This window comes from Rhopalosiphum maidis, chromosome 1 (assembly GCF_003676215.2).
Source record: "Rhopalosiphum maidis isolate BTI-1 chromosome 1, ASM367621v3, whole genome shotgun sequence".
Taxonomy (NCBI): domain Eukaryota; kingdom Metazoa; phylum Arthropoda; class Insecta; order Hemiptera; family Aphididae; genus Rhopalosiphum; species Rhopalosiphum maidis.
In genome coordinates, this window is record NC_040877.1 from 34,374,610 (window position 1) to 34,606,769 (window position 232,160).

The window sequence follows — 232,160 nt, forward strand, 5'->3', positions numbered from 1 at the left end:
AACCAAGGAAAAAACATACCTAAACTTTTAGTTTTGAATGATTGAAACGTCAAATTATAAAAATAATAATGATTATAATAATAATAAATTCAATAATTATAATAGTTAATAAATTTATTTTCTAGACTTAAGTTAAATACAAAATTATTTATAATTAATTAAAAACATATAGATTTAAATAAAACAAAATATAATATCATTTATAAAAATTTTAATTTTAAGAATATGTATTGTGAGTTTTGACATTGGTTTGTTTGGTTTTATAAACGATATATTGTTTTTATTAAAATCGATATGTTTTTAATTAATTATAAATAATTTTGTAATTAATTTTTAAAAAATTGAAGCGTAGAGATTTTTTTCCTAGGTTCTTCGTATATGGTACATCGTAATATTTTGTAGCGTGAGTCACTGCAAATGATACACGTAGGTACTATAGAATTTCATATTTATGATAATAATCTATATAGTTAAATAATTTTTAGTATTAAAACACACAAATCTACAATTTAGAATATTCAAATAATCAGACTTTATAATGCATTTTTCACATTAATTAGCTATATAAGCCTACCTAATATAATTTATAATATTTATAATATCAATTTCCCTCATTGACGACTAGACATTAATAAGTTGTAAAGGATATATTTTTTTAAATATTTGTAATGATACATGTTCAAATACTTTTTTTAAATAATTTGTTCTCAATTTTTATTAATAAGAAACAACATGACTGTATAAAAACGAAAAATTGTTTACAATTTATAACTGCAATGAAAACATATATGACATAATTAAATAAGTGGTTTATAATTACAAATTTATTGTAATAATCATTAAAAATGATCGAATTTTACTTAAAAAGCAAGATTTTAAACGTTTCAAAATATTACAAAAGCAATATAACATTAAATAGTGTTTTATATTTGATTTTTATTTAAACTGAATACATACATTTCGTTAAAGATTTATTTCGCAATTCCTATTGACTGGTGCATTTGACAGTAGTTTGTTGTTTTTCTTATAATCCTGCAGAAAATAATATATTTTACAATATAATTATACAATATTGTCGAGACTCAATACATTATTATTTTATAAAATATGAAAATATAAAATGTGAATTTGATTTACTTCGATGGCTTTTATAAGTGGTATTACAGATGTCCCAGCTTTTTGATACTTAGCTATCATATTTTTAGTATACTTTATAAACTCCTCGTCCTGTTGCCTCCATAAGTTTAGATATTCATTATACTGTTCTAGATCTACCCGTTCATTAGCTTTAGTAGCTGCTCTATTGTTTTTCTTTATAAATAAAATAAAATAATTAATTTAGTATAAAATATCAATTTGAATTTGTGACGTACTGACGCCATACTTACACACTGTAAGTTGAGATTCTCTCGAAAACTGTTCATCTCTCTGATTTTTTCCCGTCTCCGTGACTCTTCAAGTGAACGTAACATCTCAGTCTCTCGTAGGCACCTTTCCATTTCCCACTGATGACTAAGGGTCAAACGTTCTTTTTCCTTTTTAATTTCTTCATCCCAGATCTTCTTATTATCTTCAAAATCTTTTTCTCTTTTTTTCATCAAAACTTTTTTTTTAAGTTCTTCTCTTTGATACCTAAAATATTATTTATTGACCATTAAAAAAAAAAAAATTAAAAAATCTTACGAACTTCCGTTCTTTCTCTTCAATGACGTTTTTGAATGCAACCTCTTGTTTATCCTGATTTGTGTTAGCGATTTCAAACATTTTCTCTAATAATGTTTGCTTTCCTTTTAAAATCTACACACAAACTTTTAATTTAAAAAAAATCTGTATCATACATATCAAATTATACATTTAAATAATTTTACTTCTATTTCTTTTAGTTTTCTTGTTTTAGCTATTTTCTTTTTTGCCTCGGCCATTATAGAAACTACTAAGTTTTCTTCTTGATCTTTCAATTGACGCTGCTTATTGTTTTCAGCCACGATTTCTCTGTTTTCATTTAAGTGATTTATTAGATTTTCTCTCGTTGCTAAAACCTTAAACACAAAGTCATTACAATTATATACGTATGGCGTGACAAATTAACACAATCTATAACTTTAGCTTTTTTATTCTCATTGTCTTCCTCAATTTCATTTGCAATTCTTTGTAATTCAGCTTTACCCTCTTCTTTCAATTTAATATCATTTTCGCGCTTTATATTCTCTCGTTCTTTTAATCTTATAACAGTATAATAAATAATAATAACTTATAATTTAATATAATATATGTATACATTTATATTTATTTTAACATTTGAATTAAGTAAACAATTAAAAAAATATATCATAAAATAATTATTTATAATTTTTATTTTTATTTGTTTATAACATATTTTAAAAATGTATATAAGTGTAAAAAGATGATGCTTTACAGTTTATAAATTATAATAATTACAGGCTGTTGCAGTTATGTATATTATAAAACCTTAAAAAAAAATAATTGTTTCAAATTTAAACTGTATTATCAAAATTATAATAGATAATTATTATTTAATATTTATTAATATAGATATATGTTATTTATTATTATTTTTTAATATATAGATATACGTTATTTATTATTACCTGTTTTAACTAATACAAATTACATTATTATAATCAGGCGCGTAGCCAGGTGGGGTGTTACAGGTGTAGTAACACCCGCTCTCAGACGTGATATACTCATAGATTACAATTTTTTTTTATTAATAATAATAATATTTAAATTTTTCTCATAAACCATTATCGGCATTGTCTATTCACTAGTAATGCGTTTGCACAATGAAGTATACGTTTAAGTTATTAATTTTATGTGCATAATTTTGTCAATTCATTTTGAATAACACCCTCCTCCTTTGAAATTCCTGGTTACGTGCCTGCATTATTTAAATGTTTTATCTCACTCTTTTAGGATGAAAGCAGCATTAGCTTTTTTAGTTTCAGCTTGCTTCAATTTTTGTTCCCATCGATCTGTCTTATATCGTTCAACATCTAAATTTTGTTCTATCTTTAATAAACGATTTGCTTCTAATTCTTTTGCTCTCTCCACGTCATTGAATTCCATTTGTATAGTTCTTTCTCGGAGTACCTTTAAAAATGAGATCGACCATTAATAATAATATATAAATTTGAGGGTGTAACAATCATATTTTTTAAAATTATAACAAGGATAACTTAAGTTAGACAACCTAATAAAAAAAGTAAAAAAAAATAGTATAGTATTAATTAATATTATGTACATTATTATGAATATTTAGCATTTATTATAATTTGTATATGTGTATCGTACTACCGTTCCTCAACTACCTACCTAGTCTAGTTGATATAACGATTAATATAATATATGATAATATTATACAACCTAAGCAGTCCTAAAGGCTAGTGTTGTAAATATAGGTATTCGTATTAATATGTATTATAATTTTTTTATATTTATTTTATTTTTATTAAGTATTTACAATTTATTCACATGCAGAACAATAAGCAAATATGAGGAGAGCAGTTATATTTGAGGCTTTTGAGGGAAGAAACCACCCATTAGTGGCACCACCTAGTTTGAGTTAATTTATTATAATAAATACAAAATACATCACCACATAGTACATATAATGAAATAAATGAATATTATGTAGGTACGTTCGCCTTATAATTATTATAGGTATCATAATCATCACTTCATCAGAACATATAGTGATAACATAAAACATATATTGATAATTATTACTGTCATAAGTAAATAAGTAATTATATTGTAATTATAATATAATAAATAATATATGGAATATAGATATATTAATAAATATTGTATAATATATATAGGCCGTACCTCCATCTTGTGCACTGCTCTGGTTAGTGCTTTCGTCGAATCTCTATCTGACCATTTTTTCAACAGCGCTTTTTCTACAATGGCATTTCTGCGCTTTAAAATCTCAAGTTTCATAATTTCGTCTTTTTCTAGTTGTTTGGCTTCATTAAGGGCTATTAATTTTTGTCTATTTTCTAATTCTTTCTTTCTTTTGTTCTAAGAAAAGCTAAGCTGATTATGTTTTTGTTTTTATAATAATTTCTAACCAAATAAAGTTTGTATATCATATTTTAATATATATTTATTTGTTACTTGTACGTTATACAGTTATTAATAACTTATATAATATGCCTACTCGATTTTCTGTTAAATTTAATAATGCCATTGTGACTATACTGATTATATTTTATATTGTTGGTCAATATCTAGATAGGCATGTTATTTTATAAGCTATTGTAAATAAAAGATATAAATAGGACAGCCCAACAATTTATAAACTGTTAAACAAATAGAATCATAATGTAGGTACGGCTGTCAAACAATCTATTTGCAACACACATACCTATTTATAAATTTATTTAATTTAGACATATAGTTTTACAGGATTTTATAAATATTCATGTACGTACTAATACAGTGGTGTCCCATGATTTCGCTATGGCTTTGGATGTAGCTTGTCGTTCATCTCTCAATCGCTTTATCATCTCAACCGCAGCTTTATCGTCATCTTTTTTAGTCAAAATCTTTTTTAGCCGTACCCATTCATTTTTTGGTATTAAAAGAGCATGTGTTCTTGACTGTTTATCTCCCATGTTTATAGCTTGCATTTTGGTTTATATCTTTCAAAAAACATATATGGTTTTAGTCGATTATTTTAATAGGTATAGCATTTAATATATTTGTTATTAACTGTAAGATAAAGTTTGTTTCCAACGCCAACAGAAAATACATATAACATTTTCAGTTTTAACAAATATATTTTAGATTCTGATCGATGAACATATTGATTTTAAAATGGTGTGTGTGTGTAGTTTTTTTTTCTAACATTTATTTACTATAAGTATCTAATTTAAAAAAATGGTTATTTAATTTTCAACTTTGAAAGATATAAATTAAATTATATAAACTATAATACAATGGATTCCAAGTATTTTTTGAAATAATTCAGGAAACGATATAACAAATTAAATAAAACAGCAATTTTTAAGGAAATTTAAATTCTGACAAAATCGCTATTTTATTTTTTTAGTGTTACTTAAATACAAAATCCTTGAAATTATTACGAAATGTTTTTATGATTACTATCTATACATAATTTAAGCTAACTTATAGATATTATTTTTAACATTTTTTATTTTATTTTTTTTTTATAAATGTCAATACAAAAACGTCAAAAATTTTGTCACCATGTAAAATACTTAAAATTTAATACAAGTTGGTGTATCAATTTATGATAAATTGTTTATTTATCAATAAAATATCAAAAATATTATTAAAATATTCTATATTTTTCATAGATGACTAAATTTAAAATTTTAACAAAATTTGTAAAATCTCGAAAACTTTTAAATTATTTTGTAATTAGAAATTTTTAATTTTTTTTTATAATATCTAAGATTTTAAAATGTTATACCAAGCTCTTTTAGTTTTCGAATATATATTTAAAAAAAATGTATTACGATCGACTATAACATATATTGCAATATATAATATCATGATAAATTGAAACATATATTTGACTACTATAGTAGTATAGGAATTTTCATATGTGGTATAATATATATTATCATTAATTATAAATATATAATATAATACTATAATTAATGATATATATAAATATAATGCCTTGTCTGATTTTTTGTATGTTAAATTGTATTACTTTATTCTTAATACTTATATATTACAATCTATATGTCATATTACATAATATGTGTACAATAACCAACATTATGGGAGGATAAGAAAAATTAAGAATGAATAATGACATAGTAAAAGTCTCATATTAGAGACACCTAGTGAAGTAGTGACTTTACATAATATATACATTTAAAATTTACAGTGTTACAGTTTATATAATTTTTAAGTCATGGCAAAGTCGTTTGATCGGTTAATGCTAAATACCTGATGAGCTGGATTGGAGTTTGGTGTGAAAGCGTTTGTAGTAAGTATAGACATGGGCGCAACTAGGGTAAAATGTATGGGAGTAACTAACCTAACCTATAGTACAACAAGAGAGCCCCCCATTATTTATGATAAGCAAAATTATTATATACAAAAAAATTTTTAATATGGTATAGACTATAGAGTATAGCATATAATATCATAATACTTATCTATTGTTATAATAAATCAATTTTTCTGTTATTAGTTAATGCAAACTTATTTAAAATGTTTTCAGTATTTATGTTATTGGTAATTTCGCTTTCAATACATATTGAAGCTAGATTTTTAAAACGATTGTTAGAAGCCTATTCTTCACTCTTCACATTACAGAAAAAGATCTTTCATAAGCAATTGTTAACTGCAAGGATCTAACAGTTATGATCATTTTAAAATGTGCAGTTTCAAAAAGATCATAGCTTACTTAAAAATAATAATATAATTAAAAAGCTACGTGGGGCTTTGGATAATTATCTTACCTTTAAATTTTATAATAGGTAAATTCATTCTAATATCAAAATTAACAGTACAATACTAAAACTGGTGAACAAAAATTTACCATGTCGTACGTGTGTAAGACGGAGACAACACATGCGGGTACTATGTCCTCTTAAAAATAAAACCTACTAATTTTACGTATTTGTGTATACTGTATGCCTTACAGCCTACAATAATAAATGCATTTGAAGTTTCCATTTATAATATTTTACTGGTCAATACTCGTAAATTATTAATTATCAAAACTTATTTTGATATTGAATGTGCTAAGCACTCCCAAGCTCCCACCTAGTTGTGCCCATGCGGTATAGAGTAGGAGTTTCGTTAACTGAATAGAGTTTGAGGTTTGAATTTATTGAGTTATAATAGAGAGATATCAGGAAGTTCCAGTAATTATGTAATATCTGATATTTTAGAAGGCTTGGGTAGTAAAGTTCTCTTGTTAGATTTTTTGGTAGAATTTCTCATGATCATATTACTACTCCGTATACCCATAGGGCCATAGACCATAGTGGTTGTAAGATAGTTTTATATAATATGAGTTTAAGTAGTATTTTTTACAGGATTTTATCTAGAAGATTAGAACTGATAGAAGATTTATGGGCCGATACGAGGATAGGTTTTCAGGTGGTTTACTAGGTTTGAGTATTATTATAATATATGAGGATTTCTAAGTTGTTGGAAAATAAGATAGACGTATAGACTATTATAGGGTATAGCATTAAATATATAAGTAAGAGAAATTATTGCTTTTGTGAGTAAATTTTTGAATACTCTGTTGGTGATAAGATCGCGTCCAGGAGTGAGGAGATTTTCTGTTGGTCTTTTTTTTTATTATAGGTAGATACCGCTTATTTCAGTAATTTAGGTGTTATGTGGGTATAGGCCCATAGGTAATGGAGAATAAAGTGTCTATGCTCATCTCTAAGTGTAGAGGTGGTGGTGAGATTGAGTGTGGTACCTATGAATACTGCTTTTCCCTTGTCAGTTGTCAGTAACTGCTAGAAAGGTGTTTGGCCGGCTAAGAAGTGGCGTGGTTTCCTTTAATTGAAGAGTTAATTTTGTTTCATGCTTAAGTGTTCCATTAATAATCATTAAAAATTTAATAAATTAATAGTGAACTACTGATTTCTTAAATCTAATTTAGTAGCCCATAGACCAGCCAGACAAAATCACATGTACTTCAGACTTCTTCATTTATACCTTTTGCCTTTCGGTAATATCCTCTTATTATCACATTCAGAATTGTGATAATTGATAAGAGTTGTGATTACTACTTTGTGCTACAAGTGTTATCGTCATAGACAGATATAATGGTACTCTATCAGTATTCACTAATATTGTCATTGGATACTGGGTAATGGGTATATATATTCGGTATTTTGAATTTTCTAGATACATGTCACATGGATTTTCCAAGACTAAAGTTTTGTTTGAAAAAAATATAATGTCATATGAAAATTCATATTGTTAAATGAAATAAGTAATAATTTTTTTTTTTTAATCTTAATATCATTGACTGTCGATTATAAATACCTGTATTTATTAGACATCAGCCTTATAGTATATTCATTTTTATATTATATTTTATTTATATATGTTTATATTATATTATTATATTGTTCATAGGTGTGTAATCAATTATAGTACCACAAACGATGGATCAACAGGTACCAATTGTCAAAAAATTGGCAGAAGACGTAGTAAATAGAATTGCTGCCGGTGAAGTAATTCAAAGACCAGCTAATGCTTTAAAGGAACTTTTAGAAAACAGGTACTTACCTGTAATCTTGCGCTACCTATATGTTTTTAGAATATTTTCTTGAATTTAATTTTTTTTTATGCGCTTTCATATTATTGGCAAATGTGTTGTAGGTATAAACAAATACATAGTGTCTTTTAAATAAATTTGATAACAATAATGCATCTGTGTTTATAAGTTATAAAGTTATAAGTAACTTACAAACATTTTTAATATGATTAAAAATAATTTTTTTTATTCAAAAACATTTGTATTAGACTGTATCAGTTCATAATTTGTACTTTTGTTTTTAGCTTGGACGCTAAATCTACAAACATTCAAATTACATTGAAAAATGGAGGTTTAAAATTACTTCAAGTAAATACTATTATCACTATTATTTTTTTTTTTTTTATAATTAATAACCAACTTATTTTGTGTATTAGATACAAGACAATGGTACTGGTATTCGCACTGAGGATTTGGGTATTGTATGTGAACGGTTTACTACTAGTAAATTACAGCAGTTTGAAGATTTGACTAAAATATCTACTTATGGATTTAGAGGTGAAGCATTGGCTAGCATAAGTCATGTTGCTCATTTGACAATCACTACAAAAACCAATGGAGCTCTTTGTGCCTATAAGTAATTATTACAATGTTTATATTTTTTATTTCTTAGTATTAAAATAATATATTAATATTCTTATAGAGCATTGTATAAGGATGGTAAATTAAAAGCTCCACCTAAACCATGTGCTGGAAATGTTGGGACTATAATCACTGTTGAAGATTTGTTCCACAATATTGCTACAAGAAAAAAGTCAATGAAAAGTTTTAATGAAGAACATTTGAAAGTTGTTGAAGTAGTAAGCAAGAAATCTTATTAATATAATAATTTTTATTTTATTTATTTTTTCCACTTAATATTAATTTTTATTCAATATCCTGTATCAAAAGAAAATAATCACTTTGTGCACTTACTGACTGACCGGAGCTAGTAGTTGCGAGGCCAAATTTTCCGCATCTTGCTAGTTGACGTTTCCTTAAGACAATGTACGAACATTTACGACTAATATTCCTAAATAGTAATAATTTAATTTGGGGACCACCCAATAGTATAGGTCATTGTTGAGAGATGTGTGTAAATGAACAACAATCTGTTGATTAGCTAATTACTTTCTTTGAAACAAAGTATATCTTAATTTATTTCACAAGCATATTATATTTTAAATTAATTAAAAAAATACATATTATTCTTAATAACTACTTTATACATTATTTATTAACTTTTAAGTATTATCATAAATCTACAATTTTTGAATACATATATTATAATATTTTTTAAATAATATTTAAAGGTGAGTCGATATGCTATACACAATCCAACGGTTGGATTTACAGTAAAAAAACAAGGTGAATTATTGACCGAAGTAAAAACAAATCAAGGTTCTACTCATATTGATAATATTCAAGCTATTTACGGATCAACAATATCTAGGTAGTAATATATAATTACTTTAGATTATGAATTTTATAAAGTTTTATAAGAGACTTGCTTATATATTATTTTTTTTTCAGAGCTTTGTTAGAAGTAAATGATTATTGTAATATTCTTAAAGTTAAAATTAAAGGATATGTGTCTAATCCAAATTTTTCAGCTAAGAAACAAATTTTTATATTGTTTATAAATGATCGTTTAGTTGATTCCCAAGGTATATTTAATAATATATAATATATTATTTTATTGTATTCTTTAAGTCTTTATATTTTTTATTATGTTATTAGGATTGAGAAAAGCTGTGGATCAAGTATACAGCATTTACTTAGCTAAGGGATCGCATCCATTCATATACTTGAGCTTAAACTTGGATCCAATGAACATTGATGTCAATGTGCATCCAACAAAACATGAAGTTCATTTTTTACACGAGGATAAAATTATTGATAAAGTTGTTGATGCAATTCAAGATAAACTTTCTGGATCTAATACATCAAGAACATTTTATACTCAAGTAATGCATATCATCTATTTTAAATATTTCTATAATTCTTCATATAAACACAAAAATATAAATTTTCAATTTATTTTTAGACAAGACTGCCAATGTCTTGTGATACATTAATAGATAAATCTAAGGAAAAATTAGAAACTAAAGAAAGTCAAAAATTAAATATTACAAATTCTACAAATGTTTCACAAAATAAAATGGTAAGAACAGATAGCTCTGAACAAAAAATTGATAAATTTTTAAACACAAGTAACAGTAGTAATAGCACGTTAATGTTACCCAAATCAAAGACCAATGATGTTATTACCCGGTGAGTACTAGGATTTTACTTAATAATTTTTATTCTACTAAATAATATTTTGATGTTTCTAATAAAAATAATTTTTAATGAATTAGACGGGAAATAAAGCTTACCAGTGTATTATCTTTACGCAAAGAAATTGAAAACTGCTGTAGTGAAACCTTACAGACAATTTTTCAGAATCATAAGTATGTTGGTGCAGCTTCACCTACCTGGTCATTATTTCAACATGATACAAACTTGTACATTTGTAATTCTAATAATGTATTGTAAGTTCAAATTTTAAAATATAGGTATTATTAATGGTGGTTTAACATAAATGGTACTAGGCTTTTATCACCATGCCATAGTGTTTAAATATTTTATTGTTTTGCCTCAATATTGTTATACATTATTTTTAAAATTACTGTAAATGTGTTACTATACGTTAATATGGTATCAGAACAGAAGCCAACAAATCTGAAATTCTCTATACAATTTATTCAAAATGATCATTTCATTAAGCTTTGACTACTATATCAAGTCTGCTAAATGGGATTCAAAGAAATTTGTTTTTTTCATTGAATCATCCCACATTTTCTCCACATTTTGGGATTGAGCTCCAGGAATAAGGTCCACAAAATTTTACATTTATACTTTTGGTTAACTCGATCATAATAATTGATAACATATTATTACTTTATTCTATTATGTGATGATAATCTACCTCTTGAATATTATTGTACAATTTTCAATAGTTTGAAAATATTATTTGTTGGCTGCGACAGAGTGATTATAGACCAGTATCATATATATTGATGTTAATACTTACTTTTATTTTGATTTTTAGGCAAGAAATGTTTTATCAAATTATGATGTACGAATTTGGAAATTTTGGTGTTATTAAATTTTCAGTAAGTTGTAGTTCCAGTTTAATATACCACAGTTTTAACCATAAGTATCTATAATATAATTTATTATGTCTTTCCTCTATAGAATGCATTATCTATTTATGAATTGATAATGATTGCATTAGAACTATCTGAATCTGGATATCAAGGAAGTGAGGATAAACCGAAAGAAGAATTAGCTCATGATGCTACTGAGATATTGGTATCTAGAGCTTTAATGTTAAATGACTATTTTTCTATTGAAATTGATACTGACGCAAATATTTTGTCAATACCTTTATTGTTAGGTTTGTATAGTGGTTATGTTGAATATAAGTAATTGGTAGTAACAGAAATATTTATCATTTTGTAGAGGGATTTCTTCCAGATTTAGATGGACTTCCATTATACTTATTACGCTTAGCTAGTGAAGTTGATTGGTCTAGTGAAAAGCAATGTTTTCAGAATTTTTGTCGTGAAACAGCTAGATTTTATATATTACATCCATGGAAACAGCAATGTGGTGACAATGATGATATATCAGTAAGGAATAATATTATTAAGAAAAAATTATTTTTAAATTAGAAATATTTTATTAGGATGCTGCACCAGATAGAAATTGGGCTTGGAGTTTAGAACATGTCCTATATCCATCTTTACGAAAATCATTTCAGCCTCCAAAACATTTTTTAGAAGATGGCACACTATTGCAAATAGCTAATTTACCTGATATGTATAAAGTATTTGAGCGATGTTAATACAATAACGCAGTATATCACTATAATTTTATTATTATTTTTTTTTACTTAAATATATCATGTTGTAAATATTAGTTTTTGTAAATATATTATTTATTTATTGTTCAATTGAACCATTTTTGATTTCTATTGATAATGTCAATAATGAATAGAAATTTCATCATTTTTTATTATTGGTAAGTAATTAAAGAAAAAATTTAGTGTTAAAGCCAGAAGCTTCATACATTTTTTTTATGAATGATTGAAGTTTTTAACATTTTGACAACATTGGATATTTAAACATATAATAAAAATTATTTTTAAAAGATTTTTGTTATTTTGTTATTATTCAATAAATATGAATTGTAGATTCTTGTAACATTCCAATAATTTCCAGCTAAATTTTTAAAATATTAAGACTAATTTAAAATTTTTTTATTATAAAATAATGTTCAAATTGTTCTACTACACATTGTTATTGACTTACATGAAAAATAACAGCTAGGTATAGTAGATAATGTTACATGAAATAATATAATAATTATTATATTATAATTACGATTCGTTTTTTATGTAAATAAATTAAACCTACCTTACTGTTGTATTACTAATAGAAAAATTAATTAATTTTAAATTTTATTGTCTTCAGTAGGTATATCTAGTCAACGAATAGTCTTTATTCCGTGCAAAACAGTTGTTCAAAATTAAACAACAATGCTATAGTGGAAACCACAATGTAGAATCAATTTATCTATAATCTATATCGTGTTGGGAATGTTGGGATTAATATTATACATTTTATATATTAATTTGTCGTTACAATTGCCTATACTAAATTCCTTAAAAAACGAGTAACCTTCAATTATTACAATATTGTGATAAGTATTTGTAAAATAATAAAATCCAAATAAAACCTTGGTGAAATAGTTATCGGTTTTTTTTTTTTTTTTTTGAGCACATATCACGTAGCAAGCGCTAAAATGTTCATATAGACGAGGACACTGTAACCGTGGTATATGTCCTGATACTTATTTTTTTAAAATACTCACCTTACGAGATAAATAGTATAAAATGTAGTTATACCATGGTTAAATGGTTAATTTTAGGTATAAATTGCAGTTGGTGGAGACGGTTATCGTTTTCTCCTTAGCTTTGATTAATCGAACTACGAATTGTTTTTTAATTACTCATTATATTATATTATAGGAATTTCTTGATGATTACTTTAATATGACTTACTAAATAATTATATTATATAATATCAAAACATTTAGGATTTAGCTGAGTTAAATTTTTTGAAATTTAAGTTTACCTAGGCACCTATATAAAATCGATAGTAAAAAAGGTGGGCAAGTGGATATCGCTCTGCTGTATAGTAGACATTGATATGAGTAAGTCATTACCATTACTCATTATAATGGATGATGTGTTAAATTTGAATGCAATGACAAGTATCATTGTATACGAAAAACGATTCTGAACGGAGATGATTTGTAAGTCTAGAATAATTACTAATTAGTAGGATATATAATATATTATCTATATTTAAATTGTAATATATCGTTATTTTATTCGATTTCGTAAAAAATAAATTTCATACGCTCATAAAATGTTTTCTATATTGACGCTGAAGTTTTTTTTAGTTATTTGAATTAAAAGTTATGGAGAACCTTGTTTTAGGTTTTTTATCTTACTTAAATATCACAAAAATCACAACGATTTAATGAATTTTCAACTTCAAAATTCTTTGCAAATTTTCGCAATTTTGACATATTTTGTAAACATTTGAACTTTTAATGCTTATAAACAAAAATTGCGATTAACGATTTTTGATTTTTTTTTACTTCAATAAGACCAACTTATAATAAACCTTGTATTAAATTTTAAAGATTTTTTGGAAAGCCAAATTTTTTTATTGGCATTTCAAGAAAAAAAATTTAAAAAAATTGAAAAATTTCAATGACCTATAAATAGTTAAAAAAATTCTAAAAATTTTGAAAATTTAATCGTAAATAGATAACGTTAATATAAACATTTAGTGAAAATTTCAAGTATTCATAATGATTCGTTTTTGAGTTACAGCAAAATCAAAAAAATCGATTTTCAAAAAAAAAAGTGGTTATGCGTAAAAATTTCCGTTTTTCCGTTACCTTTCCAGGGTGTTTCGCTTTTGAAAACTACTGGAAATATTTTACTTTTGACCCCCTAAAGTACCAACTAGATTCAGTTTCCTTTTCAAATAGAGACTGAAGTGAAAAATCAAAACACTATTATACTACTCCAAAACGTGATGACAGACACAAAAATAAAAAAAAAACACACATAATTTAACTGTGAAATCAATAAATCACTCCGTTCAGAATTTAAAAACACCTATAATATTTAATAATTATACTAATATAGTAATATAATTTCATAGTTTCTTTCTACTCGAATATAAACACTAGCTGGTAAACTGTTAAGTGTTTATTTAAATTTGGTTTACGTTTGTTTCATTTATCATGTAGTTAAGTAATTTATTTATTTCTTTATTATTTCATAATAAAAATTAGTCATTAATTATTATTTTAATTTTAATAAAAATTAATAACTAATAAACAAAAATGAAATACAACTTAAAATATGTAAGGTAATTACAATAATAATAAAAATAACCAGAAATTATTACTCATTAGGTATGAATTACGATTGAACGAAAAACATATAATTGTGTATGAACCTGTAATATAGTGATATAGGTACAATTAAAAAGAATATTCACAATTAATCAAGTAATAATATTGTGATAGTTGTTAGGAACACATTTTTAAATGCATACTAGAATAAATTGTAGTATACCTATAATAATATTAAGACTATAATTGTAAATACATAACTTACATATTACCTATTGTTATTATTTAAATTTAAATTTATATAAAATGGTTCTTTAATTTGTCATTGGTATTATGAAATAGGTGCGCGTGTCTATATTTCTATAATATAGTAATTAAATTACCATTAAATGATTTATTACAATTTTTTAACGTGACACGCAAATCAAGAAGCATACTAAATATAGTATAGTGTGGACGTGTTAGTGGTCCCAACTCTCAGTAGATTAGAATTCAATTAGTGAAAAATAAAAAATAATTTTACAAAGCGAGGCTTAACAAACGAGAATATATTCGATATTATATAATAATAAATTCGTTTGCCCACGTTAGAATCAGAAAAATGTTGCAACTAGTATTGGACATTTTTGATTTTGATTTTCTTACTTCTTACTTAGGTCTATTAGGCCATAGGTACGTCTGTTTTTCAAAGAAATTAATGATTTTACTGTAAGCCACCGTACAGGTATATTTTATCAAGTAGAAAACGAATGAATTTCAACAATTACGTACCTACTTCACTATGTTTTAAATTCATATGAATGTATGATAATATAGTTATTTAAATATTAAGTATCTATGGATGGAAGTTTTGGTATTTTATAACGGGGTGCTGATTTGCCGAGTATATTAGTAATATATATTAATATTACATACAGTAAAAGTAAAGTACCTACCTTATTCTTTGACACTCAGATGTTCCAATACAATCAGTTAGTAGGTCTAAATTCAAAACAGTCAAAACTACATTTTATTAAATTAATCTACTTAGTACTTACAAAGGTTACGTATATAACTGTACTGAAATATAAAATCGGTGTTGATCTGTATGTAAGGGGTGGTCAACTTACGACTTGCGGCTCTTGTTATTGTCAGATGCGGCTTGCATATTATTTATAAAATTAAAATTTACTTATTATATTATTATTATTATACATTTTAATATTTTAAGTATATATTTACAAAAAATTATCAAATTATATAAAATGTATCTATAAATATTTTGGCTCTTGGTATATATCATTGTATTTATATAATATGTGGCCCGCGAACCTATTCATGTTGACCATCCCTGGTATGTACCGTCTCTGCATGTTACAAACATTTTTTTATGAACTTTATTATTATAGAACTAAATACAATATTGACTTAAGTCTATGAAAACAATATAATATGTTAAAATAATATTATTTAATTAATTAGGGAGAACAAATTACACGCACATACGTCACATACCTATGCCATCAAATATGTATGCTTATATGCGCATAATAGAGTACAATATACTCAGTACAATATATAATTCTAGTACCCGACATCACATGCTGCAGTTTATAAGCTTTGTGAATTGTATAATAATCTATCGAAAGAAAGGAGACCTTGTGTTGTTCAGGTCCAGTTTCCCTATCTGGCAATAAGACGACATCTCCATGATAGGAGCGTCATACCATTTACATTATTTAGTATTTATTACTTCTTATTATTATGTATATTGTATATATAACATTTATATTTTTGTTTGTTCATTTACGTTTCATACTGTCATGAGCGTATAATCAGATTATAATACATGTATATATATAATAAAGTGTACCCATACTACCTACTCTATCTCTTTATATTATGATACAGGTACCGACTACCGGACTACCGGATACCGATGTGTGTATAATGTTATATTAAGTTACGCAACAGGAATTTCGCATAATCGATTAAACCCTTAAATCCATCAACGTTATAAAAAAAAGGTAATGTAATAATTATATAACTTAGGCTTTATGCGGTTGTATAGAAGCGATGCACTGCAGGCACATACCTATAGTATATATTGTATATTTGTATAGACAAGTGCATGAGAGCGGAATCGGCTATTTTATAAAAACAATATTTTTCTATTAAACAAGTATTTGGAATCATGTGAATTTAAATTTTACATTTGCGTTTTGCAAAGAAAAATAATTTACGAAATACCAACGTAGTTTTGATGTGTAAAACGTGAAGATTGTATTGGAATTATTCCGAAATTAATACTATTTTTTATCTAATATCATATTATACAGCATTTTGGCAACATGCATAAGTATGTTTTGTTTATTTTGAATTAGAAAAATTGAATGATACGTATCAAAGCTAAAAACTGAATAATTATCTTATTTTAATCATCGAGTACGTTTTGGTAAAATAATACAATACCTATGTTAACATTATCAATGCGAAAATGTATAATAGTTACCGATTGACTTGAATTCTAAATTAATTATTATGTACCGCGTTCATCTATCGCGAGTACTATTATCCCGCAGACTTCGTGTCTACACTCGTAGTCGTACCTCCCATTTTAATTTTGTCGTTCCCACGCCAATTCTTCTAGTAATTGTTCGAATCAATAGTGTGCAGTTTGCGTATATTATTTATATAAATAGATACCTAATACTTAATAGAATTACATCCAACACACTCCGCAGTGACGAAGCCATCCTGTGTGTATATAATTTGTAATTGCTATTGTTGTGCAACTGATGATCAGTGACTGCAGATTCTTTATTAATTATTCATTAGTCATTACTATGGTCCGGAAGTCGATGACTTTTTTATTTGTTTTTTGAATGTAGGTGATAAATTATGTTTTCCTAGCTAAAAATATGTTTCAATAACATACGAATCTATATAGCTAATTTTTATTTTGAATTTTTTTTTACTTTTATAGGTTATTTTTCACCGACTATATAAGAGAAAAATAATAGAATATAGATTCTCTTTTTCCGTAATTACAATCATTTATATATTTTTCACAAATTGAAAAAACTATAATTTTATTGTTTTTAATACCTACAATACGTTGTTAACGGGGTAATAAAAACACAGAGGGTCTGATATTCTTTTAACCATTATCGTCGATAATTATAAATAAATATATTTTAAACTTTTAACTGCGATTCCTAATTTTTTATTCAAAAATATTATAAGCCTAATTAAAAAAAAAAAATTATTGACTGCATGAAAAACACTATGAGTGAGTGCCATAAGCGCAATTTGAGGGAGGCTTGGAGGGCTAAGCCCCCCAAAATGGTTTGTATATATCCCCTTACAATTTTATAAATCTTGGGAAGTATACACATAGTACATACGTGCAAATTATATAACAGCTCCTCCAAATTTAAAACTCAAATTGCACCGATGTGAATGACAACTGACACCTATAGTCTGACCAGCGAAAGAACGCGTCGATTCTGCGCAACCCCCCGCATCACCATGCTATCAAAACTGGTTCGCTTATGGCTGGGTATCATTGGGGAATGAGCAGAAAAACTGATTTTCGCTCTCTCGCTGGACAGAGTATAGTTATTAATCTGCAGTATACTATGTACCATGTGTCAGTGACTAGTTTACATCGTACCCTAAAAATTACAATAGGTATATACTATATTCGTATATTAGTTTATATTGTCAGTTATATCTTATATACAATATACAGTTATAAATATAATGATCACTTTTTTCGTCTTACAAACGCGTAGATTCTTTATTTAGCAGTTCGATTTTACCTATATAGGTATGAGATGTACCTATAGATGTTCGTATTAAAGTTATTATTAAGAGTGGAATGCAAAATGGATGATTTGTTGGGAAGTCCCAACAAATACTTTTCAAGTACATCTATTTCATATATCAGAGAATTCAAAACTTAATTTATTTTATACATTTTTTTTTTGAATTTTTAATTGTTTTGGCGTTTTATGGTTATTATTTATAGGTATAGGTAATTTTTTTAATTTTATTACTTTGTGCATATTTATAAATTCTATGAATTTTGAGATAAAATGTAATTGGCAATTCAAAATGTTATCTCAGAAATTTTATTTTGACTATTTGTCATTATTTATCAACCGTTCTATTTATGATTTTGATACGCCGATAATGTCTTTATCTATCTACAGTAAGATTAATATCAGTAGTGCGTTCAATATTCAAATAAATGTAGAATTTAACATACATTTTGGTATATTTAGCTTAAAACCATATATTAAATTTTTTTGCAATAAAATAAAAATTTTAAATTAAAAAAAATTGGTGAAAAATTGAGTTTTTAAAGACATTATTGGAGTTAAAATGCAAATTTGGACACTAGTTATTGTATATTGTCATATTATAGGTTTAATAGGTATATTAGTTTTTAAAATATGGTATACACTAATCACTATATGGCAGCGGTTTTCAAACTTTTTTTTTTACGCATCACTTAGGTATATTATTAATCAGCCGCGTACCACTATTGACTAAAAATAGAATGATTCAAAATTCAAATAGTACAGTTGAAAACATTTTTTTAATATATAATATATAGTTATTTTTTATTTATTAGTTTTTTAAAATAATATATGAATTAAATAATTGAATGGTATTGAACGGTCCTCCGCGTACTACACTTTCGTACCACAGTTTGAGAATCGCTGCTATATAGAGTATAGGTAATAGGTACATAATATTATATTTGGTATCTAATATGAATATTAATTATTCAGTATAATCATTATTGTTATTTATTATGAAAAATAGTCTTATTTTTTTATACTTCATGGTGCTCGTTTGATACGACATCCATAATATAATATATTTTCCATGATTTAAGATATAAATCCAATAAAATTAAAAACCACACGGAAATGAAAAAACAACTAATGCTGCAATCTATTAACAATTTGCACAGTCTATCCCCTGTAAAACGACGTATATGTACATTGGTTGTGTGAACTGGTAATACGTATAATAGATATATACAATAATTGAATAATATATAATTATACTGCAATATATATAAGATAAATCCACTTTTTTAACCATCTTGATTTCAATCAACTATTTTACTTTTTATGAACATTGCATAACTCACGGCATCAGTGCAATATAATAATAATTGTGTTTTTTCTACGAAAAGAGTATTCCATAAATGAACAATAAAACGCGTACTAGATAGGTAGCAAACAACTGTGAATACGTTGTTGATAATAATTAACAAAGTTTTTAAAAAGTTATTATTTTTTTTTTCTTAAAATTTAACATTTGAAATTGCAATCATAATACCTAATTTTTTTAGAGTAGGTTTTTTCAGTATGATTTGTTCGAAAATCTTAGTCAAGGTGTTGAAAATCTAAATTATTAGAACTAACTTTTTATTAAAAATCATATATTAATTAAATAAATTATTGAATTAGTTCCAAGCTTTTATTTTTCAAACAAGCAGTTTGTCAATATACTAACAACTGTTTTAGTAAAATGATGTTTATGCATTATGGCAGTGTGGGGTTAGTTAAAATTATTCAGATTAAATGTTACAGTAGATCACGGACTAAGATAGATAAAAAGAGGTTAAGTGGATACCGCTCTGCTGTACAGTAGGTGGTCGATTTGGTAACTTTGATGGATGTGTTAAATTTGAATACAATGTTATAGGTTTCAGTGAATACGAAAAACGTTTCTCAGTGGAGAAGGTTTGACAGTAAATAATCTGTAACACTAAGGTAAATATTTTCATGTAATGGTTTTTTGATATTGCTATTAAATAAAGCAATTTATTTTACTATTGGTAATAAAGTAGGTAGAATTAATTTTTGTCAAAACCTTTGTATTCGAAAATATTGTTTTGTGTATAAAGTATAATGATATACGTAAAAGTTTTATGTCCCCATGAATAATGTTTTTGAACTATAATAAAATAATGAATACCATTGTTCATAGTTTAAACATGTAGTTTTGTTTAAATTTGAACCTAAAATGTCTATATAAATAATAAAATAAATAATGTTTTAATATTTTTTAGTTTTTGAACTTTTGGTTTCGGTATATTAATTACTTATGAGAAACTTTGTACTAAATCTTAAAATTTTAGTTATAAATAAATCTAATTTATAAATGTTCAAAAACAACTTTTTTTTTAATATTTATTATTGTTATAGTTTTTTAAGTTTTTACTTTTTTGAAAGACAACTTTAATTTTAAATTTCTTATTCTGAAGTAGAATACTTTTCGGATTTCGATACATAAAAACTAAAATTAGGACGAGTAGTTTATGAATTATTTATAAGTATTTGAAGTTTTGGTAAGCGGAGTAGTAGACCAACATTTTGTGGGTTATCCCCATACCACTTTACTCAACTCACCTAAGATTTATATATACTTATAGTTATTAATTTATAACTCATAAACTACTTGTCCTTTGAATTTATATTTTCATATATCAAAATACTTCGAAAAATATTCTGCTTTAGAGTATAAAGTTAAACATGTGTGTTGTCATTCAAAAAAGTAAAAACTTAAAAAAATATATAACAATAACAATATTAAGAAATGTCATCGTTTTATTTCGACTGCAAATTATTTAAAAAAACTATTTTGAAGTAATGAATGTTCGATTAAAGAATAATACTGTTTCATCAATTATTGTACTAAAGAGTATAGAATTTTTATACTAAATATAAAATAAAAAATAAAATTTTCATTTTCATTTTTCTATAATTTGAGAAAGTAATAGTCAATCTTCCTATTTCAAAAACAACAACTGAAATAATATACCATATTATTTTGATTATAAAATGTATGGACACTATGCAGTGCATACGACATTACGACATACTTATATCCTAATTAAACTGTTAAAATTACACCTACAGGCTACTAACACCTTTAGACTTTGCCATCATATAATATTTTTATAATTTATGATACATAGGTAATAACAGTGTTTATACATATAAATACGTGTTATAAAGTATAAATAGTTTTATGATATAATTATTGTGAACAGTTTATATAATAAATAATAATATAGGTATCAATAGATGCTATAGATGATATAATAGTACATAAATACGCATTTAAATAATAAATTATTTAGTTCTAGGTTAGAAACCTAAAACAACAAACTGTTTAAAGAAAAAATACATAATAGATTATAAGTTATAAGTAGACTATAGTAGAATATTATGTTCTATAAACTATAGTACTCGTAATATACTAATAACATATGTATTAATTTTAACATGTTAGTCGAGTTCAATGTAATTCTGAGTGTAAGTTCATGGAAAGGGTTTAATTGCTCATTTTTATTTTAAACGTTTAGTTATATTCTTATATTACAAATGATATTATATATTTACTTTGCATAAACTATATGAAAATATAAATTAGAACTACTTAGGTTTATAGGTTAATTGTGGTACTTACTTTTAGAACATTGATTTAAAATTTGCTTAGTTGAATATACATCTTTATAACATACATTTAAAAAAAAAATTACTTGGTATATTTTACTTTTTAAATTATTTGTATACCTAACCAATAATTTTAATTTCATAAACCATTTATATAACCAAAATACCAATGTACTATTGACATTAAAATGATGAATTTTAGTTTATTATACAATTATTACTTTTGTTTTTGAAACAACAATTTTATAGTCACCAAAAATGTATTTTTGGATATATTTTTATTATAAGATTAATACGATTCTTTTTGTAGTAAGTAACCTACCAAACGTTGTTGAAACGCAACGTTTGATGATCTATTCCTAAGGTCGTCATAGACCTGATGACACAGTCGGATTTGCGGGTAGGATGAGTGTCACGTGGAACGTCTCTCGTCGTCGGTAGATCGGTAGTTAAGATTCTAGCTGGTTTTTGTAATCGAATTTGCTTGAAATGTGGTGAGAGGCAACACCCGTTCCGTGAGCCTCAGTTTTTAACAGCCACTGGATCTTTTTTCAAAAAAAAAAAAAAAAACGCTTTTCCTTTAAACCTGTACAATATTATAACCATTATATTACTTTAATTATGGATATAATAAAACAATTGTGTTTGTTTCATGATGGTTTTATTTTTAATTTTTTTTTTAGTGTATTCTATTTTTAAAACCAATAAACTATTTTTCTTAATCAACGGAGTATTGTTTTTTTGTTGAGTAACTTTACTGTGTGACAAAAAACATGCATTATCTGAAAAATTGATATTTTCATTTAATATTTTGACAATTCACATTGACATAACATTTCGTAGTTTTCCTTAGGATATAGGATAACAAACATAATTTCCAACAGTGTAATTTTGGTTGAAGCAATTGTCATATACCTATATGCTAAAAGTCTATATATCTATTAACTCGAAATTTCAGGGTCTGTCAAGTGTTAACAATAAAGCTAATCCCACCTCGATGCCAAGCTGCGTGTAGATATTCATTATACGTATTAAATATACATTTCCTTGTACATGTCTATACTACGTACGGTAGGCGGTACACCTTCCGGTTCGTACCCCTGCAGACATGTCTATAAACTTAATGATACAATTTTATTAATTTATTATTATTAGGCATAACACATATATATTCATGTATCTCGTGATCAATATTATTCTTATTTTTTAATTTAAATGATTTTTGTATACCATATATACGTAACATAAGTATATTGCAGTGCATGCACCGATGAGATTGTGGTGCAATTGGATACTGCCGGTCTGTAGCTCACTGCGCGTGCGATACGTATATATGAACACTAAAATATATAATAATATATATATGCTAAAATTTTATTCTACATACTCGAATTTCACTATACTGTATGCGTGCCTTGGTTTAGTAAAAATAAATTTATAAATATATCCATATGTATGTCTGACTGTCTGAGTTTTATAGTAACAATATTATAATACTATATTGTACGTATAGTAGGTTGCAGCAGGTAAATAGTAATATGTAATATGTATGTACATTATACGTATAATTCAATAGTTGTTTCTACCATAGTGTATAACAATATAATATTATGTATAGTATGTAATATATATATATATATATATATATATATATAGTATAATCTAACGTTCATTCGCTGCGCACCAACGGAATAACGTATACACCTCGTGTAGGACGATATACATAAGCATATATAAGTAGAATAACCACTCATTACGATACGTTTTTCTATTATTCATTAACTTTGTTTCGCAGTAGGTATATAATAAAAATATAGAAGTAGGGCGAACTCCATAAACAATTATAATAAATTTATAATACATACGGATGGGATGATATTTAGCGCATAAACCGCGCGTGGTTTTCTAGCACTCGGCGCCAAAGTTGCGCATAATCGGTCTCATTCAGACTACAAGAATTGCATAAAACTCAAACATAATACAAATGTTAACATTATCATTTTTCTAAAAATGTTAACCTACGGTTTATGTGCCAAATGTGAACTGAATGGGTTATGTGTATGTAAATTTGTTGATACTAAATATATACAAGTAGTCACCTAAATATAGGCTATACAATTTAGAAGCATAATAAAATTCATTATAATATATGTTAGTTATAATATATGCTATGGACCATGGCTAGAAGTATCTAGTACACTTATGTCCTATAATATAGTACATTAATATCAGATTTACAGTATTACGTATGACGTATCCAACCGTACACCTCTTAATCAACCCATTCGATCCGATTATGGTTGAGGTACAAGTCTCAAAAACAAACTTCACTACGAAATTGCGTACCAATCAACTGAATTTTTTGGCTTGAAAGTGTAATGGTATTTTCGTGCAAAACTTATACTCAAATTGACACAGGCACTGTAATTAATATATTTGCCAACAATGGCAGCATATTAGAAAAAGCATTAATATGTGGCTATAATATGTGCAATGAACCATTTGAATTCGGAACATAATTTCTGGGTACGGTCACGGTGTATGCATTTTAAAAATTGATATAACTGACTGTTATAACGCCCTGTAATTTTTTTCGTACTGGTTTCACTGACCTACCTACAATATCCATTATTACGGTTTTTTGTGTGTTTATTTTATTTATGTATAATGCATATGAGAAGCAAATGAAAACAAAACAGAAACATGATGTAGAGTAATGTGTTTACAAATATAAGAATGTTTGGTAAAGAAAATGTTCGGAAAAAATTCTTATATAATGTTTTTGATTATTATCGATATATCCAGGCCATGGAATGGCCATATCACATAGAAAAAAATAGATAAAAGGATATAAGCACGAATGGATCGTATTGTAAATACCAATATACAGTGTAGAGTACTGTAAACTATGTAGAAAACCATTTACGAACTTCATCGATAATCGGATTATAGATATTTCTAGATATTAATATTTTTTCTACGTTTTGGGCGTATATTGTATTTTTTTTTCAGTTTTTAATTAAACGAGACTAAATTTGGGTTTCATGGTTATTAAAAATGTAAATGTATAATCGATTACACTTTTTTTATTTATTTCGATATAAACGTATACAAAAATAATATATATATATATATATGTAGACGATTGAACAATTAAAATTGGTAGTTATTATATATACGTGGACAAAATGGTACTTATATAGGCTATAATTACGTATATTTTTGATATTTCATTAATGAAGTAAAAATATTGTTACCAGACTCCAATCACAAGTAATTGTATAATATCTAAGTTCTTTGGTGCATGATATTTTCATTGAATAGTCAGAAAATTGTTTTATTATTTTTTTAAATAATAGTTATATATTTGTATTATTATTATAGAAATTCACAGAAGATATATATTTTCAAACAGTATATATAAGAAAACAATTTTAAATTTAAATATCATAAATTATAAGTTTATAAATATTAACACATAAAATAATTTTAGATTTATTCAATATTAATTTTTTATTTTTTATATCTTATATCTATTGCAACAATATTTGCGATTTACATTTAACGACTTTTAAATTTTTTTTGTAAGTTCTTAATATTAACAACTAGATTATTACTTATAATAATATTATTATAATTAATTAATATTTATTAATTATAATTATTCTTTTACAATCAAAGTTTGAAGTTGAAATAAAATACATAATTAAGGTTTAGTCATAGAATAATGAGTTTTGGTTTATTCTGATGTTATAAAATTATCATAATATTATTATGTTATAATGTTTGAGTAGGAACAGTTTCTTATTTCGGATATAATTTCAATAGAAAAATAATTTGAGTAATGTGTAATAGGCTTTTAAATTTGAATTGTTAAATTATAAACACTGTCAATGCTTTTTTTAAAATCCATTATATAAATTTGAAATAACGCCTATATAGAATTGGAGTTTTTTTTTGTTGAAGTTTATGGAAATTAAAATTTAAATATGATGCATTTTAATATATTGGAAAATAGTAGATAATTATATATAAGACTAAGCAAATATTAACTATAAGATTAGTTCTGCGAAATCCAAATTCAAAATAATGCACTAACTATACTTAGTTACTTTTAGATTGCGTACATCGATGATTAATTTAAATAATCAAATATCATGTATACACGTATAATTATTTTATACTGATCACCCATCTCTTTGACTGATAAGGTTATGAAATTCGAGTATTTGACCACCCACTCGTACGCCGACCAAAAAATGTAAATATTTACATAGTGTTTTGGTGTTTATTTGTCGAATGCTTATTGTTTACACAATGTACATGAACTATGTAGTGTCGGGAGATCTGGAATCTTCCAATCGATATTTAACAGCTTAATGTATTTATAAATAGTTTAATGTTCTAAACTTAACTACCTAGTCCCAATCGCAGAGGAAGAAGACGGGTGGGAGATACTAACCGAACAAATGCCTGGATGAGAATATACATACATAAATACATAATATATGGGTCAGTAATTATATAAACATCAACATAACATATTTTACGTTCAATGTCGGCCAGGGCTTTTTGGACCACCACCACGAGTCCAAATAATTCAGCGCTTATACATTGCATGTATAATGTATATTACATAATATACTGATTTGTTCGTGCTACGTGACGTATTTGTGACACTATTGGTGAAAAACCTCGTCATTGGTCATTGGCGTGTCTCGCGGGCGGCAATAATCGATGCCACATAATAATGAATAATATATATAAAAAATAAAATATATAAATATTATGCATAATATATGTACTTTTGTGTACCTACAAATAATATTACTATTACGGTCATGTACAATGACAACGGTATGTTATTTACTTATTATCGCAATCGTTTAAATTTTGACTTGTACACGAGCGACGGGGGCGGCAGCAGAGGGCGTACGAGAAAACCGTATCGACTGAGCTCGCGAGACGCCGCTGTCACGATGCGCGCACGCGCACATAGGCCGTACAGCAACCGGCGGCGCAAAAACGTCCGTGACGGGCCGAGTGAGCGAGCGGCGGACCACTACCACGCGCACGACGACCGGCGACCCGTTCGCTGAATGCCGATAAAATAAAACAGTTTACACGGCGCACACTCGGCGCAATACTACGCGAACGACTGTCGGACGTTCAACATCGATACAGTGCGCATCTCGTCAGTTACGAATTTACGATTTAAATATTATTATTACCGTCTTGCAGCAGAGGTTTTCGGGACCGCCGACAGACTTCTACCAGATTTTCGTCGCCGTTACCTTGGTATAATTCGTTTATAGGATGGACAACGTTTCGGTTTCGTCGGGGTCCTCATCCGTGGACGGCGACGAACTGTCGGCCGTGCTCAATCGCCGGCAGAAGATCAACGAGGCGCTGGAAGACGGAAAACCGGTGCCACCTCAGTTCAACAGGCGGCCGTCCACTAAAAACGTTTATCTCGAGTTTAAAGAGTTCTCGCGCAAGCAGATCAACGAATACGAGGCGACGTTCAAAAAGTGAGTAGTTTTTTTCTTCGTAAACGGTAAAATAATTTATTTGATCAGATACGAGTGTATATACGAATCATGTCCGTTATGCGTATACAGCGGATTCCGTCTAATTTGGGCACCGGTTAATATAGGCAAAATTATCTGGTCCCAATGTAAATAATTAATTCAACTAATTTCGGTTTTTATGGATAACCGCTGAAGGTGGGCAAACAGGGCTGGTCCCGGCGTGCCCACATTAAATGGAATTCACTGTATATATCTTTAGCTATAATCCTAAACATACTTAGATGACTAGGTACTCGCGTGTATTTGCACGCATTTATTATTGCGCAACCATGATATTATAATTGTTGTTATATACTTTTATACGTCATATACACTCGTACTGTCTCTGTTGTGGCGAGGGCGTGTTACCCCTCTCCGACCTCCGCATCCCTTCCGGTAAAGGGTTGTGGTGGGTGATAACGATTTATATATGTATTTTTATTGTCCGCTCATACTACGCTTCCCTTTTGATGCTCGCAAATGTTGACGGTCGCAAAATCACATGATTATTATCTTCACATGGACTAATAATATTTGTTATTAAATACTATAATATATACCTTCGTATCGGGTACAACGAATTGAGATAGTCATTAGTTATTACCTAAGTTATCGTTTTTGCGATTGCGGTATGTCATCGAACGTTTGAAAATAACTTTCCGAACGGTTTTCCGGAACGGTTGCCGCAAGCTGATTACCGTTCGAGTCTTTTCTAAATTGTAAACCAAAATCGTCGTAGCACAATATTACGTCTTATATTCTTTTCATAATATTGTCTTAGCATTATTATTGTTATTATGCGAATTCTTTACGCACAGTTCGCTCCGTCACACATGATACAAACCAATATTAATTATTTATATTTCGACAACACGAACGGTGTATAAATAATCATTATATATTACAATGTTGTATGTATAGCCATGTATACTAACTGCAGCAACGATAATCGCGTTCTTTAGTGTATGTTTTATATTAAATTCATTTTTTTGGAGTGTGTTCTATTCTAATGTATCTAAAACGCATTATAATTTGGAAGTAACTAGTATAACTAGTAACTATACTAATAAGTAACCTATAAAGTACTTTTATTTTACAGTTTTAAATAATAATAACGTTAACTACCTATAGGTAGTTTTTATAGATTTTCGCGAGTATTTTTTTGATGCATCTACTGTGTTGAATATTATTTTAAATATTTAATTTTCTTAAATTTTTATTTCTTTATAATTTATGTAATTATTAAGTAATTTAAAATAATTGTATACGTTTTTTAATCATCCTCGATGTAGAATTACTAAGAGGTGTATCTAAATTAAATTTCCATAACTATTATATAGAATAGAATAAAAGTGTTTGAATAATTAATATATGATACACTTCTCATTAGGTACCTATGTTTAAAATTTAATTAGTGAAGATTTTTAATTAACTTTTTGAAAAATAAGAAAATATAATACCTATACATAATGCAATTATACAATCAACGTTAGTTGTTATTTTGTAAATCTAGACAAACCGAAGTAATTTTAGCATTAAAAAAAAATTGCATATTTTAAATTTAGAATAAAATAAGTCACGGTGTTAAAAAAACACCATCTACTATAGTAATAAATTTAACTGTTAGGATTTTACAATAAATTATTATTATTATTATTTTCTTAATAACTGTTTAATTACTTTGAATAGTATTTTACTACGCGGAAAAAGGCTTGTCTTAAGTATATTGGATGCAATAAAACTATAAAAGGCTCAACGGTGTTAACAGTTTTTACTGAAAGAAATCGTTAGTATTAATTATGTTTGTTTAATGTTTTCCTTATGAAACGTGTCTTATCAACTTATCTTTGCTGTGTAAACTGTATAGCTTGGACTAAATGGCTTTGGTTTTAAAGTTTGCACTTTTTTTAGTTTACATAAATGTTGTATTTACGTATATTTTTCAATTTTACGTTGCACACGTTTTACTATCCTTATGAAAATATTTAAATGTGATAAATGATAATCTTAACATTTAAACTTGATTATAATTTTGTTTATCACAACGTCAACCACTATTTCGACTGATGGTGAACATAGACGGATGTTGAAATTAATCATAAAGTGAATGTTTTTGTTTACGTCAGAACAAATTATTTTTCTAATAGTTTCACTATATATAAGTATAATAATAATAAATTCAAACGTGAAATCTTCCGAGGACATAAAAATAATTTATAAATTAGTTTTTACAGAGATATTTTCAATAGTAAATAAATAAATAAAAATTAAAAAAGTGAAAATAGTGATTATTAATACTTTATAGTTTATACTTATAATATTTTAGTCAGACTTAACATGTTTCTGCGTTTAATTTTGTAAGATTTTTTCAATTATTTTATCAATACAATATTATTTTTTTTTGAAAAAAAAATATTTCTCCTACTTACGATTGCTATGGCACAACTAGAATACTTTTTTTCCTGTCTAACTTCTCCATTGACCGTTATAGACGTGCGCTTAGTTTTATCTCATAATGTCAATGCTGATATATACTCGTTTTTTAAACTCAAATTATACTGTTTATAGGTATACCTATAAAATAATGTATATATTACGAAATTACGTCCGCCGTGAATGGTTCTTTTCTATATAGTTGGTATTATACTATTATACAAAAGACTTTACTCAGTAATTATTTCAATCATTAACTAATGTATTAACCGACGACATTACTGTCTAATTGAACGTTAGTATAACCAAAGTCATCGGTCTGCAAACAAAAAAGAAAGAAAAGAACGGTATCAAGCGTAATTTTTTTTATCGTTTATAAATAATATATATATTATTAATATATTGAGAATCATTATACGTATTTTGGTTGAGGTTATTGCACTCGTAATCGTTTTATGTAATATATGTCACGTGTAGAAGTAAAGTTTTTACAAAAGTATTGTAGAAAATATTTTAAATCTTGAGAAATCGTGCACATTTGAAAAAATTAATCCAATCCAAAAAATAGCAATAATAATAAAAAGAAACACTGAAATATACGCGTCTCCTGTACCAGGTTTCAGCCATACTATAATCGCAAGTTCCACTATACTCGTATATCGATACGCCTACGCATTTGTGGTCACCAACGCCGCACATGTTATATTGTTATTATAATACTAATATGCGTATTACGTTTTATTTTTAAAACTCGTAAGCTTATAAATTATAATATAATATGCACTATACACGCGCACACGTGTATACTGCAACAATGCTTGTTATGAGAATTTTTTCGTTAAACTCCAGCGGAGAAATATATATATATATAGAGAGAGAGAGGCTTCGTATGATAACGACTCGTTTAGACGCCTGTGTTTCGTTGCGTATATATGGACCACGTATACAGCATGGGGGATCGACATCGTGTACATTTATATAGGTACTATACTGCATAATAATATTATGTATACAGACATAAAGTTCCATGCTATTGGGGCATGCGAATTATGTTAAACATTTATACACATAATATATTGCTATAAGATACCTATAAGATACCTATAAGATACCTAAAACTATATTAATGCTTAGACATTGTATCTGATAAATATGATGCGAATATTATTATATACATAGATATTCACACCAAAAAGACTACCATATTTTTCAGTCAGTAAAAATTGTTTGGAAGTTCCAAAATGTATAACCCTTATGGTGATGGATGATGTGTTTTGTCGGAGGTTAAAAGTTATTAGACGTGTGTCGATAAGACTACAATACTATTATTTATTATTATAATATTATATCTATATGAGTAATTTATTATATGATATGATTAAATATGACTATTGACTATATAGTTTATACACTATAGACTCTATACTCTATAGCGATAATGACACACGAGTCGAATCACATTCATATTTAATATATATTAATAATTAAATTATTTTATTTTATTTCGATGTGATAATATTGATTACGGAAGTGGTTGTGTAGAAGTAATTTATTATATTTTTGGATTAATTTTTCCTAGTAATTAAGAAAACAATATTTTACTCGAGAAACTAGAAAAACATAATAAATTGTTGGAGAATAAATCTCTGTTAAACGTTTACACATTTTGTTATCAGTAGGCCATGCAGTGTTGAAGTAAAACACAATATATTATACCTTATACCTATTTGTATAATTGTACTTGAAATATACCATATAGTATAATGGTTTATATTTTTATATTAATGTGATATATCGTGTATACTGGGTATAGTGTATACAATATTAACTATTAAATACACTAATCGTACAATTTTTGATACTAGTCAACTTATTTATAACTAGTATATAATATGTTGATGGTAATAATATAAAGTTATTATTTGATAGTCACTGAATGTATCACTAAATTAAATTAGTAAATCATTTTTTGATATAGAACATAATTGTTTATTTTTCCATCCAGTCCTTCGATAACGCATTTTGAACTTATAAAAAAAAACTATTATAACTAGAACTTTATGTATCTATAATATGTATATGCATATCTATATTCATTTATATACATACGTTGTTGATTGCTTACACTCTGTGTAATATTATACCTTATTAATTGCCTATGCAGATTTTTTTTAAAATTTTTAATACTAATTATTAGAGCTGCGAATTTAATGCAATAAAAAATCTTAAAACATGCAATATAAAATGCACTTAAAATGCAAAAAAATGCATTTAAAATGTGAAAAATTATAGTACAAAATGCACTTAGAATGGTCATTAACACAAATTCACATTTATGAATAAAGAAATATTATATGCATAAAAATGTATTTATTTAATAAAAATTTGATTTAATTTGAATTTTGACTTTGAAATGTATTGATTCTTTAATAATACTATTTTCCAGAAATATTTTTTAAAATTTTTCAAATTGTTTTCAAAGATGTTAGTAAAGCAAACAATTTACCTAAAAATTAAAAACGTCAAAAAATGCAAAATAAAAGTTTCGTAAATGGATTGGTAGTTACATAATTAAAATTATATACTTAAAAAGCTACGTTTCGTAACCACCACCAAAAAAATTCACTTTCCTACAAATCCACAGCCCGACAGCCCTACTAATTATGTTGAAAAATATGAATTTTTATAGAAATATTTGTTTAGGTACATAATTTGAAGTAATAACAAAAAAAAAAAAAATTAAAAAAAAATATTATATTTTTTACTATTTTTTATCGTTTTAATTTTTATGCAGGACTAAGAAGTTCTAGTAAATCCTTATTTTTTTTTTGTGTAGTTATATAGGACATCAAAAGTAAAATAAAAATTTGATTCACACTTTCTTGATGTATAATAAATTTTATTTTGCTAATTTATAAGTATTTATATTTTATATTTTGTATATAATTTATATTGCTATTTTGTTAATTTAGAGTGTTAAGTACTATTTATAGCTATATTTAAATAAAAAAGGAAATAAACAATAAAACTCCAGTAAACTACACAAATATGTGAACGAAATTTTGATTTTTACGTAGTAGGTACATTATCGGTTGTTATCACTGATGACATCGGACAAGTTATTCTATTCATTTCCAATAATTTTTAAAATTTATGTTAGACACAGTGCACTACAGTTTATTATCAGATTCATTGTATTTATATTCCAAAGCTGACCATTAGTTCCTACTTCTATTATTCTACATACAATTATAAAATTTGTATTTTAAAAACAAATTGAAAAATTTAGTTGACTTCATTTTGCATATTTATTAATTTTTAGTGCTTTTTTTGAGCTTATTTTGATGTTTTTAGGTGCTATATCTTCCGAGTACGGTTTATATATTTTTACTGTTTCAAATAACGAAAAATAATGTTCTGTTGTGATTTATGAAGAGTATATCATACGGCATATATTAATGCGAAATTATCTTATGAAAATAATGTTCTTAATTTTAAGATACCCATATGTAACTATTCGAATTGATCAAACCATTCATGGTTTGATGGTATATAGGTATATACCAACAAATTATAGCTTAGAAAATAAAAACATTTTAAAAATTCATGTATTCAAAAATAAAATAACCTATCCTAAACAAACATACTGGTATTATTAAAATTAAATATAATATAATATATTTGTTTAAAAACTATTAAATATCGCATTGTTCTCTGTAGTTTTTTGTTTGTTGACTTTTAATATATGTAACATGGGGCATGTGTAAAAATGATTTGAAGTATTTGACTCAATTTTTTACACGCTTCACAACTGAAAAGCTACTTTGATAATATAAAACGAATGGTGTTTTGAGGATTAGTCTTTCTAACTCACCCCAATTTCTACCTAGAGTTAGTCTACTACTACAATATCTATATTTTAAATATTTAAGTTATAACTAAATAATTATTATTTCAAAATTAGTTTTTTATAAGTACATCGAATTTTTAAAAAATATTTTGCTTAAAAATTAATCTCAAGTATTTCACGAATAAAGCACTAAAAAATAATAATAGCCTTTATGCACATTATATAGGCTCGGAGTCAAAACGAGGCGGATAATGCATACAATAATGGTAATCAAATATCATTATAGAGATTATAAATTCACGTCATTATATATGTATAATTTACGTAGATACTAGGTAGGTTTATTGGCACGTCAAGTGTTTATGCAAATCAGTGTGTCGAAATGGCGATATTATTATATTATTTATGTCGAGAAAATCAATATCGTTATACGTTTATTTCGTTTCGGTATACCTACGAATTTAAATGTCGTAAGTTCGTAAATATTCCCCGCAAACGTATAATTGTTAATAACTATCGTTTTATCAATCACTTTATATTATTTTCAACATAAAATCGATGTTAACTATGTAGGTACCGAGCCATTTTTCCATTTTCTCACATTACAATTGATGCAGGATAACGTCATAGTGGTACAAAATTGGTTGTAGGTACTATTTTATAATATATTAATTACATTTATACATAAAGTTTAATATTTATCCCAATCCCGATATTCAGTGTTTTTATTAATAAAATATGTTTAAAACCATTCTTTTATTGTATAAAAAGTATAGAACCTATTTTCGCAGTTTTTAAATATTTTAAAAGTCTTAGTCACCTTTGCATTAAATGCATAGCTAAACATCATTGGTTTTTCAATTCATAATATTATATGCATGACGTGTCAAGCAGGTTTTTATAATTTAATATAATATATGTATAAATATAGTATACACTATGCGCTTAAGTAGCTCGAATATAGTTAAAATTACATCTCTCGCACGGAAACATGACGTGTCAGATACTCAGATGTATATTTACTATAATATATAATGTAATATATAATGATCGTTGCCTATCGATTTTTGATTCATCATACATAGAGCATATCATAATATTATATGTATTACATATTATGAATGTTTCGCAGAACCAAACACGCAATTCCAATTTTCGTTCATGTAGGTAGATTCGACATTTTGGTGTAAACACGAAATCCAATATCGTATATCACATGTCATATTCAGACGTATTAAAAAATTTTCTTCGATAAGTCGCAGTATTATTTAGTGTCCTATATGATGCGTGGGCGTGGATGTATAAGTTAACTATATATGAAACTATATAAAACTATTAACTATATTAAAATAATCCATATTGTGTAGTGTCTTTCTACAAAATGTATAATATATGTAAAGTGGATTTGGGGTGCGGCCAATACTGCGTCATCAGACTATACGAACGATATCCCTTTAAACTAGAAAGGGTAAATTTTAACAAACTTTTCGTTACAGTCATAACATTATACTTATTATAATTATAGATAATATATTATTTATAATTCATTATATCGCGTGCATTGATATTCGGGTTTACCTTGATCATTATAGTTAACCACTCAAATACAAAATATGATTAATCGCACACATGACACACACATTCAACAATATAGATATAGAAATTTAATATATACACTTAATCTACACATGTATTTGAACGGAATGACGTCATGGTTGCCATTTAGCTGTCCTTCTCTCGTTAAGATATTTAGGTGTATACGAGTACAATATAATACAACGAGCTATAATATATATTATGTAAACATTATTTAGCCGATTTTGTATATATTTTAATAGTCAATAGGTACATATGTATATTATAATAAATTATGTTAATTATTAGGCATGGTAAAAGTACGAATACCGGTAACACTACACTATTACTGCTGATATATTCGAATTCTAGGATTTTATCAATTGATCTTACTTTCTAGGATGTTTAAAATATTCCGGTCGACCTCCAAAAAATTACTGTAGTTTAGGTTTTTACAAATGAAAAATGGTGCATCTAATAAACTATCTATTATGGTAAATATTCGAAATATATTAAAAACAAAATATCCAAATCGAATGTGATGAAAGTGAAATAAGTGTTTGAAAAATAATTCTAATTTAATTTAAATTTTACCCTTAATAAATAATATAAATGCTTAAAAATCAACGTTTTTATTTGAATAAATACTATTGATTGTATAAAAATATAAAATTATAGATTTGCTTATAAATTGTGTTTTAATGCAGTAAGATATATTTAAGTAATTAATTACATATTTTTTTTTTAGTTTATCTGTATTTAACTATTATTATAAGATCTTTAAAATAATATATTGAATTGTTAAACTATTACCTATAAACAAAATCTGAAACGTATATACTATATAATATAAAATAAAAATAGGAAATTATTACAATATTATGTATTAGAGTCTTCTGAACTCCCTGTCATCAGTAATTATTATACATATAAGACAAAATAAAAATAAAAAACATACAACTAAAAAGGTTGGTTAAATGTATCATTTATTTATTATAATAATTTAAGTCTAGAGATTGAATTTGTCATAAGATTTGAGCAAATCTATAATTTTTATATACTCAATAATTTGTATAAAAAATGTAATATATTATTTTAAATACATACACCTATAAGTGTACTTTTTAAAAAATAATTTAAAATTAAATATATGCGGAACAGGTTTGAAATACTAATTTAAATTTTATTGTAAGTACTGAATTAGGACATTTTGGTTTTTTGTACATATTTCTTACTTTTACTTTTACTATAGTAAATTGTTTTTTAGATTTATTATTTATTGTTTGTTATAGCCCGAAACTACGGTAATCATTCGGAATTTTATTGAAATCATTTTTATAATTTATAATTTACCAAGATCAATCGATAAAAGTCTAAAATTCAGACATTTACCGATAAATTCTAAATTGTACTGATATTTATACTTTTATATATTAATTAGTGGCGTATAATGTATATTCATACCCCTTGGCCCTTGGGTCATAGCTTTATGATATACATTTAATTGCGAATCTTAAAATAAAATACAATAATGTATTAATGTGTCACGTGAGCATGTGTATGATATTATGATATTTTCATATTATAGGTATTATAGATAGAATTTATATATTTTTTCGTTTTGCGCTTTATTGTTTGTTCACGCCACGCGAGAATATATGTGTTTGTATATCGTTTATATTTCTTTCGTACTTGAGTGTATATTATCATATAATAACATTAATAAAAATATTATTGTGCGTAGCGAAAACACTACTGCCATGAACAATGGGTGAAAGGAAAAACAATGGCTATTAAAAAAAAAATTCGATTCTTGAAAAATTCGTGTCTATGGAAACTGTTTTCCTGGTGCGCGTGTGAAATGGTTTGGGACGAAAGCCGTCGGTTAATATGTATTATTACGTACTTATATGCGGATTTCGTATTTACGCAATCAACGCATTTACTCGTCGGAAATTACATTGTATGGTATACGGACTGCGGACCCGTCGATGTATTAATTATACCGATTCTTTATTAATCTAAAACCTCTGCCTGACCTTAAAATCCGTTAAAAAAAACACTGACCCGACCCATTCAGTATATATGTACTCAAGTAACACTATCGTCTCTTATTCTGAATATAATAATATCAATTATTGTGATTAATTTATTATCATATGTTTTTTTGAGCACATCACATATCTATTCGTTTTAAATGATTAATATCTTATTTAATATAAATATACTCTTCAATAATATAATTATTCAATTGCCAATTTAAAAATATCTAAAAAATATACTTACCTGAGGTAGGCTACCTTTATATTAACTATAATTACTTACGTATAATAAGATTATAATATATATTTTAAGTTTATTGTGTGTAGGCATATTGCTGCAGCTGATCTCTTGCGCAAACACGCGTGAGATTTTATTGTGGGTATGTATTTTGCGTAAGATGTATAATATATATTTAATAACCTCTGTGGAATTACGAATATTCTGTAATCTCTATAAAGTATTATCATGTGAACACTAAACGCACATTTTCGCGTTAAAACGAATAAATGAAGGGAAATTGAAGGTTAACTTGGAAACAAAACGTTGTTATTGCAATTTATTTAAGCTAATTTTACCGTTGAAAGCGAATTTCCTGTTAATTGTGTTTTCGTTAAAACGTACAAACACGGAAATTTATGCTAATTTCTGTATACCTACGTATTACTTGTCCGACTATAAAATACACTTATTCTAGAGGACGAACCTTATTTCCAGTTTCACGTGTAGGTTTTACAAAAACATCTCATAGAAACGTAATAAAGAACCGCGCCACTGCTATATACGGTACATACCAGCTGTTATACATTTTTGTTTCATTATCAATTTAATATATATATATATATGATAGGTGTGCTTACATTTGTATATTATGGAGTACAAATTGCTCAATATTTTTTTGTGGCCTCTTATAAATGTTGTATGAGTGGGATATGCATAATATTTAGTAGGTACTAGGTACCTACAGTAAAACTGCATAATATTTCCAAGAGTCTTTTACACAGATTTTTATCAGAATACGATTTGTATTCACTGCACATATTTAGTATATTATACTCATGCGTACAATATCTTAGTTTATATTATACACACCAAATCTTTTTTTAAAATCTCACGATAAAATTATAAAACAATATAATAATAAATAATATTTTGGTAGATACTTATATAATAATATTATTACCTATTTATTACAAATATAATATACTTGTATACAAATAATAAATTATTTTATTGATCGATTATATACGAATTTATATACGGAATATATATCTATATGAAATTATTTAATTTGTCTACGGATGAAAATTGCTCGATTATTTCATTATAGCTTATTAGTCATATTATACATATTCTATTTATTATTACATCTAGGTAAATTAAAATGTAGAATCTAACACAATAATATTATTTTACAACTGCGTTTAAACATGACATCTAAAAACAAAAGTCCTAATAGATAGTAATTTCTAGCTAGTAGTAATCAATTTAGTATATATTTTATCTAAATGTGTGTAAAAGTCTAAAAATTGATGCTATAGTCATTAATTATATAATTATAATAACAGCAATTATTGTCAGATAATCCCATTACATGTAATTTAATTTATTGTGTAACTAATGACTATATTATAATTATTGTTATTGTTACTGTTCATTACATTTTTGACTTGCATATAAATAAAGATAACATTTAGGTAAAACATTAATGTTTTGGTTCTTAAGAACATATCAGAGCAGTATATTTTCTTTCTCCAACCTACGCATAACACAAACAAAACGTTTTCACAAAATATTTATTTTTTTCAAGTATTTGAGTTATTTTAGATGAAAGTCGCCTATTACAAAAGTTAAAAATAATATTTTAAGTGTATGAAAATACACTAATTTAAATTTTGTGCGTGAGTTTGAGATAGAATACAAATATTACACTGACATCATCTTAATGTAAAAACATTTTTACGTATAAAATAAATGTTCATGTCAAGTATACTTGATTCATCTAATGAAAACAAATAGTTTTTATTGTACAGTAATAATTAAAAAAATAATTAAACAAGGTGATCAGATTTTACAGTTCGTTACCTTATGGCTAAACTTTAATATTTATAAATATTAATACTTATAGTCGATTTATGTTATTATTACACAATATTGCTCATGCATACATGCTAAATTGTATTTATGCAATTTAAAAAATAAAATAAAAATTCATTAAAAGTTGACGCACGCCATACATTGGATACTATATCATATTTTCTTATAGGTATTACTTAACACTACAAATCTACAATGCAGAACAATTAAATGTAATAAATAATTTACTATAAGCACATAAACCTATACTTGCCTTTCTTAATGTCCGTGTATATTTTATCTTAAATTAATGTTTTTACATTAACCAAGCTATACGTGATTTATATGCAAACATATATTCGAATGCCAAATAGTATCGGTTTTGCATACACTGACTTAATAGATAAAAAAAACTAATACACATTATAATATCAAAGAAAAATTATGTATAGTATAAAGAGTAAATACATGTCTTATTTAATAATAAAATAATTAAGTATAAAAATATGACTTGGTTTAACATTGAAATATTTTTTACTTAAAAAAACAACAACCAAATATTATTGAATATTGTATGTTTGAAATATATTCGAATTTCAAATATTTAGGCTTCATATAATTACTCTATATGCAATTGTATAACCGATAACTGATCATGATGATCATCGTTTTGGTAAAATAAAATTAATTATAATATACAGTTTATTTTTATTTTTTTATGACTGATATATTTTTGATCTGCTAAAAAATGTATAATGATTTATAAGTTACCTTTAAGCTATTCTATTGATTTTGAAATTTAGTTACAATATTTTAAACTTCAAATTAGTCGAGTTGTAACAGTCAATGGAGTCAAAACTATATATTATAATATTATCTATTATAAGTAGGATTTTTAATTTATGTCTTATACCAAATGTATGGATGTACGTATAATATTATAATTTATAGGTAATAAGTATTGGTAGTGTACTAATGTAGGTATTATGTAATTTATAATAATAAATAAATATGGGTACTGACCTAAAAGTTAAATAATTTTGAATTCTGCTAAATATTTGTTGTAATTTTTATTTTTTTTATTTCAAATCACAGTCATCAAATATATTATACATAGCTTAAAATGTACAAGATGTGTTCTGCAGTAATCTTTTTTTTTTATGGTTTTTTCAATTATTAAAAATAAGTGATAATATTTTATTAAGATATTTAAAAATTTTTGATTGCTGTATTTATCATAACGTAAATAAAAAAGTTCTGTATTTTTCTACACATTTTTTTTTTCAACAATAAATTATTTTGTCCATCAATCACTTTTTTTACTGTATGAGGTGGCGCGTGACTAATTAAAATTAAAAACCGATAAAAATATAAAATAATATATGGTACAAACATAAATACATAATATATATATTATAGAGAATTGAAAACATACGAGTATATCATCAAATACTTATATCATTAGGACAATGCCGCCAGAAGTTGGATGACGTATACCAATAAAATGTATTTTTAACGGTAATACTACGAATAATCGTTTTAAAAAAAAAATTTCAACCATATCAATAATCGATATTCCAAGGTAACCATTTATGCTCTTGGATAAAAAAAATACTGTTGTGGTAATAAAAGAAAGACTTATACTGCATATATTGCATAGTTGTAATCATTTTATGTAACTTTTTTATTTTACAGCTGTTTTAAAAAAAAATATAATTATTTTAAATTAACCTTGATTATTGCGTACCTGCGTGGTTATAAATACAGTATATGTAGGTAGCGAAGATTTTTTATTTTTTTTTAAATTTAGTAAAGGACCTGAGTTTTTTTTGCAAATTGAGCGCTTTTATACCTACGTCCTAAATGCGTATATAACATGTACATTATACATGTTTCCTGCATGGTATCTTCCGTGTGTGGTCATGGATGCTTATATAGGTTTCTATTTATTTATATTTTTAACCACTTGGCGGATGTGCTCTTGAAAGCCAAGATGGTGAGACGTTTATTCTGTGTGTGTGTGTGTGTGTGTGTGTGTGTGTGTGTGTGTGTGTGTGTGTGTGTGTGTATATATATATAGATAATATATTCAACTATCTATATATAAATATTATGCACTATAATCGTTCGCGCACCTGTGATCATCATAGTATATATAGGTATTAAATACACGCACATTTCAGTTTTCAGTATCAAAATACACGTATACATGATACACACTAAAAATCATTACTCTTATTTATACGCTCACGTGTCATATATGCGTGGATTTATTCTATAGGGGGTAGGTGTCATTTTATTTTTTGGTTTTTCAAGATTTGAATTAGTCGAATCTGTGTTTTAATTGCAACGGATGGCACCTTTTTTCTTCTATATCCATATTATGTAAATTGTAATGTATTACACCTATATTCACTTATGATAGTATATTTTAATAACAATACAAAACTGATATAAACAATAATTAATATATGTGTAATATTATTATAACTTATATGTAATATAACTTAGATTACAATTAAAAATGGTTTTCTGTATTTTTGAAATCGTTATAATAGTTGTTAATTCACTCAATTATTATAATAAACAATCATCTCGCTAGCAATTTTATGAGATAAAATGTATTTAAGATATTATAGATTGATAAATTTAGCTATTAATATTAATAATAGTTATTACTTATTATTTATTGGTGATTATAGTTATTGGCATAAGTACTGATAATAATATGCTAAATTGCAATAATTGCAGTGTAATAATATATAGAGTTTAGCTAAACCATATACCTAATATTCAAGGGTTAGTATTCATGTACTAAACAAAACTTTAATTGCATCTATAAAATATGCTGGTTTTACATTTACTGCAGTTAGGTTCTTTATTAAAAGATGAAGGTTCTCAGTATAAACTTATCCAAATCTTGGGGTTCTCTAAAAATATAATAATTTATATAATAAAAGTAGGCACTTATAACGTTAGTACTAATAAACAACATCTGTATATAGTTTTATGATGACTGAGTATTATAGGCGGTATTGAATATTGATCAATCTATAATAGTAGTGTAGTACACTCATTTTTAATAAACGTATTTTACAATTGATTTCAAAATCTTTTAAACGATGTTAATAATTAGATTATTTTTTGTGTATGATGTATACATTGTATACAGATTATACATATAACAGGACAATATAATAGGTACGCCATTTATCGAGACTGAGAAACCGACATCACGGAACTTACGATATAACATTATAACAACAATCATAATTAATATAAACAATTATAAACTTCTAATTTCTAAATCCTTAAATTTTTTGTATAGGTACATTTTATTTTTTTTTTATCTTTTACGGCCACTTGGCGTGTGCAGCGGAGAGATTGTTTTTGGTGCAACGACCGGAGACGGATGATATTATGTTATTGTTATTATTATTATATTTATTATATTTTTATTAAGCGCGTATAACGATGAAATATAATATTCTTATAATAATATACAGTAAAAATAATCGGTTTTAGCGACTGCATTGAGGTTGAGACGCTGAAAAAAACGTTCGAATTATGTGCATACTGTACCATTGTTTAACACTGATAATTACGCAGTTCTATGACGTTGTTACGATGTGTTTACGAAACAGATTTCACGACGATATAGATATTATCATAATCATGGCCCAATTGTGGTCATTGTTTTGAGATCACCAGTGTTATGTCTGTATAAAAGGTGTACAATTTAGAACATTTAAATAAAAAGCGTTTTCAATGCGAAATCGTATATTTGATAACAATATCAGAATGAGAAATAGCGTTTAAACTTGAATTTAAAAAATAAACGCAATAGATAAATTATAGTAGGTACCTATAAAATAATAACTAAATGCATATGTGTAATAATATAGATAATTTTTTTACTTGATAGATATAAGGTATACTTATATATGATTTTTTTTATTATCTTCAATATTCTTATTATTTCAGTTATATTCATTGATCAACAATAATCGTATATAAATGATGAATACATATTTTTCATTTGCTATTTTTTGTATTACGCGATTTACACCTGGTACCAGTTATGATGACGAATTTTCCTGGTTTATTGCAGAAAGTCGTTATAACCGATTTCTATATATACTCATAGTATTGTTGTGTACACAATATGTAACTATAGACTAGTTAGACTGCATGTGCGAGGTAACTGATAGATACTATACTTATATAAGTTTTGGACAAGATATTAGTTACCATAGTTATAGCCTTGTAAGTTGTAGTCTATAGGTATACCGTTATTATAGAAAAATAAATACAGGTATACCTACAAAAGTTTGAAAATCTTTCTAAGGATGTGTAATCATTTTTAATTCATATCTTGTCATGCTCAAAAATAAAAACATCACATTTTTGATAACAACGTCACAATTCAATTAATTTTACGAATGATAGACAAGAAAGATTAGATAAACATGTTTGACATGTTTTCTTAAATGATGAAATTATTACTCGTATACTGTTTTTAGTATCATTTTTTATTCGAAGATAATGTTTTTTGGGATGTTTAAATAATAAATGTTAATAGAACGCTCATAATATATTTATTAATAGTTGTATATTTTATTTTACATATATTCATAAAAAGGTTTGGAGACCTTAGATCTAACCATTTTTTTTTCTCACCTTATTTAAATAATCTCATCGCATGATCAATATAAATAAGTAAAAGCACCCATGAACGGGTAAACTATATATTGTATTTTGTTACTCAGTGCATAGACGCATAGACCTCATTGTGTTTCACACCTAACGGGAAAATACGTTTACTCCAAATTCATAAATCAAACCGATTATTGTAAATAGCCGTTCTGTAACAAATTTTGTTTTTTTTTCTAATCGGTTACAATAATACTATAGTTTCCAAAAAAAAAAAAATATATCTAATTGTCTGTTTTTTTTGTCACGATAACAATTGATTAAAAAAACAATTACCAAATGACTATAAATAAATAAAGTGGTCCGCTATTATAATGAAAAGTCATAGTAAGATGTATATTAATTGCGTAATTCTACTTGGGCTGAAGAATAATAATTAGCGTAACTAGACCGCATTAATTGACGGTCAAAGAGGACGTTTGAAACAAAAACACCAAAAAAATGTATATAATATTTAATTCCAGGAAGATGAAAAATATAATATTTAAAGTAAAAATACTTACAAATCAGCTATAGTGTACTTAATTATCTAAATTTCTTTTATACGTTATGACGCATCATATTATGTATATTGGTGTTAAAAGATGTTTCTCGACCTTTGTTTAGATTCGATACCGGTAAAGATGGATACTTAGACTTGGGAGAATTGAAACGGATGATGGAAAAGCTGGGTGTTCCGCAAACTCACTTGGCGCTCAAAGCTATGATCAAAGAAGTGGACGAAGATTGTGACGATAAGATAAGTTTTCGAGAAGTACGTATAAACATATATAACATACATAATATATACTTATAAGTAACAATTTAGTGGGCATTACTATCCATGTTAACATTTCGAAAATTTCTAAGATATATAACTGGAAAAATATGATTGCATAAAATATAAAAATTTCGATTGATTAAGAAATCTAAAATAATATAATATACATATACATTATGAATTATGATATACTTGTATGTTATATCTTATATATAAAATTTTCGTGTCACAATGTTAGTTATCGCACTCCTCCGAAACGGTTTGACCGATTTTTATGAAATTTTATATGCATATTCAGTAGGTCTGAGAATCGACTACTATCTAAGTTTGTATGCTGTGCGATAAGTGGTTACGGAGTTATGGCCTCTTAAGAGTTATCAGTTGAGGTATGCAGCAGCGGTATACTCGACAGGCGCGGTACGGGTTCATGATATTTATTTATTTTGTTGGAATTATCGACTTTCATTAAAATTAAATAATATTTTTATTATTGTCAGATCTGTTATCGTGTATATATGCACGACAATAATTCCATCAACAGTCGTATTTGACGTGGTGCACACGACCGGTGACGAGTGATGAAGAAGTGCCGCCACCGAGTAGTTTTTCCCGTTTATTTTTACATTTATCAGTTTTTTCCTTTTTATAACTCCAGTCGACTACTCGTTATTGTTCGTGTTCACGTCTCCACGTCGACGACGTTAAATAAAATAGACGCGCGTCTGGCATTAAAAGTTACGTTTTACGACAAATGTTTTTTTGTTTTCACTTATAAGAGCTCTAACTTCCACAGATTTTTTTTCACATCTCTAACAATATATTTAAGAAAAATAAAATTTTTTGCTTTCATAAAACAGTCTAATATTTAAATGTATATGTATATGTACGTGTATAAAATCAAAGATTAAATACTTTATCATTATAGTAATTCAATTAGTCCTATTTATATGTGTTTTGAACATATCTCAATGCCAACAAAACGCAAAGGAGCTAATTTGAGCCGTAATACAAATAGATTCAGAAGCATGCGAAATACAAGAGCCTCTTTCACTCATTTACCTTATCCTTACACACTTAAAATAAGTTAGTTATTTTTTTTCTACACTATAAATTTCCTAGAAATAATTTATATGGTAAAACAACGTTTGCCGGGTCAGCTAATATTATAATACATTTCAAATATAATAACCATAATTACATATTATAGTATAATGTATAAATTATAATAAATGTACTTGTAATTGTATAATATTTAAGTTTTAAACGATTCCATAAATTGAAATTTTTAGAAAATATCATAATTATTTGCTACAAATTAGAATAATATTAGATAAAGTCATAAAGGAACCTTAGCTGATCCATTTTGGGGTGCGTGAGAGCACTAGAGCATGCACACAAGACGTTACCAGCCGTGGGCACGTCTGCAGTAGTGCAATATTCGCAAATAATATTATATTGCCAAACACTCGACACGTTTTTATGATAATTATATTATACAAAAATTATAATATGCGTTTGAAAAATAAATACAAAGAACTTAATAAAACTCTCGCCACGCAAGAACGTTAATTTCTCTATATTCTATACACACAATATATCATTATTATTCACTACACTCTATTATTTTAACATTTTTGTTTGTATAAGTTTTCCCATATTGTATATATGTATATATTATACATAAATATTTTGCTTTCAGTTAACAATTTAAAACGAAGAAATAAGTAGTATTTTATTTGAAAGTAATAGTAAAATAAAAACACAAAACATTCATAAACATAACCTATTGCATAATATACTTTTATACGAATAATTCGTATCTATATATAAATGTCTATGTAGGTATATATGCGTTTGTTTCTTTTTTTTATACCATGTATATTTTGTGTATAAATGTTGTAATTCTCTTCTCTATGACACGACAACAATAATGATCTATCGTAACAATCATATAATGCGTACCTACCTACCAATCTAATAAATGCAATGTATATATTTAAGAGTTTATGAAATTTGGACGTTTTTTAAGACTTTCTCCACAGACGCAGCTTGTTCGAGTTTTATTGGGATACAGATACAATTTATGTATTATGATGTATTGCGGAGTATTTAAGTTAATATATCTGATGACTGATGAGGGTGGTAAAAAAATGAAAATACTATAATTAATTTCTTTTACTCGCTCCGTATATATCTGACACCAACATAGCAAAATAATAAAATATACTAATATAATACGACGTAGGTATATCACTAATCACTATACACTATATGTACACCTTTTCATCAGAACTAAATCAATATAAAAATTAAAATTACATTCAAAATCGAGTAGTTATTTATGAAATGCACTGGCCATCACTATATGGTTTGTTTATTTATCATTAAAAGTATGCAAAACTTGTAATCTAAATTCGTAATCCTTCAATTACTAGCATTATATAGGGCCCCATAATCTGCAAGTATGCATGCTAAAAAGATTTATGAAAATTAAAACTTTAATAATTCTTAGGTAGATATTCGTAGGTACGATGCACATAGCATATTAAAGGTAATATAGCTTCAAAACTTATTTTATTTTCACCAAAGTTCCGTATTAGACGACCAGACGAGTGATTCCAACAGTTATATTTTAGATTACACAGCTTAACCTACTTATTGCGAATGATGTATAAATAAAAACATATATCGATTATTATGTCATAATTTTTCGTGTTTGTTTGTGTACAGTTTTTGCTGATATACCGCAAAGCGTACGACGGTTCGTTGCCCCTGGACTGCGGCCTCAACGAGCTGGCCCGACTGACGGAAATCAACGTTGACGAAGTTGGCGTGATCGGCGCCAAAGAGTTTTTCGAGGCCAAGGTATAAAATGATCAAATAGTTTTGTGTACATGATAAACTATATACATTTGATTATAATTGTTTTTATTTTTTATTACTGTTATGCTAAAACGCGTTCCGCTCGTATTTGCAGATCGAGTATCAAGGCATAGCGAACCGGTTCGAATACGAACTACGACAGGAGATAGAAGAGAAGAAACGATCAGAGGACGAGATGTCTAAACGGAAAATTGCGTTCAAAGAGAAGACTGCTATTTTTCAATAACTCCTTTGGGAAAACTTTTTCTCCTCCACCCGTTCAATTTCCTATTTAACTACCCTCACGGCGACGATTGTGTATAATACCTAACCCATATATTATTATTATTATTATGTATAATATATTTTTGATGTAAAGGTTTTACCTTAAATATTAATTTTTATAATCATCATTATTTATTATTTAAAAACTCACTATACCTATGCCTATATTATAATTTATATACATTAAGTACAAACAATCGATTATTCTCTGAAATCGTTTAGGAAAATTGTTGTTTTTTTTTTATTATTATTACTATTATTTTGTCGTAATATTATTGTATAATTTTGTTTTGTAAATGTTTCTTTATATAATTTACGCCTATAACTGAATTTTAATAAAATGTAAAATATGTAAGTATAATCTACAATAATCACGTTATTTTTTAAAGCTGGTGATATACATATGCACATATAGTATTAACTATAATATTATGTGTTTTAAACAGCATTCATTGGTTTCTCGTGTGATTACACTATACAATTACGTACAGAAACAATAAACAGTAACACCGCTAACTTCCAAGTGCCGGTATGCGAATGCATAACAATAAATTCAATAATTTATGTGATTTTCTAAAATAGTATTGTTATAGAATATAGGTATTATTATAGAGTTGTGTACTTGTATGTAAAAAATTCTATGGTATCGCAGTAACTGGACAATTTATGATAAGAGAAAAATATAGAAATTAAAAAAAAGGAAAAATACTTTTTTGGTAGATTACGGGTGAACATTTATCACTTTATAATGTTTATATTATGCATAATATAGGAATGAGGTGTTTAGGCTTGACCATTTTGGCGTGAGATATTTGTTAATAATAACTCATAGGAGATAAGACCATAAATGAGAAATAAGCAATAAATTAAATAAATTTATGGTGGATGGAGCGGGTGTTGAGTGATTTTGTGGGTATCTATATTTGTCTAAAATTATGTTTATAAAACATAATATTATAACTATATGTTTTTTGGAATTTGGTGGGGACGCACAGCAACAATTTTCCAACCCTAAACTTATTTAAATTTTGAGCGGTGTGAAAAATCTATATTATATTGAATTTTAAAACGATCATTTTATAAACGAATGTATGATGTGATATTTTTTTGTCTGGTGTACACTGTACACCTGTTATAGTAGAAAAAATTTTTAGTTCATAGAAATAATTTCGGTTTTTTGATTAGGTAAATCGGATCTAATTGGTACTTTTGAAAGTTAAAAAATTCTGAACATTTTTAAAATAACCAAGAAAAACAATTAAAAAATAGGGAAAAACATCTATTGTAATTTGGTTATTATGGTTAAGTTGTTTATATTTTATAGGCTTTTAATTTTTTAGAATTTTTCTTAGTGTTGATAAAAAAATTGAGGTTCTATCAAAAAGTTTTGTAAATGTAATATAAGATCATACACACATTGTTCTTTAGAATAAGTGTACTTAAATATATTAAAAATACGTAGAAATGATTTTCTTTTTATAAATATTTTAAAGTTTGATAGAATTCACGAACATTTAAAAATTACTTTGTAGATAAAAATGTATAAAATATTCAATTTTTATAGATTAGGTTAAAAATTTAATAAAAGGTTCCGCAGAAGTAGTTATTTCTAAATTTAAAATATCTTTAAAATATATACCAAAATATTTTTTTTAAAGTATTGCCTATTCGTACCATTCTTATACCTATACTCTATAGTCGCACCATTCTACGGAAAGTCGATATTAGCTTAAAATCAATAACAATAATAATATATGATATAAATATATATATATATATATATATATATTATATTATTATAATAATAAATTACGATATAATTAAAGCTTTGTTTTTGAAAAAAATAAATCAACCCACGGTTTTATTTAATAGTAAAATAATTACTACATAGCGTATGTAATATAAATACATAATAAAATATATTTATTATTTTTGGCTGACAGACATTCCGCTCTAAATGGCTTTTCATATGCAATTGTTTATCATTGAATTCAATTTGAACGCATCCATCATTACGGTTATTTCCTCATTCTCAATGACAAGGTTCACTCGACACCTAATATACAGCAGTCACCAAAGCGGTTACCTACACTTTCCCACTTTTTTTGTTTACGTTACACCGACAATCCTGTGATCACTCTAACAGAATTTCTTTGGTGTATTGTAACATTGCACGTGATTGCAATCGTAAAGAGAGTTATCGAAGTTATTGAAGTTGTTCTATATAATATCCATTATCCAGTATTATCAAGCATATAACGGTAGTAAATTTATATATAGTTGTGATAGTAAACGAAGATGTAATTACATAATTTTTTATTAATTTTTCATCACGATTATGTTTGCCAACGAAGTCCAACGATATCTTATTCACAATTAACATTTTATCGCGATCGAAATATTTTAGGTGAATATAGATTCATGTATTTATTTGATGCGTCGAGTTCTAACAATCTTCTCAGATTTTGGCGTTGTAATAATAAAACTGAATGCACAACTCGCGAGCATACTTCTATTAAAGATTTTTCATTATAAAATGTATATAATATATTATACATGAAAACACATGATGCTTAAGTGTATTGAAGCAAATTATACAAACTTGTCAGTTATATATAAAAAAAAAACTAGTGAAAACGATAGAACCTAAGTACTATTTAATTAATGAATATATAATATTATAGAATTATTACGAGCAACTATTATGTGGATTGATAATTTATTATTGCAGTTATAGAAAATAAAATATAATTACTGAGTACGATGTATTTTAAAAACGAGAAAAACTACACGTGGTTTGACCAGTAAAGTAAAAGTTATAATATATTATAAGTTATAACGTATATATTGTATATTAAGTACGGACCCGGTGGGAAATATCTATTATTTACAGCCTATAAGAGATTAAAATACACAAAAATGGATTTTAGATATTGTAAAGACTATTTAACAAAGATTATTTTATTTCATCTAATAATCGAGATTTCTGATTTCTCTAATCTTCTATTATAATAAGATACAACTGATACAAGTTAAACAATTATTAAGGCTATCTGTTTTTTATTTAAATATTACACGTTTATGGTATGTTTTATATAGCAATTAGAATTTTCCTAAAATTGATGTTTCGTCATAAATTCATAGCTATGACAAAATAGTAAGTTCTCAAGTAGCCAAGTTTAAAATATTATTTGATTAGAATGCGTGTTGATTAATAAATGTTCCAAATGTTTGTATAATAACGAAAAATAAAAACGTACTGCGTTTCAAATGCATTATTGCTTAGAGACCGTAAATTGTTGTTCGAAAGATTAATACTTACATTATAAAATAATTGTTATATGTTTACGTGTTTTATTCTAATATACGAACTTATCAACATTAATATAATATCACTCATAAAAGTAAATTTTGTTTACGTTATAGTTAGTGATTACTGTCACATAATAACTTAATCGCATAGATATACTACAAGAAACTGTACTTCGTAAAATCCTACGCGGTACAAAACATTGTCAAGCGACATCGTGAGTTCATAGGTTATAACAAAGTGAGTAATCATTTCCTATATATCTTTATAACCTATATATATATTACGTATTGATTCGGAACAGTATTGTCGTGTGAAACGAACTCAATTAATTATTGTTCGACGTAAAATTGCGTGTGATTTGTCACCAACTCTCCACTTCGACACGACTTCGAACGTCGTCGCGTTTAGTCAATACTAACTTATTACGTAATAAGATCTCTACAAGCCGATATTCATACGTCTGTGTTATGTCTTACATAATATTATTTTTTTTGAGAAAAAAAGGTTATTTCACATACGCGCGTGAATGTTTGGCTGCATCCATAATAATACAACGCCTTTTTTTTTTTTAATATTATTATTATTCTGTTCGTGAAAAATTAATATTGTATTTTTATTTTTATGGCACAAGTATTTATTACGATACATTAATGTTGAGCTGTAACTATTTTAAGGTTTAAAACATTAATTCTTCACGTACGAGTTGACTGCTGATAACGACCGTTGCCTGTGCGACAAATTATCAGATGGTACAGATATTTTGGAAATAATAGTTTTCTTTTAAAATTTTGAGAACATTTGCTTACTAGCAGAGATGGAAAACTTTTTTAATTTTTCCGTTTCTGTTATTGTTAGTTGATTTTAAAAATATAGTTATTGCATAACGTTTTAAACATCGTTAATTTTTATATTCTTAGTTATTATATTACCGCGCAATATAGGTAGATACAAAAAATAAAATAGTTAAAATAAATTGTGTTAAATACGTATTTTAATCTAAATTATAGTTTATGAAAAAATTAGAAAATTTTAAATTTTAAATTAAAATACTTTTATATTCTATAAGTGTATAGGTAAAGTGAAACACTATTTCTTGAGTAAATAATAAAAATAATCTTGAATTCAGAAGTTTAACATACAGTGTAGGTAAAAAATAAATCTAAATATCAAAATTAAAAATTTGCTTTTACTCGTTGAAACAAAAATATTAAATAGTAAGTACGAAATTGAGATAAACACTGATAAAGAATAAAAATAAAAATAAAATAAAATGTTTTTTATTTAATAAATAATAATAATTTAATATTTTTATGTAATATTAATATATAACCAAGAATCATTGGCGTATGCAGGGGGGGGTGTCAGGGAGATATGACACCCCCCTTAAAAATAAGTATCTGTTCAAATTATGAAACAAGAACTAAAAAAAAAAAAATAAATTCGTGCATATAATTATGATAACACCCCCTTAAAAAACCCCGCGTACGCCACTGCCAAGAATCATTTTCTTTCTTATAAATTATCACTTAATGTTCGTCATTTTTAAACATAACAATTTGTATTTTTTTAAATTATAACAGAAATCTAGGAACAATCATACAGGAATAACGTTTTACGTTAAGTTAATATCACAAAAAGTATATACTAGGTATAACTATACCATTTGTACATAATATATATAACTATATAGTTATAATTATAATTATATAATTATTAAATAAAATATTTAAAAAAAACCATTTTTTAAATTGCTTATTGCTTCTAATAACAATTATATCTTCTAAAAATGTTTATTAATATATTTTATTATCAACAATAATTATTAGTTATTAGAATTAATCAATTTTTCGATAACAGAATTAATATAATTCTTTTTTTTATTCTTCTTGGTATAATTTATTTTGATTTTATTCTGTTTTAAAAACGTTTCCCATCTCTGTTTACTACCTAGCCTTACTGAAACTTTACTGTTCCTAGAGGGTGTTTAACTAACACTATATTTGTTATAGTTTTGTACATTTATAATATACAATAATTATAAATTATAATTATTATTTAATTATACATATTACATACTTATGATTTCCCATAAAATATATTAAATAATAATTAAAGTATTAAACCTAACCTACAAGACATAAGTTATACTATTTTTATTCTTGTAAATAAAAAAGTATATACGTTTAAATAATAATCAAGTTTCGTTTATGCTGATTAATAGTTTGAATTGAGAATATTGCAGTCATCCCCTAGAACAAAAATGTTTCAGTTGCGATGACGACTGGCGACTGTTATCTAATAAATATTATTTATAGTTTTGACTATATTATATGTAACTTGTAGGACCCGAGCCAATAGCCATGTCGGATATGTCGGAATTGGTCAAGTATAGTAAATTATACAATGTGTACGCGCTTGTGTTGAAGAAACCAAATAAGATGCAAAAACCAAACGCGGAACATCGGAATTTTTTAAAACTTGTACAAGACATTGCAACGTTCATGGAAAGTGAGTTGTGTAGACTTCCATGACTGAATAGCGTGTTTTTAATCTACGATTATTTATGAGCATAGTGGTTTTTTTCCAAATTGTGTAATAGACTAAATTTTATTTTTTATTTATTTATTTCGTATGACGGAGGTGTTGCTCAAGTCTGCTGTTAGGTTCTAAGAACAGCACAGCAGCGAATGAAGGTAATTCTTTAGCCGTCTAGGATGTTGCCCGGGGTACATGGAAGCGAATTACCTATGTACTCCCTTAGACTTTATTTAAAAAAATGGTATATTTACTATATAGTATATCCTTTGCTGTAACTTCTTCGATAGCTTTTTTTTTTTTAATTAGACTTAATTAAAAAAGCTGTATCAAAAATGTATAATTAATAGGAAAAATTTCCTATTAAACCGAAAACAGTCGTGTGGGGGGGGGAGTGAGGAATGTCCATTTACCCTCTATATTATTATAAAATGGACAAATTGCAAATGTGCACGAATAAATCGGTGGTGTAGCCGAGACGGTTTTTTAAATAATATATTACTCTGTATAATGCTATGCATATTTATTTTGGGATTGTTTCGTTGTAATATTTTTAACTATTGAAGCTATTAATAAACAAACTATTATTTGAGTTGACTATAATTTGTTGATCAAGCATTATTGTTTTTAATATTTTAAAATTTTAAATATTTTAAAATTTATTTGTATATTATGTACTATTTTTCGTAAATGTAGATACGTCCGAGAATATCGTCAATGATATCGAATTCGAATCACCAATTAATTTTTTCGATGACATGATAATCGAGTCTAACGATTATAATGTATTGACAAAAACCAAAGATTTGGTTTTAAAATGTGAAGAAATGATCCGAAACTGGATGTATAATTTCCGGAAGGTGAGCCGAATATATTATTATTAAAATTATACATAATAGGTATTATGATATTACCCGTTATTGCTGCAAATTAATAACAATATAATATTATGCAATGCACAGATGCTTCAGCAGTATAAATTGGAAAAAAAACAGCCAGCCTTATTCGGACCTCACAAAGAAATTGAGTTTTGGAGAAAAATGTGCGTTAAGTTTAATCGAGTGTGTTTGCTGTTCAAGAGTAATTTCGTGATATTCGCCGAAACAGCCATGGAGCGAACTAATTCTACATTACTAAAAGTAAATACGATAACACATATTATATATTATAGTTATACATAGAATTAAATTATCAGAAAGAGATAAAGTGGGAAGATGTATCATTTTCTCCCTTCTACCGGTTTTAATTAGATTAATAATTTTTTATGTTTAAGTATATCCATTTATATAAACCTTTGATTTAGGGGATGGAGTTGAGTGACTTCTCCATATTTTTAAGTGAAATACATCAAAATGGATTTAAATAGTCACTCCTCTCTCTCGAAACTTTACTCCGAGTTACATTACTTATTTATTATTATACATAATATTACATATTATAACAAACTATAATTTTATAACACGTTTGATAACATATGATATAGCCGTGGATTATCGTGAAACAAAGAACGATGAATTTATACAAAAAAATAAAAGAAACTGTGAATTTCCTGAACATGTTCGAGAATAAGTTTGAAGATTTGTACCAGCCCAATATAAGTCGTCTGAAATGTGCAGTTGAAAATGTTTTCGACGCTATACCAATGGCACAATCGTTTTCCAAATGCGCGTTGGACAAACGGTCCACGACCAAGGTGCTATTGACATGTTTGAATCAGGCACTGATAAGCTGTGTTCAGTATTTGACTGACGACTTCACTGTGGCTTTTTGGAGCCAACCCAAATCCACATTGCTCAAGAAACTTGCAATGTGCATAGAACTCAAAGACCACGCATTAAATTGTCTCAACAAATCGATTAACAAAATAAAAATTGAAGACCGAGAGCCGTTTCTGGTATTATACATCACGTCTTTTGGAAACTTCATTGAGTTTGCCAACCGACTCAACAAAGTAAGTACACTAATAATAAATAGGGAGTAGCAAGAGCTAGTTTATCAATTGGGCATTTCTATATTAAACAAAGCATGTTTGTTTGTCGTTCGACTTTTCCTTATTATAATATTTCAAGTATTGAATTTATTAGGGAATATTTTTCATTTTTTTTAACAATAAGAACTTTATTAGAATTATCTAAAAATATATTTTTATTTTTTTCATTGACATATTTTACGTAAGTATTTACAGATTTGTATATTATTTTGTTTTTCAGTTATTTGTGTAAAATCTTGTTTGTTGGTTTTTGTTGAAAATATTGTAGTTTCAAAATTCCAATTTTCTAATAATTTCTCTAATTATTTAAAAATCTAATGTTATGTTCTTCATAAAAATGTTTGAGTTTTGTATAAAACACCTATTGTATCTACATTTGTTTTATAGATGAAAAATATAATAGAAACATATATATCGTATAGTGGTATGAAAAAATCATCGATCCCAATGGTTCGTAACTTTTATGCTGAGCTAGAAGAAAAGTTCCAAACGTTTACAAAAAAAAGAGAAGACCTATTAAAGCTAATCGATGATAGAAAGTTTAAAACAGACAGTGACCAATTTGATAAGGATGTCAATGATTTGAAAATTCGTCTGAAAGAACATTTGAAAATTGTGATCGAAGAAACACCAGATTTTGTAAACAAGGTTGAATTGTTAAAAAAGTGCGACACACTGAAAATGGACGATTTGGATCTCGAAACAGTGTACATCCGTACATTTAAAAATGTCAATATTTGTAAATAACATGGCATAATTATGATTACTCTCGAAGGGTTCATCAATAAATACTGATAATATAATAATGTTTAATTTAGATTACAGAAATTTATACTCTGAGGTGAGAGATAACATACCATTTACATATCATTTACCCACGGTTGCTTGCCAAATTATGTGGATAGAAATGTTGAAGGATAAAATTAAAACGCCGATGAAATTTTTTTTGGTTAAAACTCAAAACACTTTTATTTTATTCTTAAACTATATTCCATATCGTGCGCTTATGCATTCACAATTCGTTTTTTTACAGAGCAAAAGCCACAATCTGTGGGGGGAAAATATCAATGTATATAAGGCACTATGCACCGCACTTACAAACCATGAAGCAAGCCTGCACAAAGAATGGTGTGACCAAATTTCCGAAAAAGTAAGTACAGAGTTCAAATTGCGATTATACGTACCATACTATGATAACATATGAAATATTTAAAACTATAAAAATATAAATATATGATGACTGATTTTTGCTCTAAAATCGAAAAGGATAATAACTCAAGGACTGGCACATTATTAATCAGAGATCAATTAACGAGAAAATATAGTGTCAATTTTTCGAAGTACATCTCTGAAAAAGTCGATATTGCTCAACTTATGATTTATCACCGACTCCCCATACCACGGAGACTACAGTTAAAAGTGCAGCGCAAAGATATGATGTACGAAAGATATATATATGCCGAAAGTATCGTAAAACGATACAACCAATTGAGGTGTAAAAGATTTTATTAATTACTATTGTTAAAATAAAAATATAATTAAATCTGTTCACGTTGACAGAGAAATGGTACCAGATGTATTCTATAATTTAATTAATTTTGAACTAATGAAAATGGATAAGCTGCTGATACCATTGCTTAATACAATAAAATGGTCTTCAACTGGGGCTATGAATACAATGCATGACGTGATGTGCAATTTAAATTACAGCGAGGCGTTTATAAAAACGGTATACTCATACTCGCAATCATAGTTATCATATAATATATATTTATTTACAATTTATTCTTACTGACTTAGCTTGCCGATTTGAATTATATTTTACAAAATGAGATCGAAAATATAGCCCAATATCTGTTAATCAAGTTGCCAGACCATCCGGTATGGCCTCATGAATTTAAGGAGTTGAACAAAATTTATTTGGAGGATACTATGAAAAACATTTCAGACAAATCCATTTTCATAGAAGACGTGTTCAATTATGTGATTAAGTTGATTCTTTATAGAGTAAACGATAAATATTCTTTCAAAGACGAAGAATCAATGTACAATTTTTTTAACGTGATTAGAGCTTTGGAGGATATTAAAGACACGGACGGAGAAGCAAAACGTAACGGTATGGGTTACCCTGATATCGGCATTTTTTTTAAATACAGCTTGTAATACTTACTTGTAATAATTACACATGTTTTACGTAAACAAAAACATTTTTATACATAGACGAAAAGTTTCCTGCTGCCTTTCATCCAACTAGTAAACAAATTGATGATTGGTGCATGAGTGTTTTTAGGTTCTATAATTTTTTTTACACCAAGTCACTGGTAACCACGATGCGCAGTACGTTTGATCATATGACAGACGGGCTGTCTTATTATCAGTAAGTATCAGATTGATTTTTTCCAATGGATTTGTTATTAATAACAACAATAATATTGTTTTTTTAAAGACGTATTTTAAATTCGGAACGAGCACCAATTTTAAAAATCAAATTAACTTTGATTGATTCTGAAATTGGAATTGAACCATCGTGGAGAATGATTAGCTCAGCATTGAAACATGTGACTTCAAATGCATTGAATGCGACAACGACATTTACACGTTGGGGTTTTAATCACATTAAGGTAAAATGAATTGTTTAATAATTTATATCTATATTTTTGTAGTATTGATAAAATATTCGGTTGTACATACTGTTGTAGCAACACGATGGCGATTCGAGTTCATAATTTTTTGATGCTTATTAGTTATTGATCATTTAATACAATTTTAACGAATTCATTATATTTATGTTGTTTATTTTCAAGATATAACTTAAGGTTAAATTTTACTCCAAAAAAAATGTATTATTATCTCCAATATTTCAAATGTTATTTAGACACACACTTATTAGTATCTACAATTTATTTCTAGTTAATTTTTTTTTCTCTCACTCTCTCTCTCTTTCTTCATCTGTCTGTAAACATTTAAAGTAAAGACCACGAAGTAAAACATATCTCTTTCTATTTATTCATATCTTTTTCTGTAATTATTATACTAAAGTATTAAGATTTTAAATTAACAGATGACTGATCATTTTTACAAAAAAAATATATCTAAAAACAAAGACGTGCTTGCTGCAGCCAAAGAAGTAGAAAATGCTACAAGACCATTGAAATTGGAAATAGAAAAAGTCATATCTGTAACTTGTTCACTAATTATAATGATATATATATATATATATATATATATATGTTTTTAAGTAACATTTTATTTTCAGGAATACTCAAGTAGATTTCAAGACATTTGGGTGGAATATCATCATAAAATAGAAAATATAAATTGGTTGTTAGAAAAACAAACCGAATTGGATTCAATTCGATTTGTATTTGATCATATGAAACAAACAATCGATACTATTTACGAAGAACCTTCGAGTGTAGAGATCGGTCCTTTGGAAATCCAATTAGGTGATTATTGAAATTAAAATTGAGACTTTTTTTTGTTTAAACATTATCTATAATATTTAAGTATTGTTTTTTAAAATCATACTGGTTTTAGACGAATTTAAAGATTCTCTACACGAAGAAATCAAAGGATGGCAAATTTTATTTGCCAATGGTGTGTTAGAATCTTCTAAACTTAAATATTTGTGTAAATACATAGCGGAGAAACACAATATAATCGCATCTCCAATCAATGATTTGGTCGATGCAAGAAAGATAATATTATGTTTAGAAGAACTGGAAACTAATTTAACAGATTTGGATAATGATATAGAAATGACTATTGACGTGTATGATTTATTAAGTGAATACAGAGTCCCGATTAAAGCTGATGATGAGAGACAGTTGAATTTACTCACTGAAACATATAAAAAACTCAAATTGGAGGTTTGATAATTATGTATCATTAAATATGAAGAGCACACTTATAACAATTAGTAATAATAATATAAACATATGGATATTATTGTATAGATGTGCAACGCACCGCAAAGACTTTTGGATAAATACAAACCTTTGAGCATAGAATTACAAGAAGGTATATTAAATCTTAAATCAGACATATTCTTTTTTGATAAACAGTTCATCGAAAGAGGACCTATGGTTGAAGGTCTAATGCCTTTTGAAGCCGCTGAGAGGTTAAACACAAATATATATCTAATATTACAGTGCTGTTATTTTATTTTTTTAAACTTAACTTGTTTGATTTTTTCTTAGGGTTTTACTATTTCAAGACCGTTTTGAAGAGTTAGTCTCGTTAATGGAGCGTTATCAAGAAGGGGAGCGTTTATTTAAGATGCCAGTGACTTCATATCCAACGTTGACTGAAACTAAAAGAGTTTTTAACTTACTGAAAAGACTTTATGATCTGTATGGTTCGGTTAATCGTTCAATTCAAACTTGGTCGAATACATTATGGAACCGTTTAAAAATAGACGATATTATTGATAGTTTGTCAGAGTACACTTCAAAGTGTCGTAAACTACCTAAAGGTCTAAAGGCATGGCCAACATATGAAGAATTAAAAAACAACATTGACGAATGGTCCGATAAAATGATTCTAGTAGAAATGATGTTTAAGAATTCGTTAAAGCCAAGGCATTGGGAAATGATAGAAAAGGCGACTGGTACACTATTCCCTATAAACGACCGCGATTTCGCGCTCAAAGATATTATGTCTGCTCCTTTATTAAAAAATAAAGACGAGCTAGAAGACATATGTCAGACAGCTATCAAAGAGATTGACATAGAAGCAAAATTGCGACAGATAATATTAGATTGGTCAACTATAAAAATAGAAATGGCTCAATTTAAAAACAGAGGATTTTTACTTATAAAAGGACAAGAAATAGCGGAAGTCGTGGCTATACTGGAAGACTCACAAATGATTATGAGCTCATTAGCGTCCAATAGGTAAAACATTTAATAAATAGTGTATGTGTTTTATGCAAGATAAGACAGGTAGGTTATTAATTTTACAATGATGTGTGTATTTTTCTGTTTTTTATTACCTTTTTCAGTTTTTATAGTTAAGGATTTTTTTACAAAAAATACAATATTTTGCATAAATAGTTCATATTGTAAATAAAAACATTATTTTTTTATTTTAACAAAAATTTGTTAGTTTCTATCAAACAAAATAAAAACAGTTTATTTACTCGCTAGCGAAATATTTTTAGTATCTAGTTAATAAAAATTATGATGCTCGATTTTAAAATATTTTTAGGTATAATATCGCGTTCAAGTCAGAAATAATGGATTGGGTTAAGAAATTTGCCGTAACCGGTCAAGTCTTAGAAAATTGGATCCTTGTGCAAAATCTTTGGATGTATCTAGAAGCTGTGTTTATGGGTGGTGATATATCTAAACAATTGCCACAAGAAACAAAACGTTTCACTGTAAATTATTTTATCATTGTTTTTATCAACGCCTCATTTACATGGTTTGCGTTTAGGCTATAGATAAATTGTGGGTAACTTTGATGACCAAAGCACGGTTTCTCGAAAACGCTATTGAGATATGCACCGGTGATGGGTCAATGGAAATTTTACTACCATATATGCTTGAACAGTTGGAATTGTGTCAAAAGTCATTAGCAGGGTATTAAAAGATATGATTTTAAGAAAATGTATACTTATTTAATTATTTGCGGGACGCCTCGTAAGAATTAAGAGAAGTATTTTAATTCACGTTTTCTTGCATGGCTAGACCGTTTTTGAAATAAGTGTTTTATTAATAATAAATATATACTTAATAACGATTAATCTATTAGGTACTTGGACCAAAAAAGAAACATATTTTCAAGGTTTTACTTTATCTCGGACCCAGTATTATTGGAAATTTTGGGTCAAGCTTCGAACTCACACAAAATTGGACCTCATTTACTTAGTCTTTTTGATAATACAGCAAAATTAATATACAGCGAGAGCGAGTATGATAAAGTACTACAGATTGTATCTAAAGAAGGTGAAAAAATCTCATTAGAACACCCGGTATTGTGCTCTGGAGGTGTGGAAAATTGGCTAAATGTTTTGCTTATCGAATCAAAATTTTCCGTGAATCAACTTATAGCGAACGTGGATAACTATATTATGACAGACACACAATTCTCAATCATAACAATGATTGAACAATTTCCTGCCCAAGTGCGAATATTATTTTAAATAACATAGGTGTAGGTTATATTTTATTTATCTGACAATTCATTTTCAGATGGGTCTCATCGGCTTACAAATGCTATGGACAATTCGTACAGAATATGCACTTAAAAACTCAGTTACTATGAAAAAAATTATGAAAGACACTAATCAAGAATTTATTAAGCTTCTCAATATACTCATTGATGCTACTACTAAGAATCTAACCAAAAATGAAAGATTAAACTACGAGACTTTAATTACGATCCATGTTCACCAAAGGTTTCAAAAATATACATGAACATGTATTGCTCTGTGTGTCAGAAATTTAAATATACATGTAAATATTTCAGAGACATTTTCGAATCATTGTACCAAATGAAGATTACGAACTTATTTGATTTTGAATGGTTGAAACAAGAGCGATTTTATTACACGGAAGAATTTGATAGATGTGAAGTTCGTATAACCGACGTGTTATTTTTGTACCAAAATGAGTTCTTAGGTTGTTCGGATAGACTCGTGATCACTCCACTCACCGATCGCTGTTACATTACCTTAGCCCAAGCAGTTGGTAAGAAATTGGCGACAACATACACATCTATCATAGTTTTGTCTAGTTGTTACATAGGGTGTAAAATAGAAAAAACCTACTGCTTAATAATTGTGAAAAATAAACAAATTACAACAAGCATACAAGAATATTTACGTTACACCAGTTTTTAAAAAAGTCGATTTTATTTGTATATGTTATAATCCGTAAAGAAATAACTATAGTCATATAGTGACTTAATATTCATAATAATTATTATAAATAAATAAATAATATAATTTTTGAAATATGCTAGAGCTATAATTATGAAAAATAAATATTTTTTACTACTCAAAAACATTGAGCTAAATACATTTTAAACGCAATACGTCTTTTTACGAATTATATTTAATATATAAAGTGTGTGGTAATGCATAGGAATGAATATGGGTGGTGCGCCAGCGGGACCGGCTGGAACAGGAAAAACAGAGACGACAAAAGACATGGGAAAATCACTCGGAAAATATGTGGTTGTTTTTAATTGTTCAGATCAAATGGACTACCGAGGACTCGGTCGTATTTTCAAAGGCTTGGTGCACTCGGGTACATGGGGTTGTTTTGATGAGTTCAACCGGATTGAACTTCCTGTACTTTCGGTAGCCGCCCAGCAAGTATACATTGTGTTTATGGCTCGCAAAGGCAACAAAGAAACATTCATTTTCAGGTATTTGAACTTCAGTGTATTGGTAGGCGTAATGATGATTTATACCGATTTTTTTCTTTTTCTAGCGATGGAGATACAGTTCCCATGAATCAGGAATTTGCTATATTCCTAACCATGAATCCGGGATATGCTGGACGCCAAGAACTACCAGAAAACTTAAAAGTCCTTTTTCGGAGTGTAGCCATGATGGTACCCGACCGATTGGTAATTTATTTATCAACTAATAAATTTTATTTATCTATATTACTATTATTGATATTATTACTAGAATTCAGTAACTATTATAGCGAAACATTAATAGTCAAAACGCACATAACATTTATTTATCATAATAACATTAAGATGATATTACCTATTTAACTTTTTTTTTGTTTTTAATGAAACAAATCCAACTCCGAGTTGAATATGTACAAGGAATTATTTTATTATTAAAGTTGGATTTCCTCATTAAATCTAATTAAATATCATAGGTATTATATCATTCCTTAAGGAAATGGTTCTACAAACACGTGTGTTAAATGTATACATATATTTAATATTATAGTTGTTGATATTGTGTATATAAAGTATATTTTAGTTTAAATGAATGAGCACTTTAAACTTATTGAATATTTTACATATATCAACGATATATTATATATATATATAATTATTATTATATTTATTACTTCATATTATAATATATTTTAATTTTTACTTAATTTGTTGTTTTTACACGAATACTATTACTATAATAACCATCGACAAATAATTAAAACAGACATTTTTAACGGGATTTTACTAAACGTATCAATAACGGGCTGTTGCATGTTTGTTATTAGATAATAATACGCGTGAAATTAGCAGCTTGTGGTTTTAAAAACAACCAACCCCTATCAAAAAAGTTTTTCATACTATACCAGTTATGCGAAGAGCAATTGAGTAAACAGGTGCACTATGATTTTGGTCTGCGTAATATATTGGCTGTTTTGCGTACTCTTGGCACTCAGAGGAGAAGCAACTCAAGTGAACCTGAAGAAACGATACTCATGAGAGTTTTAAAGGGAATGAACGTTTCAAAGTTAGTCGATCAGGATGAAACTATTTTTTTGTCTTTGATTGAAGATTTGTTTGTTGGCATGAAATCTACTTCGTCTACGTACAAAGACTTACAAACAGCTATACTGAGCTCGTGTGAGGAGAAACAATTGGTCAACCATCCTTCTTGGAATTTAAAAATCATTCAAGTACTAACGTACCTTATGGCCTATTATATATTATTTATTCTGTATGGTGGTTCGTATTTATTTCGTTTTTAAGGTATATGAAACGTCTTTAGTACGTCACGGGCTGATGATATTGGGACCCACCGGTTCTGGTAAGACCACTGCCATTCATTGTCTCTTATCAGCTTTAACCAAAACTGGATTAACACACTTCGAATATCGAATGAATCCAAAAGCAATCACGGCATCGCAGATGTTCGGGAGATTAGACGTGGCTACGAACGATTGGACTGACGGTATATTTTCGACGCTCTGGAGGAGAACGTTAAAAGTATGTTTTAGTTTTTTTTAAACAATAAACTCCATCAGTTTCATGTTATTGTGGCAAGTTACCACACTATAATTTATTATACCCGGTACAATAATTTTATCACAGCTAAGTCCAGACGAATACTGTTGGCTAGTATTAGACGGTCCTGTAGATGCGGTTTGGATAGAAAATTTGAACTCGGTCTTGGACGATAACAAAACACTTACTTTGGCAAATGGCGATCGGATTGTCATGGCCCCCAATGCTAAACTTTGTTTCGAACCGGACAACGTGGACAATGCTTCTCCGGCGACCATATCTAGGATGGGAATGACTTTTTTCTCGGCCACCGTATTGTCATGGAGAGTGATATTCGGAGTATGTATATAAATTGTGTGTTTTTTTTAATCTGATGATTTATCTTATACTTATACCAGCTAATACTTATATTTATAAGTTTTACTGATAAAGAGTTAATTGTCTCAAATAAATTGATTGTTAAGTTGTCGAATAGTATCATCCATAAAAGGGTGATAATAAAAAAGACACAACTTTATTCATCTTGTATTTTATGTCTTTATGTAATTTGATCAAACTCCTAGAACAATTTAAATACACACACATTATATATATATATCATATGTGTATGTGTGTGTGTGTGTTATTATCATTTATATTGTATAGTTTAAATTATTCTTTTTAGGGATGGGGAAAAACTAAATCAACACATTTGTCCAATTGTTTTCAAGATATATTTGATAATTCTTACAACGAATTATTAAAAATGCTTCAATCTAGGCTTTCACCTAAGATGGTTTTATTGGAACCTCATTACATTCATCAAACATGTGATATACTTGATGGACTCTTAAGCATGTTCCCCGAAAACGAAGGTAAATATCACTGGATGTCGGATGTGGTATATATATAATTATAAATAAATAATGATAATATATATTATTAATGCGTAATAGATTTATCAGTTAACATATTATCTCGGTTATATACGTTTGCGATCATGTGGAGTATCGCTGCCGTGTTAGAATCAGACAACAGATTATTACTGGAAGAATTCATCTTAAAAGACATGACAGGGAAAATTAAAGTCCCAAAACTTAAAGTGCGTCAATTCGAAGAAAAGTGACTTGCTGTCGATAAAAATTTATCAATATTATTTTTTTCATAGGAAGGAGAATCAATTTATGATTATACTATTTCAAAAGATGGACAATGGCAACACTGGGAAACGTTGATAGAATCATATACGTATCCTAGTGATTATATACCAGTGTACGGTGATATACTGGTACCGAATTTGGACAATGTGCGTACCATGTTTTTGATTACTTTGATCGCAAATCAAGAAAAAAATGTTCTATTAATCGGCGAACAAGGTACTGCAAAGACAGTAATGATCAAAAGTTATATGCAAGAGTTTGATCCCGAAGTGAGAATGAGCAAAATGCTTAACTTTTCTTCGGCTACCACCCCTAACATGTTTCAAGTGAGAAAACGAGAACCTTACACGAAAGTAGTATTAAATATTAAAAAAATAACCATTTTCCTTTCAATTAGAGTACTGTCGAAGGGTATATGGAGAAAAGATTTGGCACTACCTATGGTCCTCCAGGTAATCGTAAAATGACAATATTCATCGATGACATTAACATGCCGATCATTAACGACTGGGGAGATCAAGTAAATTATTAAAATTTACCATTTACGATACATACATTTTGACTTAAAACGTAGCATGTGATATTTATTTTATATGCTAAAAATATTTCTATAAATATCTTATAGATTCATGTTGACTTTTACAATTATTGATGTATTTTCTCGCTATAAATTTGATTTTAAATGACACTTGTATACAAATCGGATTATACATAATATATAGGTATGGTCACGACACGGTGTTTTAAACAGTTTTTCTATAGTTATACCGAACCCCGCCGAATTTCGACGTAAGATGACACTACTGCATCGATCATATTCCACGGCTGGGGAACATCGCTATTGCACGGTCCATCTCACGCCGCTGACCTGGTGTATTTTTTTCGTATTTACAAATAGCCGCAATGGTTACTGGCTCTTTTTTTAAGACGTTTTTTATAAACTTGAAATTTTCTCACCTAGTCACTACCATCTTGTTCTAAAACCCTAACTAGAAGATTGCTTAATTTTGGTGCGCCTATGCGTCCATCCATCCATAGTACAATTTCACTCCGAAAGAGAGCAGGCCATACATTCTTCCAACAATTAACTTCTTCCTAATGTATTTGATACTTCAACATCAACATCGATCGATGATTTACTTGGTTACCTCACTTAAAAAATAAAGTACCAACTCCACCTATTTTTTCCGATCTTAACCTCAAAAAATATAAAACTATCTACCAATCTATTGCTGTATACTACTATTACAACTACTACTATTTTAAGACGTCCAATTATGGGAACCCGCCAAAATTCTCAATATCAATCTTGTTTAACGATTCGAATCCAAAGTTCTTCAGATTATCTTATAAACTCCATTCTAGGTTTCCAATAATACACTATTCGGTTTTTAATGCTCCATTAAAAGCGCTCATAGCGTCAATTTCAGAATTTAAATAAATCTAAATATTTCTTATCGGTGGACCAAAATTTGTAAGTGGTCAAGGTACCAGATTAAAACGCGTTAACATAATATTTATTGGTCACAATAATATTGTACAAGGTATGTTTTATAAATAATTTTTTTTTCTTAATTTATACCTGGCTAGGTGACGAACGAGATCACGCGCCAACTTCTTGAGAATAAAGGATTCTACTCACTGACAAAACCCGGTGACTACATCAACATCGTGGGTGTCAATATGCTGGGCGCCATGATACATCCTGGTGGCGGCCGGAATGACGTGCCACCCAGGTTGAAGCGGCAGTTCTGTATATTTAACTGCACGCTACCATCGGATACGTCCATGGATAAGATATTCGGAGCCTTAGGTTGTGGTTACTTCTGTGTGGAGCGATTCAACGACCAGGTCGTGCAGTTCTTACCCAGGCTAGTGGAACTCACCCGAATCGTGTGGCAGAAGACGAAGCAAAAGCTACTACCAACGCCAGCCAATTTTCATTACGTATTCAACTTGCGTGACCTGTCCCGAATCTGGGAAGGTATGTTGCAGGTATGCTCCGCTGAGTGTCAGGACGTCCAAATGGTGTTGCGATTGTGGTGCCACGAACTGCAGCGCATAGTCTATGACAAGCTGACTAGCGCACGAGACAAGGAATGGTTTTTGGAGACGGTCCGGTCCTCGGCCGAGAAGTTCCTTGGCCGCGAAACTTACAGAATGATGCCAGCAAACATGAAAACGATTGTATTTGTTGACTTTATGCGGGACATGGTCGACCCGACTGGTGACGAGCCTGACGACTTCGAACCCGAGACCCCGAATATTTACGAGAATATTGAAGAGTATGTATAAAACAGCGGTTCCCAACTTGGGGGTAATTACCTCCAATGGGATTAAAACACGATTTTTTGAGGGGAAAAGTTAAACTATTTATTTTAATTTTAAGTACTTATTATCTATTTAGTCATATGTACTATACTACTATAACTGTAAATGTAATTAAATAAATAATTAATTAATGTAATGTAACTCTTACTTTTTTCGTTTAAAAAATTAAAATAAATCGTAACTATAATCATAATATATATTTTATTTTCGTTATTTTTTTACTAACTTTTTTGGGAGGGAGGGGTATTTGTTAATATCTAACCTAACTATATGGGTAATAGTCTCAAAAAGATTGGGAACCGCTGGTATAAAATACACAGATATTTTTTTTTATATTCGTACATATAATAATAAATATTAATATATACTAATAATTATATATATATTGCTTTTTAATATTGATTTTATTCCAAATTTTATAGTTTTGAAGTATTAAAAGATAGAATGCTGATGTTTATGGGTCAGATGAAAGAAGCGACTCGTGGTTCTGTAGTAGATTTAGTCTTTTTCAGAGACTGTATGATACATCTGATTATCATATCTCGTATACTAAGGATACCTCGTGGAAACGGTCTACTTGTAGGCGTCGGAGGTTCTGGTCGGAGATCGGTGACCACTTTGGCGTCATTTATTGCTAAATATAAGCAACATTCAATCTTTCTAACAAGGTAGTTATTGAATATTCATAAATTACTATTTCGATTTGTAGTATTTTATATAATTATTATATATAAATCTTATCATTATCATATTAAATATTATTACTTGTTATCATGCGATTGTCCATGTATTTGAAGTTCCAATGAATTTTAATCATAAAACCAGCTGTTTATTTTAAAATTTTTAGGTCATATAATGTCAATAATTTCCTGGACGATATCAGAATACTTTATAGATTCGCCGGAATCCAAGATGTAAAAACCACATTCGTATTCACAGATAATGATATCAAAGAAGAGTCTTTTCTTGAGTATATTAACAACATATTAAGTTCTGGAGAAGTTGCTAACTTGTTCCCCAAAGATGAACTCGAAGAAATGTTAAATAGTATAATTCCATTGTTTAAAAAGAGATCGCCTAGAGGAAATCCATCTATGGACAATTTATACCAATTTTTCATTAAACAAGCTATGAACAATTTACATTTAGTTTTATGTTTTTCACCAGTAAGTATATATAAGCTAATAAACACTCTTTTTCGGTCAGAATGTTGCTATACATAGACCTTTTTTACGCCTGAATACATTCACTTATAATGTCTTAATAAACCCGATTTCTATGTATAAATTATTAACATAGTAATCAATATTTAAATATGTTAATATTTGTAAGACTGTTTGACTTGAAATGGCCTTTTAAATTCGACCTCTTAGTGTCAAGGAGAACAAAATTAATTGAATTGTATAAATTGTGTTTTTGTTTGTTTACAGATTGGAGAAAGTTTTCGTTTACGTTCATTAAAGTTTCCTGGTATTATATCTGGTTGCATTATCGATTGGTATACCGCATGGCCCACAGATGCACTATTAGCAGTATCTCATCATTTTCTAGATAACTTTTCAGTGGTCGGTACAATGGAGGAAAAGACATCATTGATACAATTGCTGGGAATTATACACGATAACGTGGCAACAGATTGTACAAATTACTTCCAAAGGTGGGTGTCAGTGTGTCATATTTAAATATAACGTTTTTTATAACACATACCTATAGCTGCAAATCATAAATTAATACAAAACAACGTCAAGTTGTAAATTTATTGCTCTTCAGAGTTATAACCATTCTTTCAAAAGCGTACTTACAACTAAATTTTTGTCAAGTACAATATACTACAATTTTAAATTAATAAATTACACGTAACAATTAACAACGACATAATGTGTTATTATCCGTCAATTTATTTATTAAATTTCTTTCAAGGTTTCGTCGAAAAATATTTGTTACACCAAAATCATTCCTTTCATTTGTAAATGACTATAAAATTTTGTACATAAAGAATATACATGAAATTGAGCAAATGAAAATGCAAAGAATATTGGGGTTAGAGAAACTTGCCGACGCTTCGGTACAAGTGGAACGGCTGAAAGAAGAATTGACGGAAAAAGAAAAAGAAATGGCAATCGCAACAGAAGCCAGTACAGAGGTAGAATTCTGAAGACAATAGATTGATGATTTCGATACGTAATAATTTAAACATTAAATTGGTTCTCATAGGTGACGACTAAAGTCAACATCGTGGTTAAAGCTGCAGAAATAAGTAAAGCCGAAGTAGCTGTCGTGAAAGATCGAGCTGAGTTGTTATTAAAGAGCATTTCAAAAGAGAAAAAGATCGCTGAAATTAAACTTGCTAAAGCTAAACCAGCTTTAGATGCTGCCGAAGCAGCTTTATTGGTAAAATTAATAATTAAATTTAATTAAATATCATAATATTTTTTCAAGTTTTATAATAGGTATATTCATTTTTCCCCGTTAAGTACACAATAAATAGATAAATTAAAATATTTAATTTTTTAATAAATAAACCAAATTTAAATTCTAGACTCTAACAGCAACTGATATAGCTACCGTGCGGAAATTAGGCAAGCCACCTTACTTAATTACGGTGATTATGGATTCCGTACTCATATTTTTTCAACGAAAATTACCGAAAGTCATATTGGATACAACCAAAATGTTTTTAGAACCCAATTGGAAGGAATCTTTAAAAGTAAATTCTCAGCATGCTACATATCATAATAACGGTACAATAATACTTAAGTAATTATTTTATTTTAGTTAATGTCTGACACAAGATTTCTATTCAATCTTCAAAATTATCCAAAAAATCAAATCAATGGAGAAACAATTGATCTATTGCAACCATATTTCAAGTATCAAGACTATACATACGAAAAAGCGAAATTGGCATGCGGAAATGTAGCCGGGCTTCTTAGTTGGACATTAGCCATGTCAGATTTTTATAATGTAAACAAAGAAGTGCTTCCATTGATTTCGAATTTAGCTAAACAAGAGGGTAAACATATCCAAGCTAAAGAACAATTAAAAGCTGCGGAGACCATAGCTTATGAAAAAAATAAAGAGTTGTTAGAAGCAAAACGAAAGTTAAATGTTGCTTTAGGTTCACAGCAATTAATTCAAGCTGAAGCAAATAAATGTAAGAATAAAATGATGTCGGCAACAGCACTTATTGAAGGTTTAGAAGGAGAACGTAAGAGATGGAAACATCAGTTGGCTGGTTTTAATTTGGAAATAAAATATTCACTAGGAGATATCATCATACTGACAGCATTTTTAAATTATTCTGGGCCATTCAACCAAGAATATAGAACAAAAATTTTGCAATCGTGGTATGATCAATTAAACGAGAGGAACATTCCAAATTCCCCAAATCTGAATGTGTCTGAAAAATTGGCTGACCCTCCAACTATTAGCGAATGGAATCTCCAAGGACTACCAAATGATGAACTATCGATTCAAAACGGTATTATTGTAACAAAATCGTCAAAATATCCAATTATGATTGATCCTCAGAGTCAAGGAATAGCTTGGATTAAAAATAAAGAATCGGTAAATAACATGGTTGTTACTACCTTTGATGATAAATATTTCAGGAATTATCTTGAAGATAGTTTATCGTTGGGAAAACCGTTATTGATTCATGATATACAGCAAGATGTCGACCCGGTAATAAATAACGTATTAGAGAAGAACTATTACATAAAAGGTAAATTCGTGAATGTATTATTAGGAGATAAAGAAATTGATGTGAGTGACGACTTTCGATTATATCTTACTTCAAAACTTGGAAATCCATCGTATCCTCCAGAACTCTACGCCAAATGCATAATCATCGATTTTACTGTAACTATTAAAGGGTTGGAAGATCAATTATTAAGTAGAGTAATCGAAATCGAGAAAAAAGAATTAGAACAAGAGCGTATTGAATTAATTGCCGAAGTTACTTCACAAAAACGAAAAATGCAAAAGTTAGAACATGACCTTTTGATAAAATTAACTACTGTTAAAGGGTCATTAGTAGACGACGAATCGGTTTTATATACGTTGAATAAGACCAAGGATACAGCTACTGATGTCAGTGAAAAAATAGAGGTTGCGAACAAAACACAAGCTTCAATAAGTAGGATGCGTGAACAATACCGTCCGATTGCCACTCGAGGTTCAGTTCTATACTTTTTAATCGTAGAAATGGGAATGGTTAATCCCATGTATCAGAACTCGTTACAACAATTCCTAGAACAGTTTGATATATCGTTATCAAACTCCGAAAAAACTGTTATGCTCGAACGCAGAATAAACAACATCATTGAATATTTGACTTACGCCATATTTAAATATAAATGCCGTGGTTTATACGAGAAGCACAAAATACTTTTTACTATACTCATGACACTCAAAATAGATTTAGACAAAGGAAAAATTACTAGAAGTCAGTTTGAATATTTTATCAAAGGTGGTGCTTCAATTGATATAACGTCTATCAAGCCTAAACCATTTGATTGGGTGACTGATATTTGTTGGATGAACTTAGGCTTTTTGCAAACCATTCCGCCATTCCAATCAATATTGACCGCAGTTGAAATAAATGGAAGCTCGTGGAAAAAATGGTACGAAAAGAGTAGTCCGGAAAAAGAAAAAATGCCAGATGGATTTGACAGGCTCGACGTGTTCGAAAGGTTATTAATGGTAAGAGCGTGGTGTCCGGACAGGACAATGAACCAAGCATTTGCTACGTCGAAGAATCTTTAGGGCCTCAATACGTAGAAACTGTGATGTTCGATATCGAAGAGATGTATCTTGAATCCAAAAGTACTACGCCAATGATTTGTTTCTTGAGCATGGGTTCTGATCCTAGTAACCTTATTGAGAATACTGCAAAAAAATTAGAAATACCGTTCTATTCCGTATCTATGGGTCAAGGACAAGAAGTTCACGCCGAGAGGTTAATGAAGGAATGTGCAGCCAATGTGAGTATTTAAAATTTCTATAAAATACTTAAAATATATCATATACATTTTATATATTAGTTATCTATGTTGTCTATTTACAATACATAGGTTTTAAATTAATATACATGAAATAAATGTTTAGGGTGGATGGGTATTACTCCAAAATTGTCATTTGTGTTTAAACTTCATGCAAGAAACGTTTACGTATATTAACACAAAAGTGGCCATGTCTACTCAAGAAAACTTTAGAATATGGATAACCACAGAAGTGCATCCTAAATTTTCGATATCACTTCTACAAATATCAATACATTTTACTTATGAGCCCCCAGAAGGTAAAAACATCCAAGAGTAAATTTCCTAAGTTACCTAAATAAAATTGTAACAAACAATAATTCAGACAGAAAAATCAATTAATTTTATTTCCAATTCACAATTTTATACGAATAAACTTATGACAGCTGATTTAAATACACTAGCGATTTTTTGGGAGAGTGTTATTTTGTAGGTAATTTATGAATTCATTGAAAACGTATATTTAGGATTAAGAGCCGGGTTGATGAGAACTTTTGTCAATATGGGAGATGATACGTTGGTCTACTCCAGCATAACACAATACAAACCAATATTGTATGTGATTTCCTTCCTCCATTCTGTCGTTCAAGAGCGTAGAAAGTTTGGGCCCGTTGGTTGGAACATACCATACGAATTCAACACATCAGATTGGTACTCATCAACTTTATACTTACAAAAAATGGTTGATGAGATGGAACCTACCTCTGAAGTCAACTGGGTCGCCTTAAGGTGGGTTTTTTTTAAAATAATTTAAATATTACGTAATATTCATTACGATATATTATTATGGTTATAGATACATGTTAGCCGAAGTGCATTATGGCGGCCGGGTAACCGATGACTATGACCGACGACTATTAAATAATTTTACCGAACTTTGGTTTACCAACGAAATGTTTAGCGAACAGTTTTGTTTCTACGAAGGATACAATGTGTTGGTTTTTAATAAACTATCTGAATATCTATCAGCAATCGATGAAATGCCACTGAAAGATCCTCCTCAAGCGTGCGGACTTCATCCAAACACCGATATTACGTGAGCATTAAATTTTATCAGTACATGATAATATAATATACCAAACAATACTATATCTATATAAATAACAAATAAAATAATATTATATATTATACAATATTACAATAACTAGTATAAGTTTTTAGGTACCAAACTAATGTGGTTCAAGAGATGTTTAACACTATAATAATGATTCAGCCAAAAGGTTCTGGTGGTGGTAGTGAAGTGACCCGCGAAGAAAAAGTGTACAATACGAGTACGGACTTGTTGAACAAGCTGCCCCTAGCTTTCAATATGTTTACCATCAAAGAAAGGTAAATACAAATAAAAATATTTTTTTTTAATTATAATGATAACATTAAAAATTCAATTGTTTAAATACACAAATAAATATTCTCGAATTATAATAGGTTAACGTTGATGGGTCCGACGCAACCTATGAATATATTCTTAGGACAAGAAATCGATCGCATCCAAAAGGTTACCGAAATAGTGAAAAATACACTGGAAGACCTTTTATTAGCGATTGACGGAATAATCATTATGAACGAAGTAAATAGACTACAATAATTATGTGTAAAAGGGTAGTATTGATATCAGGTTCCGAGATGTCTACCTTTTAAATCATTGTTTTCAATTATTATCATTTGACCATATTTTTAATTTTTATAAATTTGTGTAATATAAGATACATGTTAGAAAAAAAGTGAAATAAATATTTAAGAATAACATATAAATTACTCGTAGGAAAAAATTATTGCAATTATATTTTTACACTCCAAAATACTGATCAAAACCCATGTAAATAAATATTGTATTATCACTTTTCATACACTAGTTTATTAATATTCATATAAATTGTGTTAGGGCAATAATATGTTTATAAATTAATTTGATACTTACAATTTTAATTGAAATCTTTTCATCGAATAACAATCGAAAATTATTCTTTATCGATTTTATTTTATTCTATATTGTATGTATTTTATAATAATATAACGTCATATCTAACGATTCGTAACTACAGGTTTTATCTGAAACATTGGATTACTTGTACGACGGTCGCATCCCGTCACATTGGCTGAGGTCCTCTTGGACTTCATCAACCATCGGTTTTTGGTTCAACGAATTATTGAACCGACACAGCCAGATCACGGCGTGGGTGTTCAAGGAAAAACCGGCGCAGTTTTGGATGACAGGTTTCTTCAACCCACAGGGATTCCTTACGGCGATGAAACAAGAAATATCCAGAGCACACAAAGGCTGGACGCTGGACAACATCGTGCTCGAGAACGAAGTAACGTTGTACTACAAACATGACATCAAAAAGTCACCACTGGTGAGTGTAAAATATCATAATATTTTAGTGTTCATAATATCTTCCCTCATCTCCGTGCATAATGTCCGTTATTGGGTACTCTGGGTACTCGTTGGTTTTTTAAGATATTCTGCAGTATAATTTAAATTAATTTAATTGATATCTTGTCATGCAGGAGATAAGTAACATGGAAACAAATAATTACACAATATTTAAATATTCACGTACAATTGATATAAGTAGTACTGTAGTAGGTATACGACATTGTTGATGTGCGTCGTCGCTCTGCGATAAAATACTATTCAGCCGCTTAGTTGTTTATTTTTTGTATCGCAAACCGCAGTACACTTCACTTGTTCAATAGTACTTGTAAGTCTGTTACGAAGTATAATTAAGTAATACGTTTAGGTAAGTTAATTATTACAGCTAACATAGGGAATTCGGATTATTTGTATTATTATTTATTTCTATAAACTATTATACATTTATACCAGGGCCTAGTAATGTCAGATTTTAAATAAATACATAAATGCGGTGTGTAGTTGGTCATTAAAAAAAACACATAAGGGAGGATGAGAAATCTAAATCGCAAAAAATTACAATTTCGAAACGATGAAATAAAAATTGTATAATATCGTCTTTCTTGTTTTTATATACAAATAAGAATAATAAGATTCATTATTCCCATTATGGGTTTATTAATAAGTGAAAAATATCATTAGGATATTGCCATATATATATTATATATTATTAATTATAAATATTAAATACTATAAATACAACAGCATAATAAAACATAACGGCAGTCGGCAAACAATGTTAAATACTGTGGTCTATGATCCTATCTCTATCTGCCAAACTGCGAGGGCGGTCATCGTTTCCGTCAAAAATATAATTTTTATTTCTGCCAAAACGAAAAAGGATCGATTTTCGTTTCGCCAAATCTATTTTTACCTACATTATTGAGATGGATTTTGAGCCCCATAGTCTATCTACAATGCTATCGATCGGGCATAACCCGTTTGGGCGCATTTATGAAAACAATTTTTGGGCACAATATTGAATATTGTAACTAGTAATCGAAGGTGATGTGTACTCAAATCTGAAAAAAACTAAAGTTAGTTAAAAAATGTTGAGAAAAAATATTAAATTACATAAAAAAATTTAGGACCACATTTTGAAAAGATACATAGTATCCAATAATATTAGTACATAATAAATTAGTAATGTACAAAATTAAATTAGGATAAACTTTAATATTTTTGGAAGATTATTGAGCCAACCTTATTGCGATGTCTTTTGTGTTAAGCTAATAGGCTCAGATTTAGTATGATATACTAATATATGCAAACAAATATATGTGCCCAAACGTGCTATATATGAAGGGAAAGTGGGAAATATTACGCCCTAAAGTGTTCTGTTTCGGGCAACTGCGTATTCCCCACCTATCAATCATTGATATATGTATAGGGTTCAGGATAAACACATTGGATATTGAAGATAAAGGTATATCAGTATAGGATATAATTAATTTGACGCCAATTAATTCACACCCATTAAAATAAATAAATATAAATTGAACTAACCTATATCACATCATGAATATTATGACAACAACATCAAAATTATGAGTATTCCGATAGTAGCTGTGTGAATCTTGAATAGGTACTATACGTATTTATTGGAATTTATATATATATTGTTTAAACTTTAATTTAGAAAGGTAAGTAGAAATAGATTTGGTGGAAACGAAAAACGTCCGACTTCGAGTGTCTATATTATTTACGATTAATGTTTGTCGTTGGAACATTTATCATACATTTCAATATATATTTTAATAAAATCGGTTTTCTATTTATATAAAATAAAATTCATTTAAGGTACATTTTTCATGAGTGATTGTTTTTTTTCTTATATATCATAAAAGTACATACATTTTTATATTGACAAAAAACACAATTTTACATGATACAATACGTCAATATTATATATAATTATAACTTAAGAATACTTGCATTGCAATAGCATCAAAAACAAATATTAACATTGACTACAACCATTAATGCATTAAGAGTATTATTAATTATGAAAAAAATTCAATGTTTCACACGAAATATTAACTACTATACATTTATTCAAATTATTGTTTAATAGTTTGTAATAAATATTAAACTAGAAATTAAAAAATCAGAAACTTACGGTAACTTTATGATGGTAATTTTGATGAAATTGTCGGAAATAACAATTCCCGACGACGAAATTTGAAAAAAAACATACTAAATTATTATAGATAATTATTAAACATTTTACAAATATCTTTATTATAAACAGAAACAGTCAGTATACAGATATCATATTACCGTGTACGCTTTGTCTATTGATTATTATACTAACTACTAACTAGACTTAAGTTCTTATCGTAATTTATAAAAATTAAGAATTTTGATTAGAAATATCTGTTTTTGTCAAGTACACGGTATATTAATATATCTATCCGCATAGACTAATCTACTAAAAACTTCATTATCAGTAATTAATATTAAACGAAAATCGTTATCTGTTGTTTTTTGACGAATTTTTCTATTTTCTATAAACACGTATAATACTATTATTTGCTAATGGCTATTATTAATTAGAATTGTTAAAAAGTAAAAATAATAAAATTAGGTACTGAATTTAACTTAGAAGGCTAGGTATTTATATGGTAAGGTCCCCTCAAATCGTATAATTTTAAGAGGGTCTATCGGGATTTTCTCAGTGACCGGTGCGCAAGTACGCACTTGGCAATCCTGTATAGCCGTACCCATAGAGTTGAATTTATACATAAAACACTACAGTACCAAAAAATAAAATCAATTTTGTCAAAAACTGGTTACAAGTAAAATTGGCGCTATTCTCCAAATTTGTTTTTCTTTACCTGATCGTTATTAAAAGTGCTAAGATTCTTTAATGCGCTAAAAGGGTATGACAAGACACAAAAAAAAAAACTGGGCAACGCACAACAAATTAGTAATCAACCCAGTGATCATTTATGTTCTTTCGTTTTTCCCGACCCGTAGGAAGGCGTCTATGTGTACGGGCTGTTTTTGGACGGGGCTAGTTGGAACAGGAAGGAGAAGGAACTGCAGGAATCGCTCCACAAGATCATGTTCACGGAAATGCCCGTCATACACATATACGCGATAAATACGATCGGAAACAAGTTAATGCCCGGCTACGAGTGTCCCGTTTACAAAAAGCCATCAAGAACGGGATTAACGTACGTGTGCGAATTGCGTCTCAAGTCGCCAAAGGGTACGTTAGAGGCCCACTGGATATCTAGAGGTGTTGCTCTTCTGTGTGACATAAAATAATGTATATTTTGCAATATTTTTTATAATAAACATGACTAAATCAAAAAGAAGCACCCTGCTTTTGTACTTTTGAGTGGCTTTTCGTCAATGCTGAAGTGACGATTATAGATCTTGAGGCAGAATGTTATATTAGACAATTTATAAGTATAGGATAGTGAGTAAAAAATTGTGCATTGGATAATAACTCATTAATACTCAAGTACTATTAATGTAAATAATGCCTAGGTATTGTAATATATAAGAATGGAAATTTTATTCTTAAAATACATTACTAAACCAAAATTATTTTTATTCACTAGGTAAGTACATTAATTGTATACATAAGTATATATTCAACATTTAGTGATATATTATAACTAATCCTTTATTCACTTTGATACAAAAATGTGATGATATATAAAAATAAAAAAATTAACATTTGCGTGGACGTTTGCATTGAGATTCTTCAACTTCATCCAAAAATTTCAAATCATTTTCATCTAGTTCAGCATCATTGTCATTTAAGAAATCAAGAATGTTCATTTGAATTGATTTAGTTGAACAATTCTAATAAAAGTATCAAAAAATTATACACAAACTCCAAATTATATTAAAAAACAGACTTAAATACTTACAATAACTGTAGTACTGTCATCTCTAAAATTATCTTTACTGAGACCGGCTTTATTTAAAACATTTAATTTGGACTGAATCAATGGCCAAATATGATCATCTGCCGTACCTTTTGCCAAAAGATATTGTATAGTCACTGCTTCTGCTTGGCCAATACGATGAGCACGATCTTCAGCTTGTGTTAAAATCTAAAAACATTTTTTTTTTTTTCATAATTAGTTTTACATTTCAATTTTAGTCAGTTATTCTTACCCCGGGATTCCAGTAAAGTTCAGCAAATATAACAAGCTTTGCTGCAGTTAATGTAATACCAGAATTAGCTGCACAAATTGAAAGAACAGCTACTCTATACATATCTTCACTTTGGAATTGGTCGCACACGCTTTTTCTTTCTTCTGATGATGTTTTACCATCAATTCGAATATAACTAATAGCAAAATTCATAGAAAACAATAAAAATAAATAGTACAAACACATAAAATAAACATGCATCATGTGTATTACTCACTAAGTTTCATTGTTTTCTAGGACATCACATATACCATTAATAACTTTTTGATGATGAGCAAATACTAAAAATTTTTTTCCTTCTTTAAGCAAATTCAGAATATAATCACTAAACAACAAAATGATATGTTTTTTTATATTAAATATAATTTTTTTTTTTTAAATGATAAACAGAACACAAAAGTTATAGTTTACAATCATTTTGAAAAATAAACACAAATACTACAAAATAAATATCACAGATCATAAATTATGTTTATAAAATTATTTTTATGTATATACAATAATTTATTGTCAATCACTTTAAAATGTAATATTAAGATTTATAATATTTTCTTTGTACAAAACTGTTTGAAGCAAATTAATTTTTTACAATGAAATTATTAAAATTTTCTCAAAAGTATGATATTCTAGTAAAAAATTGATACAAATAAAAATTCTCGGAATCAAACACTATAGTTATCAAAATATAAAATCATAAAAAAAAAATTATGTAACTTAGACTCAATTGTAATGCTTATGAATCATGTAGATTAAATAAATTATAATTATTTACAAGACACTACCTAAAAACAATAGTCAACAAAACAAAATTGTCATTTGATTGAACTATTATATAGCTGCATTACTACTAGTACTCACCAAATAGCAGGTAACTTTGCTTCTCCAGTATGATTAAAATATTTTAATAAAGCACCACGAACTTCCATTTTCTTAAGGGATTTATTTGTCATCATGACTTCTAAATCATCCATGTTTTGACTCCGAGCTTTGATATTTTCTGGTTTTAAGACTACTACATTCCTATAATATAAATTTTAAATTATTTGTACACAAAATAATTTACTTGTTGAAAATTTAATACCCACTTCATTGGAATAATTATTCGATTCAATTATTTAATAAATAGAAATATTTTTAAAAACTGAAATACGAGGTTATAAATACCTAATTTTTTGTGGTAACTGCTTTAATACTTCACTTTTTAAACGTCGAATCATATAATGTGTTTCTAGAACAATTTTTAACTCTTTCATATTACTAGCGCCTGTAAAGTCCCAACCATAATTTGTTTCTTGTCCATTGCAGTAACGGACACCATACTCGATTCTAAAATCATGTTAATTTTAATTTAACATTTACAGAATTGAAAATAAAAAAATTGAATGTAAATTTTAATACAAAAATGATATTAAATTTTACAATTTTTTGTTTACTATGTACACGGTAAATTTTTATTATTTTTTGATGGATAATACATTTAAATAAATATACATATTATAGTATTGTTAAGTTCATCTAATCAAAAACTAAAAATTAAGAATAAACTAGCTCTTAGGGGCACACATCAGCAATAAAAAAAAGTGTAAGTTGGCAATTAAAAAAAATATATGAAAAAATACAAAATACATTAAAATCGTATAAGAGGTAAGCCATTCAACTACACAACAGATTTTATTTAAATTGATGCATGACTTTTAAGTTTTACTTCCTATTACTCCAGAGAGAAAATAATAGGAAGACAGAAATGAAAGGCAGTTAACTGTCATATTATTGTCCAAAACAATAACTACATATTATTTAACTACTAATGTACTTAATATTTAGATTTAAATACTATTAGTATGCACACCTATAAGAGTTTTCAATTATTAAATTATGATTTACAGCATCTCAATTTAAAAATGTACTTAAAATTTTTTATATAATCTTAGGTATGTAATTATTTGAGTTACAACATTATGAAATAATATTTTAATTTCTTAATAATATGTAGTATATACAATGCTAGTAATAAATATTAATTGTATACTCTTCAACTTACGGAGTCAGAAAATTATTTCGCGTTATTGCTTTAATCTGACTATAAAGTTCAATTGGTCTTGACAAAGCAGGAGTACCACTTAACAATATACACTGCTTACTTTGCATTGCTAAAGAATGTGCTACTTTTGTTCGGGCTGATTTATCACTTTTTAAACTATGGCTTTCGTCCTTGGTAAAAAAAAAATAGCAGAATTTATAAAAACATTTAACTTAGTTAAACTGAAACTGAATAATATTTAAAAACATTAACAATAATAATATATTAACTAAAATATCTTACAAATACAATAATCCCAAATTTAAATTTTAAAAGCATATCTTTTTTTTTGGTCATCAAATCGTACGAAGTAATAACAACAGCTGGATCAATAAATTGTTCATTAGTCTTGGATAATACACAAATCCCAGTTACAGGAACATTTGGCATTCTTAAACGGATTTCCTCTTCCCACGTGTACCTAATATAATATAAAAAATAGTTTTTATTGAGTCAAAATAAATAAACAATTGATGAGTAATAATACTTAAATGCAATAACAGTATAAATTAATAATAAAGATTCTTTTTATTTACCTCATACTTGAAGGACAAACAATGAGTAAAGGAAAATTATCTGAGTAATATTTTACAATTCCTATAGCTTGTATGGTCTTTCCTAAGCCCATATCATCTGCAATAATACATCGACCTTTTTTGGATATTCCAAACCTAAATTAAATAAAGCATTTATAAAATTTATAATTTTTTTTTTTTTATAGAAAACTAACTGGACTCCAAGCTTTTGAAACGGATAAAGATTATCAAGCATATCATCACCAATACTACTTATGTCAGTTTTTGACCAATGTGTTTCAACACCTTCTTTAGTTTTAAACAACTGAAATAAATAACAATGGATATTAATTATATTTATATAGACAACATTTCATAAAGAAATTCAGTACTTTTAAAACAAAGTTAGGTAATTTTTCTATTTTGACATGAGGCTCAAGAGGTTTTATACTTATCATAAGTTGATCATGGTCTTTTATAAGAAATGACCATTCTGATGTTTTTGGATCTAAAAAGATAAATTTTTTAATAATTAAGTAAAATTATATTATACAAAATGTACTTTACCATAATTTCTACTCAATATTGTTTTAAATGTATCGATTAATTGTTGATGATAGGTAACATGTACAGTAAACCGTTCTTTAGATATAATTTCACAAGTACCATGAACAGGTTTAGATTTAGAATTCTGTGAACTATTATTATAATTTACACGGATAGATTTTCCATTAGGTGATGGCATTACGACTACTCCAGTTTTTGATAATGTACATTGATTATTATTACTCATAGCTTGCTGAGGTATACTTCTAAGAGCCAATTTTGCTGCTAATTTTGCTTGTGCAGCTTTTTTATTCACTTCAATCATTTTACGCTGTTCGTCAGTTAAACTTGACATGTTGAATCTTCTAACTTTGAATAACTAAGTTTAACTTCACTTATCTGTTAAACAAATTAATATAATATAATATTATATTAGATTGTAAACGTATTACATTAAATTAATAGATAGATAAATATATTTTTTGTCACACCTGTAACAAAAGATTAAATTTTGATGCTGGAGGGATGAAAAATTACTTTTTCAATATGGTTAGTGAAAAATTTACAGTCCAAATCGGATAATATCATTAATATATTATATGAACTTGTTTATAAATTTTGTTTAATATATCAAATACTAGCTGGTAGGTGGGTTACTCTTGTGCTGTTCTATGAAGAATTTTGGCAAATCTAAACCCTCAGAATGGCAAGAACAGTTAATTATTGATTACAGTCAGACTAAAGCACCCCCATCACAAACACTATCACCATTTCTGTAGTAATATTGATAAGATGAAAAAATAAGTCTGTACAAGTCGTATGGGGAAATAATTTCAATATTGTGTGAAAAGCAGCTCTCTTTGGTAACTTATGGCATATGCTTAAATAGCTAACTTATTTTCCAAACAACATAGAAAAGGCTTAATAATATAATCAATTTTTTGATCTACATTAATTTAAACAATAACTTACAAATTATTAAAAAAAAATCGAATAGGATATCTAAAGTAATATCATATATGATAACAATTATAAATAGAAGATATAATGCTTATAGACATTGTATTAATGAGAAGTATCTCCCTAATTCATAACCCGATCTATTAAAAACATTATACTAAGCAGTTAAATCACGAGAAATTTCAAAAACTTAAATTGACAATCAATAATATTTAGTATACTTACTTAGCGATTACTAAATATTCCAATAAAAGGTACATTATTAGTACATATGTTAGTTCAATTGTATGTCTAGAGATATTTCAACGTCACAATTAATTGTGTATACTAAGTGTTCCATGTTAAGTTATTTGACAGGAACAAATTGACTAACATATGTAATGAAATAACAGTAGAACTATTGTTGTGATACTATTTAACAATATTTTAGGTAATACACGGATATTGTATTTCAGTATTCAAAACTTATCGGAATCATTTAAATTAATAGCTTATGCGTTAGGTATCGAAAAAAAAATGATAATTGTATATAGATACTAGAAGAATAGATACTGTAAGAATATTCATTAGGTAAACCACAAATACTAAATAATATATTATTATAAGTTATAGCACACACTACACGTCATGTCACATGCCAGTTTACAATTATTATAATAACAAGTCAAGACGAACGACGACTCGCGACTTCTTTCTCGGTAATCTCAAATTCTTCAAATTACAACTTTGGAATTTACATTATTAATATTTTCCCTCCAAACGAAGATTTGATAACGCGATTGATAAGAAGTGGCTTATCATTTATCACTATTATCACCACAGATATGTATAATACATTATTATTATTTATCAAAGACCGTGTACATATCTGTGATCACTGGCCGATCACCTCCGACAATTATCAAGAATTTGACGGTGTTGATATAAGATAATGAATATGATTTATAAATTTTATTTTTGGTATTAATAAAATTAATAATTTTTTTTCCTTGTGGTACCGACTCTTGGGAGTGAACACTAGTGTTCTATGGGTGAACCGTAAGGACGATACTTACCCCTACTATTAGAATAACTTAAATCCATTTTTCGTTATTTTGCTAATAACTTGACTACTAATTAAATTAAAATAATTATAATCGGGCCTGTCCTACATGTTGATCCCGGAGACGCCTTTGTAATCATACACAACATGTCAATATGGATGATTAAAGTAAACTAACCATTTTGCTCTATCCAAAACTTAGATCATTATGTTAAAAGCCATTCAAGATGTATGACAAATGATAATAATAGTATTTAATGTTGTGAATAAAATAGTATTAAATCTGTTATGTAATATTTGTAGTCTGCATGACGATGACGGTCGTATGTGTGGCACTGAGGCTACCATCTAACATGGGGTTGTTTTTCAGTAGAAATGTGATGTTTAATAAGATTATGAGTTATGATCTACCTATTATAAATTTACAGGTTTTAAAATTACACATTCATATCTACATATTATTACATAATATGCTTGTGTGTATAGTGTTCAATGAAATAAACACTGTTCATACTCTCAACACGTGATTAACCCACACATTAGATAAAAAAAAATACTCGACTTTTTAATTATACCTACAGTTTTTGCAACAACATAAAACGATGTTAAAATGTTATTTTTATGTAAAAATTGTATTATTATATTATAATTTATAGGTATAGTAAAATTAGATGTATGAACATGTGACACTCGCATTGAATTCCGTGCGCTGTTTACCGTGGTGTGTTAATTTTTTGAGATTTTTATTTTCTATTCGATATGTTTATTCAAGTGTTTTTTTGACTATTATTATAAACTATCATACAATTTTTGCAGATCATTCTTTGAGATAAACTAAAATTGCTTGCCCTGTTTTTTTTTTGTACAATTGTTTACCCTAGTGGCTAGTACAAATATAACTGTGGAGTAAGTATAAACATATGAAACATATGGCTCCATAAGGGGGAGGTTAGGTTACTTAGTTCCCCGAAAAATTTTTTTAGAGATTTTGCTATGACTTAAGTGGTCTTGGCATAAAGATAAAGCATCATAAGAGTACCCAATATAGAACTAAGCTTCAGCGTTCAGCCCCTCTCCCCAAATATCAAACACTATTTGTGCCTAATGCAAGTGCACAACATAATAATAATATGACACTATGGCAGTATTTAACTAGGTAGGTTTATAAAAATCGTTAATTATTTTATATGAAGCTATAGATGTAAATTCATAGGTGTAGAAAATAGAAATCTTATCTGATGTATTTTCCGCATAAATATGAAATTAATATGCATTGAGTATTGATTAAAGCATCTAATAATCGTAACGGATCCTGTATTCCTGTTGTAAGCAGAGAGAAATTCTTGGTAGGTTTGTAGAATTGAATGAACCGAATAGGAGATACTGCTATATGATCGTAAATGAAAAATATTATATAGGATATAGTAAAGCATCATTAATGAATACTTACTCAAATTTTGATTTATTTATTTATTTTAATAAATATACATTTAATATAAAAATGATTATAACATTTTAACTTAGTAGAAAACAAATACAATTAATAATAATAATATGGTATACATAAATAATAAATATAAACTTAACCTTAAGATAATAAATGGATTATAATTTAACGAGGACGAGAAAATACGATTTGTTGAAACATAACTATCGCATCAATTGTAAACAGCAAGCCATTAAATCCAAATCCTGATGAACATAGAATTAGTTCGAATTTGCCCATATCTTTATGAAATTGCAGTAAAAAAAATGAGGATACAATACATAAAAGTACTTGTACGATTGAGCCAATGAGTACCTGCAGAGTATTATAATACATATATAAAACGTGTAGGTAACATGCATAAATATAAATACGGACATAGGTACGTAATTAATTAATTAATAATTCACAAGAAAAAATATATTTTATATAAATAATCGTAAAAATTAACAACAATATATGTATTTTTATATTTATATAATTTTCAATTGTTTTAACAATTATTATATTTTTATAATAGGTAAAAATAATTCATACCGATTTAATTATAATTAATCATAATTTAATTTTTTTCTTTTATTTTAATAGAATTAACGTTAATCAGCTTTTTAAGATATATCATAATATATATAAGAACGTGAATACAAAAGTAATAATATAATAAGAGTTATTTAACTTAAGTCTAAATTTAATTAACTTGAGCCATAATAAAAACAAACATGATGTAAACCGTTGTAGGGATGAAAAAAAATAAAATGTGTGCCTCCGTAAACTTAAAATATTAAACTAAGTTTGCATTGCGTATTATTTTTGAAAGCGTAGTATTCCTGGAAAAGCTAAATTTATTGTTAGGGGATAAAAAGAACCCCGAAGCCAAGTATTATTATCCATTAGGAATACGAATATTAAGTAATTCAAACAGTCTTGGGGCATCGACTCTACTCTAGATTAGACCTCGAATGAAATTGATACCAAATTTATCATGCCTATAGCTATAGCTATAGATGAAAGGGAATTGAGATTTAGAGCTTGACTAATAGGCCTGTAATCAAGTTTTGGGCGAGGGATATCGAGGCAAAAACCAGCGAAGCTCATAAAACAGTTTTGCACACGATCAATCCGACAAATGTCAGCGGCAGTATATGGTGACCAGACAACGGACCTATATTCAAGAACCGAACGGACTAAAGCATTAAAGGGAGCCAGTAGACAATCGAGCGAATAGTTAATCGGATTCGTCGCCAAATAAATCCCAAACGCAAGGATTTCATTTTTTAAATTTAATATTTATTCGTTTAATAATAAATTAGCTTATATTATTTATCACCAATTCCATAACGCTTAACCTATAGACTATAGTTACATTTTAAAAGTACCTATATAACTTTTATATTAGTACATAAAAATAAATATAATATATTTTACTCACCAATTTTTTAGGAATTTGTTCTTTGATCAATAATCCACATATGACAAGCATGGTAAAAAACAGACTTACATATATAGAAACTTGGATGAAAATAATTTTGAAAAACCAGTGTGAGTCATGATTTTGTAATTGGAGCAACTTGATATAATCAGTAACATTTTTATTTTTGAATCCCATCATACAAATGGATATCATAATTGGGATAATCTGAAAATTAATCACAACATATAATTTCTCTGTTATATAAATAAGTTTTGTAAATAATTTTTTTCAAAAATTATATTTTTAAATATTGTAAATTACAAATAGTAAATTTCTAGGTTCAAAAGGGGGTTACACTTGTGTCATGTGAGTGAAACCTCCAAGGGATTTTGAATTTTATTAACAGGAAATAGATTCTTCTAGTACAATGTATTTTTTTTTTTTTTAATAAATAAATTAAGATAAATGCTTATTATATATTTATTACGTACCTATTAATTAATAATTATTTTAATACTTAAATTTGAATTTTAATACACAATACATAGGTTAATATATTATTAAATGTGTATTTTTTTTTAATTTTGACGTGATGCAATGTCATATTTTTAGTTAGTATTGGTACAGTGCCATGTACAACTTTTATGTGGCAATCGTTGTTCATAGGTATGTCATATTATGTGCTTACGTTATTTTATACGATGAATATGTATAAGTATATTAATTTAAAATTTTAGTTCACCATTGGTCAAGAATTAAGATACATAGTAAGTATCTACGTGTTATGTTTGTAGCGTGTGAAGTATAATATATAAATATTTATTATTGAAATGAACACTTCGTTATAATTATACTGCAAGTTACAACGGAACAATAAGAAAATTATTATACATTTAAAAATCCATATTTTATATTTAATTATCTTAAATGTTTGCATTTTATACAAAGACCGTTTACTAATAAATTATTATTTGGGTAAATAAACCAAATACACAATTAAGAAAATAAGTTCATCTATGTAAATATTGTTTTTATATTTATTATGGAAATATATTGTTTTTTATAGATTGTTCAATTGTTGGAGGAAAATATAATATTAAACTACAAGATAACATAGCTAACGTCTCAAAATTAAAAAAAATATTTATAGTTATAATAGTAACTATTAATTAAAAATATTTAGACTTAAATATACACAGTGATTCATCAAGTATTTAAGTATGCTTATCCTTATTTTCTTTTTCAATAATGCAATTTTACAAAATATGATTTTTTGAAATTGTAAATATACTCAAAATTATAGAGCATGTTTTATAATTCTTGAGATTTTTTATACTACTTAAGTAATGTACTGGGGTGATACAAAGTATTATTGTTAAAATTAATCTTCCCTTTTCTACTACAAATTATTTAGTGGATAATTTTTCCAAAAAATAAAAATATCAACGTATATATAAAATGAAATTCGAATAATTAGTTTCTGAGTTATTTAACTTTGTTTAATAAGAATAAGCATAACAAGTTTGATAAATATGAGGGCTATAGTAATTTGAATAGTTTAGTAATTAATAATTTATCTATAAATATTTATATTTTTTTTTGAATAGTCCAATTATAATAAATACTTTATCCGATATTACATTTATTTTATATTTTTACAAAATCTCCTTCGTTAACTACTTTATAATTTATTCTTGAAACAAATATTTTAATAACTTAAAACTACTTTTTATTAATCTAATTTTAAATTAGGTACCTACGAAAAAGTTTTCAAAAAAATATCCAATTAATAATTTACAGTAGAAAAGGAGGTTTTTAATTGCAAAATAGAAGTTTATATCGCCACCGAAAACTCTTGTCATAAAAAAATCTAAAGAATTTAAAAATACAATTTTAAACTATGTTTAAAATTTCTAGAAATCAGAAATTGAATACATTTATTATTAAATATAAAATGGAAGTAACTATTAAGAATATTTCGTGAATCACAGCATTGTATATTAATTTCACGAAAAAAGTGTTTTGTATGCAGGATAGACTTATTTAATTAAAGTTAAAACTTTAAGGTCATTTTGAAGGATTCGTCGTGCAGTTTTGTTCAAACATTCAAAGTATTCACACATTATATTAGTATTCCTACAACGAAAAAATAAATAAATATAGTATAAACACAAAAACAAAAGATGGTGATAAAAATATTAACAACAGTGATCCAAAACAATAGACTACTATCCCACTGTGCTAATAGGTATTTAACACTGATAAAAATTAATTTTATTTAGATAATTTAAGTCCAAATTAAGTGTGTATAAGTTATAATAGTTAACAAACAATAAATTTGATTTTTATGAAAAAAGTATTATCCCAACTCAGCTAAAAAGAAGTACCTAACTAGTAACTAATATTTTTTGATGAACAATAAAATTACCATCTAGCTTGATCTCACATAATAATAATTGTTAACTTATGTATTTATAACGAGTACCTATATATTTAATATTTATTTTCGCCTTCCGACCCAAATGCAGCATTGCAAATATGCGTTTCAGTAGAACCTTCTATATGTTAGCTTTTGTATTCTAGAAAAAAAATATTATTAAACTTAACTTAAAGTTAATATATTATAATCTGCTTTTATATGGGATTATTTACGATATTTCTATTTTTATGTAAATTATGAGTATAATATATTATGTAAAATATTACAATTTAAAAATATTCATATCTCGCTGTAAAATTTAAACATCGTAAAAAATCCAATATGCCAACATAAAAAAAGTTCTTAACTTTTATGTTGATACAGAATCTATTCGCTACAACTAATACTAAAGCTAACAATATAGAATTTGTTCTAGAGAGAGAAAACGAAAAGTTTGTTGAAATCTTCTAAAGAATTAATCCCACTATTCTAATTTATTATATAGTAAATAGTAATGTTTAGAGATAATTAAACACGTTTAAATTTACTAAATTATTAAGTCAATGAATATTTATTTTAATATTATAACGTAATTTGTCAAAGATCTAACTCCAAATGCATATAAAAAAAATACGCAAATGTATTTTTACTATTTGTATACATATAATAAATTTTGTGGGATCTTGTATTAAAGTTTCAAGAGTTTTGATCCGGTAAATAATTTTTTATCGACATTTACAGAAAAAACTATTCGTTTCTGAGTTAAAAATTATTTATGTACATTATCATATATTATAATCTTATAAATATAATAACCAGTGCTCGTCGTGCTCGAATTGGGAAAAATTAAGTAGAGGAGCTGAACCCAATGATTCAAAAACTGCGTTCCAAGTGTACAATTACTTAACACAGACCCAGATTAATAAACTATCATCAAAAATAATTATGATACTAAAAATTGTAAAATTTGTTATATTATAAATTGAAATCCACATTTTAATAAAAATAATTTTGGACATAAGTTTGTTCCTGTAAAAAAAATAAAGTTGGGGTACGTCAAAAAAAAAAATAGTAAAATTATACTTAATAGTATAAATTTATAATTATATATATTCCAAATCTATTTCAATAACTATCAGAGGAGTAATAGAAACATCGTGGTGCTGTCTGTTATGCTAAATATATTTATTAAAATTATGTTAAAACAACTTTTCCTAGGATATTAAAAATGATACTGCAAGTGAATTTAATTTAATTATTGTTAGTCAAGAAAAAGGAACTAATTTTATTTAACTATTCAATAAAAGTAATTACGCCCTATTTTTATATAATTTCATTAATATATACCTATTTATGTATATACTACCCTTAATTATTTTATTTATATGTTCTGTGAAATGCACAATATTCTGACACCTCGCAGAAGATCTAATATTTGCTAAGTTATTATTTTAACATTTAATGAAATAGTTTTGATAAAAATTCGACAATATTAAAATGTATTAGGTATTTAAATATTTAGAGACATAGAATATAATATGGTTTATATGTAAAAACTACACATCAGAGGATATTTAAGTATTGTGACACGTCTTTTTTAACGATATACCTATAAAAAACTTATATATTGTATAACTCTATTACGATACGTTTTATTTTAAAATAATCGAAACTCCAACAATGACTCATTTATAATTAAGTATGTGTACATCATAATATTTAGATAACATTGAATCAAAAAGTGTTATTATTCTTAGTTCTTACGATAACACAACCTCTTACGGTGAAGTAGGATAACGAAATAAATTATTATAATACATTTAAGAATAAATCAAAAGAAATATAAGTATTATTTTGTTTTAATTTTTTTTATATTGAAACTAAAAATTTACAAACAAAATCATTTTTTATAAACATTTGAAGAAGTTTAAATTTGTACAATATTACTTATTTATGATAAGTATTTATGATTTATTTATTATTTAATAATGATAATTATTTTGTTTGAACTTGAAACTTTTACGTACATATTATATTATAATGAATTTTACTAAACGCAATGATATTTTTGATTTATTTTGAGATAATAAGATTTATTTATATTATGAATATAATTTTACTATTTTATGGTATTTACATAAACATTAAACATGTTATTAAATTTTGAATTATATAAGTTGATATAATATGATAAAAGTATATGTTATTATAATAATAATTTAATTTTAATTAAATATAAAATATTACTAATAATAATAAATGCAATATTTTCAGTCAAAAAATATATCAATCTACCGTACTTAATACTAAAAGTAAAATAAATGACTTTAATAGCTATGTACATCAAAAACCATATCATGAAATATACTTAGTGATTTAGGATGACACTGACAGATCGTCTCCGCTCAGAATCCTATTTCGTGTACAATGATATATCATTGAATTCAAATTTAGCATTAAACCCATAACAGCGACCCACTCGACACCTAATGTACAGTAATACAGTAGTGATATATACTTGCCTACATTTTTTTTGTTTAAACTTTAAATTTATAAGTTTTTTTTGTTTCACCGCAATAACACGTTAATACATATATGACATGAGACTGGTGTTGCTGCAGTGATTAACCACACTATTTATAACAATGACAATAATATTATAAGTGAATCATTATAATACTTTATATATGATATTAATATATTATATATTATTGACTATTGTAGTATTTTATTACCTATGTATTGTATTTGTCATCGCCGTGTTACACGCACGCGTGATCAGAATTTGTGGTTTAACGCAAACGTTTGGAAGGACTAATATATTACAAAATTATATGTCAAGCATAATATTTTAATGGCTGTCAAATATTGGGCTAGTAACATGATTCCTAATTTTTTTTTAGGAATTGAATAGATTTTAATAATCATTTATATTCACAATTTCACTTGAATTAAAATGCAATATTGCCATAACATTCGCTTGTTCTCGTTATCATAAAAAAATTTAGATATGTTTATTAAACTATAATTAATAAAAAACAAAAACTCCAATGAACGCTAAGTTATTGATGCAAGATGCATAAAATGATTAAATGATTTAAGTGGCCATATCGACGCGACGATGCTTCAGTTCATAACAGCTATTATTCAGTACTATAAATCATTTTTTTTTTTTAGATAGAAACCCAAAATGTTGAATGCATTTGCTATATACTATAATCAAAATTTAACCATATTTTAATTTTTGAGTAAATAACAGCACAGCAAATAATATCGCGTTGATAACTTATCTTTGAACTGTTATAATTTTGAACCAAGGTGTTGATATCATTATAAAACAGAGTATATGTATTATGTGTTACATAAAATGAAAATTGATAAAGTTATTATCATAGATACTAGATGATCCTGCACAACATTGCCCGTGAATTTACCCATTCTTAAACTTCGTTAAATATTAACTACACACATTTTTAATATAGTTATATAGAATTGTTTTGACAAAACATAATATAAAGATGTTCAATTATATTCAATCATAATACTTAACTAATTTTTAGCTGCGTGCTATAATAAATATCTGTAAAAACTACTATAAAATAGGAGCCTTTCCCGGATAAATGGACAGATAGTCAAATGTATCGGAAGTCTGAACGTGTTTCATGCGATATTACATTTAATTTGTACGTTTATAAATCACATCATATATATAATTTGAATATCTATACTGTTCATTAGTCGTAGGCAAGATAAATAAAATGAAAAAAATAAGATAGTTTTTTTATTGTAAGAGAGACGATTTTTCAAAACTGTGCTATAACCTTATAATTGTCTTATTTTTTGTAGCTAATAGCGGTTACTAAATAAACGTTTATACTATAAAGTATATAGGTATGTGTATGTGTGTGTACAAAAAAATATTAAATATCCATTGTCAAAAATAATATTACCCATCTCTAAAATTCAAATGTTTTTAAAATCCCTTCTTATTGGCTTATTGCACATATAGAGGAACCACTATTTCAAATGTCAAGTTAATATGAATTTTGTCATTTTTAAGAAATAGAGATAAATACGTGTATTTAAATTTTACTTGTATAGTTTTATTATACATACATCACAAATATAAGTTATACAATTATATTAAAATAATCACAATAAAATGTTGTTACCTATACTGAACATCTATATAAAGATCAATACATGGTATATTTTTATGATTTTCCATATTATTTTTAAAAATACTAGAATCTTTTGACTCCGCGTCCCAAAAGATTCAACTAGAAACCATTTTTATTAGAAACCACTCTTACAATTGATGATCAAAGAAATTTTTCTATAGAAAAAAAGTTTCCTTACACAAGAAAAAAATACACATCATTGTAAAAATAATGTATTCATTATTCCGATCAGAATTTAAAATCTCATAAAAATATTAAAAAACTAAAAATAGAAAAATTTAAATTTAATCGGTCTTTTACGTTATAATTAATAAAATGTATAATAAAGTAAATAATATTAGGTATTATAACGATTGATTTCAAACGGATTTCGTTATCAAATGTTATTATTGAACGATCCAAGTTCTTACCATTTCGGCGATCCTTAACAGCATCAACATGTTGGCCAATGGACGATGGACGAAGGTGATGTAGATAAGTATGTATAATTTATAATAAATGTGATATTATAAATTAATGGAATACGACGCCGTTATGATAAACGACCATATGGATGGAACTCCGCTATATTATGAGTTTATCGAATGTTACCGGGCCGTCAGATCGAATTATCGAACCACGTTGATCTGTAAAAAGCGCGAAAACGTCAAAAACGCAACGGCGACGACGACGACGACGATAATATCGATACCTACACGAAGATCTACATCGATCGTTACATATGATATACCACTTAATGTGCTAATATACACGTGATAAGTATTATGAGTAGGTACCCACCCACCTTACAGCCTGCAATCGTACATTTATCGCTACGTAAATAACACTCGAAACATCGTCATTTCGCTGCAGCAGTAAGTGTACAATCGATTTCGGCGAAGCGCGCACCCGTTCGTATTGGTGAACAGCATGTATCTATACACATATAATATATACACGATGTCGACGCGTAGGATTTGTGATATCGCAACGTAAACATCGATGTGCGCTCCGATTCTGCGATTTTTTTTTTTGAGGTCAACCGTTATAATATTATATTTTGGTATAATAATGCGGCACTTGAAGACAGTGTATAGTTTGGGCACCGCAATCACCACACGACGTGTCGACCTTGTTCTGCAAACCATTGAGTGTGTAGGGGGGAGAGGCAACGCATGTAATAGTGTAATATGATAATGATAAACGTTACTATAGGACTATAGATAGCGTAACTATCGTCGTTAAGTAAAATACTTGTAATAATAATATTATGGTTTATAGTCCACACGCGGCATAATGATTTGTGATTTTCGATTGTCGAAATAAATAATATTCTATTATATAGGAAGGATCTCCCCGGGTGGTAATGTACAAAAAAATTGAAAACTATAAACTATTATATATTATATATAGACCCATAATGCGCCCATACTAAAGATCGTCCCCGTTCAACAGCTAGATTCGTTTTAAGATAGGTTTAAATATTCGTATTTCGGGGTCCTTGAATATTTAAAATTCCAATTACATTTTCAACAAAATGTATACTAGGAATGTAAAATATCTTAGAATTACATAAAACCATTAAAATGTTTTATTTCAAATAAAAGTAGTTTACTTCTCTTTAGTACGTGATCTTGTCTTTCATTTGGTACAATTTTTGGTTTCACAGAATAAAAAATAAGTCGGTGCAAAATTTTTTTTTGTAATATTTAAGTACAATTTTCAAAAATGTGCACCATCGACAGAATGAGTTATGTGATTTTATGCTCGATTAGAGACTATAGTAAATACGTTAACTATTAAGGTATATTATTTAAACATTAATATTTTAATATAATATTATTGCCATACTAGAATAAATAATCATAAAAAAAATAATTTAAAAATATATTTACATAATATGTAGAAAAACTAATAAGAAAATTAACCATAGTCTTATTCTCCCCCTTGACTGATATTTTAATATAGAAAATAGTTAAAACATCGATGGTATATTTTATAATGTATTTAATATACTTATTATCATAATCGTCATTATTTTATTATTATTTTTCATTTATTTTATAATTATGTAAATTAAATATCAAAACATTTATAAATGTTATTAAAAACACTGACACACTGATGCATTATTGATAAAATAAATCTATAAGTTATGAAGTTATATTTAGTTGTATATATAACGTATTTTAAACACTCTGTGTCAAAAATATAAATTGTTTATTAAATATTAATCATACAGATATATAGTAACATAATATATCATATTATCATAATAATATTTTGAATACAGCTGAATATAAGTATTTATTTATAAGAAATTGTTATCTATTTTTTGTTTGAAAATATGTTTGTGCTATTAAATTTTACGTACCTACAAATTATTTTAATGCTCTTTTCAACGTACATAACAACCTTAATTAAGTCGCTACACGGAGAAACGTGTATAAAAAGTTAATGTTTTACAACCTCTATGCAGCTTTGTTTAAAATCGCGAGAAACTGTAATACACCCCGAACTAATGAACTATGTTAAAGTAAGCAGGCAACATACAGCCAATATAATAAATATTATATAATAATTTAACTCGGAGTGAACGACGCTTCGGATGCGTTCTTCCATCTTTATCTGTTATTCCTCTTTATGACATTCAGCTCATCAAAACTAACAATACGGTGGATCGACGATCGTAATATTTGTTGCAGTTATTTGGTTTCCAATATATACATAGGTACTTATCTAGTTATTTGAAATTGTTAAGTAGGTATACGTTAGGTATATGTATATAATATATGATTTCAATACTTCAGTATCTATCTATACTTGCATTGTTGTCTAGTGTATAATATAAGCTAAATTTGATCGCGTGAATTATATGAATACGTACATTATGACTATGATATATTACATATTAACATAATATGTTCGTTCTTATTCTCATATTATACAACACACGTGCAATTGAAATACAATAAAATAATTTACTTTCAATGTGTATACTGTATAAACATATACGCGTTTTGGAGGATATACGTAGCGTGTACGTTAGGTTACGACGTATGTCAATTTACTATTATACTAAATTAGTGTATATCTCGTAAAAACTTTTGTATACCTACTTAGCATAAATGTATTAAGTAATAAAATACTTGAATATTTATGTAAAAAACATTGTCCATATCCATAAAATAGATAATTAGCAAATACTTACCTATATACTTAGGATTTGGCATATTTCAGTTATTTTATTGTTCAATAAGTTAATAATTAAACAATTTGTTGAATTGATTTTTCATTGATATTTGGTTACAGGGAATAATAATGAAATAAATTACAGAAAAATAGAATAACGCTTATAGTGTTGTAATTTGATATACCTAATATTGAATGCATGATGTAAAAATTCAAACGAAGCGATAACATTTTTTTAAATTTTTTTTTAGTGTTTGTCGTTTGATTATACTGAATGTGATTATAATAGATGAGTAAGTAGTTTTGCGATGCTACATCCTGAAAAAAAACTGCGAAAACATCACTTGCACATAACTCTGTAGATCTGGCACAAAATCATCATAATTAAATATAAATATACTAATATTGCAACGAATTATCGCTAAACAATAATGGATATTGTACAATATATAATACTACACTATACAATTACTATAATAAATAAGATTTCTGATTAAAATAAGACGCACGATGTATATTGATATTTTCAAGTTAAATACAAAATAATTTATTTACCGCGGTCAAAATAAGATTCTGAGAGTGGTTACACGATTATATAATATATGCATTTGTGTAATTTATGCATACGCAGGGTTTTAGGATTTAAATTTATTTCGAAGATTTTTTTTTTAAAGATTTTTACATGAATTGTATACATAGAGCGAGTCACAATAAACGAACGCGAATACCTGATCACGTCCTTTAATTTTAATAATATATGTACACAGTTTTTCCAAACTTTTAAAAGGATAAAAAACACATAAATCCGTAGCTAAACATTTTAGAACCAACTCCATTATTGATACTTTATCCTTTATCCATGCATTTTTAATCCGATAAAGTTCAAAGAACGTAGTTGAACTTCCAACGTAACTATATGGTTTTATTTTTATGTTAATAGTTAAATAAATATTAATAATATTGTGCCCTTTGATATTACTTTTTATGATGCATCTCGTAAATCTATATGAGCCGATCTATTAAACAATTAACAAAAAATGTTCAATGCATAGCTATTTTTTGTTACATTTACAAAAAGGCTACCCGGTTATTGGGCAATTATAGGTATTCATAAATTTAACAATTTTGCATTATTGAACCAAGTAATTGGGCCACTAATTTAATTCGAATATTCTGATTATATATTTAAAATTTATGTTTCAATATTTTTAAACTAAAATCGAAACAGAATTTTAAGATAAAATTAAAAGCGTATAAATACATTGAAAACAATGAAATGGACTTTAATTCAAATTAATTACGATAAAATTCTTCATATAATATAAAAATACAATAAAATAGAAAAAACCCGATTTAATTTTGTAAAATCTTTATCAAATTATTTTAAAACAAAAGGTGATATTGAAAAATAATTGATAATATTATATAACTATATTTTAAATTGACTGTGTGTAATAATATATCCTTGGTTTAATTATAATATTCATATTTAAAAAAAATTATATTTATTAAAATCATAAATAATTTATATTAATAATAATTACATAGTAATATCACAATTTTTGAGTTCTTTAATATATATTTCTTTATATATATTAATTTTTTTTAATGTATTTGTATATGGAACATGCTAATTATTTTATAATGAGGTATTTAAACATTTTTTTTTTTTTTTAATAAATATTAAAATTTAAAAAAGTGTTCAGTGTATTATAAATATTATTCACATGTTGTACTTTTATGATACTTCGATTAATTTATTTTGTATTTTATTGTTGCAGAACATAGTATTTGTTTTTAAAAAAAATTAACCATACATATAAACTACACGGCGGTGTAAATAGGCAATTTAGCTACATAGCTGTCATTTGTTCATTTTATTGAATTATAATTATAATTGCGTTCAACACCAATGCCATACATGTACCTAGCAATTGTGTAAGATATAGAAATGATGGATTTTTGAATTTTAATTAAATAATGTAATGATTAATTGAAAAAATTGTTAAAGAAGAATTATTATTAACTTGATATTATTTAAATATCAAATTTCATCAAAATTTAAACATAAAAAGTGAGAGTATTATGTATTTTTGATATTTTCAAGTTACAGTAAGAAAAAATTATGAGGAATTAATTAACATTTTTAAGCATTTTGAATTTGAAAAAAAATTTTATCGATATAAATAAAAAAAAAGGCGGCCAAATAAATACTGTATCTATAATAGGTGTCGATTGTATACGTATACGAAAAAAAGAGTTTACCCTATATATTATATATATATAGGTATATTTTATGATAAGTTTTTTGATATTGCTATTTAAATATTTTATTTTAATATAATATTAAATTTATAAATTGATTTAATTTTCATCAAAAATATTATATTTATTATATAATTAGTATAAAATTATTATAATAATTATATATATTTATACCATATCGTCCATATTATATACTCGTATATTTATATTATTATTGTTATTAACTAAAAAGTTAATAACGCCTTACTGTAAAACAATGTGGACAGGTAAATAGTATTAAAATATAATATCTGAGAGTTATTTTACATATTTTTAAAATGTCATTGCGAACATATAGAAAATTCATATAATATGTGTAAACGTTTAAGATGCTTTTGAATATTATTTAAAAATCGTAGTAAAATAATATTAACGCCGTTCAATAATTTATAATAATATTATTTATTAATAAAATATGTACTTTCGTCCAAATTTGAACTTAAAATATCTTTAAAAAATAATTTAATAAAGAAATAAATATATTATTAAATTCGACATATTCATTGCTCCACTAAAAATCTAAAACAGCGAAAAAAGTACGAAATATATCAATATAAAATATTAATAAATAACTCAAAACAGTTAAAATATTATTTAAATAATACATCTAGAAAATTCTACGGAAAATATTGATCTTTACTAATTTTTTGAATATATAGTGTTGCATAAATATTTTCATATTTTTTTTTTTAGTTATTCCCTATTATTTTGAAAATTACTTTTTTCTTCGGTACTGTGAGCTGACTTATAATGCTGAAATTTATTGCAACAAACAGTTTTCTAACTTGTTCTGCGTAATATTAAACCTGAAAATGTATCTACCATTTTGTAGCGACTTGCAACTTTATTTATTCATCTGAAAGTTTAAAAAGATTACTATTAAGGTGAAAGTATAGTTCACAGTGTAACACATAAATATATATAAAACAATAGTTATAACTATAAACACGATATACTGCAGACTGCAGAGAAATATACAGACTACTCACAAATATTTAACAACTTGTGAGAAGTTTGCAACGAATAGTTGTAAAGAGTACTACGTCAAACCACTAAGGGTAGTATAAAAACTATTTCTGCTGGTACAACTATATAAGTGTATTGCATAATGTCACGTAAACTCAAAAATTAATAACAACTTTCGTCAGATGGTTTAAAAATAGAAATACCGTAATGTGTATGAAATAAAAATAATATAACTCTATAGCTGACATTTTGATAAAAACCAAAATTATTTTAATGATTAATTAATTTTTTTTTTTCTGTTTAATATTTTATTTACGCTATTTAATAATATACTATAGTAACAATTTAAAAATGCGATCGCAGGTATAAAGTAATTTACTATATCTACTTTTATTTTACTGCTACAGAAGTGTGGAGGGTTTTTTTTTTTATTCATTCTATTATAATTAAAATATTTACTACCGTTTAATATGCATTTTTTTTTACACAATTATTTTTTAAACATGATGAGTGAGTAATAATATTGCAATGTCGTGTCTTAATATTACACCATTGAGGTGCACACTAAAGGTCATTGCTCTACTAACTTTTCTGGACAATGGAAAATGTCATGTTTTTGACATTTAAAATTATTATTCACGTGATACGCAATGAAGGGTTGGATTTTTTTAGTTTTCGTGGAACAATGTTAATTTAATTGTTATAATAAATGTAGCTACGAGCTATGATACTTACTGCAAAATTATTTAACATTTACTCTTAAAATTTTTAATAAATTAATTTTAATTGTTTATTTATATAAACAATGTACTATCCACATATAATTAGTAAAAAAAAAGCAAAACTGATGATATAAAATATGACAGGAAAAAACTTAAAAAAAAATGATAAATGAAGTTACACATCGATGACATTTTTTGTTATGTATGTTAATTAATCATTCTAGTTATTAATATCATAATTATATCATCGAAATCCATTTAAGATAATGTGTATACTATACAGGTACAATAATAAAGTATTATAAATTTTTAATGAAGTCACTTTGATAATAAAAAATACAGAGGTAGAGAAATAATAATAGACTATATGATATACTTTGTTACGTTATTATTTCTTTATGATTTACATGTAATACAATGGTTAGGAAGGAAAAGAAGGGTTAATTAATGAAGTAAGATTGGAAAAAATTTTGAAAACCATATTTCATTCTTAGATTAATTAATTTTTTTAAAAATGATAGATTCATAAAGAACAGAGTCACACCGTACACGATGGACTAATCAGGACTCATAAATTGAAAAGAGACACCGTGTGTTTTTTATTAGGCTTATAATAGTTTGAATGATTATTTTTTAGTACTTGGGAAAATATTTGTATTTTAGACATCCGTTAAAGTTGTGTAGCTGGATGTGTGATCACATAAGGTCCACATAAGGTGCACTTTGCTAGAATGTTATGTCTAAAATTAAATTTTAAATATGTTTAACTTTAAAGAATTTGTATAAATATATTTTTTAAACCAACGTAAAATAATTTAATATATGCATAAATTACAACGATAAAAAATACAAATAAGCTATATCAAGATATATTTTTTTAATAAAACTGGAGACTAAGAACTATAGTAGTGTACTACAATTCATAAACTATATGAAAATATTTTTTTTTTTTTTTTGAAGAAAACTTTACTGACAAAAATAATTTTCAATTCTCTAAAATACTATACATTCTATATCTACTCCATTGAAATTCAGGCTAAAATCCTACTTAAGATAATTACAGTGAAACATCCATACAACGAACTCCAATTTTACAAAATTTTCATGTTTAACAAAATATTTTTAAGATCTATGACCTTCATTGTTAATGCATACGTATTCTATTTAACAAATTCTTTCATATTACGATTTTTTTTTTTTTGTTGCTTATTCGACTTCGTTGTATGACAGTTTCACTGTAAATAAATCAAATTTTACTTATATTATATTGTATACATTTAAGAACAAACCTGCAATATTTTAATAAGAAAAAAAAAGGTTGAATTATTTTTATTGCAAAAATGTCAGATTTTATCACTAAAATAATCCATTATTAACTAACGCAATATTACTAAATATACATAGTATTTTAATTATTAAAAAATAGATTCTAATTAAATTTAAAGATAAAACTGTAGAATAATTATGTTTATATATTGTGTAGAAACATTATGTATATTGTTATAATAATTTTACCAATTTATTTTCTTAAAAAAAAAGTAGTTGTATTATGTACTTAATTTAACAATCTCTTAAGTACAATTTTTAACATGCCGTCGCAATAAGCCCTGATATAAGTCAAGTTTTTATTGTTTTGATTTTAGTTTTATCGTATAATATTATAAAAAGTAAGTATAGTACGGCTAACTTAAAATATTAAAGTAAGGTCAACCTGTGGTTATTCTGAATATTTGCAAACTGTACGGTTTTACGTTATTATCGAAAAACCAACAAAAGGTCTTAAAAGCTCTGGGTCCCCTTCACAAAGCTGACTCATCCGATTCGTTACACTAGTTCGGGTCTTCTTGGCGCCACATTTATCAATGAGTCGACATGTTATATACTGTACAACGACAATATAGCTGGGTGTTAAAGGCTAGGCTATAATCGTATTTTTGTTCTCAGTGGTTTTAATGTTTAATAAAAATTAAAACTGTAAACATCGAGACAAATTCCCGAACCATTATTATAAATCATAATATTGTTTTAATTTATAGCATTGGCGGTATTTTGTATAAATTCGCGATTTTCACAAAACAAACGGTATGGTATTAGCAAATCACAACGATATCAAATAAGCACTATTGATTTGTATATAAACACTTAGAGTAACTAACTGCATGTATATAAAACATATTTATACATACATAACTAACAAATTATTATATTATGTACCTATGCACAATGCACTACAGCGCCAAAGTAAAAGCAAACGCACACGACTATCAACTACTACTACTACTATATCAAGTATACAGGTAACGTGTATGAATGAGTCCTAAAAGTTTATTAATAAGTTCCATGCCATACGCTTTCTAAAGCAACTTTGAACCACATTGGAGATATATTAAACTTTGAAAATAATCCAATACACTTTATTATTCGATAAAATGCATCGATATTCAATTTAAGCGTTATCGTTAATATTTTCCTTGTACATAAATGTCGTCAACGACAATTCCAAAGATATGCGTTCAATCAAAACAGTACATAAGAATAATATTAAAGCAATTGGTATGGACATGATTTCTGTTTATTGTGTCATATTAATAATATATTTATGTCTACTTGTTGTAAAATCAAACGGGATATATAATAAAATATACAACTTAATCAATAAATAATTATACATAATATTGTGTTTGTCGTTGCCGATGACTCGAGGCTTAAATACGATCAATACCGAGCAAATTAGCATATTTACACAGTTCTTTCCTATACACGAATTACTAAACCACATACCTACTATACCTACCTACTAGTCCTGCGAAGTTCACGATCTACAGAGTGAATTGTCCACTATGCGTCCATGCTTACGCCCCTTTCATATTTTTATAATTAATTTATCGAAATTCCAATTTTTATAACTTTTAAAAACGATATTTTCAAATACTTATATTTTTCTATATCATATTTAAGAAGTGAAACGAGCAACACACATATTTTTAAAATGATGCCCTCCCTGTCTCAAACTGTACATCTTTAAGTAAATTTATGATTTTTTTAAGTTAATGTATCTAGATTCATCAAATTCAGACCAATAGTTAATGAGTATTTACATTTTTTTATATTTTGTAATATGGAAAATAATCATTTACAATCTTTAAAAAATAGTTGTATTCATTTACAAACAAAATTTTATATTGCTCTTAATGCTCTTTAGTCTTTAGAAGACGTCGTACCCGCATATAATATTATTATTCAATTATATTAGATGAATAAAATATATAGAATAGTTTACATATTTGTATCAATATTGAATAATAACTATACCTACTTATAAATGTCAACTATTATTTAATTATTTATTTATCTTCTATTGGTCAATACATAAATACATAATATATGTACAAATTGCATGTATACGTAATAAATAAATTATAGTCTATAGGTAGTTGTAATTTAAAATATTTATTTTATAATTTGTTTTACATTGAGCACATGCACAATTAATTACATTCTTATCGTTATTGTTGGTGGAAATCAGGAATAGAGCTTTGGAGGCTTAACCTCTGAAAATGGACAAAAATAAAATAATTCTTATATTCTCTTTTACAAACATAGAATCTATAATTTCCATATAAAAAGTTCTAGGTATGTAGAATATTTTTTTTTAAATTAAAAATATTTTGTTAAAAATAATTTATAATTTTTTTCCATATAAATTACTTGCATATTGCGTGAATAGAAATAATAATTTTTAACGAAACGAAAAAAAAAATTCCGTGCCAACACAAATGAATTATATTTTACTTTTATTGATAAATAAAACTATATTCATTTCTGGATATTTTTAAAATTTCTTTAAGTAATATTTTATAAGGAATATCGATCACATTATAGCAAGCCTTAACACTGCAAAATCCCTAAAAAAATTTTAAAAAAATTGTAGATACCTAAATACTTAAAATTTATCTAAAATCTATAAGAAAATTGCGAAAAAAAAATATAAATGATAATAATATTATAAATATGGTAGAAAGTTTGAAGTCTATCATACCATAATATTTTAATTTATAACATATTAACTAATATTGTTTGATAGAAATTTTTATGTTTTTATTTCAATAACCAATTTTGTCAAGATTTTTCAAATGCTCATACAAATTTAATCTGCTTTATTTACTCTTAACTTTTATTTACGTATTTCAATAAAATCAATTTACGAAAGTCCTTGTATTAAATATTATCAGACTTAAGTTATGTAAATCGAAGAGATTATCATTTTTTTAAAGATTAAACGACAAAATCGTTCATTGTTTTTAAACATATATACCAATAAAATTTAAAAAAAACTAAAGAATTTCGCATCATACGACCTCTATACGTTTTCAAGTGAAGAAAAACAGTTGTATTGTATTTAAATGTAGTGATTTAGGTTGTTATGGCTTATCCTAACCCTACCACAATAAGTGTATCCGCCTATGATCGTTATGTTATTGATATTTTGGTGCCAGGTAAATACTTATATTTTGATATTTTTATAGCAACATCAAATAGCCCACACACCAAAAATTGAAATCCCTCGAAGTTTTGTTTACCTTAAAAGGCTAAATCCTCCAAAAATCCTCGGGGCGAGGTCGAGCTACGATTATTTCATATAACGCAAAGGCGCCGAAAATTGAGGACGTGTTTCATATTATAATATGATACCTCGCAGCTCGTAAATAGTCGTATAATATATACGTTGAATTAATGGATAAGTTATCGATTATTTGATATATATAAATAACATTAAAACCAGTACACAACGGTAAAGTGTTTAGTACAGTGAATGATGATCGATAATGATGAGTGTTAATCTTGAGATATATGTTGTCGTATTTTTTATTCAGTAAAAAGTAAAAGCATAAAAATAAAGCGTACAATTTCACAAATAAATAATATGATTCGTACACATTAAGTAATCGCGTAGGTGGTATTACTTCAGACTGATGTAGGGGTTATATAATATACAGAGTTTTAGTAACATGGTAGTTAAGTATTTCTTCAAATACCTAATATATATTTTAAATTAAATACAACTGTTGCCAATGACTTTGAATAAATGTACTATATAATATATTATGTACAAGATGTATACAATATTCTTGTCACTATAATATAAGTATTAACATATATGTAAGACATAACTTAAACTTGTATACTATTGTTCACGATATTCATCGATATTTTATTTGCTCAGCGGTATGTTATCCAACAACGGCTATATACATGACATAAATCTATGTACGTATTTCTGTATATTCGTACCAATATATATGGCGCAGTAGCGGCAGAATTCATCAATATCGCATTAGTGATATAAGAACAATTTCATACTCATAGGAATTTCGACCAAGTGCCTATAGGTATACCTCTGCATTACTTAAATATAATATATATATATATATATATATATATATATATTTATTAAAACGACGACATTATGCCAGTAATATTTCAAAGATATATATATATTTCATCATTATCGTCGGTGTACCTAATATATATATATATATATATATATACTATTTAATAAACGAAATGCACGTATATTAATATAATCTTCGTTTTTTTTTTTCTTTTTACAGCATTTTTGGCATTTCTTCTAACCGTGCAGCATTTGTGACCTAACCGCGGGAGGGCAAATTGATTTTCAATCGTGCCGGAAATATTCATTTCTCCTTCATCTACCACGCACATCCCCAAACCGCATTTATACATATATATTTATTTCATCGGGCAAGTGCGTCGGTCGTACAGTAGACATCCCTCCGGAAAACCTTATCATATTTGTATCTCCACTCGCTGCTGCGTCTGCGGTGGAAGAGCAGAGGTGTGCGCACCGTATGACGGCAGCGACTACCACTCGTCGGACGGGGATGAGGGTATGAGAAATAAAAAGTAATGCGATCTAGGTTATGTTCCCCCTTACAACTCCTTACTATTCACCCACCCCCGCGAGGAGCGCGCGCCCGCTTGTCGATCGGCGCGGCGACGTACAGGCGCCACAGATGCCTAGCGGTGGCGTCGCGTTGACCGTTGTGGGGTAGGCGTGGCCAGCAGCTTCGGCGCGACGGCGGCAGCTTATCGAACGCGCACGCGGCGCAACTGGTCGGGAGCCCTCACTGACGCCGCCGCCGCCGCCACTGACGCCGCGAAGTACGTCGGCTCAATGTCCCGGCACCACCGCGTAGTCGCACCACCGTAGTCATATGGCTACACGACGACGACCACGGTGGCCACCGGCTGCCGCGATAATCATCGCCGCCGTTGTCATTGCGGTCGTACCACATCTGGCCGCCGCCCAAAATGCCGTCAAAGACAAATCAGGTAAGGTCGACAGTATTAACGAACTATTATCGATGACACGAGTAATAAATTATTTTTTTTTTCGTTCGATAAATAATATATGATGTTCATTGTTCAACAGAATTTTTTTAATGTTCTGAAGGTTTTAACGCGTAATATTCTTTTCACGGCCAATGCCGCGTATACAGTTATTAATAAAATAATTTTTTGGGGCAAAACAACGTTTGCTGCATCAACTGTTTGTGATAAATTAATAAATAATTATGTTAATCATTAACAGGAAATGTATTATAAATAGTATATTATTATAAATTATATATTGGTATACCTGTACAAATACGATAGCGACATTCATTATTCTATATTATATACATATATACTATACGATAATGTGGCGACGGAAAATTAAATAATATAGTACCCATATAGGAGAGAACAAAAAAGATACCTATTATATAAATATATTGAATTTTCGACTGATCGTCGTTTCTTTTTTTCCGGCGTAGAGAGCCGTCATCGGCGGGTGATCATCAGTGATGGATAAATTTCGTTGCGTACAACACTTCCCATCCGTAGGCCACGGCGTTCGCTACGGTGCACAGTCCGCTGATGATCCGCAGTCCCCATAGCTCCTCGTAGCCGAACACGTCTTTAATGATAAAGAATGCCGATATTAGGTGCAGGATCACGGCCAGACCCGAAGAGTATAGAGCCTAGAAATGAAGAAACTCGATGTAGCGACAACAAAAACAATGACAGTGTAATATAATAACAATAACTATTGTGAAACAACGTCTGAGCACGTGCGCACTTGGGTGGGGGGAGGGCCGTGAAAATTAAACTAAAAACATATCCGGACAGTTGATTTTTGCTATGATGTGACTAAAATACGTATTTAAAAAAATTTAATCAAGAGGGTAGAGGGAGGTACTCGAGAGAGATAGGTTTAATTTTCACAAAACAATGGACTTTCACTCCAAACAATCATCCCTGATTTAATATAATAAGATCGTTTAATCATATATATATATAACATAAAATTTGTATATATGCCAACAAACACATTCATGTCTTTTAAATACTTATAAAAAATTAAAAATTCTATTATTTTCAAAAAACATATTTTTTTAGTTAGGTGAATTATTATAACAATAATATATTATATCAAATTTTTAGTGAATATAATTTACTGATACTCACTACCCACTGCCTCCCATTAAATACGTCATTAACGTATTAGGTACGTATTATATATAAACACGTTCCGGGACATAAGTTCTGTTTAATTTCGATTCGTTCAAGTACTAACTGTATACCCACATAATTTTATTAAATATCGAACATACCGCAGAGGCCCGTGGTATGTTTTGTGAAACATACAACAATCAGCCGGGTGATATTGATCGTTGGGCTAGCTATAGTATGTGTGTGTGTGTGTGTGTGTGGGTCGCGCGCGTGTTGTTATTATATTTCGCATCCAATTTTCTGTCACGCCGGAAAAATATAATAATAACATACGAAATTATAACGGAGCTCCTTCCTCTACTTTGGTTGTTCAACACGCGAGTTTTTCCCTCGGCAGCATGTGACAATGAATTTTTTACACCCAATATAGCTGGCTCATTAATTTTCCCTGCACACAGACGCGTGTAATTTATATATGTATGTGCGTGTTTATAATATATATAGTCAATAGTCATATAGGGTCATATTAACCCTTCGTTATGTGTTCGACATCCCTTTTCCTGTGTGTGCGTGTGCGTTGACTACGGTGGCGGCAAGTAACGTCGCCGAATTAGTCGGATTATTATATTATTAAAGCGGGCACCTTTAAACAAATTTAACGTGTGAAAATTTTATGACGTACGGCATGTTTGCTTATAGAATTTTGTCACATAGAAAATAAATGCATACATAACTTATATCCAGTTTGAAAAATGTACGCCTAATAAAATATTACAATCCATTATATTATTACTGTTTTGTCAAAATATAATAGCATTGATTTTAAATACTAATATTTATAATCAATGATATTAGATATGTTATTATATTAAATATTGATTATAATCATCAAACGCCAATCGGTAAAAGATATAAAAAATTGCGATGCATAGGTACAAAATAATAAAAGTATTTGTAGAAATACATCAAAAATCTATATGCCTACGGCTTAAAATAAAATTATTTAATATGTAAAAATCATGAGTGGTGGGTAAATTCTATACATACTAATTTAATAGAGCAATGAACTCGAGGGTCATACATTTTTATCGCCAAAAGGGGCGAATTATGAAATTATAAATAATTATAATCTGATAAGATTTAACATTGAAAATAAATCATACGGTCAAAATAGAGCCGCTAATAATAACAATAATAGGTACCTACCTAAAGTAAATTTTTTAAAATAAAACATATATAACATTAAAATAACAATCTTATATGATGAATTATCTTTTATTTCTAATTAAATATAAGTTTTTTGCCCTTTGAGCTATTGCAATTAATGAATAACTATGTAAGAATTTCACTTGTTTCAAAAGCGGAAAAGGAAATCTAATTATTAGTAACTCGCAAAATGGATAATTATTTCGCATACCTAATAATCTATATTATATTTTAGTTAAAAATGCCGTAAATGAACACCATTATAAATTACTATCCCACTAAAAAAATGTTTAGTATTACATTTATTCGTATGTGTATGACTATTATAGTATTACACTATTACGACCTATGATACGTCATACTTCATAGTATTTTATTTATGGGGTGTAGTGGATGGACTTGTGTGACTTTACACATGTTCTTTTAGACGTTCATATGTCATATAAAATGTTATCGAGGTCAATCGTAAATTTCTTTCCTAATATTTCAACAATTTATTGTCCGATATAAATAAATACTCGACAATTATAATACTGTGATAAAAAAATAATAAAATAAATCAATCGGAAGGTCAATCGGAAATTTCTTTCCTAATATTTCAACAATTTATTGTCCGATATAAATAAATACTCGACAATTATAATACTGTGATAAAAAAATAATAAAATAAATCATTTACTTTAAGGACGTTTTTAAATTCTATACAACTTCCCCACATCGATTCAATGATAAATACAATCGTTATCTATATTTTATTTATTTTTTATAATTAATATTTTATATTAAATATTATATTTATAATAAACTTTTTTTTACTGCAAATGTCATGATGTCAACTCAAGAAAAATTGAGATTCAATAGTATTGATGATAAACATTTCTCATTAATCAAATATATTTTTATGAAAAAAGAAGACCTTCGACAAAACAAAATATAAAATTAAATTTTAAAATGTTTAACTTTATTTTTTCAATATTATATGTATAGTAATACTTACTATATATGTATACCTACTGTATAGTACCTTTAGTATTGTTTAGGAAACAAAGCATCAATAAAAAAATATAGGTTATAAGTGTCTTATTATATTTATATATTATTTGTATAAGTTCAAACTTTATAATAAGTGTCATAGACAATAATCGTTTATGATAAATCAAGTTTTTAAATGCTATGATATTGAAGCTTTACCTTAAATTGTAGATATACACCTATTATGTAAAAAAAATCGTTGGATTTTGTGACCCCGAGTTCATTAATAATTCTTTACACATGACGTTTTTAGTTTAAATTTATGATAAAACCTTCGGGCTATTTACTTACCGAGTATATACTTAATATACTCGAACTTTGAACCACGCACATCGTATAAAGCATAAAGAGAAGAAATACAGAATGAGGAAAATGGGGAGGGAGTTAACGAGAGTTAAAGATTTTCAACAGAGTTTCTCCTGGGTACCCTTAAAACCTGCAATGACAGTAATTTACATACGTGTGTATTATGTTAAAGGTTAGGTCTTTAAGGGAAGGTTGTATAAATATAAACTTTGACCTTTTAGGTTATTTGAGCAATGTGTACGTTAAGTAATGTATACATATATTATATTTACCAATTTATCGGAGATTGGTTCTGCTATACATAAGCTCACTAGAGTGATAATACCAATGCCCAGATAACTGTACAACGTTAAGTACACGAAATCTGACGTGAACTGTGAAAAGGTAACAGACAATTCTGCGAACACTGGTATGATACTTCCAAAAGAAAGAATCTAAAAAATAAAAATAAATATACTATTATAATTTATTATGTATATTAACATTTTCAGTTACATTTTTTATTAATTTTTTCTTATGCTCTCATTCAATTTAAAATAAGAATAATTAATACAAATAAAATAGTAAACAGTAAAAATAATGTTGGCGTATAAAATTCACACGAGTCATATTAAATTACTAAAATATTAATATTAAGATAACTCGATAATTGTATACCTATTATTATACTTGTATATAATTCTATTTATTTAATCATCGACCCTTTCTCGAACACTTAACATTTGTGAAATGATAAATTTATTCAAACATATTTTGGTAAAATATGATCTGTTATTATAACCCTCCCTTGCAACCAATGTAAAAAAATGCAGTCCTAATTTCCTATTCTTTTCCCGGATTGAACATTACGATATTAGATAAATCGGTGTACACCTAACTTAAAAATTAGGTAGGTACTCTAATATCAGTAATATCACCATTGATTAATTAATTTGTAAAATTCATCAATAACTTATCAATCATTTCATTAAAATTCAAATACTAAAATGTTGTCTACATTAAAAATATATAATTTAATAGTTAAATATGATCACTTTAAAATAAAAGCTGCCTATTATTAGTATTATTTCTAATTATATCACATATTTATTTTATTCTTAAAATAATTTAAAATTTACATAAAATTACAAATACATTTAATTTTTATTGATTAATCAATTATAAATTCTCTAAATTAATAAAAAAATATCTATTATTTTAAAATTACTATAGTTAATTATTGTACTAAATAATTATTATGATTTTCACCGTTTGGTACCTATTTTGAATTTTTAGGAGCGATTAATACACTAATTTTACAATTATGTATGGTTTTTTTTATCTGTCATCAACTTTTGGGCAATAAAAATACATAGGTTTTCAAATTTTAGGGTGGTTTTTTGTAGAAAATTAGATCTTAGTTGATATTTTGGGGTTCAAAAGAGAAGTATTCTACTACTTTTCAAAATAATCGGGAAAAAAAAACTGAAAATTGCGGAAAAATGGAAATTATTCGAAAGTGTTTGATAAAATTGTTTTTTATTTTGTTGTAATTCAAAAATGAATAACTCCAAATACTTCAAATTATCACCAAATGGTTATATCATTAATTTCTATGTAAAAGAAAATTTTCAAAATATTTTTAATATTTCTATATTAATAGAAATACTTCTATTTCTAGAAATACTGTTAGAAAATGTACGTAAAAATGCTTGAAAGTTGCTCATTTACCTTTACTAATTAAAACAATATTCAAAAATGTATAGTTACAATATTTTTTTGTTAATTATCTTACAAAGCCTGTAAAAATTAATGTTATTAGTAGTCTTCAAACAACCACTTAAATTTCTCAATGATAATATTTTAAGCTGACGTAACCACATGACTATATAATATATGGCTACAGATGTAGAGCCCAGAGACATACCTCTACCCCGTTATTTGGACGTGATAATTTAATATACAATTATACAATATCATTATAAAGCAAGTTAAATTTATAACTGTGACTATTGTATTTTTAAATATATTTATATTTAATACCGTAATATCATTGAATATTACGTATCTTAAAAAGAAATGAATTGAAGACACAATTTTTATAAATCGAAATTTGCCATAAAAACCATTATCATACTCCGCTATTTTTATGAGTAATGTACATTTTATAAAATTATGGCCTACAGAAATTATAACAATAATTTAATATACGCATATTAAATATTTTTATATCTACTTACAAAAACATAATTTTTCTAAAAAAATAATTCTTTTTAATACAACATACGTGAAAAATAATATTACATAAACTATATTTCACTATTTTTTGTGTAGGTACTATTTTTAAATTAAGCATATTATTAAGTAGCTTAATATATTATGATGTATTGTCATTATTATCAATACAGTGTTGTATACTTTATACACATTACAAATTATATATTTTGTGTCCAATAATAATTGTCCGTGCAATGGCTCAACACACATATGCACACAATATTGTCGCGATTCAAAATTAAATAAACTAGACAAAACTATTATCATAAATTATAACAACCAAATTTTAAATTTTCATGTTTTGTTTGATTTTAGACATTCAATGGAACTAAATTATTTAAGTTATTCACGAAAAAATGTTTACTTATAAAATAGCTGTTAAGCTATTTAATTATTGAATTATAGATAACCATTAGATACACGAATATATTACAAAAACAGATCACAATAAATCGTAATAATACTTTTAAGTTTAGTAAACAAAATTAACGAAAACAAGATTCAAACAATAACTACAAAAATATATTTTCAATATATAGAACCACATGACTCTTACAACAATGATAACTGATAAGAAAATAAACCCTGGCCATAAACGCTAAGACCATAAATTTAGTCGTGTTTTATACTTTTATCTAAGTGTAAACTGTATAATATCTATTTCTCTACCCAGGTGTGAATATAACCATCAATAATTAATACATGTCTCATGAATAGCTTACCGATGGTTGGAATTTAATTCTTATATATTCTTAATTAAGAATTTAAGAATGTAATAAGACTTTGGTAGGAATCATAAAGAATGTGTTCGTATTACTTAATTCTTAAATCTACATGTTTCCTAATGCAAATAAGTATGTTATGTTACCAACAATACTGAATATATTTGTATTAATTTATTTAATTTTCAATATACCTATATGGCTAAATAGTATTATAGTTACCTAGCATATTACCTTTATGTTGATAATAATTTATTACACAAATAATAATTACCTTTACGTATGTAAAATAACATATAATATTAGTATAATTAATTATCAAGTATCATAATTTATTACTTATTATATAATTTTTAAAAAAACCAAATTTAATAAACCTACAATAATTATAATATTCATAAAAGTATTAGGACAATGGTTGTATCGCAAAATTGAGTTTCAATATTATTTTAACCAAACCAGAACCAAACATATATTGTACATTTTTTTTTTAATGCAATACTCACTACTTGTGCCAGTTTAAGACGAAATATTATAGATGAAATTAATGAAGTCATGATTTAATTTTAAATTTTTTTTAAATAAATATACAAACAACTGATATTACAATTTACAGTCTATACAATATTATTCTTCACTATAGCAATATTAACAACTAATGAGTGGTATAAAACTAGCACTCTGCCGATGCTCACACATTACTTATCTATGTCATTTATGGGCGAGGTTGTAGACTACAATATAGTTAGTGCACCATAATGTCATAGTGTATTATAACGGTTATAATAAACATGATAAATTTAAACATATTATATTATCGTGCAAATTATAAAAAAAATGACTCATATTAAATCACTTTAATTATTTTAAATTTTAAGAAACTAGTAATTTACATACTAATACATATTAACTATCAATTTAAATAGTTCGAATAATCAGAATTTGTATACTCGATCAACTACACAATTAAATCAAATCACTGCACGCGCATTGTATGTAATATAGCTCCCAAATTGTAATCAATAAATTAATTAAAGTGAATTGTGTAGTCATCTAACGATCGTTCAGGGCATATATTGTGTTGACAGAGTTGAACAAGACTTAAGTGTGATATCACAATAGTAATCCATCACATAAATCGCCAAATATTAGACACGGAGAGTGACAGGAGTGATTTATGTATGAATTGATTTAGGTAGTTTTAGATGATGGTGGTTGCGGACGTTGCGGTTAACATGACAATTAATGCTAAATAATTTCGCATCTGCAATATTGACGTTTGATATGTTATATTAGACCTTTACATCCTTAGAATTTACGTTGATTCGGAGGTAACGTTACCTACACATAAGTGGGTTATACTATCATTGTTGCGTAATACAAACTACACTGATGTTGATAAACTAAGTAAATAATATAACATATACATACATATATATTATATACACCTGCTGAATGATTTGTATTAAAGCCAACATTAGTATGAGTCAATTTTAACTCGAAATTTCGTGTTTTGACGATGAATAAATTCAATACTATTTATATATATTTGCTTATAATACATTCTGAAGATATAGGTATATTAATACATATTTCAGAACAATTTCTAATCATTTACTAACATACTGTTTTACACGCACATATATATATAAAATATAGTTACAACACAACAGTTAATTAGAGATGCATTTTTTGAAACCGACACGTTCATTCCTAATAGATTCTACCATATGTAACAACTAATAAAATAAGATAGCTACGCTCGTAATAATATTAATTTAATAAATGTTTCAAACTTAAAAATGCATTCTAGAATATTATATTCATAAATTCGAAAATTTAACAATAAATAGTAATGGTTTATCGATATTTATTTAATTGGTTTTATTAAATACTCTTCTATGATTTTATCTTTTGTTGTTTATTAAATATTGTTAATTATTTAATGTTCATCGAATATAATAGAAAATATTTTGTGTAAAAATTAATGTACCTAATAATATAATATTATTTATAGCCTCATAAATGTATTGTTTTACCTTAAAATACAAATTGAAATAACTGAGCTTTCACTAGTTATGTAATTTTATTTATATTTATTAGTTATTTGATTATTTCAATTATTTATTATGCTATAGCAAAATCCAATTAATACATTATAGCTTACAATCCATTTTAACAATAAATGCATTAATAAAATGTTTTAATTTGGAAAATGAAAAAAGACAATACTCGCTAAACAAAGCTATCATCAAATAATAAAATAATACACTAGTCTATGTGTTTATCAACGCTTTGTGCAGTAATTTGTTGTAGCCTCAGCGTTAATCGTATCCGGTCATTGGATTTTCATTAAAACCACGTTTGTTTGAACGGAAATTAATATATTTTATTGTGTTACAGAATTACAACGAGCTATTGACTGGCTTACTTTACAACGGAGCAAAGACTGGGGATGGGGAACCGGAACGGACACTGCTCAGGCCATCGTGGCAATGGAGATGACGAAAACTGGGGGACGTCTAGAACGGGAACTGAGCGCCAAACAACTGGAAATAGAGCTTTTAGCCAGACTATGGCAACACCACGACCCAGATTCGGTTACTCTTCAACAACAAGACGACGAAGACGAAGCGTTAACCGTAGCTAACATTGCGACGTATTCAATGGCGTTGGCTAGTGCTTGCCACGATCCAAGACAATTCCACGGACACGATTTGATTGGTAAAAACTATAAAAAAAATTTCCATTAGTAGTTAGTAAAAATTGTAATCGATTTTAGCAATCGTCGTGTTGATGTTAAACGTGTAACGTGGTGTTAATTCAATAGTTTTATTTTTCAGGCTCGTTGCTACAACATGAAACTATATCCGATTTGGATTTCTCGTATAGCTCCTTGGTGGCGTGTGAATCGGGTACGCATGTCAGAAAAAGACACATTAGAAGACTAATGGAGATAGCCAATACTAAGCACACAGTGGGTTAGTTACAATACAATATAGAAAACAATAACTATACGTCCATAAGTTTAATAATCCTATTATTATAGTCGTACCTATATCCTAAAATAATAATAGAAGTGTGAATTTTCTAATATTTAGCCAATATATATGTGTGTATATCTAATTTGGATATACTATTCAATTATAACGACGAAAACCGCCTTCAAGTTATAATGCAGCCGTAGTGATTGACGATTAGTAAAAATAAAAAAAATATAAGTAAACAATATAAAATACAATAAACATACCGGTACACTTACCTACAAATTAATTTATTATACAATTGAAATAAAATAAGATATAAATCAAAGTACGAAACGATTCAAAATGTAAAATTAATTTATAATAAGTTATTATTTACAAGAATTTTATATTTATATAGTAAAATAATAACTATCACGATTTAAGACATTATACCTATCCTGCAGGTGACCTGCATTAAACCTATCATTTAAACTATACAATGTAGGTGACAAGTGTATTATTTTTATCACTGTAAATTCATTATCGTTACCTAAGTATCTAACCCCAGTCCCAGTGTAGTAAAATCATTCTATAAGATCATACGTTTTAGCTGAACATTTTGTGAAACGATCACTGAATATCATTATTTTGATTTTTAATAGGCCGATTTTATGTTTTCTAAATAAACGAATAACGATGTATGTTTGTTTTCAGATTCATTGAGTGTGGCCATATTAGCCCTTCAGTGTGTAGAACATGATCATCGCAACCGAAACGTAAAACCGTTACTAAAGAAACCATTAGCGACATTGATAGCGCTACAACAACTGGACGGAGGATTTGGTAGTCTTCACACGACTGCACTTGCAATCCGAGTGAGTACTATAAATCATAACCTATAAAAATTTCAATAGTAGATGAAGATATTCATTGTATATATGTAGAGAAGAATGCCAAAAGCTGTACTTATACAATAGTGTTCCTAGGATGTGTAATCTATAAAATAAACTATACATTTCTTATATTAATAAATATTTTATATTGTCATATTATTGGTATCAGCACACTACTATACGTATATAATTAAACATAATACATGTTAGCTTTAAACTTAGAGGCGGGGGCAAGTTGGTTATTGAAGTAAGTTTATAAAAAGAAATAAAATTAGAAATAAAATACATTTTAGCCAAATTATTTGGTCCAAATATTCAACCAAAATATTTTAACTTTTGGGTGTAGTTGAGAGAACATTTTTTTTTCATTTTTTACTTTTGTACCAAACTGCCAGTTAATCATATAGATGATAATTGAGTAGATACTATTTAATAAGTTACATATTTATTAAGCGAATAAAGGACATTAGATAAACGTGAAACAGAATTATATAAGTGTGAAAAAAAAACATGAGTGTATCCATCATTAGCTCCGGTCTTCTTTATTGGTTTATCATTATATTGCTCATTAACTTGTATTATTATCATTTATCAACCTACAAATGAATGCAATAAGAGAAAATAAAGCAAAACAAAAATAGCGTGCTTGGAATGGTCAATCTACCTCTTTGCACTCCATCACTTTTTAAGTCCCCTTCCAGCTGTATCCGCCACTGCAATGTATACGGAAACGTATCTATGGCTGCAGTCGACGACTGGATCAACTTGCTTTTATATTATTATTGATATAATACCTAAATAAATAATTGCTGTTCATAAATAATAATTACAATTCGTTGTCCGTTCTGCTGCTGATATACAGGCGTTACAAGAAGGCAAAGCCACGTGGAATCGAACTAACGCAGTCGATTGGCTGTTAAACCATCAAGGACCCGACGGAGCTTTCTTCGACATCGCAACGACGGCCGAAGTGATAATCGCCTTGGCGCGCGTGTCGGGCGTCGCCGAGGGGATAGCCGACCACTGCGAGGTCCGACCCGGAGCTGGTGAGTGCTGTAGAAATCTGCGTGTGGGGGGGACGGGGTTAGTCGCGGGTTGTGATGAGCCGGCGTCCTAATTCATATTATACACGTCTGTTAGGTTAGCAATACGCCTTTAATTATAATATATGGTGAATAACGATATATAGATAAGGATAACGTCGGTACCGCGGTGATCATACCTCACCCGTCGGCCATCGACACCAAACGTCCGATATCCGTCAACGTGAGCGAACCTGTTGCCACCGACGAATACCATCTGCCACAGATTTCGGACAGCGGCACAAACGTGACGGTTAGCTATTCGCTGTGGATCGGCAGCAACATTACGGAAAAACGATCAATCAACATCACAGCCGACCATAACGTCACGTTTTACGAGATCATGCAAAGAGCGTCTGATCTAGACAGCGCTTTCACGTACGTTATATGAATTTATCGTTATGCAGGTGATGCAAAAAATACCTAACTATAGTGTATATAGAGGTACTTAAATACAGAGAAACATTTAAATATTTTCAAAATTTATTGAGTTTTTATTTTAGTTAAAATTTCTGAAAATAATGTTCTTTATAATATATTGAAAGAAATAATTGAGCTACATTATACATTTAAATTGAACAGAATTTGAACTACTAAACTTAGTCGATTAAGTTTGTATGCATACTATTTCATTGGCCAACGATAAACCTCTCTAATTTCAATTATTAACCTTAAAAGTTAAAATAAAAAATTGTTTTAAACTAGTCAGAAATATTTACTTATCAAAACTTGGATACATAATAGTTGATTTTTATATAGGTTTTCAGCTACGGAATGGCCAAACGGTCATTACGTGCACACCCTATCGGGACTTAAAGAGGAACCTATGAGTTATCATTTTTGGCTGTTGTACAAACTGAGATCATGTCCTGACCCGCAAAATCCTCCGAGCAATCAACTTGTAGCTCCGACCGGTGTTGACGATCTAATCGTGCAAAATGGCGAACACTACTTATTTTGGTATAAGAAGCTCTAAATTGTAAAGGTTTGTCTTATCTTTAACTATCTATATTATTTTTTGTTTTTTTTTTTATCTATTAATTAATAACGCATTAATCATTTTATTTCAGGACGACAAATGGGATTTCGGATGTTTATATACAACATTTAAAATATTATGGTCGACAATAATTAACAGAAATAATAATTTTTAAAAAAATATATCTTTTTTTCTAGGGATTAAGTGATATTCATTTTAGACTTGTTGAAAACTATGTGTCAAAAGTTATTTTTCTCTGTACTTACGCTTATAAAAACAAAAGTTAACAACATTTTTTTTTCTGCAAACTACTTTAATATTATAATTGTTTACCTACTCACCACTGTTTATACGCTTCTTATATACGATTACCTATTAGATATGATATAATTAATTGTATTTTGCCAAATGTGGCTTACGTACATATATATGTTATATATATTTATATATACATACACTGTACTAACCATATAAATATATTGCCTTAGTCACTTTATCATCACTTAATATATAATATACATGCAATATTGTACAAGCATAATATCATAATGCATAACTTATTGTATTTATAACCGAAAACTTCGAAAAGCTGTGGATAACATTATCTTTCAAAATCCTCTCTTACTTATTATAAATAATTTTCCAATATTTAAGATAAAATAATATTTATAGTTATACTGAATACACAATCAATTGCTTTTATTTATTTTAAATGAAAACATAATAATTTTACCTGTCTTATTTTTAAATCTTCTTCAGTAGAATTGTGCTGTAGCCACATGACTTCCCTGCACGACTGGATCATCAATCTTTATCAATGTTTTTCAAGTTTATTTCTTATTAAGCGAAAAATATAATATGATAATACACTAATATACATAATATGTAGTAATTGTATGCACGCAGTGTTGCAATTAACATAAGTGGTACACTTGACGTAATAACGGAATTTTTATAAAGTTTAAACTTTGACAAAATGATTCTTTTACTTAAAAACCGATATCAACCTGTTCCAACTGTAGCAAGATTTATATTTTTTTAAATCGATATTATTTAATACATGTAGCGATATCACGTGGACAATGCCGATGCAGACTATTAAAACGTTTAAGGTATAGTATTTTTAACTAACACACAATGATTCATGATCAGATTAAAAAAGGGTAAAAATAAATATTTATAGGTAGGTACATAAATTATCAATAATGGACATTTTACTTATTAATGCATTAATCTACCCACTCTACTAAGTCTTAAGTTTCATGCCTCAAAAAGTACATTTACATATTTTGTGCGAAATCACGATATCAAAGAAAGAACTATATATATATTGAATATAATTACCGTATTGTACCAATAACAAATTTATCGGCCATTTTTTAAATACACACACTGAAAATGTTTTAGATTTTAAGCGGAGCAAATATATTGATTTTTCAATGATGTAGTTTTTTTTGTGGATGAGAACACGATAAGTTGTGATAAACTAATTCAATTTTCAAAAATGGGGGTAATTTAGGATTCCACATTGGATCTAGTTTGTACTTTAGAGAAGTCCAACTTAAAAATCTCTAGTACTTATTTTTATAATCTAGTAAAATAAATAAAAAATTAATAAAAAGCGGTAATTTTTACGCAAATCCAATTTTCACAAAATCGATTTTTTTTTTTTACGTAACTCAAAAACAAATAACCATAGATATTTAAAAGTTTCCTCAAATGTTTATATTATCAATTTATATTTATCAAACAATTTTAAACATTTTAATTATTATTGAGCTACTATTATAAGTAAAAGAAAATTTTCAATTTTTTTAGTTTTATTTTCTAAAACTGTCGATTAAAAATTATTTGCTTAGTAGAAAAGCTTGAAAATTTACGAAGCTCCACATAAGTTGTCAATTTCTTGATTAAAAAACATCAAAAGTCTATAGTCACGATATTTTTATATGAACGTTTTAAGTTAAAATTTTAATAAAATTCATAAAAACCACGAAAAATTACAAATCATTTTTTAGTTAAAAATTCATAAAATCTTTTCAAGTTTTGAAAACTAAACACAATATTCTTCATAAAATCATAAGTATTTCATATTGAATCCATAAAATCTAAAAAAATCATAGACATTTAAAATTCCAATTTCAATGAAATTATTTATCTTCTTAAAGATAAATAACGATTTATTAATAATTTAGTTATAATTCAAAAACATTATTCGTGAGAGCTAACTTTTATGTATTTTATATTATATAGGTACTATGAACATATTTTTACTGTCTTACGGTATTTATGAAAGATATTATTAATTTGTAAATTATATGAGTTGATATAATGAGGTATAAATTTCTATTTTATATTATTAACATAATAAAATAAGTATAATTAACGCAATATTTTCGCAAAATTGTATATCAATCTACTTATAATACTAAAAGTAAAAAAAAATACTTTAATAACTGTATAAATTTTCATAACACTTGTCTTGGTAATATAATCTGATAAGACAGTTTCCGCTCAGAATCATTTTTCATATACAGATATATTTATAAATATAGATATATCATTGAATTTAAATTTAACACACCTGCTATTATAGTGATTATAGTGACCCACTCAACACCTATTATACAGCAGAGCGGTGCATTTAATTAGGTACCTTTTTTAATTTATTATTTTATATTATATCTGATTAAATCATTAAATTTATTTTCTATAAAAATATAAATATTAAATTGCAATGTATCGACGTGTATAATCAAATATCGATATTTTTGTAAAAATAACTATAGTTACATCGATATCGATCTATATTAGTATTCACTATTATTTAATTAAATATCATATACGAATAAAGTGATCCGATAAAAATCAATTCATAGCAGAAGCCAACTCCTAGTCTTGGTCAATACCAGTAAGTACAAAAAAAGGGAAGTAGAATTTTTTTTCACGGTTTTTTAGAAAAGTCGAACCTTCAAAATACAAACTAGATCCAATTTGCTACCAGAAACCAAGGTAAAAATAATCAAGTTGAAGATCGTAGCATTTTTACTGTCATAAAAAAAAAAGACACAAAATTAAAAAATTAAAACATACCTACATCTTTGTACAATCAATACTAAACAACGGTTAGCATTAAAACCCCTTAATAAATGCACTACTATGTAAACAACGTATTATTAAGGTTTTTTAAATTTTAACAGTATACATAAATATATTATTAATGTGAAATTAAAGTACTACATTATATATTATACCAGTAGCCAGTGAATAATTTTAAGAGGATAACAGCGCACTATTTGTTTCCTCTTTACGGGCTACGCGTACACGAAATAATATATTCATGCAAAATCATTTTTTTTTTATGTTTTTGAGTAATCTTAGAGTAAAATCACCGATTATAAAAATATTAGAGAATAATTTTTTTGAAAGTATGACGCAATTTGTATAAATATTAACTTAAGACAAATTAATATTAGTTAATAATTTTTTATTATTATTATTAATATTTAATATTAAGTCAAATAATAGTAAAATATAAAATCAATAAGTCAAATCTTTAAAATATTATTCTCTATAATTTTTGTAATAGTTGATTTTAATTCACAATTACTCAAAAATTATAAAAAAAATAATTTTACATGAATGCATTTTATTTATGTTGCACATGGGTTTGAGAAAGAAAACAAATATTTTTCTGACATCCATAAATATAATATACTAAAATTGCTTGGTCGCACTAAATTTATTTAAGGGCATGCGGCCCGCTGGCTGGTTAGGTAGTGAGTACTGCTGCTCTATAGTCTATACTTCTATAGTACCTAATTATATACCCATTTGTTTTTATTTATATTTTGTGACTTTGGTTTTCTTTAGTTAAGTGCTAAGTATAATCAAAAATAGTATATACACATTTTATTTTATAAAACAAATTATTACATTTAACATTAACTACATGTTTTTATATTTAATTTCACGGCACCCTTAATTTAAGTTTACAGCACCCTGTTTGAAAATAACGTAAATCGTTAAAAAATGATTTAATATTACTACACATTTCTTCGTGGTAATTTTATAGTTTTATGCCATACATTCCGAAATTCATTTCTGATGGAACCAGTGTTATTACCTTATTCCGCCATAAAATTAATTTAAGGAATATTGATTTTTTCGATGTTATTTTTAATATAATTCAATATAACAATAAATGTTATCAGCATAACAAAATGAAAACAAGTTCACCATATCTCATTCACCGACTCTTACAGGTTATTGGTTAGTGATACACTGATACGAATATGAATATTTTAGATGCCATCGGATGCTTTTGGAACAAATGGTAAATTAGATTATTATTAGAATTGAATGTTTTGAGATTTTTAAACTGGTTATTTAAACATTGAGGGTATTATAATTGTCCTTAGTTCGTGATCATAATCTATCAAATAACAAATATTCTAAAATTATAAATTCATATTATAATAATTAATTAATAATTAATAATGGTAATGACATTGATCTTAAGACTTATATTGAAATTTATTTTGGATCAAATAACCTCAATTAAAGTTTCATTTTTTATTTTACAGAAATAAAATTCATACAAAACCCTAATTTATTTTATTTCAAATTATTTGTATATAGAACAATAAAATACTTGAAAACCAACAATGATTTGTAACCAAATACATATACTAATATAATTTTTATTAAAATTTTTACTCATCAGTCATAATTGATAATATTAATATTATTTATTATACTAAGATTTAATAGTATCATAATATTTTATTGTACAATACTTAATAAAGATATTGTTGTGGTAATAATTAACATTATATTTTATTAAAAGGATTAAATAAACATTCAAATATTTACGAACAATTAAATAATACTATATTGATAATAATAATACATACTGTTATATTTAAAATAATCATATATGTTATATATATATAATTATGTATTCGTTTTTCTTAATATACTTTACACAACGACAACGATAATAATATACACCTAATCCTAAATGTAATTTCGGTTTAAAAAAATAAGGATTAGAAATAATTTACATTAAGAATCAAAAAGGTGAGATTATACATGTATATACGAACTATATTACACAATTACATTATCTAAAAAAAATTGTATAATAACGAAAAAATCACAGAAGAGTAAAAGCAAAAAAAAAAAAATATAATTTATATATTTTAAGTTTCTTGATAATAGTGTATATTAAACTATAATATTTTTTATAAACATTATGATTTAAGACAACCAATATAATTAACATCCATACAACAATAAGATCAAGTTTATATTTCATATAGCTTAAGAATAATGAGCACAAACCAAAGCACGACTCTGAGATATTGCAGGTTGTTTTCGTTCATCCCGAATATATAATTCAAAACATAATTTAAATGTATGAATGAATATTACTATTTACACTTAATATACATCATAAAGACAAATGGAGAACAGTAATCATATACCGTGCAATTACATTTATTTTTAAATGTATACATATATATTTTTATAAAAATATTTTTATTTTTTATTAACTTTTTTTTGTTGTTTAAAGGAAACCGAACAAATCTAAATAACATACAACAGTAAAGATTAAAGATTTTCATCATGAATTGCAACAATACAAAATAAGGGATAGTTCGATTATCCATAATCATAGTGATTTAAATTTGTTGCGTTAATTTTTATAAATTGAACACAGTTTTTTAAAATACAGACACAAATGAAACAGGCTTATACTCGTGTCATAATTGTGATGTATTAATAAACCTAATATAACGTTTAATTACATTTTTTGTCCTTAGACCTATCTATAATATAGTTAATAAAAAAACAAAAATAATAATAATTAAAAAAAATTTGGAGGGGATTTCTGAAAATATACAAGTCAAAAAAATCTATAGAACATTAACCCACCAATGGTCACGATTCATCATTGGGTAAATGGTGGGACCACTCACTAAAAATTTGTTTTGAAAGTTGCATTTTAAGCATACTTTATATATTTTTACTAAATACACAATATTTGCATTATTATAGAACACATTCATAATATAGTACAGGCAGCTGAACAGCAACTACTGCTTGCACCTTTACTTTTCTGTCTTTGATCTAGAAAAAATAACAATATTAAATTATGATATTTTATTAATATACAAAAAATTAATTGAATCTGTGGTTTGACAATGAGCATGTATGGAAAAGTAGAAGAAAGAAAGAATTTGATATTCAAAACCATTACTAATTTGAATATTAAAAAATTTCATTCTTAATATATTTAAGTTAAATACCATAATAATTAAGTTTTACTAGTATTAGAGAAGATAGTTATAATTATAAAAACTAACTATTTAATTATTAATTTTACATATGCATTACTAGCAGTATTATCAACTGATTATGGAATCAAGTTAAACAAGGAAATTACAAGTAAAAAATATTTTATACAATTATTATTATAAATGTTGTAATGCAGTACCTGTTAAAAAATGTAATTTTATGATGGTATATATATACATATTATATATAAATTTTTTTAAGAAAAATATTAATTTAAAAAAATACTATACACATACAACATTAAACAATCATAATCAATTATTAAGAGTGTAAACAAAACATAAAATAAAATATAAATTGTTTTAGTAACTAATAAATTATTTATTAATTTTTAAACAAAAATTATTAGTGCAGTATGTTTTTAATAAATGTTGTTATATCTCTTTTAGAAAAACATATAAATAAGAAATTAATAAAAATGAATAAGTTTTTAAACTTTATCAATGATGGTTTTGATGTTAATACAATGACAGGAATAATCAAGGATCTAAATAATTTTAAGGTTGCCCACTGGTATTCTCAGATGTTGCTTGTGGATTAGAAGAGTAAGTGGTATCATCGAGAGACCACAACCAGTGCCCAGAAATTGTTCGTTCGTTATATATCTCACCTTGTGAATTAGGTTCGGGTAATGTTTCCCTTGGTACAAGATGCATAACAGTGGTACGGGCTGGTACAAGGCCTAGAGCACCCAACGTGACGTTACTGTGTAAAAAACGACCCTGATATATCAGTCTGAGGATCTCGGCTTTTTCAACTGCTTCGTCCGCCCAATCTGTAATCAGTATAAAACAAAATCAAATATTTAAAAAAATTGATATATTGTAGGTAATAGACAATAGTATCATATTTGTAATCAACCGTAGCGTATTTTATGTCGTCAACACATATTCAAGCGGTAGATGTGACAACGCTGCAGTAATTTAATATTTTTCTAGATAAAACAAGTATTAAGGGTAGTAAACAGTATACATACTATCTGAATTATACGTTTATAACTTATCATATGTGCATATATAATTAAACACAATAAATATAATAGAAATATAAGTGATAAAGGAAAAACTTGTCATAAAAACAGTCTTCGTCACGATTTTTCATTCTTCTTATACAAAAAAATCTCTAGATTTGTGAAAGTAAGAATAATAATTTCAACAAATACATTCATTGTTTTTTTTTTCATTGCTAAATAACTATTGTACAGTAGTAATACCAGCTAGCCAATAGGTACGTATTTCTGGACAGCTGTATAGATACGTCATTTACAAAGTTCAATGCCGAAACTATGGGAGTCTTAAATGTGGCCATTACGAGAGTTCCAATATTACTAATGTATTAGAATTTATACTATAGCACAATATAGTGCAAAATACATGAATCGATCGTTAAAGTATCACGATTTCCTAATTTTCAGAGCAATAAATATATTAATTTTACAATGATGTTTTTTTTTATTTTTGTATCTAAAGACACTTTTTTAAAAATGCTCATCAACATTAATGGACATTTCTAAAAGTAAATTGAATCTAGTAAGGACTTTTTGAAAAAAAAAATTGAAAAATCGCAAAACTTTTTGAAATTATAAATAAAAAATAAAAATACCAACATTTGCTGTTTTGATATCATTATACTTTTATTACTAAATGATTACACTATTTTTGCTTAAATTCGTTTTTTATCATTAAATTTAAATTTAAAACATCCATTCCAGCGAGGTACATTCGATACCTACTACTTACAGTGCTTGTTACCAAAAAATACTTATAGTTTATACATTTTCATAATTTTGTAAACATTTGGACTTCAAGAGCGTAATTACAGGGAGGGATATGAGGGATAGATTCCCCCCGTGTGCCGTGTATTTATATACTGTTGTCTTACAAAATACAAATTACTAAAAAAAAAAAGTTTTAAATATTGCTATATTACTGTATTACATAAATAAATAATAAACAGTGGATTTCAGCTTTATAGTTTTGTCATTATCTTTAATATTTACTTATTTATAACTTAATAAACATAAGAGCGTCCATCAGTCGTCAAACCGAGCTAAAATGGCTAAAATGAGCGAGGAAATACCAGAGGATGTTGGAATTTAAATATGTATGAAACGAATAACAAATCGACAAAAGCATCGACCAAATCCGAATTCACATAGAAGATTTTTATAAAGTTACGGTGTTCATACCATACTTGGATTATTTTATTAATCAATTACAGGAACGTTTTCTGTCTCATTCAGACATTTTTGAAGGTTAGTTTTTCAAATTTAGGGTACCTAAATTACTGGGTATTAAAATACTTTTTTTAGGATTTCAATATCTATTTTCTGCTGAAATTTTATCTACTGATGAAATATCAATCAAAAAATTAATCAATTTCTATTCTACAAAACTAGATTGTCTAGATGTAACTAATTCATTAGCTGAACTTAAATTGTGGAGTAGAAAACTAAGAGAATTAAAAAAATCAAATATCAATCCAAAATCCTGAATTGAAGCGTTAAAACAGTGTAACATTGATATTTACCCTAACATACATTTTTTATTCAACGTTTTATGCACACTCTAGGTGTCTACTTCAACACCTGAAAAAACATTCTTAAGTTTAAAGAGAATTAAAATATACCTTAGAAATAGTATGACAGAGGTAACACATTATTTTAAACAAAATCCAATAATTATTATTATATTATTTATTAATTAATTTGTAGGATCGTCTAAATGGTCTATCAATGTTTGTCTATTTAAGGTACAAAGAGATCCAATTTTCTATCCCCAAACCCCTTCAAAATTAAATATCAAAATATTATCATCGTGTATAAATACACAAAAAACACATCATTTTAAAAACAATGCATTTACCGCATCACTCAGAATCTAAATCTAAATAAATATTTGAGGGGAGAGTGACTGCTAGAAAAGTACTTATCTCGTGCGCAATGATATATAAGGATATACAATTCCACTTGTTGTCGAACTAGCTATAGTCAAGTAAGAAACTGCATGTATGAATATATTTACCCAGAGTTCCATAGAAAACGTGATATTTGAACTCTGTTCAGATCATAAACAGGATTTTACTACCAGTGACAAAAACTGAACTATGAATGCAAATATATTATACAATATACATTAGGTATACATAACACATATAAAATTTTATGAAGGTGTAACATTATATTACTAATTTGTGAAAACAATAGTACTTATAAGTTTTAGATTATAATACCTCAGCAGCGGCCAATTAGCTGCAATCAGAAATTTTGATATACGTTTTGGAACCAATAACAAATGTTATTAAATATACAATAGTACCCGTGCTCTTTTTTCTTGTTTGCAAAATTTATGATTTGAGACACTTAATTTGAATATTAACAAAATGTCACTCATTTAAATTTGGGAAATTATACTAGAAAACTTATATTATTGTAGTATAATCAAAAAAAAAGAATCATACACTTCAATTTTTTTTTTTTTAATTAACATGTGTTTTTACGTTTACGTTTTTTTTTACATTTGTTAATTTTGTTTTCTTATCCAAATGTTGAGTTTTAATTATTGAAATTGTTTTTGTGATAAATATTGATAAATAATAATTAAAAAATCAAGTTCAGTTAGTTTTCCGTATTAGTCTTACCAACACATAAAAACCACAATTGAACTAGAACATATTTTAAGAACCGTGATGGTGACAGACTAATACTGTATTATGATACATGACTTAGAAAGTAAATAAAAATGCCCAGAGAGGAAGAGTGATAAATAACAATTACTAGCGATGTAATTATTTTAGGCTCTATTAAATAGAACATTAACTATGCATTTTATAAAAAATAAATACTGAAAACCTTATATTATTTACTTTGTTTATGTTTTATAAATATAACTTAAAATTAATTATGATAGCCAAATCCTGATTGTTCAAATGCGGTTAAGGAAATAAAAATAAATGCATTTTTAAATTGTTATAATGAAATACCTATCATGATTTTTGAAAACATCCAGTTTTCTTATTTTTTAGTAAATAATATCCAAAGTAAAAAGACCAACCATTTTTACAAACATCCAAAATCAGTGTCATTTAACAGTTATAAGTTTATAACATACATTTTAAAAGAAAAAAAAATCGAAAAATGAACGTGTAAATTTAACTGCATCTATATCTACGTTGTGTGTGTGTGTGTGTAGTTCTTTTATTTAATGATACGTTATGAATTGAACACTATTATTATATATATGATACACCTTGTAGATGCAAAACAAAGTGAGAGAAAGTCTTAAAAAACTCAGTCGCCAGTCAACCGGCCCATTTACATGGTCTATAATACGGCCAACGGAAAGATAAATTTGAAAGAAGAAGCTTTCACTCCAATGTTAAATAACGAAATGTATATAATTTCACAAAAATTTGAAATAGAAATTTTTATAACTTTATTTTCAAAAATTGCATTATTTATAAACTTATACTGTTAAATAATCAATATTATTTTTATCTAATTAGGTACTAAATTTTCTATAATAATTATAACATAAATAAATTTATGTGTAAGGATATTATGTCCCATTTATTACCTAACTTAAAACCAAAAAGAAAAAAGAATGATTTAACAGAGGCAGAATAGTCAGGCAAAGAGAGTCCGCGATCTTGGATCCATAAAATGTTGATTTCCACACAAATAAAAACAATACACATTACTATTATATTTAGTATAGATACTATTAAAATGTAAACTAGCTCGAGAAAATAAAATATATTAATTATAATATTAAGTACTTATAATAAAATAAATAAGTTTAATAACACATGCGATTAATTTAATATGAATTTATAAACGTTATTATATTTTATAATACGTATATTTTTTATGTTAAATAATATTTCATTTAATGAATTTCAAACTTCACGAAACTTTTTTATCCTTGAGACCTTTGTGATATCCATGGATCAAACGACAAGCTTTAGTCTTAATAATTCTATACAAATGAAAATATCATCTAAAAGATAGTACACCAAATAGTATTAACTATTAATTATCCTACAAGTGTTTACAATAAAATTATTTGTTTTTACATGCTGACTAGTTGCATATGTCATATAATATAAAAAAGCCCATTTTACAGTCCCACCCAGTTACGTCATATAACACGTGTAATTTTGTACTGAAGCGAATATGAGATTCAAATATAATATTACTTTATACATAATAACAAACCAAACTCTTAAATACAAATCACATTTATCTTATCTTTAAAATAAGAAATAAAAATTAAAAATTAAATATAAAACTTAAAATTTTAATGTTTTTAACTGCTTACGTCAATTTTAAAAATATTTAATTATTTAATATTAAATTGAAATATACTTAAAAATATAATTGACTTATTATTATGTAAATATATAACATTTATTTTTAGGTATTTATATAATAATAATGAAAATGTATTTTTATGACGTAAATACGGCATGTTGTTTTTAGTAAATAATCGTTTTCTCTTACGTCATTAACTCACAAGCAATAACAATGTGTTCTTTTTATTTGTTTCCAATAGGAAGGTAGGTATACACCATTATTACTGTAACTCAAAACATTACTTACAATTTTTATAAGTTATAACCTTGTAACCAGTAGATACGTATACTATTAGTTTTGTTTTGATCGGTGTATTACTTATTAGTACAAAAGAAATTTTAGTTTTCATTCCATGTTGATCCAAGTCCCTTACAGTTTAATTAAATAAGCTACGTTCAAATTTGTAAATTGTAATCCTAAATTTGAAGTACAATGAATAATTAGTACGACCTATTTGTGAACTACTATTTATTTTTAGAAACTTATAAAATCTGCAGTAATAGCTATAGCTCAAAATATTACTTGTTCAAAATTTACAGAACGAAAATAATGAACATAATATTATTAATATACAAGTAGCTACATTAGAAAGAAATAAATAATTTGTTTTATGAATAAATTGGATAAAAATAAATGTAAACATTTGATTTGTTACATATATTATACAGTTCATAATTTGTAAAATAAAAAAAGGTTTTAAAAAGTCTTCAATTTTACTTTGAATTAATATAAAATATAATTAATGTATCCCTCCTATGGTAGATTAAAAATGTCCTTAAGATAATCTGACAATGAAAATTTTTATGTTGTAATTTGTTAATTTTTACAATTAGTTTTAATTCATATCAATTAATTTAAAATATTTTATTTTTTTGCATCTAAAACTTTTATAGTATTCATTTAATACTACTAATTTATAAAAAATTCTTACCTTCTGGCCAATTATCAAAAATTGCTTGAGCTATATCACCCGCCGAGTCGTTAGGACTAAATATGAATTCTTTAGTTTTACCGCTGACAAGAATCAATCTGAGGTTTATCTATAACATAAAAATAAATATTAAAATATCTGCATGAATTTATTTCCAATATGTTATTTTTAAATTTATATTTAAATAGTTTTCATAGAAAAAAAACCTTAGTCTTTAACAAATCTTCAGGGTTAAGACCATTTACTAATGACACTAAAACAACTAAATCATGATCTACAGACAATCTATCGCTTTTTGGCGTGTAACTGAAAACCATTTTTTAATTTAAAAATGTCAACTTCGGTGTTAACTGAGTCAATAAAGGTAAAACACAAAATCAGAATTGAAGATTTCACGAACTATCAAACTGTCATAAAAAAATAAAATAAATAATTGAAGACTGGGAAGTAAAATTCACATCCTACTCCTATTCAATGCATGCCTTTGTTTATAAACAAGGACAATATGTACGGACATCACATAAGTATTGATATATGTACGTGCGTTGGGTTAAGAATACGATATTTCATAAAATCATCATATTGTATAATGAAATAAATAAAATAGGTAGATTATTATACATTTATATTTTTAGACTAAAATATAATATAGTTGTTTACATAAAACTAAAACTATTAAACGATTGCAAGATCGCTGGATTACTTCTTTTCTCATACACTTATATCATTATATTTAGTTTTTAATGTTTTTATATTCTTATTGTAAATAAACTTTTACAGATTGTATATTTATAAACAAAAATAAAACATTACATATTTTTTATAAATATATATATACTTAAATACTTTTAATTTATATAGGTAAACTATTGATTAAATATATAATATTAAGTATATTTAATTAATGGGTAAACAGTACAATGCGTTGTTTTTTAAAATAAGAATAGTAATTTTCAAAAATAAACATTATAGTAAATCTTATTTAATTATTAATTTTTACTAACAGAAAGTTCCTTTTTGTTCATAAAATAAATATACTTTATTAATTATTTTAATTATTTTATTGATATTATTGAACCATTTGTTTGTAGTTTATTCTCGGAAATAGAACACGTCTGTTGCAAAAAGGGTGGTCCTGCTAGACGGAAATGGGTCACCGGGGCTCAGTTCCAAGGCATAGGGGAGGGAGAAAGAGAATGAAACCTACCGGGTGAAGGGCGCAATCGATATTCTGACGGTTCTATGGTAGACTGAGACAAAGAGGAAGGGAAAAAACTGCTGATACCTAACAGTCGACAAAATACCTTACAGACGACAAAACGCTTTTTTCATTTATTTTTAAAATAGGAATAAAATTAAGTACTTTATAAATTTGAAAAATATGTCAATGTGGCTATGCATTTGTTTACTATTAAATATCCATAAATTATACTTTACTTATAAACGTGTTTTTTATATAATTTATAAACATATTTAAGGAGTTTGTAGATCAATAATAAATACTATTGTAATTGAAATAATTTGAGCAATTCATGATTCATTTAAACTTGAATTTATTAATTTATGAAAAAACATTTACCAATGTATTAATATATATATATTTAAATGCTAGGTATCAATTCTACCTATTTAATCATTTTTTATGTTATTATTATTTGACTTATTATTATTATTAAGTGTAAAACAGTTACAAAAGATTAAGTTCAAGAAAAAATTTCGTTAAAAATAATAGTTTCGAATAAAAAATTGTTTAGAATTACATTGATCTGATCGACGTTAGTTTATTGTTTAAGTATGACAAAATAGGTCACAGTAAAAATATTAAGAAAAATAATACTTATTGATGTCTGAAGAGCATAATATACTAAGCAATAGTATATACACAAAGACACGTATCTAATAAAATCTAAAACAAACAGTTAACCTAATAATAAATAAAATATCTTTATCTATAAATATAAAAAATATCAACCGACGTAATCTCGTTCATAACAATTTTCATAAATATCGTATACATTGGAAGGACTTCTTTAAAAAAATAAAATCAATAAACCTACACATAATAGACAGCCTTGTAAAATCTGTATCTATATTACTATATTTTTTGCAAACTTACACAACAAAGATAAACTAAATATGAAATGTAAAAATCGTATATTAAGATGAAATTAAATACAAACTATAATATTTAATTTGTTGATAAACTGGTACATTATTCCTAAGTTAGATTTTACTAATTTTTTTTTTTAATATATACATTTATACTTAAAATACCTACTCAAACATTCGTTTTTAAAATTTTAAAATTAATAGTTTATTGTTATTTGTTTAATATCTGTTTTAATTAATAAACTAGAGGAAAATTTATTTTTAATTTTAATATAATCTCAATCAATCCTTATATTATGTCTGCGACATACATCAGAAGATCACTTCATAGTCTATAAATTATATTGTCACGTTTAAAAAAAAAATCATTAATAAGTATTGTTACTATTATCTACGAGCTGCGTCTATACAATCTACATTGTAAATTAAAAATAGATATTATTAAATTGTATTTAAATTTGTTTATAAATATATAACATAAAAATAAAACTTATAGACTGTTTAAATAAACTAAAACATGACACGTATTTTACATAACAATAATACTTTTCAATGGCATTTGGGTCATTAAATAAATAATAATAGATCATAGATACAAAAGTTAAGACCTCCTGGAGAACAGTTAAGTACAATACATTTTAGAATACATCATTGCACGGATAGTTCATAAATACCGGATGTATCAAAATTCAGAAGGCATTACATTTATAAATTAAATACCTATCAATATAAAGTTATGAATCGTCAAACTAGAAGTCATGTAAAATAATATAATTTACTATAATAACCTTGTAAATTAATAACAACTTTGAAAATAATTATTGCACAAATAAAATAAAATATTTTTGGTGGAGATATTTAGGATACTATGAAATACAATATATTTATATGTAAATGATTTCAATATTAGTGAACGGTTTTTTATAATCAATATACAGCATTGCCAGTGTACGTAATTTTCGTGTCAATTTTTTCGATTTTGTTAATATGGGTGGGGGATGATTTTTATAAAAACGGAACTTAACCCTTAGTCCTTAGATAATGATACAAAAATGAAGTAAGTTGAGTCATTATACAAAATAGCAATGAAAAATAAATATAATTGTTAAAAACGTAAATCCATGGAAAATGTCAATGAAATACGACGTAAAACAATCATAAATAATTTATAATTGCACTAACTTTCAATACGACCGTCAGAAAGCTGCTTGATTCACCGCTGGTGCCTAATGCCTCTCAATATTATTTTTAACCAACGCACGGAAGACGTATCGTTCATATGACATATATTTGAAGCACGGATTTTAACTCTGAAAACTGTCTAGAAATCATAATTTATTCTACTAAAAAATTGGTTCAGGCATTTTTCATTTCAGTTTTTAAAGATCGAGTTTTTAACATTAAAAACAATTTTATTAAACGTTGATAAAATTTTAAATTTTAGAACAAAAAAAAAACTTATTGCCAAATTAAATGGATAAGATAATTTTTTAGAATTAAAATAATATAAATATTTTGGACAAAAGAAAAAAAAGTATCAAGTGATATCAAATTTGTATTCGATAGTAATTACTTATATTGTGATATTATCAAAGGATAATAATAATTATTAATTACCAATTTAATTTTTCTAATATTTAAATTTAAAAAATCTCAAATAGTGATTCTTTATTCTTTAACAACCAAGTCCCCCAGAATCAACTTTTTAATGAGTAGTTATACTTTTAAATTGAATATAAAACGATTGTAAGGCTAATCAAAATAATGATGTCTATGCATTTATTTTGTAAGAAATACAAATAAAAACAAATGGATAATTAATAAATATAAATTACTTATATCTATATGTTATGTATTTATACTTCTAAATCGACAAGTGCTCCTAATTATCGCACAGCGTAAAATGAATTGGGTTTCTTGAGAAAGCTACCCTAAATAATTTTTTAAAGGATTATAGGAACCTGTGAATTGTAATCGAAAAATGGGCATTTTATCAACATGTACATCTTGTCAAAATCAAAATTGTCATTACATTATGTAAATAATGTTATAAGCTTATAATAAGTTACTAACAATCATCTCCAATTTTAATTTGAATAATAACAATCAAAAATGAGTTCAGAATGTAAAATAACTACCTACACTAAAACTATTTAAAAATATTTTCATAATTCATATCAATATATGATAAGGATGTTGTAAAAATGTGTTAATCATAGTTATCAGTACATTTAAATGTAATTAAGATGACTTCATCGTTAATTATCTACCTACCCAAATGGTAATTATATTTGTAGATAACACATAATAATTAAGTACATCCAATAATAAACATATACCTATATAATAAATATATTATTCACATATATCAAATTAATATCCTATATACATATTATTGTGTATAGTCAAAATTAAAAATTAAAAAATAATAACAAGATTACTTTAAAAATCCAATATAACAATTAACTACTGTCAAATGCTTAAGTGATAGTATAAAATATAAAATAAAGAAACAAAACAACAAATCAACAATGATTAAACTCGTAAAAACTTGAAGTACACAATTATAATTTACCTATATCAATTAAAGTAACAAACTTATTATAAATTCAAAGTATAATACCAACATAGTACCTAATCAGCTATAATACCTACATAGAAGTGTCAAAATCCATCAGAATCACTATAAGATATCTACAATTGAATAATGATACCTAAATAATTTCCATTTAAATTACTCTAAAATTTGAAACTCAATTATACACATATATAATCTTAATATCCTAAACACAAAAACAAATTTTGTTTATGATGGTAAGAATAAAAATAGTAAAACTCATAGTTAAAAATATCCCTTCCCTTGCAATACTGCCATGAGAATATAACTTGAACTTAAATAGTCATAAAAGGATAGTGAATATCTATTATTTAAATATAGTTAGTATACATTAAAATTTCAAGGTTTTAGAAATAAAAATGCAATTTTTACCTAAGAAGAAGTAAAAAAAAGAATACATTTTTATGATCCAAAATTTTTTTTCCAAATATAAATAAAAGCGATGCTGGAAAATAGATTATATTTTGATCAATAAATACTGAATAAATAGATACACTATACAAATATTGACTATGATATAAATCTATAGGTAGTTAAACTACTACTACTAATAATAACTACTAATCACTATTGTACTCTCTTAGTTCCATTATCAAAATAAATGTATATGTTTAATGTATATAAGACAAGCAAATGACTTATAACTCATAAGTAAGATTGGTAATAAGTGTAACAATATATAGGTAAAAAACTAAGGAATTAAATTTTTTTTAAATTTGGGTTTATTCAAATCTAAAATATAATTACTTTTTATAGTTATTATGTAGGTATATTGTAAATTATGGTCATAATTAATAATCTTAAACCAATATTTTAAAACAATAAATTAATTTCTTCACTTACTTAAAATATTCTTTTAGTATAATAATTGCGTAAAATCTATTAAAGTTTAATAGTAGTTAAGATACAATCTACAAAGTTGTCACTGTTTGCATAGGCGCAATTTCATTAAAAAAACTGAGGGTGCTTAAGCTCTTCATTTTCCGGGCATAGTTTTGAATAGCTACTGATTGTAATATTATAAAAAAAGTATTTGAAGTCGCTACTTTTAAAATTGAGCATGCTAATACCCCTTACATGCCCCTCCCCTTATTTGCGCCTATGACTATTTGTCTTTCTTTAAATATATTTTGAAAATTTGACAATAAAATATTGGTTAATATTGGTGTTAATTTTTATACTTGATTTACCCCCAACCACTTGTAGCAGTTGTGCCCAATATGGATTATTATCCGATTGACATTTTAAGTATTTTACAAAGTAAAATCATATATACCTAGAACATTTTTATTTTTTCAAAAATAGTTTTAGTACCATTTTAAATAAGAAAAAAAAATTATACATTATTCATAAATCATAAAATATTTCATAAAGAAAAATAATTAGTTTCTATGGCTTAATCAGATTTCTCATGATAAATTTAATTAGGTACCTGTTTCTTGTGTTATTAACCAAAAAAACAAAACAAAATCTATCAAAAACATTCATGGAAGACAGTTATTATTATACAACATACATAATAGTAGCTTCTAATTATGTATCTGGTATCTAGGTATACTTTAACAGTTCAATACACTATCAAGTAGCAAACATAAAATTTTTATACTTGGAACTTCTTCTATTAATTAAGTATGTATACTCCGGGGTAAATTCATAAAACTATAAATTTCAAAATTACTTTATTGCCCCTAGAGTAAAATAGAATACACGTATAAGTTTACCTAGCTAAATATGAAAATTATTTTAAATATAAGTAGGTACCTATCTATCTACAACACATCTTAGATAAATTGTATATTCCAAACTCAACCACTTGGGTCTATATCAATATAATGTCTGCATAGATAACAATTGAGGATCGACATTATAATGATGTCCCATGCAATAAATGCCAAAATTAATTAGATAGGTACCTAATAAATAATTTAATAATATATTGATAGACAATATCGAGGACACCTCATTAATAACACAACTGTTATAATAACTGTAAAATGTCATCATCTATCAATGAAATATATTACATGTGGCAGCTTTATGATGCTACATTGATGTGTCTTTACCATCACACAATCAAAATAAGTAATTATTTGGTACATTAAAACATGACCTAAAATAATAATAATAAAAAATACAATGTCTACTTATAATTGGGTATTTTAAATGATTGAATATAATTACTAAAAATCAAAAAATACTAAGCAAAATTATAATTGGTAAATTAATTTTTTTATATTATACAATCATCATTAAAATAGGAATAAATAAATTTATATACAAATTATTGTTATATTGGCTTGATTATTATATTAAACCTGATACAGTGATACATATAAATTATAAACTAACTTGGTACAGACAGTTATAGATTTTGAATGAATTTTTTTTTTTATGTAACTGGGAGGAGGTATTCAAGATTTATAATCATGTTTAAACATATATTCTTCAATAGATACCTATAATTAAAATTTTTTACACAAAAAAACATTCATAATGTACCCATATACCTACCTACTTAATGATTTGTACTTTTTTCGCATTTAAAATTATTAAAAATTAACTTTATTTAATTTACAATATTAATAGGTTTATTGAAAAATTTTAAATATTAGGTAAACATATAGCAAATATTTAATTTAGTTGCAAACATATTTAGGATAGTGAGTTTTTTTTAATATTTCTTAGATAGTAAAAATCATTTCTACACCTACATAACAAAAAAGAAAGAACTAGAAGACTTTCTCTTTAAATTAGTTTACGCAATCCACAAAAAATTTAATACCCTGGCTTTACTGTAATTAATTAAATTACCTATAGGCATGTTATCAAGGTATATATTATGTATGATAATATGCAAACAACGGCAAGTACTTATATTGTAAATTACAAAATTGAAATCCCTAGACACTTTTATATAGCATATACAAATGGATAAAACCAATGTGTATATCATATATATTTTAAACCCATACTTTCTAATATAACAGACAATATTTTACCCTATTAATGATGCTAAAAATGATTAGAATTTAAGATTGACATACCTTGTCAGACGGAATAGACCTGATGGACGTAGTCATATTTGTTTTGACAAGCGACGTTAGTGCGCTACAAGGTAACTGCGGATGATGTCCGTTGTCGGATTGTTGATAAATCCGTCGAAGTCATGGAACAGGGACAATTCTTTTTCACGGTCTTCACAGTCACGCCAACGATAACATCACCGGCGAACGTTGCGTATTATCTACTCGGTAGCAGTAACACATACAAACTTTGAAAATCCAAAAGCACTAAACAATAACGAAAGCAAAACCCCGTACGCACTGTTTGTTGGTGATTAGGTAAAATACATTAACCTTATGATGTACAGTAATTACTAATTATTATTACCGGAGCTGTGTATCGCACTGACACAGAACGGTGGCGACGGCTAACTACCTACCAAACTACCTACGACAATACCGTTAACGGCGGCAGCTCGACGACGAAGACGAAATCGGACGGCGGCACTACGCCATATTGACGCGATTACGACGAAAAAAGTCTCAAATAATTATAATACGTACGGAACAACGTCGGCGGCGGAACGAAAATCTCACAGATGTCAAGAGGATATATTATAATAACTTAACAACAATAATAATATGATATTGCGTTACTATTGCTGCTGCTATTATTATTATTATTATTATTGTTTGACGAGAATCCGCTTTCGGGACACCACCACCAGCCAGCCGTACGCGAGAGGAGCCAGCGCAGCGCTAATAAGTTATTCACATCAGTCAGTGGCGTACAAAAGAGAAAATAAAAAAAAAAATTTAAAAAAAAAAACAATAATAATAATAATAATAATAATAATAAAATGTATCTGTAACTATAATAATATAATATATTGTGTATAATACGTGCGTCTCAAGCGCGCGCGTGTGTGTGCGCACTAATGCGTATGTGGTGTGTCAGCGGTGTGTGTGTGTGTGCGTGCGTGCGCGCGTGTGTGTGTGTGTGTGTGTACGTGACGTGCGCGCGCGCTCGGTTGATTAGAAGATGCAGCTATATAGAGAGTGGCGGATCCTTTGTGATGACTGGGAAAACGGTGGGGGCGTGTCAGGTGGTTTCCTATATTGTAACCTCACCGCCGCCGCGGCCGTAGGTAGTGCCGTTGCCGTGGTGCTCGGTGCGCTGCAATGCTGGTGCCGGACGCCCCGTGCGTGGCCTGCCGCTGTGCACGTACAACTTGCTCTCTCGTACGGTATTACAGTCGTAGTTCGAGACTTCGAGTCTCTAGACCGCCGTCGATCGGCCGCGGGCCGTTCGCAAGGTGCACGTCGCGCCGCCGCCGGACTAGGGGAATCTTGGCAACACTGTTAAGCGCTCGCGCGCCCGTCACTGACGGGATTACAGCACGGAAACGGGACCACCGACTCGCCGCCGCAGCGATCGTGCTCGTCTGGTGCCCCCCCACACGCGCGCGCTAATGCTGGACACGACTGATATCTTTCAGCGACATTACTGTATAGTATAATATAATGACTACGTGTTATATTATAAAGTATTCACACATAATTATTATTTATACGATCGTGACGTATATTATCATATTAATTGAATTAATTATTATTAATTAATTTTTAAATAAATTCCAGATTCTGAATAGAGCGATCAGAGATGAATGTATTAGTTTCATAGATATTACAGTTATGTTTTATTTTTCTTATTCACGTCTATTATCCTACTATTCAATTATAAAGATGGTTTCTGTTAATTAATTACATCTAGTTAATAGTTATAATAGCTTCTATGCCTTCTTTTTAAGAAGACACTAGAAATAATTCTAAGAAGTTTTGAAAATAATAGATAAAGAAAATTAGTAAGAACGTGACTTTTTCGTAAAACCAGCTTTCGACCAAAATTAATAAAAGTTTTTATATTTTGATTTAAATTCAAGAATGAATTTGAATTACTGATTTCTTCTAATGTTGATAGAAAAAAATAGTACGCTCAGTTTAAAATCTTACATTTTTAAAACAAGATTCCTAGTTCTATACTTAAATGAGTTAAATGTATTGAAAACTATCACCTAACCCTATAGTTTTCTACTCAATGACGAAATATAATCCGCATTTATACAGACATAATGACTGGACAGCAGTGACCTCAAAACACACAAATCTCAGCAACAAAATATTAATCTATATAACCCTCCTTCTAACTTTTCAGTCAGTGTCTTCGTCAAATCACTAAAACTCCATAAACTATGTTCCAATCTCCCACCATACGGATCCCTCTGTTCCTGTTATCGCCATAATCGCCAATACTCTTTACAATTCTATACTACAATTCTATTCTATATCAACACTCAACTCCAAAGCCACTTTAATCCACTCGTGAAAGAAATCTACACCCCCTTCCCCCATGACTCCCAGAAGCGTTTAGAACTAGAGTTTGAGGGGATGCTAGAACCTAGCCACAATACGGAAAATACTATAAAAAACATTTAATTAATTAGTGGCATTTCCTCCTTCGCTATACGAAGAACAAAGAATAGAACAAACATCCAAAATAGCTACAGGAATGCCAATATCTTTAAAAAACGTCCCATCTAATCCTTGTCCAACATAATATATATATAGGTATAACAATTTGAAATAGAAAACACAATCCCAGCAGAAATAAAATAAATATAAATATTGACTGACATTGACTCCCTAATAAATCAACTTGCCTCAGTGCATATATAGTAATAATTTCTTATTCAACCACAAATGCACATGTAAATGAATGCATTTACCACGCGCGTTATGATATTTATTTAGTCACTATTCAGTGACTCACTATTTAGCATCAGTAATTTCTTAAATTTGTACAGTCCTTCTGACATTGTAAAGAAAATGTAGAACGGCCGCGCCAGGGCACAACAGTCTGGAAAAAAAATTACATAGATATACATAGTACCTAATTCCTGCAGGTCACTGTAATATTGAGTACAGTGAACGTTCTAATAAGGTCGCCAAACCTGCCTATTCATTCCCAGATACTCTTATATCCCTCTCTTCATCTCCTATCATTATGACATATAAAAGTAATAGAAATATATAAAAAAAAATTAGTAGAAGAAAGAACAGAACAAACTATCAACCAAAACTAAAAAAAAATAAAAGGTCCATCCAATTTTGTACCTTCTCCGTCAATAGCTCTAAAAAATTATAAGATCGACATCAACTTACTCAGAATAAGGTATTAGTGTATTACTCATCTAAATTTAATGAAGAGATTATAGAAAGAATACATTTTCATTTGATTGTGCTGTGATGTCTCTCTCGACAGTCAAGCACATTTTATTAGCTATTATCTTAACCTTATCAATCTTACAGAATGTAAATTAAACAACAAATAAGAGAAGAGAAAACTTAGAATCTACGAAAAATTAGCACATTTTAGCTGAAACATTACACTGGGTATCAAACAAAATCTCTAAATTCATACAATTATATTTAAAACACCTTGTTATCAACCTAGAATAACACATACACATAAATCAGCATAATACAAAATAAACTAACAATAGTATTATATGTATAAAGTTATTTAATTTTACTTTATATTCTCTATAGTTATTTTACTGTATTACTTTTGATCAGTGTTTCTTTAATTAATTATGTAATAAATAACATATGATTAGGCACAATAACCAAAAATGCTGTGAACTGATATAATAATAATAACCAATAATCATCATAGTGTTGTAAAAATAAAAACAAAACAAAACCATCATGCTAATAAATAATAGGTAAATTATCAAATTACATATTATCAATAAACATAAGTATCATTGACTTAACTTTATTCCCATAACTATTACTTATTAGTAATTCATGAGAATAACACGACTATAATATTACCTATATTCTACTTATAGGTAGATAATACGTTATGAGTTTGACAGATTTGAAATTCATAAAATAAAAATTTTCAAAAATTAAGTAAGTCAACAGCACATTTTTTCTCCTCTTGTATGTTCAATGTATAATGTATTTTATTAATAACCTTGAATGTATAGGTATTTATCTAATTTTTCAGTTTTTCTGTACGTGTGTTATGTGTATGTCACTAAACTCCTAAACGGCTGTACTGATTTTGAAGAAATTGTTTGTGTGTTTGAGTGGTTCCTCGGGTGGTTTAGAATTTTAGATTCACACTTCAAACAAGTAAGTGACGCTGAAATCGAATTCTAAGAAATTCTGACATGGATATATTAAATAACACGTCATAGTAAAGCTTAAATGCCAATGAAATCGGGAACCACTTGACTCTTCCGATCGTCAATCGTCGTTTATTTTTAATGAAAGCACACACAACGGTCTACAGATCAAGTTTTCGTCGTAGCTGTATAGACCCAACTCCCATCTTATTAAAATATAGGATATTAAAATATTATTTATTAATTTATTATTATTATTATTTTATTCATATTTTATATGAATAAAGTAGTGGCGCCATCTGCCCAAGCAAATTAAATTTAAATTCATTATAAAAATCGTAAAACTTTTTCCAACGAAATCGAGCTTAATACAAGTATAGGAATATTGTCAATTTTGTATTAACTTTAATTTTTTTTTTTAAGGTAATTTAATAATAATTATTATACAAATCTAGGTAGATACACTGAAATTGAGATACAACAATGTAGTGTGGCAGTGTGCGTTTGTTCTATAATGGAGAAAGTTTTAAGTCCATCATACCTACTTCATCTCCTATTTTATACCTAAGTTACCTAATTAACAATCAAGTTATTATTTTTTTTAAATAATTGACAAATATGTACACAAACTTATATAAAAGGAATACCATATGCCAATATCATCTGCTAATGACGATTATAAATAATGAACTGAACAAAGTTTGAATCACATAAGAGGTGTAATTTTTATAGGCAACAAAGTGCATGAGGATAATTACTTGCTACCGCGCAGTAAGCTCATAAAACAATTTATACATCAATGCCCCTGATCACAAAAATTACACAGTTTATAATGAAATATAAGAAAATCGATAGAAACTTTGAAAATTACTTATAAAAAATTATATGATCTGACACTGGTTACCCGAGCAAAAAAGTTTTTTTTTATATGATCAAATAAATTTTTGCTGTGAACACTGAGCGATACGGTTAAATTATTATTTACAAAGAAACAGAAAACCAAAAATATTATTTATCCACATGTCTTACACTAAATATATTAGCATTAGGGCTTAATGACCTATAATGATTAGGTAATCAAATTTAACACGGTTGTATTTTATATGGGCAACGAAGTAATATGTATATGCTTAAATTGTTTTTATATTATAATATTTATTATCTTAACTACCTATATAATTTAGAAAAATTTCAAAAAATGTATTTGTTTTTATGAAAGTATTGTTTTTAATACTATACCTTCCGATCCTAATATTAATTATGCAAATATGCAATTGATATTCTATTGAATTATAATTTTCAAAATAAAAATTTTCAAAAATAATTAACTGAAATTTATTTTGTATAGAACAAAATATATTATATTATATAGTAGTAATTAATATTTAATGTATATTAGTTTAATTTTATGATTATTGATAGATAGGTTCATTAGAACAAAATGTGTGATGATCAATTGTATAACTTATCCCAGTCAAAAATTTAAATTATGTACTTTATCAAATGTCAGTGATAGTAAAAGTATCAAACTTGACCGTTTTGATATAAATGACCTGGAATATCTGATTGTCTGGTAAATTTTTAGAGCCACTCCACCCTTACCTTGCGGCTTGCATAATAATAATAATATATATTTAAACATAGCCATATAGATAAAAAAAAATAGGATAGAATTTAGGTTATATCGATACCAGTAACAATGAAGGTCATAATTTTATTCAATTGTTGTCATTATATATAAACTGATTATACCTATGTGTTATTCTGTCATTAATTTAATGCGATTTTCTGCTTATATTATACAAAATGTAATAGGTACATACATATCTTTAAATATTAACCATTTGTTTGTCATTTATATTTATAGACTTAAATATAGGGTACTGGACCGTTTTTAATAAGTTATATCAATAGAGTCCTTGGAACCCGATGGAGGAGTGTTTATAACTTATATTTCAACCCTATAGGTTGATAATTGTTACAAGGTTGCTCATGTTTATTTTTTTTTTTACTCACTAAAATCGATTTTTTTTTATTGATTTAAATGTTTACCATTGGTTACAAATTATATATGTAATAGTAATATGGCGTATAAAATTAGTTATAATTTACAAGTATATTTTAAAAAAATCTTAAAATACTTATGTGTCGCGCCACGTGATTACAATGATTAATTTTATAATTTTTTACAATCACTCTTAATTTTAAAAATACTTTTGATGTAAACACGACGAATACAATATTAACAATATTTAATTTAGGTACGTCAGCTTTTAAGCAATTGTGGAATCTGTCACCAGTTTTTCGTGTTGACATAAAAAATATATCTAGAATTAAGAAAAAAAAATCATAAAATTAATAATTGTAATAAATTGTGTTTGTATATTGTATTAAATATTTCAACTGAAACAAAACGAAAAACTATACAAATATAGATTAATTTTAACTAGCTAGGACAAATACAGCAAGTATCCTATATGAGTTGTACATTACTAACGTACATCATAACAAATTTGCGTTCAACGGAATACATTTTGTGATGTTAGCTTTAATATTACAGTAAATTTACCTATATATAATACAATTTAAAGATAAGAATATTATCTATAAAATTACGTATGTTTTTATAGATATTATCATTTTAAAGTGAGTTACAGCTATGTAAAATATTACAACTTAAAAATGTTCATAACTCACTTTAAAATAATTTTAAGAGGTAAATTTATTCTAATTTCTATTATTAAAGCGAACATCACAAAATATGTTCTGCTGAACGCAAATTTGTTATGATGTACGTTACTACTAAGACAAAAACAACACATGTTGGTATGGCGTCCTCTTAAGTCTTATTTTTAAATTTAAATTTTACTAATTTGGAACATATTTATTTATGGTAGGTATTTCAGGTACTTGCATTTTTTGCATGTGTTATCAATTAATTACATTAATTTAAAATATGTATGAAAAGTAGATAATTTTATATTATTTAAGTTTAAATTTGTAGTTAATAGTTATAGTTTCATTTTGATAATCATACCGACACTGCATCACTGACTCTATTTAGAGTAGGCTTCATGCAAATAGTTGTCCTTTGTCCTTAGCTACCTAGAATGTTTTATATTTGTGTTGATCAATAAGACGAATTCAAGTGTGCCTATATATATTTATACCTAGACAGATTTAATTAGTCGTTCCCAAAAAGTACTTAAGTACCTACATAGTGAGTTCACCCATATGATATACCTATGATATTATAGATTACAACTTACAATTGTATTGCTTTTTATAGGACGGGTTATTTTTCGTGGTAGATAGGTACTAGCTCTCTACTTTGAAGAAGCTCATCCTCGATTTCAATTCGAAGGTTATAGTTCATGCGCAGAATGATCGAGTCATTTGTTTATTTACGTCTAAGTTAGAGACGAATAATTGTCTAATAAAGGGAGTTGTTAATCCAGAGGTTTAGGACTTTGTTCATAAGGGGTTTCGTAAATTGCGCTGAATTTGGGACACTACATGTAAAGTATAAAATATAAATCTATTGTGCCGGTATAAAAAAGGTATATTAAAAAGGAATACAACTATTGTGCTGATATTAAAAAGTAAATTTAAATAAAAATAATTTACATACATATATTACATACAAATTCATCTTTCTGATGAAGTGTCTTGAATCTTAATCTCAATCTAAAAAAATTAAATTAAAATTATAAAATGTAGATATAAAAATAGATTTATATTTAATTACCTTATAATTATTTTTTGTAATAGTAGCTTATTCGTTGTACAATTTCAAACATATCTAAATTTCCATTTCAACACTTGGATATATTATTCTCAACTATGGTTTTTTGTTTTTTATTCTTATTTTCTTTCTCGACGCTATTCATTTTTATGTATATTTGAAGTTGAATAATTTTTAAATATTAATCGGTGCAATTGATGTACACAATTTATAACATTGGAATATCGATCGACGCAGTTGATGTATACCTTTTTCCTATCTCATAACTTTATTTTCTTCACTTGTGATTTTCGGTGCAATTGATAAATACCCGTTCATAAGCCTAATAAAAAGTGTCTACCCTAAGACGATGGGATAGGTATGCAACCGGTACCCTACATACCCAATGTCCATGCTTGTGAATTAAGGACATAATATATCAATGGTTAATGGTTACTATTTGCTAGTATAGTAATAGTTCTGTGATTAAAACTGTGAAGTGTAAACCGTGAATGTGGATTGAAAAAAAAGTATATAATTTTTAATTTTATATTTTTTTTATTATTTCAACAATATTATCTATATTACATTCATTATCGTTCATAATCGTAACTTCATGCATCATGACAAAAACTAAGCAATGAAATAAATAAATCGTTTATGCCTGAACGATTAACCTGTTCTAAGTTCATATTAATCACACAAATCGTGCAGTTCTTTATCAAATTGCAACTATATTTCTTGTTGTTTTTCATTATTATCATCATTCGTCATGATATCCGCCATATCGATTTTGATGAAAAAGTGACGACATACCGATTGCCGACTACCGACTACTGAATTTCATGTGAAATTTTTTGGTTTACTCGAGTACCAAATCAAAACTTTTATTTTACTTATTTTATTTAAAATTCATAAATTGCTTATACGTTATCTTTGTAGGATAGAGCAATAGGGTAAGAACTTGGATCTAACATGAATAGATATTCAAACATTCTTAAATTAAAAATTAAAATATGAAATCAGTTTTATATTTATGGTTTACCTGAAATATTGTATTTCAGGTGAAATGTGTATGCCCGATTTGCAGAAACCTTCTGATGACTCGTCAATATCTGATGAAGAAGGTGTGCCAGAGGAGGAACAAAGTGATGAAGACATTTATCACTCAAATTCTGACAATGATTCCTCATCAGATTCAAGTTTAGGTAATTGATATGTTTCATCTTATGTACACAATGTTTTTATTGTCATTATGAGTTAATGTGCATTCTTACCTATAATAGACTACCATGGTTTACTTATTACCTATTACAACCATAAGTATTCATAGACCTATAAAGATATATAAGTATACCTATCAAGTCTACAATTTTATTCTACTATGGTGGCATGGTCAGACAAAAGCCACATGTCATCTTTAGAGATAGCAATTTATTATGCTATCTCTTTATTATTTTTACTAAATTAAAATTGCAGCTGTTATTTTACAAGATGATGAAGATGTAAGTGATGATGATATTGAAGAACAAGAGGATGACGATGATGATGATGATGAAGAAGAAAATAATGATGGTGGTGGCGGTAATGAAGATGATGACGAAGATGAAGAAGTAGAAGAGGACGAAGAAGATGAGGTGGTAGCAGCTTTTCTTTCAGCTAGTTCAGACAGAAATAGAAACCATCCACCTAATTTATCCGTCGGTTGCTTAATTGGTGGATTCTCTTTTCACCCGAACACAAATGTTATTGCTCTTGGTCTTTCAAATGGTGATATTGCTATGTATGCAAAGAGAATTTTTTCTTATTATAAAATAGTGATTATAAGTATGTATTTTAAATATAAATATTTTTTATTATACTTATAGGTACAAGTATTCAAATGAAATGAATGAACATTTGAGAACAAATGATAATGTTCATTTAAAAAAAGTTATGGTATTAGAATTTAATGAAACTGGTGATTACATTTATTCAGCTTGTAAGGACAACAATGTCTCAGTGTCTGATGCTGAAACAGGAAAAATGAGAGTATACTTTGAAAAAGCTCATACAGCTGGGTTAGTTTATTCAAACTTAACTAATTTCTATAATTTAGTATAAAAAATGTTCTTTTATAGGAGTTTTGTAACAGCACTTTCTTTTATTGATGAAAATTTGTTTGCTACTGGTGATGAAGATGGTGTAGTTAATGGTAACAAAACTTAACATAGTAGTCACACATTTTATCAATATTTAATGTATTTTTTTTTTATATTTTCCAGTTTGGGATATAAGAGCAAATGGGTGTAGATTTTCATTAAAGAAAACTGAGGATAGTATTAATTCAATGATCACTATTAATAATAGTAATAATCAACCTACTTTAGCTTGTACGTCAGGTGATGGTACATTGACCATTATTGACTTATCAACAAAAAAAATGGTTGTCCAGGTATTTTAATATACTTTTACTTTATTTTAGCATTATTAGAATTGTAATAAAATTATATTTCAGTCAGAACCCTATAAGTCTGTACTAACTAGTTGTGTAACAATGAAGCGAAAAACAAAAGTAGTATGTGGTACTGGTGAAGGATCACTAATTACATTTAATACGGGAGATTTTAGTGTATTCAATGATGAATTTCCATGTGTTGATAAAGGCGCTGCTGTGAACAGATTAGTTCCAGTTACAGAAAACATTATAATAAGTGCTTTAGATAATGGAAAAATCAGGTATGATAAACAATACACATTTAGTTTTTCAGACAGATATTAATTAAAATGTAATTGTTTATTATTTAGGGCAACAAATTTATTTCCCAACTGTCATTTAGGCATTGTTGGTCATCATCAAGATATGTCTGTTGATCTTTTGGATATATCAGACAATGGTCATTTATTAGCTTCAACATCTTATTTCAGTAGTATTGTTAAATTTTGGAATATTGAATTCTTTGAGGATTTTGATTTAAAAAAACACTTTAAGAAGATCAATCCAAAAGATTTTAATTTGCCATCATCAAATGTTGTAAATGCCACAGACTTTTTTTCCGGTCTTCAATAAATATTTGTAAATGGTGCATTGTATATAAAACTTTTTAGATAATGTAAAGACTTCAAATTTTATTATTAGATTCACTTGAAATAACATTTCTGATGGAATATTTTATCATAAAAGATTTTACTTGGTATACATATATATTTTTTAATCTTTAAATTATATATTCTTGTTTAAATTATTTAAAAAACAAATTTTTAATTTAATTTAAATTAACTACTCTGTGCCACGAGAGAATGACAGTAATCCTAGCTAGATTTTTACTCACCGTAGTTCTAACTACTGAGTGGCATGTATACATCGCTTTACAAAAACATATTTAAAAATTAAAATATTTTTTTATTAGAAATATCTTCCAAAATAAATATAATTATAAATCTAAATATAAAATAAAATTACTATATCAAACACATTAGCTATTTTACTAAATATTTGTCTAAAGTCAAACTAGATATTTTCAAGTTAGACGTGTAAATTGATAATGCCATATTAATAAAATAATACATATAGAAACTTTTACTTTTTTTCTCTGATTCTTTTTAGTGGTTGTTACTTTAATGCAATTATCCATATTAAATAATAATAAAAAAAAATTACTTAAAAAATAAGTTAGTTCAAATAAAAAAAAAAGTTGTAATTACTACCACTGTGTTCAACAATGCTTCTTAGTGATCGCGATCATGGTTTGGTATGCAGTAGGAGGATTGAGTAACAGACAAGTTTTAATGATTCTCTCGTAGCATGGAGTATTATGTCAAATTTTACACTCAGTATAGTACCTAACATACATTAAAACTACAAAGTTGTAATTATATAGCTTTTATGAATACAATAAATAAATCCAAAAGTATACAACAGATAAACTGTTTTATCTGCAGAATCATTAATAAATGCACTGAAATAAAAAAAAAAATATATATATTTTTTTAATAATGCTAATCTCTAATAATAAATAATTCCATGTTAAAATGGAATGCTTGTTTTAATATCTTTATAAGTAATCAGTGATTAAGTAAAGATTTTAACTATAAAAACCAACTAATAAAATAAACATATAATAAATTATTACAAAATTAAATTTCTAACTATATATAAAAAAAAAGGGGGAAATACTCATCATAATATTGTATATTTAATTATTTAAAAGTAAAAATAATTGGTTATAGTTAAAATCCAATAATAATTATACATTTAAAAATAAGTATAAATAAAAGCTAAATTAAAAAGTACATAATAGGTAGGTAGATATTTAGTTTTGACAATATAATAAATTAAAAGTACTTAAAAAAGTAGTCAAGAGTTTATCGTGACCCAGTTTGATCAGGTCTATAATAATGGGATGAAGGATGAGATGGATGTACAGGAGGTGGAAAGCATCTAACATGTTCAACTGCGCTGGCATCTGTATCATTAGCTTTTAAATATTTATTCAATGTAGCAAAAATCTGTGAATTCAATACTTGAAAACGACGTATTCTGTCAACCATACGTTTCAAATGCTATATATATAAAATAAAATTAATTTTCAATCTTCACAGCTTAAAACATGCCATATAATTTATGTATACATACAATTCCTTTAACATTGTCATCTTTGCTGTCAACTCGTTGAACTCTAAGTATGTGATAGCAAAAGTCTAGTGCCTCAAATCTTCTCTGTTGACCAAGTAGAACAATCATTGTACAACCTGCCCAATGAAGTCCTTCACCAAAAAGTTCCCTAAAATATGATAAATAGAAATGTGTTCTTATCTAAAATAGTAACAAATTAATGTGCTCACTCGACAGTAAATTCTGTATCACCCACTGGTATACAATAGACAAATTGAAGTGCTGACCATAGTCTATGAAATTCTGTACATTCGTCTATGTTCATTACACCATTTTGAGGTGGTGGACCCACCCATACAGGGTCATCTAACATACCTCGAAGCCTTGAAAGTACCACTTCAAATATTGATAGACCACAGCATAAGCGCTCACGTGTTAATAGGTCTCCATCACGAGCTATTGTTACTTGCTAAAATTAAAATATAAATAAATAATAATTTAATAGTTTATGGTTTATCTAAATTAACAAACTTTAGCTGTTCCATATCGCTCAATATTTGGTACAATTTGTAAAGCAGCATATTTTGCTTCTAACCGTTTCTGTTTACTTTCTGTCTTTTCGCCTTCCTTAGTAAAAGGTCTAGGTAAAATGTTTTGGAATGGCGCAGCATGCAGAAGGTCACAAACTTCTTCTTGAGATAATGCTTGTTCCATCAACAAACAAAACAAAATTGTGTTGCCTAATTCTCGAAAATTGTGAAACAATTCGGTCTTTGCATCAGGATATTGCACTATATCATTAAGCTGAGCATGGTAATACCCTAAAACACCAGGCGATCCATAGTCATATCTTGGTAATTTGCATTGTCTGGGCATAGCTTCCATTAATGTTTTTGCAAATTGTAACAGATTTCCCTGAATTAATGATTTGACTATTTTTAACAATTCTTCCATAACAACAGCGATTCCTTGATAACCTAACATTTTACACATAGTACGAAAATGTGGAGCACCGACAAATCCTTAATTAAAAAAGAATCAATTAATAAAATAATTTAAACATCAAAATAAATAATACTTGCCAGTATATTGTCCATAAATAGTAGTATATGCAAGATTCAATTGTTTGCTGCCCCATAAATATTGGTGTCCCATTTGAGGAGGTTTATCCCTTTGTACAGGTTGTGTGAAACTTATGCCCCGACATTTAACAAAACGATTGGTAGCAGCATTATAACAATAGTTTGGTAAAAAATCATAATTTAATTCCCAAAAAACATGCAAAGTAATACGGCCATATGGGGCAAGAACATTATGATTAGCTTCACGAAACATGGCATCAAATTCATCCAAAGCTAGATGTTTGCATAACAATTTGTGGCACAATCTGTTTACTTGCATAATACCTTCTAATTCCTATATAAAAGAAAAACATAGTTAAATCTTACAGAATTCTAACACTTAATACAGAATAAAGTTAACAAATAACATACCACAATTCCAGTAATATCACCACCTTCAAATTTTGCAATAGCTAGTTCCAGAGACTTTAACATATCTGCATTAACTCGCTGCGTTATAAGTTTATTTAAATCTACACTGCGTCCTAGCAATTGCACATGACGCTGTTTTAGCAAAGTTTCATATCTGTTTGCTCTTGGATATAAAATAAGGTATGTTCCCATAGCAACACATTCCACACGGAATCTCTTGTCTAATAATATACTTGATGCTAATTGTTTATAATGAGCAAAGATTTGCTCACTTAATTTATAAACAAATTGATCAAAGCAAAGATTCACTTCAGCCTCAACTTCATCATATAAAAATTGTTTGCGGAATACAGTTAAAGCATAATGAGCACTGTCATTGTACAAATCTAATGGATATAAGACGTATTCCATCATGGACGGTTCTTTTGTCTTCAAAATATGATCTGTCAATATCCAAGGCATTGACATTTCAATTGGAAACTGAATTCTTTTTTCCATTGTAATCAAATCACTACATTCTTCGTTATGTTGATGTTTGACAGTACATTTTTGAATACGCCTTGCCATGGTCATTTCTAAATAAAACTCACGATACCATAGTTGTGAAAGATCACAACATTGTTGTAATGACTCTAAAAAAACATTGATTAATATTGAATGATATTTGAAATTTAAAAAATATATTAAATTAATATTTGCATGGATGCAATTAGATTTTTTCTTTAAAATATACCAAAATATATCAAAAATTTTTTTTTACACCCCCTAAAAAAATGTTTTATTTTTTTAATAAATTTTGTAACAATAGAATTCCAAGCAAAATACTAAACCAGTAATTGAATAATAGCTTTTAACTACTCAGAGATGTAAAATTAAATATAATAGCATTTATCATGCTTATAGAGATGCCCTTAGATTAAATTTTTAATCAATTAACCAGCAATATCAGCAATTGGCTGCATTGTTGAAAAAATTAATATAGATTGAGAAAAAGAGATTGTTAATAATAAACTTGTTTATTATGAATAAGTTATATACGCTATATACCAATACAATTGGCATGGTATCAAACAATGAACTAATACCAAAATATGAATAACAATTTGTATAAACGTACGACTAAATCCAAGGAGATAGCTCCAAAAAAATGAAGTCTTATGAAATTGATCAATTTGCATTAGGTATTGTCCATCAATATCTTTTCGTAAAGTACGTTTCCCACCAGATTTATCTGCAATTAATGATTCCAACATTGTTCTAACCATGTAGAGTTGAGTAGATGATGGACCTAGAAAAAAATTAGACACAAAACTGAATGTGTGATTTATGTTTATTATAATCAATAACTTACCAACATTCCTTCTAGGCACTTTAATTCCAAATCCAACATCTGGATCCTTTTTTCCTTTCAAAGCTGGATCTGCTGATGGCTCTACACCTCTCTGCCAGTCTGCACAAGTTTCTCGAACTGAAACGAGTATACTTCTAATAAGATCTCTTTTATTCTTAATGGCCTTTCTTAATGGTTCTCTCAATGTTAACTGAACAAAATCTTGTAATTCTGCATAGATATTACGACGAATAGTATCAGTAAAAACTGTTTCCATACGAGCCATGAGTACTTGTAATCCTTTTATCATTGCTATTACTTCAATAAGCGCAAATTTTTCTTCATCTGTATAATTGTATCGTGTGGCTCGTTCATATTCTTCAGCTTCAACAGGACATTCTTTGTTTTGATGATGATCAGTAGGATGAAGTAGTTTCCAAGAATAAAGTTCTGTGACAACACTAGTCCACTCCGACAGTAGTTGTAAACCTCTTAATGCCAATTCAGCTGTATCTTTGTTTTCGGTATCTGTTCTTGTTTCTTTGTATGTAGTTGTTACTTCATTGCTATATCGGGCCAATTCACTAATATACTTCACATGATCTTCTCTTATTTGAGGTAAATGCACCATGAGATCTGCTTGAGGACTAATTTGTGGTGAACTAGATAGAGGCCAACGTCCAGGTTCAAAATGTTTAGATCGCTTGATATAATTAAATGGTGCTATTTGCATGTCTCCAAATAGAGGCACAACTTCCAGATTCTAAGTTTTTAAAAATAAATAATTAATATTAATAATAATTTATAACCAATTAAATAAAAAAAGAATTTGAAACCTTGAAAATTCTGTCAATTTTGCCTAAATTAAGTTTTTTCTTCTGATCTAATTTATTAATATTACATAATTCATTATCCATGAGAAACAATCCAAATCCCATAACCTGTAAGTAAAATATATATGAGCTTTACAAAGTAAAAAAAAATGTAGTAGATTTCATATTTACTTTAACAAGCATATGTTTTTCTGATGGAGTAAGGTACATTTTTGATTCAAACATTTGTACACACAAATTGACAACATCTGATAAAAGTTCTTCATATGCAGGAATTTTTTCTAAATTTTCTTTAACTGTATCTCTAATTTTATTCTGTGTGGCTAAAAACATGGACAAATTTTGAGATTCTTGAAGTGTATGAGAGTCTGCCATGACTTTTAAAAATTGAGCGGCTCGGCGATAACTTGAGTAATCATTTTTTACACTAGATTTCATATTTTTCAGTTCATCAAGCACAGCAAACATATTAATAAATTTTCCAAGCGTTAGTATGTATGCTTCAGATATAAAGTCTTTTCGTTTTTCAGCATGGCACAAACGTTTAACTTCTCCACAAAACCGTTCAATTGCTTTCCTCTAATATATAATACAAATTATAATAACAAACATTCATTTTTATTTCCTAATTTCCTAGCTAATAGAGTAATATAGTTTTTATAAAAGATAAAGAGAAAAATTAATTTAATTACCTGAAAATACATGAATTGAAGTAGTTTGTTGACTTCTGGTCCTAAAACCTCAACAGTTTTTTCATATATTTCAACTCGATTAGGTTGTTCATTCGATTTTGGCTGTGGAATTGCTCTTGAACAACAACGCCATGTGTAAAGCATGACCGCATGCACTTGCCCTTCTTCTAACAATTCATTCTAAACAAGAGCAACAAAATAAAACAAATATTATATAAATATAAATGCATTCAACAAACGATAAGTAGTAAATTGTTATCTTACAAGACTAGCGTGAACAGTGGCTTCTTCAATATATTTTGCTATGCCTGTTACAAATCCATTACGATCTTCAAAATTTGTATCAAAATCAGCTTGATAAAGAATTGAACACGGTTGTGCTTCTATACATGGTTGTTCATCAGGTAGTGTAAGTTCATCGAGCACGTCCACATTTGACAAAGCATCAGTCAGTGTCACCTTGTCTGTGGCCATATTCTAATAATGCAAATAACATATTATAATTAGAAAAAACTTTAGTAATATAAAATAATAACAGCAAATGTAAATTACCGCTGTGTGTTCCAGGTGAGTCTTCGACTTCGTTTAAAACAAAATGTATAGTGGTTTAGTTTAATTATGATAGACTAGATAGTTATTATGGTCTATAGATTAAACTGGTAATGTAAGTTGAATGAGTAATATAGATAATCATATTCTAAGTATTAAATGATATTGAACAGCGCGATTTTAATGGAAATAAATTGAAAATAATAAACAAACATAATAGATTAATAAAAAATTAAATTAAATTATCAGATAAAATTTGTTGTCTCTGAACCAGGGTTTCGTATTTCCACTATTATCTATAAAATACTAATGTAATGTTACCCTGGCTTCTGCTAAGATGGCTTTGAAAATGGGTGACGTGATAACAGTTATATTGTAATGTGATGTAATGCAATTGTTATTAATTTATAATATTGTTTATTTATCTACTAATAAATTATAAATTAAAAATTATTTAATTTCGAGACATATTGTTTATACTTTCTGATGGAAATTATTAATACAATTAAATTGACTCTTGTGTTATGATTATGTCATAAACTTGTTTCTAGCATCAGTAGGTATTTCAAAATTAATTTTGTTTGCAAGTTCAGATCTCAAGCAACCAAGCTTAACAGTATATTTTACTATTATACAAAATCCAAAATAGATACCACAGATATACTTTAATCGTGATAAATACTAAATGGTTTAAAATTTAAATAGATAATTGATTAATGATTATATTTTGAATTTTGAATTCAAAATGTTTGGATTACTTGGATATTTAATTTAATAGGTTTAAATGTTCCAAAATATTCGTTAATTATTTTTCTAATTTACAATTAAAACAATTGATACCTTATTTACATTAAATAAAGAACAAATATACTTATTAATTAAAAAATTTGTAATACAATTATTAAAATATATAGTTTAAAAGTCTCCTTTTGGCTAAGCACCGTGGATTAAGTTACTAAAAATTGAAGTAAAAATACTTCAGTTTTTTTAGTTATTGATATGATGTAATTAATCATTTTTAATTTCAGAAAATACTAAATAATGAACATGAAATTATTAAGTTTACCATGCAGATATACTTTCAGCAGGCATTTGTATTCCAGTTCTGTAAAAGACATTTTAAATACACAACCTGATGGTTGTAAGAAAAAATTAAAGGTAATACCTATCAAACAACTAAGTACCTATGAAATTAATTTTAATGACATTTTTAGTTAATATCAATCTTAGTTTTTTTCTTAAATAATATTATTACTTATGGGTATAAAAAATGAATATCTAAATAAATGTTTAGAAAAGTAAAATAGTTTTAAATTAATAGTTATTTATTCATTTTTAAACTTAATGTAGAAAAAATTTAAATGCATTTAGAAAATATTATTAAATGGTTAAAACTGAAAACACACACATTACAACAAACTACTTACAATAATGTTATAGTTAAATATGTTATATTGGTTATTTTTTTTAGTTATCTTATTTTTTTCTTATAAATACATCATTTTTATTATTATTTTATGATTGTATGCTTAAAATTAAAAAAAAAGTCCTGATTAATTGTATTTTACTAATAATTTTTTTATATTTGATTTTCAGGGTTGGGCAAGAGCAATGCGTAAAATGAAAAAAAATATATTTGTGGACTTAGATGATGGTTCTACACATCGTCATCTACAAGTAGTAATACCTAAAAATAAAATTCCAGATTCTTTGACCTATGGATGTTCTTTTGAAGCAGAGGGTGTCTTAGTTAAAAATCCTAGCGATCAACTTGAATTGGTAGCTGAATCTATTAATGTGTACGGCTCTTGTATTGTTGAAGATGGTTATCCATTTGGCCCTCGAAAAACTTACCACCCAGAATATGTAAGACAACATTTACATATTCGACCACGTACAGCAACATTTAGTAGTCTACTTAGACTCAGAGATAAACTGTCTAGTGCTGTTAGAAAAAGATTTGCTGAAGACAATTTTATAGAAATAAATGCTCCAGTGTTATCTTCTAATGATTGTGAAGGAGCTGGTGAAGTATTTGCAGTTAAACCGGATAGTGATGATTTGATTAAAGAAATGATTTCAAAAGATCATCAGTCACCTATGGAAGCTTTCTTTAATGGACAGACGTATTTAACAGTATCTGGGCAGTTGCATTTAGAATGTATGGCACGGGCTCTAACTAACGTTTATTCATTAGGGCCAACATTTAGAGCTGAAAATTCAAAGTCTAGATTACATTTATCAGAATTTTATATGATTGAAGCAGAACAAGCTTTCATTAACAATATAGAAGACCTCTTGAGCTCAATAGAAAAAACTACATCTACAGTTGTAAAACAACTATTGGAACAATCTAGCGATGAAATAGACCATTACAGAACAATCATTGGTGCTTCTAAAGACAATAACCCTGTGAACATGGTGAATGTTCCTTATGAAGTAATTAGTTACCAAAAAGCATGTGATGTACTAGAAAAAGAAAATTGTTTTAAAAATGAAATGATTCGTGGCAAGCCATTAGCTAAAGAACATGAATTGTTTTTAGTGAAATATAATGGTCAAAAACCAATTTTTGTCATAGACTGGCCTAAAGATTTAAAACCATTTTATGCTAAAGCTATACCTAATAATGAATCTCTGGTATGTTAAAAAAACAACTAATTAATAAACAAAATAATATATTTGTTTTAATTATATAGGTGTATGCTGTAGACCTATTATGTCCAAATGTTGGTGAATTATGTGGTGGAAGTGTGCGTGAAGACGATTATGATGTTTTAAAAGAAAAATTGTCTTTGGTAGGATTGGAAGACAAACTCAACTGGTATTTAGAATTGAGACAATTTGGTAATGTGCCTACTGCTGGTTTTGGCATAGGTTTTGAACGATTTCTTCAAGTTCTGTTAGATGTACAAAATATTAAAGACACCATTGCATTTCCTCGATGGCCACATAATTGTAAAATGTAATTCTTGAGTTTAATAAAACTTTTGTCTTTCTTATTATTTCTAGTTTATAATAAACTGTTTATTGTAATTACTATTCATTATTATTTAGTATGTTCTATCATAGTCAATTTGATTAACTTGAATAAATATTTTATTTTACATGTTATTCTGTTACTATTTTAATCTTATACTATTAATTGACAGGCGCTGTAGTACAAATGATCTGTAGTATTAACACAAAAAATATAAAAATACATAAAATAATGAGCATAATTCTTTATTGTAAACAAGAAATCCATCACAATATTAATAGTCAACAACAATATTGTATTAAAGTCGCTAAAAAAAAAAAAGACAAAACTAGTAATTAATAAGATAATGATTACTAATGATTTTTTTTTTTATTAATTAATTAAAAATATATTATACAAGCATAAGTATGTTATGTACGAATAAAAGGGAATCATTATTTTTATTTTTCTAATGGTGTATATTGTACATGGACTACCCACAAATCACAACTATTGTTTTTAACCCTGTGAATTGGAAATACATAAATCAAAATTTTCAAGTATTTTATTCAGTAAGTTAATAGTAGGAAATATTTTTTTTTAAAAATGAGAATAAAATCAATATTATAAAATTATAATTTATTTTTGGTAAAAAAAATCAACAATGTGAACAACTTAATCAAATATTTTATATTATAATAATATACAAACAAAATGTACTTTATATTATATTTATGAATATATAAATAATATATAATATCACATTTTAAGCACATACATTTACAAAATTTAAACAGGTATATATTATATACATTTAAAATATTATAATTTTGTAGGTTATTCACAACATAGACCATATATTTTTTTACATAATTGAACATAATCCAGACATTTCTTTGCCTTTATTAACTATTGGATATTCCTTAAGTTTTTTTGCGTTGTGCATCAGTCTAGGTTTCATATCCCTTTGTACTTTAGGAACCACTACAGTTTCCATCTCAAGCCCTGGTGGTGGAGGCTGATCAGGATCGATTTCCCCAAACGTTTGAGTGAAATCTTGTGGTGACTGTGGTTCAATGGGTGTGTTTTCAGTGAGGACAATTGGTTTTACAACAGGTGTGATTTTTTGACTTATGTTTATCTTGATTGTCCCCATTGCAGGAGCAACTGGAACATTCCATTCAGTGTCAGTATTTCCATCAATAGAACATGTCATTGTAGATACAGGAGATGGAGATTTAGGTTTAATTTCTTCAGATACAATTTCTTGAGTGATTGGGGGGGATGATGAACTGTTAACATTCTCAATAATAGGTTCATCTATTAATTTAGGTGATAAAACTTCGGTCACTTGAATAATTTCCATGGTATCAGGAATTTCCAAATCTTCATAATTCTTTGTATTCACATTTTCTTCAGTCGATGGTTCTTGAGAAACCGGTTCAGTTTGGATTACATTTTCAACTGCAATTTCTTCTTCACTTTCTTTTAGTTTAATTGGATCAGTTTCGGTAATTAATTCAGTTTCAGTTTCCATGCTGCTTGTTTCTGTATCCTTGTTTGTTTTCTTAATTGTTTCTTCCGTTTCCTTAATTGTTTCTGTTTCTTTAAATGTTTCTGTTTCCATAGCTGTTGTTTCTGTTTTTATAATAGTTTCTTTAAGTGGAACTACTTCTTTTTCTGTGACCGTTTCTAATTGTGTACCTATTTCTTGATTTCTAATTGGTTCTTTTTCCAACAATATTTCTCTTTTTATTATTGGATCTATCTCAGTTATCAGTTTTTCTTCCCTTTTCAATTTTAATTCTTCATTTTCTTCATCTTTAATTTTTATATCTTCTGCCAATTGCAGTTGTTGTTCATCTTTAATTTCAAGTTTTTGGCTTTCTAATTGTTTAGCTTCTTCAATAGCTCGATTTCTCTTACGAATTTTTTCCTCTCGAGTTTTCTAAAAACAAAATTAAATAATTTTTAAAATTTTAAATAAAAAATGATAATGAATTATTATAACTTACAATCATATCATCATAGCACATTGGATGATAAAGTCGTTTATCCTTTTCCACACAGTTTTTCAATTGCCATTCTTCATCTTTTTCGTTATAAAATTGTTCAAACTGATCATGACACAAATAACAGGCAGCCAATTCACTATTTTCACCAGCTGGAACACAAGGGACATTCTCTTCTTCCAACTTTTCATCTTCTTTAGCACCTTGTTCTGCTTGTATATCAAACCAGCTAGCAGCTAAAAGTGGTAAAAACTTGTTAAATGAATTGAGGAAAAAAAATGTCAGTATGAAAATTAATCAAATATACTATGCTTAGAATGTAGTTAACCAACAGTTTCAAAATAATAATAGTAATAAACATTTTTTAGGTGCAATGTTCAATAATATTTTAAAATATAACAACGTACAAATTAATCCCATTAATTCTCAACCAGTGTATAGCGACTCTCGTGTGTCATATAGTGGCATAATGATGATCAGTCTTTTTAATTTTAATATTATTTATAATATTTTTTAGTTGTAATTATCTTAATATGCATATATTTATTTAGATATGTTAATGTATGAAAAGGTTAAGAACCATTAAATTAATCAATAATACAATGAGTACATTAAATTTAATTAAATATAAATTAAAATATATTTTCTATAATCTGTTCAAAATGAAATTGTTACTTGGCTGCTAACTTGTAAGGATGGACGTGCGTGGCTTTACTACCATAGCAGGCGTATAGATAGTTGACTCGGTGGGGTTGACAAATGAGTGTTGTCTTACCGCCGCTCAATGAAAACTGGTTGCTGCCGAGTTACAATCTCATTTTGAACAGAGTATATATCAGAGCTGGACAAACTTGAGTTTATGTCATAAATCAGTAGTTATTAACCTTTTTAACCATGCGGCACACTTCATCTTCTACAAATGTTCATGGCATACTAATTCATATAATATGTGAAACATATTTTATATATATACCTATATATACAAATAAACACATACTAATAAAACTATTAATAGATTTTTCTATTCTTCAAGAGCGCTCACTGCAAACCAGTGCCGCAGTACACCGGTTGAAAACTATTGTCATAGATAATGTAGCAGCTCGAATCTTTTTATAAGACACAAATTTTTTTATTCTTAATTAATGACTGACTTGACATAGTTTTTGCATTCTACATATTTGGCTACACTTAATACCTTATTTTATTCACGCCAATTTAGAAGCTTTTTTCCTGCATTTTGGCTTTTACATAGTTTTCACTAGATTATACCCATATTATATTTAACCTGTTATATTTTATTATATTTGAAAACTATTAATTATTATCATTCAGAAAGTATGAAAAATGTTCAACTTTTATAAAGGAAATATTTTTTTCCATAGATAATGAAAAATAATATATCAATTACCTCTAGTAGTTTCATCTTCTTGTTCTTCATATTTACACCAATCACTAGTATCATAATACCATTTCCGTGATTGGACAGTTTTGCTTGCCATTTTTTCACGCCTATTTTGTCTAAAATGCCAATCTAAATGACTACTATACTTAATGGTAAACTCTGCAGTGAAACGAATTCCACAAGAACTGCACTGGATTCCTGTGTATAAATTGTGAATCAATCCTGGTTGTTTTCTGAAATAAAACCAATTATATTTATAACAAGTAAAATAAAATATAATTTATAACAAATAATTAATTAAAATATTATAGTACTAACTGTTTTAATGATAAAGGATCTGAAAAATCAACAGGTTTTATGGTTAAATTTTCAGCCTCCTTCTCTTTCTTTTTTAGTTTTGATTGAACAACTTCTTTTGGCTTGTCTTTTGGTACAATTCCACTGTCGACTAGCTTCTTAAATAACTCATTTATATCCATATCACTAGGTAAGACAGGAGGTGGTATTATAGGAGCAGACACTGTAGGTGGTACATAAGAACTTGTAACAGGTTCTAATTGTTGAGCAACATTAGGAAGTAGAGGTACTGATGCTGAGTCTGAAAATATTTAAACACAATTAAATACACAATGGTTTAGAACAATTTTGGCATTTTTATAACTCTTACTTGGTGCTAAAGAATAAGAAGAAGAGAATGGTTGTATAGGAAGTTGGTTAATATCATCATTTGGAGTTATTGTAGTCATTTCAAAACCAGTGAAATTTGGTGGCATAGGTGGAGCAGGAATTGGTGGTAAAGATTCGGCAGAAGAATCTTCAGTTAATACAACACCCATCATTTGAGAAATAGCAGCATAACCAGGTCTAATATTTGGTGGTAATCCTGTAAATCTTAAGTAATGCTTATTGCCTCTTACAACAATCGCTTGTGGAGGTCCATTATAGTTGACTTTGAACGGTTGATCATTAACCATAGCTCTCATTAAACCATCAATAAAACGAAAAATAAGTGCTGTGTTTCCCACATCAATACGCTGAGGTTTAGCATCTAAATAGACAGGTACGGTGTAAGAGTTATCAATAATAATAGCGATACGCCCAGCAACTAAATCTTGTCGCTTAGTGTTTCCTATATTAACTGAAGGAGGAGGTCCTTCAAGTTTAATAGATCTTTTAACACCACCAAGGTCTGTAAATATTGGAGAGCCACCAAAAAAACATTCGTAGAAATTGCCATCTAAATAAAGTTCTCGAGTTGGTGCACCTAACCGCACTCTATGAGGTTGACCATCCAATAAAAATTCTCTATCAGGACTATTGAAATGACACAAGACTGGAAAAAGATCATCAAATATAATATTTTTTGGAGGTCCTTGAAAGTATATCTCTCTAGGATCGTCCCATGATACAAAAGTAATTGCTGTTGGACCATAAAATCGTACTTCTCTTGATACGCCATCAATATTGATAGTTTTAGTAGCATCATGAGCAATCATATCCAATATTAGAGGATCTGAAGGAGGAATAACAGGAACTGTCCAATCGGGAGAAGAAGATGCAAATGGAGCAGTTGGTCTTGGCACTTCATACATCGGTGGCGGAACAAGAGATCTTGTAGAATGAGAATAATTTGGACGAGGTCCTCTAGACCAAGGTTCAATTCTATTTTGAGAGAATCTAGACCCATTTTCTTGTCTTGAATTCCAACTTTTATTATTTCTCCAAGTACGAGTTTTAGAATTTTCTTTTTCATTACGTTTAAATGTTGTTTTACGCCTTTTATATACAGCTCTATCCTCAGAATCTGATTTCTTATTAATTCTTTTTGATTCTTCAGAACCAGTAGAACAACTTTTTGAAGAACCATCGCTATCACTTCCACTGACATCACTAGGTTTTTTGTTAACAATGTTCCAAGAGCTAATCCCAGGACTATTTTCATCAACAGGTTTTTCAACAATAGTTACAGATTCTACTAAGGTCGATTTTAAATCAGTACTACTATTTCCATTTACCGGTAAAGCAATTTTCGGAATAGTAAATTCCTTTAACTTAGAATTAGTATCTTCTGTATTATTGACTTCTTCTAATTTTTCCACTTCAGACATTTCAATTACCTTTAACAATAAAATAAATATTTTAAAATTCTATAAATACACACAAAATACATTATTCATTAATACAATTCTATTAGAATGACATTATTCTTACCTGACACATTATTTTTTTATATTCATCAAAAGATATGCTTCCTGCATTTAAAGCTTCTTCAGCTTGTCTAAGAATGTGACTTTTATTGTTTTGTGTTGGTTTAGCTCTCATATCGACATCCATTGTATCATTGTTGTCAACTAATGTTTCATTTAATTCACAAGGAATTTTTTTGGCAGGAGACTTGTATGGTGTTTTAAATGTATCTGGTTTTATTTCCTTATATTTTGCCCAAGATTTACCAATCTCAGTATTCGATGTTTCAGATATTTGTGGTGGAGGTGGTGGTGTAGGTACAATAGGCGGAGCAGATAATGTACGTAAATCTACATCTTCGGCACCAAAGAGTCTGAAAATAATTTTTATTGATATTAAAATAATTATTAAACTAGTTAAAGCATATATAAACATTATACATGAACAGAAATATATCACTTAAATCTATATACTATAACATAAATTATTTAAAATTAAAACAGAAATTAAAGTTTTTGAAAACTTAATAATTAACTTTTATATTATTATTTAATACAAATGTATGGCATGTCTGATAAACAAGATAAGAATTCTATATGCATCTCTATTTATAATTAAAATAAAGCCTAGAACTAACGGTTTTCCATCTAAATTTATCAAAATCCACTATCTGACAATTATATTATGTTGTAGATAAGATTTTCAATACACAGTACTCATTTATTTATGATAGGAATTTAACTAACAAAACAAAATATTCACATACACGGAAACAACACCAATTGATTTCTTGTTGAATATGTTTACTTTAGAAATAAATATAAGTATAAAAGCAATAACAAGTAGATTTGCAAATGGTTATCAAAATTAAAATATAAATGTTACGACAAATAAAATATAATATAAGCTAAAAAAGAACTTTTTGAGATATATAATTATGTATATATTTTGTTTGTAGTATTAAAATATGAGGTTTAGATATAGATAATATAAATTACTATAAAAATTAATTCAACACACTAAAATTATTGAAAAATTGTAAATAAATTATCTGTATTAAGTATATGTATAAGTATAAGTATGAATAATTATTATTGAATAATTAACACAGTAATACTTAATTGCTTACTACTATTTAAATATTTTTTATTCTTATATTTGTTTAAATTTTTTACTTTTTTGAATGATAACATAGTTTTCTGAGTATTTTGATACATAAAAATCAAATTTAGGACAAGTAGTCTATGAGTTATACGTATTTAAAGTTTAGACAAGCGGAGTAATGGATATTTTGTGGGTACCCAAAAAAGTAAAAATTTAAAAAAATGTTTAAAAATATATTTTTTTTAATAAAAACGTTGTTTTTTAACAACTTGAAACTATGTAAAATCAGAATTTGAATATATGCATATAATGGGGTAAGCATGCTTAAAAATCATCTTACAAATAAAAGTAAATATTTTTCAAATCTATACAATTACCAAATAAAAAAAATATATTTAAATAATTTTATCATAAAACTAATTGATCAAAAGGTATTCAAAGATTCCAGTTAATGGTTTTTGATTGACATTTGACTTCTACCAAATCAATGCTAACTAAATACATACGTCGAATAAAATATCTATCGATAACATTTTATTTTCAAATATTATACATTTATAATCTATATATATATATATATTCACAGGAAACATTTCAGAAGTTTTTTTTTGGAATATATGTAAGTAAGTGGATTGACGAAAAATAAATATTGCTATCATCTATTAAATGCTATATAATAAAAAATATTTATTTATATTTTTACATGGAAATTATTAAAAAAAATGAATGTATTTTGAAATACAATTTAAAAAACATAAATTTATAACTTCATAATTGTTTGGATTATAGTTGTTTGGAACTAAATTCTAAACAATTCTTCAAATATAAGATATATGTAGATATTAAAATAATACTGTAATAAGAAAAAACAAAATGTTTTACGGTATTATTTTTTATATACAAATATCTTTTGTAAAACAATCGACTATCTTTTTTATTGGAATTAAAGATGTTTTGTGTCCAAATATATTTCATATCTATAACACTGAAGCCTGAAATACTAAAATACTAGAGTGGAGATAAATGTGCGAGACTAACTGTTTATATATTAAGTTTGTAATAATTTTCAACATTTAACAAATGCCATAAATTGAATAAAATTAATATAATATTTTATAGATAAAAGAAATCTTGAAATCAACTTTAAAACTTGTTATTTCAAAACAAAAATGTTCTAAATTGCCAGTTTGTTCCGAAAAAAAAAAACAATTTAAAAGTGTAATATTACAAAGTAAACAATATTTTAATATAATTATTTAGACATCCTGAATATATATTAATTAATATAATATAAAGAATATATTCTATTTAAATAAAAGTAAGAGCTATATAATTTTATTTGAGCTAATTATAAAAATTCTAGATCAGTGGTTCCCAACCTTATTATTCATTAACCACCCTTGTAAATTTACTAAAATCTTAAACCCCCTCCCTTAAATTAGTTTAGGCAAATATTTTTTTGTGAGCGGTACAAACAAATCATACAAAATATACAACTAGTTACTTTTATTATTTTCATCATTTTAAAAAATTATTGAAAATAAAAACCAAAATATTAATATAAAATATAAATAATACAAGTAAATTTAATGAGTAATTGGACTATTTTTTTCTTAAACTAATACAGTGATTTCAATTTTACACATTATTAAATAACATAATTTTTTTTTATAATTCCATCATCACTATATTCCCCCCGTTTGGGAACCGCTATTAGATTCTAAAATGTTACTTTTATATTAGTTATTAAGTGTACATAGTAAAAATTAAAGGAACTTACTCATCAATGATTTCTGATTTGCTCTTTTTTGCTGCAGGTTCAATATCATCAGTTTTGATTGAATCGGAGGTCCTCTTCACAGTCGGGACTTTAATTCTTAAGTCAATGTCATTTTGTTGTTTGATAATAATGTCTGCAAGAATACCTTTAATTTTCATAAAAGTTGAAATATATTTCTCGAACTCAAGTCAGATTTAGGAAATTTTATATATATATATGTATTTGTGTAATTTAAAGAAAAAACAATAGTAATTCATCTTAGGTAGTTGATTCTGAAGACAATTATTGTTAGTTAACTGTTGACAAATTAATTTTTTTTTTTTATGTAATTATATCAGTAATCGCATTCTAATGACTTAACTAAACAGTTTTTTAATTCTATGCCTGTTACCATTTTTATATTTTCATGGAAAATTATGAGAATGTTGTAATTGTCACAAACTAAAATCAACTTATAGACAAATATAATAAATTACATTTGAAGCATTTAATTTTAACCTCAATATTTTCTTAAAAAACAAAATTTAACTAATTCATAATAAATTTAGAAATTAACACTTTTTTCAGCTTTAACAAATCTGAAGTACCTTTTAAATCAAATTTTTGGATATGGGTAAAAATATAATACTAACTTATGAATAAAGTAAAGGTAGCCACTAAGAAAGTAAACCCCCTCAAAAAAATATACACTGTGGTAAGAACAATAGTGTTATTGTTTCACTAAGAATCTATAACACATAGAAATATATAATATAAAAACTATATATATTAACAAGTTTTGTTTTAAATTAACTTATTATTAATTTATAATACAATATAAAATATAGAATTTCAACAATTTGGTTGATTTATTTAATTATAAGATTAAATTCATATCTGTGCATAGATAAAAAAATATCTAATACTATAAATACATTTTCCATAAGTAAATAAAAACATTTTTTGTTTGTCTTATATTACAACCAATAAGCTGTATTTTATTAAAAGTAAAACAAAATGTTAGTCTTTAATGCACGAGGAAACGCAATGACTTAATTTGTATAATATATTGTAATAAAAAGAATACAATATCCACCAACATTTTGGCTGATGGTAAAATCAGATACAAGATGATAGGACTTTCTGGAAAGGTGAAATTGTTTTCATTTTATTATGGCGAAGAAAAGTATCCAGCAGTTTATTTAAAAATAACAACAAATCGCCAACATTGATTTTTATGATAAAATATAACTGATCAGACATTATTATCTTACTTTGATTGGATTTTACAGCATGAGTGTCTGAGTCATTTTTCATTTCTAATGGTGTTGTAGCAGCAGTTGATGGATCAGGGGATTTTTTCATTGTTTGCATATAGATACGAAGACGTTTTAAAGAATCAGAATCTTCTAGAGAATCAGTTTTTTCTAGTTCAGAGGTATTTTCAGAACTTTTGATATCAGCTTCATTCACTACTCCAGTAATTAAGTCTTTTTCTTTAGAAACATTTATGTCAATAGCTTCATGACTAGGAAGAATTATATCATTTTTAGGTTCCTCTTTGAACAATTTATCTTCAATCTTAGGCAGTATTGCACATTTTGTAGTCACTGCTTCATCCTGTTCTTCAGCTTTTATATTTGATAATATTACATTCTTTTTCTTTAAGTCCAGTTCTTTAATATTTTTTTTTCATCTCTTCTTTTGTGATATTTTTCATCTTTTATGCTTCTTTCTTTGCGGTCAGCTTTTTTATGTGGCTTTCTTGATAGTTCTTTTTTAGAAGGTGGACAGCTTGGACTTCTTTCTTTTCTTTTTGATTCACGGTGTTTACTATTGTCTCTTTTGGGTTTATCAAGTTTTTTATCATCTTTATTTTTAATAATTGGTTGTTTAACATCATTAGTTAGTGATGGCGATGGCTTTACAGCAGTTTCAACTTTTCTTAAGCGTGGATCGCGGTTTAGAGTTTGTAATAATTGTGTACTGACAGGGTTGATTTTAGCAATTGGTTGGTTGATATTGTATATTGGACTGGAAACAACCTATACAAAATAAATGTCAATTTATTTATTTATAATATATTTATTAAATAATTAATTAAAAATTACCATTTCTGTACTTTGTTGTTGCGGTACAAATGGTTGTGGAGGATTTTTAAATGATTGTTGTACTGAAGGCAAAGATGTTGGTTGGAATTTTTTAGAAGGTGAAACAATAACTTTAATTGGCATTGAAGGTGACTCAGAACCAATAGAAGATACGTCCATAATTTTAACGGGATTCTCAGTTACTCTTCGAGGATTTTCAGATGACTGAATTTTTGCATATATTTCTTCATTTGAAGGTGAAATACTCACTGTCGAAGATGATGCACTTGCGTTAAAAGCATTCTGTAATTTTTTATAAATAAATAACAATTTTAAAATGAATACAAAATATAAAATATATTTACTTTTGATAGATTTATCTTGTTCATTGATCTTTTTTTTTGAATTTCAATTTGATTTTTGGTTTGCAATAATTCTAGTTCCAATTTTTTTTGCTGTAGCTCAAGTAGCTCCTTTTGTTTTTTAATGAACTTTTCCCGTAATGATACCTCATCTATATCATTGTGTATAATAGGTTGTACAGGTTTTGGCGTTTCAGTATGATTAACCTAAAAAACTAAAACATGCTTAATACTGACAACTATACTTCTATTGAACCAAGTTTACATGGTGTTTGAATCACCGATTGAATAATTTTCAATATCTTATTGCTAAGTTATCAAATGCTATTAAGTTAAATAAAAATAGCTTTGTATATTTCACATTGTAAAATGTAACCGTAATTCATACCATGTAAACCAGGCAATAAAAAATTAAAATTATATACATTATTTAAAAATTTTGGATTAACATGAATGTTTGGTGGAGCAGCACTCAACGGCCAATTTTTATCAATTGAATGAATCATTACATCGAGAGCATGAAGTTTTGTAGGTGTTACAACTTCATTCCACGTAGAACGTAATTTATACATATTTCCTCTAGTTTTTTCATCAACCTAAGATAAAACAAATATTATAGAAAAAATTGCACAAAGTAAGTTAATAATATATAATATAATATTTACTTTAATGAAAGTGCTAGCAAAAAGTTTCTCAATATTTTGAACGAAAAGTGGTGTATATGGCTGTCCAATGTTTTTCATGACTGAGTCAATTAAGTAAAGCACTGGTAACTTGCTGTCGGCTTGCACCTGAATATAATTAATATTAAATGTAAGTTTAAAAACAAACCTGAACAATGGTTTCATCCTTGCGGTCCTCCACACTCTTCCAGAGTATCTTCTAGAATTCTCCATTATGTGCAGATAAAGGAAACCACTTTGATCTCAATAAATATAACACTTGTTATTTTAATTTTGATCATATATTTATAGATTGTGTTAATTGTTTTTATTCTATTTTATTTTTTTATATAACAAAATAAATAATTTACAATGAACCAAGTACTATAACTACAATATACATTGCAAATTTTATTTTTACCCTAATGTTTCCTAGTAAATCAAGAATATGTTATATACCATGGTTAGATCTATTATCAATTCAATTAGGCTACCAAAAAAAAAAATAGAATAAGCTATTATTCATAGATACTATCATTTTCATAATTGTATGAATAAGTAAAAAAAAAAAATTATAATAATAAGATGTATTTTAATACTACTGTGATTTTATTTAGGACTAATCACAAGTAAAAATACAGTAATTGGGTAAGCCAAGATTAATTCCCATGTTTTTTAAAGGGAAATATTATTTAAATTTATAAAACCGACTGGAATCTCTAGGTTTCCACGTGACTAATATAAAGAAAACTCAAGAACTCACTTAAATACAGTTAACATAATATTAAATGTATGTATATTAAGTACAAATGACAATTGAAAAATGATATAATTTAAATTAATTGATTATATCAAACTAACATACTAAACATATTTATGATTGTAAGATATGTATGAGGTAGTTTGACAATGAATGTTTAAAAATATTGTTTATTTTATTTGAAAATAAACTGTATATACAAATAATAATTGTGTCAACAAGAAGAATATAAATTGTATAAAATTCTAATTTTTTTATAATAAAAAATAATTTGATTAATAATACTTTAACTTAATTATTACAATAAAAATAATATAAATATTATTTATTGTATTAATAACAATATTCAAAATAAAATATGAATTCAAAGCATAATACAAGTTTAATTACAGCAATTTTGGTTAGTAAAATAATTTTAAAAATCAATATACATGATACATATATTATTTTTAAGACTAAATAGCTGATATTTGTCAAGTATAAATAGTCTAGAACAATTGTTTTAATGTGATATTTATAAAATTATTTTTATTTTTATTATGTTATAGGGTAATAAGCTTATAAATTCAACATACTCATATTATTATGTATAATTAAATATTTTGATAAAATTAAGTTCTCAAAGCTACATAATGTACATCATAAAAGAAGGAAATTCTACAGGCTCCATTAAAATATTATTGGTTAATATATTAATGGTAAAATTTGTATCAACTGAGGTAATATTAATATGAATTCATTTTATTTGAGGATGATAATTCTAGTTTTTTACTATGTTAAAAAGACAAAAATTAAAGAAAATAAATGTCTACAATATTATAATTATAATAGTTGTAAATAATCAGAAACTTAATAAAACATATAATATGTTTATGACAAAATAAAAATTATTTTTGTACTAGTGTTGTATGCAACCATGCCAATATACAGAAGAAATCTTGCAATTGATATTAATATAAAATAAATATTATATATAGAATGTATTTAGGATTTTTTTGAAATTATACATTTAACTAGCTTATAATCTACATAGTATACATAGTCATTCATTTTAAAATAATTAAGATTTAATTTTTTGATGTGATAACAACCTATGTATATTTATACATAGGTTGATTAAGTAGTTTAAATATTCAGATAAAATAGTATTATTGACAAATTCGACCAAAAGTAATCATAACTGTAAGTTAAATTTAATTTATAGGTTAAAACAAATTATTAAAATACTGATATCATTTCTTTTTCTTTTTTTTAAGAAATGTAAAAACTATCTGTTAATCATATTTTAAAAATAAACGTTGCATTACTACATAATGAATATATATATATATATATCTTACTTATCAGAAAGAAAAAACTACATATTCTTTTTAAAGAATTGTAATGGACTAAACAAAAAATTATTACTGGTAACCATACTATACAACACTAGCACCACCTTCTTAAAAAAAACGTAAATAATATAACCATATATCGTTAAGAAAGAAAACAATTTTCGTATTATATAGTTAATAACACAAATTTTAACTATTTTAAATGATATGAATTACTGTTAATAGTATTGTATGTCATTATAATATATTAGGTAGGAAATTTTTTAAAGTTGATTAAGAATTAATAATTACACGTCTAGTATTTACTCAGTGTTTGTATACGTTTTAAAAATAAAAGTAAATATCCACTTGTAAAACTTATATCTGTAAAGTAGTATTTATATAATGTTTGTAAAATTTACAACACCTAATATAATTAGATTTCTTTTACTAATTGAGACATAATTTAGAAATTAAAATCAATGCTTTTAATAATGAAAAAATATGGCTAATTTTATGTACACACAGAAAATACACTTGTTGAAGCAAATTATAAAACACAATATATCATTTAACATAATACTATATAATGTCACATAACAATTTATTGTCCAAAGAAAAAATAACTTTTATTGCTCTAAAACCAGTATAACACAACTTTATTTTCGGGATAGATAAAACCTTTATATATTTATTTATTATGTTCTTCAATTTTTCAACTACATTTTAATATTTGTACTAACTAGAACAAACAAGGTCAGGAATAAAATAAAACCCTTGATTGAAACTCTAGGGTGTTCAATTTTATGTTTATTCCATACTAAACACACAATATATACGCAATCAAAATTAGTTATGATCACTGTCTTTTTGATACCTACCTCTATGTTTTATTACTAAATGTAGTAAATAACATAAAGGCGAAACTTCAAATTGTATATCTCATTCAACCAGATTCACAAAAATCCATTATTTTCTGTGCAATTTTGAAGTGGTCAAACTTGAAGTCTTCTGGAGTTAGATTATCTCCAAACACAAATAAGATAAAGCATTTTTTTTTAAAAATGATCATCCTTTCAACTTAAAATTTTGTATCTTTACCAATATTGTTATGTATTGAGTATAGGTGTCATAGATGTAAAGCAAATGTTAAAGAAACATTATTAATCAACTTTTAGATTTTATTTACACTCTCAAAAAAATTATATTAAATACAGCACTAGTATTATAATTTTGTTTCATTTACAATACATGTTTGCTAATAAACCTATTATATTAAAAAGAAACCATTTATTTTTCATATTCTTACTGAGCTTTTCAAAAAATATTAACCAGATATTAAATAAAAAGAAAAAAGAAAAAAAAGAGGACCAAAAAGGACGTAAACCATATTTAGTCACATCATATATTTTTATTTCATGTCGTTTAAATATTGTAAATATTCACATATATTTGTACTTTAACTAAATATATGTCACCATAGCCAGAGGGATGATTTCAGCAGTCATTATCCAAAATCTGCATATCAAGCAATCTGAATTCATTAATGTAGACATTAGATATTCTACTACAAATAAAATATTTCCAGTAACATTACATTTAAATTATATTAGGTAGGATCAATATGCTTAAGAGCAAATAATTTGGGTTCATAATGCAGTGAATATCCCTCTGTTATGACTTTAAAATATTCATTACTATTATAAAGTTTAAAAACCTTATGCAGTTGTCTTTCAATACACTGTACAATGATTGGCGCATAAGCTGAGTTCTCTTCGGCCAGCATTGTCAACATGTTAATCAAAGGCTTGCTATTGATGTTGAGGTCGGCCAAGGCATTAAAATATTCTTCTGCTACTTCTTTTTCCTTGGCAGTCATTGTAGATTTTGTTTTGTCCAGATTAAAAGTTTCGATACTTCCACCACTATAACAAAAATTTTAAATATACATTAGCGATTATTTCAAAAGTAATAAATATAAATATAGAAGCAAGGCGGTTTATTTATGTGTTTTCAATTTTAAATAATTTGATAGTAACACAAAACAAAAATATATTCACCAATAATAAAAACCCAATGTAATTTTTTATTGTTGATAATACTGACATATCAAGTTTCAAAATACAATACTTGTTAATTCAAAATGAATAGATGAAAAATACAGAGAAAATATCGAAATTAATTTAACTATTTTTCCATCTTTAATATTATCACATATTTTAATATATTTATAAGAATGATATAGATGTCATTATTAATTATTAATATACAATATATGTATAATCACAGGGAAAACTCAATGTCAATAACAAACTGTATGAATATTAAATATCTTTATTATTCTGACTATTTTACACCAAAACAAAATTTAAAGAGATTATTGCCATGGATTATGAATAACATAATAATATAAATAATATATATTAATAAATAAATTGTAATGTATTAATATTTCAGACTCTAGAATATAGGATTATAATATCAATATTCAATATCTAATGGATTATTGGCAATTTATTTTTTTAATATCTGTAATATTTATAAAAAAACTAATAACGGTTATATTTATTAGTATAATAATTTAAATTGGCTCGTATTGGCTATATTAAGTTAGATATTTTTAAATGCAAAACATTTATATTAAAAATTATATAATTGTCTGTTGCAACAATTCTTCATTTTTCTATTGTTCAATAGAATATACGTATTTTGTTGTAATTAAATTGTTTTACAGTCATATCGAGCAATTTCATTTTTAATAACTCATTATCTCAACTAAATTGACGTTATAACATTATTTTAAGCACTCAATTACTAACACTAAATTTTACTATACCATAAAAAAGTGACTCTCGCTCAAATACAATAAATAAATATAATACACTATAAAAAGAGATTATTGAAGAAAACTATTAGATACCTATACTTTGATTTTAATTATTAAAAAATAAATAAATAAAAGTTCAAAAAAACTTAATTAGGGTTTCTTTGGTCATTTATAAAGTAACAAACTATAGTACAGTCAAGATTATTTTGTTACAACATTCTAAGTAAGTTTCACTTATATCAGTGAAAATTAAAAATACCACGGAATATTTAAACTGTACATAAGTATAAAATCAATGATACAACTATGAGATTTAAAATCACTTATTATTTTGTGTATAAATACAGTATAAAAGTATTTAAATATGTTAACTTAAATTTATATTTATTGTTATATGTAAGGAAAGTATTTTTTTAAATTATTACAATGCTTAAAACTATATGTATCGGAATATCACTGAGTTATGGTTATCATATTTTAGCAAACATATAAACAGATTCTCATTTATATAGGTGAATATATGTATAGTAAATAGGAACTTTAATTGAATAAATAGACTTATGCTGCTGCCCGGATACACATTTTAAATTTAAACCGAGAAACATGCTTTGAACAAGGAAAAATATTTGTTTTAATATATCTACATTATCATAACTAAAACTAAAATTTAATATAAAAACGTATTTATAACAATTGGCTGAAAATGTTTAACTTTAAGAATTAGGTACTCAACATCCAAAAAATAATTTTGAAAGTGTAAAAACTTAAAAATGAATGACTTTTAATTTTTTTACTTTTTGCATTAAATGTTTATATTGATAATGTAATTTGTGTAGTTAAATAGAGTTTTCTTTCTTTTAGGATTACTGGACAGATGTTTTTAATTTGAATCAAAGTAATGATAATTGATAATTTTATTCATTGAATGATTAGTAGTGATAAAACGTAAATATTAACTGTTTAATTTGAATAAGGAATATAAAAAGTACCTAAATAATGATTATACACAATTAGTATAATTATTTTCATTACTATCGGGGTAGGTATCACATACAGTCATAAAATATGCATCAATTTATAAAAAATATTTTGTTTATAATAATAATAGCTGGGATAATACTATTTTAAGTTCCATTAGGTATCTAAGTAAATACAAGAAAACTCTGTGTCAGACAATACTGTATATCACAATTAATATATTAATTTAATAATAATTTCAATTGACTAAAAAAAATTGAAAATTAGAAGCTTAATAATAACCACAATTCTGTTATTTTAATGAAAACATGTAGTTTGTTATTATTTACTTAATACTTATTAGTTATAATTTTGTTATATTGTTTGTCAACGAATAAGTTGAATAAGATCAACTAAAAGAATATTTAAAGTAGGTACTAGAAAATTCATTATATTTAATGAACCATACTTTTATTAATGCAAAGGTTTTAAAACTTTGCATAACTTAAGTTGGTTTATAAGTCAGATATTAATTCAGAGATCTAATAAAATAAATTATCGAATATCAAAAAATATTTTTTGTTCCAGCTCTACTAATATTTTTAAGATAGTATAATATTATAATAAACCCTTTCAATATTGATTAAAATGTATGCAAATGAGAATAAGAGTCAAAAATTAAACTAACAGAATTAGTAAACTAAGCATTAAAACTTTATTTTAGTATAACCTCAATAAGATTATCATAATAAATCGGCAATTTTAACAACAATTCTTGATATAGTAGTATGTACTATAGATATTATCTACCTGATATAATATTATTTTCAATTATAAAACAGATAGATCTGTTGAAATATTTTTATATTAATGTATGTATATAAATAATTATCTATATATATAATAGGTAAGAACAATAAAGTAGATATATTAATCTTATAATAAAAATAAAAATTATACTTAATACATGATCTGCATAATATGGAAGAAATTTAATTCACCATGTTAATCTTATAAATAGGAAACAACATATTTAAATGCAAATTGCTTTTTTTTTAATGTTTGGAAATATTGCTTTACAAGCATAAAGTTCATTTCATACATCGAGGAATTAAAAAATGTACCTTATTTTACATTTTTTGAACTTTTTTTGTTTTCAAGTAATTTGTATAAAGGAATTGATAAAATTCGATAAAAGTATAAAATATATCTATATCTAAATTGTGTATTCATTTTTTGGAAATAAAAAATTTTTTTCTGAGTAAAAAAAAACCAAATATTTAAGAATAAAAATTTAAATAATTAAATAAATTTTTTTTTAAGGGATTTTGTTGTTTTTTAGAGTATTTAAATCTGTTTCCTACTTATAAAATAATACTCGGAAATATTAATCGAGTTGTACATGTACTTACATTGTTAGTCTTTTATCAGTAAGGGTATCATAAAATATTGATTATTGTATGGTTGCCGATATTTCAGTAATAAGTATTTATTAAATAACATATAAACAGATACTGAATTTCAATATGGTTTTAATAATTTAATTAAAGTAAACTTAGTAGTAATACTCGACCATGTTGATAAAATAAAAAACAAACATAAAAAATAAGTACACAGATGACCATATTTGTGTTATCTCTGTAAGGCTTGCGCGATTGTCTACGTTGGATGTTCTCTCAACTACCCGAGGTCGACATTCGACAAAATCGTAATACCAAACTACTACGACAACAAACGATCGGGTTGCCGTCGAAATGGGGTGTGAAAAACAATCGGAAAAGATGTGGAACGATGTACGGTTTCGAAATGCTCGTACCAGATTGCGGGTGAACAAGATATGGCACACCGTCATGGCTGCCGCCTACTCTCGGTTTCGCACTATGACAAAAGCTCAACTCCCGAGTCATTAACACTTTATAGAATTCCAAATGTTATATAATACATTGCCGAATATGCGATAATCATCATTATGAATCTACTCACCGGAATACGATTACACGCCGACACGGCGATCGGATGATGAGCCGTCGGTTCGTCAAGTCTTCGAAGCTCGAACGCGTCAGCGGTTGTTGCGATTTTCTCTCATGTCCAACGCCCGCTGCTCAAAAAAGACGACGACGAAAGAATAAGTAACAACTACAATATGATCAATATGTGAATAATAAATGTATTCAACGTAACAATTAGTTATTTTTAATACATTAATTTTCGACAAATCGAGTAGTTGTAAAACGCTATGCGCATATGCCCAGATTGCGAAGCAGAATGTCGAATGTCGTATATTGAATAATTTTCACAAGATGGCGGACGATCGCCCGATGTTCTAACGTACACACTCACGCACGCGCATACGGTTGCTTACGGTTTCGTTGAGTGGGATGTCTATTCGAGGGGGGGTCCTGAAGTGTTACCAACATTCTGGTCGCGTAATCATTATAATCGTAATTGTTCTGTGATGCTATATACCAGTGTGCATCATAGATAGTATCACGATTTAAGATAGAATATATAATATACATGTATACATGTGTATGTACATACTATAATACATAGTCCGTGGTTACTATATTATTCTGTGATTATAATGATTATGTACGGCTTCTGATTGGTGGGCACAAGGAGGGCATAAACAAGCCATCACGGCTATTGAAAAATGTGCTACACATTCACAGAACGCACGTCGAAGTAGTAACCTTACCTATTTATATTGAATAATAATATTTATAGTCAGTAGTAACCGTATATAAATATGTGATAAATGTATACTATGCATTTCTATGGAGGGGATGGTTGGGTCGTGTGCGTGGGAGTTTACGAGCGATAACGCAATGTTATGTTCGCTTTTGCCATTTTATCAATTTACGTGTTCTTATCAACATGTATTTAATGATTATTATTATTATTATTGCTATAAGATAATAATATATAAAATACCTGTATAAATATTATGTGAATATTAGCACATACACACACGCCCGCACGTACATTTTAAACACACACATAAATTATACCTATATGTAATAATAAAAAAAAACCATTTACCTGTTTTAACTACAATTTCCATTGTTTGAAGCATGTTCAAGACTAATTAGTGATACCGTTGTTCCTATTTCCGTTTACATTACGTTTAAGTGCACTCGAATAATACCCGATACGATGATCAAACAAAATTAACAGTCTACTCGTTTCTCAGAAATCTTTTAACATCGATGTCTTATTTTTGATATGTTAAGAGCTGACTGAACGTTTAGTGACACTCATTGAAGTAAAATAACTGTATAAATTATTTTTTTTATATTTCCTTGTTTCTTTAGTACTTTGTGCAATGGAAGATTATAAATTCTTATTTAAAGTAGTACTAGTTGGTAATGCAGGTGTCGGAAAAACTTGTTTGGTCCGTCGATTTACACAGGTATGTATGGCTCTGTATTATAACCATTGCATTTTGACAATAATATAATTAAATTCCTCTCATATTTCAGTGAGATTTAATTGGTATTTATTAACTTAAAATAAAATTTGTTGCAGTTCAAAGCTATTGCTTATATATTTTAATGACTTATGCTCAAATTGATAATAAAATTAAACAAAAACATAAAGTGCACAAAATAATATTAATAATAATATAATATTTATTATTAATAAGTAATTTTTAACATTGATTTCTAAAGCCAGTCTTAAATTAACAAATACAATTACTTATACTCTCTCCAGCAAGAGAACCAAAATCAGTTTTTCTGCGCATTCCTCAATGATACCCAGCCTTAACCGAACCAGTTTTGATAGCATGATGATGTGGGGGGTTGCACAGAATCGGTGTGTTCTCTCGCTGAACAAACTATAGTTTGTTAAATTGTATGTAATTATTAATTATATCTTAAGTTTATTGTCATAAATATATTACTAAAACCAAACTAAATAAACTAAAATTTGTATTTATGTTTGTTTATGTTTAGGGAATGTTTCCTCCGGGTCAAGGTGCAACAATTGGAGTGGATTTTATGATAAAAACAATTGAAATAGACAATGAAAAAGTCAAAGTAATTTATTAGCATTGTACATAGATATTTATTTGCATTGATTTAATAGAAATATCACAACTAAATAATGTATATGCAATATGTGTGCTGTTAAAAAGTGTTAGTGTATGTTTATATTTTGTAATAAAGGACTTTTAAAAGAAAATTTAAAACATAGTGAATTGAAAATAGTGTTGTAATCAAATTTTGCTTGTGTCAACATAATATCTTATACATATTAAAGTTGATTAATTCACTAAACACAATAATTGATATAAGAATAGTATGCTATCTAGAAAAAATGAATGCTCATGTTATATGCTATCTGAAAATTTTAAAAAATTGAGGTCATCTTAATATATAAATTATATAAATATAATTATTAGACAACAAAGTTGTGATTAATACGTTCACGGACACCTCACTTTTTTCTGTTATTCATGTATCTACTTCAGAAAATCACTTTTTTAAATTAAAAAAAAACAATGTTTGGAATAATATTATTGTGTGATATTATTATGTGCCCAAATGTATGAGAATACGTAATGGGTCAGTCTCATCTCTAATCTCGTCTAATACCATTAAAAATAGTACTATATGAGCAGAAATGCCTGATTTGTTGGTTTTGTAAATTACTGTTATAGTAGTAGTAACCCATTACATCAAAATTGAAAAAAATTAAAATTACTGCTCTAGCAGTAACTAACCGCAAACTTGTTAAAACAACATATGTTATAAAATTAGCCAAATGTCTTAAACTGGACTAATAATTTACCTAATAAAAGTTCTGACCTTCTAAGGGCTCTTTTTTATTTTTATGTAGTAGGTTTAATTTTTTTGTTAATTTTATTGTTTAAAATAGGCCCATGATTTTATTTACAAATTTCTGAAAATTAACAAGATTATTAACAAAATGTAATTTATTTTCTCAATTTCAACTAAAGTGTATTAAAAATTATTCTTATCATTAAAAAATAATCTTTTTGTTTATAAACAATATTAATTTATATAATTATGTGTTATTTTTTATTTTATTAGCTCCAAATTTGGGATACAGCAGGACAAGAAAGATTCCGTTCTATTACCCAAAGTTATTATCGATCTGCACATGCTTTAATATTAATTTACGATATAACATCCCAGCCAACATTTGATTGCCTTAATGATTGGCTTCGTGAAATTGATGAATATGCAAATAACAGAGTGCTAAGAGTCTTAGTTGGTAAATATTACATTTTATAGATTGTATTAATGATAATATTTTAAGTTAAGTTTTATATTTTGATGTACTAGGTAACAAAATAGACAAAGAAGACCGTGAAATTCCTTCTCATGTAGGTCAAGATTTTGCTCAACGGCATGATATGCGCTATTTAGAAACATCAGCAAAACAAGCAGACAATGTAGAAAAATTATTTGTTCAAATTGCTTCTGAATTGATGGAGGTAAAAAAAATATAAACATTTTTTTAAATTTAAACTTCTAAAAATAACAAAGAAATGTCTAAATAAAACATTAATTAATATGATATAATTTATAAGTACTTATTTATTAAATTATGGTAATATCAATAATAACTATAAGAATAAGAATAAGCTAAATAACTTGTTAAAATATTATTTTACAGTTAAATTTATATTGAAATATTTTTAAATTTTAAATTATTCTAATTTACATATCATATTTAATAATTGAATAACATAATCGATTGACAATATTAATATAGGTAGGATTAGTATACTAGTATTACATTTGCAGTAGTATTAATGATATTTCCTATTAAAAATGCATTTTATTGTATTTCTAATATATTTTTTATATGTAAACTAATAAAATTAAAAATATGACATAATTTCAGTTATTCAGTCATAAACCTATTCAAAGTATTTTTAGCTCTTACTTAAATTCACAAAATGTATCATTATACTCATATAGGTTCGGAAATATCTCAAAATCTACTGCGTTATTTAAAATCAAAGGATGTTATAAACAATTTTTTGTTATGTTTCTTAATTTTGATCAGTATAATTTTCGATTCATTTAATATTGTCTTGATTTTCAAATTACAATCTGGTTATGACAAATTATTTATAAGTATAATAATAGAATATATTATATAATTGTGGAAAAAAAATCCCAAGTATGATCGCCAGTAAAAATGTCAACTTTTATATTTTGTTATTACTTCATACTTTGTTAGATATTATTTCTAATTAAAAATTCAGATAAATTATTAATTATAATTTGTATTTTACATATATTAGGTATTATTTTATATAAATTATTAATCTGGAATACTGTCTGTTCTTTGATAAAATAATGACATTGTACAGTATTTTAGTAGTGGGTTTGATTATAGTAGAATTTTAGGATTGAAAAAAAATAAACCGTTTTAATTATTACAATTTGAATTGTACAAAAATATGATTTATTTTATTGTGTAATTCTTTTAAATATTCTAATTTTTTCCAGCAAGCTAAATCTAAAGGAATATCTTCAGACAGTCCACAGTCTTTACCATTCAATACTAGAACATCTAAATCCATAAATGATTACTGTTGTAATCGTTGAAACCAAATTATCAGTATTTATTATTATTGTCATTGATATTTAACTCAGTTTATCACAGGGTAAATTATAATCAAACTAATACTTTACCTAAAATCAATCCAATAATAATATTTTTAACTATTAATAGTTACCTAACCGTAACATGATGAGCAAAAGTAATTAGTATTATAGTTTTAATTTTAACTCCACCTCAGTTATTGTTTTCTTTATTGATATTTTTATGTTTTATGGTTGTATAAAATGTTGGCATACAATATGTGTTGTATGTGCATCCAAAATAAATGTGCTCAAGTGTAATATGATCATCAAATTAAATTTAACCTAACAACACTACTAATCAGTATTTGGATCAAAATTGTTGTTTCACAACTTAGATGTATCAAGATTAACAATTTTTCAAGTATTATAAAACCGTATTTAATAATATTAATAAAAAATTTGTCTAGAAATTGTTTTTAATGTTTTATTTAACTCATTGTTTATTTTAATTTTTAATATCTCATTTAAAATATGTTTAAATAGAGTGTGTTTTCCCTATTAATTTAATATAATTCATATTAAAGAAACAAATGACCCCATTTAATCTATATGGAATTTTTTTTTAACTGATTATTAAAAAGTAAATATAAATTATAATTTTTAGTTTTTGTTATATTGTATTTTAGCTATAAGAAAGTAACTTAATTTATTATTACTACCAGGAACAAAAATGTTGTATTTATTTTATACTTATTTATAAAATGTAAATATTTATTTTTTTTTACAAAAAAATTAGTGCAATACTTTTGATTATATTATTAAAAAATGAGAATTTTATGTAGAGAAATATTAGGATTTGTAGCACAATAAATTTTGTTTATTATATTTGATAATGTAATTTGCTGTTATTATTATGAAATGTTTTATATTAATAATAACTGTATTTAAAAATAATCTTTTTTTTCTTATTTTGTACACTAAATGTTATATTATGTATTATAAATGTTTTGTTGTATTATTAATATTCTACGGTTATTCATTATTCTTTTAAAATGAATTATTAAATTAATTACTCTATATTTACTCAAGAATAATTGCCAGCGTATTCATTTGAAAATATATTTACAACCTATCTTAATACATTATATATTATTTTAGTATATATAAGTACATTCATTAAACAGGTGGTCGTATTTAATGCTAAACAACTACAAATATATTTCTTAAAATCTTTGATAATAAGTTTGTTTGTGTTAAATTTCAAGTCATGAAGTCATGTTAATAATTTAAACACCAAATAAATAAAAAAAATTATATTATATTATTAATAAACAATAAAATTAACTTGTTTAGTAATTTATTTTCCTATAAGCATTATTAAAAATGGTTTTGATTGTAAATTATTATGAACTTTAATTTTATTGTTTGGCATATCTTTGTAATTATGATAACAATAAATATTTTTAGAAGATTTAATAACTAATAAATTACAGTCTCAACATTATTTTATTTTATTTTTTATCAAGATATATTACATCGGTTTTCTCATAAATATAATCATAGGTGTCACTAAGGAGGGGAGGGGTTATCATTGCTACCCCAGAATTTTTTTTGGGATAGCAAGGGTATTGTTTTGCTACCCCTAAAAAAATCTTTGATTTAGAAAATATATTCAATGTTTATTATTCAAGTGTGTACTGTATACTGTATTATTAAAATAATAATTATTATTTTATATAATAGTAGTTTTTCACTTTCTAAAAGTAAATGCAATGTAAATTTGTTGTAGAATTTTTTTTTTTTACTACCCCTGAATTTGGACTCTAGTGATGCCTATGAATATTATATTATTTTTGTGTAATAAATGATCAATTTTTTATTGGAATATGGTTGTTAACAATATTTGATTGTAACTTGTAAGTATTGTCAATTTAACCAGTAACCCCTGGTTAATGTTAAATATCTCAATTTAAGATTATAGGTAAAAAGTGCTAAGAACGCAACCATGCCTTATTGTTTAATATTTTAATTAGAAAATGAAGATTTTGCTTCTCTAAGTTTATATTATTAATAATACGTTTAAAGTTTAATGCTGATGATTTGTCATATTCATTTATTATTTTACCACAGATTATTATTAATCATTATATCTATTCTGTGAATATATACTTCAGTTCAACAGTTTTATTTTTGTGTAAATGCAGAAAAAAGGCTATACAGTGGATTCCGCTTAATGTGGGTACCGTTTAATATAGGCAAAATGGTCTGGTCCCAATATAAATGTATATTAACAAGGTTAATATAAGCCGTGTAATATGGGCAATCGATTGGCTTATGAGAGCAATTTTTATTTTATCATAGTGTTAGAATATACACATATGTATTTAAAAACGACTAATTTAATCGTGTTTCATCATATCTAAGAGATAGTGTTTGTCAAAAGTAATAAAAAGTATTAGGTACCATCTAAATCTTAAAACCCTTTTCTACATATTGTACCAAAAATGGCACAAATTAGTTTTTCATAGTTTCTATTGTTGAAAATAAAGTTACAACGTTACTACATATACGGCCAGTTACATCTACCTAGCAACTGTGAACTTCAGATGAAAAATAAACAACTGAAAATATTATTTTTGTGTAAAATGAAAAACTACCTACTTTATGTATAACACAATAACAATTTGATACTGATAATACCGATCTTTGGTAAAAAAAAAATCTATCTTGTAGTACTTTTTGTTCAGAATATTTTAAAAATAAGTATAATACTTATCGAAATATTCGCAAATATATCATAACCTAATTTTGTGCCAAAAATTAATCCTTAATCAACTTTTTTAAGGGTAGTTTCACTTGAATATTTTTTAAATATTTTTCCCATCCTTCTGATGTTTTTTACAATAAATACATTTTTATCGGAAAAAAATAAAAATTCATGCAAAAAAACGGATTTTGTTGACTTTTTTGATATTATAATTTTTTTTAATTTTTTTAAACCAGTTTCGGTTTTTATGGGCAACCGCTTAATGTGCGCAAACAGGGTTGGTCCCAACATGCCCTCATTAAGCGGAATACACTGTATTAATTTCATAATATAATGTTTTTATTTTATTTATGTTAGAAACTTTATAGTAGAAAAGATGAGTTCAAGATGGTACTTTGGAGGATCAAAAGTAAAGTTATTTCTAATATTTTTATTAATAATTGGAAAAAATAAAAAAAATAAATTATAGAAAATATAAATAGGTACTCAAAGCCAAAACTGTCACTTATTTGTAATTTAAATATAACCGTAGATATTTGAAATGTATACCAAATATTTGTAATATTATATATTATTTAGTATTGATGATATAATTAATAAAAATGTTTTGCATCTTTTTTACCTAAAGACAACATTTTCAATTTTTGACTTTGTTTCTATGATTATTGATAAAACATTTTTTGCTTAAATTGGTCGATCATCAATCTATTATTTCTAAAGCCCGTTTGGTAATCACCTAATAATTTCTCAGCCCAAGACTGTCAACTCTATCTAAAATGCAGCTTGACAATATTTTATAAGTGATATTAAGTATCGCAATGCCTCTATAATTATTACACACTTGTCTATCACCTTTCTTATATATATAAGACATGTAATTGCAGATTTCCAATCCTTAGGTATTACCTTCTTTTCCCAAATCTTTTTTATCAATAAATAAATATGTTCTGTAAGTTCGTTTCTACTGTTTTTTAAGTTTTCTAGAAATTCTGTCCTCTACGATTAGGTTCCTCTTTGTTTCTCAGAAATTTCTCTGGTTGATTGTAATTCTTACTTAGTATGTCTATGTTTCTGTATAGGTTAAAAGTTTTTTGACCTGCATAATCTTGATTTGCTTTTCTTATTAAATTCTGTATGTGTTTTCTTTCCTGCATCTATTTTTCTATGAACATATAATCTTTTTTAATTAAATTAAATGGTATTTTATCTCCAGTCATATTTAGACAATAAGTTGTTTAGATGAAAATTTCCATGTCAAAACTCATTAGAAATAAATTATATAATAATAATCAAATAATTTTCATACACAAAAGCAAAATACTATTTATACAGTTTACTTTTGTTATAATTAAAGTATAGGGCTATTACCCCTGTTGCCCCCATGAAATCAGCGTGTATGACTTCCCTCGACACTTACTGTACATTAGAACAATTATTTACTTGAATTTGAGAAATAATATTTTATAATAATAAATAGGAAGTTCCGAGAAAATGCAATAGTAAATAAATATAAACTATATTATCTCAATGTCTTTAATAATTAAAACAAATAGACACTTAGAATTTATTAACTGTTATTTTTGAAGTATTATACTAGATACTATTATAATTCTACTATAATATATATTTATATATAAATAGAATATTTGAGTATTAAATCAGTCTTTAATAATATTAAAAAACATATATAATTTTAAACATAAGATAACATAATAATAATAAAAATCAATCATTAATTTTCTATTAAAAAATGTTTTATCATAACCATGGATGTATCATAAAGTTTTCTTTGTGTCTCTTCATCATCAGCGTATGGTAAATTTTTTGCAGATTGACAATTTGCATAGTAACCACCACAACCTTCTAATTCAGGAGAAATGCAAGCATAAACAGCACTTCGTGACCCTTCTTCTGGGGTCTAAAATTAAAAAGAAGTATATAATACATAAATATTATAGGAACAAACAAAAAATTATTTATAATTTACTTTGCAAATGTAGCTCAATATCCACGGCATTGTCATTTTCAATAATGTCCCATTGAATAACTCTGTATTTACTATACCAGGATGTACAGCAAAAACTTGAACATTAGTATTTGCTAATATTTTATTATAATATTTAGTTGACATTATTTGAGCTAGTTTAGACTTTGCATAAGCTGCATTTGCAATATAACCTTGACTAAAAATGTAAGAACATACAATAGAATTATTAGTATACTTAAAAAAAAATTTTTTTTAATTGAATTAATTGTATTAATAATTATTAACTTAATATATATTAACCTGTTACTTATTGAGCCAAAATTAATTAACGGAGAAGCTTCATGAGCACAAGAGGATACATTTATAATTCTTGCATGTTCATTTGTCAAACCTGACATTTTTAGAGCTGGTAATAGTAATTCTGTTAGTAAAAAATGACTCAAGTAATTTATAGTCCAGTGTGCTTCATAACCATCTTCGCACATTTCATACGGTACAAACATAACACCAGCTATAACATAAATAAAAATATAATTAAATTAAATTATAAATGTACGGATCAATTAACTAAGAAAAAGAGGTGAGTATCCCGTTTTTCTTCATTAATGAAGCTTTCAAAATCTGATTTTTTTAATTTTTAAATATTTGTAAATATTGTATTTTCAAGATCTTAAGATGTTTTTATACTACTTGAGTGACCTATGGAGATACTAGCTTCTATTTTATAAATAAGAATCTCCCTTTTCTTCAGGAAATTTTAGCAGATAATTTTTCTAAAAATGGTATTGTGTTCAAAATTTTAAATTTTAATACTTTAATTATATTTTTAAATCCCATTTTCATCATAAATGGTATAGCTACTGCTAGAGCAGCCAGAAGGGTAATACAAACCCATTAAGTCTTAAAACTTTTACTAGCTCAAAATCTGTCAAAATAGATTTGAATATTTAATCTACTAAAATACAATCAGGCCAATCAAGATTAATTCAATAACTCACTGGTTCTATATGGACCTGTCTTCAGGAAAATGCTAGAGGATGCAATAGAATCTCAATTTTTCAAATGGTTTTTAAATATTTTAATAATTATGGAATATTTCTTATGCTTTAATATGGATATTATGTAGTTTTTGTAAAATCATTATTTTGTCTCTAACAGTTATACATAAACTAATTTATATAAATAATTACTAAATAATAACTAAAATTATAAGTTTACCGTTATTTACAAGTATATGAATTTGGTCATGATTGTATAATACTTGTTTTGCAAAACTTTTTACAGAAGTAAATGATTTAAGATCAAGTTCATGAATTTCAATAGATGCATCAGGCGTAATATGTTGTTGGATTATTCTTTGACCCGCCTTCACATTGCGGCATCCTAAAAATTAATCATAATATAAAAATGTATATTAAATCAAAACAGAATTAGGTTATTTTTTGATTACAGATTTTCGGCCTAATTTTTAATCTTTATATATAATTTACATAGGTAAACATAAAAAGTTAAATTATTAAAAAAATACTTTGTACAGGATCACTGTTTAAATCCTTTAATTATATTCATTTTTTACACATCTTTATAAATGAATAAAAATTGTTAAAATATTGGTATAAATATAATTTAAAAATTCATCCCAATACTAAATAAATTTTAATAGCAAATTAAGATTACCAATTACGATATGCATCTCACATTGAACTAGTTTCTTAACTATTTCCAAGCCAATACCTCGAGCACCTCCAGTAATAACAGCTACTTTTCCTTTTTTGTTAACAATTTCTTACATGAAAAAAATATATAAATAAAATATGATTTTTTTATAGCTACAAAATTATATCAAATACTTCAAATTTAATAATAAATATATTATAATTTATAGTCTTACCTAACTTATTTTTATCACGATTTTTTAAATCGTCAAGAACAGCAAATATTCCCATAAAATAATAACAAATCTGGTATTGTATTATTTTAAAATATGTTGACAGAATTTGAAACATTTTTTTGTTTATTGTACTTTTATAGACAATAAAAAATGTTAAATAACAATCTCTAAGTATTAACTTTTGTCACTGAGAATATTCCATATTATATAAGTAAATTAATAATTATACTACTATAATTTATAGGTTTTAATAGTTTTATCCTTTCAATAACACAAAAACTTTCTCTTTTCACCAGAGAAATTGTTCGTTTAAATTTAAATATGAAAAGTATGAAAGCCAAAGCAATAAAACAGGTACAATTCAGCTCAATACAGTGCGACAATATGAACACTGTGAACAGTGAGTCAGTGAACTGTGTAAATGTGTAAGTAATTTCTAATCATATATTTAGGACAAATGATAGTTAGGAGTATAGCACATTTATATACGGCATGATGGTAATAACACAGAATAGATAAAATAGTAATATAATTTATACAGTGATTCGACAAGCATGCATTTATTTAAATAATGAAGAATAACAAATCTTGAAAGACAAAAATTAAAAAATTAAAATAAATAATTTACTCTCATAGCTATATAAATTATAATATAAAAAAATAAAATACAATTAGGAACACAGAACAGGTTTAGGCTAGTTAAGTTGTATGTTGTTGCTGTTAATTGACCGTAATCGAAACTTCCCAATGACTTGAATCTCGATACATCCAACAACGACAACAACTTACTGTATGTAGTAAACAGAAAGGTTACATGCTTTTTCTTTTTCAATTTTTCAAATTATCTTACGCTTTTATCTAGTATCTAATACTTATATTTACATATCTGAGACTTGAACATTTTAAAATTCAAAATAAAATAATTATTAATTAAGTGAATCATTTTGTACAATATTATATACATTCTAATAATGTGTAAAATCATATCGTACAGTTGGCTACGCTTTAGCCAGCAATCTACACGATATTACGATAATATAGTCAACTACTACCACGGTCAACTACACTGTACTTTGCCACAGTATAGATTATACCATAGATTATAGATATAATTTTGCTATTTACCATTTTGATTTTAGTTTCAGATGGATCAGAATTGAAAAGTTGAGAACCGCTCAACAGCTGTTTGATCATCTGTTTGTACCTTTCTCTCTTTTGTTGTTGTTTCATTTCATTATAACCAAAATTTGATCATCCTTTGTTTAAAAAAAAATTTACTAAAAAACAAAACACCGCTCATCACTGATGAACGAGTTTGTTGAAAAGAATAAAGTGAACAATATTTCTATCATCCGTTTACCGTACGATCTTGTTCTCGGCAGTATCCTCAAAAGGAACTCGGGGTGTTGAATCCGGCTGCCTGTACTCACCGGTACACCTATTTAAGACAAACGGCTCCGGTAGGAACGAATTTCAGAACTCGTCAAAAATGATCGTGTCGTGCAAATGTCTGAACATCCATGTTGAGACCAAAGACGATCCGATCAAATTTGATAAACGTTTGATGGGCGGCGGTTTCTTTTCAAAGGTAAAAATCGACTTTTACCTATTCGAATTTTTTACATCGATCATAGTTGCAACTGTCATATTTTTCTTTTAGGAGTTGCTATGTTGTGAAGTCATTGCTATCACAAAGCACCAAGATTGTTTGATTCTCGAAGAACGAGCCTTTGGGTGGTCTATATACAAATGTCTCAACTGTGATATGCTGTGTTATGCTGTATCTTTGGATAAAAACATACAAACAATTTTGTTAAGTCCCGAATTATTGGTAAGATTAATGACTCATAAGTTCAATAATTTGTGGTTTACTATTTAAATTTTCATTTAACCAAGAAAGTAAAAATTGTTGGTTGAAAACTAATTTAGGTAAATTTTATAGATAATAGATATAATGTATTATCATATTAATATAAAACTTTATAATAATCAATCCATAGGCATCACTAGAATCAAAATCCTGGGGTAGCAAAAAAAAAAATATATCTACAACAAATTTACATTGCATTTATTTTTAGAAAATAAAAAATTATTATTATAATATAATATAATAGTAATATAATTATTATTATTTTAATAATACAGTATACAGTACACACTTGAATAATAAACATCGAATATATTTTCTGAATCTAAGATTTTTTTGGGGGTAGCAAAACGATACCCTTGCTACCCCAAAAAAAATTCTGAAGTAGCAAAGATACCCCTTGATACCTAACCCTTAGTGACGTCTTTGAATAAATCTATTTATTGTTGAATACTATGCTTATTGCTTAGGTACTAAAAGATTTTAAATACAGATTATTATTTTTATTGGACTAAAAAACCACAGAACAAATAACAGTTTAATAAAATTTATATATCATTTATCTTGGATATAAATTTTATTTGATTATTCTTTACTTTTTCAAAGAAATCTAAAAAAAAAGTTCAGGAATACAGTTGAATCGCGATAACTCAAAGTTGAAGGGAGATAAAAATTTGCTTCGATATATCTAACTCAAATTTATATTTCTAAAGGTATAAAGAAAGCTTTGAGTTATTGGGACTATGTAAGCAAATTACTCAGATATTGAGATTTAAGTGTTTTTTAATATTGTTTTTAATTTTAAATACAATGATTTCTCCTTAAATTAATTTCAATAACCTTTATTGTTCAAATTTTATGTGAGAATAGTTACTAAGCTGCTAAAAGCTATAGTTCTGTGTGAGAATCAAATATTTGTTTATTTAAACAGGATTTCACCTCAGTGAAATCATTTAAGAGGTAGCAACTTGTATGCTTCAGTCTAGTTTCAAATTTGAGTTAACAAATTAAAAAATTATAAATATATATTTATATTTAGTTTATTCTTAAACTAAACTATTATCAGTTAGTTAATAAGTAGATCAAATAAGACTTTTGGTTCACCATTTTCACTGCCTAAATGAGTTTCAATAAAAATAAAATGAACATTTTAAAATTTTAAACCTAGATATATTTTTCAGAACAATATATATTAAAAAAAAAAAAATATTTAAATTTATTAAGAACTTAATCCGTGCATTTATTTAATTCTTAAAAAATGTGCTTCTATTACACATAATAATACTATTTCTTCTTAAAATTATTAATCATATTTCATAATTAATAAAAATTGTTTACATTATCTCAACTATACTCATTTAATTATTTAAAATTGTATTCATTTTTATTATTTACAGACTGATCCAAAACAAATACAAGAGTTAAAAAACTCAGTGTGCTTTTCACCAATTTATGAAATTGTTATTAATTTGACTGATTCTAATCAATTATATTCTCCACGCTTATCAGGTAAATATATATTTTTTTTTATTGTTCTAAGCATAGAACGTAAGATGCAATTTTTCAGCATGTTTAATTATAAAATATGTAATTAAGCAATTTGTTATCTTTATGATATTGTCATCAACATTTTTTTTCTTTTTAAATGTTTTAATTCTTATAACATAATTAATTTTTCACATGGTCACTTATTGTACGTTTGTGACTATGTTAATGTATAGTGTCATATAAAAATGGATCAAGTGAAAAAATAAAATCATTGCAAAGTTTTACAAATTTTAAAAAAAAATCATAACAATATACTCTTGATTACTTTTTTAAATAACAATGACAATAAAATTTATTTAATGAATTTCATAAATGTATACCCACTATTGTCTTAAGTATATCCCAATTGATTTTTCCCAACATTGAAAAATCTGTGTTTGATAAAAAAATACTTTTAAACAATTCAAAATAACAGTCTCTTATTGACCATAAGAATTAACATAACATAACTATTTATATTAATAACCTTTATTTAAATATTGTTATTCATAGTCCAAAAAAACTATTTATACTCTAATGATTTTTTAATTGATGATGGCACATAAATAATAAATTATTTTTTATTATTTTAAATTTTAATACAGCCATTGATTTAAATTATAAATTGCTTACATATCTATAATATACCCAGGGTCGGATTAACACAGATTGAAAAAGAACTTTTGCTCCAAAGCGACATCTTTCATTTATTTATATAAAATTATACATGAAATATATGCTTTTTTAATAGCTCCTTGATGATAAGAAGTAAAAAATATAAATTGCTCCAGAACGATTCTAGTTCTGAATATACTTCTATCAAGTTAGGTTAGGTTAGGTATTACTTTACTTTTCGTAATATGTATTAAAATTTATAAATTTAATCAATGCAATTCATCCAAAATATGATAAATACACTATAAATTATTTTACCTATCTGATTCTAACTATGTTAATTTAATTTAAAATAGGTATGGTGCCCCCAAAAGTCAAAGCACTGCAACGACAAATGAGTGAAATAGTTGAAAAAGAAACAAAACTTGTGGAAGATAGAATAAGAAAATTTACAGAAAATCAATATGCAACTTTGGAAGAATTTAGAACTAAAGCTCAAAATGATTATCAGACTTTAGCTAGGTATGATATTTTAAATATTTATTTTCAAACATTTCTATACAATATTTATGTTTTTAGGATAATATCTGAAAAAGATAAAAAGCCTAAATTTGAAAATTTACCTGCTCGAACAAGCAATAACAAAATGTCATCTCCTATACAACAGTTACCAAAACCAACAATTACTACGCTCAAAAATAATCCAACAATGAATTTAATGGATTTTACATTTAAACCTTATACTAAGGTAATATTTTTTTTAAGTTATATTAATTGTTTAATAATTTCTAATCATAAACTTATTTAGGGTAATGAAAATAGTATATCATCAAAACCAATTCTAATCAAAAAACCTACAGTTGGGGGAAGTAATGATAGCGGATTACCTCCAGCATCTTTTGATGCAGAAGGATTATTTCCCCTTGAAGACATGGAAAACCTACAGATAGATTGTGCTTCTGATGATGATCTTTCTGAATCTGAAGGTAATAATTGATTTAAACATTTAAATTTATGTTTTTCATTTGTTAATAAAAGATTAACAAGATAATGTTTGTACAGGAGAATCTGGAAGCCATGATGAAGGTATTTACATTCCGCATCACAAGAAATTAGATATGGCTGTATCTCTACCAGTAGATGTACCCAGATTTATGGTCCATAGTGGCAGTGTTCCAAGTGATGTTAATCCTCGTATTCCAGTAATTAATTAATTTAATTACTAAAAACAATAAAATACCATAACTATAACATTTTGTATTTAATTAGGTTGGACGAGATACTGAACATAAAATGGATATTGCTGCTAGTATAAAAGCATTGGCAAAAAGTGTTCATGGTGATAGAATTTTTGGAGAACTACCTAGGCCACGTCTGGGATCTCAAATTTGAAAATAAGGATCATTACTTTTCTGTTAAATTATATTAAAATATAATATAAAATTTAGAATCTGTAAAATATATTTTCCAAAAGTTGGTTTCGTTTATTATAGATCCTATTTAAACAGGTGATGAAGTGTTGATTTTCAAGAGTATAATTGATAATTTTTAATTTGCTTACAACTTTTTTGGAAATATATTTAATTATTTAAGTGTGATAAATCTAAAAGTACAAGATTTTTAAGAATATAGATTATATAATGCATATATATATTATATATGTATAATGCATATATTTTAATAATCGCTTTGATTTTGTATTACGCTTATATTGTTGTTTTAAGTTCGTACGTTTAAAATATTTTCTATATATATTTTTAAAATGAAAGATTGAATCAATTTTTACATTAAATCTACTTTTATTATGTCATTTAAATACTGTGTTATTATTTTATTTATTCCTTATGAACACAATTTTGTATAGACTTATATTATAAGTATGAATTATGTTTTGTACATTTAATATTGTGATGGATTCACGCTTATGATGATTTCACATCATATCTGTTTTTGAAGCATCCCTTATATCTTTAAATGCACTAATACATTTATTTAGTCATAGCTTACTATACATACTATATTGAGTGTAGTAGTAATGTTGTGTAGGGGATGTTAAAATAATGAAACTCTCAAATTATTAAAATTAATAAGTTAAAGTACTATCCTGATGACTAGCATCATCATTTTGAACCTTTTAATGAGTATGCAATCAAATATCCTACTGAATACTTATTAAATGGTTGCCGCTTATTAAACACTTAGGGATCAGACAATTTGAATCAATAAGGCAAATGGTCCCGAAAAATAATAAAAATACTTGTTTACATAAAAAATATATAATAAGCTCTAAGTAGTCTAAGTACTTAATTTTTCTACGATACACAAATCATGGAATTTGTTCATTGTAACATGAACAAAATAATAAAGAAAACACATAAAAATTTGCACACAGAATATATAAAATTTTAATCACAGATAATGCATTATACACTGAACATGACAACACCTATTTGTAGGTTATATCACTACCTGTCATACTAACATTTGTGACAAATTGGTGTATCATGAAAAGGTAATTTGATTTATCTCCACAATAAGAACAATATATCCCAGGACCGATTTATATCGTAAACTCAATATGTTTTTTCAATGTACACATATTTTCAAATGACCCCACCATTAACCAGTGTGCGAATCAAATGGACAAATTTTTTGCTGTGTATTAGTGTTGTAAATTGGGTCCAACCATTTTAAGTCTAATGGGTGAATGAGTCAATTAATCGTGAGTCCAATAAGCAACAACCACTGTACAATGTAAATTGGTATTAAAATGGTCAAAATGGAAACCTCTAAACAATTAATATTTTGTTGCTGAAGTTAGGACTCAGAGTAATGCGGGCCTTAACACCAAATACACATGATAGCCTATTAGGAAAATCTTGATTGCCTTTAAGGCCAATCCTCCATTGTTGGTAGCAACAATAATAATTAATGTAGAAACGTCTTACTCTTACACCATTCTATAATCATTTTTTGTAACCTTATTAAAAATTGATTATTTTATTAGAGGACATTTTTAAAAGACTTCTTCTAATACACAAGAAGACCTTTGTATTTATTTGCATGTAAAAACAGTAATTTCTCATGGATGCTTTTTCTATTTTATAGATTAGTTGTTGAAATGTATAGCTTTTCTGACCAGACTAGCTTCCACGAGGTTTTAGACATTTTTCAAATTTTAAATTAAACAATATATTAATTATCTTTTTGCAATACATATAGTATGCATGTACTTACTTGTTTCCATTTTTATTAAAAGATCAACAATAAATTATTAAAATATCATAATGTTTAATTATTTGGAAATTCATGAAAGCATCCAGTAACTTGATTATTATTGGCTATTGGTATTTAGTACAATAATAGTTTTAATAAGTATTTTTTTCTTTTCTATATTATATATTGTATTTTTTTAAAGATTACAATTCACTATAATATTTTGGAATTAACTTGATTTTTTTTATACTAGGACATTGTTGGAGGAACAAAAATATCATAATTCTTAATAATAAATAGTCTATAATCATAATTTATCAAATTTAAGTCTATTTATTAGATTAATGATTTATTGAATATAAATATAATTGTCTATTTAACAAATTACAATTATAAAAATAAAATATAATTATTCTTAAATGTATTACAATGAACAATTTTATTTTTATGTAATATTTTTGTAATATTCCTAGTACATAAACAATATTTGATTAAAGTTAAACTTCAAATTTTAACTATAATATGAAATACAAACTGAAAATAACTTATTATCAAATAAATATCAATTATTTTTTAATATTAATTCATTTATATGATTAACAACAACAGATGTGTTAAAATCAATACTGTCAACCCCTTTTAAAAATATAACATTTTTTTTTTTTTTATCATTTCTAAATGTTTTTCATACTCAGGCCATGCATACTTGTCAAAATATCCAGGTGGTTCAGGAGGTAAATATGTTCTAGCTACACGTCTATCCCAACAAATTTCCTTATCCAATACAGTAAAAAATATTAAATCAGCCAAATTCAAAATTCTAATATCATCAAGTAAAAGAATTCCTTCAAGAACTAAAATGTCAGAAGTTTGAGAATCAATTGCAATCATCATTTTATTCATATTATAGGCACTAATTTTATCCCATGCATGGTAATTAAGTTCTGGAATACTTTCCAAATGGTCTTCATATTTAGTATAATAAAAATCATCTTGATGTAATATTGAAATATTGTTAAATATGTTTGTAAGACGATTGGCAATAGTAGTTTTGCCCCCACATGTGACTCCTGCGATTACAATAACTAATCGTTTAGCCATAATTTAACAATTGATAGCAACACAAGTATAGATTATAAGACTAATTATGAAGAACACACCAATTGAAACTGGAATTACCAGAGCATTATAAATGGATGGAAATAATTGATAAATGAATGATTCTGAATCAGCAAATGGTGGTATGAATAGCCAACAAGTAAAATAAGCAAATATAGTTAGCACTATGACTATGATAACTTTTCCTAGTATGAAATCATCCATTAGTTTTGAAAATATTCACGTTCAAATTTCTCAAAATCTTCATCGGTAAATACTGTACTTTCTTCTTTTTTGGAATTTGGTATTTCAGATGACAAATTAACTAAACGCTGCTTGATCTAAAATCCATACAATAGATAAATCATTAAAAAAATTAACTATACATGTTATATAGGCAAAGTAAAAATATCAATAAAGACAAGGATTTAGTTAACTGTCTAATGCGCAACCTACCGAAAAAAATTGAAAAGACCTATGGGTTTATTTATTGAAGTTATTGTCACTAAGAGCATTTTATACTATTTTTGTTTACTATATAACTTAAAATTAATATTTACCTTTCCAAGCCTTAGGACAGTTTCAAATTTATTTATAATTGTGTACACATGTAAATTTGTCTTGTAAGTTCTATTATGCATAAGTGAATCGTTATATTTATTGTTTAAAATGACAATATGACATGTACTATTAGTCACTTATATACAGAGTGGTCAGGTGGGACTGTATTATATGGAAATGTACTATATTTCAAGTCTATTCTATTGTCCAGACATAAGTTTTTGGGACGTTAAATTGTTCTGTACTTTAAAAATATATGACCATGTTGGTCGTAAAACATTTTTTATAGAAAACTCTGTTTTGAGTTTCATGATTTTCTGTTGGGAAAAAAGACACTTTATTAACATATACACTCATCCGAAAAATATATGCCTAAGGAGTCAAAGACTGTAATATTAAATGCCCAAGCATCAACTTTCAAACATCAATTAAATCATATTAATCCATGTTATTATTAGTTAATAATAGAAAATATTTATTTATCCTTATTTTTTAAGTCCTGTATTTTCATAGTTTATACTCTACTTGTATAGCTATGTTTTTAGAGATAAAATTACATTACATGTATATAACACAATAAAGATTCAGGCTATTTAATGGCCAATAACTCTATGACTTATATAAAAATTAAAAGTGGTTTTTAATGCAATGATAATTCATAGAATAATTAAGAAATAGTAAAAAGAAATTTTTTGGAAATTTTAAAAAGGTAGGAGCACAACATCACACTAAAAAAGTTTTAAGACATAATATGTTTGCAATATAATGACTTTAATGCACACAAATCTTAATAGCCATTGTAATAGTCATCTTTCAGTATGTAATATAATGGTTAATTTAGCTACAATTAATCAAGCTATAAGTTGGACTGGTAGAATTAAAAGCACCATAATAGATTGGTATAATCTTTACAGAGATATACATTGTGTGTGTATATAGTTCCTTAAAAAAAATAAGTGATCACTGATCTAAATACATAAATCCCTCTTTAGGATAAAAGGAAGTAAACCATGGTCTATTACAATGTAAGAACCACTACCAACTAAGAGAAAAAATAACTCCAATCACAAAAATGAAACAGTACAAACATAACATAACAAAATTATATGAACCGTAACAAGGAACCTTATGTATTTGAAATTTATTTAATAAAGTCAAACTTACAGCTAGACCATTAATTTTTTTTTTCGAAATAGGACCAAGAAACTCTTATACCAATAAATTATTAAAAATGAAATATAAATTGTAAGTATAATTTATAGTGATTAATGGAAAGTAAACTCAACACCAAATTGTCACTATATATTCATTAAACTGTTAATCATTCAGAATTTTTTATTGACCCAGTAATACATTCAACAAATTCAAGAATTGAGAAGAATTTTAAAATTTAGATACAATATTAAAAAACAAGTTTAAAACTAATTATAATGGCTCTGGCCAATATGAAAGATAAGCATAGCAACTGACAAAAATTAACTTAATTGATGATACTGAAAGGTTAAATAAAAAAAAAATGTTTAATTTATTCTTAAATTATATATATGATGTAGGTTGTGTAATAGACCAAAGTTAGTGTGTATAGGTTTGTTGTCGTTTTAGTTAGGTAATTAAAATGTATTTTTAAAAATTTGTAATGCAAATATACATACCAAGTTAGATGCGATGTTATTTACACAACTAGTTTTATCTAATTTGTGTAATCTTTCTAAATTTAACTGCACCAAATTCAATTCCTTTTCATTTTTAATTTGTTCTTTTATTTTAAGAACAGATTTTCCAGCATCAGATTTCATAAAATTTGGTACTTTAAATACACTTTTTGTACGCTGTGATTTACTTTTAGATTTATTTAAGCGACTAGAAGATTTTTTGGCTGTAAAATCATGTATTTTATTAATTTCTTTTTCAATATAAAATAGAAAAATTTATTAGAAATTACCAGGTTTTTTTTGTGTTGGTTTTTGATTAAAAGGTGGTTGTTCCTCAAATAAATGTAGAGCTTTTTTCAAAGTAGAATAAGACATATTCACTGCGTAAGTGTTTCAGTATTTGAACATACCAACAAATTTCAAAACACGAAGATATTTTTCTTTTTTTTTAATTCGCTGATAAATTAGTTTAAATTAATATCAGTTATTCTAAAATATGATAAAATATTAAATAATAAATACGTACAAGAACATTTTGATTTCAAAACAAAAAAAAAAAAATCAAAACTTAATGAACAATTAATAAACAACTGAAAATTACAGTCAGATGTTCCTTAATCTTAAGAGTGATTTGAGATTAAAACTATTAAAGTGAAAACATTAATTTACTCACCAATTTAATAAGTATAATTATATAAATATAATAGTACAGTAGAGTTGACACTAGTCTTTACAGCCATGACTATAGTGGTAATCGCTAAGACGCCTAAGGCCTAACCACATGCTGGTTAGATAAAGAAGTTGACGATTTCTAAAATATTAGGTTAAGTGATAGTGATAGTGATATGATTGTGTATCAATAATTTGAATAATTCATAATACCTGTATATACTAATATACTATATTATTGTATATTTTGAATTTTGATCTCAGGTCATACTTGTGTAGGTACAATTATAATTCATGAGTTTATGACTAAACGACAAGGTGAAATACGTCTAATTTATTTTTATTAATATAATTTTTAAGCCGGTTAAAATATAAAATATGTATATAAATAAATAAATAATAATACCTAATACGTAAATCTCAAATTCTCAAATATATATATAGTATAGACTATAGGTATTAGGTAGTAATAAACCAATGCTAGCAGCTGTATGTTATTGGATTTAGGAGGTATTTTTAAAAGCCAAAATTAAAGTAATTTAGTCATATGAGTAGAAGTTAGAAATTTACTACGAAAAAATAGAAAACACTGACATGACAATAATAAGAACCGAAATAGGTAGGTACTCAGTATTATGATCATCATAATATTATAATGTTTATTGTTTATAATTTATATGTAGTGAATGTTGGTCGTACAAATATACAATTATTAGGTAGCTATAAAACATAATAAATTCCATTTATACAATATGTCATATACTCATATGATGTCAATATATAATACACAATATACGTTGACCATTGTGATAAAAAAAAATGTTTAAAATAATAATACCCGATATAATTTAGTGAGATATAAATTTAATAATGTAGTAAACAAAATATCACAAAAAGTTTAGGTTTTCTACAGATCTTGACGGTCTTGTACTCTTGTATAGGTGCATGCATATGGTGTATAAATATACATAGAAATAACAGTGACCTACTCGATACCTTATGTATAGCAGATCGGTGCTGACTTGCCTAACTTTTTTTAATTTGTTTTATAATTATGCATACAATTTTATTTATTATTATTTCTTTTTATATAATTTTGGAATATCCCCATTGAATTTTGCGCTAATTTTGTTTCGTTATTTACTAATTCCAATCGGATTTTTGTTGTTAATATAGAGCCATAAAGGGATATCATTGTATTATCAATAGTTTGTATTATGGAAATTTAATATTAAAAAATAGGTAAAACATTATGGTAAGGCATTATACTATTCAACTATTAAATGTATATCATACAATCAGCTATAGTACCAAAGTACCAATAAAACCGATTACAATCTGTAAACATTAAAAACCAAATTAATTAACATTACTATTTACAAATAAATCTTACAAATAGTTGAATATGAATAATGTGATTTAATAACTATAAATACAATTATTAACGCAATGATTGCTGGTAAAGTACTAAAGTAGATATTTTCAAAAATAGTGTAATACCTACATGCTACATGGATACCGTACCACTATATATAGTCTGTGACCGAACAACAGGCATGTATACAGCCCCCCCCCACCCGAAATAATTTCAAGTAACAACGAAAAAATTATTTTATTATGTTGTGGCACAATTTGTATTGCTATGTTTTATAAATCCCCCCAACTCCCGAATTTTTTTTTTATACGTGTCTGCCGCACAATATAACTTCATAATATTTTAGCGTATCAATAATTGCTATGTCCGAGAATTCACTTGACTTCATTTCATCATCATTTACTCAAAACTCATATCACAATATTAAATAAAAGTGATAGCACATTACCTACCGGCTTATGTTTGGAAATTTAAATTGTCCTACCTTTGAAGCAATTATGTCAAAAACTAAAGTTGGGGACTTCAAATGGGTTTTTTGAGGGCGGTCACACCAATCGCCTCTCCTAGATCCATCCTTGGTTAATTCAATATTAAATTTTGTCATAATATACGAAATAATAATAAAACTAATAAAAGTATCAATAACTAGAAATCAGGGGATAAATTGGGCATTGGCGCAACTAATAAGTGTCTAAAGTTACTACGGCATCCTCTAAATTAATTAAAATTACCTGCCCGCAAATGTATATAATTTATATTTTATTCACTGTAGTTGGTAGTATTAAATAACAGGCTACACATTACATAGTAATATAATCATGGGTATATTGAATATAGCACACAGCGCGCACATTTACATGGACACATAATAGTTGGCTATTACAGTATTACTCATTAGTTATTTCTGTCATAGTATAGGTTTAATCAATATTGTATAATATATTGTATTTTATTTATACGTAGTACACTTGACCTATCGTGTAATTTTCGAGTTTAATATTATTTAACCTTTTGTGATTTATGATTCAATTTTAATGTCGATGTTGGCGATGTTGCATCAATACTTTTAAGAGTAAATAAATTACAAATATTGAACGGTTAAGAATTTAAAATGTGTATTTATTTATATTTTTATTTTCACAGTGAATTATATTATTTTACAAACTGTATGTCGATTCTAAAATGTATCCATTCAATGTACTTATCTACATAGTAATTAGTAACATTAAATAGTATTTATGATCATTAATAATCGATAGTACAGCCAAAAGGTATCTATTATATGTCTATATATATATTATATACAGAGTGATTCACCAATAATTCTGGTTTTTGAAACTTTTAAATATATATTCAAAGACCATATAGTTTTTAATTCTTGAATTATATATACTACTTGAAGCGTGTCCTACGTGTGTCGATGCAAACTTCTATTTTTCAAATGAGAACCCCCTTTTTAGTGTAAATTATATAGCGGATAATCTTTTTTAAAATTTGAATGAACTTAATTCAAAATTCAAACTATTTAGTAGTTTCCTATAGTCATAATAATATTTATACCTACTATACGAATTAAAGAATATCATAGCCTTTAAAAATGATGGTTGTATAAAAATATAAAGTAGATAGTAGATCCAGATGGCAGATATAGTATTGGATCCAGTATTTGTAATACTTGAACAACTTAGGTTCTGCACCCCACATAGACCACATTCATTTAAAAATGCCCTACAATTATTATTAATAATATATATACAGTAGGTATACAAAAAGTGTTAGGTGTCGTTAGGTGTGTTTATTATTATTTAGCTCATTAGCTGTATACTATCCTGTATTATGCTGCATAGATTGTTCTGTTATAAATATTATTATTAATCTTTAGAATTTTTTTTGTTAACAACATAACAATCCCGTGTCACTTTATTTACCTCAATGTTTAGTGCCTACTTAGTATCTTACATATTTTATTTGCTAAGTTACTAAGTGAGCGTGAGTTATACCAGCTATATAGACATTACGCATGATTAAGCTACGTAGCATTACCTATGTGAAAAACAGTTATCTTTCAAATCTATTTTCAAATTTTGAGTGTGCCCTTGAGACCAGTGGTATCTTAAAGGAGGGGGTTTAGTAAGGTGGTCATTTCCTATATCATCTAATTTTAAAATCAGCCCAATGGGCAAGTGCCCGGTTTTTGCCGTTATTAGTGAGAAAAATATGCCTATATTTTAAATTATTTTATGTTATACTGAAGGATATTATCATCATTATCACAACTCACAAAGATAAATTGGTTACAGCACCTAAGCATTCTCTCGAACGTTGTATATTTTTCATTTTCAGTGTAGCGTCCTCTTAATAATAACTAATTATATAGTTATTATTTATTTATTTAGAATAATGGAATACATTTATTTACAGACATCATATGATTATGATGTGCATGGTGCATATATTAAATCACTGTCGTAAGCATTCAGCTTCATGCCGTAGTGTGTCTAGGTTTTCGGATGTTTCAATAGTTAGAAAAGTCAGTAGAAGCTCTGATCCGTTCAGTTTTTCATTTTGCGTCTCATTCTTAAAATGTTTCATAAGATGTATAAACTAATTTTGAAATATAAATCTTAATCTTATCTTATTCGATAATTTATGTTTTATAAAAACAAATAAATAGATTTAAGGTGAACAATGAATATAATTAATTTAATTGTTAAACCTGTGTTTTAATTACTATTCAGGCTAAACTTTTACTATTGTCTATTTTATGTATGATATAGATATTATTATCGTTCTGAATTTTGTGATGTGTAATTTATAATATCGACAATATTGTATACATTATTTTTAAGATTACTATATTGAGATGAGATTTATAATTTGATCCACTATGCAGATATGCAGTTAAGCAGTTTATATATTTAAGTAATCTACAAACTACTATTGTCTATTGCTGCTGCTTGTTATTGTTTGCAACCCCAAACCAATCCTGCGGTACACTTTTATGAACTATACCTTTGTACATATCTGCACGGCTGTACAATCATATATAATTATTATTATTATTTATAATTTATTAGGTTATAACAGTCAGAGGAATACATATTACATATATGAAAACGTGATTACCTATATCGCAGGTCATAAAATCTTCACAAATAAATATTACCGCCAAAAAATGTTTACCTCCATTCGTGGTTCATTAAATAAAACATTGTATATAAGGTAATATATACAACATACGTGTCCCACCCTGAATCGACAAGAAAATCATTAAAATTTATACGTATATAAGATGTGTTATACGCGTTATTAGAAGTAGTTTTTATCGTTCTCATCCCTGTTCCTGCAATAGAGTGAAAAATGACTGTACAATTTCAAAATCTGGAACGCACGAATACGACTGAAGACCGCCACTCAATAGCCATATACCTATTCATTTATATATTTATAAATACTGTAAACTGATGATACAAATACAGTACTTATATATATTATAGTGAATCGGCAGCAGCTAAGTAAGTTTTGTTCTGATATGCTCACATAATAAATAATACTTTAGTAGGTAAGTAGTAAGTACTAGGTATGTATATAGTATTATAGTTATTACTGATATTAAGTTACCTAATACAGTAATACAGTTTATATATTTAAGTGCGAGTTAAACAGTTCGAATATAATTTATCGAAGTATAAAAGTTATTATTTTTATTCTGTAATAGTGTAATGGTTAGACGGTCATACTGGTCATAGTGTCATGCGTTGGTTCTATTATATGCAATATGCTAGAGGCAACTATCCTTAAAAATATAGGTATAGCAAAACATAAGTAACCACCCATCTTCAATAATATTCATTCATATCACACCCCATATACATGTTTAAAAAAATAGTTACTATTAAACTATTAAAATATTCCAAAATATTATTTTGTATTATTCGCATACATAAATTACCCACCCCACCTACATCTAATTAAAGGTGCAGCAGTCGCTATACCTCTTTACTATATAATAGCCGCTACTGCAATATGATAATTACTATAGTAAGTATATAATATTATAATTTGTAATTAATGCTTATAAGCTGTGAACTAATATGAACATACAAATCGTAAAATGTACATAAACACTAATACATTATTATAGTACCTTATTAGTATCTATAAGGATATAGGCGCAATTTGGGCGTTGACTTGGAAGGGCCAAGCCCCTCCAAAAATTTGTATTTTAATTGAAGTATTGAAGTTTTCATTAATTATCTAATTTACATAACACAGTAATCGTTGTATGAAGAAATTATTTTCTAAAGTTTAAACTATATAATATAATAATATTACATAATACTATAAACGTTGTTATTTGTTTTAGTAAAAATATTTTTCATTTTAGTAATAGTTATATTATTAAATGTAGGAAAATTGGTGAGAAAATTATTATATTAGTATTTAAATATGTAAAGCTCCTCTAAGTTAAAAAAAAAAAACTGAAATTATGGCTATGCCTATGGGTAACAGTGGTAACACAAAATTGAAAATAGTGCGCACATATTGAATGAATTGTAAATGAAGTAACTTTAGTAACTGGTATACTGGACACTGGTATATGTGGATTATATAATATATAATAATTAATAGGTATAAGTTTAGCCGTAGGTATAGTTATATAATATATCTATTATTTTTAGATATAATCGAATATATTTAATTAGATATACATTATATATATATATATAATAATATTATGTATTTACTATATTTATATGTTTAGTTTTAGTGTTAGCATTATTATTTTAGTCACTACTTAGCGTTATTTGTATTAGTATTTCAACGTAAAATATTTTATTTTATGAAAAAATACGAATTTTACTCGTATTTTAATGATTGGTTTAAGTTGCTGTATAATATATAATAAATTAATATACATATATATATAATACATAAATGTATATTATAAGTGTAAATATTTACATTAGTATACACAAAATGTCTTACAGCAGATAGACTTGCTTGAATTTTTCTCATTTTAGATTCTAAGCAGAGCAATGGAAGCTGTATTGATTTTATCATGATGGTTTTTTTTATGTACACGAGTACACAATAAGTTGTTGATAAAATGCTTCAATTTATTAGGAAAAAAAAGATAAGAAATTTTATGCAAATCTAATTTTTGATAAAATCAATTTGGTTTATATGATGTAAATCAAAAACAAATAACCATAGATACTTGAAAATTTCATCAAATGATGTACTATCGTTTTTTTATTTATAAAACTAATATAAATAAATATTCGTCTATTTTTAACTATTTATAGGTTTAACGTTTAAGAAATTTTCAACATTTAATTTTTTTTGTTGTTGCATAATTGTCGCTTAAAAATTATTTGTAACATAGAAATGCATGAAAATGTAATACAAAACTCGTCATAAGCTATTAATTTCTCAATTAAAAAATATTAAAAATCTATAGTCACAATATTTTTTTATAAACGTTTAAAATTAGAATTTTGATAATTATAATTATTCTATAAAGTCCTAAGAATGCTTAGTTTTATTAGAAGAATTTGTAATGAGTTTAGATTTCTATCTTCTATAAAATCTTTTAATTGTACTTATGTACCTAAGGTTTATTTTGGAAACGGGGCTATTGTTTGAGATCCTTTTACTTATTGTGGATGTGATTAAATTGAAAAGGTTCAACTCAAGTTTTTAAATTATGTAGCTTTTGTTTTAAATATTGACCATTCACTTTGTGATTATTTTCCAGTTTTGACCTTTAAGTTCTTTAGGTGATAGAATAAGACTTATAAGCGCTTATCTAAATTTTCTCAGGCAATTAAATGTATGGCTATATTGAATTTTCCGTTCTACTTTCTATGGTTAATTTTTAAGTCTATTAAACTATTTTTACTTCTGTCTATCGTACGTATTCATTTTATTTTTACCTAAATACTACGCCAATTATTTTTAGAACCAGTCATCATTAAAATGATGCATATGGATCACTAATTACTATGAGCCACCATCTTTTTAGTATTTTTGTACAAATATTTGTTTGTTGTGTATTTATATACATATTTATTTACTTGTTGTTATTTTTTTATTATTTATAACGTATAATTGATTGAAGTAGTGTTGTTTGGACACCCCCTTTCATCAAGCCGTCCAGTTTTGTAAGTTATTAACCATATTACTTATTGTATAGTATAATATAGATTGTATATATTTTTTTCTTTTAATAAAAAAAAAAATTATAATTTGTTATCGTCTATATTACCGTGTGAAAATTGTGCTCAGCATGTATTATTGAAAAAATAAAATATATACATATAGTTAACATAATAAATACAATATTTTTGGGAAAAATTATATCAATCTACTGTAATAGTAAAATTAAAATAAATTACTTTAATAGCTATGCAAAAACACATTATCACTTGGTGAAATAGGTTGATTCCGCATAGAACCATTTTTCATATACAATGATTTATCATCATTGATTTAAAATTTAATAGACTTATAATAGTGACCAACTGGACTCCTAATGTACAAGTACAGTAGTGTTGCTCACTTACTTATATTTTTCTTATTAATATTTATTGAAATATAATTTTGAAAAAATGATTAAATATTCTAACAGCCATCTGAAATCTACATTTTAGACGTGAGGTAAGATACCCAGTATATTATTATGTATCCTTTACCTATGTAGATATTACTATAGATAAGGGAAATTTAAATACAAGCATTATAAAAATCTAAGCATATATAGGATAGAAAACCATACGATTGTACTTATACGCTTATCACCCCTCCACCAAAACTTGGACAAGGTGTTTTTTCTTATTCAGGTGTTTTCTTATATTTTTCTATGCTTAAGGCTATATAGGAGTAAATGTAGGTACGTAGCGCTGTTTCTCAGTCATATATAATATATAGCATTATATAATTATATAATATACATATATTACAGAATATTCTAAAATTAATGGCACAATATATATTATATGTATATATAGGTTACATACTGCGATCAATAGTTATAAAATTATAAAAGTTGGATTTACATATAATAAATATATATTAAAACTAAAACTTAAGGGGTAGTTGGGAGTTTGCGACGTAGGGTTATAAGTTATAATCCATAACTAATTATAACTTATAACTAACGCATGCTTTGATTTTCGTTTCCATTTTTCTTTAATAATAAAATTATTAAAATTTTGATTTCTAGAGATTTTATGTAATCATTTTTTAATCGTAATAGAACTTTATAATCCATAATATTTTCAAAACTTATAATATCATCATAAAGTACTAAAGTATATATCTTCATTTATATATTCTTTTATTATATATCTTCAATTAGTCTTAAACTATTTTTCTTAGTATACAAAGTTTAAGTTTGATACCTAAACAACTATAAACACTCGATCGAATTATAATTTAGACATGTTTAAGTTTTCAAGTCATTTGTAATCTGCTTAAAAATTTATAAAGAAAAAAGTGATTCTGATTTGAAATAAAAAGTTAATATTGGCATAATATTAATAACTAAATTACTAAATAAATTTTATGTTCTCAAAGGTATCACCACAAGAGTACAAGACACTACCTACTAAAATGTTATGCAAAATCTAAGTATTTGAAAATATATAAATATTATTTCAAAAAATTTTAAAAATCAAAATTTTAATTACTTTATTTTTATTATGAATCATGGAAATAATTACTAGCATTTTCCTATACCTAGTTTAAGATTTATACATGTGAATTATTCATGTACTCCTGTGTAATATACATTATAGTTATAGTCGGGACTAAAATTGTGTGTAGTACAAAATTCTAAGTGTGTAATGCTTTAATTGTTTTTACAGTTTTTTATTTATTTAATATTTTATTGGTTTATTCATATATATTAATATATTTAGTAAAAATATTAAAAAATAATATATTTTCTGCACATATATATGTAGTATAAACTAACTGTTAACTATGTATACAGTTAAAGTATACAATATACATAGATAAATAATGTGCTATACCAATTATTTATAGTTTGTAAATTAAACATTATCTTGTATTCACAGCCCATGGCTAATGTTTTCAAACTTAATTTTATTTATGAATATGATGTAGGTTAGCCCAGTCAAATTAGGAAAAAGTTCGGAACTAATTCCACGAAAGCTGGAGTTTAATTTTTTTTTTAGATCATACCTTACTTATAAACATACTAAAAGTCCTGACACCTACCCCTTGTGCGTAGCCCCCCACCCCTCTTCAAAGGGTGGCGCACCCCTTTCACTTGTTTCGCTTATAACTCGTTAGATTTTTAACTTACGATAAAAATACCCATGACCAAAATTAAAGACCATACAATTTACCATAGACTTGTGCTACTTTTAATATATATATGTTGCGATAAGTGTTATTTTTTTAAAAAATATAAAAAATAATTTTTTTTTATCTTTTTTTTTATTGTGTTTTAGCCAAAACCGTCAATGATACGCTGAAATGACCTATGACAAAAGTTAACGAGCATATTATTTTACATAAGATAACGTTAAATTATTTTAACAATTTTAATTAGCATAAGTAAAAATGTTTTTTATATAAAAAGTGACGATGTAATTGAACAATTTGTTGACAATTACAAAATATAAGAATCAGAAATCTAATTACAATATACTAAAAAAAAAATGTCGAAAGCTGAATTTCGGTATATGAGCAGTTTATACCTTATTTATGAACATACTAAAAGTCTTGACACCTACCCCTTGTGCGTAGCCCTCCACCCCTCTTCAAAGGGTGGCGCGCCCCTTTCACTGTTTTCGCTTATAACTAGTTAGCTTTTCAACTTACGATAAAAATACCTATGACTAAAATTAAAGACCATAAAATTTACAATGAAAATACATTATTTTATTTTACATACATATTTATAAAATTGAAATAAAAAAAAAGTTAATTATGAAACTATTAATTACATACAGTAATTTATAAAATATTTACAAAAATTGGAAATTATACATTTATTTTTATTTTTTCAGACTATAAGCTATGAAGTTAAATATAAAAATAGTGTTGGGTTTTGGGTCCTGAAACAAAATTAATTAATATACTTAATATTTTCATATTTAATTATTTAAATTATATTATGTATTGAATTATTAAAATCATACAGTACCTTATTAATTATATTATGTGGGTCTAATTTTTTTTATTGTCGGTGTGTTGGTTTCTTCTTTTTGATTTCCAATTAAAAATATTTCATCGATATTGTCCTCAAAGTTGTCATCAATATGGTCCTCTTCTACATCATCTATGATCGGTTGCTGATTTAAACATGAACCTCCGTGACAATGCTTGCATATAACCGAGCATAGCAATCCTGCTTTTCGACAGCTACAATTTTGTTCACATGTTTTTGCGCAGGCACAACTGATCACTTTTAAAAGAGTATCCGGCGCTGGTGGCTTTTTCGTGAAAACTGGATTTAGTTTGCCATTATCTTCTTTCCATCCCCAATTCTGTGGATTTAATCTATTACCACGCCACAACTGTATTTGCAAATACACTCTATGTAAATGTTCTCGTGCCGCATCGATAGTAGGCGGAAGTCTAGCTAGTTGTACTTGTTTTTTGTTGGAAGCTGCGGTTTTGTGAAAAATATGATGTCTTAAATTATTTAAAGATGTAATATGGGCTGGAGCTTTATATAATGCTAAAAGATATTTTTCTCCAGCACATTCAATTTCTTCGGGCGATGACGATTCATTATTAAATATTAATAATGAATCGTGTAATTCCGGGTGTTTTTGAACTGTTTTCAGGTGTTTTATTTTGATGAAATGAACGAGCGAGGCCTACAACAATTTATTATGGCATGCGCCAAAGCCACAAATTTATTATCATATTTTTGAGATTTTGTTTTTTTATTTTTACCACAAACTTCAGACAAAAAAAATAATAAGCTCTTTGGTACGTCTTGTTTTACATTATCCATGAATTGATTTGGTGGAGGAAATGAATCGATCTCATAAACAAATGACCTTATATCCTCTCGTATAATAGTAGCTGCTGCTTCGACTATTCTTAACCGTTCTTCTTCTTCATTTGCTTTTTTTGAATTATACCACGCATTTGTTAATACTTTAAATCCTGTATTTTTAAAACACACTACTGCCTTTTTTCCACGGCTCGTTGTAATAATTATATCGTCGCCATACTTATCAATCAATTTATTTTTTAAAGTTTTTTCATCGCACGTTCCTTCCATTTTTTCATGCAAAAAATTTAGACCAAATTGACATTCATTTTCAGATTCTAAAAAATCACATAAATTGGAAAAAGCGTTTGCTAGATCTTCATCTTGTGGTCTCCCTCTTTTCTTATTTTCATCGACTGGATTTGTCGAGCAAAATCTACGTTCACACGATTTATGATACTTCGATTCTTCAGATACCAAACACATCACACTATTCAACCGTTTGAGCACCTCTTTACCCCATTCATCATTTCTTTTGTTCGCTACGTCCATAATTGAGGTTTTAAAATGAAGGGTAGATACTTGTACTATACTATCTCGACGTTCCTTACTCAATTTTTTTTCCAATTCTTTTGAACATTCTTTGTCGCAGAATAAACAATTTTCTTTAAATTTAAATATATAATTTGAACGTAGCTTACCTTTGACAGGTGATATGTTACTCGTACCTTCTTTTTCATTAACATATTTCCTTATGGTGTCTGGTCTTGTGTAATTCTTTCGGCAATCTTTGTGAACAAGTACATTTTCTAAATTCACTAAAGACTTCCATTTATTATCGAATCGCGCTTTACTCGAATTTATAAGATTTGCTATGCCCTTAGCCTTTACAGATACACATTCACTTTCAACACTTAGTTCTTCATCACATATAAAACATAAATTGGCCATTTTTATAAACACTTTCTGAACTGAGAACGTTAATTTAAAAATAATATTTACTCGCATAAATATATCGACTGTAATGTAACAGTTACAGTGTTCACTATTGACTACACAAACATCGACTGTCGACCGTCTACGTATATGCATCAGACACCACCTGGCGAAATACCAGACGCCCTTCGGAACGCCACTACAATCCGAACAATACAACAATAGATCCCCTCAAGATTCAACGTTCACTGAAACCCTGTTTGTGTACACGTGTACTATGGCCGGCTCACCATCCACAACAATTCCGATTCTACGAATTATATCTTTTACAACCATTGCGATAATATAAATAATATAATATACACGTTAATATAATCCAATGACATTATTCATACTGTAAATTTTATAAAATTATACGACTATTTCAAATGTACGACTTACAATAATTAAAATTATTAATATAATTTAACATTACATTATGTAAAATAATATGCTCGTTAACTTTTGTCATAGGTCATTTCAGCGTATCATTGACGGTTTTGGCTAAAACACAATAAAAAAAAAGATAAAAAAAAATTATTTTTTATATTTTTTAAAAAAATAACACTTATCGCAACATATATATATTAAAAGTAGCACAAGTCTATGGTAAATTGTATGGTCTTTAATTTTGGTCATGGGTATTTTTATCGTAAGTTAAAAATCTAACGAGTTATAAGCGAAACAAGTGAAAGGGGTGCGCCACCCTTTGAAGAGGGGTGGGGGGCTACGCACAAGGGGTAGGTGTCAGGACTTTTAGTATGTTTATAAGTAAGGTATGATCTAAAAAAAAAATTAAACTCCAGCTTTCGTGGAATTAGTTCCAAACTTTGTCGATTTTTGGTCTAATTTGACTGGGCTAGGTAGTCTGTAAAAAAAATTAAACACTGACTAATTAATATTTATGTATTATGTGTATGATTTAAATACACTTTGGGGTGTGGCTGGTGTAAGGGGGGCCGGAGGCAAAGCTCCCCATGATAATGCATAAAGAGTATAAAATGTGTAATACGAAATAAAATGTAGGTACTTACTTACATTTTACTCATTTTAGTTTGAGTTATAAGACACTATGACACATGCACGTGGTACTCGTAATCCTATATATTAAATATTAATAATTAATAATTATAGTGCATTGTATAATTATATTAGAATTAGAGTATATCATTTTTGGTATGAATTTATACCTTATGATGATGTTATAAAGTATAAATACCGCTTATGCTATTTATATATGAATGTGTTTTAGATAAAAAATACATACTTAAACTTAAAAGCCAAGTGCTAACAGGAAACACTCAAGTCGAGTTTTAAACTAAATACCTATTTCAATAATATGTTTGTGTAGGTATTGTATTATATTATGAGAAACGCAAATTATAACTCAGCACTCATAAGTTATTATAATATACCTAACAGTTATGACACACTACGCATTTACACACACTAAATAGTTTTTATGGTCTTAAACTTTTTAATCTTTTAGCGCATGCGTGTTATAATAACTTGTTTGTGAGCAGGAATAAATACAACATACTATAAGTATATAAAGTATATTATAATATTATAATAATTATGTTAGGTAATAGGTATATAATAATAATATACTATAATATAATATTTATATTTCTAACAAGCTATGATGGAACAAAAACTACATTTAAGTTGTACCAACGTTCAACAGGCAATAATTTTAATTTATTATTATAAAATCATTATTTTCTGATTATCAGAATTAGCCAATTAGGTACATATTGTGCAGGTATCTTTTTCAGGAAAATGAAAACTTTAATAAACCATTCATTAATAATTTCTGATGTTTTAAATATACAATACTGTTTTTTTTTGTTTGACCGACGACACCGCGGGAACTGCTGTCGCATTGCCTCCGCGGCAATACCTATTAGTACCTTACCTACTAATATAATTAGTTAGTAATATAGTTAGATACCTAGTTAAAGGTCTTACCTCGGTCAAAAACGAATACTACCTAATAAAGTAATAAAAAATACTTAATAGCTTAAATTAAAATATGTTTATGTTTGATATTACATAGTGTTCTATACAAGTGGATAATGTCAGTGGCGTTCTCAGGAATTTTCAATGGGGGGGGGGGCTCTGGAAATTTACTAGAATACAAAAGTGCAAAGAATTTAAAGATTGACCTTTAAATGCTTATAAACAAAAATTGTGACTAAAGATTTTTAATTTTTTTTTTATTACGATAAGTACAACTTATAATAAACCTTGTGTTAAATTTTAAAGATATTTTGGAAAGCCAAATTTTTTTAATCGGCATTTTAAGAAAAAAAATTTAGAAAAATCGAAAATTTCAATGGTTTATAAATAGTTTAAAAAAAATTCTAAATATTTTGAAAATTTAATCGTAATTAGATAACGCTTTAGATAACGTTTTTGAATTACAGCAAAATCAAAAAATCGATTGTTTTCGAAGCATTTGTCAAAAAGTGCTTATGCGTAAAATTCCGTTTTTCGGTTATTTTTTCAGGGTTTTGACGCTTTTGAAAACTACTGAACATTTTTTACTTTTGACCCCCCCAACCGCCAAAGTACCAACTAGATGAATTTTCCTTTTTAGAGGGGCTGAAGTCAAAAATCAAAGCATTATTACTACTCCAAAACGTGATGACCGACACAAAAATAAAAAAAAAACACACATCTTTGTAGAATCAATACATTCATCACTCCGTTCAGAATCTAAAACAGAAAGTGTAACAAAATCATTTAATTCACAATACACAATAAAATCAAATTATTAAATTAAAATGTGTGTAGTGAGTTGACAATCGTGGTACTGGTAATTAATGAAGTATTAACCACTATATTATAATCAGTAAAATCAATAATCAATTATTAAATTTATTTTTATTTATTCTATTAATTTAATCACTTAATCAATAATCGTGATATTGTTGGTAAAAAAATATTATATTGTGATACGCATATGAAATAGTTAAAAAAAATATACGGCCAATGGGGGGGGGGTTCAAACCCCGTGAATCCTCCCCCCCCCCCGTGAGTACGCTACTGGATGATATAAGGGTAATATTCAACTCTCTTCCTATATGGCTTTAGAATTATGTCAATTCAATATAGTAGTCTCGTTAATCTGGACTAGATGGGACCAGAATCTATCCGGATTAAACGGAATAACGTTTTTTCAAAAAACACCTTATGTATTTATACAAATTCAAAATTTATTGATTTAAAATTTTACATTAGGTACACAATATAATTATTATTATTGTGATATATGACATATGTACACATATCAATACAAATTTATAGAAAATTAAAGAAATTTGAAGAAAGTACGAAATAAAAATTATCCGGATAAGCGAGACTCTACTGTATTTTCTAACCATGTATTTGAAATATAAATATTATAGTATTCATAATTTAGCATTTATAAAAACAAACGTCCTAGACCACTAAAGTCAGATGGTTTCTTGAAAATATTACATCAAAGGAATTGTCTATACTTTATAGTCTATAAGTATAGACATTCTACATTTCTACTCCATAATATATTTATTTTCCATAAATTCAAAAATCATTTTTAGGCATACTTATTAAATCTTATATTTAGTATAGAGAAGGGTTAGGTACCTATGTTTCTAGGCCACTGCAGCAATCGGCCTAATGTCATATTCATATGTTTCATTCAAAATGTTTTAATTTAATTTCAAACTGCAACGCTTAAAAAGTTATAACAGCAATACAGCATTATACTGAATACTGACATATAAGTTGGTAATAATTTTTACATGCATGAATTATAAAAAATGTAATTATACTTATTATTTTTTAGATTATAATTCTTTAACTTTTAAGTATTAAGTTATAATAATTATTATAACATCAATCAACTATAAATTATGATCAATGATCATTGATCATAATATAGTGACAAAATATCATACGGCTTGTTTTCATATAAGCCCAACGTTATTCATTCATTTGTTCAATGGTTCATAACATAATGTCAAAATTACTCAAAATGATTACCTATCTAAATAAATAAAATGATGCTCTTTTCAGTTTTCTATGCTTTTTACCAACGGATAATATCGTAAACTATTGTAAACTCATCCGCACATCACGGATTGTAATATTATAGGTTGGTGCGATATGGTAACACTGTTTTAACCCCAATGGTCAATGATTTCTGATCTCATCCTCCCGAAAAAAAATAGCCTTATAATTACTTAAAGTGAAGTTTTGATTTTTATACCTTTTACTCCAATTTTTCGTTTAATATTTTTCTATAAATCGACCATAATATTTTGTTAGTTGTGATTTATTGTTTGTTTAGTAAAATCAATGCAAAACTGCTTGTGACCGAAATATCAGCAATGCTTATACATAATTCATGAAAAATGGCCGATGATCAAATCTCTGATGAAGCGCCGCTATTATGCAACGAATCTGTTCAAAGGCACGACGACATTAATAAAAAATTTAACTCTAAAAATGCCAAGAAAATAGCGTTATGCTTTGTGTTTTGGTTTATTGTTATCCATTCTTGTATTCATTTGTTTTATGGTAAGTATACAATAATCAGTCCTAGGTATACATAATTTGCTACTATTAATTCTATTTCTGAGTATTCATATTAAAATATCATACATTTTTGTAGCAAGAGATTCTTGCAAATGGCTTCTATCGGACGGACGATACAAAGGTGACATGGGCTGGCAACCATATGGTTGTATGATGCATGAATATAGTGAATTGTAAGTTTAATTTTGGTTCAATCTGTTACTCTATATGGTTTCGTTACTATATTTATGCTGCTGTAATAGAAATTTGTAACTCCATAGTTGTGATACTATTCCCACTGTAGATATCGCACTAATAAGTTTTATAACTATGATGTATGTGATATGATCAACTGATGAAAATAGTTTTGTTTTAAGAATTAAATTGTATTAAACAATGTATTCAATTTCAATATGAATGGGTAAAAACAATCAAAATTAATTAGTTATAGATGTATATATATTACATTTTACTGTCTTCTCTTAGGATTAAGGAATTAAAAAAATGTTAACTGGTAGCAACCGAAAATCATTTTTCTACCATTGCTTATCTTAAATGTTTAATGATCAATTGTCACTATATTTAATCAAAATCAGTTAATTTTTTTTTTTTTTTGAAGGGTCATGCTAAAAAAAAATTTAAGAAAATTAAGTTCATTAATATCAAAAAAATGTTTGTTATAGATTATAATTTAAAATATTTAATTCATTTTTAATCAAATTGGCAATTAGACCCTCAGACTATGCATTTTATTTATGAATATCTTAATATTTTGAAGGTATAGTATTATGGAACAATTTAAAAAATTGCTTGACATGCTAAAATAATCAAAATTGAATCAGTATTTGTATTTTATTCAATTATTAATTCTAAATTTAAATAAGAACTTAATTATATATTAATAAACATTAATATTGTAAACTACAGGTGGACTAAAATTTTGACAATCTTGTACTTATATCACTTCAATAAATAAAATCACTATTATATACATTTTATTAGTATTATGTAAACAACAGAACAAAATCCCAAATTTAATATCAAAAGATTCATTAAATTAATACAATAATAATTAATTGTAAACCCAACGTGTATAGGATTTTTACTTCATAAACTAATTTGTATTTTTATGTAAAATAATAAAATATATTTATTAAATATTGATTTCAGAGATTGTAGCCGTTGCTTAAAATATTTAGCATTTAGAGGAAGTCATAACCAATTCAATTTTATTGGCGATTCTAGAATTCTAGATATATATAATGCATTAGTTCATACAATAGAACCAAAAGCACAGATGGTTAAAAGTTCAAAATTTACACCTTCTCATTCTTCTGACTCTGATCATCTATTTCATGATAGTCGTCTGAAATTAGATATAAATTTTTTTGGAAGTCCATATGTAGACCCAATGATCAAATATTTTAAAAAATTGAAAGCAAGTAAATTGAACATATATTCAAATATTTTTACCATGTATTCGACCTAAATAAAATTAAAATTTACAGTGATATATGATATAGGATGTAAATGATAAACCTCGAGTAATTGTAGCAGGAAGTGCTATTTGGCCCATCATTCAATCAAATGGATCCTTAAACGGTATTCAAGATTATATTGCTAATTTAACTCAACTAATTAAGGTATGTTAATATTTAGTTTAATTTATACAATTTAAAATTAATTTCAATGAATTTAATTTTAGCCAATTAATGATATTTCATCAAAATCAATCGTGTTATGGGTTTTGCAAGAACCAGTTGAAGAGAGTAAACTTGATAATTCAATGTCTATGGTTACTAACAATTTAATTGATCTATATAATGAAGCTGCAATGGATGTAAGTTAATAAAACAATTTTGATAAATGTATTCACAATGAAAATCTATTATAGTGGATCTCGTGAAACTAAGTATAAATATTCAGCAAGTACTATTATAATTAGAGCTGAGATTTCTATGCACTTGCTGTATTTTTCTAGTGTAGCTAAGACTAATGGTATTGAAAATAATTTCTGGTATTATGATAATACCAATATGAAACAAAATATTAGAATAAAAATTACAAAAAAAATTTAAAAACTAAAAAGTTTTAATTAACTAAAAAATATAATAAAAATATTAATGTAATTGTCATAAGTTATTTATAACAAAAATTAAATTATTTAATATTGTACAGTCGTTGCTAGATAGATTGACATGGTGTCGCTTTTCAGTAGGTGTAGCCCAAACTAGTCGCAATGTGTATATTGGTGTCATTATTATTTAATTATTATTAATTATTACAATTTCTACTTTTTGTTTTTAAAATGAAAGAATATTCCTAACTAATAGTTAATAAATAAATATCATACACACAATTAAAATTAAAATTTTATTTAAATTGTATAAGTAATAAATAAATAATAAGATTTTTGTTGATGTTTAGGTATTGAGTAAAAGTTCAGCTGAAATGTGGTGGAGTTCAAGACTTGTGTCTCAGGGTGAAATGAATGATAGTCCAGATGGTCTACATTCTAGTAATGCATCTTTACGATTAAGAGCTCAAATATTATTAAACTTATATTGCAATGATCACATGAATTTCAATGATGGTACCTGTTGCTCAAGTACTGAGCCGTATACTTCATTACAGAGTTACATGTTGATTTTTTTTATTATTTGGTAAGTGAATTCAATATATAAACATTTTTACATTTTTAATAATTTTGGCATGTTTTGTGTTTAGTATTTTTATTGGAATCCTAATGGTAATTAGATATCGACAAAATAGGTTATCTAAAAATGAACCATGCTATGTAGTAATGATTTCTCTTGCAAAATTGGGTCTTATTATGATTTATTTTTACTTATGCGACAGGTAATTAATGATTCTTTTATTATTTTTTTAGAATATATTATTATGTATAAACTACTTTATTTTCAGAACTAATTTTTTTATGAAAGAAAACAAATACTATTCTGATGCCAGTTTTTGGTTGCCTGTTGGTTATGTATTTGTTCTTGGTTTATTTTTTACTGAAGAAAGTAGATATACAAAAGTACTTCATCGAGATCAAACTGACGAATGGAAAGGTATTATTTTTAAGAATTTTTAAATAAAAATTATTTTTCAAAAATTATTAAATATGCAAGTAATTAAATATTTAAATGACAGAAAATAAATATTTGTTTACAGTTATAAAGTGTATTAACTGCTGAATTTGAAATATATTTCTATATCAACTAATAAAAATATTGTATTTTAGAATAATATTTATATTAACATCATTTTTATTTCAACAAATAAGAAAGTAAAAATTTTATTTTTAGGTTGGATGCAATTAATAATTTTAATATACAATTTAACTGGAGCAAGTATAAAAACATCTATTGCAAATCATGTTCAAATATTGATATCTGCATATCTCTTTCTCACTGGCTATGGTCATTTTTATTATATGTGGCATAGAAGTGATGCAGGACTTACTCGTTATTTTCAGGTAATTTATATTCAATTTGATAATTATATTTACAAAATTCTTATTCATTATTTAGATTTTCCTATTACATTCCTTTATCATTCTCTGGTCTTGTGTGAATTTTATACTACTGGACGGAGAACTGATAAAGGAGAGTGATGTGGAACAAGTGTTTTAATTGTAACATTTAGTATTTAGTATTAATTATTTATCATGTATAAATATATTTTTTTTAAACATATTTTTTTATGGTTATAATATTATAAATTTTATTTTAAAATAGTAATAAGTTGTATTAGAAATAATAATAATTGTGAATAAATAAGTTAGTAAACTACTTTAGTAACTCAATAAGTTATGATATATGTTAAAAGAAAAACATAGAAAATTACTACATTGTAGGTTTTGAGTCTACACAGTTATTGAGTAGGTAATAAATTAATGAGATAATTGATTGCATATGAAATATAATTCTGAGTGAAGATGGTGTGTCAGACTAATCTTATGATATTTTATAATGTATATTATTATTAGTAGGTTGAACTAATTTTTACTAAAACCATCAAATTTATTATAAAATAATAATTTTAATAATATCATATAATTTTATCATCTTATTATTATAATATGTTCGAAGTTAATATTGACATATTTTAGAAAGGTATGAATAACTAATATATTATATTTAACATAGAATTAATAAAACTATTTTGAAAATTTCATTATGTGTTAAAATTATAATTTAAGCAATTGTGTAATATAAGTTTCTATAGTTAATAATTTTTTTAATTACTACAAAATAACTTACATTATTTTATTTCATTTAAATATCCATCTTTATTAAAATTTGAAAAGCCTTTAAAAAAAAAACTGATCATATGTGAAACATCAACAATTTTCTTTTTGTAATAATGTTGAAAATTATAATTTTTATTTTTTTTTTTATTATAATTATTAATTTTTTGCCGAGCTTTGGCGAATTGAGCCTATGAGCCACGAGTGGGGCGTCGCCACGCCACAGTTGATCTCGCTACCATACCGCGCCATTAGATGTTTCACATCAAAAGTCTACATGTATTTTTGGTATTTTAAACTGCTGTAAGAACATCTCATGAAATATTAATTATCAACCCTTAGTTAGCTATTAAAATTTTAAAAACTGTTAATATAATAACTGTTTTGTGTTTTTAAATTTCTCTACCTACTATCTATTTTATGAAAAGTATTAGAACGTCAAATAGATGATAAATTTAATTTGGTTTATATATAATGCCCCTATGTGTATTTTTTTTTTGTAAAATATATTCTAATAATTAATACGTTTTTTAAGTTACAAACTATGATTGAAATCATTTATTTTTAGTTTCACGTTAAAATTTGAGAACAGTATATTAATAATAATTTACAGGGTGTATTTTATATTGTTTTTATAGGGTTAAAAAGCGTGTTATTACTTATTTTATTTATTTATTAAGTGAAATTTTTTTTTTATTAAAATTTCAAAATTATTAAGCATGCAGCATTGTACCAAAAACAACTTTATTATATATCTACTTTATTTTTTAATGGATTCTGGTAGTTTTTTTTCTGAAAATTTAAATATTAAAATCATCAATTTTGGTTAACTATTAGGTTCATTAGCTATAATATGAACTTAAACTTTAAAGCTTAAAACTAATAAATGTGTTAAATGTCTGTTCTTAAAACAATTTTGACATTATAAAATGCATTAATAAATGGTGTTATTCATTATTTATTCTAAATATACTATACATTATTTTAAAGGATTATTAATAGAAGCTATGTTGTATATTTGTTTTATAAATATTTATACCTACTTAATGACATGTCTGTAAAAGCATGTATAGCATAATAGCATATTTATGCACTTAACTTCTACAATATAAATACTATTAAAAATCCAATATTTTTAGGATACAATAATTGTGCTCTATATGTGGTATCATCATTTATTTGTTTTTCTTAATAAAAAGTTGTATTGATACTACTGGCCAAAAAATCTTTTTTTATATGTTAGGCATTTAGTACAATTTGTATTTTAATAAGTAGAGAGGTGTCTTAGTAAAATAATTATTGATATTTAATTATTTTTATTAAATTATCAATGAATCATGTTTTATACTCTAATAAATTGTTTCTATAATCCAAATATATCCATATTATTATAATTATTTTTTAATGTGTATGTCATAAATGTTATTTAAAAAAATGTTGATTTTCAAAATAAACATGAAAATTTTAATTTTAGTATTTGTTTATAAGTTTAAATTGTTATAAGTAAGGGAAGAACATTAGAAAATTGATATATTGATAAGTTTAATTTGTAATAAACAAAAATAACAAATATTAGACATAGTTTAAACTAAATTGAATCATAATTCTTAATGAATAATTTTTTTTTTTAGATCTTATTTAGATTGAACATGTTGACTGTAGTGTTATGTGTTTGCATGAACCGGCCATACCAATTCTATTATTACATACCTTTAGTATCATTTTGGTTTACCATTCTCTATTTACTATTAATTTGTCCACCTCGTGTAACAGCAGCTTCATCTGAAATAAGACCAGCACAATACTTATATATAATTTTAAAAATATTAGCTCTTTTCATTTTCATCACCATTCTTTATATGTCTGAGGTATGTTCAGTTAAATTAGCCATATTTCATTTAATTATAAATATTAACTTTTAATTAATTTTATTTTCTAGGTATTTTTTGATAAAATTTTTCTCACACGTCCATGGAAAGCTTTATTTGTGACTACAGATGACGATATTCATGAATGGTGGTATCGGTGGAAACTAAACCGTTTTAGGTAACAAATATAATAAATTCATTGTAAATTATTTAAAATAACTAACAAAATATATGTTTAGTGTTGTTAATGGTGTAATACTGAGTTTCATCGTCATCTTAGCTCAACGTTATAATTTAATTGATGACAATAATCACAGTAATTTAGTATTACCTCGATTAGCTGTATTCTCTTCATTTATTGCATTCATTGGACTGATTGCCTCGACTGTTTATAATATTCTGTGTCAGAATAAAATGGAATGCTATGAATTATTATCTTATACATCAGTCATTCCTGTAAGATTCAAGATGGAATAATTATAAAACTGCTTGTACTTATTCAATATTATTTTTTTCCAGATAATTAGTTACATTATATTAAGAAATGTCTCAGGCGTATTGAGAACACGTTTCTCCAGTTTATTTGCTTGGTTTGGCAGAATTTCTTTAGAATTAATGGTTTGTCAATGTCATATATGGTTAGCAGCTGATACTCACGGAGTTCTTGTATTATTACCTGGTTACCCAGTACTCAATGGTTTAATTGTTTCGTTCATTTTTATTTGTATTTGTCACGAGGTAATTATATCCTACTATTCTAGATAATATTTTATATTTAATTTTAATTTTTAATTAAAATATAATTAAACAGTTACATGATATTACAACCAAATTGACGCCATATGCTGTGCCATCTGATCATAAAGATTTATTCCGTAATCTGATATGTTTCATCTTGTTGTTGATACCGTTAGGGGCAAATGACGGTATGTTTTGAATACAATATGGTCATGCGCTCACAATAAATTGTCAATTGTTAAACTATTTTATGTTTTTAAATAACAAAAGTAGTATCATTAAATCTATATTTGTAAGATAATTTAATATTTAGGTTGTTTTTATATTAAAGTTGTTGATTTGTATAACCCTTAAAGGCAACTGTCAAATTGTATTGTTACTATTAATACTATTATTTTCTCAGAATCAAATGTTTTGACATGAACAACTTACTATATTATCTATGTTATGAAACCATGATTATATTTTTTAAATTAGTATTAAAAAAATAAATATATTTTATGATTTCTCCTTTGTTTGTGTAGTTATTTACTTTGATATCTCAATACCAAATATATTAAACATTTCTATAATTTACATGTAGACTTTTTCTACAATTTTCCTCAAATCATTAATTATACTTAAGTTTCAAAATTATACATTATTGAACAAGTATATTGATAATAGTATTCATAATCAATAGAAAATAATAATATATTAATATAATTGTACTATGTCAATATAGGACAGGGGTGGAGAACCTTTTTGGGGTCAAGTGCCAAATTTTCCTAATCGAGGTTTTGAAAATTTTTCACGTGCCCAAAGGAAATTCATTTTTCTAAGGATAAAAATAAAGTTACCGATTTATTATAGGTACATTATTCTATTAAGTAAAAACACATTTTTTTGGTAATTATTTTTAAAATTTATGTAATTTGTTTCTTTGAATTTCTTTTGACAATTTTAATTAAAACTTTATAAACACCATTATTTTTAATAATTGCAATTATTTCACGTGCCATCTTTGGCATGCATGCCTTAAGTTCCTGATATAGGACATACGATTTAATTCTTAGATTTCAGATTAAAATATTATTTAAAAAAATGTATTTAGATAACTGCACTAAATTTAAAATATTTCTTTTATTATACAATTAAATACGTAAATTGTGGTAACATGATTAATAATTATAATATGTATAATATTATTCTTAAATTATGTTTACTTGCATATTATACTCAAAGTCAGTGAATTAGTTTAACTTTTAAAATATACTATTGTAAAGATATTGTGCCTTGTGAAATAAAAAAATTGACTTAATATCTATTTAGTAGTTAGGTTCTTAGTGTTAATAGTGGTACAAATTGATGACAGATCTAGACCAAGAAAACAGGAAGGGGGGACGATTTTTAAACGGCACACATTAATTTTGATAAAGTATTTATTTAGGTACATACATATGTTACTTTCCACAGTCTTGTACAGAACAAAAAAAATATTTTATATAGTAAATAATAATAATAAAAAAATATATCATTATAATTTTGTTACCCTTGAAGTATAATTACGTCAAAAACTAAAATCAGGGACTTAAACTATTTTTTTTGAGAGAGGACAGGGGGCGATCGCCCCAGTCGCCCCCCCCCCTGGATCCGCCACTGGTACAAATCATTTTTTTTTTTTACAATAATTAAAGAATATTAAAGAATACCGGGATAAAAATTCCTGAAAAAAAAACCCTAGACTTTAATATTACTCACTTATGAAAATTATTGAATAAATATTTTTTGAATGCTAAATACAAAATTATTTATAATTAATTAAAAACATATAGGTTTTAATAATATAAACACTATACAATACATAACATGTCAATAGGTAACATTTTAAGTTTTGTATATCGTATACACTATCGTTGAAATATTAAAAAACAACAATATTTTATTTCGGAGATTCTTATTTTGATTATCATCTAGATTCTAGGTTTCTAAGTCCTAGAAAGTTACCAGGTGGCATCCTTCCACCATTTTTTTGGAGGAGGGATTTGTGTCCCTTGACCATTACAATTTATAAAATTAAGTGTTGATAAATTACTGAATTAATAATCAGATGTGGGATTGAAAAGAGGTAATTATTTAATTTGTAAATGTTTGTTTCATAGTTTAATGGTTTCCTGTAATTTAACAATTGAGTTTCAACAAAAATATAAAAATACTATATAAATTATTTTATATTTATTTATGTTTTGAAGAGAAAATTATTTAAATGTTGGTAGATTATTAGTTTCATTTTTAACCACTTAGCAACAAATTTGTATTCAGCAGAATTAATCTTATTTTCTTGACTGAATATTAAGGTGTCTTATTATCAAACTTAAAGGTAAAAATATTATTAAAAGCACATTATAGGTTTTTATTGATATTTTAAAATGATTTATAACCTATAGTTTTAGAATTTAAAAACACTCCACATTTGTTTTAAAATTTATGATCTACATTCTACCTACATGACATTCTTACTTAAAAGTTGAATAATAATATCAATCAATTCTAACAAAATGATTATTCATGCTAAATACAAATGTTCTGTTATGCATAGGTCAGGGAAAGATAACAGAAATAGCAGCGGACGTTTACTTAGTTGTGCTATTTTGTAATTAATGTTTAAAATGTCTTTACTTTAGGATCAATATTAATGTGTATACAGTGCCGGTGCAGAATTTTGCGGGGCACCATATAGCCATATATATTAATTTATTAATTATTTATAAATACATTATACAATATACACATCTATAATTTTTATTTTCTATGGAATTATTTTAATTTTATAACATTTTGTAAACTTTAAGCCCTTTAATTTGTATTAGAAACCTAAATTTTTATGTATAAGCTATAATAAAATCCAATTCGCATTTTAATATTATATAAGACAAAATGAGTAGGTAGGTTTAATGTACAAACAATATTTTATTAATAAATATTTTTATTTTATTGAATATAAATTATAATCATGATACAATAAGTATAAATTTACTTAGAATAAAAAAAAATAACATAATACAATATTATTTAAATATTATTTTCCGTGCTTTTTTTGATGCAAACAGATCAATTGTCTCATCGTAGCTCAAAGAATCGGCAATACTATGTTTGATAACGATAAGGGCCAAATTCACAATGTTGTGATAAATCGTTTCTTACTATTGTCTATTTTAACTATTCTTTGTCGAAGAATTTTGAAACGATTGGGTAGAATTTAAAGACAATGTAAAAATTTGTTGAAAGATTGACGCAGTTCATTTAAACTTTTTTCCCTTTTTTAATCTCCTGACGGATAACTTTTAAACTTATCCCGATCTCAAGATGATGCGATACATAAGTATACGAACTACAAAGTATTGTTTTTGTTAATAAATGCCTGTGAAAAAATACTACTTATCAGTCTTGTTTTTAAAATTTAGGTAGAATTATTTTAATAATTCTACATAGACAAAAAACACGGGTCGCAATTTCTGTATTACTGTCTACGGGGACATTATTATTATGTTTATTTATAGATAAAGTGATATTCGTAATAGTATAATATTTCTGTTCTGTGGGGCCCCGCGCTTGTGCGGGGCCCGGTGCGGTCGCACCGCTTGTCCACACTTAGGGCCGACACTGTGTGTATACTGGGGTGAATTAAATGAGCTCAGTTGAATTATAATTTTCACTATGTATTTTGTTTTACATAAGAATTATTAATGAATAATTCCACCATCCACTGATTATAATAATAATAATAATTAACAATTTAAAATACTTACAAATTATGGTTGGGAGGCACAATTGAGTTTATTAACTATCCATGTTATTTAAGTTCTAATTAGATGTAAGTGTAACCACAGAATATTAATATTCTATTATTGTAACAGTCTAAATTTCTCATTCTATGTCTTGGGTTGGAAGTAACTCAAAAATAATCTGAGTTGAACAAACAAGGTGATATATTGTTTTTAATCGTTACAACAGCTTCTACGCTCTAATCTACACAGATTATTTATTGAGTAAACACAGATATTCGACCTGTTTACATTTCAATATAATATAAAAATAAATTACAATTTTAAATTAATCATAAATACAATTCAATTGCTGCGTGATTTTTATCGTTTTTTTTTTTTTACAAATTGTTTTTAAAGATAACAAACATTATTGTTAGAATAATTTAGAATTCCTTTGTTTTTCTAATACGTAATTAAGTTTAATTCTGTTAAATTATTATTAATCGATACATTATTTTTATAGAATTAATTTTGAATCACATTTTAAAGTCAAAAACGAACAGAAATCATAATATACATTTACCATCTATTTGTTAGCCTTGTAGATTGTAGGTGTAAAATAATGTAGTCTGTTGGAAAAAATAAAGTAAGATACTAAATAACAAACATGACAGAACTGCGGGTGCTATGTGGGTATAGGTACTTGTGTGTAGTATGTATATGTGTGCGTAAAAACAAATTGAATGCTGAGAGTTCTCATTAAAAAGCCGTTGTATATTACATAATAACGTAACGTGATGCTATTACGAAAAACGTTACTAAACTAAAAAAAAAAAAAAAAATAGTAAAATCGAAGGTAGTTGAGTTTGAGTAGGTCGTATTAGAAAGAAATTTTAAAAAAAATTGGCGGTACGCGTCACCTGTGCGATTAAATGTAATCTTTTACCATTATCATACTGAATGAAAACAAAATATAAAAAATATTTAGTTGTATTTTTATTTTATAATCATGATAAATTTTAAATCAAATGTTTA

At 26.6% G+C, this 232,160-nt stretch overlaps 19 protein-coding genes across 27 annotated transcripts; 9 read left to right on the top strand and 10 right to left on the bottom strand.

Moving 5' to 3' along the window:
- Window positions 1-963: 963 nt before the first annotated feature.
- Window positions 964-4,655, bottom strand: LOC113560756 (vicilin-like seed storage protein At2g18540). The gene is made up of 9 exons (XM_026966815.1): window positions 4,458-4,655; window positions 3,850-4,044; window positions 2,927-3,111; window positions 2,102-2,222; window positions 1,869-2,039; window positions 1,688-1,797; window positions 1,389-1,632; window positions 1,138-1,311; window positions 964-1,032 (listed from the first exon to the last, which is right to left on the bottom strand). Exons 1-9 carry the CDS (start codon window positions 4,653-4,655, stop codon window positions 964-966), a joined length of 1,467 nt encoding a protein of 488 aa, XP_026822616.1.
- A 3,172-nt stretch (window positions 4,656-7,827) lies between these two features.
- On the top strand, window positions 7,828-12,275 carry LOC113547947 (DNA mismatch repair protein Mlh1). Of its 2 annotated transcripts, none has more exons than XM_026948544.1 (14): window positions 7,828-7,969; window positions 8,116-8,260; window positions 8,542-8,605; window positions 8,674-8,873; window positions 8,940-9,096; window positions 9,589-9,728; window positions 9,809-9,942; window positions 10,016-10,242; window positions 10,323-10,549; window positions 10,636-10,809; window positions 11,370-11,433; window positions 11,516-11,717; window positions 11,783-11,952; window positions 12,009-12,275. In XM_026948544.1, the coding sequence occupies exons 2-14, from the start codon at window positions 8,145-8,147 to the stop codon at window positions 12,165-12,167; spliced, it is 2,034 nt and encodes a 677-aa protein (XP_026804345.1). In that variant the 5' UTR covers window positions 7,828-7,969; window positions 8,116-8,144; the 3' UTR covers window positions 12,168-12,275. The 2 variants fall into 2 exon arrangements, with proteins under 2 accessions (XP_026804345.1, XP_026804346.1); XM_026948545.1 differs by lacking the exon at window positions 7,828-7,969 and having other exon boundaries at window positions 8,187-8,260; window positions 8,674-8,718; window positions 8,793-8,873.
- Window positions 12,276-27,275: 15,000 nt separating this feature from the next.
- LOC113560317 (EF-hand domain-containing protein D2 homolog) lies at window positions 27,276-48,742 on the top strand. Its single transcript, XM_026966101.1, has 4 exons — window positions 27,276-27,758; window positions 45,091-45,238; window positions 47,975-48,109; window positions 48,222-48,742. Exons 1-4 carry the CDS (start codon window positions 27,544-27,546, stop codon window positions 48,351-48,353), a joined length of 630 nt encoding a protein of 209 aa, XP_026821902.1. The 5' UTR covers window positions 27,276-27,543; the 3' UTR covers window positions 48,354-48,742.
- An 11,569-nt stretch (window positions 48,743-60,311) lies between these two features.
- Window positions 60,312-79,355, top strand: LOC113548804 (dynein heavy chain 5, axonemal-like). The gene is given in 32 exon segments (XM_026949876.1): window positions 60,312-60,349; window positions 60,429-61,124; window positions 61,438-61,609; window positions 61,666-61,811; window positions 61,984-62,356; window positions 62,424-62,629; window positions 62,701-62,921; window positions 63,318-63,603; window positions 63,669-63,807; window positions 64,425-64,829; window positions 64,903-65,139; window positions 65,245-65,496; window positions 65,822-66,011; window positions 66,093-66,242; window positions 66,309-66,622; window positions 66,694-66,816; window positions 67,887-68,581; window positions 69,050-69,295; window positions 69,475-69,793; window positions 70,058-70,284; window positions 70,548-70,770; window positions 70,842-71,018; window positions 71,167-71,334; window positions 71,403-73,368; window positions 73,371-73,612; window positions 73,737-73,929; window positions 74,137-74,398; window positions 74,466-74,705; window positions 74,831-74,998; window positions 75,095-75,236; window positions 75,712-76,023; window positions 79,062-79,355. Coding segments are annotated over 32 exon segments (9,822 nt in total).
- A 304-nt stretch (window positions 79,356-79,659) lies between these two features.
- On the bottom strand, window positions 79,660-85,060 carry LOC113548128 (SWI/SNF-related matrix-associated actin-dependent regulator of chromatin subfamily A-like protein 1). The gene is made up of 13 exons (XM_026948823.1): window positions 84,585-85,060; window positions 83,421-83,798; window positions 83,246-83,361; window positions 83,069-83,178; window positions 82,875-83,009; window positions 82,582-82,759; window positions 82,300-82,469; window positions 81,423-81,584; window positions 81,117-81,278; window positions 80,476-80,583; window positions 80,220-80,394; window positions 79,970-80,155; window positions 79,660-79,901 (listed from the first exon to the last, which is right to left on the bottom strand). The coding sequence occupies exons 2-13, from the start codon at window positions 83,752-83,754 to the stop codon at window positions 79,767-79,769; spliced, it is 1,971 nt and encodes a 656-aa protein (XP_026804624.1). The 5' UTR covers window positions 83,755-83,798; window positions 84,585-85,060; the 3' UTR covers window positions 79,660-79,766.
- Window positions 85,061-86,928: 1,868 nt separating this feature from the next.
- On the bottom strand, window positions 86,929-95,633 carry LOC113548859. Its single transcript, XM_026949948.1, has 3 exons — window positions 95,309-95,633; window positions 88,317-88,523; window positions 86,929-87,202 (listed from the first exon to the last, which is right to left on the bottom strand). Exons 1-3 carry the CDS (start codon window positions 95,336-95,338, stop codon window positions 87,014-87,016), a joined length of 426 nt encoding a protein of 141 aa, XP_026805749.1. The 5' UTR covers window positions 95,339-95,633; the 3' UTR covers window positions 86,929-87,013.
- Window positions 95,634-108,208: 12,575 nt separating this feature from the next.
- On the top strand, window positions 108,209-121,723 carry LOC113549419 (uncharacterized protein CG3556). The gene is made up of 8 exons (XM_026950701.1): window positions 108,209-108,415; window positions 117,505-117,825; window positions 117,945-118,082; window positions 118,782-118,942; window positions 119,823-120,006; window positions 120,150-120,420; window positions 120,802-121,027; window positions 121,113-121,723. Exons 1-7 carry the CDS (start codon window positions 108,298-108,300, stop codon window positions 121,016-121,018), a joined length of 1,410 nt encoding a protein of 469 aa, XP_026806502.1. The 5' UTR covers window positions 108,209-108,297; the 3' UTR covers window positions 121,019-121,027; window positions 121,113-121,723.
- On the bottom strand, window positions 108,679-115,765 carry LOC113549420. Its single transcript, XM_026950702.1, has 3 exons — window positions 115,608-115,765; window positions 112,396-112,557; window positions 108,679-109,107 (listed from the first exon to the last, which is right to left on the bottom strand). Exons 1-3 carry the CDS (start codon window positions 115,656-115,658, stop codon window positions 108,925-108,927), a joined length of 396 nt encoding a protein of 131 aa, XP_026806503.1. The 5' UTR covers window positions 115,659-115,765; the 3' UTR covers window positions 108,679-108,924.
- A 4,461-nt stretch (window positions 121,724-126,184) lies between the features above and the next one.
- On the bottom strand, window positions 126,185-142,618 carry LOC113549454 (ubiquitin-like protein 3). The gene is made up of 4 exons (XM_026950765.1): window positions 141,439-142,618; window positions 133,669-133,777; window positions 127,995-128,159; window positions 126,185-127,156 (listed from the first exon to the last, which is right to left on the bottom strand). Exons 1-4 carry the CDS (start codon window positions 141,472-141,474, stop codon window positions 127,092-127,094), a joined length of 375 nt encoding a protein of 124 aa, XP_026806566.1. The 5' UTR covers window positions 141,475-142,618; the 3' UTR covers window positions 126,185-127,091.
- A 7,330-nt stretch (window positions 142,619-149,948) lies between these two features.
- Window positions 149,949-153,209, top strand: LOC113550044 (WD repeat-containing protein 55 homolog). Of its 2 annotated transcripts, none has more exons than XM_026951644.1 (8): window positions 149,949-150,272; window positions 150,381-150,524; window positions 150,796-151,099; window positions 151,185-151,376; window positions 151,437-151,510; window positions 151,581-151,750; window positions 151,814-152,034; window positions 152,104-153,209. In XM_026951644.1, the coding sequence occupies exons 2-8, from the start codon at window positions 150,386-150,388 to the stop codon at window positions 152,363-152,365; spliced, it is 1,362 nt and encodes a 453-aa protein (XP_026807445.1). In that variant the 5' UTR covers window positions 149,949-150,272; window positions 150,381-150,385; the 3' UTR covers window positions 152,366-153,209. The 2 variants fall into 2 exon arrangements, with proteins under 2 accessions (XP_026807445.1, XP_026807446.1); XM_026951645.1 differs by having other exon boundaries at window positions 150,811-151,099.
- A 280-nt stretch (window positions 153,210-153,489) lies between these two features.
- Window positions 153,490-158,987, bottom strand: LOC113550042 (cytoplasmic FMR1-interacting protein). The gene is made up of 13 exons (XM_026951641.1): window positions 158,811-158,987; window positions 158,523-158,735; window positions 158,259-158,438; window positions 157,738-158,145; window positions 157,570-157,674; window positions 156,755-157,496; window positions 156,521-156,691; window positions 155,404-156,035; window positions 154,993-155,326; window positions 154,442-154,932; window positions 154,141-154,379; window positions 153,932-154,079; window positions 153,490-153,858 (listed from the first exon to the last, which is right to left on the bottom strand). Exons 2-13 carry the CDS (start codon window positions 158,730-158,732, stop codon window positions 153,661-153,663), a joined length of 3,858 nt encoding a protein of 1,285 aa, XP_026807442.1. The 5' UTR covers window positions 158,733-158,735; window positions 158,811-158,987; the 3' UTR covers window positions 153,490-153,660.
- A 292-nt stretch (window positions 158,988-159,279) lies between these two features.
- LOC113550043 (probable asparagine--tRNA ligase, mitochondrial) lies at window positions 159,280-162,337 on the top strand. Of its 2 annotated transcripts, none has more exons than XM_026951643.1 (4): window positions 159,280-159,363; window positions 159,836-159,965; window positions 160,404-161,447; window positions 161,507-162,337. In XM_026951643.1, the coding sequence occupies exons 2-4, from the start codon at window positions 159,849-159,851 to the stop codon at window positions 161,774-161,776; spliced, it is 1,431 nt and encodes a 476-aa protein (XP_026807444.1). In that variant the 5' UTR covers window positions 159,280-159,363; window positions 159,836-159,848; the 3' UTR covers window positions 161,777-162,337. The 2 variants fall into 2 exon arrangements, with proteins under 2 accessions (XP_026807444.1, XP_026807443.1); XM_026951642.1 differs by lacking the exon at window positions 159,280-159,363 and adding an exon at window positions 159,621-159,774.
- Window positions 162,338-162,531: 194 nt separating this feature from the next.
- LOC113550377 lies at window positions 162,532-181,509 on the bottom strand. Its single transcript, XM_026952147.1, is given in 15 exon segments — window positions 162,532-163,714; window positions 163,782-164,014; window positions 165,187-165,413; window positions 165,499-165,778; window positions 165,848-167,297; window positions 167,392-167,740; window positions 170,252-170,396; window positions 171,505-171,924; window positions 171,927-172,275; window positions 172,342-172,623; window positions 172,686-172,889; window positions 173,108-173,278; window positions 173,348-173,473; window positions 177,135-177,342; window positions 181,185-181,509. Coding segments are annotated over 14 exon segments (5,481 nt in total). The 5' UTR covers window positions 177,297-177,342; window positions 181,185-181,509; the 3' UTR covers window positions 162,532-162,631.
- A 621-nt stretch (window positions 181,510-182,130) lies between these two features.
- LOC113561073 (ras-related protein Rab-30) lies at window positions 182,131-186,399 on the top strand. 2 transcript variants are annotated; one of them, XM_026967278.1, is made up of 5 exons: window positions 182,131-182,613; window positions 183,158-183,241; window positions 184,259-184,442; window positions 184,514-184,665; window positions 185,693-186,302. In XM_026967278.1, the coding sequence occupies exons 1-5, from the start codon at window positions 182,527-182,529 to the stop codon at window positions 185,789-185,791; spliced, it is 606 nt and encodes a 201-aa protein (XP_026823079.1). In that variant the 5' UTR covers window positions 182,131-182,526; the 3' UTR covers window positions 185,792-186,302. The 2 variants fall into 2 exon arrangements, with proteins under 2 accessions (XP_026823079.1, XP_026823080.1); XM_026967279.1 differs by lacking the exon at window positions 183,158-183,241 and having other exon boundaries at window positions 185,693-186,399.
- Window positions 186,400-190,194: 3,795 nt separating this feature from the next.
- LOC113548496 (dehydrogenase/reductase SDR family member on chromosome X-like) lies at window positions 190,195-193,331 on the bottom strand. Its single transcript, XM_026949399.1, has 6 exons — window positions 192,416-193,331; window positions 192,202-192,309; window positions 191,743-191,907; window positions 190,825-191,035; window positions 190,525-190,720; window positions 190,195-190,455 (listed from the first exon to the last, which is right to left on the bottom strand). Exons 1-6 carry the CDS (start codon window positions 192,528-192,530, stop codon window positions 190,270-190,272), a joined length of 981 nt encoding a protein of 326 aa, XP_026805200.1. The 5' UTR covers window positions 192,531-193,331; the 3' UTR covers window positions 190,195-190,269.
- A 239-nt stretch (window positions 193,332-193,570) lies between these two features.
- Window positions 193,571-198,062, top strand: LOC113548367. The gene is made up of 8 exons (XM_026949214.1): window positions 193,571-194,003; window positions 194,076-194,246; window positions 195,680-195,791; window positions 196,781-196,946; window positions 197,004-197,172; window positions 197,233-197,410; window positions 197,487-197,626; window positions 197,694-198,062. Exons 1-8 carry the CDS (start codon window positions 193,905-193,907, stop codon window positions 197,814-197,816), a joined length of 1,158 nt encoding a protein of 385 aa, XP_026805015.1. The 5' UTR covers window positions 193,571-193,904; the 3' UTR covers window positions 197,817-198,062.
- A 2,050-nt stretch (window positions 198,063-200,112) lies between these two features.
- LOC113560654 (nicotinamide riboside kinase 1) lies at window positions 200,113-203,744 on the bottom strand. 4 transcript variants are annotated; one of them, XM_026966662.1, is made up of 4 exons: window positions 203,625-203,744; window positions 203,242-203,440; window positions 202,952-203,175; window positions 200,576-201,079 (listed from the first exon to the last, which is right to left on the bottom strand). In XM_026966662.1, exons 2-4 carry the CDS (start codon window positions 203,324-203,326, stop codon window positions 200,963-200,965), a joined length of 426 nt encoding a protein of 141 aa, XP_026822463.1. In that variant the 5' UTR covers window positions 203,327-203,440; window positions 203,625-203,744; the 3' UTR covers window positions 200,576-200,962. The 4 variants fall into 4 exon arrangements, with proteins under 4 accessions (XP_026822462.1, XP_026822463.1, XP_026822465.1 ...); XM_026966664.1 differs by having other exon boundaries at window positions 203,242-203,407; window positions 203,625-203,738; XM_026966663.1 differs by having other exon boundaries at window positions 203,242-203,407; window positions 203,478-203,695.
- A 10,284-nt stretch (window positions 203,745-214,028) lies between these two features.
- On the bottom strand, window positions 214,029-217,335 carry LOC113549918. 2 transcript variants are annotated; one of them, XM_026951435.1, is made up of 4 exons: window positions 217,220-217,335; window positions 216,991-217,052; window positions 214,177-216,456; window positions 214,029-214,087 (listed from the first exon to the last, which is right to left on the bottom strand). In XM_026951435.1, exon 3 carries the CDS (start codon window positions 216,067-216,069, stop codon window positions 214,828-214,830), a length of 1,242 nt encoding a protein of 413 aa, XP_026807236.1. In that variant the 5' UTR covers window positions 216,070-216,456; window positions 216,991-217,052; window positions 217,220-217,335; the 3' UTR covers window positions 214,029-214,087; window positions 214,177-214,827. The 2 variants fall into 2 exon arrangements, with proteins under 2 accessions (XP_026807236.1, XP_026807235.1); XM_026951434.1 differs by having other exon boundaries at window positions 214,177-216,820; window positions 216,987-217,052.
- Window positions 217,336-220,147: 2,812 nt separating this feature from the next.
- On the top strand, window positions 220,148-227,831 carry LOC113560690 (N-acetylneuraminate 9-O-acetyltransferase). Its single transcript, XM_026966720.1, has 14 exons — window positions 220,148-220,521; window positions 220,616-220,712; window positions 221,689-221,956; window positions 222,042-222,161; window positions 222,224-222,358; window positions 222,946-223,181; window positions 223,246-223,377; window positions 223,444-223,592; window positions 223,830-223,999; window positions 226,405-226,641; window positions 226,713-226,819; window positions 226,881-227,097; window positions 227,161-227,379; window positions 227,453-227,831. The coding sequence occupies exons 1-14, from the start codon at window positions 220,356-220,358 to the stop codon at window positions 227,576-227,578; spliced, it is 2,379 nt and encodes a 792-aa protein (XP_026822521.1). The 5' UTR covers window positions 220,148-220,355; the 3' UTR covers window positions 227,579-227,831.
- Window positions 227,832-232,160: the final 4,329 nt, after the last annotated feature.

Excerpts from the sequence above, each read along its gene's own strand:
- LOC113560756 (XM_026966815.1), bottom strand. The coding sequence starts at position 4,655 with ATGCAAGCTATAAACATGGGAGATAAACAGTCAAGAACACATGCTCTT. Across the intron at positions 3,112-3,849 it reads GAGCAGTGCACAAGATGGAG|GTACTCCGAGAAAGAACTAT; the intron begins GTACGGCCTATA and ends TCATTTTTAAAG. Across the intron at positions 1,312-1,388 it reads AGAATCTCAACTTACAGTGT|AAAAACAATAGAGCAGCTAC; the intron begins GTAAGTATGGCG and ends TTATTTATAAAG.
- LOC113547947 (XM_026948544.1), top strand. The coding sequence starts at position 8,145 with ATGGATCAACAGGTACCAATTGTCAAAAAATTGGCAGAAGACGTAGTA. Across the intron at positions 8,606-8,673 it reads GAGGTTTAAAATTACTTCAA|ATACAAGACAATGGTACTGG; the intron begins GTAAATACTATT and ends TTTGTGTATTAG. Across the intron at positions 8,874-8,939 it reads GGAGCTCTTTGTGCCTATAA|AGCATTGTATAAGGATGGTA; the intron begins GTAATTATTACA and ends ATATTCTTATAG.
- LOC113560317 (XM_026966101.1), top strand. The coding sequence starts at position 27,544 with ATGGACAACGTTTCGGTTTCGTCGGGGTCCTCATCCGTGGACGGCGAC. Across the intron at positions 45,239-47,974 it reads ATAAGATAAGTTTTCGAGAA|TTTTTGCTGATATACCGCAA; the intron begins GTACGTATAAAC and ends GTTTGTGTACAG. Across the intron at positions 48,110-48,221 it reads AAGAGTTTTTCGAGGCCAAG|ATCGAGTATCAAGGCATAGC; the intron begins GTATAAAATGAT and ends TCGTATTTGCAG.
- LOC113548128 (XM_026948823.1), bottom strand. The coding sequence starts at position 83,754 with ATGTCAAGTTTAACTGACGAACAGCGTAAAATGATTGAAGTGAATAAA. Across the intron at positions 83,010-83,068 it reads TTTCAAAAGCTTGGAGTCCA|GTTTGGAATATCCAAAAAAG; the intron begins GTTAGTTTTCTA and ends TATTTAATTTAG. Across the intron at positions 82,760-82,874 it reads GTTTGTCCTTCAAGTATGAG|GTACACGTGGGAAGAGGAAA; the intron begins GTAAATAAAAAG and ends ATATTATATTAG.
- LOC113548859 (XM_026949948.1), bottom strand. The coding sequence starts at position 95,338 with ATGTTGATGCTGTTAAGGATCGCCGAAATG. Across the intron at positions 88,524-95,308 it reads TGTTAAGGATCGCCGAAATG|ATTATCCCAATTATGATATC; the intron begins GTAAGAACTTGG and ends ATTAATTTTCAG. Across the intron at positions 87,203-88,316 it reads AACAAATTCCTAAAAAATTG|GTACTCATTGGCTCAATCGT; the intron begins GTGAGTAAAATA and ends AATACTCTGCAG.
- LOC113549419 (XM_026950701.1), top strand. The coding sequence starts at position 108,298 with ATGGCTACACGACGACGACCACGGTGGCCACCGGCTGCCGCGATAATC. Across the intron at positions 108,416-117,504 it reads TGCCGTCAAAGACAAATCAG|AATTACAACGAGCTATTGAC; the intron begins GTAAGGTCGACA and ends ATTGTGTTACAG. Across the intron at positions 117,826-117,944 it reads CCACGGACACGATTTGATTG|GCTCGTTGCTACAACATGAA; the intron begins GTAAAAACTATA and ends TTTATTTTTCAG.
- LOC113549420 (XM_026950702.1), bottom strand. The coding sequence starts at position 115,658 with ATGACTTCATTAATTTCATCTATAATATTTCGTCTTAAACTGGCACAA. Across the intron at positions 112,558-115,607 it reads GTCTTAAACTGGCACAAGTA|ATTCTTTCTTTTGGAAGTAT; the intron begins GTGAGTATTGCA and ends TTTATTTTTTAG. Across the intron at positions 109,108-112,395 it reads AACCAATCTCCGATAAATTG|GCTCTATACTCTTCGGGTCT; the intron begins GTAAATATAATA and ends CTTCATTTCTAG.
- LOC113549454 (XM_026950765.1), bottom strand. The coding sequence starts at position 141,474 with ATGACTACGTCCATCAGGTCTATTCCGTCTGACAAG. Across the intron at positions 128,160-133,668 it reads TTTTGATAATTGGCCAGAAG|ATTGGGCGGACGAAGCAGTT; the intron begins GTAAGAATTTTT and ends TACTGATTACAG. Across the intron at positions 127,157-127,994 it reads ACCCGAACCTAATTCACAAG|ATCAAAGACAGAAAAGTAAA; the intron begins GTGAGATATATA and ends TATTTTTTCTAG.
- LOC113550044 (XM_026951644.1), top strand. The coding sequence starts at position 150,386 with ATGTGTATGCCCGATTTGCAGAAACCTTCTGATGACTCGTCAATATCT. Across the intron at positions 151,377-151,436 it reads GAAAAAGCTCATACAGCTGG|GAGTTTTGTAACAGCACTTT; the intron begins GTTAGTTTATTC and ends GTTCTTTTATAG. Across the intron at positions 152,035-152,103 it reads TTAGATAATGGAAAAATCAG|GGCAACAAATTTATTTCCCA; the intron begins GTATGATAAACA and ends TTTATTATTTAG.
- LOC113550042 (XM_026951641.1), bottom strand. The coding sequence starts at position 158,732 with ATGGCCACAGACAAGGTGACACTGACTGATGCTTTGTCAAATGTGGAC. Across the intron at positions 157,675-157,737 it reads AAAAACATATGCTTGTTAAA|GTTATGGGATTTGGATTGTT; the intron begins GTAAATATGAAA and ends TTTTACTTACAG. Across the intron at positions 157,497-157,569 it reads AAATTGACAGAATTTTCAAG|AATCTGGAAGTTGTGCCTCT; the intron begins GTTTCAAATTCT and ends TTAAAAACTTAG.
- LOC113550043 (XM_026951643.1), top strand. The coding sequence starts at position 159,849 with ATGAACATGAAATTATTAAGTTTACCATGCAGATATACTTTCAGCAGG. Across the intron at positions 159,966-160,403 it reads GTTGTAAGAAAAAATTAAAG|GGTTGGGCAAGAGCAATGCG; the intron begins GTAATACCTATC and ends TTTGATTTTCAG. Across the intron at positions 161,448-161,506 it reads TACCTAATAATGAATCTCTG|GTGTATGCTGTAGACCTATT; the intron begins GTATGTTAAAAA and ends TTAATTATATAG.
- LOC113561073 (XM_026967278.1), top strand. The coding sequence starts at position 182,527 with ATGGAAGATTATAAATTCTTATTTAAAGTAGTACTAGTTGGTAATGCA. Across the intron at positions 182,614-183,157 it reads TGGTCCGTCGATTTACACAG|GGAATGTTTCCTCCGGGTCA; the intron begins GTATGTATGGCT and ends GTTTATGTTTAG. Across the intron at positions 184,443-184,513 it reads AGTGCTAAGAGTCTTAGTTG|GTAACAAAATAGACAAAGAA; the intron begins GTAAATATTACA and ends TTGATGTACTAG.
- LOC113548496 (XM_026949399.1), bottom strand. The coding sequence starts at position 192,530 with ATGTTTCAAATTCTGTCAACATATTTTAAAATAATACAATACCAGATT. Across the intron at positions 192,310-192,415 it reads TCGTGATAAAAATAAGTTAG|AAATTGTTAACAAAAAAGGA; the intron begins GTAAGACTATAA and ends TTTTCATGTAAG. Across the intron at positions 190,721-190,824 it reads TTTGGCTCAATAAGTAACAG|TCAAGGTTATATTGCAAATG; the intron begins GTTAATATATAT and ends TTACATTTTTAG.
- LOC113548367 (XM_026949214.1), top strand. The coding sequence starts at position 193,905 with ATGATCGTGTCGTGCAAATGTCTGAACATCCATGTTGAGACCAAAGAC. Across the intron at positions 194,004-194,075 it reads GCGGCGGTTTCTTTTCAAAG|GAGTTGCTATGTTGTGAAGT; the intron begins GTAAAAATCGAC and ends TTTTTCTTTTAG. Across the intron at positions 197,173-197,232 it reads CATTTAAACCTTATACTAAG|GGTAATGAAAATAGTATATC; the intron begins GTAATATTTTTT and ends AAACTTATTTAG.
- LOC113560654 (XM_026966661.1), bottom strand. The coding sequence starts at position 200,741 with ATGGCTAAACGATTAGTTATTGTAATCGCAGGAGTCACATGTGGGGGC.
- LOC113549918 (XM_026951435.1), bottom strand. The coding sequence starts at position 216,069 with ATGCATATACGTAGACGGTCGACAGTCGATGTTTGTGTAGTCAATAGT.
- LOC113560690 (XM_026966720.1), top strand. The coding sequence starts at position 220,356 with ATGGCCGATGATCAAATCTCTGATGAAGCGCCGCTATTATGCAACGAA. Across the intron at positions 222,359-222,945 it reads ATAATGAAGCTGCAATGGAT|GTATTGAGTAAAAGTTCAGC; the intron begins GTAAGTTAATAA and ends GTTGATGTTTAG. Across the intron at positions 223,378-223,443 it reads TATTTTTACTTATGCGACAG|AACTAATTTTTTTATGAAAG; the intron begins GTAATTAATGAT and ends CTTTATTTTCAG.